The 215,836-nt window shown below is 37.9% G+C and overlaps 1 protein-coding gene across 3 annotated transcripts; it reads right to left on the bottom strand.

Moving 5' to 3' along the window:
- Positions 1-553: 553 nt before the first annotated feature.
- On the bottom strand, positions 554-157,219 carry unc5ca (unc-5 netrin receptor Ca). 3 transcript variants are annotated; one of them, XM_081365376.1, is made up of 17 exons: positions 156,730-157,039; positions 103,525-103,758; positions 89,136-89,279; positions 84,888-84,991; positions 56,005-56,185; positions 37,680-37,847; positions 35,594-35,758; positions 29,362-29,418; positions 16,640-16,831; positions 13,990-14,346; positions 12,881-12,968; positions 12,152-12,320; positions 10,575-10,808; positions 9,572-9,718; positions 8,245-8,409; positions 4,240-4,418; positions 554-1,519 (listed from the first exon to the last, which is right to left on the bottom strand). In XM_081365376.1, the coding sequence occupies exons 1-17, from the start codon at positions 156,812-156,814 to the stop codon at positions 1,357-1,359; spliced, it is 2,832 nt and encodes a 943-aa protein (XP_081221502.1). In that variant the 5' UTR covers positions 156,815-157,039; the 3' UTR covers positions 554-1,356. The 3 variants fall into 3 exon arrangements, with proteins under 3 accessions (XP_081221502.1, XP_081221503.1, XP_081221504.1); XM_081365377.1 differs by having other exon boundaries at positions 13,990-14,343; positions 156,730-156,953; XM_081365378.1 differs by lacking the exon at positions 29,362-29,418 and having other exon boundaries at positions 156,730-157,219.
- Positions 157,220-215,836: the final 58,617 nt, after the last annotated feature.

Raw genomic sequence — 215,836 nt, 5'->3', positions numbered from 1 at the left:
AATGCTTCCTACGGATGCAAAAAATCGAACACGATCCGATTTTTTTTAATATTACGGATGAAAGTTTCGGAGGCAGTGTGTAAACGTGATTGACAAAATGTGGTCATTTTTAGCTTGCGAAAAATGTTGGACTAGGTGTGCAAGGACCTTATGTGCCGCTGCTTTTTAATAGTTTTTCTATGTAAATATTAGTTAAATGGACATAATTGACTGTTGGCACCGCGTTTTTGCAACTTTTTCATCGTGTGGCGATCGAGGCACTGCTTTCCGTTCCATTCAACAGCGCTGCGGCTATAATAAGTGTGTTTTTCTCGTGACTGACATTCAGTGGTATTTTGTTGCTGATGTGTGAACGGTCTCTTAACGGTCTCTTAATGTGTGAACGGTCTCTTAATGTGTGAACGGCATATTCGTGCATTTACCGGTAAACTCACTCTGGTAATTTGACTAATTTACTGGGATTGCTGTGTGAAAAGGGCTATAATAACTGTTGTATCCATCACATACTGGCAGAAACAATAGTCACCACCATGGAAAGTTTTTTTTTTTTTTTATACAAGGGATCAATTGACTCTTTTTAAAATAATGCGTATAGTAGAGTGAAATGCATAAATGGTGAGTTGAAACATTGCACAACAGAAACAGCCCATGCAGAACACGTGACGCAGCAGAAGTCCGGCCAGTGAAGATCATTACAGTGTGACGTAACATTGCATTCCAGAAAATCAAAGAGCAACTTCTGACATTATCCTCAAATCCCTGCAAGTACTTGTCTGCACTTTTGTTCAACAAAGCAACACGTATATTTTACGTCTTCGGACACCTGCGTTACAAAAATAATACAATCCTAATCAGATCTGAATGTTAACCGGATTTTAAAGGCCACTTTAAGGTACTCTGTAGACACACTAAATACTGTATTCATGTCTCAAAATATTATATTACACGAGAGTGAGTAGTTTCTGCAACCACTAGATGGCACCACAAATTCCTGCAAAAACGACCACTGAAGGAGACGGGAGATGATGTGGGAGATTTCTGCACATGAGGACCCTGTGCGTGCAAACTGGAGGGTTTTCCAAAGATTTTGGTTGCCTAAAGTGTCTTGACCCTGTTCCTGGTTCACCTTTGACCCCCAGCCCTGCATTCAACCCTAAATCGGCAGCATCCGCGTAGACGGACAGCAGTACCGCACGTATCCATGGAAACTGAATAAGATGCGAAAGGTCACGGACTCTCCTCCGTACTCCGATGCTTTCACTGTCTCGGGTTTGATCGTTGTTTCAGCTCGTTGAAAGTGGCAGCTCAACTTGAGCTCAATTATCCTCAGCTTAGACATCACCGCCATTGTAAGGGTCATTGTTCCTTCGCCATGGCAGCGATGCTGTTGTCATGACGACCCATCTCCTCCAGAACCGTGGCGAGCTGATTGAGGTTGCCGTGTGGGAAGTGTTGAGCCTCCCAGAGGTCCAGAATCACTCCGGTAGGACTCGTCTTAGTCGCAAAGTAGTTGAGATACCTGTAGGGCGGGTGAGATGAAGCACACACTGAGGTGGGCGGCGTGAGCACAACACATCACCACAAAGATATTTGTGCTAAAAGTTTTGATTTTAATGAACAAGGTTTTTTTTTGTTTTGTTTTTTTATAATCCAGTGAAATCTGGTTTGACTTTCTCTTTTTATTTGGAACTTGGACAAAAAAACCCAGAAAATAACACAATAAAAAGTGATTTATCAATGACTTCTAAAGCCACTTAATTAGACATGATCAGCTAAAGAGAACTTTTTTCCCCCCAAAACAATATGGCTATACAATAATTATAATAATAATTATTAAAAAAAAAAAATAAAAAAAAATAAGTATATATATATGATAACTAATTCAATAAACAAATATAATTTCTTTATTTTCTACTACAACAAAAATAATGATTATTATTAATTAAAATATTTATTGTTTAAATGACAAATTAAATTAATAAAGAAATATATTACTATTGCAAATGCAATACTATTGCACTGCAAAAATAAAATAAAAAATATTATTATTAATCAACATATATTTTTATTTTATTTAAATCAGAAAAAGGTAATAAATAAAGAAATGTAAATACAAGGAATGCAAAAAGTGCTGCGCGGGTCTCGGTGCTCTTTGGGTGTAGGGATGGTTCAGCTCATAAGAAAAAAACAATCCAAGGCACTTGAGTAATTTGTTTTTAGAAAATATAAAAAGTCTTTATTTTTTCATGGCTTATGTATTTAAAAAAACAGATGCACTAATGAGTCTTCATCAGGATACACCCAGGAATCAGAGAATTAAGGCTTTTTATATGTTTTTTTCTTATGAAATAAAGAAATGTATTACTAGTGCAATAATACTACTGCACTGCAAATAAACAAGTATTATTAATAATAAATAATAAATCATAATAAATCAATTTTTTTGTGTCTCAACACCCTGCGGCGTCTGATTTTTCTGAGGGTTCAGATCAACTGAAAATGTATCTAACAAAAACCAATATTTATGTCTGTTTTACTTCTTTGCTTTCAAATATTAAACCATATGGTTTTTGTTTTGGTGGAAAAAAAATAGTCAAACCTTAAAGCAGTGATTATAAACCTTTTTGACTTGAAGACACAATATTCATAGGCCCCCCATACTACAGAAATATTATGTCTATTAATTGCTTTATGTCTATTTATCTGCCACAATAATGTATTGACTTGGAATGATCTTCTTTTCTCAGTAAATATTGATGCATGCCATTAATTTCAATTCATTTGATTAATTCATGGTAAAAATAGCCAATACACACACCTGTGAGTGTCAATAAAACAACTGAACTCGTGGTGCTAAACCCCTTAATAACAGCTTGTTGCATTGTATTTGTTCATCACTTCATGTTTTCCCATCTTTCTCATGTGTGCATAAAGCAAATATACAGTATGTACCGTATGGCACAATCTCATCATCACATGGCATATAACATCAACCAGTCCTAGAGATCCTGTTTTTCTCAAAGCTTAAACACACTACATGCAGTCTGAGTTGAATGTGTTTTGAACAGTTTGTTAAAGGTGCAGAAGCTCTAGAGATCTTGAGTCTGCGAGTGATGAAGAACTTTCACTTTTAACATCTTTCTTTTTTTTTTTTTTTCAGGATCCTCCTCACTTTATCTCTCTACTTCCTGTCCCCTGTGAACTCAGGCTCTCTCGTCTTCTGGCTCTTTCATGCCTGATGGTCCTCAGAGGTGAACAGCAAGCTCTCCACCTAAACTCTCTCTCTCTCTCTCTCTCTCGTTTGAAATGAGATCTCTCGTACTTTAAGCGTCCTGCAGTAACACCCCAGCCAGAACTCAAACCATAGGGGTCCTTCGCCTTTTTTTGCCTTTTCCCTCTAATTACGTGAGTTGTGGAGGTGCATAGAGAGGCTGGTGTTTGGAAAAGTTGATGTCAGAGAGAGTAAATCTGTCTCTTGCTATTCTCCGGGAAGACCCGAAAGAACAACAGGAAAATTCTCTTTTGCTCCCCTACCGTTAATTTTCTTCAAAGTCTCCTGTGAGATATCATTAGAGCAGATTTGTTTCTCTTCTATCGTTTTTTTTAAATAAAAATATACACTGCAGTCTCAGCACATTGATGATAAACAAATATTCATACTAGGTATGAGGTTATATAAAAACCTTGGCTTATTTATATAAATTAGCATAGCGTTTGCCGTGTTGCTGGGGAACTAGATGGTATATTTAATTTTTTTTTTTAGCATTTATTATTTATTTATTTAAAATAAAAGCCCAGGAGCATGTCATCATATCCTGCATTGCATGAAAGCTGGCATAGAAAAATGTTTAAATAAGATAAAAACAATCCCTAATATTATTTGCTTCCAATATCTATTAAACCACTTATAATTAAAATCCAATATTGGTATATACAGAAACTGATAACTGATATAGTACATTACAATTCAGCTGAAAATTCAGCTTTGATCACAGGAATAAATTACAGTACATTCGAAAATATATTACACTAGAAAACAGTAATAAAGTGTAATAATATTTCACAATATTACTGTTTTTACTGCATTTTTGATCAAATAAACACAGCCTGGGTGAGCAGAAGAGACTCCTTTAGATTTTTAATTTTTTTTAATAAACTCTAATGAAAACTGAATTGAAGGGCTGCATCATTGTGAGTGTGAATGGTTGCAGATGCAGCGTTGATGTGTGTGAACGTCACCTGTCCAGGTTGAGTTTGTGTGCCAGTATTCTCCAGTCGTTGCCGCGTGTGTGTGGGGCGTCCAGGCTGCTGCACAGTTTGGTTCTGACGCTGACGGGGATTCTGAACGCGCTCGGACCGGCCAGGACTGTGATACTGCTGCCCGGGTCCATCAGGGATGTGTCGATGCTCTGGACGTCCTGCAGAACACACACACACACACACACACACACACACACACACACACACACACACACACACACACACACACACACACACACTTCTTCAAATAAATGAAGTGTTTTTGTGTTTCTCACAGCCGGAATCACCCTTATCTGTAACTATCTAGGATGTCATTTAGCAGATGGCTTTACTTACACACACTGATTACAGGTTCAGTCCTGGAGTAACCTGGGATTAAAGTGTTCTGATCAAGAGCTGTGCTGATGGTTAATCGCTCACTCTGAGCGGGAAAACAACCTTTCAATGATCAGACTTTATACACGACAAACCTCAAGTTCCCTGATCCAAGCAGAGTTACTGAACTCGTCTCTGAAGCTGTAGAGATCTGAACTACCTTGGTTCTAGTATGAGACTTGGACTCTTAGGATTTGAAGAAGTAAGCAACGACCCGGAACATCATAGATGAAATATAAGCAGGGCGTGACATTAATATCCACCAAATGTGTGTGTATTTCAGCAGTCACTCATACTAGCCACTTTGGCCGGTTGAATCTTATATAATATATCCATTTTTCAATAGCAGTCTTTTAAAAAAGGCATATGAAATAATAAACTAAGTGCAATGTAGTGTTGTCAAACATTAGATTTTTCGATGCATACCGCTACTGAAATATCCAAAACGCTTCCAATACAAATTCTCTGCAGATTAGACAAACCATACCAGCTTCTCTCTTTCTCTTATTTCTCAGACAGCGAGTGACACACAAACCCGCCTCTCCTCACTCACTCGTTTCATTTGCTCCGGATGAATAATGTTGCTGTTACAGGGCTTGAATTTCGCTGTGGGATTGTGCATATTGCGCATCATTTTACTCATTCCCGCAGATTTTATGCTCAAACACCCAAAGTGCAGCACATAAAGCCGCATCTCAGTACTAAATGAAGTTCATTTCCCCTGCTTATTGCGCTTGAACAGTCAAATACACACAAAATATCAAAATGCTGGTGAGTCTTGGTGAGTATTCACATAAAGACAGTTATGTTTTAAGTGAACGTTAACAGTTGGGAAAGAGAACACGTGTAACAGTTTAATGGATCCGTCCGTCAGGAATTAAAGTGACAGCAACCTAATATACCTGCCACATAATATGAGATAATATTAAAGGGGTGGTATAATGCCTTTTTCACAAGATGTAAAATGAGGTTAAAATTGATGTCTCCAGAGTGTGTGTGAAGTTTTAGCTCAAAATACCCCACAGATATTTTTATATAGCATGTTAAAATTGTCACTTTTTGAGGGTGAGCAAAAACGCACCGTTTTGTGTCTGTTCCTTTAAATGCAAATGAGCTGCTGCTCCCGGCACAGGGGGCGGAGCTTCAATAGCATGCATTCACACAGACATGCACTGAAAATTTCAATCCGGATTGAATGTTCAAACCGGAGTCAGACAATGATGGAGAGACTCAAGAAGTGGCAACATGTAGAAGCAACAGGACATGGTTAGGAATGGTTAGTTTATGAATTTATGTAGCTTATGTGTAGATATCTTCTAGTCATTGATTAGCATATTCTGTCTTGATAATTGTGTTCCGGGGGCGGGGTTTATGTAAATTTTAGGGTTAGTGATGTCACTAACCCAGGAGGAAGCTTGTGTAGTCTCTACCAGCCGTTTGTTGTAGTCCTTAAAAAGCAATTTCTTTAAAAGCAAATATCTCCCTTTGCTTTGAACTTTGAGCGCTGTAACTTTGCAGATGTTGTTTATGCTCAAACAGCAACATTACACACTAACTAAAGTTAGAAAAGTGAAATCATAATCAACCACCCCTTTAAAAGTATCAATATGGCAGTTTTTCCCTATAGTATCGATGTCAAAATTGTGGCCAGTGAAAATGCTGAGTGGCGAGTAAGTTTGGAAAACCACCAGTCACAGTGACTGGTGAGCAAAAAAGATCATGTCAAGCCCTGAATATAAGCATTCTTAATCTGAAGTGTAAATTTAAAATGCAGTTATAATCATGTGATGGCGAGTATTTGATCATAACTTTGACAGTAATGAGTTTGAAAATCCTAAGAATAAACAGAGACTATAACATTTCTGATCACTGACACGCGTCTTGCTATAACGTGTGTTTGTTCATTTGAAAGGCTCGCTGCTCACATGTCTCTTCATATGTATGAAACAGCAGATTGAGAGAGGCAGAACTGGCGTCTGTCACCCCGCAGAGTTCGGCTGCTCTTATGGTATTTATAAAAGCTCTCTCCGAATCAAGGCTGTTTCACTGCTGGAGATATACTTTGCTTCTTGGAAATAATATCGACTGACATTTCGAATGCATTAAAATCCGAGCTGAAATCTCAATTGTGTGTGAGTGTGTGTGGAGGAGGCGCTTTAATTAAATGAGACTCATTCGTGATATTTTTCGCAAAAAGCAACAGCATCAAATATGCTTCTGCTTTTGAACATCTATAAGAATAAAACTGGAGGATATTAAAGAAGTTCAGTTCGCCTTGCATTTGAGTGACAGAGAATATCAAATTTCCCATAAATCAATAAATCAATTCAAAATGAAGTCACTATTTGACCATTCTTTTTATTGTTATTGTATATATATTTCAGTAAGATATATATATAAAAAAAATGAATACTTCAGCAAGGACACAATAAATTGATCAAAAGGGACAGTAAAGACATTTATTATGTCACAAAAGATTTATATTTCAAATAAATGTTGTTCTTTTGAACTTTCTAAAGAATCCTGATTTTTTTTTTTTCACGGTTTCCACAAAAATATGAGATTGTTTTCAACATTGATAGTAATCAGAAGTGTTTCTTGAGCAGCAGATCATCATATTATAATGATTTCTGAAGGATCATGTGACACTGAAGACTGGAGTAATGATGCTGAAAATTCTGCTTTGCATCACAGGAATACATTACATTTTACAATATATTACGAGAGAAAAGTTATTTAAAATTAAAATAACATTTCACAATATTACTGTTTTCACTGTATTTAAAAAAACAACAACAATGCAGCCTTGATGAGCGTAAGAAAACTCCTTTAAAAATATATCAAAATATCTCAAACTTTTGAACAGTATTGTATAATTTCGCACAAAAAATACAATTGTAACGAGAAAAGCCACAGCCAGAAATGGGTGGAAAACTGAAGCCAGGTTTTAAAATTTGAATCAGGTAATAAAAACTTTTTATTACTATTGTACTAGTCTAATTTCTCAAGAAAATTAGCAAAAAATTATGTGCAAAGCCAAAAAAATAAAGATAAAAAAATACTAAATCCTGGTAGAATCATCCTAATTCAATTTAATTAAACATCATTGTACAAGTATAACAAAATTTGCATCTTTGATATATATAAAAAAAATCAATCTACTAGTTTAAAATGACAGGTGCATTGAACATCAGTCTGACAGAAGCTTCCGCGGCCCAGAAGGACTCAATTCATCGTAATGCATCCATCTATAATGTTAATGAATCTATGCTGTTCTTAATTAGACACATCGATTAAAGCCGAGGAGAGAAAAACACAGCGGCTTCGTGAAAACCCTTTGTGATGTATAGACAGACAAGTGAGGGTGTTAAGAGCAGCCCGTAAGATGGATTAAACAGATCCAGAGACACACACACACACACACACACACGGGGAGTGATGGAAAGACCAGAGACAGCGTTTGTAGGCATCATAGGCACAATGAACAATCTCAGTCGCAGAATGCACTGCAACGAGCTAAGACAATATCAACAATATATTTTTGTAAGAAAATGAGCATTGCTGTGTTTGCTAGGGCAGTGTGATTGATGACCGCAGTGAAGACTGTACCTCACTCAGGGTGGTGTAGAGCTGGAAGATCTGACCTTCTCCCTCCACCTGTCTGACACACAGCTTACAGCACAGCTCACACACACACACACTCTGACGCTCCAGAGCGAAGGAGCAGTGCAGCCGCCGCACGGATCCGCTCCACACCTGAGAGAAACACAGCTCCTGCACACACACACACACACACACACACACACACACACACACACACACACACACACACACACACACACACACACACACACACATCACATCACAGACAATACTACTACTAATAACAACAAATGATATCAACTAATGTTAAGTCATATTAAAATACTTTATATTAAATGTTATATAACTTAATCACTTAAATTAAATATATTAAAATAATAAAAAATAATGAATCTGTATAATAGTGAAATCTGTATATTTAATTATAATAATAATAATAATTAATATAAAGATTAAGTAATATTAAACGCCTTTATTATCAGGGTAACTCTACCACATATCAGTATATATTTAATAAAAATAAATTATATATAAAAAAAACTAATCAATAAAATACTATTTTAAATGTTATAATAACTTAATCATGTAAATTAAAATATTAAAATAATTAATAAAAATAACATTAAAGTCTGTATATATAATAGTAACAATAATAATATTAATAAATTATATAAAATATTTATATTTTATATAAATTATAGTTATATAAAAATAAAATATATATTTAAATTATATGAAATGATATAAATTACATGAAACATTAAGTAATATTTTATGACTTTATATGACATTTTATATTATATTAAATTAAAATAAATAATTAAATAATCAACAAATATTAATACTGGCAACTGTATATATTTAATAATGCTAATAATAATAATAAAACTATTATTCAAACCTGTCTGTATATATTTTATAATAACGATAACAATAATAATTCTATTAAAATGAAGTAACATTAAATTATTTTATATAAAATGTTATATTAAATTACATGTTATATTATAATAAATACATAATTAACAAATATTAACATGGAAGTCTGTACATATTTTTTGTGATATTAATAACAATTTTTTTTATTATATTATTATATTAATAGTGAAGTCTTAATTTTTTTTTACAATGATAATAATAATACAATTATAACAAGTAATATTGAATTACTTTATATTAAATGTTATATTATATGAAATGACTTCTGCCATTCTTCCAGTAGATCTAGTATCTGACAATATCGTAAGCTAACTGAAAGCTAATGGTCTCTGTGCTCTATAAACAGACTTGACTTCACCTTAAGAACACCTTTATCTTTCATATATATCTTCACCTGGTATTTGGTGAGTAGTTTGCTCTTCCACTGCGAGTGGATGTCATGTATGGACAGTCTCAGGTTGTGGTTGCTGTGACTGAAGTTCAGAGACTTTGGTTCATCGAGTAGTTTCCCGCCGATCTGTTTCTCGATCTGCAGCACCTCCTGTCCACACAAACACACACAGGACATTTACACTGCAATACTGAATCTAAAATGCATGTTTTTAATGTAACTTTCTCCCTTTACACACTTTGGTCATTTGAAGAATAATTTATGCAATTGCATATTGTTTATTTGAAAGAATTAAAAGAGCAGTTTCATATCTACCCTTGTATTGTTCAGCTGGTCGAGGTTGATATGGGATTTAGGTTAGCCAATCATTACCGAGCCAATCATTTGGGTAACACTTTATTTTACAGTGTCCTTGTTACATATGTTACATGTGCTTACCATAGTAATAACAGTAAATGATGCATAATTGCATGCAACTAAACCCTCGACCAAATCCTAATCCTACCTTAAATCTATAGTAAGTTCATGTAGTTAATTAATATTACTCAGTACTTAAATATATAAGTACACTGTAACAATGATAAAATAATGATAATGTAACAAAATAATAATAATAATAATAATAATAATAAATTGTAAAAAAATAAGTCATATTAAATGACCTTATATTAACTGTTGTAAATCATTAAAATATTTAGTAAAGTATTTTAAATTTTAAAGTAGTAATAATAATAATAATAATAATATTATATAAAATGAAGTGACACTAAATTATTCTGTTAAATTTCACATTTATATAAAATTATGAAATCACTTAAATTAAAACATAAAAAGAAACATATCAATATTGAAATCTGTAATCCCGGACAATATCATAACAGAGTTCATTTACATACAATACAGTTCCATAAAGACACCACAGCCGAAACAGTTTAATTCTAAAGGTCAGAGAGGGTGGAAAATGACCAAGAGAAACGAAATGACTGTTTATGGTGGTCTTACGCACCTTGAGTGTGTCCTGCGTGTCGTCGAGGCAGTAAACTCTGATGTGGTAGTCTACACCTGGTGTGACCACAGGCCCAAACACGGCCAGTTTGATTCGCTTAGCCGCTGACGGACAGATGCTCTGGCCAATCAGACAGTAGGATCCCAGAGTCTCGGTCAGGATGTGACAGGCCTCCTCTCCCAGCTGCACGTAACAGGAAGTCGTGAAGTTCTCCTCTCCAACCACAACCACGTCCTGGACACACAACACACACATCACACACTTCATTTAAATCAGTGTCTCAGCAACACTGGATGGAGAAATCTACCATACACTTATAAGATAAACCTGTCTGTCTGTCTGTCTGTCTGTCTGTCTGTCTGTCTGTCTGTCTGTCTGTCTGTCTGTCTGTCTGTCTATCTATCTATCTATCTATCTATCTATCTATCTATCTATCTATCTATCTATTGTTCTATCTATCTATCTATTGTTCTATCTATCTATCTATCTATCTATCTATCTATCTATCTATCTATCTATCTATCTATCTATCTATCTATCTATCTATAATCTGTGGATTAAAATTATTCATCTTAAAGTAATAAAGTTATACAGTACATCTTATTAGTGATTAACCATATTCCGCAATGAAACAGAAATAATAAATACAAAAATGACATAAAATTGACATACATAACATATTGCATAAAATTAATAAATTTTTCCTTATTTTAAAATGTAAAAGTAAAATGATCATCATGTATTTTTTATTTTCATTTTAATCATTAAAGGAAATATAAAATGAATGCAAAATAATCTATTTTATCTTAATTAACTTCTGTCTAGCCGCATAGAACAAAGTTCTTCCCAAGACTAAAATATATTCAACAGTAATTCATTAATTAAACAGATTATATCAATATTCATTCTCATAGAAAAATACAGTAAAAAAGCACATTTAATACAATGTTTTATATTTTAATCATAATAAATTTAAGGCAGTACAAAAAATACTGCAATGATGTAAATACTTATAATTTAATTATACATTATTAATATCATACATGGGTTGTACTTAATTGTCATAAAAATAACATCAAAATGCAAACACTTTTAAAAGTCCTGAAAATAGCTATCACTATCTTTGCACAAAAGAATAATTTCATATTATTATTTCTTCTTCTGTTGTTTCTGACAGGTTTTCTACATCCCCACCACGCGGGTCCTTCGGGACATTTGGTCCCCATAGAAATAAAGCCCGTCCACACATGCATTGCGAGGGAATCCCGGCCCTGATAAAGGAAGCAGATTTCTCCTGATAAATACACCCCGTCCTTTTCCCCGCTTCACTCTCGCAATAATTGAATTTTGTGTTGTCTATTTGTAGAGCCCTGCCATGCACAGCGGGCCAATTTACCCTGCCTGCCTCCACTGATAGTTACATTTATTTTCCAGTCATGTTTCCCTCTCTCTGCAGGATAAGTAGTTTATTGAAATGGAGCAGCTCATCTCCTGAGTTTCCCTGACCTGATTCCTCTCGCTGTGATGCTTTCATTCAGCCACTGGCTGTCCTATTGGCCCGTGTTCAAATTCCTCACCTCCCATTGGTCCTGCTGCGTGAGGCTCTTGAGGATGATTTGCCAGTCGTCCGAGTGGGCGTGCGAGCAGTGGTGTAGAGTGAGGATGACGGGACGGGTCAACAGGGCGCCCGCGGGACCACAGCTGACCACAGCGCTGAGAACCGCCTCCCCGTCGCCGACCGCTGGCCTGAGGGAGACAGAGATATTAAACACATTTGCCTTGATCTCACTGAAATCTCTGTACAAGTAACACACACAACGACAACCAGCACTGTTTGAAAGGTAATAATGAATTTCTATACCAGTCAAAAGTTCAGAAAAAGTCAATTTGGTGCTCAATTATCATCGCAGCTCAATTATTAATAATGATACTCATTATTATCAATGTTGAAAACAGATATTTTTGTGGAAACTTTGATACATGGATTTTTTGATGAATAGAAAGAAATATAGAATAGAATGAATAGAATAGAAAACTTTTGTAACATTATAAATGTCTTTTTGTATTAATTAAGTATTAATTTCTTTCTTTTTTATTTTACTGTATCTCAAACCTTTTAATAGTAGTGTTTTAATTAAGCATTTAACACATTCATGCAATTTTTTTACATGATGATATGTAAAGTGTTGTGTTTTTATAACATTCTACCCGGAAAACAACACCATTTCTCCACTCAGTGGGATGTAGGGTGTGATGTTTGGGATGTGTGTGTGTGTGTGTGTGTGTTGTGTTGTGTTATTTTTTACCTCATGCTCTCTGTCCTCTGTACGGTCACAAACATCTCGTACACACGACCCTGAGGAATCGCACCGGCTGGAACCAACAAACTCACACCTGAAATGACATCAACTCAAGTCTCAAAACTCAGATGAACATACTTTCCTTCCTTCCTTCCATCCATCCATCCATCCATCCATCCATCCATCCACCCTTCCTTCCATCCATCCATCCATCCATCCACCCTTCCTTCCATCCATCCATCCATCCATCCATCCATCCATCCATCCATCCATCCATCCATCCATCCATCCACCCTTCCTTCCATCCATCCATCCATCCATCCATCCATCCATCCATCCATCCATCCATCCACCCTTCCATCCATCCATCCATCCATCCACCCATCCATCCATCCATCCATCCATCCATCCATCCATCATCCATCCATCCATCCATCCATCCATCCATCCATCCATCCATCCATCCACCCTTCCTTCCATCCATCCATCCATCCATCCATCCATCCATCCATCCATCCATCCACCCTTCCATCCATCCATCCATCCATCCATCCACCCATCCATCCATCCATCCATCCATCCATCCATCCATCCACCGTTCCATCCATCCATCCATCCATCCATCCATCCATCCATCCATCCATCCATCCATCCATCCATCCACCCTTCCTTCCATCCATCCATCCATCCATCCATCCATCCATCATCCATATATATATATATATATATATATATATAGACAGATAGATAGATAGATAGATAGATAATGTTAGAAGAGTGTTATGTGTCATTTTTGCAGTTCATAACGTGGATTACTCGCTGCTGCCCATCCTGCCACCCTCTCTATTCATTCATCACTGTCACTGACTGTGTTTATCCTCATCACATGCATGCGAGATTGTGAGTGTGACATTTCCATCACATCTTACTGGAATCCATTCCAGCCATATGCCTTAATTAGACTAATGTAGGACTATCAACACAATCAATTAATCATCATAAATTATATCACACGCGATTCGTAAATATGTTGGACACTCAGTGAGGACAAGAGTGTGATTATGCATCATGAATCACACACAATGAGGTGTGTGTGCATGCGTGTGCCATCTCACCTGAGTTGGGAATGATCAGATGACCTCCCAGCGAGTTGAAGGACCCGAACGCTGTGCACGTGGGATCCCGTGTGCGTGCCAACGTCTGGTTGCGTGGGGTCATGGGGTCGCTGTCTAAAAGAGAGTGGGTGACCTTCGGGGACAGGGTGGCGGAGAGGTCAGAGGTCATGTCCTCCTGAGGGGTCACGGTGCCCGAGGAGTTGTAGACTTTGATCTTGAGGTTTGGAAGTGGCAGTGTCTCCAGCAGAGGCGAGCTGGTCATGGGGATTTTGTCTGAGATGTCGTGGAGGGCATAAACTGGACCGCGATACAGCGCCGCCGCCGTGGACAGGTCAGGGGTCGCGGCCAGCAAATCTGCTGCAAACAGACACATGAAATTATTACTATTAAATATCATGAATAACATTTGAAGATGTTGGGGAGGGAGGGAGGGATGGATGGAGGGAATTTACTCCTGTGATCAAAGCTGAATTTACTCCAGTCTTCAGTGTCACATGATCCTTCAGAAATCATTCTAATATGATGATTTGATGCTCAAGAAACATTTCTAATTATTATCAATGTTCAAAACAATTGTGCTGCTTCATATTTTTGTGAAAACTGTGATTCTATTCATCAAAGAATCCTGAAATAATTGTAAGTTTAAAAGAACAATAAATGTAACATTATAAATGTATTTACTGTACTTTTTCTGAATAAAAGAATACATTTCTTTTACATTTTTTTTGCCAAATCTCTTGATGTCATTCTTCATATTTAAACTGACATTCCGTATATGGTTATTTTCATATGCAATAACCAGTTTCATCAGGGCATTTCATCAACACACTCGCAAATCATTTACAACATTACAACTTTCATTTCCCTAGAAATGACTTTTTGAGATATTCTACATAATTTTTGCATAATTTAAATTCACAACTTGCATGTAAACATAGCTACTATCCACTTTTATTGGCTGGAACGGAGCAGCTTGGTGACTCTGTGAAACTCTTGCAAAAAGCCATACAGGTTTGGAAACAACATAACACTGGCTGAATGACTTTTTTGGGGGGGTGACCTATTCCTTGTATGTTTTTCTGTTGTGTGCTATTTTGAAATGAAATCACAGTGTGTGTGTGTGTGTGTGTGTGTGTGTGTGTGTGTGTGTGCGTGTGCGTGTGCGTGCGTGTGTGTGAGCTTGTAAAGGACTCTTATAGCCAGCGGCTGGTAATCTCCATACTGATTGCTCATTAACATTCAGCTTCCAACAGTGACTAAACAGAGGATTGTCACTTTGCACACCAGCTCTCTTTCTCTCTCTAGTTACTCAGGTGTGAGCATTACTCACACTCCTGACGCTCGAGTTCAAGTTATTCATCATGCGGTGATCGGTGAGACGGAGTAAACCGCACTGCATTGCATCACACCTGCCGATGTAAACGCATCCAAATCTACAGCCTCTGGCGGGAAAGAGCAAAACAGGAGAACTGAGGGATGTGGAACGCCTCGCTTTACCATCGAAACATCCCCTACCGCTGTATTCATCAACTCAGTCACTGCCGCTTTCGCCATTCACACCCACAGCCCGCTTCATGTTCAATTAACACAGAAAACCAGCGAGAGAATGAGGAGAAAAGAGAGACAATATGAGAGCGAGCAGAACGACGATTCTTCATTGATGATAACCTGTGCAGGTTGGAGAGTGACAGGCATTTTAATGTTCCTCAAATGAAATGTTACCTGAGTCTCTTTCTCACTCTCTCTCACACACACACCTCACAATTTAACACCGGGACACTGCCTTCCATTCCGTTAAACACTTGATTGGAATTTTAATCATTCCTGTGTCTTACGGTGACACACACACACACACACGCACACAGTTCCTTGCTGAAACTGTTGCATTGACTGATAAAAGGGATAGTTCACCCAAAAATGAATATTCTGTCATCATTTCGTCACCCTCGTTTCGTTCCAAACCTGTAGGCCTATTACTTTCTTTTCCTGTGCAGAACACAAAAGGAGATCATTTGAAGAACGTCCAAACGATATTTGTTCTGCAGACAAAAGAAAGTCTGCCGAAAATTCCAACATCTAATTTCCAAAATTCTACCAACAGTCACAATAATAAATAAATACTCTATTATATATATATTACTATATAATACATATACATAATATAAAATTAATATACACGCATAATAAATATTTATGGTTTAAATATATTATAATATTATTTTAATAAATTTAATAAATTCATTTTGTGACCCTAAATTCTTTTATGTACATTACCGTTCACTAAAAATGCATTTTTTTTTATGAAAAATACAGTACAAATCATATTTCCTGTGAAATATTCAAATAACTGTTTTCTATTTGAATATATTATAAAATGAATCATTCTAAAATGCTGATTTGTTGTTCAAGAAACATTTCTTATTATTATAAATGTTGAGTTGTGCTGCTTTATATTTTTGTGGCAATCACGTTTTTTTTAGCAAGATTATTTTGATGAATAGAAAGTTCAAAAGAACAGCATTTATTTGAAATAGAAACTTTTGTAGCATTATAAATGTCTTTACTGTCACTTTAATGCATCCTTTTTGAATAAAAGTCATTTGAATTGCTAACCAATCCGAGCTCAACACTGAAAGGTGTATAGTCTCACCTGAGCGAGCCTGTTTGATACTGACAGGCTGAAACCCGCCGTTCAGCACAGATGAGTCGATGATGTCTGAGTGAAAGCGCTGATGCGTCTTGCGATACACGATCAGAGCCACGATGACAGAGACGACCAGACATATGACCACCGCCATGATGATGCTCACGTACAGCGGCACCTCATCTCCACCCGGAGCCGCTGCGGGACAGACAAACACAGGTCATGCTCACAATCAATACACTATACACGGTCTGCTAGATAAAAAAAAAAAGTAAGTGTAACAGTAGTCATTACTCCATGGTGACATGTTTAAAGGGGTGGTATAATGCCCTTTTCACAATATGTAAAATAAGTCTCTGATGTCTCCAGAGTGTGTATGTGAAGTTTTGGCTCAAAATACCCCACAGATATTTTTATATACTGTAGCATGTTAAAGTTGGCACTTTTTGAGGGTGAGCAAAAACGAACCGTTTTGTGTCTGTTCCTTTAAATGCAAATGAGCTGCTGCTCCCGGCACAGGGGGTGGAGCTACAACAGCTTGTGTCATTTTACCTCACACACACATGCCCTGGACATTTCAAAAACTTTTAGCCATTTATGTTCAAACCGGAGTCAGACAATGATGGAGAGACTCAAGAAGAAATGACAACATGTAGAAGCAACAGGACATTTCTGAATGCTTAGTTGATGAATTTATGAAGCTTATAGTGATCTTCTAGTCATTGATTAGCATATTCTGTCTTGATAATCTATAAATCGTGTTCCGGGGGCGGGGTTTATGTAAATTCTAGGGTTGGTGATGTCACTAACCCAGGAGGAATGTTGTGTAGTCTCTACCAGCCGTTTGTTGTAGTCCTTAAAAAGCGATTTCTTTAAAAGCAAATATCTCCCTTTGCTTTGAACTTTGAGCGTTGTAACTTTGCAGATGTTGTTTATGCTCAAACAGCAACATTACACACTAACTAAAATTAGAAAAGTGAAATCATAATCAACCACTCCTTTAAAACACTATAAGATTAGTGGAATAAATAAATAAAAGAAAAAAAATGGAATAAAATAAAACAGAATTTTAATATTAGATGAAAACCTTAAACAAATATTTGAAATGCCCCCCTGGGAAATTAAACAAAATAAAATGAGTTAAAATTAGTAAAATTACTTGAACTAAAATTGTAATAAAAATAAATTAAAGCTAATTAGAATATATATATATATATATATATATATATATATATATATATATATATATATATATATACAGTATATCTATAAAAAAAACTTAAAAGCAAATTCAAAATATTAATAAATACAATAATAGTTTATAAATAATACTAAAATAGCACTGATTCAGGCATATAATGTGTTCAAAAAATGAGCATACTATGCACAGTGTATACATACTATATAGTGCAGAAATACTAAATTTTGTTACTATGCCACACCAGTCACACATTCAGATGAGTAAAATCAAATGTTATTGTCATAATTGCATATTTGCTTTGCACAAAATTGAATTAAACAAAGCCAACAAAGCATTTTTTGCACAGACGATAACTGAATGCCTCTCGCAAGCAATGTTATATGATAACAAAGTAGCACACTATTGTTTAAAATGGTTGAATAACGCCTACTGATTCACCAACTATTTTTAACACTCAGTGCAGTATTTCATTTCAAATGACAGATCATCGTAGCGGCATGTGGGTTAAAGGTCACGCCCGAGAATGGCCTTTAAAACAATGGCATTAATCAGTATATAAACCCTGTGCATCAATCATTAAAAAGGAGTTTTCACAGTAAGAGAGAGAAAATTAGACCGCCGACTGCAGGAAGATGAAAAAAGCACCCTGAAAATAGTCAGACTGCGAGAGAGAATCCAGTCCTTTAATTTAATGAGGCTATAAATTATTACATGCCATATTGCTCATCTTCCTGGAAATCAGCCTCATTCTTCAGCAGGAGAACAATAGTGACATGTTCATCCGACCCCCCTTTTTTTTTTTTTTTCTGAGTGTGTGTGAGAGAGTTCTGAATTTGTGTATGTGAAGATTAAAAGGGGATCAGGGCCAAAATGAAACCGCAGCTCTGAAACATCAAAGAAAGAAGCAGCTAAAATCGTCACAGTCTCTGATGTTTAAAGTGTGTGTGTGTGTGTGTGTGTGCTTAAATCCCCTCTTACGTATCTATTGGATGTGTAAAGCACACGCACGCTGGCGCTCATCACTCATTAGTCGCATTAGAAAGCAACAAAGGTACACAGATTAAAACTCCACTCATGCTTCAAACATCCGACTTATCAGGCTGACATTGACACCAGCATGTCTTAAAGAAAGACTAGACTCAGGGTTATGAATATTCATTAGGGTCCTTCACAGACTTAAGCTCATTGGTTAGGCCCACACTGATCCACCTTACCAGCAGAGGGCGCAAAAATTATGTCAAAATACTAACACATACACATACACAAAATTGTTTCAAAGCAGAGTTGATGATTATGTCTCACTATCTTCATGCCTTACAGTCACATTTAGCAGATTAGAGCTGGGCGAAAATATACTTTTCATTTTGCGATGATACAAGCAATCAAACAGTTGAGATTTACTTTTTTAGTACATATCGCCCAGTGGAATTATATGCAGATATAGTTGGACATATTTGTGACCCTGGACCACAAAACCAATCATATGGGTACATTTTTTTAAATTGAGATTAATACATCACATGAAAGCTGAATAAATAAGCTTTTCATTGATGCATGGTTTGTTAGGATATGATATTTGGCCGATATACAACTATTTGAAAATCTGGAATCTGAGGGTGCAAAAAAATCAAAACATTGATAAAATCTCCTTTAAAGTTGTTCATTTATGTTCACGATTGTGCTGCATTCACTCACAAAAATAAATGTTTTATATATTTACGGTGGGAAATTTACAAAATATCTTCATGGAACATGATCTTTACTTAATATCCTAATGATTTTTGGTATAAAAGAAAAATCGATCATTTTGACCCATATAATGTATTGTTGGCTATTGCCACAAATATACCCGTGCGACTTGTGACTGGTTTTGTGATCCAGAGTCACATTTTTATACAACTTTATATAAAGAGCTGGGCGATAATTTAGTTACATCTTACAATTAAATAAAAATCAGGAAGTTGAGATTTGCTATATACTGTAGTATATCAATTAATGTGAGTGTATTATATGTATGCGGATAACAATTGCATGTAATAGGCCTACATATAAAACGTTATATAGAGAGCTGTGTGATAATACAGTTTACATTTTGTGACGATATAAACAATCATGCAGATTTTCTATATAGTATATATTGCTTTATGTGAGTGTACAGTATGTATGCGGGTGAAGTAGAATGAACTATTGTAACTTTAAATATGTTGCTGGGCAAAAATATATACATATACATGCACTAAGTATTTTTTGTGGGCACTAGATTTATAACAACTAGATATTTACATTAACAGTAAGTATGAGAAATTATAATAGAGATGCTTGACTCCGTAAACAAAATAACTTGACAGTGAAATAACTAACCTTGAGAGCAATAAAAAAAAAAAAAACTGTGTGTGTTTACAGTATACAGTACAAACCAGCCGTTAAAGTGTGTGTCACAGCAGGCGGTCACACTAAACAGCGTTGAGCATGCGACCTTTCATCATCTCTCACGTCGTTTCATAGTTTTTCCTCAGTGACCGCAGTGTCATCTCTCCTCTGCAGTATTGATTTGCCCACACCCATAATTAATTTACAATTAGTGGAAAAATTGATCACAGCTGTGTCCTAATGACGAATATTATTCGATTACTGACTGTGACCAAACATGATTGTCATTAGTTATTTCTCTCATTAACCATTACGGGCTGATCTGTGTGTGTGTGTGTGTGTGTGTGTGTGTGTGTGTGTGTGTGTGTGTGTGTGTGTGTGTGTGTGTGTGTGTGATACCGATATGCAGTGTACAAATTACACATTGACTTTCACGCAGAGTCGACTTTGTTGAAGGAATTTCTATACAGATAATTATTCATATAATTTTGCTAACACTTCACAATAAGGTCCTACTAATGTTAATTCATGCATTGACTAACAAGTATTTAAGTATTTTACAGTATTTATGAATTATTTATGAATCTATTTAACACTGATAAAAACACAGCTGTTAATTGTTAGTTCAGTGTCAGCTCAGGCCCATAAACTAATGTTAACTGATATAACTTTTGATTAAAATGAATGTATAGTAGTGAATGTTGAGGTTAACATTAATTCATATTGATAAATGATTTAGAAGTATTTATCAATTGTTATTTCTTTTTAGTCTCTTTTTAAGCTACAAAGACAGATGTTTTTTTTTTTATTGGAATAACATACACTGAAGATTCATTCACAATAAGACCAGAAACATGTACTATGAAAGCAAAAGTAATGTTGCATTTATGCATTTGAGTGTTCAGACACGTGCACGTCCATGTTTGAATGTGCATACGTGAGCGTTTGCGTGCGGCAGAAAGGTTGTTTCTATGCAGGAGCACGCTTGACTTATAAAGGTTATTGATTGCATGAAGGAAGTGATTAAAGTGTTTGGACAGTGCAGATGCTGAGGGGGTTAATGAGGGGAAGGCAGTTTGATCGTCTGCCGGCGGAAGAACCTTCTGCTTATCAGATTCCCTCGGCATCGATCCGCAGGGGATTTACTCAGCGCACACACTCAAGAAAGTTAAACTATCATCTTCTCAGTGGAGTGCAGTCTCTCACAAACAACAACAACATTATTATTATTATTATGAAACGCAACATTATTACCATGAAAATGATCTACTGTAGATCGATCGGTCGATACAGGTGTTGGACAATGAAAGTGAAACACTGGCCTATATAGTGTTGGAGGTTTGCATGACCTGGTGGACAATCTTCACTGATTTTACATTCCATCAGTAAGAGTAGAGCGAAGGTTGAATTAGCAGAACAATAGCACAACTGAACAACAAAATATTGCAATTCACACAACATAATGGAAGTAATATCAGAGTTCAAAAGAGGACAAACTGTTGGTGCGAGTCTCGCTGACTCATCTGTGACCAGGACAGCGAGTCTTTGTGGTGTATTGAGAGCTCTGGAGTCCAGGGTAATGTCGGCATATCTCCAATCCACATAGGATGAACCACATCCAACAGGAATAACCGTCTGCACAAGAGGAATCTGCCCTGTCTGACTGGGATGTCCAGGTACTAACCCGGATCAGATCCAAAAAACATAAAACCACATCTGCCCAACTCACTGCAGAATTAAATGCGCACCTCGACTCGCCTGTTTCCACCAAAACTGTTTGTCAGGAAACTCAATATTCATGGTCGGCTTCTATAGCCAAACACTCGTGCCAATGCCAAATGTTGGGTTCATTGGTGCCGACAGTCCAAATCCTGGGCTGTGGATAAACTTGTTCTCTGATGAGTCCACCTTCAATATCTTTCCCACATCCGAGGGAGTTACGGGGTGGAGAAACCCTAAAAGAGACTGAACACCCGGACTGTTGCTGCCCAGAGTGAAGCACAGTGATGGTTTGAGCTGTAATATGACATTTATGACAGTGCTTGATGGATGCGTCACTGCCAAGGACTACCGAACCATTCTGGAGGACCATGTGCTCCTGACGCTTCAAACATTGTACCCTGAAGAGGCTGCCGTATATCTGCATGATAATGTACCAATACACACAGCAAGACTTGTGACAGAATGGATTGATGAACATGAAAGTGAAGTTGAACATCTCCCATGGCCTGCAAAGTCACCAGATCTAAATATCTTTGAGCAACTTTGGGGTATTTTGGAAAAGCAAGTTTCATTGTCCTACCCGGAGAGACAGACAGACAGATAAATAGAACGATATATAGACTGAACGATAGATAGATAGATAGATAGATAGATAGATAGATAGATAGATAGATAGATAGATAGATAGATAGATAGATAGATAGATAGATAGATAGATAGATAGATAGATAGATAGATAGATAGATAGATAGATAGATAGATAGATAGATAGATAGATAGATAGATAGATAGATAGATAGATAGATAGATAGATAGATAGATAGATAGATAGATAGATAGACAGACAGACAGACAGACTGATACTTTTATTGAGCAAGGACACATTATATTGATCAAAAGTGACAGTAGAAAAAAAACTGTAAAGTTTAAAAATGGAAATTCAGCTTTGCCATCACAGGAATAAATTAATATAGTGCTAACGTACTACATTACCATAAATACCAGAGTAAAACAATGCTAAAGTAAAAGTGCATAGAGGCTAGTTAGCCAATCAAGTGCTCTAAGAAGAACTGTATGAGATTCTGCATGGTGTACAGTACACCAGAAAACATGGGATTACCTTCACTGTACTATGGTATTGCATATTTTATACAAGTGATGTCTCAGACTCTGTTCCAAAAAAACATTTGTCATATTAATAGTGCTCAGGAGACGTGATGTTAGCATGTTTCTAAGCTAACCCTGGAATACTCATAGCTTAATAATAAATAGCACACACAAATATTGGGCAGAATTGTATCAACACTTACAGACTAAAATAATTATAATTTACATTTCACTTATTTTTTATGTGATTTTACAGGACGTTTGTCACTATGCATTCTGGGATTGCTTGCTCCATGAAAGATACATGCAATATACAGTACCTTAGAATTTGGCCACAAATAGTTATCTTACTTTTAGAAAGAACTATAATGCCTTAAACTGATGTCTATGTAGGGAGCTCACTAGTTTTTGAAACACAATCTTAGGGCCTGATTTTAACGATCTGAAACGCAAGTATCAAATGCGAAATGCAAGCAACTTTGTGGGCGGATCACGCAAATCTAAAATGTGTTGGTCTGAAGTAGCTTCATTACTCATAGGTGTGGTTTGGGCGTAACGTGAAATAAACCGATCAGAGCGTCATCTCACATTCCCTTTAAAAGCAGGCGCGCTTGTTCCATGGCGGATTGCTATTATAACGGCGGATTTGCCAGGCGCACGCCAGGAGCGGTTCACAGCCGAGGAGACAGACGTTCTCGTCAGGGCCGTAAAACACAGAGAAGTGACATTGGGGATGGAAAACCCACCCAAAATTAGCTTCGGTTAAACAGGCGTATAATAATTTGGGTAAATGTGTAAGCTAGATTTATGCCTATTTTTTCACATCTTCATGGACACCACAATGATTTCCCTCATGTGGAATATTTTTTCTTGTAATTATGTATGGTTTGTAAAAATGGCAACAGCTGCATCTGTGTGTAGATGGGAGAAGCAAAGTGTATGTGCGTTGTGCACACGCTACATTGATTATGGCCAAGCTTGCGCCCTTAAAATAGCATCTGAATAACGCTCCACTGACTTTAGACGAGGTTTTTCCTGGTCAGTGGTGGAATTGCTTTCTGGAACTGCAAAATAGCACCAGGGAACGTTTGCGCCGGAACAAGCCTCCTCTTTTCGCTGAACCGCCTCCGGGAGCGCAAGTTCATTCCCTAATTTACCGACGTGCGTCTGTGGAGGGAAAAGTCCGCTGTGCGTCGGGTGCAATATAAGAATGATACATGCGTTGGTGTACAAAGTCATTTGCGCTGGGTGCAAGATAGGGCCCTTAATCTTACATGTGTAAAAATAATATTGTTAGCATCTCCAAAACTGTATGAGCAATATCTTCAGATGACTCACAGAAAAGGCATCAGACTCATTTTAATACCAAAATCAATGTGCTTTGTAGCAGCACAACATTTCCTGTTGGCTTCGATGTGAAGTACGCCCGCTTTTTATCGAAGAGATCTCTTCTGCATTCGGTCCCTCTTTAACTCTCGCATCATACGCCTTGAGTCATTTAACTCATTTCACCCGAGAAACAATCATACAAGCTCTAACACAAGCTTTGATGATAAAAGTGCCAAGCTACTAAATGCAGCCATTAAAATGTATCTGGAAGATTAAACGTTTTCTTTGAACATGAGTGCGAGAGAAAGAGGAAGGGAGAGCGAGATCGCGACTGTAGAGGAGGGGGTGCCGACTGCACACAAAATGATTAATAAATAATACAGCTCCAGGAGAAAAGAGATAACATTGTCCCCTCAAACACACACACACACACACACACACACACACACACACACACACACACACACACACACACACACACACACACACACACACACACACACACACACACACGATGGTTCAACATAAGTACAGACCTAAAATAAAACACTAAGCCTGCAACACAGTCGCTAGTATGTAAACGTGAGAGCTTAGTCAATGCATTGTGTGCATGTTGCCACTGTGCATACTTAAAATGCGTTTTTGTGTTACAGTTGCACAACAAAGCATGAATAATGTGTAACTAAAGGTGTTTGTGTACAGTACTTACTTGCATACAGTATGTTTCAGGTCTCAGTTCAATCAAAATATACAAGTGTTGCTATTGAAAATGTTACTTGCTAAACTATGAACTACTCAATTTAATCTAGTTAAACTATAGTAAAAAAATTGTCAATTACAGAACATTGAAACTATCCAGTGTGACAGATTGTAAATTTGCACTAAGGTCTTGTTTACGCCTGATATTAAGAAGCGCTTTGGACGATCGGATCACAAGAGGAAGACGCTAAATATAGGTGTAAACAGGGTTTAAAAAGTTTTGAGCTAGTCCACTTTTGCCCTCTTCCAGAGGTAGTTGAAAACACATGTGACCGGATTGCTTTCATAGTGTAAACACTCATGTGGTCGAGTGTGTTCAAACAGACCCAAAATACCGTCTACTCTCCGTCTACTGAACTAATGAGTAACATTATGAGAAGAGCTCTAGCCAGACGGGATTTAAACATTCTCGGCTGAAGTCCCAAGTTTGGTTTGAAGATGAAAAATGTATCAATCACAATGTTCTCTCACCATTCCTGATTTCTAACACACACTCACAGCGTTCCGTTTGCTCTTTTGTTTTTATGTGGTGTCACCCCTGATTTAGGATGGCCATTTCCATAACACCCAAAAGGAGGACACTTTGCGGCATTTAGTGTGGCATGAATAATTGCATAGGACTCTGGTGTACTTGCAGCTACAATACAATTTTGTCCATCATATTGATGGCATCATGATACAGTGATTCTGAAATAGCCTACTCTATTCATTGCCAGACAATTTGATCTACGATCTATCTTGATGTAGACCCATGTGTAACAGAAGAGGCAAAAAAGTGTGACCACTGAGATGAAGCTGTCTTGAAAAGTGCACAGCGCCAGAAAACATAACATTTCTGGACTTCTGGAAATTACAGAAATACGTAAATAAACAAATAATGAATGTGAAAAATAAATAAATACACATTTCAGTTCTTAACAGAACAGCTCCTTTAGGGTCATCATGGCCAAATTCGTGCTCTTTTGTCCATTCCGGATTAAATGAGGTCTGACATTTCGGTATGTTACCGTTATGATATGACGTAGCCAGCACGGACATGGACTCCACGACGTGAAGGCTTGTTTGCGTTTTTAACCAATGATATATCAGATATTTATTTGACACCGCTTTCAGCCAGTGTCAGTTTTTTTTTTTTTTTTTTGACCAGAGACCTTCCGGCATTAGCTATGCTGCTGCGTCCCAATAAAGATTCTAGAGCGGGTTTTTTTAGGCCGATTCAGCGCAACTCCAAAAAGGAGGACAAATGAGTGTCCGGCACAGCCTCAAGCCGGACACTCATTTGTCCTCCTTTTTGGACAGGGGGCTTAAAATCCGGACTGTCCGGCCAAAATCCAGACGTATGGCCACCCTACCCTGATTGCACGGACTACATGTATACACCGGCTAATGGGTTATTGTCGTGACCTTCGCTCTCTGCTTGAGGAATGAACCTGAAACCGTTGTGTTACCAGCCTTGATTACTAACCATTGGGCCACCATCCACGACTCGACTTTGTTTACCTTTAAAACTGGAATTGAAAGTGCCTTTCATTTGCTCAAAAGTGAGCCCATGATAAAGAGCAGAAAGACAACATAAAAACAAAACAGATAAAAGGAGGGTAAATATAGTAAAATCACAGACAAGAAGCAGGCTGACTGATGTTATGACTGATGAGTTGTTTTTATGAAGAACAGAGCACTGCGGTGGCCTGTAATGAAAGCCTGAATCATGTTGTTTGATATTCGCCTCGGTTCATCTCTCAGGGTTTCATGTTCACAACAAACATCTCGGTTTTAATCCAGTTTGAAGAATCTCTACAATAACCCTAAGCTCACATCTGAAGTCAAACACTCTTAAAGGGCAAACGCCATGAGGGAGACATAACAGTCTTCATCTGCGTGTTATTATCTGCAGAACAGAAGTTTAAAGCCACTGAGGTAAATAACATGTATATGCGGATTACCTTCTGCCCAGGAGCTGCTGGTTCCCATTAAACACGACATGAAACGATATTCAAAAGGCATTTAACCTCCACAGCGTGACGCAGAATATCGAGTGGGAATGCAGGGCGGGGCTAGCCTAGAAATCTAGACGCACCCTAGCGGCAGCAAAATGTATTTTGCAGCCAGGGCAGTCTAGCAACTCTCCATTGACTTTCAAACTGCAAAAACCTAAATTGGATCAGGCCAATCACGTCGTGTATTGAGTAGGCAGGGCGGGCTTAACATAATGACGACAGAGTTGCGACGGTTACCTGCCACTTGAAAACAAAGAATGTTTGAATCCGCCCCTTGGATTGAGCCGTGTCTATGGTGAGTTGCCAGACCCAACATCTTGATGTAGGTCTGGCTTGCCAGGCTAGGGCGGGGCCTGATTTTATCCATCGGGATTTGATTGGATCGTAAAGAGTAGGCTGTGATGTTATTGGTTAATATTATTGTTTCTTGCCCACAAAGTCATGATGCAACATTAACCAATGTAAAAAGATATCTCAAATGTAAAACTTCTTTCTTTAATTCTGGCCAGTTAATAATACCTAGAATATCAAAATCGACTGCTGGCGTAGATCCTTTTCCTATTTAGCACCAAAACTTTGGAACAGTCTTCCTAACATTGTCCGGGAAGCAGACACTCTGTCTCTCTTTGACCTATCATACACAGAACACATTGTACTTCTATAATCCAATGTTAGGCTGCATAGATTAGGTCAGCCGGAACCGGGAACACTTCCCATAAATCCTGATGTACTCGTTACATCATAAGAAGAATGGCATCTACGCTGATTTTAGTGTCTTTGTTTATCCCGAGGTTTTCTCGCAGCCTCCCAGATCCAGGCCGTATCCAGATCTGATGAAGGACCTTCGTCTGGACCCGATGACAACACAGTGCTGAAGTGCCAACTAGTCTCTCCCTATGGAGGATTCCTTTACCACGCTACAGATAAAGCGTTGTCGGGAAAATTCGTTTCGCGTACCTACCCCGAAGTAACAAAATAAAATAAAATTCTGTATCAAAATTTATAAGGAAAGACCAATACTTTGTTTAGGCTTGGTCTGTAGGGAATTCCAAACCTGCGCACATATATTCAAACGCACATAACTATAGAACCAGTTCTTAATGCGCATGTGAACGCCATCAGCATTGATCACAGGTACGCGTGATCTGTGTCTGTGTAGAGAAAATGGTGTCGTCTTAGCGGCCCCTAATTTAATAACAAATGATCGTTGCGACGGAAGCGAATCAATCAAAACTAACTTTAGCTGGAAAATAACTTTATTAAGAACCGCTATAAAGCCAAAACAATGTCTGTTACCCTAAATTATACGTTTATCTCTGTAAAGCTGCTTTGAAACAATCTACATAGTTAAAAGCGCTATATAAATGAGGATGACTTGACTTGACTTGACTTGACTTAATGATATGAATGAATAACATAAATGAACAGACCTGGAACATTTATCAAACAAAGAGAGTAAATTTTGATTTCATGTGTTCAAGTCTCCATCCATCCATCCATCCATCCATCCATCCATCCATCCATCCATCCATCCATCCATCCATCCATCCATCCATCCATCGTACATATGTACACAAATATGTTTATATATTATTCCAAATCCTGTTTACAGTGGGGATCAAATAGCATCTGGCCTTTTTATCTTGGATTATCATGCACAGATGAATTGTGAAAAAATAAAAGCACAGGAAATTTCTGATGAAAGTAAATGGGATCAATTTTCATTTCTTGTTGCCTTTAAAGAGAATTACTGAGATGCTTCAGGTCATACTGCAAGACCAGAGAGAGTTCTCCTGTTTCAAACAGCACACAGACTTTAGCCAAGCCTGACTTTACTCCAGAGATGTTCAGGTTTCCATTCAACTCTGTGAATGTGCTCAGCGGAAGAGAGAGAGAGAGAGAGAGAGAGAGAGAGAGAGAGAGAGAGAGAGAGAGAGAGAGAGAGAGAGAGAGAGAGAGAGAGAGAGAGAGAGAGAGAGAGAGAGAGAGAGAGAGAGAGAGAGACAAAGCATACAGTATGTGGATGTGAGTTGGGAAACAACCCATAGAACATAAAATGGTGCAAAACACGAAGCAAAACACCAAATCAAAGGACTCTGACAAACAGACTGCATGCTTTCACTCCCGTAGACGGCAAGGAACAGAGCGCAAGCGAGAGAATATAAAGCCAAAGATACTGCGAGACAAGAGATACGGACCCAGAAAACCAAAGCAAGAAAATGAAAGACAGAATAGACACTCACATGTAAACCCCTCCTCTCCCGTCCCTTTAGGCTGAACGGATAGCTGATATACTGAACCTTCAGAGAGAGGAAGGGGGGTATTAGACAAAATAATATGAATGTCAAACAAAAACAGCGAGATGTGATTTGGTGATGTGAGACCGAAATGCCTAAACAGAAGATACAGTGTGAAGAGAGCATGAGAAACTGAACATGCAGATGGAAATTCCCGTGAAATCTCACCGACAGAGGGAAACAACATACTGTACCAACACATGCCAGCTGGAAACATCTAACATTCAGGCTCCCCTGGTGAGATGGTAATCAGGTAAACATGTGGTTATCACAATTTTGTCACACTTATTGTGGAAATCCTAGTTTCAAACTGCAGCCAATCTACAATCTTTTCATGATGTAGAGCAGTTTAATTACAGACAAGCTATAACTGACAAGCTGATATAATTTTTCTTTTTTTTGTGCCATATTCAACTAAGCGCACAAATTTGGGGTCAGTACTTTTTTTTTTCTTTTTAAAGGGCATTAAATTGACAGCAAAGACATTTAAAATGTCACAAAAGATTTCTGTTTCAAATAAATGCTGTTCTATTTATCAAAGAATCCTGAAAATGATGCATCACGATTTCCAAGCAGCACAACTAGTTTTTAACATTGACAAAAAGAAATTATCGAGCAGCAAATCAGCATATTAGAATGATTTCTGAAGGATCATGTGACTCTGAAGACTGCAGTAATGATGCTGAGAGACCGCTGTGGCTATATTACTGATTGAACCAATAATAAATGAGTTCAGCATTCTGTCACAAGTATTTGTGGATTTTCTAGACTATTTTAAACCATAAAGTGAGCAGGATATATTCAAATTTAGCGTATGGCTTCGGCAGGCATGTACAATGATACTAAGCTTGGCAGAGAGTGCCTTAGTCCTACCCAGCTCTACGGCGCCCCACAATTATCCAATGTAAATCTGTGGTGAAAAATGGAACTGCAGCCGCGCTCTGATTGAGAGCCATTGGGGCAAATGTCAAACTGTCCCACTTATTTTCACGTTTCAGTGCGTAAACCTAACTCCAGACCAAGATGATATCAATCCACACTATATTTCATTTCTCAAAAGCATTGTTGATCGTAGAGACCATTGGTGGCAATGGTTCTACGATCTACTCAGGGGCGGAGCCAGATGATGTAAACATTCGGGGCTTAGCCCAAACCTAGGGTGGTCCGGGGGCATTCTCCCCCGGGGGAGATTTTTTTTTACCATTTACGTCAGCTAAATGCACTATTTTTCAGGCTGTTTGAGATAATAAAATGCCTAAAAATCTCTACGCTATCTGGGAAAATAAGCACAGTGGTATCTGGTGGCGTGTAAAACTTATAACAGCCCTTTTAGACTGGGGCCAAAATGCCATCATAACTCGCTGATAATGATTTAAGTCTCATGTGTGCAATAAAAGTTCCAAAGCCCTGTGTCTTATTATTAAATATGTATACTTTTTGTTTTGAAGAATAGTAAGAGGTAGGCTCATGCTGTTAAGTGTACTTGGTACCTCTAGGGGGGTCTGGGGGCATGCTCCCCCGGAAGAAAATTTTGTACATTTTAAAAATTAATTCATTAATCTGGTGCATTTTGAGTCACCCGAATCCACTGTTAAAAATAAATAATCCACTCGCAAACCGCCTATATTCTCTGATTTAGATATCTGATCATCACATTACAATTATTCAGATTCTAAGTGTTAAGCATGATAATATGGTAATAACACTGAAGTAGGCTTTAAAATGAACATTTATTTAAAATAAAAGTTCTTCTTTCGGCAAAATTATATTTCATATAGCCTAAACAGAGGCTTTAGCCTACTCCCTTCAAACTTAAATTGTCAATGTTTCGTTACATCACTGTTTGAAAACACTCAGACTAATTTTTTGTACCTTTATAAAGGGCATTTTTCTCCTAATTTTATTAACTGTATGCTCCATCTTTCATTTTAAATTTTTAAATTTGATCAATATATTCAATTAAAATAATAAGACAGAGAAATAACAAACCGGGAGGGGTCCGGGAGATAGGGCTAAAAAACGGGAGAAACCCGGGAAAAACGGGAGTAACCCTGGAAAAACGGGAGTGTTGACAGGTATGTTCTTATCCCACTAATGTGCCGAGATTAGCCCCTGATGACAACGACGACGAAGAAGAAGATTTATTTTCTTCTTCGTTAGTTTTTATTGGCAGTTGCCAAACAAGCTGAGTGATGCGGGATGCATTACCGTCCACCACCACGCGCTCCGGTCAGAAAGACAGAGGAAATAAAACAAAGTTATTTTAAAAAACCTAAAAGATTCGGGGCTTTTGACAAAACATTCGGGGCTTAAGCCCAATTAGCCACCCCCCCGCTCCGCCCCTGGATCTACTTAAAGGAGTGATGAACTGAGAAATCAAATTTTCCTTGAGCTTTTGACATATAAGAGGTCATCATACTATAAGAATATCCTGTAAGTTTCAGAACTGAAAACTTCCTTGCTAGTCCAATAAAAGCTTTTATTGACACCAGGCACAGCGAAAGACAGGTTTTTCAAAGTGGGGATCTATGACCTCAAAGGGTATCAAACACCGCCTCCGCAGAAGAAGAGCGACGCCTACTTCAACCCTGCCTGTTTAACTCATTATAATATGCACAACTGTTATCCAATCATAGCAGTGGGCGTTTACTTCCAAGTCTTCAATGCGGCACGCCCATAAAAACCGAGCATTTCAGGAGCTAGGCCCAAAACCAGGGTAGAAAATAGCCTATTACTTATTCATTTTGATGTTTTTGAATGTAAAAACCAAGCGAACGTCATAAGTTGACATCAGACAACAATATAAAAAAAAATTAAAAAGCCAGTTCATAACCCTTTTAGGTCTACGATGCTTTTAGGAAAGGCAGCCCAGTTGGCATTAATGAAAGTTAAACATGCCAATGTGAAAGCCTTATGTTGTGTTGTTTTATGTTTGTTCTGAGAATAGTTTTTTTCTTTTCCTCACCTCTAAAACGACACTCAGAGGCAATAAATAGTACATTAAGGCAGTACTAAGATAGCAGTTCATCAGCCTGTCGATCAACTTTAGAGCACCACCCTTAGACGTTAGACCTGCGCAAAAGTGTGTCTGCATGTGTCAGCGATTACAATATAAAGCTTACAAAATGTTTATCACGAACTAGCACTAAGACCCAGAATCTACCCTACCTACATTTACACTCAGGAGACGCTACTGTTGAGAGACTTGAGTGGAGTGGGGTTAAATGGATTGTGCCTGCTCAACTTTTAAGGGGAAGAACTTTTAAAAGTTTAAACTTTAGTGAGGAAGTGCCTGCGGGGAGAGAGAGAGAGAGAGAGAGAGAGAGAGAAAGACATGAGGTCCATTACACAACACAAAACAGAGGAGATTGCCTCGTTCTCTCTCTCTCTCTCTCTCTCTCTCTCTCTCTCTCTCTCTCTCTCTCTCTCTCTCTCTCTCTCTCTCTCTGTCTCTCTCTCTCTCTCTCTCTCAGAGCTCACTGCTCTAAACACCAGCAGACAAATTAAACTGCCACGCTGATGGCTCATGATTACATACATTCATGTCACCTGTCAGTTCTGTAGAGATGATCAAACCACTAGTTTCTCAAAGATTCTCAACACCAATTTGTACCGTGTCCATTGTAATAGTGATTGAAACAAATGAAATGCCATGTTTATGTGCTTTATTACATACAGAAGCAATACACAAATCCACTAATAGCATTAAAGTCAACAAGAAACAACATTAGCAATTTATTTTTTGTAATGTGACGTATTTCTAGCCTGACTACGTCAGACTTCGTACTTCCACTCAATTTCATTTCGCTCCTGTACTCAGTCTGAGACAGCATCATAGCTTTCCGTTTTCCTCCGGCCTGAAAACAGCCGGCCAATCAACGAACAGAGGGCGGGCTGAGAGCCGTGACGACGTAGACACTGATTGTACCGTGGATGCGTAGATTTACTTCACATAATCTGCAAAAGTCGTTCACAGCCGCAATGTTCACTCCGGTATTTTGCTCGATGGTTTTGTTTTCGCATCATACATGTGTTTACAGTGCAAGTTAGATGCGGCTGAGCATGCGCATAACCAAACGTTATGTGCTTGGCTTACGGGTAACCAATGATTTTAAACTTCAGACAAGCGCCCCCCCCCGCGAGAAAGATAACGCTTTTCAATTATGCCATGCCAGACTCTGTCTACAAAGCAAAGCGAAGTAGCAGAGTTTGGTATTACCAGGCTAACGTATTTCAGAGTCGCCATGTTAACTTCCATTAAAGGACTGTGTTTACTACGGTCTGCAACAAACAACAACAACAGCCTAAAACAATGACTAAACAGATGATGACAATAACCAATAATCCACATGACCTTGGGGAAATCAGCTGAAAAGGAAAGCAATTCAGAGGCGGAGAAAGTTTTATGCAAGATTCTGTAGACAACATTGTTTTATTTATTTTAATAATCACCACTTATGAACTAGATCAAATATCGATCAAAAGTGTTCCCAAAAGTCCCTGCCTGTCATTTTACAACTTTCTTTAGCCAAGTAAAATTGTATTAATCACTGATAATATTTGGTACACAATCTTAACTGATTATTACTCTATTTTCAATTTGGCTGTATAACTGTTTTTTTTTTTTTTTTTTTTTTTTTTTTTTAGGTTTATTGGTTACTATTTAGTGTAAATGTACTGTATGTGCTTATTGAGTTGGAGTGAGATGGAGTGAACGGCGGCGCAAGAAACGAGCACGCCGCGTAGCCGTGCACAGAAGACCCACGGCCAAGGCCAAGATTTTCGTTAAATAATAATTAAAGCTACACTGTGTGATATTTTCCCCCATCTAGCGGTGAAATTGTATATGACTACCCAGTGAATATTAGTTTCTGTTTCTTTCAATTTCAAGGGCGTTTTAACTCCTATGGTGGCCGTATTATTCCAAGATTAACATGGCTTCCATGAATTACCTGTCGAGAAGAAAGCAGGCAACTTCGGCGTCCGTTTTAAAATCTTTGCTCCTCATGAGCTCTTTCCATCTGGGAAAAGTTACTCCAATATTGACTGTGGTCTTGCTGATTTGCCTGTCGCGTTGACGTTTTAATTTTCTCTTTCGCTTTCTTGGCGACTCTGCTACATGTCCTCGAAAATAGGCGTGATCCTACATCTTTAGTAATCTTTCAAATCTGCCGGCAGTCGCGAGTAATCTCCCCTCGCATTCGTCTCTGTGTCACTGAGTGTAAAGCGCGAAAGGCGAAGCTTTAATTTACAGGTATGTCCCTCTTTGGCTAATGTAGTTTCAAGATGGAGGGGCAACATGGCGACTGACATTCGAACCCCTCACCCGTATGTACTTTCAATGGCATATTATAAACTTACGAGAATACTTTATTACTTGAAAGAAGTAAATATACATTAATGAGCATATATATTTTTGAAAGAACTAAGTGTTTTTTGCTAAGAATCAACTAAAAAAATTACACAGTGTATCTTTAAATTTCATATCATAAACCCCCAGAACACTTGGAATATACAACACGTGCCAGAAGGGATAATACTGTGATACTTTTGTGTTTTTTTTAAAAAAAGACTGCCATTATATGGACGAGGATGAGCGGGACCTTTTTTTTTTTTTTTTTTTTTACAATTTCTCATTATTTGAAATAAAGCTGAAATAAAATAAAATATAAATATCAGATGAAAAACCTAAACTTAAAAAAAAGCTTCAATGAAAATTTGAAATGTTGATTTGACAACTAACAAAAAAAACAGTTAAAGTACTAAAATAACTAAAATTAAAACAAACTGAAATAAATATAAATTAAAGTTAAATAGAAATATTAAAATTAAATAATAAAAGCACATAACAAAATGACTAATACCTAAAAGGAAAACTGAAAATATATCAAATTAAAGCTAATAAAGGTTATTTATTAGGTTTAGGGGTAGGGGAATATACTGTTTGTACAGTATAAGAATAATTGTGTCTATAGAAAGTCCCCATAAAACATGAAAGCACAATGTGTGTGTGTGTGTGTGTGTGTGTGTGTGTGTGTGGTCCTGGTAATCCCTAAGTTATGTCCTCACAAAGATGGCAACATCCAAAATAATTATCCTTGTGGGAAATTTTTTTGGTCTCCGTGTGTGTGTGTGTGTGAGTGTGTGTGTGTGTGTGTGTGTGTGTGAGTGCACTCACTCTGTAGGCAGAGTCCATCAGTGCAGTTCTGCGACAGTAGCGTGACTCCGTCACAGTCTTCTCCTCCGTTCTGGGGTGCTGGGGCGTTACACTCTCTCTTCCTCCACTGCGTGCACTCTGTGTTACACGCCGACCACTTGCTCCAGTCACCCCACTCGCCATCAACTAAACACACACCAGAAACAACAGAAACAAGTATTAAAAATACTGTGATACACACTGATTATTTTTATTAAGGAGGCTATACTGTATCATTTATTATATTCCTCGTCCATTAAAATGTTATGGTCAAGGTAGTTTTAAATGGTACAATTAACATTTTTTATATGTTATATATATATATTCAAAAAAAAAAAAAATAAAAAAAAATAAAATAAAATAAAATAAAATAAAATAAAATAAAATAAAAAATAAAATAAAATAAAATAAAATAAAATAAAATAAAATAAAATAAAATAAAATAAAATAAAATAAAATAAAATAAAATAAAATAAAATAAAATAAAATAAAATAAAATAAAATAAAATAAAATAAAATAAAATAAAAGTATTTTCCGTTCATGGCTCTGTTGTGGTCTGGTTCTCAGCCTGTCTCTGGATTCTGTCACAGGGAGTAAGTGCACTGCAGTATATGGGTCAGTCATTAGCGTCTGACTTTGGCATCTCTCCTGCTGGGTTCAGATGCTTTAATCTCACCTGCTTCACAGTGAACTGACTCTCACCGGCAGGAGGGAATGGAAATGTGTTCGGCCCTTAGGGGCCCCAAGGGGCCAAAGTATAGGGGAAGAGTCTGGCTTGAAAGCTGAACTGATGGGCCTGGAAAAGATGCATTTGTCTGATGCTATCAAGAGGTGAAGAACTCAAACTGGACTGGAAAAGAATGAAGTTTTTATGAAAGGAATTCCTCACTTGTAATTCAATAGTCTCAGAGTGAATTTTCCATCCTTCTGATTATGGAAGGAATTTTTCATTTGGAAGTCACTTTGGATAAAAGCGAATGAATAAATGCCAATGTGGGAAAAAATCTGAAATAAATTCCCTATCATGTTTCTTTCAGGCTTAAGAAATGACCTCGATGTATGTTAACGTCATGACGGAAATACTGTAATTAGTTTCAGAAGAGTATCGTGATTACAAACTCAGAGCTTTATGAAAAATTCCACATGTCATGCAGTGCTGTTATTTTTAACTACAACTAAAACTAAAACTATTCAAATTGTATTTTGTAATTGAAATAAAGCTGAAATAAAATAAAATATTAGATGGATTTTTTTTAATCTATAACTAAAACTATTAAAATTGTATTTGTTTATTGAAATAAAGCTAATTCATTTTAAGCTAAATATAATAAGCAAGTACAAAATAAAAAAAATACAAAAAAATAATTAAATAAAAGAACAAAATAAAAAGAAACAAAATTACAAAAACTTTAAATAAAACTCAAATGAAAACTGAAAATAGAATAAATAAAAGCTGAATCAAAATATTAATAAATACAATAATATAATATAAATAATAGCACTGTTGTGATTATTATTGTGACATTATATAAAAATGTCTTATATGTATTAAATGTATTATATTGTGATGTCATATAAAAATCTATAGATAATTTTTTATTGAAATTTATCATTTGAAATCATTTCATAATCATTTCTTTTGAAATATTTTTGATACCTCTTGATATGTCACTAAATAACTAAGTACAAAGCATGTTTATCTAAAAAAAAAACTTTTTACTTCAAAGAATATAATCATTCAAAATTTTTGTTAATAACGATGAATTTTTGATGAATCTTTCCATTACAAACCAAGTTAATAGTTTCACCACTTTTGTCAGCCATTTTGAATTTATGTTGTCATAAATGACAAACACAATCTCATTTAGAGGACTTTCGTGCAGGATTATGGGTGATGGTCAGGGTAACAACAACAACACAAACAAAAATAAGGCTGTTAGAGACAGAAGTACAGGTCAATATCTTGTGCTAATGTCACGTGATAAGCATTTTTACAATTTCACGACTCACGACTTGCACTTCTGTCTCATTTCTGCCCATGTGAAATTAAGCGTGGCATCTTGGTACCTGTGCACACTGATGTGCAGGACAGTTTTTGGATGGACAGTCCATCACACGGCGATCCCCCGTTCAGAGGCGCAGGATTGGTGCAGCTACGGGTTCGCTTCTGAAGGCCCCGCCCACAGCGACTGTTACACGTCGACCACTCGGTCCATGTGGACCAGCCTCCGTTCACTGTGGACAAACACACACGGACACAATCATATCTGTGCTGGATTCATACCTCTCATTTCATTCCACACTCACGTAATCATTTCAGCTCAAATCAATATTTCATGTCTATTTGCTTTTTTATTTGGTAAGCAGCCGTGTTATGTGCACGGTAATATTACACTGCAAAATATACTCATTATTTTGCGATAATGAACGACTGCCTGTATTATCCCTTACTCATGTACAGTCAGTCAGCGCAGGTAATATTCCTTTCGCTGCTGATTTCAAAGTTTAATTTAATTTTTCCCCAAAAAACCTGGGGTTTATCTGTCTGGAAACACGACTCTTTCATCTGAAATCCACTTGCTGTTTAAGATAAAGAAACTCTTTCTCTGAATTGTTTTGCACTTATTCTGTGGCACTGGTAATATTGTAGGCTCCGTATGATTTATCGCATATATTTTCATTTTCATTGAATTTTGCATCTTTTCCAAGTCACCTTGAAAAGTGTCCGCTAAATGAATAAAAATAAATGTAATAAAAAACTTTCTGTACTCTTGCTACTAGTCGAGGAAAGATTTTTCATGCATTGCAAACCTGTTCCCTAGAAAAAAGCAGACTTTAAAGATACACTTAGCATGGAAAATACAATATTGATGAGGTAATAAATGACAAAAAAAAATACTACTCTATCTCTCTCTCTCAATATATATATATATATATATATATATGCATATATAATTGATTAAATATTATGTTGCTATTACTGTTTATTATTATTTTAATTACATATATAAATATAATTTAATTTATTAAATACTATTAAATTACTGCAAATGTGGTAAGAAAAATAATGTGTTTCCCCTTTGAATTAAGTTTATTTTACCAGATATTTTTTAAGTATATAAACTCATATAATTTTGATGAAAACAAGGCGTAATACCTTAAGTCAGTGTGCATATCAAGTAAGATAGAATGTTTATATATTTGTCCTGGAAAACAAAAGACAAAAGAAACTGAGTAAGAAGATATATATTTTTTTTGCAGTGTGTGCTGTGAGCAGCTGTGTTTGGTATGTGAGAGTTTAAATTCTAGAAGACGGATCCTTTTACCTTCTTTCTCTCTCTCTCTCTCTCTCTCACACACACACACACACACACACACACACACACACACACACACACACACACACACACACACACACACACACACCGAGTGTTTAACTCTTCTGTTGTTGAGAGGTGATACTCTTCCCATCCGAGTCTTCCGGAGAAAGACACAGAAGCTCTTAAACTCTTAAACTGTGTCACTCCCTCTGCTGCTATTAACTTACCGCACTCCCCTCACACACTTTCCACAGCTGTGTGTGTGTGACTTTGGGTTCATGTGAGGAAGTAGATTAGCTGTAAGTAGATTCCTCCCTTTACTTCCCATCTTTCTCATTTCAGAGTTATGAGGCCATACAGCCAAAAGAGTTCTCACTCCAGCGCCCTCATTTGAGGACCTCTCTCTCTCTCTCTCTCTCTCTCTCTCTCTCTCTCTCTCTCTCTCTCTCTCTCTCTCTCTCTCTCTCTCTCTCTCTCTCTCTCTCTCTCTCTCTCTCTCTCTCTCTCTCTCTCTCTCTCAAAATTTAAAAAGGTTAGGTTAACGTGTGATTCTCACCCATGCAAAAACTCACCACTCACCACACCTGCCTGACCGGCAAAGGATGCCAAAGTTGTTCGGGTTTTGTTCAAATCCTTAAAGGAATAGTCCTTACAAATTCTGTATTTTTTTGGGGGGGGGGGGGGGGGTGAACTAGCCCTTTAAAGCTAAGCAAGAGCAACAATGATGGTTTAGCAAACACCACTTAAAATCTACAGAAACAAATCACACACACACTGACACACTTGTGTTTTTTGAGCTCAAGCTAACTCATAGCCCAGTATTAGCAGGCTGATCTCAAGCGTGACATCGCTCAAAGACCAAACCCCAAAACACTGAGTCACTAAATCCACTTTGATGAGGAGGAGAGGATGACAGGAACAAGCACCAGAGAAAAATCATTTCTTAAACATCAGACACCATCTAAGACATGCCTACCCACCCACCCACACACACACACATACACACAGTCTCGCTTTGAGAGACCTTTAATCAGTGAAGATTACCAATGAAAACAGGGAAGGACACCAAAGCAGCCAAAACCCCACGAGGGATGAAAGTGCACTTACAGCAATCACTGCTCTACCTCAGATTGATGCACCCTAACAAGGGATCTACGAACCATTAGACTGATTTGTAAAGGTAAAAACAAGTCAATTTTGAGAAAACCATTGAGAATGCCTCTTAAATTCCAATTCAGTTCTTGAATTTGAATTGAGGTACTGTAGCAAACAGGATGTGGAATTGCAATTCAAACCAGAATGAAAGTAGAATTAAATTCATTTAAATTCAAATAAATTCATTTAACAGAATTTTTATCAAAAAAAAAAAATCAAAGGTTGTTGAGACAGTCCTGCGATTTTGGCCTGACAAAGCTGTTCAAAAGTTAAAAAGCCTTTTTATTTTTTTACTTAAAGGGATAGTTCACCCAAAAATGGAGATTCTGTCATCATTTACTCACTCTCAAGTTGCTCCAAACCTCTATGAATTCTTTCTTCTGCTGAACACAAAATATATTTTTTGGAGAATGTCAGTAACCAAACAGTTGATGGGCACCATTTTTCTCCATATATGGCGATATTTCTCCATATATTCTCCATATATCTCCATATATGATGGCAGCATTTTCATATTTGGGTGAACTATCCCTTTTAGTTTGAAGAGATATACACTAGCAGATACAAGTAGATATACTAACATTCAAAAGTTTAGGGTCGGTTATGTTTTTGAAAGAAGTCTCTTATGCTCACCAAGGCTGCATTTATTTTATTAAAAATACAGTAATATTATGAAACATGATTGCATTTTAAAATAACTTAAAATAATATGATTTAACAATTTAAAAATGCCATTTATTCCTGTGATGCAAAGCTATATTTTCAGTATCATTCCTCCAGTCTTCAGCGTCACACGTTTGATCGGAAATCCTGATTCGCTGCTCAAGAAAACATTTCTTATTATTATCAATGCTGAAAACAGTTGTGCTGCTTTCTTTCACTAACAGGAAAACAGACCAAAAAATGTATGACTCATCTTGCACTACAAATTCTGTCCAATCAAATGCTCTTTAGACCAGGAATGCCCCTCCCCCAGAAACAATTGTGACCGACTAGCAAAGAGCAAGTAGCAAACCGTTTAAAATTTATATTTCCAGATACTTCTCCAGTTGTTCTCCATTTTATTTCATTGCTATAAACAATCGAGATAAAAAAAAAACATTAATAACAATCACAATATGTTCTACAATAAGTGTCAGAAACAAAACCTCCCCCCTGCCCTCATTCGTAGATGTAATACTGTAAGTCCAACACATTGTACTCCAAGAAACTAAATGAGTATGTGACAGACTGCGTAAATATAGTAAATATATGAATATATAAACATGAGGAAAAATAAAATAAACAAAAATGAATGAATAAAATTACTTTGATAATGCATAGTCATAATATATATACATACGAATACATATCATACATGTATATACACTTATATTTAAAGAAACTATATATACCTACATAATTATACATCTATGTGCATTACATACATTTACACACCCCATATACCCATACAAACACATTTATACTCATACACCTGCATGGTGTTGGATTACATTTTTATTAAAAGTTTAATTTAGTTTTTCCACTGCAATAGTATATAAACTGATAAAGTTTAGTAGACTGATTTCAGATGATTATTGAGTCTCCAGCAAAGAGTCTCCTTTCCTGCCAGACTTGTTTTCTCTATTGTGTTTTAAATAAGTCAGATCACTTGATTCTCACCTTTCGGAGCCCAGACGTTGAGTCGTTAGGTTGATTGACTTTCACCTATTGTCTTTAATGGCTCTGGGATGGCTTTTGGAATTGGAGTTCCTGGCCAGTATCAGCATGTGAATAGTTATGCTGATTCAATTGGACTCAGAGTAGGGTGTGTTCCCACTTCATTTGCATGCTTTATTCAGAGTTCCCGCCTCTATGTAATCCCTCCCCCTTGGAATGTATATAGCTACAATGTATAATGTTTTAGTTAGACTGATTTGGGAAGAACTGCAGCCGCGTCAACGCAAAGTCCTCAATAAAGAATAACTTTGTTTGAACGTGATCCCCAACGTCTCCTGGTCTCTTGCTTCGACAAAGAAAAAGGTTTTCAACAATTTGGTGCCGTGACCCGGATAGAGTTCCAGCTTCTTCACCTGAATCCAGATTGAAACAGCAAGCTCCAGCTGAACAAAGATTTCTTCCTTTACAACCAAGGGTTGGTGAGTGCTACTCTATTCAAAAGAACCGCTGCAAACCAGTACAAGTTTGATATCCTCTGCGCCGTTCAGAGAAGTAGTTAACAAACAGCTGTAGAGTTTGGTTAACTAAAGTTATCCTCTAAAGTTGTCTTTTAGAGATGAAGTTTATCCTCTGTTTTCAGGCAGGGAAGATTAACATTACAGGTTAATATTGTTTATCCTCTGCTTTGCCAGGGAAGTGTTTCATCCTCTACATTGCTAGAGAAGGTTTATCCTCTGTAAAGTTGAAGATTTATCCTCTGCTTTATCAGGGACGGTTAGCATAAGGTGCTAATATTTTGGTTTATCCTCTGTTTCAGGCAGGGAAGATTTTAGCGTAAATTGCTAATATTTTGTTTATCCTCTGTTCTTGTAGGCAGGGAAGTTAAGTGGAGAGTTAACAATAGCTGATGTGTTAACAAGTGTACCCTCTGTGTAGACACTAGAGAGAAGTTTTAGTTTTTTTTTTATTGTGTGGTAACAAAGAAAACTAACAAAAATGTTTAGGAAAAATGCCAGACTGATCCCCACTACTGAAAAAGGTGGTCGTGCGACACCATTGTGGTCAGAAAGTGAATTTAAAACATTGTTGGGAGAGCAAATGGACTCTATAGTGACGAAGTCCGTCAGATTGGATTTGACAAAGAAATATGAGATTCATCCAGACAAAGCATGGTCAATGGAAGATTGTAAAAAGGTACTAGGAGCAAGTGTTCGTAAGAACAAAGTAAAAGCCATCATTTGTTGCCACCGAGAATATGTTTTAGCAATAGCTACAGAACAGTCTAAACGCAACTCAGAGCTAGAGAAACAGAACAATGAGCTCCGTGCCAGAATATCTTCTTTGACTAAGAAATTACACCGCAACAAAGATGCAGAAAAAATTGATGAGGGAGAATTTAGTCAGCCGGATAACATTTATCCTGACTTAAAAGCTTTCTTTGAAACAGATTTAGCCATCCAATCAGTAACTGATAAGCCAGTAGATTCAGTGAAGGTGTGTGGGGCAAGGAGAAGGTCTCAGGGAATTGAGGTAACTGAAAGTGTTCCTCCCAATTCTTCTGTTGTCCAAATACAAGCTGTTGCCAAAGCGCTAGGACCCAAAGATACTGAGAGACTATCCCAGAGTTTACCCTCAGCACGCACAGAATTTTCTGAATTTAGAAGGGCATTGATCAGTAAAATGCGTCTTTACGACATGTCGTTGCCAGAAGTTACACAGCTGATGTCACAAATTCTAACTGAATCTCAATTCAACAATTTTGAGTCTGCTGTTACTTCCGAACTGCAACATGCCAGTAAAGGCGATTTGAGAGAAGGTGTTTTGAAAATCCTAAAGAATCTCTTAGGACCCAAAATAGATTGGTCGAAAGTTACTAGATGTGCACAAAATAAAGGAGAGACTATAAGTGAATACACTGAAAGATTTTGTCAGGCAGCTGCCACATACAGTGGAATAGTGGAGGATTCTGAAAGTGTACTAGATGATAGAGGAGCTCTAATCCGTATTTGGGCAGATGGTCTTATAGCTGAGTACAGATCAGCCTTGCCATTCCTACATGTTACGTGGGCTAACGGAACTCTCAGAAGTAACCTAGACAGGTTAGCTGCATGGGAAAGAGATGCTGATGTTAAAACCCAAGTGAGAATAGCAGCAGCTACGTTTAACCCAACAAAACAAGACAATAGATGGACTAAAAAAGAAAGCACATGCCACTACTGTGGAAAATTAGGGCATTGGGAGAAAGAATGTAGGAAGAAGTTGCAAGATAATAAAAGAAATAGAATGCATAATTCTGCTCCTTCTCAGCCGGCTTACAACCCTGATGCAGTTCCGCAAGTGTCCACTGAAACTTTAGGACAGCTCGTTCAGGTTCTTCTAAGAGCACAACAAGACCAGGAAAAAAACTAATTGTTGGGGCTGTGAGTAGCTACCTTTCCCCGGTAATCCATCACAATGACAAAAGAATTTTTGTGAAAGGTAGCATACAAGAAAGAGAGATTGATTTTTTGCTTGATACAGGTGCAGAAATTACAATAATTCCTACAAAATTGGCTAAAGGTTTAGACATCCCGTACAAGAAAACCAAACTTTCTTTAACTGGCGTAATAGGTGAAGATTCTGTTTTGTATGAAACCCCGCCCATAGAGGTACAATTTGGCCCGAAAACTCTGACTACAAAATTGCTATGTGCTCCATTGAATACAGGTGCAATTTTAGGCATGGATCTTCTGAGACAAGTACATCTAACTTTAGACATGTCCTCAGAATCTGCTAGCATTCAAATTTCCTCAGCACACATTTCTACCAATAATGCAATCCCTCCAGAGTATGCTTTCTTACTGAATCATCCAATTTGGGCTAATGACAAGGATGATTGTGGTTTATTGACAGGTGTAGAGCCAGTCAAATTGACAGGAACTCCACCCCCGGTTACCAAACAGTATCCGATCAGTAAGGAAGCCATACAGGGAATCAAACCTATTGTAGAAAAGTTGCTGACACAAGGAGTGCTAGTTAAAACCAACAGTCCCTGTAACTCACCCATATGGCCAATCAAGAAATCCAATGGGACATGGAGACTCACCATAGACTACAGAGTAGCCAATAAAAACATTGATAAAATCACCCCGCTAGTGGCAGATCCATCTACAATTTGTAATGGCTTACCATTAGATTGTAAGATTTTTTCAGTAATTGATATGTCTAATGGATTCTTTTCTGTACCATTGCACTCTGACAGCCAGCCATGGCTAGCTTTCACAGTTGACCATGAACAATATCAGTGGACCCGATTGGCCCAGGGATTTCAAAACTCCCCGACCGTGTACCATCAGGCTGTCAGACGTGATTTGTGTGACCCAGAATGTCCAGTAAAACAGTCCACTATGATCCAATATGTCGATGATATTTTGATTGCCTCAACAGATCACGAGGTACATCAAACTGAATTGGCAGCTTTGTTGGACTATTTGCATAAAAAAGGACACAAATGCAGCTTTCACAAAGCTCAAATTGCTAAAAAACAAGTCACATTTCTGGGTCAAACAATTGGTGCAGGAAATAGATCCATTACACAGGATCGAGCGGCTTCAGTCAAAGCCATACCTCCGCCTACTACCATTAAAACACTACGCTCATTTTTAGGAACAGCAGGTTACTGTAGACCGTGGATTGAAGAATATGCCTCGATTGCTCAGCCTCTCTATGACTTGTTGAAAGGCCATGGTAAAGATTCAGATATTGTTTGTATGGAAGAACTTCACCTCAAAGCATTCAATGATTTGAAGAGAGCACTATGTCAAGCACCAGCATTAGGAATTGCCCAATCTGATAGACCCTTTGTGCTTTATGTCCATGAACACTTGGGCTTTATGACTGCATGTCTAATGCAAGATCATGGGGGCAGTTTACGTCCAATTCATTACTATTCTGGTAAACTTGACATAGTAGCTCAAGGTATGGGACCATGCCTCAGAGCAGTACAGTCAGTTCATCTAGCGCTTCAGGCTTCATCAGTAATGGTGTTAGGTCAGACGGTAAATGTAAAATGCCCTCACGCAGTGTCCGCACTAATGAATCAAGCAAAAGTCACTTCTGTCACTTCCTCTCGTTGGGGAAATTGGTTAACTACTCTCACAGCCCCGAACATTGTTTTACAGCGTGCACCAGTCACGAACCCCTCAACATGTATGATGTCTGCAATGACTGAAGATGTGTTGGAAGATGAAGGTGAAATGACTCATGATTGTGTTACGCTTACATACGCAGTGACAAGTGAAATAGCAGAAACTCCCATAGAAAATTCAGAATTTGAGTTGTTTGTTGATGGTTCAGCTCAAGTAATTGAAGGGAATAGACGAGCAGGTTATGCAGTAACGTCCACCACTGAGGTGGTAGCCTCAGGTCGTCTTCCAGATAATTTTTCAGCTCAGGCTGCAGAACTGGTAGCGTTAACTAGAGCATGCACGCTAGCTTCAGGATCAGTTGCAAATATCTACACAGATTCCAGGTATGCTTTTGGGGTTATTCATGATTTTGGTGTAATTTGGCAAAGCAGACAGTTTCTAACTTCTGCAGGATCCCCCATTAAGCATGCTGAATTAGTGAAAGATCTTATGTTTGCCATGAAACTTCCAAAGAAATTAGCGGTGATCAAAGTGAAAGCACATCTCACAACTAACACTACAGAAGCTAAAGGTAATGCTCTTGCAGATGTAGCAGCTAAACAGGCTTGTTCCTATGTAACTGTACAAGTGTGTTCAGGTAGTACAGCACAGAAGACAATTCTGCCTCCTGAATCTATCATTGATTTGTACAAAGATGTTCCTCTATATGAAGCATGGACATGGTTAGACAAAGGAGCCACCGTTGATTCATCTGGCTGCTGGACCAAAGGGGGGAAGTATGTTGCTCCCGAATCACTGCTGCCATATTTGGCTCAACAAATACACAATTTGGGTCACAGTGGTCCAGCAACGATGAATCACAGGTTCTCAAATCAATGGTGGAATCCAAAATTCAGAAATGTAGCCACAGAAACAGCCAAGAGGTGTGTTACATGTCAGAAAAATAATGATGTACCAGCAGCCATTACACCAGCAGCACATACCCCAGCTCCACCAGGACCATTTCGTCACTTACAAGTTGATTACATATCGTTGCCTCGTTGTAAGGGAAAAACTGACGTTTTGGTAGTAATAGACAAGTTCTCAAGATGGATAGAAACTTATCCAACAGGGCGTGCTACAGCTGCACATACTGCGAAATGTCTTGTCACTGATTTCATTCCCAGATGGGGATTACCAGATTGCATTGACTCAGATCAAGGTACGCACTTCACAGGACAGGTAGTTAAAGAAGTGTCTAAAATGTTGAAGGTTAAGTGGTATCTGCACTGTCCCTACAGGCCACAAGCATCAGGACAGGTTGAAAGGGCGAACAGAACGATCAAAACCAGGCTAAGCAAAATGCATCAGGAAGGAGTGTCATGGGTTGAAGCACTGCCAGCAGTACTGTGTAGTATGAGAGCGTCACCTAACAGATCAGTAGGACTGAGCCCTCATGAGATTATTACAGGACGCCCAATGCAGATGCCAGGTGTGATTGATCTTAGAAATGCTGATGTTCACATTGCCTCAGATGCCCTGATCTCTTACTGTGAACACCTTACAAAGGCAGTACAGAGTGCCAGAGAGAGAGTTGAGTCATGTTGGCAGACTCCACCAGAGGGTGGACACACAATCGTCCCAGGTCAATGGGTCATGATAAAATCATTCAGACACAAGCCGTTAGAACCTAAGTGGCATGGACCACATCAAGTAATGTTGATTACAGCAGCTGCAGTATTGTGTCAGGGAAGACAAACCTGGACTCATGTGTCACATTGCAAAGTGGTTCCTCCCCCTACAGGGATAGGATAGGACACATGGACCAGTGAGGAGCCCAGGAAGAACTGGAAGCAACAGGCTTTCGGGGGCCAACCCTGCGGTGAAGATTCCCTTATAGGCCCTTCCCAACCATAGTCCCTCCTCACCTCACTGTTCCTTTTAGGTGTCTCATGAACTAAGAAATAGGGAAAGAAGGAACCACAATTAGCAGATACAGATTGAACAGGATACAACCCTAATGTTTGCAGTCTTTACAATGAATACTGGTCTGTTGCAGTTGTTCTTTTTTGTTTTTCTTTCTTAACTCTGTGCAGATACCACTTGACGGTTCACTGACCTACACACCTGCATATGACGACCCAACCTCCAGAAAACAACTAGACCAACTGCAGAGACTACAACCAACACAGAAGAAAAAATACACAACGCAGAGACTCATCTACGGGAACTTCAGTCATCCAGCAACATGAACAAGATTGCCTTAATCCTAACCATCATGAACATAGCACAAAGTGTAGACCCCAGAAACAACATCTTCTTAGAGCTGATGAATATGTCAAGAAATGCCTTGTTTGCTGGAAAGAATGTTTGCATGCCACACGCACCGTCTGTAGGAGCAGGAATCCCATGGGTAGCACACCCTATCTCCAAATGTGACACGTGTACCTTATTCAATCATCATACCAGTGGAGTATTCAGCAAAGATACATGTCACAAAGTAACCATTCCTCCAGCTTCTCAGTGTTGCATACCTGGACTACCATCCTGCAACCTAACTTCAGCTACTCCCATCATGACAGATCTACTCCTGCCAATGATGTTCTATTGGTGCATGGAAAATTATGCTCCAGCATCGACTCCACTGGGTGAAATTCCCCGTGAACGTTGCAGTTTTGTGATTGAAAGAGGAACAGATGAATCCTTTGTGTACATTACTACTACAGAGAAGAAACAGGAAAATGACTTAAACGAGTGTCTCTCCAGGAACCCATCCCTACCGAAACTTTTTGCAATAAATCAGTGGTGTATGATTCCTCCACCAACTGGCACTTTTTGGTTATGTGGAACTTCTGTCTACAGCATCCTACCCAGCCAATTCAACGGCAGGTGCACCCTGGTTTATGTTCTGCCAGCTATCAGAGAAAACACACACTCCACTCCAAGATCTCCACAGTTACATGATTCAGCTCCTTCTATCAACAATGATGGCTGCATTCCAGGACTCACTTGTGTTCAAACGTGGTGGTCAAGAACTCTTGGAGCATTAATCCCATCGTATGGTGTCATGCAGGCTCTCGATCAAGTCAGAAGCCTGTCGGATTCTGTACAGAAATTGGCCAACGATACGGCTTTGGCCCTGGGTAACATCACAGACACTCTAGCTTCACACAAGATAATGATCTTACAGAACCGAGTGGCCTTGGATTACATTCTTGCAACGCAAGGGGGAGCCTGCACCATTATCGGCCCTGAATGCTGCACTGGGTTAATGGATCCAACAGAGAATTTGAACAAAATCCAACAAGACATTCTTGATCTTTCAACAAAATTACACCAGATGACTGAAGACAATTCTTCATGGTTCGGAAACTTGATTGGTAAACCCTGGCTGTGGATTAAAGAAATAGCAATTCTGCTGTTGTTTCTCCTACTGGCGTTCTACGTATGCGTCCACAGTATCAAGTGTTTCATTCAACAAATGACTCACGCCTCGCACGAGAACATGACTGGTCCAACCATAAAAGAATATTACCCGTAAGAACTTCACGGACCCTAATTGCATGTTTGTTTCTGTGTCAACATGCAATTACAGATGAACAACACAGAGCAAGTTATATGTGCCTGTAACTTTTTCAAGTTACAAGAATGAACTTTTAAGTGTACTTTGATAAAAGTTAGACTTAAAACCACTATACGATCAAATGACTTATGGAAGGATGAAGTCTATGCATGAATATTGCTGTTCTGCTGTTTCTTTGTTTTCTTGTGTTACTCGAATGTGTTGATGTCTTCGCAAGCAGAAACCTGGTGTAAAGCATCACCTCAGATTTCCATGAACAAGCCTCATGAGGGACGAGTCATCAGAGCGACTCTACGTGGGAAATGGACGCTACAGGAAACAGACTTCACAGCTATTCAGGCGCCATGGACTTTCAAGAATTCCACTCTTATGCTACATGGTTTTCTGTGTAATCATGTAGTTTATATGACATTTTACACCCTGCGTCGCAGGTGTCAACAGTTATGGTTTTGAGAAGAACTATGACACTCATGTAAATCAAGGACACAACACAGAATAAGTTACACGTGCCTGTAATTTACACAAGTTACAAGAATTAACTTTTAAGTGTATAAATTTGTATTTTTGTGAGAGTTATTAGAACTCTCAAAGGGGGAAGTGTTGGATTACATTTTTATTAAAAGTTTAATTTAGTTTTTCCACTGCAATAGTATATAAACTGATAAAGTTTAGTAGACTGATTTCAGATGATTATTGAGTCTCCAGCAAAGAGTCTCCTTTCCTGCCAGACTTGTTTTCTCTATTGTGTTTTAAATAAGTCAGATCACTTGATTCTCACCTTTCGGAGCCCAGACGTTGAGTCGTTAGGTTGATTGACTTTCACCTATTGTCTTTAATGGCTCTGGGATGGCTTTTGGAATTGGAGTTCCTGGCCAGTATCAGCATGTGAATAGTTATGCTGATTCAATTGGACTCAGAGTAGGGTGTGTTCCCACTTCATTTGCATGCTTTATTCAGAGTTCCCGCCTCTATGTAATCCCTCCCCCTTGGAATGTATATAGCTACAATGTATAATGTTTTAGTTAGACTGATTTGGGAAGAACTGCAGCCGCGTCAACGCAAAGTCCTCAATAAAGAACAACTTTGTTTGAACGTGATCCCCAACGTCTCCTGGTCTCTTGCTTCGACAAAGAAAAAGGTTTTCAACAATGGCCACACGTACTTGCATACTCATACCATATGCATACATACTGTAACAACCCACATACCTCTATGTTCATACCCGTCAATGAAAAATGAGTTAGCTAAGTGGATAAAAAGAATATATGAAATGTGAAAAAAAATTGCAAATGACACTTTACTTCTATCTCTAAGGATAATTCTTGTTCCCAGTAAATTTAACACAAACAAGAACTAAAAAAAAAGCAGTAACCAACTTTATTAACCTGATTGTTGGAAGCACTACAGTTCCTTGTTAAGATAAAACAATCGAGATAGTAAAGAGATCTCATCAGTGATTGCTCATTCTTGTAGGCTAGAACACAGAACATGCTAAAACATTTACAGATTCCAGAGAAATTCATTCAGAAAACATCAGGCCATTTTTGCCAAAACTGGTCCGGCACATCAGACACCTTCAGAGCAACATACTCACATATTCACCATAGCATCTGCACGACAAAATCATCTGTCAGGAGGACGAAACGGAAATATTACAACTTCTGACTGCTTCACTGAAGTTCACAACTGCAAAAAGTTTGAAACACAACAGATTTCATGCTCTAGGAATCTAGGTCAAGAAAGAGGGTGGATCTGTGTTTCAGACGCAAAAACAGAACATTTTCTATCTTTCAAAGGGATGACAAGCCATTAAACGCTCAGCAGTGTGAGAGAGACGTGCTCGACTCTTTGACTGAGTGTTTTACAGATGCAGGAGTAATTGATAGGTGTGCAAGTGCAGTGACACGCGTGACAGATGCTAACAACTCATGCACACACTCACACAGGTCCTGTCAGAGTAATCAGCGGGTGTTCCGAGACTTTTCAACATGGAGAACGTGTTTGCATGTGTGTTTGTTGTGTATGAGGGGGTATATAGGGTGCACATTTTTCCAAGGTCCACCTCATAATATATTAACAGTGAGTAAAACACAATATGCTTGTTTTACTGGTGCATAAAGTCCCATCTGCAAATATGCACTTTTTAATAATACAGCACAATTTTATAATTTACCTTATTTTCCAGAAATAAGTTGCACCTCAGTATGTCGACAGGGTGAAACGCAAGTTGTTGAGAAAAAAAAAAAACAGATAAACTGAAATCATCGCAATAAACAGGCACTAAAACACCTTAATTTCATAATTGCCGCTCTGACCAAAGTGCGCATGTGCTTGGTTCTACACGGATGGTGTGTGTTGTTCACACAACTTCATGAATGAACTCCGTGACATTATTCTGAAGTTTGCTCTTCTTTTTGCAAAGTTCCGTACATGAACTTGGACTATGAATCACCCATAAAACACATTTGAACACACCATACAGCAATTTATCACAGCTGGAGCTGGTATTATGAGGAATGTCAAGTACAATGGAAAGTACGCAGCATAGAAAAGAGGTGAAAGCACTTTCCACAAATGAAGGCTTGACTCTTAAAAAAAAAATCAGTTTTTAAACTAAGGGCAAGTGAAAGGAGGTGCTTAAACATCAGAAAACCTCATTCGTCCACCTCAGGAGGTCAAGATATAATTTTACATGTGCTACTAAAATCAACTCATATCAAATCTGGGAAAATGTAATGAGGTTTTTCACTTCCCATCAAGGTTTAGGGAGGGTTAAGTCAAATAGAATTTTGTTTTATTTTTTTATATAAAGCTTTAGTATAAAGATAGATATAATGGCAAAAAGGAAGGATAGCACACATAAGAAAATGAGATACAAAACAACATTTGAATGGAGTTTGTACAAGCAGTTTTCGTTAAATTAATTGCTGAAAGGTGGTGAAAAGAAGAAGAAGAAAAATGTTGCAAGCACTGTAATGATGCGTTCACACCATGTTGAAATTACAGTAATTATGAGTTTCCAGCTAGTAAAAAAGGTTTATTCATGTCTTCGTCAAACTTATAATTACAAGCTGGAAACTTTTTAATTAATTTTATGAAAGCTCTTCTCCCAATTGACCGTGGTCAAGTCTGACAAAAAAATAAAAAAATAAAATAAAATCCTCAATTGCTCATAAGTCACTGGTTACAAAAATGTTTTTTTCCTTTTAAAGTAAGCATGAAAAATAAAATTCTATCTATTTTTTAAATGCAAATTATAAGTTATTGTGAACATTCAATCTGTGCATAATGTTAAATGTTTCAAAACAACAGACTTCTATCTGGTGACGTATATGCAGATAGTCAAGAGTCCAAAGCTATTTCATCATAGCATTAGAATGCAAATGTCACAAAAGTAACAAAAAAGGTGAAAAAAAATTCTGTATGATTATGTAAATGATCCCAACATTAAAACTGTAAAATAAATGTAAAAATAAATGAATTTACATAAGAATAGAATAGAATAGAATAGAATGAGGCATTTATATAGCGCTTTCATATGTACTACTGTACACCCAAAGCGCTTTACAATCATATCAGGGGTCTCTCCTCAACCACCACCAGTGTGTAGCATCCACTTGGATGATGCGACGGCAGCCACAGTACAAAGGCACCAGTGCGCTCACCACACACCAGCTATAGGTGGAGAGAGGAAAGAGAGTGATGGAGCCAATTCAATGTAAGGGGATTATTAGGAGGCCATGATTGGTAAGGGCCAATGTGTGGAATGTAGCCAGGACACCGGGGTTACACCCCTACTCTTTACGAGAAATGCCATGGGATTTTTAATGACCACAGAGAGTCAGGACCTCGGTTTTACGTCTCATCCGAAGGACGGTGCTCTTTGACAGTATAGTGTCCCCGTCACTACACTGGGGCGTTAGGACCCACACAGACCACAGGGTGAGCACCCCCTGCTGGCCTCACTAACACCTCTTCCAGCAGCAACCTGGTTTTTCTCAGGAGGTCTCCCATCCAGGTACTAACCAGGCTCAGCCCTGCTTAGCTTCAGTGGGCAACCAGTCTTGTGCTACAGGGTGATATGGCTGCTGGCATCCATAAAAATAATATTAAATTGATAAATAGTAAAAAATAAATAAATATTTAATTGAAATAATAAAAATAATAAATTGAATAAAATAAAATAAATTAAATAAATAAATACACACAAATGAAACACAAAAAAATACATATGTGTGGTTGAGAACATAAATTGTGTAAAGTGTATGTCAAAGCTTTAGGTTAATATTTAAAAAAAAAAAAATTAACAACACATTTGCTTGTTCATGTTCTCTGATGTCAGTTACATGCAGGAAAACAAATACAATATTTCTGTTTTGTTTCCATTGATTTTATTTCCAATTTATATATATATTTTATTTTATACTAATTTTAAAATTAAATATGAACGACCACAACGCATGATGTACTCAGCCGTATCCAGGCCGTATCCAGATCAGATGGTGGACCTACACCTAAATGCGACCACAACGCATGATAAACTCAGCCGTATCCGGACCGAATCCACATAAGATGGTGGACCTGCACCTAAACACGACCACAACGCATGATAATCTCAGCCGTATCCGGGCCGTATCCAGATAAGATGGTGGACCTGCACCTAAACACGACCACAACGCATGATAAACTCAGCCATATCCAGGCCGTATCCAGATAAGATGGTGGACCTGCACCTAAACACGACCACAACGCATGATAAACTCAGCCGTATCCGGGCCGAATCCAGATAAGATCGTGGACCTGCACCTAAACACGACCACAACGCATGATAAACTCAGCCGTATCCAGGCCGTATCCAGATCAGATGGTGGACCTGCACCTAAACACGACCACAACGCATGATAAACTCAGCCGTATCCGGGCCGAATCCAGATAAGATGGTGGACCTGCACCTAAACACGACCACAACGCATGATAAACTCAGCCGTATCCGGGCCGAATCCAGATAAGATCGTGGACCTGCACCTAAACACAACAACAACGCATGATAAACTCAGCCGGATCCGGGCCGAATCCACATAAGATGGTGGACCTGCACCTAAACACGACCACAACGCATGATAAACTCAGCCGTATCTGGGCCGTATCCAGATAAGATGGTGGACCTGCACCTTAACACGACCACAACGCATGATAAACTCAGCCGTATCCAGGCCGAATCCAGATAAGATGGTGGACCTGCACCTTAACACGACCACAATGCATGATAAACTCAGCCGTATCTGGGCCGTATCCAGATAAGATGGTGGACCTGCACCTAAACACGACCACAACGCATGATAAACTCAGCCATATCCAGGCCGTATCCAGATAAGATGGTGGACCTGCACCTAAACACGACCACAACGCATGATAAACTCAGCCATATCCAGGCCGTATCCAGATAAGATGGTGGACCTGCACCTAAACACGACCACAACGCATGATGAACTCAGCCGTATCCGGGCCGAATCCACATAAGATGGTGGACCTGCACCTAAACACGACCACAACGCATGATAAACTCAGCCGTATCCGGGCCGAATCCAGATAAGATGGTGGACCTGCACCTAAACACGACCACAACGCATGATAAACTCAGCCATATCTGGGCCGTATCCAGATCAGATGGTGGACCTGCACCTAAACACGACCACAACGCATGATGAACTCAGCCGTATCCGGGCCGTATCCAGATCAGATGGTGGACCTGCACCTAAACACGACCACAACGCATGATGAACTCAGCCGTATCCGGGCCGTATCCAGATCAGATGCTGGACCTGCACCTACTGTAATCACGACCACAACGCAGCCCTGAATGTCAGCAGAGACCGTGTCTACTAGACAATCCACTGTGAAAACCTTGTCAATTCGACAGCCATCGGCACAGATCCTCAGCAGAGATCACAAGAACCAGACAAGTCCTAAGCACAGACCTTTGACCAGCTTAGTCTCCGTCCATACTGGCATGATAAACTGATCTTCAAGCAAAAGGAACTGGATGAATATCTAAATGCTACAAATCCACAATCTGATCAATTTCTGACTTGTGATGCTGCATGAATCATAGTCACACTGTATTGGTTTGTTGGCCAGAGGAGAACTGCATGAGCCTGGTTTCTCCCAAGTTTTTTTCTCAATTCTGTCACCGATGGAGTTTTGGTTCCTTGCCATTATCGCCTCTGGCTTGCTTAGTTGGAAACACTTAATATTCAACAATATTATTGATCTGACTGCACTGACACTGTTGTATGAGAACTGAACTGAGCTGGACGACAACACCACTGTTCTTCTGCAGAACTGCTTTATAGATGAAATGAACTCATTTAATAATTGATGATCGCTGTATAAATAAAGATTACTTGACTTGACTATAGCCCGTTACTTTAAGTCTTCACCTCACAATGGGATTCTCACTCTCGGCCTCGTAGCTCTTCACTAAATGACCTAAAACACTTCATCTCCGTTGAAAACTTCAGTGCATCTCAGCACATTTAAACCAGATTGTGCATGAACGCCATACTCACCATAGACGATCACTGTAGCCGTGGTGCTACGTCTCTTAGCAACGATGTTCTTAGCGACGCATGTGTAGTTAGCGGTGTCGGAAAGCCGTGCCTGTTTGATGATCAGGTTATGATCGATGGTGATGTAGAAATTCCGATCGTCTGCAGGATCGATAATCTCTTCGTTCTTCAGCCATTCCACCTGCACGTAGACAGAAATACGTTAGTGAAATTAGTGAAATCCACACAGCTACACCTGATGGGCTGCTCGGGGACACGAAATATCAGGACGTCCTGCCCTGCACATGCATTCTGAAATGTGCTTCTGAAAATATCAAACGTTTTAATTAGCTTCAAAGCTAACTCCTCAGGGCAACACTGACTAAGAGCTTGAGCAATTTTGTAAAACGATAGCTCACATTTTAGAAAAAGAACATTGTGGAGATATTAAAAGGAAATTGCAAGCGGGCAAAAGTGAAGATATTTTTAGACACAGTGTTTAATCACAAAAAAGGCCAGCTAATATCTCAAGAAACATTGAGGGGGAAACAGGAAGTGGCTGGTGGTTTATCCCGAAGAGTTCTCCCGAGCACTTCACAGAATAAAAGCAGTCTTAGTAACTATTACCATCTGTCATTTTCTCACACATTATTTTTTTTTTTCAAAGGAGGATCTGCGTGTTTTGAACAGAACAAAAAATGCATGTAGAATTTTACAGAAATTATGCAATAGAGTAAATTAATAAAATAAAGTAAATGTTTTTGATCAAATAAATGCAACCTTGTCTTCTTGCAAAAGCATGAAAAAATATTACCAACCCAATATATATATATATATACATATATATATACACACACACACACTCACACACACACAGTATACATATACACACTACTGTTCAAAAGTTTTAGATCAGTAAGATTTTTTAATGTTTTTAAAATAAGTCTCTTCTGTTCACCAAGGCTGCATTTATTTGATCTAAAATACAGCAAAAATCGTAATATTGTGAAATATTTTTTGAATTTAAAATAACTGTTTTCTATTTAAAGACATTTTAAAATGCAATTTATTCCCATGATCAAAGCTGAATTTTCAGCATCATTACTCCAGTCTTCAGTGTCACATGATCCTTCAGAAATCATTCTAATATGATGATCTGCCGCTCAAGAAATATTTCTTATTATCATCTATGTTGAAAACAGTTTCTTACACTATAATTTATCTTTAGGATTCTGGGATAGCTTCTATCTAGTGCAGTGCAGTAGAATCTGTCCAAAATGAGTTTTCTTACAGGGCGGCATCATTAAGATGCCTACAGTTTGGAACACAAGTCAATGATGCCTTAAAATGCTGCCTAGTTAGGCAGCTCACTAGGTTTTTACAACAGAGATGCATATTTCTCTACATACAAAGATGAGAAGTCATCACCACTGCTGCTCAACGAAAACATAGCCTTCACATTTCAAGCTCTTTGCATATGCATCTGATGCATTAACACTGTAGTGTGTCAATCAGGCGGGTGAGACGTGTGTTTGTGGGTGAGATCGTGTGTAAATGTGTCGCAGCAGTGTACCTGTAGGCTGCTGAGAGCTCGTCTGGAGGGAATAGGGGTAAAAATATCACCCTCTCATTGGCTCAGCAGGGGGGAAAATCAACCAATCAGCTTCTCACGCTCTCCAGCTGTGACAAACATGGCGCCCACGATATCACTCACGCATGCATGCACACTTCCCTATGCATTTTATCTAGTTACATCTAGAAAGGGTAACCCAATTCCCAGCTGTCAAACTAAACCCTCAGATTACTGTATTTAGTCCTATTGTCACCTCAAAACACACACACACACACACACACACACACACACACACACACACACACACACACACACACACACACACACACACACACACACACACACACACACACACACACACACACACACACACACACACACACACACACACACACACACACACACACACACACACACACACACACACACACACACACACACACACACACACACACACCTTTCTATAATAGCATCATAAAATGAGTGCATTCACAATCCCCCAGTTTCAGGCTTCTAAACACACACACACACACACACACACACACACACACACACACACACACACACACACACACACACACACACACACACACACACACACACACACACACACACACACACACACACACACACACACACACACACACACACACACACACACACACTCTTGTATGTGTCTTTCTCAATATGCTCATATTGCCATCACGCTGTGCTTGTTAGAGAGCATATTGTTGTATCTAACACCCGTTTCAAATATTCGTTGTCAGTCTGCCTGAGCTCAGAACATACACAATTCTGCAGAGGTAAAACATAAGAGCACACATACATTCAGGTCCAAAAGTAGTGGAAATAACACACAGAAAAAAGGGGAAAAGTTGATGAATGTAAAATGAAGAAAAAATATTTCATATTCTGCACTACTTATACTGTAGATCACTAATGTAAATGTTAAAACACTGAAATCAGCTTTTATGACATATCTTGCGGCTGAACTTTAGCTTGGAAATATGCCCTTGTATGTGCGCACGTATGATGGACCACTTGAGAACTTACGAAGAGCTTCGAAAATGCGTAAAGGAGTCAAACCAGTGGCAGAAATTCCTCTGTTAAGGCTGGCCCACACTAAAAGATTTTTAAAATCGCATCAGATTTTCAAAACATGAGACCACAAACATGACGATAAAAAAAAAAATCATAAATTTAACAGTTTTGTTAATCCTATTGTGTGTGTAGTGCGGTGATGTGACCAACAGCACACCACACACTAACAGATTCACAGACAACCAGAGTCCCGACTGTGAACACGGGAAATCTCTTAGAGTAAACAAAACAAACATGGTGAACAACAGCAGGAAAGAAGAAATGGCTGCATCCGATCCGCATACTTCCCTACTATATAGTAGGCGAAAAACCGTATGCGACAAAATAAGTGTGTCTGAATTCACAGTACTCATAAAATAATAGGCAAAAAGTCCTCGGATGACCTTCTACAGTACTCCCACCGAGATCCTGAAGTGTGCATAGTAGGGCTGCACGATATTGAAGAAAACTGCGATATGCGATAACTCATTAAATAATGCGATATTCGATATGCGATACGATAATGCTTAAAGTGTGTAAAATGAACTTAAATTATCTTTAAAATATATTTCAAATTATATAACTTACATACGTGTTTCACATTCTTTTTGTGACAAGAAAACATCCCTACAACTTCTGAAAGTGAACATCAGTGTTTTACTGTAGCATAAGAAGTGTTATTTTAACATTAGTGTAAACCACGGGGTTTAGCATTTCAGGAAGGCCTATATTGGGTTTATTTAACAACAGAAACTGAATAATCAAAAATGTAAAAATAAAACACGGCTTAGTTTTCACTGTATGAATTATATTTACTGATTCTTATTAAAGCTACAAAAGTTATTCAGCCAAGAGCAGTGAATGATTTTCTCTTTGTCTTTTGTGCATGACCCCAGTTATTGCAAGCCGTTGCGATATGCACATCGCAATATATACATTTGCGATATTTCGATAATTTTTAGCCCTAGTGCATAAGATGGACACTATATTATCTCATGAGGCCACGGGAGAGGATTTGTGAATGGCAGTGAAGTGGCGTAACTGATGCTGGTAAGTCACATGATAATGTACGAATTGCATTCATACTATATAGAACATCTTTTTTTTTTTTGCAGTCGTTAATTAATTTCTTGTTCAAAATAAGTCAATGCAATTTCGTACGTAGCCATAGTGTTGGACTGCTTTTTACAAAACATTTTTGATTTCCAGAAAAAGGTTTGGATGAAGTCATGTTGTGTTTCCGTCTTCCGTCAGCTCACTTTCTGATTGGGTATTGTTTCGTTCCACGCGACAATCTACAGAGTGCGTGCGCATTTGTCCTCAGGGTTCCCCTTACAGAACAGGATTTCTGATTGTAAATATTCAACATTAAATTACTCTTAACACATCTCGCACCACAGGAAAATCTGATAAGATAATCTGTTGAACCATCAAGAGAATCGGGACTTTACCTGGGATTGTCGGAAGGGGAGATTTGGGCCCAAAATCGTCTGGATTATCTCGTAGTGTGTATGCCTTAACTCACAAATGAAGATCTGTTGCATGAAGACAGCTGTTCTAATGCTTGTCCAGCTAACAAAAAGTCGTCTATTAGATGTCGAATAGACGTAAATCTTCAACGTCTAATTACGACGTCTAAAAACAGGTCAATCTTCAATGTCTTGATGGAATATGTAAAACTCTTTAAGTTTATTTGAGATAATAATGAACATGGTTTGGTAGTTTGTTTTTCTCTGTTATTTTAGCATGTTTAACAGACTTATCCTGTCTTAAGCCCGATTCGCACTGGATTAGTATTATCTGGGGACCTCGTGTGATTTAGAAATTACCCACCCACATCTGAATTTCGTGTGGCGCATTCGCACGGGATAAACGAAGCCTGTGATTTTACTCGAAATTACTGACTTATATCCTGGATATGATGTCAATTGGCTATTGCTTGGAAATGTCTTGTCGTTATTATAGGTCTAGCTGTATGATATAACAAACAGAAGAATGTTCCTTACCGCATGCTGCTATACATGTCATCCATCTCCATCTAATCATTATTTTTGTTTTTGCTCTTATGATGGTTTTCAGCTCTCTCTTTCTCCAAATTGTATAGTTGTATCGTATGGTGTATAACGATATGACCCAGCACCCAAAATACTATCAAAACACTCCAACGCATTCTTCGCGAAAGATGGATAAAAAAGCGCACAGGAAACAAAAACCTTGAAAAAATGATAAACGACCCCGCCAAATCACAGAGATGCCGATTCGCACGGGACTAATATTTTCACGGGACCTCAGTGTTCGGCGAAATATGGTAGGTCATTTGCGGGGAATTTTTGCTTTACAAATTACAGACATGGCCGATTCGCACGGGATTAAGATCACAGACAATCACTGCAATTACTACAAATTACTAGAGGTCACCAGGTAATACTTATCCCGTGCGAATAGGGCTTTAGATTATCAGTTGAAAATATGTGATATCTTAGATGATCAGTTAAAAACATGTAGTCAAACAGTCCGGCCAAAACTACTTCATTGAAAACACGTCATAAACCAGTCCAAGGCGGACCGACTTATTTTCAACCATATTTCAACGTTGAAAGACGGTTATTGTTTACTGGGATGTTCTGAACTGTAATAGGCAAAATAGCTCCAATGAAGAGAAGAACCAGGTGAGAATTCTGTCCTTTTTCGATCACCACCTGTCCATGTTGAGATCAGGTTAAATGAGGTTAACTATAGAGCTGATATAGTCCGCATATGAGTAACCCACTTCTAGCCAAAATAACTGTTGATAAAATAAAAAATAAAATGTCGTTTTTGCCAAAATAACTTGCGAAATGAATGATATTCCATCCTGTAAGCAAAGTAAACAGTGATTACAATGTGTTTGGTTTCATTTCTTCTCTCATTTCATTTCTTTGTTATCTAATTGATGACTAGTCTACTCTTGGGCTATGGTTTAGACGTCTATTAAATTTTCACTGACAGCCCAAATTTTGCCTTGTTTTAGCCTAGACGTCTGGGATGTGTTTGGACGGCTATTAGACGTCTTTTAAACGCAAACCTGCTTGCTGGGATCGCACCAGAGTTTTATTTTAATTCAACTAAACCTGCCAAGTGTGAACACACACTCTTAGTTTCAGTCTTAGTTCATTCTAATAACTCTGATGGAAACTACTTCAGTACTGTTGCAAAAGCATCTCATCTTAATCATAAATCCTTTACTACCATTTGCATTCTTTCACATTGGTGTGTTAGCATCACTATATTAATATTGTCAAAATAGGGTATGGACTCAAATAAACCTTCTAACCCTAAAATGTAACTTTATTACATAACTTGTTCCATGTCATCTTGTGCTCCAGACATGAATGATTCCTCTATATTTCAATGCTTTTGCGCTCTCTGGCAAAAGTGTTGCATTCCCCTTGGAAACATTTCATTCACTCGCTAAAATTTGCCGCTCCCTCAAGAAACACTGCGTTGGCTCCCAATGTCTGTTGAGTTCCCCCGAGAAAGTAGTTTGAGCGAACACTTAGTTTCTCAGGGGAATGCAAAACATTTGCAAGGCATTGACATAATTTTGAAGTCCCATCTCATATTTTTCCATCACCATGTCCCTTTAGGGGGTCCGTAGATACACAACAAAAAACTGAAGAAGGAACCTGAATCAAATCAAGAGTCCAGACCTGTGAAACTGTTTTGCACAGGCAAACAACACTCATTGTTTGCTCAAAAGATGAAAGGATGTAGTTTTGATGTCTTTACTGCTGCGCTAAAATGTGAAAAAAGGTGTCCAAAGATTTGATGAGTAGATGACCTGACACCTGTGTAAGCTGTATGTTTCTAGTGCACTCTCTCAGCCCGGGTTTGAGCGTGACTGACATTTGTCCTTATCTCTCCGTGCCGTGTCTCTGTGAAGCTCACTTTGGGCTGTTTCTGGACGGGCTGATTTCTCTCTGCAGGGACTCGTCTGCTGATCAGGATGAAAGAGGCAGAGAGAGACGCTCTTCACGCACCTGCTCATTTTCTCCTGTTGGTGTTTATCGCCAGAACAGAGTTCCTGTGCCGCCGGGCAAACGCAGAATCAACAACCAAACACACACAAACACTCACTCACACACACAGAGGCTGAAAGCAAAACCAATCAGAAAGTTTTGTGAAAAATGTAAATATCTCTCAGATAATTGCTTTTTCTTCGTGCCAGAATAGATGTGTGTATTTATGCTACCAAGTGTGTAAGTGATGAATAAACACTCTCGCCATCAAGAAGTATTATTTAGGGCGGAATATATAGTTCTGAAGGTTGGGAAACTAGCAGATGTGTAAATGTGAGTGTGTGAAGTTCTAAACAGCATTTATGGCATCACTACATTTTACCCAGACTCATACGACACTAGACGTACCAGAAATATCAAGGGGTGCTTTAAATTGTAACGACAGAAAGAGGAATTTACAGAATTGTAACTCAAAGTAATTCAACACAGGTAATGCATTCTGGCAAATGACCTCTTCCACCCTGGTTTATAAAAGTTAATTTATTAAATATGATGAAATATACTTAATACAAATGTACAAATATCTATCTATCGTCTATCTATCTATCTAGAACAATAGATACAATGATAGAAAGAATGATAGAATGAAAGACAGACAGACAGACAGATAGATAGATAGATAGATAGATACAGAACGAATGATAGAATGCTAGAACGATAGAATGAAAGATAGAACGATAGAACAAAGGACAGAGCAATAGAACGAATGACAGAATGAAAGATAGAACAATAGAACGAATGACAGGGCGATAGAACGAATGATAGAATTATAGAACTACAGATAGAACGATAGAAAAAAGAATGATAGAACGATAGATAGAAAGATAGATATAATGATAGAACGATTGAAAGATAGATATAATGATAGAACGATAGATAGAACGATAGACAGAACGATAGATAGATAGATAGATAGATAGATAGATAGATAGATAGATAGATAGATAGATAGATAGATAGATAGATAGATAGATAGATAGATAGATAGATAGATAGATAGATAGATAGATAGATAGATAGATAGATAGATAGATAGATAGATAGATAGATAGATAGATAGACAGATAGATAGAACGATAGATAGAATGATAGATAGAACGATAGATAGAAAGATAAATAGACATAGAACGATAGAACGATAGATAGAACGATAGATAGAACGATAGATAGATAGAACGATAGATAGATAGATAGATAGATAGATAGATAGATAGATAGATAGATAGATAGATAGATAGATAGATAGATAGATAGATAGATAGAACGATAGATAGATAGAACGATAGATAGATAGAACAATAGAACGATAGAACGATAGAACGATAGAACGATAGAACGATAGATAGATAGATAGATAGATAGATAGATAGATAGATAGATAGAACGATAGAACGATAGAACGATAGAACGATAGAACGATAGAACGATAGAACGATAGATAGATAGATAGATAGATAGATAGATAGATAGATAGATAGATAGATAGAACGATAGAACGATAGATAGATAGATAGATAGATAGATAGATAGATAGATAGATAGATAGATAGATAGATAGATAGATAGATAGATAGATAGATAGATAGAACGATAGAACGATAGAACGATAGATAGATAGATAGATAGATAGATAGATAGATAGATAGATAGATAGATAGATAGATAGATAGATAGATAGATAGATAGATAGATAGATCCTCTCCTGTGTGTCATGGCCAATTCAGTTCAAGCTCAAACTCACCGCTCACATTCTTCAGTTCGGAATTTTGCACAACCCTGGACTGAAGGAATCTGGATATTATCAGTGAACTCCGAGGTTGTTTTAAGCTGTATAACACACACTCACACACTGCCAGCAATACTACAGAAGGCTCATTCAAGTATTTGCAGAAGTTCTTCTGATGTGAACTCCAGGTGTGAGGCCCCAGAGCACAATAACACGTCTAATTCTGAAGCCTCCTAAACCTGTTTAAACCCAGGGAGGGAAACATGCGTCCTTTCATGAGCGCTGAAGATTACACACGCTCTCATCGTGAATTCAAGCGAGCGCCATTGAGCCTCGCAATCAAGAAACGCACCATAGGGGGAATGAAGTGGGCGTCTGTAATGTATAGGCTTCAGTGAAGGTACATGAGGTAAGAACTGGAAGAACTCAGAAGTGCTCTACATCTGTGCTAAGTGGGCTATCGTGAATTATGCAGCATATTCAGCGATCGGCGTGTGAACCACTGCTACTGTAATCTCACACACCTGAACCGCTTTATTCAGCAATGCTGTTTTCATGCGGAGCACTAAAGAAGCTGATGGAGAGTTCGGGTGTAATGAGAGAAATAATTCACCTCGGCTAACGCTTCTGCCTAGGGAATATATATATAAAAAATGTATGATACCGTCATGCACCATATACAGTAAGTCATAGTGTATCAGATTAAATATTAAACACAATTCTTGAGGATGGAAAATGCAAGTTAACGTCCTCATTTCAGCTTGCTGTCAATCTGTCTCGCTCTCTGTCCTGTCTATCTCTCTCCAGCTGGATATGAAACACAGGTCAATGCTGTTATTACGAAACCCTGGAATTTACTCTTACCTCGAGTTCAAACAAACGCAGTGGATGAAACACACACAGACACACCCTTTTTGTTTCACAGAAGAAAGAAATTCATGCAAGTTTGGAATGACATGAGGAACGAATAAAGAATTTTCATTTTAGAGACATTTTTACTTTTATTTGTGAACCTCATAGTTTGATCTGCTATCTAATCCGAATTCATCTTGATAAATCATATGTGGTTCATCTGGAAATAATATGTTTCGAACAATCATGCCAGGCCACATTGAGCTGATTTCTTTTGTATCTACGGAAGGATAGAGAGAAAGATAGTAAATGTAGAATCAGTTTTTGTCTCTTTCATCTTCTTGTGATCAGACTCCGTGGCTGACAGCCTCCTCCAGCAGTGTCGTCTGCGGGCTGAGGTGTGTGTGTGACACAGATATTTGAGGGACGCTGTGAAGAGATTTTTCTATTTTCATAAAGAACAGACAGAGAGAATCTTCCTGGAATTCTCTCAGCTGGATGAACTCTTTTCATGAACTTCTTTGAGAAACAAAACATTCATTAAAACTTCACTGGGAAACAAAGTCTGCTATTATAAGAAAGGAAACAAGCTCAACCACTTCTCCACCAGTAAAGGACGTCTACCAGGGTAACTTTAAAGGAACACTCCACCGTTTTTTGAAATAGGGCTTATTCACCGTCTTTCCTACATTTAGATAGGTGGGTAAACGCATTTTTGTCTCAGTGCATGCATTGTTTTAGTTTGGCAGTGCCACCGCTAGCTTAGCTTAGCATAATGAATAGAATCCTTTGTTCCAGCTAGCATGTCATGAGTAAAAGCGATAAAAAAAAATAAAAAAATAATTACTTCTTGTGGCCTGAGTATTCACAACGAGTACAAATAGCGCTGCAGATTAAGACTAGGCGATTTCCTAGGCAGATATTGACTTATTGATATTGATATTGACTCCACACAACAATCTCTGAACTAGTGCTGGGCGGTTTGACCAAAAATCAACATCACGGTTTTTTTCTAAATTATACCGGTTTCACGGTTTTTACCGTTTTTTTTTTTTTTCAAGCATGATGGGTGTTAACCACATTTTCTACTGAGTGAGAGAGGAAATACTGCAGTAGATTTACTTATAATGCCCTATTTTATTGTCATGAGTGAATATTATAGAAAAAATCCACACTAATATTAATAATACAGGTTTGCAAGGCTGTTTACAAAGAGGTGTCAGCAGGACGCGCTTTAGGAGCGGCAGAAACAGTGGTTTCCCCGGTAACGGCTGTACACAAAGCAGCAACGCTCATAAACACTGCTTTATCAGGAAAGATAAAGAAAGATTCAATCGTAATACCAAAGAAACTTTTCTAAAGACCGTCAGTTCACTTCAGATACGTTAATACAGTATAAAAACACGCGCGCCGCGAGAAAAAAGACTCTCACCCACACGTCTCGTGCCCATTCTAGTCAATGCTTGTGTTTCAGATCGAAGCTTCCCAGAAGCGGCTCTCCGCGCCGCTTCGCTAAATATAGGCGCCTAGTCTATTTTGATGCACCGCGTGGAGGACGGAATAAAACCTTGTCGCAGCCGTAATGCGCCGCAGACGTGTGTTGTAAATGAGGGGTGAGACTGTGTCGCGCAGCGCCGCGTTCCGATTAAAGCGACATACACCGGTATTGCGGTTTATTAAAAATTCATATCGTAACAAAAATAAACACCGGTATTCGGTATGAACCGGTAAACCGCCCAGCACTACTCTGAACACACAATAAGCTCTGAATACACAAAAACAATCTCTGAACACACAACAATCTCTGAACACACAACAATCTCTGAACACACAACAATCTCTGAACACACAACAATCTCTGAACACACAAAAACAATCTCTGAACACACAACAATCTCTGAACACACAAAAACAATCTCTAAACACACAACAGTCTCTGAACACACAACAATCTCTGAACACACAACAACAATCTCTAAACACACAACAATCTGTGAACGCACAATAAGCTCTGAATACACAAAAACAATCTCTGAACACACAAAAACAATCTCTGAACACACAAAAACAATCTCTGAACACACAACAATCTCTGAACACACAACAACAATCTCTAAACACACAACAATCTCTGAACACACAACAATCTCTGAACACACAACAACAATCTCTAAACACAAAACAATCTGTGAACGCACAACAATCTCTGAATGCACAACAATCTCTGAACGCACAACAATCTCTGAACACACAAAAACAATCTCTGAACACACAACAATCTCTGAACACACAACAACAATCTCTAAACACACAACAATCTCTGAACACACAACAACAATCTCTAAACACAAAACAATCTGTGAACGCACAACAATCTCTGAATGCACAACAATCTCTGAACACACAACAATCTCTGAACAAACAACAACAATCTCTAAACACACAACAATCTGTGAACGCACAACAATCTCTGAATGCACAACAATCTCTGAACACACAACAATCTCTGAACACACAACAATCTTTGAACGCACAACAATCTCTGAACACACAATAAGCTCTGAATACACAAAAACAATCTCTGAACACACAAAAACAATCTCTGAACACACAACAATCTCTGAACACACAACAATCTCTGAACACACAAAAACAATCTCTAAACACACAACAATCTCTGAACACACAACAATCTCTGAACACACAACAATCTCTGAACACACAACAATGTCTAAACACACAACAATCTGTGAACGCACAACAATCTCTGAATGCACAACAATCTCTGAATGCACAACAATCTCTGAACACACACTGTAAAAACTAAAGGAGCCTCAAATATCCTGTCGGATACTCAAGGAACTTAAAAATGTAATTTAAGTGCCTCAAAGCTCTTTCTCCTATAGTAGGGTTACTGGAGGAGCATTGACAAAATTTGAGGTTCTTGCTGGAACTTATGGGATCCTTTAAGCACTTTGTATTTAGTTCAGAGGTTCTGGAGTCACCTTTTCATTACCACGAGACCTCGAAGTGCTTTGGGGGAAAATAGAGGAACTTGAATGTGATAAAAAGGGTTATTGGAAGATCTTTTAACATTTAAGTGGTTCCTGGAGGATCTCTTATGTTAAAGCCAGCATCTGGAGGAACCCAGTGGTTCAGTGAGGCCAGAATGATATTATTATTATCCTATTATTACTTAAGTTTGATTCAGTATATATACCCAGGTGAAAAATACGTATAGGCTACTATTAAAAATGTACTTGAGTGTGTTTTTAGTAGGCCTTCAATACAAATATAACCTACTTTAATGCATTTTAATACATTTAACAGTAGCCTACGTCTTTTTCACCTGGGTAGCTTACATTTATTTATATAGGCCTATTTTATTGATTAATTTAAACCTTAAACAACAACACTAAATAATAATAATATTAATTAAAAAAATGCATTAATTATTATTGAATAAATAATAGTAATAAAATAATATTTTTTACTTCTTCATAAATTATTATTTGAAGAAGAAGAACCAGGAGGATAAAGGTTTTATTCAGTCACGAAACTGCTGCTATTCCTCAGCTGTCATCGCTTCAGTGATGCTCGTGCTGCTCGCGCGCAACAAAGCTCAGCTGATCTACGTCATCGAATTTGAAAGTAACGGCTCTCCTCATCAACGCCTGCCGCATCTTCCGCCGTTTGTTCGGCTCTCCGTTACAAGGTTTGTAAACTCGCCAAAGAAATATAAATACTCACTATATATTCAAACACACACATATATAAACTAAATGTATTATACATTACTACGTTTTTGCAGTGTTTACCACTCGTTTATTGCTATGGTTTATTGAACAGTATCTGGTATGAAGGTTTTAGCCGCGATGCAAACTACGTTGATCTAATGAACAAATTGAAATTATTGACTTATTGTCTTAGATTGATTTAAAGTTAGTCATTCAATTCAACATATTCTGTACAACTGTGTCTTCAAATTGCTGATATAACTTACAGCCTAACTAATTTAGCTGATTCCTGCTGTCGTCATTGGCGTTTGTTATGAATAACAAAAGCAGGTTAATATAGTTTGGTCTGTTTTTGTTTAGCCTAACTTTACTTACTACAGGTGCCCTCATTCTCTCAGATATCATTTTGAATCCATTTAGTGGTCAATAAATACTATGTTGTGAATAATCAGCTTTGTTATTTTGTTTCCCCAGAACAACCAGTACAATGTTTCAGTGGCAACATTGAATTACAGTAAGTTACCTGCACCACATGCAAGTACTTTATTACTATGAACTTTCTCTGTGTGCAATTGTATTGTTTGACTGTGTACTTGTGTTTTTTAATCAGTTATTCTCTGAAAATCTTCTTCCCTCATGCTCTCAAATCTCATTCATGTTACATTCATGTAATATCACTGGTTTGGAGCCAATAATGCTATGCATTTTTTATAGGCTATACCTTAATCATATGCATTTGAATATAAGACATTTGAACCCTGAATTATAACTTTGGTCTTTTTCGACAAAAAAAGGAAAAAGCTATTAAATGGCTTCATAAGACTTACAACACAACCCATAACACATGAGTTGTGAATTCATTGATTATTTTTAGGATCTTTTCTGGGACATTTTTGGAGCTTAACCATTTTTATATAAATTGTTGCATTGAATTGAACTAGACAAGTGTACATAAGAATGGTTTCATGAATGATTTACACAATATTTTTCTGCTTGTGTTTCATGCAGTGAAAGTGAATGGTGACTGGGGTTGCATTATGCCTGAGATCTGCTTTTGGGTTCCACAGACAGAGAGTCAAACAGGTCTGGAACGTCACAAGGCTGAGGAAATTATTTAAATTTCACAACAATCACTTTAATAACATTACTAACAGTAAATTTTGTATTTTGCAGGGATCTCGGCAAGCTGAAATACAAGTTTGAAGAAGAATAAAAATCCTCCTGTAGACCTGAAAATCACTGAAGTGCCTGGACCATCCTCCAGAGAAGAGGAAAAACACACGGAAAATGAAGCTGATGCACCTTTTCACTTTTCTAACTCGTTAAGTACCTCACATGTCCCTTGTGAAGATTTTATAATTGATTGCATTTTATGTTGCAGTGAGTAAAGGTGCGGTCACATTTGTGAATTTCGTGAAATTACACAGGCAAAAAGGTCCATTGACCATTGTCAGCAGTGTAGCGATGTTATGTATGAAGCACCAAACAAAATTGCTGATCGTGTGGATTCTTATTGAAATGACTGAATTCACCAGTGAACATTCACAGAACAAAAGCTAATTTTACTGCACCTTAACTCTGTTCAAATGGAAAATGTTTTCTGCTTGTTGTGACATAAGGAATACTGTTTCCGGGTCGAAGCCTCTACTTCTACTTGCTTTATCTTGTTTCTAGATATTGAGAATATTGAGATATTGAGAATACTCAACCATTTATGGGAACTGTTGATTCAAGTCACATTTAAGCTTTTCAAAAGCCATAGTGTACATTACAGTCTCCAGTCTCACGGCATCCCAGACTTCAACATTTTATGATTCAAAATAGCTGAATAACTAACCATCTGAGATTTCGGAATAGAGATAAAGGTTAGGATCATAATTTTCAGGAATATTACAGCACAGTGAGTGCATATTAGCACTGTTTGTTGTTTGTTTTTGGCATCTGAGAGAGCTTTTGGACTTGGAAACAGTTGCGTCAGACTTAAGCGAACTGAAACACGTTTTAAAATTAAGTGAAGATGGACATTTTTAATTAGTCAATTTTAATTTTTTACATTGATTTATTACATGGAACATCTGTTTTCTATGCATTTTGTTGAGATGTATTTTCTTGTGTAGCCTATTGTATACACATGGTTGATTATTCATGTTACTTATGTATTATACAATTTTTTTTGTGTATTCATTGATATTAATCTATTACAAGCTTTTTTCCCCAAGTGCATTGAAGTGTATGTATTAAAATGGATCTAAAATATGTAATAAACAATTCTTATTTTGTATTTGGTTCAGTTTGTTTATTATAATAGAAGTTTATGGTAACCGTAGTAACACCATGAAATTAATTTAATACAAAAAAATAAAAAATTAAATTTGGTTCCTGGAGGCACCCACAGTGGTTCCACACAGTGCTTCATATAAGAGTTCCTCAGGAAACCTGTGTGGTTCCTCAGAGAACCACCCCTTTTTAAAGGGTGCCTAGAGGATCTACAGACGGTTCCGCCGGTGTGGCAAAGTGAAGAACCCCAAAAGGTTCCTCCAGGCACCTTTAATTTTTACAGTGCACAACAATCTCTGAACACACAACAATCTCTGAACTAGAGGTGGGCGATATATCGTTTAGACGATAATATCCAAATTGTTGTCTGGACGATATGCAAAATTGGGATATCGAATATTTCATAATTTGTACAATCCGACCCCCCAAACATGAAAAGAGCTGAAAGAAGTTAAAGAGAAAACAAATAACGCACACTATAACATTCTAAACAATTATATGTAGCGATTTTTAATACTGTATAGGGCAGTACTATTCCCGGAAGCAACGAGTGGCCCAGCCCCTGGTCGCGTGTCGTCAAAAACGCACGAAATAGTGCGCGCAGAAGCACATGCGCAAAACCGTTTTATAAAATGATATAAGAATTATTTTTATTTTATCATGTCATTTTACAAAAGGACATTTTACAAACCTACGTTTTGCGCATGTGCTCCTGCACGCACTTTTTCAGTCACAACACAGCAATCAGAGGAGGACGCGCTGAAAACTGTAATGCTGTTCTCTTCCTTCATAACTCGTACTGAGACGGTTTGAGTTGCAGAGGAATTTGTGACTGTTTCACCTGTTCAACCACATCAAAGTTTCGTAATTAGTAAGTCCGTGCTTTTTCTCTTTTTGTTCTTATGTGCTGAAGGGCCGCTGTGCCTTGGTGAAACGGTGTTTGTACGTGAAGAGCTCTTTTCCAAAACGCCATAAACCTAAAAAGCTGCCTCAAAGAACCAGCAAAAGTAATGATTATGAATATGTAAAATATTGCAATAAGACATTTTAATTGTTTATTCATTTCTGTGTCGGCTGCAAAGATGAAGTTTACGATAGGCTATTGACTCGCGATCTTTGCAGTAGGCTAGTGAACGCACCGGAGAAATGCACATTTATTAGGCTACATAGTTTTCTTTTTTCTTTTTATGTATTAAATCCAGAAATTGGTAATGAAAAAAATATTAAAATTAAGATACAATTAATACAAAACGAAATTCGTTTTAAAGAAAGGCTTTGTGCTTTCTGTTTTGAGGTATCTGTGAAAGTTTGAAAGTCTTTTAGTGACGCTTTCAGAGCGCTCGCGTCCATAATGGAGAACTGTCACGTAATATTGTTTTTTCCTCATAAATGCAAACACGAAAAATAAAAGACAAAAGACTTTTTAAAAAGACAAACCATCAGTTTTTGAAAAAAAAAAAAAAAGATGGATTTATAGCGTTTTGGGGAAAAAATTGATGGATAGCGTTTTGAAAAGAACATTTTTTACTTTGAATTTATCATCAACAATATTGTTGTTTGATTTAATAATCACTGTTGCAAGAGGTGCCTGGTTCCGTTTTTTTTTTATTTGTATTTTTTTGTAAGTGGAAAAAGTAGGGGCTGACCCACCTCAGATTCTGTTTAGCTCCTTTATTGTTTTTTTTTCTATAGCCTACAATAATAAGTCAAATGCAGCAAGTCAAAAGACCAACTGGGCCTTCTTTGCCAGTTTGCACACATTTCTTTGAAGTATGGCAAAAATATCATCTGAATATCGATATCGAGATATTGGAAAAAAATATCGAGATATTCATTTTTGTCAATATCTCCCACCCCTACTCTGAACACACAACAATCTCTCTGAACACACAACAATCTTTGAACGCACAACAATCTCTGAACACACAATAAGCTCTGAATACACAAAAACAATCTCTGAACACACAAAAACAATCTCTGAACACACAACAATCTGTGAACGCACAACAACAATCTCTAAACGCACAACAATCTCTGAACACACAACAATCTCTGAACACACAACAATCTCTGAACGCACAACAACAATCTCTGAACACACAACAATCTTTGAACGCACAACAATCTCTGAACACACAAAAAGCTCTGAACACACAATAAGCTCTGAACACACAACAATCTGTGAACGCACAACAATCTCTGAATGCACAACAATCTCTGAACACACAACAATCTCTGAACACACAACAATCTCTGAACGCACAACAACAATCTCTGAACACACAACAATCTTTGAACGCACAACAATCTCTGAACACACAATAAGCTCTGAACACACAAAAACAATCTCTGAACGCACAACAACAATCTCTGAACACACAAAAAGCTCTGAACACACAAAAACAATCTCTGAACACACAACAATCTCTGAACAAACAACAACAATCTCTAAACACACAACAATCTGTGAACGCACAACAATCTCTGAATGCACAACAATCTCTGAACACACAACAATCTCTGAACACACAACAATCTCTGAACACACAACAATCTCTGAACACACAATAAGCTCTGAATACACAAAAACAATCTCTGAACACACAAAAACAATCTCTGAACACACAACAATCTGTGAACGCACAACAACAATCTCTAAACGCACAACAATCTCTGAACACACAACAATCTCTGAACACACAACAATCTCTGAACGCACAACAACAATCTCTGAACACACAACAATCTTTGAACGCACAACAATCTCTGAACACACAAAAAGCTCTGAACACACAATAAGCTCTGAACACACAACAATCTGTGAACGCACAACAATCTCTGAATGCACAACAATCTCTGAACACACAACAATCTCTGAACACACAACAATCTCTGAACGCACAACAACAATCTCTGAACACACAACAATCTTTGAACGCACAACAATCTCTGAACACACAATAAGCTCTGAACACACAAAAACAATCTCTGAACGCACAACAACAATCTCTGAACACACAAAAAGCTCTGAACACACAAAAACAATCTCTGAACGCACAACAACAATCTCTGAACACACAACAATCTCTGAACACACAACAATCTCTGAACACACAACAATCTCTGAACACACAACAATCTCTGAACACACAACAATCTCTGAACACACAACATGTCCAACCTTGAAGCAGACGAGCTACAGCAGCAGAAGACACACACCGGTGCCGCTCCTGTCAGCAGAGAACAGAAAACTGAGGCTACAATTCACACAGGCTCACCAAAACTGGACAATAGAGGATTGGAAAAACGTTGCCTGGTCTGATGAGTCTGGATTTCTGCAGTGACTTTCAGACGGTCGGGACAGAGTTTGGCGTAAACAACATGAAAGCATGGATCATCCTGCCTTATATCAGCGGTTCAGTCTGCTGGAGCTGTAATGGTGTGAGGGATGTTTTCTTGGCACACTTTGGACCTCTTAGTACCAATTGAGCATAATTTAAACACCACAGTCTACTTATTTTTGTATTACACTACTGAGTATTGTTGCTGACCCTGTCCATCCCTTCATGACCACAGTGTTCTCCTCTTCTGATGGACACTTCCAGCAGGATAACACACATGTCACAAAGATCAAATCCTCTCAAACTGGTTTCTTGACCATGACAGTGAGTTCACTAAACTCAAACGACTCCACAGTCTCTAGATCTCAGTTAAATAGAGCAGATTTGGGATGTGGAGGAACAGGGGATTCAGGAATGATTTAACTAGGAATGTTTCCAGCACCTTTGTTAATTCAGTGCCAAGAATAATTAAGACAGTTCTGAAGGCAAAAGGCGGTCCAACCCGCTACTGGCAAGGTGTACCTAATAATGTGTGTGGTGAGTGTGTATTCAGTACTGGACTGAAATATCTAGAAGTATGATAATATATCTTGTTGAAAGTCCTACAATCATACTAATAGATATTTTAGTCCAGTCTATAATTTTATTTACATCTAAGAAAGTAAATATGATCAGCTTTGATTTATTCGTATTCATACTGTATACATTTCTATAATCATCTGTGTCAGTAGATTATTAGTGTAACGACCGCAGTGCTCTCAAACAACTGACACACACACACACACACACACAGTGGCCCATGTTACTGACGGCCTGGTATTAGCAGTCTCATTAACATAATTGGCACAGTTGCTGTTGTTAATTAAGTCAGTGAAACTAGAGGTTGTCAGGCCCACACACACATACACACTGTTGTATCCCACAATGCACTGCACCCGACCTGACCTTCTGTTTCTAGTGTGGTGGATAAACCAGAAAAAAATATAACAAATTATATATAAACACACAAGACCATTCAAAAGTTGTGGGTCGGTAAGATTTGTTTAAAGTTTTTGAAAGAAGTCTCTTCTGCTCATCAAGGCTGCATTTAGTTTATTAAAAATACAGTAAAATCACAATATTGTGAAATATTATTAGAATTTATAATAACTGTTTTCTATTTGAATATATCGTAAAATGTAATTTATTCCTGTGATCAGAGCTGAATTTTCAGCATCATTACTCCAGTCTTCTAGCCTGGGAAAACACAGACAACTTCCGGCAAATTTAGATTTGTTCTGCAAGTAGTCTGGCAAAGAGCTCATTCAAGCCCATTTCTAATCCGTCGAAATCGCGGCACCAATCAGAAACGTTGAGGCGGGCTTTACACGATGACGATCACTCTGATTGGTTTTAGGTCTATCCAATTGTGCCCAGAGGCACTTGAGCGACGTCTGTTGGTGAAGCGCATCAACTTTTAAATGCATTATTATATTCAAATTGCAAACACATGAGGACAGTCTACATGAAAGACCCACTGGCAGATGAACGTGCTACTACATTTCTCTCCGAAACGGTAGGAAATTAAATTAGATTTAATAGAGGATTTTAACTGTGACAAGATGATTGACAGGGCAGTTTACGTGACAGGATGCACGCGACAGATCTGTCCGATAAAGATGATGAAGTAGTATGTCCCAAAGCTTGCCTACTTTTTTGCTACACATTCAAAAGTAAATACTTTTTCTTCACAAAAAGAGTACATACTTTTATGGTGTAGTGTAACTTAGGCGAATTGGGACGCAGCATATGGCTTTACAAGATGACGATCGCTCTGATTGGTTTTAGGTCTACCCAATTGCGCCCAGAGGCATTTGAGCGACGTCCGTTGGTGACGCCCCTTTGGAAATGAGTTATTAATGAAGCTTTGCCAGACCATAACTCAGTTACTACTGAGAATGAGAAAGGCTACCAGTCTTCAGTGTCATGAAAAACAGAGCGTTGCTATGGACGCAGGATTCTAACCGTAGAGATGGAACGGACTATTTTCTTTAGCAGAAGCAATACAATCGTTTTTAAGTCAATAAACTCCTTTTTAAATCAATATTTTGTGTCAAATAAATGATTTATTTGGTAGGTAGCCATGTAATAAGCGGGAAAATGTAGAGCGAGGCGGTTGTTATAGCGAATACAACCCCTTCAGGCTGATTCAAGACCCATCCGCTTCGCGTCAGGGTCCCGATCGCTCTACATTATCCCTTACATATATAATTTCACTTAAATGGCAATGAAAATTACCTATTAATTGTTATTTAAGTGAAATTACTGAACTTAAATATACAAGCTTGATAAAAATGATCATTCTAGAAGAAAATTTCAGATGGCACTTAGAGGCTTTTGCATCTGAACTCTTCATATATATGTGTATATATATATACACACACATACATGGTCGACTCACAAACATTCTTCGACATCTTTCGACAATGTGACATTCTTCGACTCCTCACTCTCTATTATTCCTATCCCAGCCAGGGATACAGGGTTGAGCTCTGGGTCCGGGCCAAACTCTGAGCTCAGAGATCAGCAAGCCAAATTCTCTTTTCCTCTATCCGATTATTTGTTAAGTGTGAACTTCAACAACTAATAACTCTCTAGCTGTGGAGGATATGAAGCACAGGTCAAAGCTGTAGTGATGTCATGTGAAAACTATGTTGCACATGTGGCATTTTGAAATGTGTATTGTTACGTTTTAAATATAAATATTTTTCAGGGTATACAACACATTATACATGTTTTCCATTGAGAACACAGCTCTCAAATTTCCTTTCAGTTCTGGTAAAGCTCATATGTTCTGATCCCTGTATGGTGTCTCTGCTCAGGTCAGAGAGGTGTGTGGAGATCTGAGCGCGTTTCTGAACAGCAAATGACTGCGTTAATATTTCAGCAGATACAGTCTTTCAGTCTGTTTCTTTTGTGTTGGCATCAAAGTTCTGCCGCCGACTTAGATAAAGACGCAAGAGCGGAAAAATTCCTCTGTGCAGTTGGGCGGATGGGAAATTTATCTTTCACACACACACACACACACACACACACACACACACACACACACACACACACACACACACACACACACACACACACACACACACACACACACACACACACACACACACACACACACACACACACACACACACACACACACACACACACACACACACACACACACACACACACACACACACACACACACACACACACACACACACACACACAGAGCGATTCAAGGAGGGTTGGGGGCCATTGAACAGACAGAACTGGGCCATCGGAGCATGTCACTGAGGCCCAAAGCTATATATACCTTTCACACACACACACACACACACACACACACACACACGCACACACACTGTGTGTTGTCTCATGTGACAAGTATCCTTGTATCTCTGTAAAGCCACTTTGGAACAATCTACATTGTTAAAAGCGCTGTATAAATGAAGATGACTTGACAAGTGTATTAAACCATTAAACCAACTATTAATCCCTCGTGTTTGCATAGGCAAGCGTCACTATAATTTTGAGCTCCAGATGTGCATGATTCCTCCAATCATGTGTTGTTGAAAAGAGGAGCGCTGTTACTTTTTTACTAAGTGATTAAACACATGATTTTCACCTGCTGGATGATAAAACACATGAAAAAAATCCCACAGACACAATGAAGGAGAGACCCGAGTTATACTTTGAGACAAGAATATCACAGAGAAGTACGGCTGGACTCTGCTGCCATTCACTTAACCATCCAGAACACATAAGGTGTCTTCCACATCTCTATTATTTCTCACAGAACAGAAGTTAAAATAGTTAAAATAGATTTTTTTTAAAGCAAATGGTGTTATTTCTTCCTTTTTACTTCTCTTAAAGAATTTCACAAGAAATATCTTAGGCAAAGATGATACCTAAATTTTATTTAACTAAAAACTCCATTAGATCTCCACTGAGTTATTATGAAAGAGCCATTTTTGAACAATAAGAGAGAATAGGAAAACTAAGATGAGAGGAGAACAGAGGAGAAATGAGATGAGAGATGTATTGAGCTGTTATTGTGCGGTGTCTTGCTCTCTGAGGGGAGAGACGGTCATTAATCACAACACAGATGCACCGAGAACCACCAGAGATCACAAACTCCACAGAGAGAGACACACACACACACACACACACACACACGCACGCACACACACACGCACGCACACACGCACGCACACACACACACACACGCACACACGCGCACACACACACGCACGCACGCACGCACGCACACACACACACACACACACAGTATTACCTCAGCGTGTAACCTTTCATATCACCACTCTTATTTGTTATATTAATTGTCTACAGGCACATTAAAACAAATGACTGGAAATATCCATGAAGAAATCATTAAGGCCATAGGTACTATTTATTGTATTGGAGAAGGAAACCCTTTAAGGCCTCATATTCTTTCTCCTTGATCTCTTGAAATGAAAGAGTTTGTTGTATGTGATAACACACTTTCAGAACTCAACATTCTAAACAGAACATATTGAAGCTAAAATGCTGTGGATTGTTTCATGAATCTGTCACAATATAATGGCTTGCAAACTCAATTGCAGCCTGTCATTCATTTCACATGCAAAGAGGTCGTCGACATGAAACTCTTAAAGGTACAGTCGCGCATTGATAAGGGTAAGAGAAATCGTTTTTATGAATATTGCTATGTTAAGTGCACCTGGAAAAATTATACGATTGATATATAAAAGATTATGATTACTAAAGTAAAGTACAATTATCATAATAATATATATTGTTTATCTATTATTAAAGTAATTACGGTTCAAATTCAAATAATTAGATGAATAAATCAGAATATCATGTAATTAGTTCATTTCATTTGAAAAATTCATTGACAGCTCTAATTTAGTATACAGTAATATTAATAAAATGCCCACAAATAGCCTGAAAAAGGTACGGTTGGGTTTATGAATGGATAGAGGGACGAAAAACATAAAGGGAGAGTGAAAAAACGAGAGAGCAGGAGAATGAAAGCGTGTTGAGATAAATGACAGCTGCAGACAGCAGGGCCAGATTTGCGGTTACGGGTCAGCATGGAGATCAGGTGTGTTTAGCGTGCGCGATTGGTCCCTTGAGTCCTGCATAATGAACACACACTTCCCCACGGCCGCCACATGTTAAAGAACTTCAGCACTCACACACACACATAAATACTGAAACACTCAGGAAAACACTTCCTCCTGACCTCTGCGCTCGCTTGAGAGCTTAAACACACCTCGCACAAACACACACACACGGACAAAAGCACTCTTGCTCGTGTGGTATTGCTTAACCAGCTACATCCTTTATAAATATTAATAGCAAGAACTCATATGAGGATATTTTATTAATTTATTTATAAATATTAATACTTTTTTTGCCCGTATCTTAAATTTTGGGGGCATTTATTTATTTATTTATTTTTTTTTTTTCAGTCAGCAAAATAGAATTACAGAATAAAAGTAGTAATAGTAACTGTCCATTTGGTTTTTTTTTTTTTTTTTTTTTTTTTACAGAACATACCTTTGAACAATTAGGGAGAGAAAAACAAAATATACAAATAACTACATTTTGGGGGGCATTTTTATTAATTTTGGTGGCATTTTTGCTCCACGCTCTTTTCCGAGCGCAAACGGAGACCAGTTTAACGTAGCAAAGTTAAACTGTTTTATAGTTGCCAAAAATAGGGAGTAACACCATATTGTAATGCAGTACTTTTTACTTTCCTCGACACTGAGCATAAAAAAAATTATGCATTAAATGTCTCCAAAATGGTTCCAAAAAATAAATAAATAAATAAATCAAGCAGCACAACTGTTTTTCTTAACAAAATATACTTGCATTAACGATACATTCCCTGAAAACAAGTCTTAACCTCTTATGCAATGATAGTGATGCAACAGGTTCAAGCCATATTAAAATGCTACTGGTCAACGGACACGTAGATAGATACAGTAAATTTATGACTTTGTCCTGGCGTGTGCACGCATACATGTCAAAATGTACGTGTCAGCATGTGTACTGCATTAACTCGACTCGGACATAATAACTCACTCCATCTCTAGATGCATTTTCAAAATTTACACACATGCTGACACATTACCAACATACAGAACATCGGCACATTTAATTAATGGCTTGCCATAAAAGTCTTTTACCGTAAACAATCTCCATCTTCATTAGCATAAAACACAGTAAAGTGCTTTTGCTCTGAGCTAATGAAGGAGATATTAACTGTGAGGCTGCAGAAGCATCAAACACGCTGCTGGAAGCTGTTTTGCAGCTTTTTGTCGAACGTGTGTGTGTGTGTGTGGAACAGCGCTGAGGAGAAGCTAAAACAAGCCAGGCTGCTAACTTTACTGTCAGTAGTGTGACAGCAGCTTAGCTGTTTTTCAAATACTGCAGCTTTTCTGCTAACAAGCTATTCTTCCCCATCAAGTAGCAGTGTAAAGTATGCGGTTAAATTATATTCTCCCAGAACAGATCCAAAAAAATCAGAGTCATAACCACCATAGACACTGGAAAAGCAATTACTATAATATTTCAACCCCGACACAGCAAGTTAGGAAAGCAGAGACCAGGGCTGTCACCAGTCAACTGTCCAATTACACAAACACGTGCTACTTTTATAACACCAAGATCAAAACAAGCTATAATTAATATTTAATATACATTATAATTAAATCATTATTTTATTTTTGTGTATTTTGCAGTCCAAACTAAGGTTGTCACAGTATCAGTTGTCACATGTGTTTTATATGTTGTAATTTCATGTATTTTATGTTTGCAAGTTATTTTGGCTGAAACAATTGTGCAGCGCTTTTGTATGTTTTATATAGTTTTGTATTTCATTAATGTTTTTCATGCATAAATACTATTAGCCTGTTTAATAGCAGGTTTCCTTTGCACAAAACAAACAAAAAACCTCCATATAGTGTGACAACATGCCCCGATATTACATGCTATAAAGCAAGCATGTGTTCAATGAACTGTATCAGTTTGTCCTGGGCAGTGACAGTGGAAATGACTTTATGAAGAAAAATGAAATTGACTTTCAAATATATACTTACTTTGAGAAATATTCACTTGAGTTAAAAGTGTGACAACAAGCTCTGGTCTCCTCTACTAAGAAAAGGCATAATTAACTTAATCAAAAAGTAAATGTACACAAAATTAATTTTTAAATCTATATAACCTAGTGACATGCAAATTGGTTGATATTAGATAAAAACAAATACTTAAAAAATAAATACACACACACACACACACACACACACACACACACACACACACACACACACACACACACACACAGACATTCTATTTCAAATAAATGCTGTTCTCTTGAAATTTCTATTCATCAAAGAATCCTAAAAAACTGTAATAATAATTCAATACTGTTTTTATTGTATTTTTGATCAAATAAAAGCAGCCTTGGTGAGCGTACAGTAAGAGACTTCTTACCAGTGTTTAATGGAGTGTGTTAAGGAATACCTATAAATCTAATAAGACGAAGTTCAGTATCTGTGATTTTCTGTTAATTACATGGACTGTACTGTAAATTACTTTAACTACTTTAAATTATGAGAAGCGTGGAGCCACAGTTACAGAGCAGCTTCAACAACACGAGTATGAAATACAGTTTGAGTCTCAATAGTGTGTGTGTGTGTGTGTGTGTGTGTGTGTGTGTGTGTGTGTGTGTGTGTGTGTGTGTGTGTTTATGTGCATCTCTAGAGTGTTTTAAGTGTATCTGCATATGTGTTTCCCACCGCGTTCTGATGGTTTCTGCAGATTTTACGGATGTTATGAATAGCACACCATTCATCGCTCCCTCAGTATATAAACTCCAGCCACTGTATTATGCTTTACACGTGTGTGTGTGTGTCAGAGGCCAAGAATATAATTGTGACTGTATAAAGTGGAGGTCTTCGTCTGCAACTATGGCCTGCTGGTTCGTCCAGGTTAACCTGTATGTATATTTTCTATCGCCATGGAAACAGTGTTTTTTTTTTTTTTTAATGAGGGCTCTGTGATTGGCCGGATCTTCGTTTCTGCTCAAGCACAGTGTTATTTTAAAGCGTTCTGGCTCCCGAACGACTGTGGCTCACGCTGTGGGTGTTCAGAAAGTACGCCCGGTCAACAGAGAGGTCAGTCGCTCGCATTGTTCAGAAACAGCAAATGATATTTACTTGAAAATGTGGATCCTGACCGGGGTCGTGGTATTCCCAGCACCCTACGGGAACATCCAGGGACATTGCGATGGTTTTTTTAGTCTAGACAGAGTCAGCGAGCGGAACAGAGAGATATAGCAGCACTCGGTGGAATTCACATGGCTCTTCTTCACAACTCAACTTACTCGGCCCAAATGTGTGTGTGTGTGTGTGTGTGTGTGTTTTCGTTGTATGTGTGCGCGTAAGTGTGTGTGACGTGTCCTCTGGGAGCCGCAGCTGTCGTTTACGGGTCTTCTGGGAAACCTAGACCTCCGGGTCAAAGTAAGGAGCAGAAAGAACTCTGACGGCTCCAAACACACACATGATGACAGACAAGCTCAACATGTGCACATACACAACTACAACATACAGTAATGGTCTAAAGTTTGCAGCTATGTGGGAAAGATATTGAAGGTGGACTCATCAGAGAACAAGTTTATCCACAGCCCAGGATTTGCACTGTTGGCACCAATGAACCCAACATTTGGCATTGGCACGAGTGATCAAAGGTTTGGCTATAGAAGCTAACAATGAATATTGACTCTGGAGTTTCCTGATGAACAGTTTTGAGTCGAGGTGCGCATTTAATTCTGCAGTGAGTTGGGCAGATGTGGTTTTATGTTTTTTGGATCTGATCCGGGTTAGTACCTGGACATCCCAGTCAGACAGGACAGATTCCTCTTGTGCAGACGGTTATTCCTGTTGGATGTGGTTCATCCTATGTGGACTGGAAGTATGCCGACATTACCCTGGACTCCAGAGCTCTCGATACACCACAAAGACTCGCTGTCCTGGTCACAGATGAGTCAGCGAGACTCGCACCAACAATTTGTCTTCTTCTAGCTCTGATTTGCAATATAAAATATTGCAATATTTTATGTACAGCTGTGCTATTGCTCCGGCTTAATCAAACTTCTTGGGCGGGAATGATTTAAATGAGGATTATTGTGACGCGTTTATTCCCAGAAGAAAACTCAGGGAGTTCAGAAACAGTGACACTGATATAGAGAATAACTCCCGCTGGAGGGACTTTGTGCTTTATAACTTTGCAGAGCTTTTTCATGTTCAAACAGCAACATTACACTAAAGAAAGTTGAACATTTAAAAAGGCATAAAAGGTATTATTTAACATGTTTTACATTTACATGTACAGTATGCATACAAAAGAGGAACAATGTCCGATTTCTTAGATAACTAGGAAGACTGGAAATTAATTAGTACATTTTAAGTACTAATTTTGTACTTAAATCATTAATTAAATGTATGAGTAACGCTTTCCACTGATGTATGGTTTGTTAGGATAGGACAATATTTGGTCGATATACAACTATTTGAAAATCTGGAATCTGAGGGTGCAAAAAAATCTAAACATTGAGAAAATCTCCTTTACATTTCTCCATTTATGTTCACGATTGTGCTGCATTCACTCACAAAAATACATGTTTTATATATTTACAGTAGGAAATTTAAAAAATATCTTCATGGAACATGATCTTTACTTAATATCCTAATGATTTTTGGTATAAAAGAGAAATCGATCATTTTGACCCATACAATGTATTGTTGGCTATTGCTACAGATATACCCGTGCGACTTATGACTGGTTTTGTGATCCAGGGTCACAATTGATTAATTATATTTTTATTTTTCTATTATAATTAATTATATTTTTATTAACATTAACCAAGATTTATTTTATATATATATATATATATATATATATATATATATATATATATGTATTATATATTTAATCTTTATAATATATATAAATATAATAATATTATATATAAATATATATAATAATATAATCTATATATTATAAAATGTATTATATATATATTGTTTAATTTGACGTGTAATTATATAAAATTGTTTTGACAGTTGGCGACACAAGATAGAACTTGACATTTATCCCTATAGGCAAAGATGATCTGTACAGTATTAACACATGTGAGGTGTGTGTGTGTGTGTGTACCTCAGCAGGCGGAATGCCCTCGGGTGGGCGGCACTGCAGCAGCACTTCCTGTTCGAGTAACACTTCCTTCCCCAAGGGCTCCTGTTCAAACGTCTTCCTCAAGACTGAGGAGAATGGAGACAGAGAAGCGACTCGTTTACTTACATTTCATTATTCACCTGGAAATAGTGCAGACTATTTCTTACATTTCATTTAGCTTTTTATATTATTTTTTATAAAACTTCAAGCTTATTTCCAGGTTTATACGAGAAAAAAAACAGACAATAATAATAAGTGCAGAATTTCTTAACGCACTGATTTTCATCTCACTGTGATGCTGTCTGTGTAGTTAATAATGTGTGTTTGGTTTCGTCACATTTCGCCACGTGTGAATGACGCCACCATCTTCCATATTCTCAGGTCAAAGCATGACCTGCTCAACTCGTTCACTGTATTCTCATAATGTTCACGTGCGGGTGTGAATATCTATTTCCCCCTGTCGGTTTCTGTGTCTTTCCATGCTCGTATGTGTTGTGTGTGTGTGAGTGGGTGTTTAACACTTGAGGTCTCGCGGAGAGAAGGCCAAACTCATCTAGTCTTCCTCAAATCCATCTAACACCTCATGTGTGAACCTGTGAATTGTAAATGCAGAGACGTGTGAATAATGTCTTTCTTTCTGTTGCTCTGTGAGCTTTGTGAAGGTAAGATTTCATTTCTGTTCTCTAGCGCTAGGTCATATTGAACATTTACAATGTGCTTTATTTAAAATGTATTTAATATTTAATATAATACTATAATAAATAAAAATGTGATATTGCCCATAAAAATGATATAGTAATATATACATTATATATGCATGTATGTATGCATGTATGTATATATATATATATATATATATATATATATATATGTATGTGTATATATATATGTATGTATGTATGTGTATATATATATATATATATACAGTGCTATGCATAAGTTTAGACACCCATGCTAAAGTTGACTAAAAAGAGGAATAAAAAATCATCTTTTGGAAATTGAAATTAATGCCTTAATTAAAAAAAAATGGAAAAATCCAACCTTTAAGGACACCAATTTTCTTTGTGAATGAATAATGTATCGTAAATAATAAGTATGTTCTTCCTTAAAATACAGGGTGGATAAGTCTGGACACCCCTATGTTAAATTCCCATAGAGGCAGGCAGATTTTTATTTTTAAAGGCCAGTTACTTCATGGATCCAGGATACTATGCATCCTGATAAAGTTCCCTTGGCCTTTGGAATTAAAATAGCCCCACATCATCACAGAGCCTTCACCATACCTAGAGATTGGCATGGAGTACTTTCCATAAGATCATCTCTCAATGCAAATCAAACTAGCTATTAGGCTAACTGAAATAAAATCATGCCAATCTCTAGGTATGGTGAAGGCTATGTGATGAAATATAATGATTGAAAATATGACAATTTTTTACCTTGAGCATTTTTAGCTACATTTGACTGTACATTAATTGTTGCATAAAACATTCTGAATCTACTTCGCAGCAATACAGTTGAAATGATGTTCCCCTGAGCTATTTCACTTGTCAAAACACTGTAGAAATATTCAGATCAAGAAATATAATATTTAACTATTTCACCCGGAGCTGCTGCTCACCCTGAACCTTCAATTGTGTCCGCTGCGATTCCTCCATTCAACTGGACATAAAACACACATGTCTGCATGAGACAAATATCTTCAGCCTGTCTAGCCTTTTACTACTCTGCTCATTCACACACACACACAAACTGTGCATGTCTGTTTTCCTTCACATTACTGATCGAGGTAATAGGCAAATAAATCACGTCTCAGAGGGGGTGTGTGTCCGTGCGAGTGTGTGCGCGTACGGTAATGCATTCAACTCATAGTTTTAGTGCTCTACATTGCTACAGCAACAAATCTTAAACAGCATTAATATCCTGAAAAGAGCTGAAGCCACACACACACACACACCTGTAACAGCACTCCTATTTCATTCATAATTATAATGTCTCGACTTCACACAGCTGCCACACAGTCCCTCAACTAATCACATATAATGTCCAGCGGTATTTAAAGTCATCAAATATAACATATATCATTATACTATACATTGTCACTAAACTAATAAATAATGTATCAAGTCACTGAACTAATTATATATAACACTCATTACTAAACATCATCCCTAAACTAATAATATTGGAAATATAAAACATTTAAAGTAAATATAACATCTTGGATGTTATAAGATGTTATAACATCTTATAACATCTTATAACAAGCTGTACATAATTGCCAAGTTATTATCCAAAATTCAAATGACGTGCATGTTTTTCCAACGACTGTGAATGTGACTTGTGGATAACATTCTCTTCATAATGCAAAACTATCCTGAACTTTTGAACACAGACATCGCTCACAACGACCTGAAGATTCAAGCATCCATCACCATCCAAACAAAACTGCAAAAAAGAGGTGTACTCGTGATCCGTATGAACCCATCATCTCCACTGACACACACACACACACACACACTGGACAGTGCTTGTGTGTCAGAAACTCACATGAATTTATCTGGGCAGTAAATTTGTGGTCGGCGGTGAATCATTGAGATAATCTATCATCTTGTTCAATCCTCCTGTCATGTTCGCCTCTCTCTGTGATAGCGGCCGTATGTCTGCGGAGTGTGCTTCTGTGTGAGTGTGTTCGTATCTTTGTGTGTGTTGGCGTGTGAAAAAGAGAAATTTCTGCCCTGCTCAATCACCCGTAAAATAACCCAGCTGAGAGTTCCCACAATGCACCTCTGCTCACACTATGACTGAATGAGTCAACACATACACAAACACCTTCTATGTAAATATATCTATGAGGACTTTCTATCTATCTATCTATCTATCTATCTATCTATCTATCTATCTATCTATCTATCTATCTATCTATCTATCTATCTATCTATCTATCTATCTATCTATCTATCTATCTATCTATCTATCTATCTATCTATCTATCTATCTATCTATCTATCTATCTATTTATCCTTCCATTCATCCCTCCCTCCATCTGTCCTTCCATCCATCCATCCATCCATCCATCCATCCATCCATCCATCCATCCATCCATCCATCCATCCATATACCTATCTATCTATCTATCTATCTATCTATCTATCTATCTATCTATCTATCTATCTATCTATCTATCTATCTATCTATCTATCTATCTGTCTGTCTGTCTGTCTGTCTGTCTGTCCGTCCGACCGTCCGTCCGTCCATCCATCCATCCATCCATCCATCCATCCTTCCATCCATCCATCATCCATCCATCCATCCATCCATCCATCCATCCATCCATCCATCCATCCATCCATCCATCCATCCATCATCCATCCATCCATCCATCCATCCGTCCATCCTTCCATCCATCCATCCTATCATCCATAAATCCATCCATCCATCCATCCGTCCGTCCGTCCGTCCATCCATCCATCATCCATCCATCCATCCATCCATCCATCCATCTGAAAGAATCCCCAAGGAGGAAGCTTCTTGTGTTGTACTGCTAGTCAGCTTCAGTCACCGTGTCTCTCTCTCTCTCTCTCTCTCTCTCTCTCTCTCTCTCTCTCTCTCTCTCTCTCTCTCTCTCTCTCTCTCTCTCTCTCTCTCTCTCTCTCTCTCTCTCTCTCTCTCTCTCTCTCTCTCTCACACACACACACACACACACACACACACACACACACACAGTGAAGTGTCCTTGGGCCGCACAGCTAACCTGCTCCTAACTCACACACACTCAAGATGAACGTCAGGAAATTAACAAGATTAATAAGACCATAAAGAGATGTCCAGACAGTCCCCTGTGTGTGTGTGTGTGTGTGTGTGTGTGTGTGTGTGTGTGTGTGTGTGTGTGTGTGTGTGTGTGTGTGTGTGTGTGTGTGCGTGTGTGTGTGTGTGTGTGTGTGTTTGTGTGCTCCAGACTGTGTCCTGTCTGCAGTCTCTGATCTGCATAAATGCTCCATTACCTTCAGCCAGCTTACAGACTATCTCACAGACTGTGTGTGTGTGTGTGTGTGTGTGTGTGTGTGTGTGTGTGTGTGTGTGTGTGTGTGTGTGTGTGTGTGTGTGTGTGTGTGGTGTGTGTGTGTGTGTGTGTGTGTGTCAATAAACATGAAGCCAAAGAGTCTGTGAATCTCCTGCAGTCAGAGCAGACAGAGCAAAGACTCGTGTGTGTGTGAGTGTGTTTATACTCACATGCGATGCGGACGTGCACCTTGCGGCTCTTGGTTGTTCCTGCAGAGCTCCAGGCGACACACTGGCACCAGTAATCTTCCAAACCAAACAACTCCTCCACCTGCTGTCGAGAAATCTCAATCCGTGCTTCCCTCACCACCAAACCTGCACACACACACACACACACACACATCAGACTCACACTGGCAGAGCGTAACGTCTGATCCACATTGATTGAGAACAAGCACAGATTTTTGCATAAATAATTTATTCAATTTCATTGAATAAAATCTGATTGCACATTTAAAATAAAATGTTTTCATGTATCCTAAACTAGGCAATCCAACGTAAATATCTGCATTAGAAGCATTTGCAAAGAAAGTGTAGCTGCATGAGTTTCGAGTGTGTCAGCGGATCAAAGAAGCCTTGGGATGGCTGTGTTTGCTTTTCTAACATATCTAGAAAAATATGCCAAGAACAATTCTTTTCATGTTTCTAACCAAAGAGGAGACAAGCATTTTGTGTAAACATTCCCGTCAAAAAGCATTCCAGTAGCTCAAACAGCAGAGTGTTGCGTTATCAATCTCAGGGTCATGGGTTCGAACTGATGACCTGCGTAGTTTGAATGCAATTAAAGTCGCTTATAAAAGCGTCTGTCAAATGCATTAATGTAAAATGTGTAAAAATATCAGCTTCATGCCCAATCCTGCTCCAATAACTTGAACTCTCTGGATGAGATGTCTGTTGTATGTATAAATAATGAACCCCTCAATGTCTCCATGAAATTTTCCCTGATAGAAATCAATAGCTCACACTTACCCTCCTCTGTGTGTATTTGTTTAGTGCTTAGGGGATTTGTGTGTTTATGGCACCATTTGGTGCAGAATGCTGGATGTGAACGGGAGAAACCTGTAGCCTTCAACAGAATACATGAAATGAGAATGAAAAGACACACACATGAATGTTTAAACAAACATCACTCATGGTCAAACAGCTATAAAAGAGGATTCACACAGGATGAGGTCAAGAATGATGATCTAAACTGTGTTTTACAGTCAAGAACTCAATGCAGACACACACGCACACTGCAAAAAAACCTGTATGTATGTACATGTATGTGAGAAGCAAAATTGCATAGGTTTTAAGACTTCAGGAAATATATCTTAAATGAAGCTTATATTTTTTTTTTAGTGTCGAGATCAATTAATAAGTTCCACAAATTAAGTTGTCTAAAAATAAAAATTAATTTAATTCAGATCATTTGTACTGGAAAACAAGACAGAAATACTAATTAAGATAATGAAAGAAAGTAAAGAATTTAAAGAGCAAGCTAAATTAAAATAGAAAACAAACAGGGAACCCAATCTGCATTTCCCAAGGAAAGATCAGTGTCTGCAAGGCAGCAGAAGAATCATGTTAAAGTTTTAATCTTAAGTTCTATTATCATGACACTCACATCTCAAAACACTTGTTTTCTGTCGGCCGTGCCTGAGAAACACTACACGGTGTGTTTGCAGAGAAAAGATGGCTTAGAAAGTTTTAAAAATGCAAGAAAGAAAAGATCAATCACAAATCAAGTAAATAGAGCAATTGCAAAAGAGCATGCAAATATTACAGTCACTGTCAGTTACAATTTGCATGCTAAACATTCTAGAAAAGTAACTTAGAGATTCTAAAAATGATGTTAAAGGTACACTATCAATGCATCATCAATCCTTCTTCCAAAACGTGTTTTTGTCGTACCCTGATTCACTACGGTAAGCCTGTTATAAGTGATTATATTTTAGACCTGTCGGGATGGTCTTCGTGGGAAATTGTGTATTCGTCACTTGCCCATGCGTGTCTCGTCATAAAGTTGCTCCGGCTATTTTGACATTTTTGGTAAAGGTTAGTTGTCACAACGAGTGAAAAAGTTTGACAAGGAGCAGCTAAAACTCAAACCTACAGGAATCACTCAACAGAGGAGAGTCTGCAGAGAAAAAGAGAGCGCGACAGAGCTCGTAATAAAACAAGAATCAACATTGGCTTGGCTTTTCGGAGATGTTGAGAACTGAGGGATTTGAAATGTTGTAAAAGCAACAGAGATGATGGCGTTTTTATTACTCAACAGGAGAGTAAGGTGTTTTATTGAACAGATAAATGGCCATATAGCCCTCTAACAGAGTTCATCGTAAAGCATTATCTATTATGAAGATCATTTCATTAAGGTTGTTGTAACGCTGTGCTGGAATTTATTTACAAGAAAGCAGCGTGTCTATTAACGGGTAAAGATACAGTAACGTCTTCAGATAGTCAGCTTGAGATCCTTTCCATCTAAACTGGTTATATCTCTTAAGTCTAGTAGTGAATCTTTTATGAGCAGTCGGATAACCATATTCATCCACACAATCACAGAGCCGAAGCACAACCAAAACAATGTTCTTCCACAAAATCTAAGCAGTTTATATATTTTTTAACTGCAAGAGGGACAAAAGTTACATAGTGTACCTTTAAAATATGAAGTTTGCAAACAATAGCCGGCATACCTCATGCTGAAATTAACTACAAAACAGTCAAGAATCCAAGGCGAAACGTAAGTAACTTTGTGGGCGGATCTCAGTCGCTGCTGCTATTATACCGGCGGGATAAATGACTCTTGCACCCGACGCACATCTAAAATGGGTTGGTCTGAAGTAGCTTCATTACTCATAGGTGTGGTTTGGGCGTAACGTGAAATAAAGCAATCAGAGCGTCATCTCACATTCCCTTTAAGAGCAGGCGCGCTTGTGCCATGGCGGATTCCTATTATAACGGTGGATTTGCCAGGCGCACGCCAGGAGCGGTTCACAGCCGAGGAGACAGACGTTCTCGTCAGGGCCGTAAAACACAGAGAAGTGACATTGTGGATGGAGAAACCACCCAAAATTAGCTTCGGTTAAACAGGCGTATGATAATTTGGGTAAATGTGTAAGCTAGATTTATGCCTATTTTTCACATCTTCATGTACACCACAATGATTTCCCTCATGTGGAATATTTTTCCTTGTAATTATGTATGGTTTGCAAAAATGGGAACTGCTGCCTGCTTCTGTGTAGAAGTAAAGTATATGCGCGTTGTGCACACGCTACATTATGGCCAAGCATGAGCCCTTAAAATAGCATCTGAATAACGCACCACTGACTTTAGACTAGGTTTTTCCTGGTCAGTGGTGGAATTGCTTTCTGGAACTGCAAAATAGCACCAGGGAACGTTTGTGCCGGAACAAGCCTCCTCTTTTCACTGAACTGCCTCCGGGAGCGCAAGTTCATTCCTTAATTTACAGACGTGCGTCTGTGGAGGGAAAAGCGCGCTGTGCGTCGGGTGTCAAATAGGAATGATACATGCGTCGGTGTACAAAGTCAATTGCGCTGGGTGCAAGTTAGGGCCCTTTATGTTAAGTGACTATTAGTGAGCTGAATTAATTGCGGAAAAAATATAAATAGATCTTAACATTTCTGAAGAAAAAGTGTGTAGTGCAAAACTGACAGGTTGCTTATTGGTCAAGTCTCTGTGATTTTCTAGACACGGGTCCCTCCTTCAATGTTAGTCTGTTTGATGTTTTCACCTGTTTTATTGTTTTATAAGTTAGTAAAGTAACAGCAGTCCTCTCCTACAGCACACATGATTTGAGGAATTATTCATACTGTACCTGGAGCTCAAACGCACTGAACCTTAACATTAAGAGGTTTGTTCAAATCACTATGAGCAGTAGCAACAGTAATGGTGCCTTAAAAACATCCCTAACAATAGACTGTTGGATGAATTTCAATACAGCACTGATTTGCAAGCATAAAAAGACACACAAAGCATGTAAAAGCACATGCACACACACACACACACACACACACACATATAAAAACAGGAAGAAAATCAATGACAGCAATAATGGAATGTGGTGCATTCACATTAAGATCTGTAAGCACACACGCTTTTGTTTTGGATTATTGTGAATATGAATTTAAAACTGGCACCGAACTGAATCCCTGCTGAATTTCTCTTTGGGAGATCTGTCAAGAACACAGACACAGCAAATTAATCTGGACCATTCACTCTCTTTACTGTTCTGTGTTATTCGCTGATATTGTGCATGTGAATAATTATCACAAACACTTCTGAAGGATCATGTGACACTGAAGACTGGAGTAATGATGCTGAAAATTCAGCTTTGATCACAGGAATAAATTACATTTTACAATATATTCAAATAGAAAACAGTTCTTGTTTTTACTGTATATTTGTACTGTACTTCCCAACCCCAAAATTTTTAACAGTATTGTATATACTGGAGTATGAGATCATTAAGAACAAGATATTTAATTACTGTCTCTGATTTCAAATATTGTTTCAAAAATCCCCCCCCCCCAAAAAGAGTTAGTAAATTCAATTCAATTCGATTTCAGTGAATCAGTTTAATCTGTCCTTTTCAATGAATTGATTGAAACTCAGATTTTAGGATTTGTTTTTATAGTCGTTTAAAATTATTATATTATTATATAAGTCCCTGTGCAGCATTTTTCATATACTACATTTCTAAAACTTTATCATATATAATTGTTTTTCTTCAAATTATAATTATTATACATGCATTTTTTATATGAGCTCAAATTAATTGATATTTGATATTTAAATATTTAAATAATTCAATTAATTTAATATTTGTCCTAGTACTATCAGCCACCACATAATAAATGATCAGTCTTAATTTCCAGAAATCACTGGAAACTTACTTGACTTTGTGAATGTGTTTCTGAATGGCATTATATTGCGTAAACATGTTAACACGTCTGTTTAAAGTCACCATGAAATCAAAATTGACCATAATTTTTTTTTATGGAACATTGCAATATTTATTATAAATAATGTATCCATGCACATTAATATTTTTATTTATTTTTAATTCATGTTTGCCCTTGTAATCTGTAATCAAAATAACTTCCCCTCCCTCTTGTAGCGACATCACTTCTCTTCTCTGATGACGAGGGCGGAGCAACCTGTCACTCACATGAGATTGACCAATAGCAAACCACAACCATCCAATCAATTCCCCGTGGACAAAATCAAGTCCCGCCCTATATATATTTTTTCTTGTTCGAGAAGCCTCTCACAATAGAGAAGAAAAGACTATTGCAACTTCAGTTTCATGTCAACTCTAAACTAGACCATGCGAGACAAAAACCACAGTAGTAGTTTCTATTTGAACCAGATAATGAGTCTCATTTTGAGTCTTATGCACTACAGTATATATACACAGACACACAAAACACTCAAACACACTATGAGTCGATTACACACCAGCATTTCATGGCATGGAACAGATTTAACCTTGTTTACTCACAATCGCCAAAATGAACAATGAAATTGATTCATAACGATATTACACCACTCCAAATAGAGATACATAGCGATGCCAGAGGGAGCTAGTCGGCGAACAAAGACAGGCCTGAACCAACCATGAGAGTGAAAATCTAATTAAAAGCATAAACTATACCTCTCTTGCTCTTTTTCGCTCTCTCTAAATCTCTTTCTCTCTCACACGCCATCATTTTTTATGATAAACGTTAACTGTCGCACATTAAGGCCCCTCGATAAAGTTCCACGACAGTGTTTAGAGCAGCCGGTCCCATAATAACTACACGCTCTGACCCCGAGTAATATCCGAGGTGTGATTATGACAGTAAAGTTTCCACCACAGAGATATTAGAGCAGAATTACTGCGGTGGGTTGATATCAAAGATCCATTAGAGTCATTAGCTCAATAGGAGCTTGTTAACCTCTGCGTAATGAATTGAGCTCTTCGCTCGCCCACACCGAGAGCGGCTTGTGTCGGTTTCTCCTGCGGTGAGGTGATTGTGCTTCAGCCTCAGCCAATACAGGCTATTTTCACTCTTAATGATCGAACGTTAGTGGAGGGCTGCTAGCTTTCCCAACCTCGAAATGCACAGCAGTGTTTCTTCAACAGCAAACATTGGGCCCATACGTGAACGCAAATGCTTGGATTCCTTTTAATTCTCACATCCATGTTGCATTCTCAGTGCTATAGCAAACATTAACATTATTCTACAGCTAGTTTTCTCATTCAGGTCAAAAACAGGTTCATAAACTACCATTCAAATGTTTGAGGTCAGTAAATTAATTAATACTTTTATTCAGCAAGGACTCGTTGAACTGATCAAAAGTGACATTTAAAAAATGACAGAAAAGACATTTAAAAAAATCTTTCAAAAGATTTCTATTTCAAATAAATTATGTTCTTCTGAACTTTCTATTCATCAAGGAATCCTGACATGTCATGGTTTCCACAAAAATATTAAGCAGCACAACTGTTTTCAACTTTTATAATAATAATACATGTTTCTTGAGCAGCAAATCAGCATTTTAGAAGTCAGCACTCTGTTGTTTATATGATGGTACTGCAAGTTCAAGATTTCTTTAAAGGTCCCATATCGTACACCTTTCTGAAGTTTTATTTTAGGTTGTTATGTCCTTAAGAATATATATTTGCTGTATTAGAACCAAAAACCTTCCCAATATATTTTTATAGCTCCTTTCTCAGCAGCTCTGCTTCAGGTCGATTTTAGCATGTCTAATTAATATTCATGAGCCTCTCTTCTGATTGGCCTGTTGTTTTCTGAGTGACGCACGGCCAGGCCAACCACAGGTAACTAGTGTCACGACTTGGGGAAGTACAAAAGGTGCGAGGACTCAAGTGCGGAAGAGTGGTTATTTATTAATAAAGAAAGAACAAACACAAAACAAAACCCACGAGGGGGAAAAACATAACTAGTAAACACAATACCAAACAAAACCAGAACATGAAACTAACTGCAGGGTCACGGGGAAACAAGAAACATTTGACAACGAACCAACACAGACAGCAAACAAGAGGGGACTTAAAAAGGGAATAAATCAAGAGGGAACAGGTGGAACAAATAATCAATAATTAGATAACAAGATGGGAGGGGCTAGACAATAGACACGAGCACATGGCCCAAAATAACAAAACACCCATGTGCAGCACAAGACAGGACAGGCATGTGACATTACCCCCTCCCTACGGAGCGGCTACCAGACGCTCCATCAGGCCAGGCCAGGGCGGGACGGGAGGGACAGACCAGGGAGGGACGGGAGGGACAGACCAGGGAGGGACGGGAGGGACAGACCAGGGCGGGACAGACCAGGGCGGAGACGACAGTCCAACGGGCGGCCAGGGCGGAGAAGACCCCTCGGGCGGCCAGGGCGGAGAAGACCCCTCGGGCGGCCAGGGCGGAGAAGACCCCTCGGGCGGCCAGGGCGGAGAAGACCCCTCGGGCGGCCAGGGCGGTGAAGATCCCTCGGGCGGCCAGGGCGGTGAAGACCCCTCGGGCGGCCAGGGCGTTGAAGACCCCTCGGGCGGCCAGGGCGGTGAAGACCCCTCGGGCGGCCAGGGCGGTGAAGACCCCTCGGGCGGCCAGGACGGTGAAGACCCCTCGGGCGGCCACGGCGGAGACGACCCCTCGGGCGGCCAAGGAACAGTCACCGGTTCAGGAACTGAAACAGACTCCAGCGGCTCAGAAACTGGAACAGACACTGGCTCTGGCTCAGAAACTGGAACAGACACCGGCTCCGGCTCAGAAACTGGAACAGACACCGGCTCCGGCTCAGAAACTGGAACAGACACTGGCTCCGGCTCAGGAACAGACACTGGCTCCGGCTCAGGAACAGACACTGGCTCCGGCTCAGGAACAGACACTGGCTCCGGCTCAGGAACAGACACTGGCTCCGGCTCAGGAACAGACACTGGCTCAGGAACTGGAACAGACATCACCGGCTCAGGAACAGACACTGGCTCTGGCTCAGGAACAGACACTGGCTCAGGAACTGGAACAGACATCACCGGCTCAGGAACAGACACTGGCTCTGGCTCCGGCTCAGGAACAGACACTGGCTCTGGCTCCGGCTCAGGAACAGACACTGGCTCCGGCTCAGGAACAGACACTGGCTCCGGCTCAGGAACAGACACTGGCTCCGGCTCAGGAACAGACACTGGCTCCGGCTCAGGAACAGACACTGGCTCCGGCTCAGGAACAGACACTGGCTCCGGCTCAGGAACAGGCTCGACGGCGGCCATCTTGTCAGGGGACACAGGCTCGGCAGGCGTGACGTGAGCAGGCTCGGCGGCGGCCATCTTGTCCGAAGACACAGGCTCGGCAGACGTGACGTGAACAGTCTCTGGATTGGCCGACGTGGCGAGCAGCTCGGGCGGGGCCGGCAGGGCGAGCAGCTCGGGCGGGGCCGGCAGGGCGAGCAGCTCGTGCGGGGCCGGCAGGGCGAGCAGCTCGGGCGGGACCGGCAGAACAGTACGCCTGGGCGGCGCGGGCAGGGCAAGACGCCTGGGCAGAGGACGACGTCTGGGAGGTTCATTAAGGACGATAGTCACCTCCGGGATGGTCTCCGTGTTATGATCCACCGGATTCGGGACCACCGGAACTGGGACCACCGGAACTGGGACCACCGGAACTGGGACCACCGGAACTGGAATCACCGGCACTGTTGCGAAGGGATTCTTCCTTCTCCTCCGTTTCGGGACCACTGGACTCGGGATCCCCGGACTCGAGACCACCGGACTCGGGACCACCGGACTCGGGACCACCGGACTCGGGACCACCGGAACAGTCACGGAGGGGTTCTTCCTTCCTCTCCTCCGTCTCGGGACCAGCGGTGAGGGCTTGCCCTTCTGCTGACCGCCATCTGCCATGAGTCTCTCCTCCTCCATAGTCCTCTGAGCACACCTGGCGAAATACTCAAACAAGGAGATTGGAGACCCCTTATCCTCGCCAGAAAAAAACTCACTCCGCTGAATCCACATCTTTGGGTTGGTTCGTTCTGTCACGACTTGGGGAAGTACAAAAGGTGCGAGGACTCAAGTGCGGAAGAGTGGTTATTTATTAATAAAGAAAGAACAAACACAAAACAAAACCCACGAGGGGGAAAAACATAACTAGTAAACACAATACCAAACAAAACCAGAACATGAAACTAACTGCAGGGTCACGGGGAAACAAGAAACATTTGACAACGAACCAACACAGACAGCAAACAAGAGGGGACTTAAAAAGGGAATAAATCAAGAGGGAACAGGTGGAACAAATAATCAATAATTAGATAACAAGATGGGAGGGGCTAGACAATAGACACGAGCACATGGCCCAAAATAACAAAACACCCATGTGCAGCACAAGACAGGACAGGCATGTGACAACTAGGGTCATGTATGCCGTAGCCTGCTGTGGCTTGGTGATGCTCACAAGTAAGGTAAATAAAACACCTGTAATGATGGACATTGCTGACGGAAATGTTATCCGGCCTTATATGTTCGAGCCGGACTCAGATCCCGAATCGGCAGCGACAAGAGACAACCACCTCCTTATTTTCGGCGTTATTGTAAGAGTATTACAATTACCATTACATCAATGCTGCATGCAAATTTAATGTTAAAGCTATACTGTGTATCTTTTTAAGTTGATTCTTAGCATAAAACACTTTGTTCTATCAAAAGTATATGTGCTCATTCATGTGTAATTACTTCCACCAACTAATAAAGTATTCTCGTAAGCGTAAAATCTGCCATTTATAATACATACGCGCAGTGGCGGATTTAGCAAATCGGGGGCCCAAGGCGAAGGTAGGTAGGCAATGGGCCCCTCCCCATCCAATCTTTAAAAGAGAACGAAAAAAATATGTACCGACTGAATGGTGGATATATAGGCAGGTAAAGCTAATCTACGGGGAAGTAAAGGTTAGAGAGGAGAAAAATGTCCCCTTTAAACCCTGCATATACTTCTTTACTCCTAAACAGAAACATGTTACAATGTTTACATGGTACAATTTCTGGTAAGCTATGTTTTTTTTTTTTTTTTTTTTCGGTTTTTTTTTTTTTTTTGCTTGACAAATTTCACCATTTCGATTCAATTCTTGTGATTTGATTCAATATTGACTCATTTGGATAAATATTAGGTAACGTTTCACAATTTAGGCACTTTTTCCTCAAGAAAAAAAAAAGCCTTATCAGCTGGTATAATTTAAGGTTAAAATAAATAATATAGTAGCCTACACATATTTAACCAAATACTCTCTATAGTTCTTTTTTTAGCCATGGCTTTCACGAGGTAAATGTTATGTGATGATTGTTCTCCAGCTGTTTTACCTCTTTCCACGGTTGAAAAACACTTATTGATCGATATTATGAATGAGGAATATACATTTCGGTAAGTTATACTGGATCTTTCAACATAGTTAATTCGTGTTTATTTAGATGATCAGTTCACGTGCCGCTATAGGAATCTGTCACGTCACATTAAAATGGTAAAACGGTCTTAAATTTCGTAATAGAATTAACAGAATCTGAGAGCTGAGATTTTTTTTTAAATATCATGATTCATAAGTAAACTGCTCAGTTTTGTCTGTCGATCTCCGTGTCCTCTGCTTCACGATTTTTCTGTGCGTTGGACGTTGTTGTTCCTGATCTGTATCCCCAACAGTAGCCGTAAAAAAGTTTGTCATCTTTGGCAGCGTTCCCAAATAGCCTACCTATCAGAGTCTTTTCACTTTTTCTTTTATTTGAGCCGCTTGGGTAACTTCGAAACTTTACATTTTCGCGTTTAGACTCGTCGTGCTCTGTTTGTGTATTTCCCAGTCCTCCTGTTACTGCGTGTTGTTTATCTTTCGCGCTGCGCACCTTTACGGACTTTCCTCCCGCTTCTTCCTTTTTTAAGCACCGCTTGGGTAGCTAGCTTCGCTTAATTTTTACTCTGTCTACTACTCTGTACACTCTGTCTGTCAATCACTTCTTTTTCTCCGTCAGTTTTTTGGCACAGTCTTGTCACTTTCGCAGATGCGCAGTTGGTGAGATAATGGAATAGTCCAATGTAGTGAGGCGGGGGCCCCCTCCTGTCCGCGACACTAATGATTTGATGCCATTTTTCGCAAATGGAGTTTTAGAAATATATAATAAAAAAAACTTAAGCATAAGTTAATAGGGCATGTTGGGGGCCCCAAGGTAGCTCGGGGCCCAAGGCAATTGCCGACCTTTGCCTAATGGTAAAGTCCGCCCCTGCATACGCGTGAGTCGCTCGAATGGCGGCAGCCATGTTGCGCCTCCATCTTGAAAATACATTAGCCAAAGAGGGACATTCCTGGAAATTCAAGCTTCGCCTTTCGCGTTTTACACTCAGTGACACAGAGACGAATGCGAGGGGGAGATTACTCGCGACTGCCGGCGGATTTGAAAGATTGCTAAAGATGGAGGATCACGCCTATTTTCGAGGACATGTAGCAGAGTCGCCAAGGAAGCGAAAGAGAGAATTAAAACGTCAACGCGACAGGCAAATCAGCAAGACCAAAGTCAATATTGAAGTAACTTTTCCCAGATGGAAAGAGCTCACGAGGAGCAAAGATTTTAAAACGGACGCCGAAGTTGCCTGCTTTCTTCTCGGCAGGTAAATCAGCCTATTTGTGTAAATTCGAAGTTTTATAGATGCTTGTCTAACCGTAGCATGGTTGTGCATAACGCCAGAACGACCTCTAGTATAACTTGCGTTACTTTTCCTTGCGTCAATGGTGAAAAAGTATTGTTTACCTTGTAACATAAATCTGTGCTGCGACGGATCACAGGTGATGAATAGTTTTAAAGGCGCAATTTTTTAAGCTATATAAAAAAAGGACACTGTAAATTTTAGTTATTTTTAATTGCTTTTACTTTGTACATAATGTAACGTTAGCCCTATCTGAAGGAACACTCATGGACGAAGTCGAACTGGAAACCATGTTAATCTTGGAATAATACGGCCACCGTAGGAGTTAAAACTCCCGGATATTGAAAGGAACAGAAACTAATATTCACTGGGTAGTCATATACAATTTCACCGCTAGATGGGGGAAAATATCACACAGTGTAGCTTTAACGCTAATTTAAACTGTCTGTAAACAAACTCAAAGACTTTTGTCGAATTCGATTTAAATCTCCAAAATATGTACGTTAATAGCTAGTTATACACTGATTTTGAAACACTTAACTGCTTTATAATATGTAACGTTAGCAGGCAGACACTGAATGCAGTAAGCCATGTAACTATTGCTTTCCTGCTGATACAGTAAGTCGACGTGCTACAATTTCTTTCAAAAATGTTACTTTGTACTGTTGTAATGTTAAAAGTAGTACTTGTGGTAAATCTGCAAGGATGCCCACAGAACGCGAGAACATATACTGCAATTGACACCCAAGGTAAACTTGTAAAACTATGAACAGTAGGGACTGCATGCAGCATCTTTGAGAAACCGGCATTGAACTGAGCCTGACTGACGAAGCGGTCACTTGTGAACTGTGCAGAACTAAATTGCTGTGGTATTTCTGAATAAATAAACATTAGCCACTGTTCTCTTATATTAATGTTGTTCGGAAGCCTGTGCAGTGATGTAGTTTCGTGACGGTGGGCGGTGCTCGGGGTGGGACTGAGTAGTTGACATCACATTTATACGGAAGTCCCAACGGCGCGTGAAAAGGCACAGCTACTTTACGCAGGCAGTGTGCATTTGTCTGTGGATCGACTGTTTTGAAGCTTATATGGTAGTTTCACAGCCCCTAGACCTCTGTTAGCATGAAAAAACCCAGGAAATCTCAGTTTTGACAACATGGGACCTTTGCACGTTTTGGAGGTGGGGAAAAAAATGACTTGCACCTGTAATTGCACCTTTCAACTAATTGCAGCATTTTATCTTTCGACTATCACCAAAAGTGGACTTAGATCACACACTGTTCTTGGCTTTTACTTTGTATTCTGTTCTCATAGTGTGCAAAAAGACATTTATGCATTTGGCAAATGCTTTTATCTGAAGTGACATTGCTTTGAAGGTATACACTATGGAAGCTTGTTTCCGCCACGTAATAAAAAAGGTAATTGCGACTTTTTATCTCACAATTCAGATGTTTTTTCTCGCAATTGCGTGTTTACATCTCACAATTCAGACTTTTTTTCTCAGAATTGTGTGATATTAACTCTCTTTTCTCAGTGGCGGAAACAAGCTTCTACAAGTACGTCTTAAGTTATACATATTATCAGTTCATGCATTCCCTGTGGATTGAACCCATGCTGTTTCTAGTGCCATGTGACACTGTTTGAGCCACAGGACTGTGACAAAAAAACAAACAGACACTGTCATTTACTCAGCAGATTTAACAACACAGAAAAAACAAAGGTACCACGAATAACCAAAAAAACATGATTCCTAAGAGTAAGTCTACATGAAAAAAAGCTTTTAAAAAGCATTTTTGTTAGTGTGAAGAATCTTTAAGAAGAATCACTTCAGAAGAATACTGACCGTCATGGGGAAATCAAATGGGGAGTCAAAATAAGATACTATTTTAATTCATTTTACTCTAATTCATTTTATAACTGTTTTAATTTCCCCTGCTTTAATTTTGTGTCTATTTTCTATGCCAAGCTCTATGAATTGCTATAGTGTGATTATTATAATTCCTTTCTATGTAAAACACTTTGAATAACTGTTTGAATTTTCCTTGCTTTTATTTTGTGATTATTTTTATTCCTCTCTATGTAAAGCACTTTGAATTGCCATAGTGTATGACATGTGCTATATAAATAAACTTGCCTTGCCTTTAAATAACCTAAAAACCTTTTGTGCAATGGTTCTTCAAGGTTCTTCATGTAACCATTATGCCAATAAAGAAGCTTTATTTTTACAAATAAATGTGAATTGAATTGAATTGAATTGAACATTGACACTGTTATTGAACTAAACTGAATCCACACAGAACTATACTAAGCTGAATAATGACACTATTTTCTTCTGTAGAGCCACTTTATACAGTAGATAAACTGAGTTTGTTTCATAATTGATGCTGAATGATGACACTTGACTTCTGTAGAGCTGCTTTACAGCTGAAACTGAATTTGTTTCATAATTAATGAATTTTGCAACTGTTATTTTCCTGTTTATCACCATGAAGCTGCTTCAATACGATCTGTATTGTATAAGTCACTATATTATGTGATTTGACATTCAATGACGGTCAGTCATCTAGGTTGTGTCTCTGGCCATAGTTGTTGGTGACTAGCCTTAATCTCAGTGTCCATAGCAGTCATATAAAAAATAAAATCCTTGAGAGCTCTGATAACATTACATAAAAATACACAAACCAGTATGTGTCAGGGAGGGGGTTATCTATCTCTCTAGCAGCACCTTTAGCAATGGAAACCATAAATAAACCAGAGCTATCACGTTTTTATTGCACCTCAGAAAAGGCCATAATGTTTCTGACCCATAAACGAGAGTGATGGTGAATGAAGCGTGTGTGTGTGTGTGTGTGTGTGTGTGTGTGTGTGTGTGTGTGACTGACCCGACGTCTCGTCCACCCGCTCCTCTATGGTGTGCTCTCTCTGATGGACCCACTCGCTGTTGCACTTGAAGTAGATCTGTGCGGCTGGCGTGGCCGTGCAGAAGAGATTGACAGCTTTGTTCTTGACGATGTAAGCGTCCTCCGGCTCCAGGAGGAAGTGTGGGAGAGGTTCCGGCGGGTCGCTCGGGAAGGTCTCTGGCAGCTCTCCCAAACCCAACAGGAAGTCATCATCACCTGGGGCAAAAACACAGACAGCGTGAGCCTTAAAATCAGCATGAAATGGAAGTTGTGATATAGTCTGAGTGAAACGGCATCTCGAACAAAAAAATAATTAGGGCGGGATTTGATATTGTCCGTGGGAAATTGATTGGATGGTTGTGGTTTGCTATTGGTGGATCTCATGTGAGTGACAGGTTGCCCCGCCCTCACGCCAGTGAACACATCATCAGAGAAGAGAAGAGATGACGCTGCGAGAGGAAGGGAGGGATTTTGATTCAAGATTATAAGGGCGCAAGAATAAAAATAAAAAATAAATGTGCACAGATAAATCATTTATAATAAATACTGCAATAAAAAGAACTGCCCATTTAGATTTCTTGGTGACTTTAAGGAAGTGAGTGGGGAAACAGAGTGATGCCTTTCTAAAGTGCCATTAGATGATGGATTTGCAAATCATCAATTCCATCTTCAAGTTATGTTCACTACTGTTCAGAATGTACAAGTAATGTTACTAAAGATTTCTATTTCAAAGAAATTCTGTTATTTTGAACTTTCTACTCATCAAAGAATCCTGGGGGGAAAAAAATGCATCACGGTTTCCACAAAAATATGAAGCAGCACAACTGTTTTCAACACTGATAATAAACAGAAATGTTTCTTGAGCAGCAAATCAGCATACTAGAATGATTTCTGAAGGATCATGTGACACTGAAGACTGGAGGAATGATGCTGAAAATTCACCTTTTAGTCAATACAGCTGAAATTGTAATAATATTTCACAATATTGCCATTTTTGCGCAAATAAATACAGCCTTGGTGAGCCTGAGACTTCTTTTAAAAACATAAAAATATTTTTTTCCAGCTTTTGAATGGTAGAGTATAACTGAAACACTATGAAATGTTTTAGAATAGATAATGCAGAATAAACTTTTGCAACAGAAACTCCCATTACGCCAATTTTATTCACAAATATCAGATTTCTCAGAGCCTCCTCTGTTTCTCGTCTGTGAGCTCGCTCGGGTCCGGACTCCGGAGAGGCTTCACACGCTCAGACTGGTGCTGGCCTGTTTTTGGGTCTCATTATGAAACAGGATCTTACGCTTGTCTCGAACTGATCCCTGGTTAATGGAGTAACTGATGCCTATTTTTAGCTTCCAAGTTCAAATAAACATGACGTTCTGAGATCTCTCTCATACTCTCTCTAGCATTCGTCCTCTTTGCTTTGAGTGAATGGACTATTAAATGAATGAACAGATGAATAAATAAATGGACAAACAAATGAATGACTATGAACTAATGAACAAACATGAATGAATGAATGAATTAATGAGAGATTATGTCAACAAACAAATCAATTAACACATGAATGGACAAACTATTGAATGAACAAACAAGCACATGAACGTGACAAATAAATGAACAAATATATTGTTAATGAACAAACTAATGAATGAATTTATTAACTGAGGCAAGAAAGAATAAATGAACAAATGGGTAAATGAACAAAAAATCAATGAACATGAAAAAATACTTGAATCAATCAACAAACGAATGAATGAATGTACATGAGTGAATAAATGAAGGAACAGACAAAAGAACAAACATGTCATGAATTAACAAAATAATGAATGAATTTATGACCAAATTAATCAACAAGAATGGATGAATGAACTAATCAATGAACAAATGAAAGAATATTTGAATCAATGAAAATTAATGAACATGATTGAACAGATTTATCAGTTAACAAACTACTGAAAGAACACACAAATGAACAGATGAACAAATAACTAATGAACAAATGATCTATTAAACTTATGAATTAATGAAAAAAAATGTATGAAGATGAATGAACAAATGAATCAATCAATAAACTAATGAATGAACAATCAAACAAATGAACACGACTGCATAAATAAATGAACAGGCAAAAGAACAAACTTGTATTACATCAATAAATGAACAAATTAAGATATGATCAAACAAACTAACAATGGGCAAACTAACTAATAAACCAATGAATGAATCAACAAACATCAACAACCATAAGAATGAATGAATCAATCAATCAATCAGTAAACTAATGAATCAAAGAACAAAGAAATAGAAAAGTGAACAGAACAACAAATAAACTAATGAATGAACAAGTATATTATGAATTAAAGAAGAATTAAACAAGAATGGATGAATGAACTAATTAATGAACAAAAATGAATATGTGAATGAACGAAAATCAATAAACATGAATGAACAGAATAATCAGTTAAACTAATGAAGGAATGAACATACAAATGAACAGATGAACGAATAAAAGAACAAACTAATGAAAGAATGAACAAAATAATGAATGGATGAATCAATCTACAATTAATGAATCAAAGAACCCAGACAAGTGAACAGAACGACAAATAAACTAACGAATGCATTAAACAGACGTATGAATTAAAGTAATGAATGAACAAATAAATGAACAAATGGTGGAATAAATGAGTTAAGTAATAAACTAATGAACGACTAAACAAAAATCAATGAATGAATGGATAAATCAACACACTAATGAATCAAAGAACAGAGAAACAGAGATGAAGTGAACAGATTGAGACAGACTGAATTAATGAACAGACAAAGAATGGAAATATAACAAAGTAAGCAATGAATGAACAAAAAAACGTCTGAGTTGATGGACAGATTAGTTGTTTTGTAAAATATAAATTCACTTGTTCATGTCTGTAGCACAATTTCACGTCCAGCACAAATGCAGAGATCTTCAACAGCACACACACACACACACACACACACACACACACACACACACACACACACACACACACACACACACACACACACACACACACACACACACACACACACACACACACACACACACACACACACACACACACACACACACACGTGCACATAATGGATGGGTCGTAACCCAGAACGTATCGATCCCTGGAGTCATCAATACATATACCGGATACTAACATTACACACACACACACACACACACACACACACACACACACACACACACACACACACACACACACACAGTAAAAAGACAATGGCACGAGCGTCGGATTATTATGGAATGCCTTCATTAGATGCCCGCTGACCCGTCCAGTCTAGCTCATAACTCTTATCTGACTGTCTCTCACACACACACACACACACACACACACACACACACACACACACACACACACACACACACACACACACACACACACACACACACACACACACACACACACACACAAAGAGTTTGTTTCACCCCAAATTAACACTCTGTTAGGTACATTAGCTTCTATTAACGGGTCACGGCACAGCATGGGATCTAATGACGGACCGCGGGCCGTGGGTCTGTGTTGTGTTTGCAAATGTTATTATGATACAAGATGATTCATTTATTCAAATCCCTGATTAATCTTATACACACAAACAGGCTCTGTCCTGTTTACTCTATAAAAACCACAGTCTATGATAAAAAAACACAAACAAAACTGATACTCTTCCAACAAAAGGCCTCAAACACACCTAAAGGCGGGAATCTTTAGGCACGACACGGTCCGATTCTGGGAATCATGATTCAATTCTAAAACGATTCTTGATCTACATTTTTTTTCTTATGAATTAATGAGGTTAAAGACTTTTTTGTGTCACTTTTTATGTGATGGATTTAATTAAATTACTTATATAAACTAATCATATTTTTTATATAATTATATATTTTTAAATATTATTTTATAATATATAATTATGAATTCAAAAAAATTGTATGTTAAGAGTTATCTAACTATAGCTTCAAAACATACAAGCAAATACACTGAAAAAATATGTAGGATTTACCATGAAACACTTTTCACTCAGATATTGCTAGATTTCACAAACAAAGGAATTTCACATTACAAAGGAATGGCAAGTAACACAAAATGTAAGTAAAAAGTAAAAAGTATGTAAGTAATCAAACATAATTCAATAATCTTTGTCTCATTCGACAGATCATTTTATGCTGTCATGATCCTGGCCTGTGTTCCCCTGTCTTGTTTAATATGACTCTTATTTTGAAGTTTTGTTCCTATTGTTCCTGCGTTTCTGTGTCCTGTGTTTAGTTCCTTTTCCCTTATATATATATATAGTTACCCTCATTACACTTCCAAACAACAAATAAGGCCTTAGCTGAAACACCTGAAACACCGACAGGTGTAGCCGCACAGTCAAGCAAAACACTCGTTTCTTAGCGCACATTCGATGCTATCAAGTTTTCCGAATCAATTCAGAATCGTGGAAGAGAGACGAGTTGTTTTTAACAAGATAAAATCCCTCGTTCATGTAAGTATCACACTTTCACATTCAGCTCAGATGCAGAGAGCATTTGATAAAGTAAAGGTCAGAGACAGGCTGGAATGTCATGGAAAACAGAATTATGTTATAAGAAACCTTGACTAACATTATAAGGGGAAAATAAAGTGTAGAAAGAGACCTTTGAATGCTCTCTCTCTCTCTATTCTCTCTCTGGCTGTTCTCCAGTCCTCTTATCGTCTCACCTCTCAGGTGCCAAAGAGTCCAGTGTTGGTTCAGATGATTAACTCTCTTAATAATGGGGCTTAAAGACCAAGCTGGGACCTTTGGAACACGAGAGGGGTCACGTTTATCAGCTTAACCTTCCGGAGCTTGTGAGTGTATTATTGATGAACAGTGAACGGTCCAGTACTGCAGGAATATTCCAGGTTAAATACAACTTAACCCCCATACGATGGCATCTGTGACGCGCCGTCAGTCACTGCAGAAAATGCTCCCTCAGTTTGTAAAAATGAACAGAAATCATGTTTACACTATGAATTCATAATGGGAGTCTATGGGGCAATGATCCTGCTGCGTCGGTTTTTAACTCTAGCGCACATGGTTGCCTTCGCTTTTGTCCAATCTCACTCAGACACGCTGCTGCTTCATTAATTGGACCGTAGAAATAAAATGAATGCTCATAATATGAGTGTCAGATTATTAAATAAATAAAAAAATGAATAGAAACAATGAAACATTGATGCAATGGCATGAGAAAATAATCCAATTGATATTTATATTTCAACATATAATATTGTTAATAATTAAATGAATTAATATTATTATTATATTTATAATTATATGATTATTTACAAATATTTAGTCTCTTTAACCTTATAAAAAGTATCATGAATGTCAGATTATTAAATATATGACTAAAATAAACAAGGATCTCAAGCAAAATTGATACTGGTATATAACGGTTAACAATCAAACAAATTAATATACATTATATTCAATAATTCATAATTGTATCTTTGCTCCTACAAAAAAAAGTATCACAAGAATTAGTAAAAAAAAAATACAATCTAATGCAATATCATGAGAAAAAAAACAGCAAAATCAATATATAATATTAGCATTAATAATCAAATGTATTACTTATTAATTAATTCATTCATTCATTTATTAATTTAACAATATATTTTAATAATAATTTACAAATATTGTATCTTTAACAATAATAAACAATGCAATATCATGATTTTTTTTATACAAAATCAATATTTAATACTATTGTTACTAACCACATTAATTCATATTAAGCATATTATTACATTAATAATTTACAAATATTGTCTCTTCACCCTTACAGAAAGTACCACAATCAATCAATCAATCAACTTTAGTACTCAAATAGCAGGCCACAGATGCTGTCGATAAACATTGAGTCTAAAATAGCCCAGAGTATTCCTGTAATAAGAGCAGAGGTAATTAATCCGATCATAGATCAAACAGAAAAGACACACGGCACTCCAGCACTCCACTTTCTGTGTGTGTGTTTATGTGCGTCTGTGAGTGTATTACACACAAAGTCAAGGAGAGGCAACGCAGCCTGGATGAGCTCTTATAATCAACAGTGTTTATCACTCGTCCCCAGACTCATCATTTACACACAGCACCATGATAAATATCACATTTAATTACTGACCCAGCGTGAGGACACACACCGCCAAGAGCAGCCGGCACTTCAAAGCTATCAGGGCTAACCAGATCGAGCTGCATATATGTGTGTGTGTGTTTACAGCGTGTTCAATAACAGCCCAACACATGCTCATTTAAATACAGACAATAGCTGTGTTTGTTCTAATGAACACTCATGTGAACACTCATCCATCATGCACACGACACATGACTACAGCTCAGCTGGACTCTGTCTGGACACACACGTGTTTACTTCCCTTTCACTTCTATTGTTCTTAAAGCTAATTATAAATACTACTGACCCGAACACCATAAAAGACTTATATATATATACTGCTGTTCAGAAGTTTGGGATCGGTACGATTTTTAATGTTTTTAAAAGAAGTTTCTTTATGCTCAAGGCAGCTTTTATCTGATTAAAAATACAAAAATAAACAGATAATATTGTGAAATAGTATTACAATTTAAAATAACAGTTTTCTATTTGAATGTACTTTAAAATGTAATTTATTTCTGTGATCAAAGCTGAATTTTCAGCATCATTACTCCAGTCTTCAGTGTCACATGATCCTTCAGAAATCATTCTAATATGATAATTTGCTGCTCAAGAAAAGTTTATTATTATTATCAATGTTGAAATGTTATGTACATTTTTTTTTCAGGATTTTTTGATGAATACCAAAAATGTATATATATATATGGGTCAGTAATATATATATTAGCTATTTCTCTGTGTATATAAATATCAATTCTATAATTATTGAAATTATTTATATCCATTTTTATATTAATTTTAAGAAATATATGTATTCACTTAACTCATGATACTATGGAATTATCATTGGACACTATCACTGAACTGTGGCACAGCTGAGATACTTCTCTGTAAGGATAACAAAACAAAGTGTTTTTTTTTCTTTTAAAGATGTCCTTGAAAATGAGTTTTTATCAATTTATCAAACCTCTAGAAATGCTGTTGAGACATTTTGCTGCTGAGAAAGTAGGGTTAGGGCCGTCTTCTATTCATTATGCGATTGTCCACAAAAGAATAAATAAAATTAAAAATGAGATCTCTAATATTTCAATAGTATCGCCTAGACTCCTAGAGAGCACTGAGATTAAATGGAGAAATTTGTACAAAAAACACTCTAACATTGAATATAAAGCCCCTATGCTATTTTAAAGGTATATGTTATTTATATATTTAGCTATTTAATAGGTTTACATGCATCCAAGGTCAAAATCACTTAATTTGTTCTCATAATATCCATTGCAGCATCAGCTCTGTTCTCACAGTGTCTGAAATGGTTTGATAAAAGATTCAGTCTCTCTAAATCCCTCCTTTCTGAGAGCCTGCCCTGCTCTGATTGGTCAGACAGCCCAGTCTGTTATGATTGGTCAACAGCTTGCAGCACTTGTCTGAAACAAAATATCCCTTTCCATATCTGACTACCACTTCAGCTCCGGCTCTTTCTCAGCACTTGATACACAGTGATATGAACAGATAACTCTCGCCAAAATGCATCCTAGGGTCTTTTTGTTAATCTACCCGAGGCAAACTTTCGTTTAAAAGCATAATTAGAATGGAAACGCCACTTTTAAGATTGACCGTATTTTCGTTTTTGGTCAAATTGCCTTTTGAATGGGAGTGCTAGCGGCACTTCTATGATAGCATCAAAATCGCTATTTTTAAAACACTAAGAAGGCTCAACACAACATGAAACTTCGCTCGGAGTATCACCAGGGGCTCTACACATGAACTCCAGCATTGAGGACATTGTTTGTGTACACAGAGTTTACTAAAAAGAAAGATTTTGAACAACTCACTGTAGCTGTGTCCGCCGGCATTTTGACAGTCAAAAATAGTCGATTTCCGAATGCAACATAACAGGGAGGAGAGTAAAGATGGAAAGCTCCTAAAGCTTAGATCCATATAAATTCACAGATCATTTGTTGTTATGTCATTAGTGAAAACCAATATTGACCTTGTATTTGAAAAAGGATCCTCATATAAGAAACAATACTAAAATTCAGAGTCAGTTCATTCGCATTCGGAGATCGACTATTTTTGGCTGTCAAAATGCCGGCGGCCGGAAACAACAACAGCTACAGTGAGTTGCTAAAAAAAATTCTTTTTAGTAAACTCTGTGTACACAAACAATGTTCTCAATGCTGGAGTTCATGTGTAGAGCCCCTGGTGATACTTCCAGCACAGTTTCATGTTGTGTCGAGCCTTCTTAGTGTTTTAAAAATAGTGATTTTGATGCTATCATAGTCGTGCCCCAAGCACTCCCATTCAAAAGGCAATTTGACCGAAAACGAAAATACGGTCAAACTTAAAAATGGAGTTTCCATTCTAATTATGCTTTTAAACAAAGGTTTGCCTCGGGTAGATTAACAAAAATACCCTAGGTTGCATTTTGGCGAGAGTTACCCTTTAAGGTCCTTGCACACTGAGTTAAAAAAATAAATACGACCACATGTTGCATCAATCACGTTTACACACTGCCTCCGAAACTTTTGTCCGTCAAAAAATCGGATCGGATTTTCTGTGTTTTTCGCTTCCGTAGCAAGCATTTTGAGAGGTATTTTGACAATTCAGAGCCACCGAACAAGCAAACGCCAAAATCCACAACTGTTCAGGATCAATTGGTTCACGGAAATTGGTAGTCTTGTTTTTAATATGTGGCTCCAGTATCGCTAGCAAAGCATCAAACTGAGCCACTGACATCTTGAAGTAAACTTTGAATCGCTCGGGATAATCCCGCAGCTCCTTGATAAGGAGGTGGAACTCTCCGTCCTCTCTACGCAATCTCAGGATTGGATAGACCCAATACTTCCTAGAAGATAGAGGACATCAAAATCATCCTCACTGCTTGAAGACTCCATTTTGTATTGTTTTGCGAATCTTTTCGCAATGTATTAATTAATTCGCAACAGACTCAGGGCCCTATCTTGCACCCAGTGCAATTGACTTTGTACACCGACGCATGTATCATTCCTATTTTGCACCCGCGCACAGCGGACTTTTCCCTCCACAGACGCACGTCGGTAAATTAGGGAATGAACTTGCGCTCCTGGGGGCAGTTCAGCGAAAAGAGAAGGCGTGTTCCGGCACAAACGTTCCCTGGTGCTATTTTGCAGTTCCAGAAAACAATTCCGCCACTGACCTGGGAAAACCTCGTCTAAAGTCAGTGGTGCGTTATTCAGATGCTATTTTAAGGGTGCATGCTTGGCCATAATGTAGCGTGTGCACAACGCGCATATACTTTACCTCTCTCATTTACACACAGATGCAGCTGTTGCCATTTTTGCAAATCGTACATAATTACAATGAAATGAAGCTACTTCAGACCAACCCATTTTAGATGTGCGTCGGGTCGCAAGAGTCATTTATCCCACCGGTACAATAGCAACAGCGCCCGAGATCCGCCCACAAAGTTACTTACGTTTCGCGTTTGATACTTGCGTTTCAGATCGTTAAAATAGGGCCCTCAGTGTGCAAGGTTTTTGTGCATGACGAATTTTTAGGATGACGAATACGAAAAAAAGCATACAAAATTGCAGTGAGCAAGGACCTTCACGCTGGCGTCGGTTTTACGACGAGTCGTCATCCTTTGGAAGTTCATGCAGAGTGGATTTACTTTGGCAGCACAGAAAACTCCATTTATCTGTACTTTATCTTTGAAACTTTGAAGACCTTTCCCAGTCACAAACAGCTAGATTACACACTACATTAAAGTTAATATCCAAAAAAGCATAATAGGGGTGCTTTAATATGACAACTTACATCCAGAGTGTTTTACACAGAATTGTGCTCTGCTTGTGTTTCATGAATGATATTATAGAGGCTGATAAATGCAAGCAATGACACTGGAGCTATTAAAAACCGCCAATCTCTGTGTTTCTCTGTACATTTAACGTTCATATGTTTTGGAAAAGTCTGCGCAGTGTAATTTAGTAACTGCGGTTTTGAACTGGGACCAGATGCAGAGTATTACAAACACACACACACACACACACACACACACACACACACACGCACACAAGATGCAGTGACAGAGGGCTGTTTTCCGTCCTCATTATCTGTGACAACAAAAACGGCTGTCACCACCAACTCACACACTCTCAAAACATGAACATCATTACAAACAAAGATGAACTCCCTCATTCCATCAGACAGCCAACTCACAGCGCTTCAAAGCTCAATGTTCCTCTGAAAAACCCATTTCAGACTGCGCATTATGAGCGAATGCTCAACAAAAGCAATAACAGATGCAGAGAATGGAAGTGAGCGGAAGAACTTCACAGTAAATGTGGCATGTCACGCTTCATATTTTAACAAAAGCATTCGGTGTTACCTAGATGACGAGAAACAGATGGTATTGTGGGTAAATTGTCAAACGTACACCTTTGCTGCAGAGTTTAAAAATTAAGCATGAAGAAATGATGAATATTTCAACTATGTTGTTCAAAAAAATTTGGACCCCATTGACTTTCATTGACAGGCGAAGAAGAAGCAGAAATAAGTGATAGCATTTGTAAGCAGACGCATATGTCAAATTATGCGATCATCAACATTAAACAGCATATAAATCCAAATTGCCTAATGTTTCCAATGAAATGTTACCCAGGATAAGCTATAGGACTGTGAAGCTTTGGGGGTGTTGATGGACTCGATCTACTCCATCTGTGTTTTGATCATCGATCTGAATCCGATACACACGCGTTTTTTTTTTCTGCTTTTTGCTCAAAATGTTGCTTTTTTATGAAACTTGCCCACATTCAAGTGGTGATATATAAAAAAAGAAAGCATGAAGCTAGAATAAAAAGCAGAGGATCTGTTCTTTCTGTTTATATATTGAATGTTCAGATATTCCTTCAACATAATGTTGTGGGGGCCATGAACATTTTGTGAATATGATCAAAAAAAAAAAAAACCTGGCAGGGAAAGAGTTAAAATCCACCAAAAAAAGAGAAAAAAAGTAATGCACAGGGAAAAGCCATGAAAAAGTAACCATTGAGCTCATTAATTCTACATTCACTTACTGTGTTACTAACTATGGTATTTTGGCTGAAATAATGGTTACCATGGAAAATGTTGGCTCTATTCTGGTATCAGTCTCTCAAAGGTCTTTCCAGAATATGATTTGTGTGTGTCTCCAATACCCATTATACCACAACACTACATGAATACTCATTTTAAAACTAATTTAAACTTTAAAAAGCATTTAGGCTGCTGGTATGGTAACATCTGATCAACAAACCAACCAGGGAGTTGAATTTCTAAAACACAGAGAGAGTTTTGCATCACAAATTTGACTTTCATCTGTGCGTGATATTAAAAGATATGAAATATTCAAGAAACAAAGACAAGATTAGACCAGAACAGCCCGAAATAAACTCTCGCCATCCTACACTCCCAACAACAGCAATATGAAATCAGATGTTCAATAAATAGATATATTTATGATCAATAAAGTTAAAATAAAGTCAAAAACTATGCTAATTGTTCAGTCATCTGTCAGTGTGACTTTGATTTGATTCACACGAGAGTCAAATGATTATTCTTACATTGTTTTAATGCGTACATTACATTCCTAAAACAATTAGCAGCCAAAGTGCATTTTCTGATCGCTGAGGAAGAGGATGATGCATTTGACACCTGTCAATCAAACTCTCTTTAGGGAGGGATAGTTACTGTAGATGAATTTGACAGATGTCTGTGTTCAGCTGCAGTTTTTATTGCCATATTCAATCAAATAAATCCCAATGTTTGACATGACAGCATGCAGAGATGTATATGTATGTGTGTTGCATAATATATTATATACATGCTTCTATTATATAATATTTCATATATAATACATCTTTCCGCAGAGGCACGGTCTCTCACTGTTTCCTGTCTTTTTTCACTCTCTCTCCCTCTTCCTCTTACTGAAAGATTGAGTGTCGTACGCAAACCCCAGCTGAACTCAGACTCAAATGAATAAATCCTACATTTTTCCATCAATATTACAGACTGAGAACATCCACTGATGCTCCCGTCTGCTTCAGCAAACAAAGACAGACTTTATTAAAGGGGTCATTTCTACGTTTTTTTAATCATGTTATTTTTATTCCCACTTATGAGCCCACTTTCAATGTTAGTCAAGGTTTCTTGCACATAATTTAGTTTTTCATGAATATTTTCCATCCTCCCTTTGATCCAAATGGTTAAACAGCCTGCTTTTGTCACTGTACTTTCTATAGAGTTTCTATGAATAAGCAATTTTTAAATGCTAATAAATAAATGCTCTGTTTGGGCGGTCAAGCTTTTATCAAACGGTTTTATTTCCAAAGCGTAGAGAATTTTTTATTTATTACATGACCCCATTAAAAAATGTCAATCTGGTTTACTGCACCATATACAGTAGACTCTCCTGAAATAGTTGTGTGCATATTGTAGCCTGAGTAGGGTGCATTTTAAGGCATCACATGCTCATTCCTGACATGAAGTTTCAATAAGACTATACACCTAGGAATAAACTTAATTATGCTGCTTTCTGAAATATCACTTTGAACCAAATTCTACAATAGCACCAGAAAAAACATACAATAGCACTCACGTGAAAGTGTCGGTGACCCTGTGAAACTGATTTCACTCGCAAATCCCCTTTTGCATTCACTGGCAAAATGTTAACATTACTCAAGAAAATATCTTTGCATTCGGTCACAAAATTTTAGAGTTCAGATTCAGTTCAGTTCAATAACTGTGCAAAGTTCATCAATTATGAAATAAATTCAAAATTCAATAACTAATACTTTTTTTGTATCACCATGACCCTTTAGTGCAGTGGTCTTCACTATTTTTTTAATGAGATCTGCACTGTTAGGACAAAGTCAGTAGGAGAGCCATTTTTACCGCAAAGTTTAAAAAGTTACATCCAGTCATAAATACCATGTCTGCTTATCAATCTGTCACCCCTGAACATACAATAAGCAATGCAATAAATACAAAAGGGTGGGGGGAAAAACACATTCTTTATGATTTACCAGTTAAATTTGTAACTGAGACAAGATGATTTCCCTTAATGACAAAAAAACCCAAAACTAATTCTACATTAGCTCATCATATATAACCATCCAAGAGCACATGCAGCGTTAACAGCTGGAAAGACCACCGTAACTGCCAACTCTGATGAGACTGGATATGTTCACATGCACAAATCTGTTTCAATCGGACTGAATTCATTACGATTGATGAATCTGAATGTATTGTCGTTTACATGAACGCTAAACATCATGTTGTGACACCTGATCGGGTTGATGTGCGCGTTTATAAGTCAAAAGATTCAAATCGGAATAGATTTTTTGACATGTGTACACTGCACAAATATACAAAGTTTCCCGCTGTTGTCGCTTAATAACCATTCTTCTACATTGGTTCTTTATTTGTTTTAAACAGCAGACTTAATATTTATCCAATTCTGGTCATAATTTGGAGACTATGAACATATGAACCGTTGTGCCGTGCTGTTTGTATTTATCACGCGGTAAAAATGTAATGAGTGAAAAGATGATCAGGCTGAATTAGAAACAGACAAACTGTGTGACTCACTGCGAATAGAGTCTGAGGGCAGCGGTGTGTGTGTGTGTGTGTGTGTGTGTGTGTAAATGTGGTCCATGACAGAGTTTTGATGATGATGATGATGATGATGAAATCCTCTCCTGTCAGTGTAACATTTGAGAATGCGGTAACATGTCCTCAATCCAGAGCAGAAAGAGCTTCCCTCGAGTGGATGCTTGCAACCAAACATCACATAGTTCCACACGGATGGACACACTGTGATACGACACAATAACAAGCATGACTGGGATTCACAGAGAGAGAGACACAGATATGAGAACAGAACTCCAAGTTTTCCTGCGCCATCGCTAATCAAAGCCGTGAGATCTGGAAAGAAACCCCCTATTGAGTTACTGTCAATCACATTCTTGAACTTACAAACTTGGAGAAACTTACCACACTAATAAGGCCTGCAGCACCTTGATAAATCCATCCCTGTGTCGACACGACAAACAACACACACACACACACTCTCACAAGAGCTGAAATCAACCTTTAAAGGGATCATACTGTACACTTGTTTTAGAACAAAAGTGAAGTTTTTATCCTTGATACTCAGTTTAATAATTTAGTCACTCTCTCCACCCTCTCTCTGAACCATCCAATTAACCCTTTAATGCATGAATTATTAAATGTTTTCAAAAACAACTATATGACCATTACCAGACCTTTTTTGGTTTAAAATTGTGTATTTGGAATCTACTCTTCAATAAAAGATCATAGTAGATCATAATAGGGTGCCTACTAGCCTTTGCTTTTGTCAGCCAATTTTGAATTTATGTCCTCATGAATACAAAAATACATTGACATGCAGTATAAAGAGGACAGTCAGATAGAGTCATGAGTAAGGGTCAAGGGTCAAAGGTCAACCACCCATGGTTGTTTGGAAATACGTAACATCACATGCTGAATGGTTAAAAACAGCTTTTAATGATCTTTCCATTGAAGTGGGTGCCATGCATCAAAGGGTTAAACTGGCTATTTCAGTCAGGACCACTTCGCCAAGTATATAAATTTATTACAATGATAGCATACAGTTAGTGTTGGCGGTATGGTTCTGTTCTGGACAAAACTCCTACGCCTGTCTGCCTGGACAGAGCGGGGAGAGCAGCAAGTCAAACCCCCTGGGGTACACAACAGAACCAGTATATGCATACATAATTACAATTCTCAATTACATGAGTTGTGAAAATACAAACACGTGATAGAAAAGCTTGCAATGTATTGAACTACAGGAAAGACAAAATAGACTATCAGCTGATGCGAGCTTGGCTGACGTGGCCTGCCTGAACTAACGCGATGCTTGATTTTTGCTACTGTACCTTAAAGACTTACATTAACAACCTTGAAATTAGTTCATGCTTTGATATGTAACTGCGGGCAGTCTAATCTGCTCATGATTGTGGTGTCAAATCAGTGGTATATTGCCCATCACTCTTGGTGCATCACAATAATTGATCAAATAAATGCTATAATGTCACACAGCACTATCGCACCATTAATAATTGAGTGGTGCAGGGATGACGTCAACATGACGTCAAAACCCGGAAGACTCATTCACCACTGGTTCCCTCAAGATTTTCCTATGGGATTTTATAGTGTTTTTTTTCTCTTAAATTACGAGTAAAATAAATACTGTGGTAAACATAATTTGGCAATACTTTAATGTTTTTACTTGTGGGGCTCACAAGTTTGTGTCACCTTTTTCCTGTGTTGTGCTGCTGTTTGCTTTGGTACCTCCGTTCCCACTCTTCATTTGTTGTCATGGTTACTAATTATGTTGCACACCTGTTTCTGGTTGAGTTTGTCATTATCTTGTGTACTTAAACCTTGTAGTTCTGTCCATTGTCCTGTATTGTATTTGAGTACTAGCCAAATCTGTTATGTTTTGTACTCCAGTGAGTCCTATTTTTTACTTTATTTTTGGGAGTGTCTATTAACACTAAGTGCAAATATCCCGCCTAATTGGCAGAGGCTGTTTACACTAACTCCGCCCGCTGACATCTGATTGGGCCAGACAAAATTATAAAAGACCCAGGATTGTCAACAGAACCAATAGTGTAGGGGTAAGGAGCATTGCAGAAAGTTTTAACCCAAATCGACCCTGAGTTTGAATCCGGTATACTTCCATTTCCGGAATCGGAAAGGCATTTATTTTCAGTAAGTGTCTAATGTGTTTAATAATAAAGTGTTTAAAGTTAGGGGTAGGTGTAGGGAGGGCTTTTTTGTCCCAATAAGGCAGCCTCCATTTTATAATTTTAATAAATACAATAATTTAATATTGCATATTGTTTCATTGTACAACAACACTGAGGTGCAAATAGTATCTGTACCATTTATAATTATAAAAAGCATCTAACTATTATTTACACTTATTGCAAAGAAAATACTGCTGTTTAATGTAAATAGAATCTATCGCTATTTTTGGACTATCTTCTTTGTTCTGTTTATTAATAAAGTTTAACAGCTGATATTAAGATCCATCTCTCTCTGCTCCTTAATTTCCATCTGTCTAGCCCTCTGTGAAAGGAAGGCAGTTTGATTTCACACTAAAAATGAAAATGAAAAAATAAATAAAAATAGTGCGATCAGAGTTTAAGTTTTCTTCACCAAACCTCAGCCACCATGCCAAACAGATGTGTTGTGTTTGTATTATTTTGCTGTACACAATATAATCACATTCAATTCAGACATCAAACTCAGATAAACAACTGAGATAAAATATGATTTCTTTTCCCATGACGCTGCACCACTGGGAAACACAGCAATATTACACTGAACTCTTATATTACTCTTAATAAAGCCAAGGAAATCTGGTTTCCATTATATGACCCCTTTAAAACCCAGTCAAGTGTTTAGATTTCACTCATACCATCAGATACACAAGTGCAGAGGTCAGCGGCACCAACGAATGCTACAACAACCCGATAAAAATCTCACAATTTTACGCTAAACTCTCACGCCGTTGGTCCATTCATCATCTCTGCAGGCAACTTCCCAATTCTGTCAGCATAGGACCGGGTTCAAGACTCAGGTTATCATCGTCATCATGGGCTTGCTATATACAGGATATGGGTCAGCCGAGAGTGAAGCACAAAATAAACCCAGCCAGCTTTGATGGAGAGACTGCCGAGGATTTTTAGAGCAATGCCGGCGATTCTGAATTGCAGTGCTCTGCGAAGGCTTAGAGGAGTCGGGCTCCAGTGGCCTTGTAGAATTGGAGCTACTTCTGCCAGAGAGAAATGGAGGTTACACATCAGAGACACCACAGCACCGCCTGAGGGATTTAAGGACAAGCTCGATAACCTCTGATAACTTGTAAAAGTCCCACTTCTGAGATCTGAGTTACCTTGAAGGAGAAAGGTTAAAAGGACACACTACAAAGTGTGTGCAACTTTGTCTCTGGCTTTAATGGTGTAGCTGCAGCTGCACACGGCGGATGAAATCCCAGATCACTTGTGGAGAAAACTCTCCAAACAACTTTCCTGATAAAAGCCTCTTTCCCTTTTCATTTGCCCTCGTACTTCAGGAGGCAAGACTTTCTTGGAGCAAAAAAACACACAAAAAAACTAAAAACGATACAGAAGGTCTCAGAGTCGACGTCCTCCAAGATCCTCTTCTGCTCAAACATTCAAAAGCTCTGATACATGATCAGCATTACAAACAACTATAAATGATTAATTGCTTACCAACACATTTATAAATTATGGATGGCTTATTTAATTTTTCATGAATGATTTATTGGCCCTGTAGATGTCTGCTAAGTCTGACTCGCACCTGTTTAGTCACGCTCTGAATAATTCACAAATGTCTATTTTTATTCACTAATCTTATTTTATTTCATTTTAATGCTAACTCATGTTACACAACAGGCGTTGAGAAACGAATTCACATTTGATACGCAATCAGCCGTTTCACGTCGACGACAAGTAGATTTTAGAGTTTTGAAGTTCATTCAGAAGTTTTAAACAAAAAACAGGATGAACAGAACACAGAGATCTCAAGTTTTAATTTGATATTGCCTCGTAAAATTAAAATGCTTGAGATAAAACGTGAAAAATGTCTAGTTAACGGAAATGTTCACTACTATTCAATAATTTGGGGTCAGTGCGATTTTTAAAAAAAGAAATTAATACTTTTATTCAGAAAGGATGCATTAAATTGAACAAATGTGAGAGTAAAGTCTTTCATAATGCTACAAAAGATTTCTATTTCAAATAAATGCTGATCTTTTGAACTTGCTATTCATCAAAGAATCCTGAAAAAAAATTATCACGGTTTTTAAATGACAATGTAAATAAGAAATATTTCTTGATGATGCTGAAAATTCAGCTTTGCATCACAGGAATAAATTACATTTTAAAATATAATCAGATAGAAATTATGTTAAACTGTAATACAATTGCATAACATTACTTGGATTGAATTTTCAGGGTTCAGTATAATATAGTTGTTGATCCACAGAGAAGCAAAAACAAAACTGAAGTGATGCACTTTCTCTATAATGAGAGTCAATGGGGCAAGACACTGCACTGAAATCCAGTGTTAAATACAAACTATTTCAACAGTATCATCACAAGACTTTCAACTTTAAACATTTTAACATGAGACAGGTGTGATAAAATCGCTTACTAACCTTGTGCGTGTGCAAAGCATATTATATTTAAAGGGGTGGTATAATGCACTTTTCGAAAGATGTAAAATAAGTCTCTGATGTCCCCAGAGTGTGTATGTGAAGTTTTAGCTCAAAATACCCCACAGATATTTTTATATAGCATGTTAAAGTTGTCACTTTTTGAGGGTGAGCAAAAACGCACCGTTTTTGTGTCTGTCCCTTTAAATGCAAATGAGATGCTGCTCCCAGCACAGGAGGCGGAGCTTCAACAGCTTGTGTCATTTTACCTCACACAGACATGCACTGAAAATTTCAAAAACTTTTAGCCTTTTATGTTCAAACTGAAGTCAGAAAGATGGAGAGACTCAAGGAGAAGTGACAACATGCAACATTTCTGAATGGTTAGTTGATGAATTTATGTAGCTTGTGTAGTTATCTTCTAGTCATTAATTAGCATATTCTGTCTTGATAACATACAAATCGTGTTCCAGGGGCGGGGTTTATGTAAATTCTAGGGTTGGTGATGTCACTAACCCGGGAGGAATGTCGTGTAGTCTCTACCAGCCGTTTGTTGTAGTCCTTAAAAAACTATTTCTTTAAAATCAAATATCTCACTTTGCTTTGAACTTTGAGCGTTGTAACTTTGCAGATGTTGTTTATGCTCAAACAGCAACATTACACACTAACTAAAGTTAGAAAAGTCAAATCATAATCAACCACCCCTTTAAACTTGTCATGACAAAGCCAGAAAACCTGGCATTTTTCTCAATACATGCAAGAATACTACAAAAAGATGTGACTTAACTATCTGCAAAATACTGAATATAAAACAGTAAAAAATACCAGATAAACAGTTCACTTTAAAACATCAATATGTCTTGCTCCATTGACTTCCATTTTTTAAGTCCACTACTGTAAACCGTTTTTGTTTGTTTTTTATAAACTGATGAATGAGTCAAAATTGTTGGTCCCATGCACTTCATATTAAGTGGCTTCAACTACTATGTACTAACATTGAAATTAATAATTTGATACAATGGACTTATTGTGTACATACATGTTTTTACATTGTACTTATATTTTAAAAATAGCATGTAATTACAGCTGTAATTAATTGATGTAATTACATGTGTAATTACACTGTTGACCCTTCGCTTATACCTTAACCCACCCTTAAACCTACTCATACCACCACACCTGTCCCTAACCCGTATCACACCGCAATAGCAGCACAAGTGTTTTACAGTACAACATGAACACAAAAAGTACTTATTTTTCGATGTAAGTACATAGTACTTAAAGTGGGACCACATTTTTTTCGGGTAATCGACAGCAGGTCACAGATGCTGTCGTTACAGCTTAGCTTGTATTAAACCCGAAACATCCCTTTAAAGTAACCGTGAAGAAACTCGAATAAACCTTTGAATCAGAGCGGCTGTCAACAAACACTGGATGGAGAAGATTCCTCACATCAACAGCGGATGCAGGGATTCAAAATGATATGTGCATGGGACTAATAGATCCAGGTATAGGCCTAACGCATGTGACATCGCATCAGCACAGACTCACACACTCAGGAATACACACTTTCATGTATGCACATATCAACCTTCACGATAAAATGAGTGATCCAAAGTGTTGTTTTAACTAGTGATGGTCTGATGTTTGCAATGACTGACTTCAATTATAATTGCCAAGCAAGAATTAGTCATGCACTGACACACACTCACAAAAAAAAAAAAAAAAAAAACCTTTTCTTCTCTGCATTTCTTCTCCTTTATAGCTCGCTTCCTAATCTAGTTGTCTAATAAACCTGCCATTGTTTATTCCGAATATAGTTGGCTCTTTGACAAATTGCTTTTGTTCCTCTTTTGTAAGTCACTTCGGATAAAAGCATCAGCTAAATGCATAATTGTAAATGTATCCATAGAATGATTGTACATTTACTCCTATCGGCAATAGCCCTGTTAGATATTGGAAAACAAAAAGAAAAAAAAAAAGCATCATCAATCCCTATTTTACATTGAAGTTTAAATGAATGCTGTTCAAAGCCTATTTTAGGCCTGATGCATGTCTGGGTACAAACAAGAAAACAACAAGAAAAACTGTAGGGTTTGTAGAACCCTCGAGTCTGTATTGATTGTATGCATCAGATACTGATTGGCTGGTGAAAAGACAGACAGCTGGAGGGGAGGAGCTAAAAAAGAATACAGGCAAACATTTTTATGAAGTAGATTAGGAGCTACTTCTCCTTGATCTGAGCCTTAGAAACTTCGCACTTATTAGTGAAAGCAAATGCAGACTGCAGACATATTATATAACCTCTATAAGTTGAATAAAATTAGTTTATAAATGTCTGAAGCTGAGAGCTACAGTCTGTTTGAGTCTGCTCCTCACACACCGCTTTCATAGACTCCTGAAGACTTGGAATGCAGTGCAGCTATATGGACTATTGATTTTGTGATTCTTTATCACTTTTGGAGCTTGACAATCTGCATTACATTTATCTTATTATAATGAAAAGAGAAGCTCATTCTGGTCAACATCATCTTTCACATAAGAATAAAAGTTTGGGCGAGTTATTCCTTTAATTGATAAACCATTTTTTTTACAGTCTAAAAACTTTTTTTTATTATTATTATTTTTTATTAATTGGGATAAAGCTTAACTTAAGGTTAAGTTGAAGTATTAATAAAACTAAAACTGGAAAAAAAATAATTAAAGCTAAATGGAAATATTTTAAAAAAGTAATAATTAAAATAAAATAAAATAAAATAAAATAAAAATAATACACTTTTAACTTAAATTAAAATGAAAACTGAAAATATAAAAATAAAAGCCATTAAAAATTAAAACATACTATAAAGAATGTTAAAATAACACTGCTACTGACTCAGACTTGCCTATAAAAGTATAAAACAACTACTTTTCCCCTTTATAACACTTCTTTGGTCAGATTTAGCTAATTCCGGACATTTTCCAGCACATTTTTATTCCCCAAGCTACAACTAGTTGAGAAATACACACACAAGCACAAACACACACACACACACACACACACACACACACACACACACACACACACACACACACACACACACACACACACACACACACACACACACACACACACACACACACACACTTAAGTGCCTCTTGTTTTGTATTTCTTAATAACAGAAAAAACACGCAATACACACAATACACACACACTGTCTCTGAGGGCCTGCGTGATGGTGATGTGTGTGAAAGCTGAAGTGCTTCTTTATGTGTAACTCAGCAGCTGTGAAGCCGACACTATGAGATCCCACAGCGAGAGAGACAGAGAGAAAACAGACACACCCTGAACTGCACGACAAATCACACAGCAGAAGACCCCCCTCATCTTCCTCCTGAGCGTGATGAATGACTCCAACCCAGAGTCCAGCTGCCAACACACACACACACACACACACACACACACACACACACACACACACACACACACACACACACACACACACACGTATGGTGATGAGGCTGGAGAAATGCAGACAGAAGCCGAGGCTGAATAGCAGGAGATCCGCTCTGTTAATGCGGCCAAACTCACTTCAAATCTGCCAAAATGCACAAATAATATCCTTAAACTAAAGCTATGGTTTAGTTTAAGGATAGCATTTACTCAACCTTGTGTCACTTCAAATGCATTTATTTCATCAAATTTCTCAAGAATTGTTACATAGTTCTTGCAATGTAATGGCAGTTAATGGTGACCAGAGGCAGTCAAGCTCCAAACAAATACAAAAGTACAAAAAACAATAAAACATTTTAAAAGTCCACACAACTATATTCTTTAAAGAGGTTATATGATAGCTTTGTGTGATGTGATTATGACATAGATGCTCTACTGTAAAATCTGGACATATATAATATAATATAATATAATATAATATAATATAATATAATATAATATAATATAATATAATATAATATAATATGGTAGGCAACACTTTATTTCAAAAGTTCACTTTAGACATTCTACTACTGTAGCTACAATGCCTTTGCAACTACATGTAAACTAGCAGACATTAGATTATTAATAGAGTATTAGTAGACTGTCTGCTTAACATCTGCTAACACTTTATTGGGATGCTCCACATCTGTCCATTACAAGTACAGCTAAACGAACAATTTTAGCAATAATAGGTGTCTGTTGGCATTTCCGAGTGTGTTTTGATGATGCTGTATCATGCTTTTATTCCTCTATGCCCTCTCCGTGTTAAATAAAACGTGATGTTATCACCAACAGCGCATCGGCTTTAAGTCTGGTGCACATTACAGCTCCGGTCATGAACCGCTCGCTAGGACAACAAGGTGCTGCGCTCCCCGACTGACATTTCAGTCAGCGCTTGTCGTTTCTATGTGCAGAATGCATCAGGCGGTCAGTAAACAGACTGTGGGCGGTCCGAGGTCATGCCGTCTGAGCCTGACGCTAATAATATCCATGCTGTTATGCTGAAAATGTAGCCGTCGTGTCGTTTACAGCAATTATCATCTCCATAACACAAATGCATCTGCTTACTGAAACTGCCAGTGTCTCTTTTTAGACATTCCCAAATAAACGAGGGATTACAATTTCCGTGTGCGTAAACAGGAATCGAGAAGCAAGACAAATTGTAATGTTTATTTGAGAATTTCTTGAATCTTGTAGATTTAAAATTGGCATTGAAATATGACTAATTTAACTAAAAATAAACAACTCATTTGAGGAGACACGTCAACATCTCCTTCCAAGTGCCGTTTCATTCCAATGTCAATTCTAGTGATTGAAAATCAGGCCTAAAAACGTCACAGAAGCTGTAGTTTATCAGTGCACCACTAAAATGTGGCCATGGTAACATTTTATCCTCGTTTCTGAGGATTTCATGATTCTTGGGATGTTGTTGTGTTTATTATGGTCACACAGAATAAGGAACATACACTGCAACCAGGAATATACCGTTAACTAAAACCTGCAGTTCAGAATCGGTTGTTTCTTTTGGGAGATAATAACTCAATAACTCTGATTTATCTGCACTTTGATTTTTGAAACTTTGCAGATCTTTTACAGTCATAAACAGCTATATTACACACTACAGGAAAGGTAACATCTGAAAAACGGCGAAATAGGTGAACTTAAAATAAAGAGCTGATAAACACCTCAGTAACAAACATACAATTACTTTAGACTTGTGGATTGTCTTTATGCTCACATGCCCTAAACTTACCGAACACCTGACAAGAAACAATTCACGATCAGTTATTCTGACAGAGAGAAACACCAATCTACAGAAAAGAGAGAGAGCAGCCTTAGGTTCTCCACCTGTCAATTCACATTTATCTGTGCTTTTATGAAATGTGCTCTACACAAACACAGAAGGGAACAGATTGAAGAGATTTCTTCACATTAAAACACATTCATCGTGCATATTTGACCGCGTGTGTATCATATGCTGTGCTGAAAGCCTTTAAAAGCACAATCAAAGAGAACACACTCGGCTAGGGATAAAAGTGTCAGAAATAGGTTTCAAAACAATTATAATTTGTAAACGAATTACGATATGCTGATTAATTAAAATAGTACATTGTATCGTAAATCAATATGTACTGCTAAAATAAAAGTATATTTTGAGTTAATTATTAATTAACTTCAGAAAACTGTAGCAAAGAGAAGGATAAAAAGACTTGGAAAAAATCGTAAATGCGCAATGATTTCTAACATCCTCTGAGCTCTGGACACAGTCACGCTGGACGACCTTGAGGCGATGCCACATGTGCAGCAAGCATGCTCAGCGACACACACAGAGACAGAGCAAGAACTGTGTGCCCCTCACACATACACACACTCGATCTAACAGAGACTCTCACACATTCTCTCAAGGACTAAAGTTGCCATCAGACCCCGAGAGACACTAGTGTGAGAGAACAGATTTATACCACTGAGACACAGAGAAGAAGAAAGAAAGAAAGAAAGAAAGAAAGAAAGAAAGAAAGAAAGAAAGAAAGAAAGAAAGAAAGAAAGAAAGAAAGAAAGAAAGAAAGAAAGAAAGAAAGAAAGAAAGAAAGAAAGAAAGAAAGAAAGAAAGAAAGAAAGAAAGAAAGAAAGAAAGAAAGAAAGAAAGAAAGAAAGAAAGAAAGAAAGAAAGAAAGAAAGAAAGAAAGAAAGAAAGAAAGAAAAGGAAAAAAAAAGAAAATCTTTGAGAACCACTGACACTTTTACAGCTAAAAGGAGTATTTCTGCCAGTGACTGTAAAATAAAGACACAAACACACAGCCGTATGTTCAGTTTTTGAGGGATGATGTCATGACTGGAGTTTCGAAAGGAACATAAGTGTCTGTTCCAGAAACCAGCATTTATGCAGAAAACACTCTCTCTATGAAACACTTGTGAAATAATTATCACCATACTGAACTTTCAATAATAGCGGTAAATTAGTCAAATTAGCTCTGCGTTTTAACTTATACAAACAAACAAACACAGATTTAGCCTGTATTGAAATTGAAATGTAGTTAATCTGAAATGCTTTATGCAGAATTAGTTATTGTCACTGCAATTTCTGTACAACCCTGATATGTTGTGACATTTATCCAGATCCAATATAATAGTTTGATCTTTCTGTCTTAGCATTTAGGTCTTTATCAGTATGTCTTTATGGTTACACTGAGGGTACGTTTACACGACAACAATGTACTAAAAAGGGGAACAAAATGTGTCCACATTCACGCAGATCTGTGAAAACGACTGAAACGCTGTATTCTGCTGTCAGGCCAGTAGATGGCGATGTCACTTTGTAAAAAACACTATAGAGCTGGTAAGTCCCGCCCCCTTCCGCTAACCCCACTGGACCTCTAGGTTGAAAAATCGTCAATGCAAGTGAATGGGAGAAAATAATTATTTTCTGGTCCCGTTTGAATTTTGCCATGAATGTGAACATATGTTGTCTGTGAATTTTTAATATAATTTTTCGTGTAAAGAATGCTACAATTTAGCGGGTAGTAGTTTGATACGGTTAGACTTTGTGTGAGAGCACTTTGTGGACTACAACTCTTCGCTGCTTTCGACGCTTTTGAAACTTCACCACCACTCGCACACGGACACTAGCTCACGGATCCCGCTAAACATCATGTGTCCCACCGCCTTCTTTCAGGGAGAGGACAAAATCGTTGAAGTTGGCGAAAACCACGGGTAAGTCAACTTTATGGGGTGACGTCACATAGGCGACATGTAGTCTTTCTCGTTATGTCTTTTCAACAACTGCTAGCCGAAGAATCATACCATATACTGTCAAACTCGTAACATGAAAAATTATATAAAAAATTCACAGACAACATATGTTCACATTCATGGCACAATTCAAACGGGACCAGAAAATAATTATTTTCTCCCATTCACTTCCATTGACGATTTTTCAACCTAGAGGTCCACTTGGGGTTTTATGGATGGGCGGGACTTACCAGCTCTTATAGACCGAACACGTAAAACGCAAGCGCATGACGTCAACGTTTTCACAAATGAATGTTTTTGTAGTTTACACAGAGGCGATAACGGTAGTTTTCAAAAACTTTGAAACCCGTTTTTAAAAGTTTGCGCATTCAGGCCTACAAAACATTGTTGTCGTGTAAATGAACGGCCAAAACAAATAAAAAGATTAATGTTTTTATTGTTAATGTTTTAATAGCCCCACATCATCACATAGCCTTCACCATACCTAGAGATTGGCATGATTTTATTTCAGTTAGCCTAATAGCTAGTTTGATTTGCATTGAGAGATGATCTTATGGAAAGTACTCCATGCCAATCTCTAGGTATGGTGAAGGCTCTGTGATGATGTGGGGCTATTTTAATTCCAAAGGCCAAGGGAACTTTATCAGGATGCATAGTATCCTGGATCCATGAAGTAACTGGCCTTTAAAAATAAAAATCTGCCTGCCTCTATGGGAATTTAACATAGGGGTGTCCAAACTTATGCACCCTGTATTTTAAGGAAGAACATTTATTTATTTATGATACATTATTCATTCACAAAGAAAATTGGTGTCCTTAAAGGTTGGATTTTTCCTAATTTTTTTAATTAAGGCATTAAATTCAATTTCCAAAAGATGATTTTTTATTCCTCTTTTTAGTCAACTTTAGCATGGGTGTCTAAACGTATGCATAGCACTGTATATATATATAATATAACCATTATATAATAATATTATTATTATATAATAATTATATAATATAACCGTTGGCCTAAGTAAAATGTTATTTTTTTTATCAATACTTTTATTATGCAAGGATGCATTAAATTGATCAACAGAAAATGCATTTATTATGTTACAAAAGGTTTCAAATTAAAATAAATTCTGTTCTTTTGAACTTTGATTTCTGAAGGATCATGTGACACTGAAGACTGAACATCTAAATAAGAAGATATACAGTAGAGACAGATCAATAAATCAGTGGATGGATGGAAACGGTGATGCTCAGGAACGTGTGTGTGTGTTTGTCTTGTCTGGATCTGGTTCTGTACGGTTGTAGGATTGGTCTGGATTGATTGGTTGATGTGCTGCATCAGTCTTTGGCTTCCCCTGAGCGTCCGTGCGTGTGCGCGCGCTATTTGTCAGCTTTCATTATTGCATTACAGCACAAACTCATTTGTTGAGATGCCAATCGTTTAGCAAAGGTTAGCGTGCTGACTGACAGCCGCTCTAAACAATGTAATTTAACTAATGCTGCTGTGTGTGTGTTGTGAGTGAATTAGGCTTTTGGTGAATGTAATGCCGATCTATAGGTCTGATCTACAGCCCAGTCTGATCTATGACACTCTCTCTCTCTCTCTCTCTCTCTCTCTCTCTCTCTCTCTCTCTCTCTCTCTCTCTCTCTCTCTCTCTCTCTCTCTCTCTCTCTCTCTCTCTCTCTCTCTCTCTCTCTCTCTCTCTCTCTCTCTCTCTCTCTCTCCCTCTCTCCCTCTCCCTCTCCCTCTCCCTCTCAATCCAGCAACTCAGATACTGATGCAATTAAGACATAACGCTGTTTTAACACTCACTGCAACAAGCCTAAACATATACAGCAAGAGATTTCACTCATAAAACACTTCAACGAATCTTCACGGCATAGAGTCCGGTCCATATTGCCACTTATTCTGGTTAATAATCACCCAAATACACTATACACTTTTTATAAATCATTTAGGAATGGTAATTGTTAAATAGGGCTGGGCAAAATTTGTTATATTTATAAAAAGTTTGTATAATTTTGTTTGTTGATTAACCAGTAACATAAATATTGCAAATTCAATGACTAAATTGTTTTTTAATTCAATATTTGTAGGCCCTATCTGTATGCCAACAATGGGGACTTGGATTGTAAATAAAATAAAATAAAATAAAATAAAATAAAATAAAATAAAATAAAATAAAATAAAATAAAATAAAATAAAATAAAATAAAATATTTGTAGATATATCATCTAGCCCTTCTAAGCAAGCAAAGTGTAATGTCAAATACTAACAAAATTCTGATTATCTTACAAATGTCCTGCCAAGAACTGCCTGGGAACTGTGTCAAACTCTGTAGTCATTGCACATTTCGACATTTGTATTGACTTCTGCTGTACATGCCTATTACAACAAACTGATCAATAATTATTTTGTTTCATTCTCTCTGAGCTTCTTAATGTTTATCGAGTCTTGCAGCCCATTTAAAGGTGAAGTGTGTCATTTATGCACCACTAGAACTGTAGCTGGAACAGTAAAAGCATAGCGATAGCAACGCCAATGTCATGGGTTCGGTTTCCAGGGAATGCATGAACTGATCAAATGCAGACGTGGGTAGAGTATCCAAAAACTGTACTCAAGCAAAAGTACAAGTTCTTATAGAAATATTTACTCAAAGTGAAAGTAAAAGTAATAATTTTAAGAGTTACTTGAGTAAAAGTAAAAAGTATCCAATGAAAAAAATACTCAAGTAGCTAGTTAATAGTTATATATATGTATATATATATATAAACGGGTAATGTCATACTTTGTAGTAGTGCTATCGTGGCGTAATAATCTGTTTGGTTGTAAAATATATACATATATATATATATATATATATATATATATATATATATATATATAAACGGGTAATGTCATACTTTGTAGTAGTGCTATCGTGGCGTAATAATCTGTTTGGTTGTAAAATGTATAACCTGAATGAAATGAAATTGAATGTATCGTCCTGTGGAATCATTCATTCACAGACAGCTTATGAAGATGTGCAACTAATAAAGATCTTCATCGCTGGCAAAAATAGGATGCATTTGCAGATTTGCTTTCACTTGACTGTACTGTAAGTCCACGGCCACTTCATCTAACGCTCTTGATGTTCTTAAATCTTCCTGTTACGACTCCGAGTCGAGTGTGAATTGAAAGCGCTTCAGACGATTCAGTGCGTGTGGGAAACTGAACAGATCATTCAAACTGATTCGCGAACCGATTTAGACAGATCTGCCGACTTGTTTGATGAAGTCTTTGAACAGAATCGATTCATTTGTGAATTGAGCATCGCTCATGCCCAGAAAGAAAAAAGATACAGCACGCTTGGTATAAACTACGCATTTAACAACATGTATTGCATTAAGTAACGAGAGGAACGTCGCCCAGCGTAATGAAGTAAAAGTACAGTTTTTTTCATTAGAAATGTACTCGAGTTAAAGTAAAAGTACCCACATTTAAATCTACTCTTAAAAGTACAATTTTACTGAAAAAATACTCAAGTAAATGTAACAAAGTAAATGTACTTTGTTACTACCCACCTCTGATCAAATGTATACCTTGAATGCAATGTAAATCACTTTAGATTAAAGCGGGGCTCAGTAACTTCAGGATTTCTTCGCTGTATTCTCGCTTTTTGCTCGCAGGTTTCTCTCTAGAGCTCCCCCCACAGCTTCGGAATAGATATTTGACAACCCTGTGGGGGGTGCGAAACGACCACCATTCAACCCGAAATAAGTAATGTAACCATTCCAATGACTCCGAAGCTGTTCAGTTAAGGTAAAAAAGTTACTTAGTTCACCTTTAAAGCAACTGCCAAAATGCATAAAAACAATAGGCTTTATACCATCATACAATTTTCAAACTGCAGTGTGATACATTGTTGCCACATGACCTCATATGTTCCATATGAGTGGCGTTCAGTTATCTTCTTGGAATTAAACACGATTAATTAGCCTTTTTGAATTCAATTTTGCATAAAAATGGCTTTTATCAAGTTATCAAGTATATAATAATAAAAAAATAATAATAATGTAAAAATACCAGCCGATACTTTGCTTCCAGTTCATGTATTACACAAGAAATGAAAGATCAAGTCGTGCTGATTATTCGAGTAGTACTGTAGGTCATACTGGTACAAATAAAACAGCAAACTGTGAACAGTACACATACTAGATACTGTCAGAATGGTTGTATGCTATTCTGAACACAGCCAATAACTGATTCCAAACATGATTTCCCAAGCACTCGCATCATCTACCATTCTTTGAACAAATAAGTAGTCCCGGCCTCCAAATACACAGCATTAGTTGAGACAGAAGTTGACATGCACACCACTTGAACAGAGCTGAAAGCAGCACAGTGTTTACAGTACTCAAATAGTCAAGGTCTCACGTCTTAAAATGTCACATTTTCTCAGACACGTAGAGCCGCACACATGCCGCGCGCGCTGGAGTTCATCTGTGTTTTTGACAACACGGCTGTATTTTAAATATTGCAGAATATGATAAAAGGGTGTTGACCGATCCTTATGAATAAATCATAGAGAAGTTCCTCGTTCGCCGCTGCGTGTGTGTCGGCCTCTAAATCAGTCGACCGTCAGACCGCCCATGTCTCACTGTCTGTGATGAAGAAAACGTCTCTTTCACAGCCACATCTGTCCACAAAACACTCAATACAGTCCTTTCATAGTGTAAAAACAACTCTCGACCCACATTCTACACTTCTGCCATCTAAAGTCCTCTTATAAATGCAAGTAGGACTAGGCAATACATTTAATATTTGGAATATTATTATTTGTTTTCTTTATCTTATTTTGCCCAGTGGTGGGAGGGAACTAAATAAAATAACATACATTTTACATGAAAAACTTAACCTTAAAAATGTTGCCTTTGCTACTAACTGATATAAATTAAGCTCAAGTACAAATATTACTAAAAATTTAATAAAAATGAATTAAAGCAATATAGAAATACTTAAAAAAAAACTGTACAAAAAAAGACAAAAGCACATAAACAGTTACTAAACTAAAATTAAAGCGACAAAAAACATAAAAAAAAACATCTATATTGCATTGATTTTCATGCAAAAACAATCTCACTGGATTATTAAAATATTTGCAATGTTTGGAAACCTAAATGGATATTTCTGATTAGTACACTAAACCAAAAGCTGCAAATAAATAAAGCTATTAATAAACATGTTTTTGTGAAGCATCTAACATGCTTAAGCCTTTTGCACAGAGCAGGATTTTGGGTAAATGTGATCTCACGTTGGGCGGTCCGCAAAATAAGTGTTGAATAGGTGCTGATATCCAAATGAGCTCAACTGAGACTATTTCTGATTGGCTTAACCTCAGTGTCTATAAATGGTCTGTGTGACCTGGCGAGGAGATCTGAGAAGTGAACGTTAGCATAAGTCTAAATATACTACATGATATGGCCACTTTAAAGTAACAAAACGCTCTGCATAATGTAAAAATGTTTCTATATGATGTGTTTTGTAATATAGAGATGTTATTTTTCAGAAGAGAGTCTTTAATGGCAGCGATTTGCAATCCTCCACGGGTGTTTGACCATTTCTAAGTGGTGATCTAACTACTGTTTGCAGTGTAATTCTATCTCACACACACACACACACACTTAACCTCGTCTACACTAACAGCAGTGTGTAGAGTTCAGTAATTGTTTTCAGCTGTTATCAGTAGCCTGTTCTGATGTAAAGTGTGTAAAAGTCGGATGAAGGCCAGTAATGCGTTCCAGATGTCGTTTTTGAGTGCGTGTGTGTGTGTCTCTCTGCATGTCTTCATTATTCTTGGTGTGCTGACAGCAAGAGGGAAACTTCACTCTAAACACGCCAGACGCTAAAGCCCCTCTCTCAGGCCATCCGATCTGTCCATCCTCTCCCTCGTCGCTCCATCAAACCAGCACACCCAGCACATGCTCAGAGTCTCACTGGTTCTCACTGAGTCCAGCTCCTAAAACACCAGACTACAAGCACCAGAAACTCGCGACCTCCCGACCTCCACCGCCATAAAACACCGCCGCTAGAACAAAATTACCCCAAATACCCCAGAGCTTTCAAAAGAGCGCTTTTATCTACAGTTTTCTATTTCATTCTATTTGCTCTATTCAAAGGAAACCATTTTCACTCAGCGCTGCAAGTAGATTCCACAAATAATTACAAAGAAATGGCAAGTAACATTAAATTCAATGTGAAATTTCCAAGTAAAAAGTTTCTCGTAAACATGCTTTAATAATCATTATTTTATTTACAACTTTGAACATGTTTTACAGTGTTTTGAACTATTCTACTTCCCAATCAACTGTACTCTATTTGATCCTATTTGTTCTTGTCTTGTATTGTCTCTTGTGTTCATTTTATTTTACTTTGCTATATTTTATTCTTTTTTATTGTATTTTATTATATTTTTATTTTATTCTACTTGTTCTGTTCTATTTTATCATGTTTTACCTTCTGCTGTATTCTATACCATACTTTATTTTATTCAAATCTACTTCCTGTTCTCTTATATTTTCTGATATACACAACATTTTGTTCTACTCTGCTTTTCACATCTATTATATTATACTTTCTCATTATATTTTCTATTTTGTTTTATTTGATTCTATTCTCCTTAATAAATACACTGCCAGTCGAAAGTTTGAGGTATGTACGTTTTTTTTACGTTTATGTTTATGATTTTGCTCACCAAGGCTGCATTTATTTTTGATCAAAAACAGTATTTTTTTTTTATTGTGGAAACTGTTACAATTTTAATCAGCATTTATTTGAAATAGAAATCTTTGTAACATTATTTATGTTACTTACTGTCATTTTTGATCACTTTAATGCATGCTTGCTGATTATAAGTAGACTATCAATTAAAAATGTACTGACCCCAAATGTTTGTGTATTACTGTACAAATTTTGACCCTACCCTACTCTACCCTACTCTACTCTACTCTACTCTACTCTACTCTACTCTACTCTACTCTACTCTACTCTACTCTACTCTACTCAGGCTGTTTTAATTTAGCTCTTTGATTGTATTATACTTTTGATGTTTTATTGTATTATATACTCATATTCTATTCGTTTCTAACAGAAATTCCAATCAGATCTGAATCAAGGTTGATCTCATCTGTCTGTCAGTGCGTGTGTGTGTGTATGTGGTGTATCTGTGTGTCAGAGTAATAGGTTCTTTCTCTAAAGATAGACTGGGCTGCATACCTCTCTCTGTGTGTGTGTGTGTGTGTGTGTGTGTGTGTGTGTGTGTGTGTGTGTGTGTGTGTGTGTGTGTGTGTGTGTGTGTGTGTGTGTGCCTCTTGCTTTTGTATTTCTTAACAACAGAAAAAACATACAGCTCTGAAACAGAACGGCCACTTAGCTGATTATTTTAATTGCTATGAAAGCTGTTTGTAATTCAAGTGTTTTCTGTGAAAGAAATTATCATAGTTTAAATTTCACAGTATAATCCACTTACCCGAGTCAGTGAGAGAGAGAGAGATCGTCTTACGCGGTCATGTCCACTCTTTCCACACGCTCGGTTCTGTCGCTCAAACGCACCACAACAAAAGCTCAGATGAGGCTTTGAGCCGAATAATTTAAAACTCGCTGGTGCCAACATGAAAGAAAAACACCATACTGCTGGTTGCAACAAGTTCATATACAATACAGACTTACAGAAAAATAGCTGACGTCTAATTTATACATATTAATGCTTTACATCTAATTTATATGTGGTGCGGTGACGTGAAGCTTGTTTTTTTTTGTGTGTCATGATCTATTACTTTTACAAAAACACAAAAAAATGCATATCATGAAAACAAATATTAACACTCACCAAGAGCCAGATAAGAGAGAAAACTCACTTTGGGGGGTAAAAATTTTTTTGAAAAAAGAAAAAATAATCCATATCACTAAGGGGTAACATAAAACAATAATGCAAAATACAATCTAATGGTCAATTGGCTGTGGTGTGGCAACAAGATCATTGCAGAATAGCTGACTTCTGTCTAATTCATACTTGGTACAGTGACGTTACACTTGTTTTTTGTGTCAGGACCTATTCATATGCTAAAACAATAAAATAGCATGTTACAAAAAAACTAAATCAACACCCCAAGAGCCAAATGAGCGGAAAAACAGATGTTGATGAGTAAATATATCTGTGTTACTTTGGAGTTGGCTAGATTACATCAAATTACATCAAAATCCATATTTTAACAACTTTACCATTCGAGGTTTATCCAGAATAAAGTTTTCCCCCTCCAGAACTACATGTGGTGACGCATTCTGTATATGTAGAATATCCCTCACATAAAGCCACCAAGATCAAAACATTAGGAAGAACATCACACAGTGTCTTTGTCACATTTCTGTGACAGGTTTTACAAAGAGACGGACTGACTCATCCCATGCCATAGAAATCATGATGCTGTGAGAAACTCAATGACCTCAATGACTGTCACAGATATGCAAGAAAAAACAGCTAAATAATCTCACTGCCACAGATGCTATTTATTATCATGCTATGAACATAACATAAATCAACATGAATGCAGATATTACAATTTTAAGAACTTGGCACTTTAGTTTTACCGTAACATACACTACCGTTCAAAAGGTTGCGGTCCAATTTTTTACGATTAAAAGAAATTATTATTATTTTTTGTAAGGATGCATTACATTTATCAAAAGTGGCAGTTAAGACATTTATAATTACAAACGATTTCTACTTAAAATAAATGCTGTTCTTTTGCACTTTTAGAATCCTTTATCCAGACCAAAAATAATTACAATTTACGGTTTCGACAAAAATATGAAGCAGCACAACAGTTTTCAACATTGATAATAAACAGAAATGTAGCAAATCATCATATTAGAGTGATTTCTGAAGGATCATGTGACACTGAAGACTGGAGTAATGATGCTGAAAATCCAGCTTTGATCACAGGAATAAATTACATTTAAGCATATATTCAAATAGAACATAGATATTTAAAAATGTAAAGATATTTCACAATATTACTGCATTTTTAATCAAATAAATGCAGCCTTGGTGATCTTACTTACCCCAAACTTTTGAACAGTACTGTAGATCATCACAAATCTCAAAAAACACAATCTTGATCCATCTTTATAATAACATTTCACATTTCTCCCCCTCTCACCTCACGTCAGCCGCAGGAAAACAGATTCACTTGTCTTCAGCTGAGCTGTGGCTATTCACCCGTGAATCAATTAATGAAACTACAGGGAACTAATTACCACATATTAAGACGTATAGTGTGTTACACTGAGTTCTGCTTCCCGCTGATACCAGCAATACAGTTTAAAGTTCAAAGTGCTATTTTTGTTTCCCCAGAGATCCGTTTCATGCAGCCCGCACAAATGAGATCTTTTTAAAAAGAGTTTCAAACTGTGCAAAGACAAAGTAAGAGATCTCAATGTGAACTCAAACATTCATCAAATGCTCCCAAGACCATGAGCGGCTCCACACTCATTTTACAGCTCTACACTCTTGCCGTATGACAACTATCGATTCACATTTTATATGAAATACTATGATAACACATAACTCCATTAAGTCTCTGACATCTAGTAACATTTGAGCAATAAAACGTTCCTCTTGGACTCTGCACAGTAAGTGATACTAAACAATATCTGCAGATAAAATGATTCATTACGCTCGAGCCCGATCTCTGACAGAGACGTTCACTGCAGAGAGCGTGTGCGTTAACCCAAGTTATGTGCCAAATTCTCCATTAGCCCTTTTCAAAAGTAGTCGATGACAATCTCTCATCTCTTAATTAGCATACATCTCGCTTCCCTAATTTCCCGCTGATGTCATTGGCTGCATAATTAAAGCAGTACTGCGCATTTGTGGTTGAAGAAACAGACAATGTTTCATCATTTGACGGGGTCAGAAACTTTGTTAATTAGGCATGCAGTGAAATTTGGACAGATACTGATAGCTGATCATTATCATGGCTGTAACTGAACGGATATGAAGTAGTTCCAGATCTTATGTCTTATGTCACTTGGCCAAAACACTTGGTCCATCATTAGTCACTCCGTGTTTTTTTTTTTTTTTAAACAAACAAATAGACATACTGTAAACTGTTTACTGTTCGAAATCCAGAAAATAAACACTGATCATGTCTGCTTGTGGTTCCCACAATGAATTTCCCACGTTTCTGTGCCTGTAACTCAAGAACTATTAAAGTTATCTTAAAGCGGTCGTTTGGAGTAATTTCAACCTAGGGTCCTTTGCACCATGACCTCGAGCCAAACACCCCCCAGAAGCCTTTTTCCCCTTGGTCGAACATTATTAAAGTTAGAGATTATTTACAGATATCAGCCGAATGGCTTAGTGCAGGCGCTAATGGATCCAAGGTTGTATCTCGTAAATTACCCCACTAATAATGCCCAGAATGGTACTAAACTTCTACAGTAGTACAAATAGGTTCTGTACTCATAAAACGAGGCATTGGAAAGTTTGTAAGTACATCAGGAGTTTATTTAAATAACACTTGCCTGATGGCTCCTGGCAAAAAGGCTTCTGGGGGGTGTTTGGCTCGAGGTCATGGTGCAAAGGACCCTATTACTCCGAACCATCCCTTTAATATGATTTTAGATTCTGGTTCCTAAGAAATTTTTCTTTGGGGATTTCCATTTTTAAGGCCCTATATGGTTCAATCCCAGAGATATTGGGGCCTCAATGCAGCTCTGTGTCCAAATTGTCGAATTTGACCTATTTTCAATGGTTGCAACCGGATGTGATTTTGTGTTTATCCGGTCATGACTGTTAATGCCACATATAACCAAAAAGGAACTGTAGCCCAGGGTTTAGGAATGTATAGTGAGATTCTGAATAGCCAGGATTAATTGTTAACTCCGGGTGAAGTATGAGCTGTGTGAAACATAAAATAAGATAACCCAGGATCCCATTTAACTGGGGATTAGAATTACCCAGGGTTACCTTTTCAATTGTGAGGACCACTTAAAAGTTTCAAAGTTTAAGGTATTATCGGCGATTCCACCAAATATGTCCCTTAGCAGTGGATACAACTCAATCTGACAATGCTTCACACACGTTATAACAATAACAGTAATACCTAAACAATCTAGTTCAGACGAATCTTGATTTATTGGTGTGAACACAATGTGTGGGGAAAGCAAGCACACTTTCCTAGGAGGCATGAAACTAGTTTCAAACATATAGTTACAATACTAGCTTCAGAAGCTGTTCTTACAAATATCTCTGAAACTGATTCAAAAATAGCATATTATGAACAGTTTATGTTCCACAACTTGACAATTTCAGTGTATTTTTGGCACTCAGAGATGTATCAGCTGTGTGCAAAGTGACCCACATTTGGTTTTTGACCATTGAAAATGTGTATAATTTAGCAATTTATTCTTGGAGCTATATTTGAGGTCTTAATATCTCTGGAATTAAAACCATATATGGCCTTCAAAATGAAGAAACGTTTCTTAAGAACCAAAACCAAAATTTTAAATTTTTTTTTTTTTTTACATATCTTTAATACCTCTGGAGTTACAGGCTTGCAAACTTGGGGGGGGGGGGGGACTTGAAACAATTTTTTTCCCATTTTTGAACTGTCACTGTTGGCATATAATGCAACAAAGATAGCTAAAGTCAACAGATTGAATCTCTTTTTAAAAAATAAAATAATGATGCTGCCATATTTCTAGTCATTTATACTTGAAACCTGGAGCCTTTTATACCTGGCTCCAAATCTCAGGTGAAAAATGTCAATTTGACCCCCCACTACAAAATAGCACATTATTTAATAAATATTCATCCACGACATTTAATATTTTGGCTTTCATCAATATTTATTTGTTTGTCTTTCTTCAGAAAAAAAAATTAACAAAATAAAAAATTTGAGCTTGGGAGATTTCTGAAATTTGGTTGATTTGACATGCAATTACCCTATTATCCACAGCCAACAGACATTAATAATTCTGAATTCTGAATGAATGAATGAATTCTGAATTCTGAATTCTGAATGAATGAATGAATGAATGAATGAATGAATGAATGAATGAATGAATGAATGAATGAATTCTGGATGAATGAATGAATGAATGAATGAATGAATGAATGAATGAATGAATGAATGAATGAATGAATGTTTTCCAGATTTCCAATGGATTTCAGTTTATGCTGAGATCTCCATGTGTACATAAACATCTCTTATTAGTCTCTACACCATTCAAGAACAATCACCACAAGTGAGATAACACAACAAAACTGTGAGTGCATTTAAATGATCTGTTCATAAAAAAAAACAAAATGCTTCAACGCACTCAGACACAGGGGCTTAATTCAGTCTATGCTAATTTAATTAGGAGATTGCATAAACATCTCATTTAATCCATGAAAACATGCATTTACAAATATACTGTATAAACATCTATCTATCTATCTATCTATCTATCTATCTATCTATCTATCTATCTATCTATCTATCTATCTATCTATCTATCTATCTATCTATCTATCTATCTATCTATCTATCTATCTATCTATCCATCTGTTGTTCTACCTATCTTTCTTTCTATTAATGGAAATCCTGTCACATCACAGAACTCTGGAACAGGGTCATAGATTGATTTTTGTTCAAAAAAAAGGAAAGGGAAAGAGAAAAAAAACAACAGGGATCTACAGATTTCTTTGGTTGTTTTCTGTCTCTTTTAAAAAGCTCCTTGTGCGTAGATGACATTTTAAAAAGACAAAGACATCAGTAAGAGTCAGGATGCTTTTGAGAAGTTCAAAGTCCAAACAACTCCTTTTTTCCTCACTTTCACCATCTTCAACGCCGACAACAAGCGCACCCCAAGAGAGACAGACAGAGAGAAAGACAATGTGTGCAGATCACATAAAGACAATCTCTGTTTCCCGCTGAGAATTTCTGAAACCTCAAACCAGTTCCTACACGAAGCACCTGCTGCTGTTAATGAGACGACTACCACACTGCATCTCTCCCTTACCGTGATCATTATTCCCATCATATCGGTCAGAACCAATCACACAAACAGATTTCATTCACGACCTCACCAAATATCAGGTTCAATCCAGTTCTGACACACAACATCAAATCATGCGAGGGTTTTCTCTGTGTGGCATCTGTGGACTTTGATAGTTCAGCAGGGATGAATTTTCATGCAGTCAAAGTGATAAGAGCATCTAAACCTGAATGTGAAGCAGAACTAGGAACGCACAGGAAAAGGAGATCAGATGAGCTTGACCAAAAAGCTCCAAGCAGGCCAATAATGGACTGTGTTGCCGTACATTTACATCAGCTTCATTCCCCCAAAATCACAGAGCTGTGCAAGCACAGACCTGGAGGATTGGATCACAATCCGAATGCTTTTACAGGCCCAGTGAAATCAAAATGGAAGTTTTGTGGCTTTTAGTACATGTCTATCAATATGCTAGCGTACTCTTAAAAGTTGACACCTTTTAGCAGATATATGCATTAAAAATTTACAGTCTTTCTCTTCTGGGAAACGGGTTACAATATGATCAGAATGGAATACTAACATAGTACTTAAAGAACACTGCTCAGCGCACACTATACACTGGATATGGCTGTCATGTAGGGCTGCATGATTTAGAGAAGAAAATATCTAACTGGGCTTTTTAAATAAAAATTGGATATAAAAAAAATACAATTTTGCTGTGCTTGTTTGCAGGGCTGCACAATTTGGCCAAAATGCTGTGATTATATATTAATATGGCTATAAAATACATGTAAAATGTAACAATAATAGTAATAATAAATAATAGATTTACTCTGAAACATGCAGTGCATATATTTATTTATTTAAATCGCAACCTTTTGATTTGATAATCACACTAAGCCATATCACGATCGCGCAGCCCTGGTCACATGACATCTGCAAGTTGCAACTAATTGGCATTCAGTTATCATACATGAAATTAAAACCCTAATTGTCGATTCAATATTTGGGCAAGTACATCAGGTCATTTAGTGTTCTGTGGTATAATACTCTTCTGTTTCTGACAATATGGTGAGAAAAAGTATGGCAGAAATAGTAAGAGTAGTATGCTAGTACATATGCATTTATATATACAGAAAATGTCATTTTCTTTAAATAAGTCACTTCTACTCACCTAGGCTGCATTTATTTGATCAAATATACAGTAAAAACTGTAATATTGTGAAATATTGTTCAAATAATTTATTCCTGTGGTGCAAAGCTGATTTTTCAGCATCAGTTTTAGTGTCACATGATACTTATTTTAACTTTTAAATTAGTACTTAACTTAAGTTTTTAGTTTTTATTTTAAGTTTATCTACTTTATTTCAATTAACGAAAACAATTTTTCTTTTATAAATTAAAATGTAATGTAGACAAATGCATTTTCTGTGAAGCTGCTTTGAAACGATATCTATTGTGAAAAGCTCTATACAAATAAATGTGAATTGAATTGAATTAAAATAATTGATCAAATAATTGAAAATAATTGTTTTAATTAAACTCAATCAAAATGAATTTTGCTGTTATGTCATTTAGGTCACTAGATACCGTCAAGGTGATGTACATCTTCAGCCACTTGCTTAAATATACAGTGTACCAAATTTCATATATAAGACACTTCCCGTAATTAGGCCACAGCGACACACTCTTGAAACACATGGTACAGGGACACTGTTCCCGCCTCTATGTAGCTGAGGCTGCTGTGATTGGCTGATGAAGCTGTCAAGTGCTCATGTAAAGTACAGCACCGGTCACAGATGTTAGTCCTTTAGCTGAAGAGCGTAATTTTTTATAGACCATCATTATTTGTGCACAGAAAACGTGGCACGAACAGAGTGCAGCTTCTCCCGAAGAGCGTTTTTACATTTATCATCCATGCTAAGAATAGCATCCCCAACACAGCAGAATCACAACGCTACTGCTGACTACTGCGAACGTCCATGATCAAAGGCCTGGGAAACATGCGCATCATGTAAATATGCATCTCCGTTGGCCCCATTTTTCCCTCCAGAACTCACTCTCGTCCGTACAGAAGTTGCGTTTCGCAAGGCCGACTCTCAGTGTTACTGTGACGCACACAATGCTCTTATTGTGCAAGTGAACCCGCTGCGGGAGCAAACGGGCCGTGTGTTGCTGTGTGTGACGGACCGTCTGTGCTGAGATATTTGTGTGTGTGTGTGTGTGTGTGTGTGTGTGTGAGAGAGAGAGCTCAGAGGTGATATATAACCATCATAATCGCAGTCATTACAGTCTCTGATGAGCACACTGCCTGAAGAGAGATAGAGAGACAGTTTAAATGCATTGAACATGAAATCCGCAGGCTAGGGCTGCACGATAATGGTTACACTGATATTCACTAATATTTTGCTCAAAAATTATAAATCACGATTATTAATTATGAAAATGTTCACTTTATAGTTCATCAGAATTATTGCACTTTCACTTTTCCTACGCCAATATGCATGTTTTATTTTACCTCATCTAGTTTCCTTATGTATTATATTAACATATAAATTAACACACTCTCTATGAAAATTGGTACAAAAAAGAAGCTTCTCTTGAAGGCTAAACCAGTGAAATCCCTAATATTGAAGTTATAATATTGAATCCCTAATATTTGTTTGTTTGTTTGGAGGTCCCTAACAATAGTTTTACATTCATCCAAGGTCAAAAAACACTTTTCTCATAATATCGATTGCACTAGGGCTGTACTGCCCTAGTCGATTAGTCGATTAGTTGGTCGATACGTTCTGGTTCGACCAAAATTCTGATTGGTCGATTTTCTGCCGCGTTTATTTCATCAGTTTTGCCGCGCTGAGGCGCGCTCATTTCATCAGGTGGAAAGCACTAACTGCTAATGGGGGTGTTTTCAGAGTACCCTTGTTTCACTGTAACAGTCTGTCTTCAAAACACCCCCCTTGTTTTCACCTTTTTTGGATTAGTCCAACCCAAGAGAGAGCGTCGAGCATAGAAGGTTTGATGCTGAATATTATTTATTTAATTGTGAGAGCGTTTAAAGGGGTCATATAATGGTACATGCACTTTTACAAGTTGATTGCACTGAAATGTCTGTTGGCAGTGCCTGTACACAACCATCCTATCATGATAAAAATCCATCCAGTGGTTTTGTTTTAATCTCCTTATATGTTTGACCATCTCTGAAATCAAGCCGTTCGATATTGTGACGTCATAAGATCGTACGCCCCTCCCGCTATTGTGATTGACAGCCGTGTTTCAACACAAGACCCGCCCTGAGCAAGCTGTGACAGCCGTCGTCATAGTAGTCCGCCATTGTTGATATGCTGGAGTAGAATGGCGTCTAAGCGATTGTGGTGTTCTGTTCTTAGATGTAATAAGGAACACAGCAGTCATTTGGATGTTCCTAAATCCGAGCCGTTGAAGAAGCAGTGGCTGAGTTTTGTTTTTGAAGCGATATGCCCAAAGGATTGACGCGGGGATTCCCTCACGGGGATTCCCCACGATCGTCTGTGCTTTCATGTTTGCGCGAATCATTTCACACCAGACAGCTTCACAAACGAGAAAAAACGGATCGGTACCAACGTGTTCCTGCTGAACCTCCAGAAGATGTGAGTGTAATGTTTTATTAACCTTTATATTAGTATTTATATGAATCTTTGCGAAATTTGCAAACCTTGCTGCAGGCTTCACGATGAATGCGTCTAAGGTTTACACTCAGGGTACATTACGGCATGTTTTCTATGTACGACGTTCTCAATATAATTCATAATCCCACGTTTATAACGAATAACACGTGGTTATTGTGTTAGATACAGTCAGAGAATGTCTAATACGGTGTACCCACAAAACAGAGGGGCGGGGTGAGCAAAGCTCATTATCATTTAAAGACACATGCACTGAAACGGCGTGCTGAAAACAGAGCTGTTTTTGACCAGGTAAAATTAGTGTTTTCTTACAATACTAATGAGAATTTTTAATTAAAGTATATTACAAACTTTTAATTTTGACCCTAAAGAATCATATTAGCTTGTACAAAAATGGCATTATATGACCCCTTTAATAGTCAGTCCTCTTCTAACATGTCAACAACAAAGAAATCGACAGTGTGGCAGCATTTTGTTAAAATTGATAACATGAAAAAGGTCGAATGCAAAGTTTGCAAGCAACAGTTTTCCACAGCTTGACGACAAACATGACATATCATCTAAAAGTGGTAACGTTAAGCTCACTTGTCTGCGTTAGCTTGCCCTGTCTGTTTTGAGTAGGCTATATGAACATATTAGAATTAGCATATTTCAATGTTTTAGTGTCATAACCTAACTTTTTTATTTTTTATTTGGAGCCTAATGCGCAATTGTGCTGTGCTGTTGGTGTGTTAGTTTTGAGCCTAGGATGCTTTATTTTTCAGTTATGCACTTTATTTCGTTTCTGCTCTTGATCTGGTTTGTTTAATAAATATTATTTTTTTATTAAAGTGGACGTGCCTTTTGTGTTTATTAAGAGTAAAAGCTTTAATTTAATATTAATAGTCTATTCGTGTCTCAGCTGCGACGCTGAGCTCATGTTCAGCCTCGCTCGGTGCGAGGACATGCACGGTGAAATGATAGCGTCTGACAGTTATAACTTATTATAACATATGACAAAAATAATTGTCTAAATTATGTTGCATATTCCTCAACAGTTCTTGTGATGATATCACTAGTTGACAACATAGTACTATTTTCGGAAATCATAAGCTATGATATTGCGCAGGTGCACGTGATGCAGCGCCGTCAGAGCTGACAAACTCGAGTGTCAGACTCATTTCAGTGCAAAATAATTAGGTCAAAAACGATTTAATATACTGCAAATAGCCTACTAGTTGTTTATGTTTATTTATAATTCATTTAGGCGGACAACAAGGCTACCAAGTCCTGCGCAAAGTGCGCATCTAATTAATTTAACGGGGTTTTTTTCTAACGTCATTTTTAGTCGATTTTAGTCGATTTCTAGTCGAAAATTTCAGGACTTCGGTCGACCAAGATTTTCTTTGGTTGAGTACAGCCCTAGATTGCACCATAACCTCTTTTCTCACAGTGTCTGAAACAGTTCAATAAATGATTCGGAATCGGAAACCCCTCCTTACCGAGAGCTTGCTCTGCTCTGATTGGTCAGACAGCCCAGTCTGTTGTGATTGGTCAACCGCTTGCAGCACGTGTCAGAAACCAAACGCCTATTTCCATATCCGAATTTCAGCTCTTTATACACAGTGATATGAACAGTAACACTGGCATTGGTTTTACAGTATGTCATGTCATGTCATGTACATGTCGACAAACTCTTCCAGGCCTCAGCTACAACTACAGTGTTTGAGGGCGGGAGAAGGACCGTATGCTGACATTGAATGTTTGAAGACTATAGACTGACATTATGCAAATTTGTTACAAACCTATGTTCGTGCTGGAATTTCTGACGACTCATTTCATACTGTTCAGAATCAGTTCTTTCTTTCAGGAGACATTAACTCCGTTTATCTTTTGATCTTTGAAACTTTGCAGACCTTTTACAGTCACACACAGCTATATTGCACACTACATTAAACTTAAAGGGTAACTCTCGCCAAATTACAACCTTGGCTATTTTTGTTAATCTACCCGAGTCAAACATTCGTGTAAAAGCAAAATTAGAATGGAAACGCCACTTTTAAGATTGACCGTATTTTCATTTTCGGTCAAAATGTCTTTTGAATGGGAGTGCTTGGGGCACGACTATGATAGCATCAAAATCGCTATTTTTAAAACACAACATGTTCGACACAACATGAAACTGTGCTTGAAGTATCACCAGGGGCTCTACACATAAACTTGAGCATTGACAACATAGGAAAGATGGAAAGATCTTTACTCTCCTCATGTTACGTTGCATTCGGACTCGGAGATCGACTACTTTTGACTGACAAAATTCCAGCCACCGGAAACACTTACTGATAAAGTGAGTCGTACAAAACCTTTCTTTTTAGTAAACTCTGTGTACACAAACAATGTTCTCAATGCTGGAGTTCATGTGTAGAGCCCCTGGTGATACTTCCAGCACAGTTTCATGTTGTGTCGAGCCTTCTTAGTGTTTTAAAAATAGCGATTTTGATGCTATCATAAAAGTGCCCCATTCACTCCCATTCACAAGGCAATTTGACCTAAAACGAGATTACGGTCAATCTTAAAAGTGGCTTTTCCATTCTAATTATGCTTTTAAACAAAAGTTTGCCTCGGGTAGATTAACAAAAATAGCCTAGGTTGCAATTTGGCGAGAGTTACCCTTTCATATCTAAAAAAGCATAATAGGGGCGCTTTAACTTCAACAATTACATATCATGTTAATGTTTTTCTAATAAAACAGCAACAAAAAAGAATTTGTATTTTGGCACAGAAGTTGTGTGCATTTATTCAGCAACAACAGTCGCAAAAAATATAGTCGAGATTCCCGTTCAGATATATTACAGTTCATCACTGATGTTTGCTTGCAGATTTTGTCACAGCAAACGACCGCGTGAAAGGAAACACTGGCAGTGGAGATCGCTAAACTTCGTCTAACAAGTTTGCGGGGTTTGCAGGACGGGGCTGAGAGCCATGGGAACAGACAATGGCGGGTGGCGCTAGTGCTAATGAGCATCACCTGTGTGTGTCACACCATTCCCACAGTTCTCGGCTCTGCCCTGCGTGCCACACCGGTGTTTTCAGATCATCAGCACTTTTTTCAGAGCAGAGGAAGCATGAGTGCATGGTTGCCTGTTCGGGAAGATTAAGTAATACACTGGGCAGAAAATGTATCCATTTAAAGGGTTAGTTCACCCAAAAATAAAAAATCTGTCGTTAATTACTCACCCTCATGTCGTTCCAAACCCGTAAGACTTTCGTTCATCTTCAGAACACAAATGAAGGTCCTTTTGATGAAATCTGAGAGATTTCTGTGCCTCCATTGACAGCTACGCAACTACAACTTTGATGCTTCAAAAAGAGATCGTAAAACTAATCCATATGAATTGAGCGCTTTAGTCCACATTTTCTGAAGTACAACGATCGCTTTACAGTATATGATGAAAATATTTAATTTAGGCTTTTATTCACATATAAACATTCATCAACTAACACATCGGTTGTGGTAAACAGAGGCTCAAGCATGTTCGCTTGACGTGCGAGAACCAATGAGGTTCATTCTTGTGTTACGCATCATGTTTGAGCTTCAGCAAGAACCAATGAGGTTCATTCTCGCGCGTAAAGCAGGTTCGGTTGAGCTTCTGTTTATGTTTGCTGATCATTGTTTATATGTGAAGAAAAGCCTAAATCAATGTCAGTGGAGAGAACAGAATTGGCTCCGATTTTATAAAAAATATCTTCATTTGTGTTCTGAAGATGAATGAAAATCTTACAGGTTTGGAATGACATAAAGTGGAGTAAATGATGACAGAATTTTCATTTTTGTGTGAACTATCCCTTTAAAGGAGAACTCCGGTCAATTTTAACATTGAGCTCATTTTTTTGTACATTTGGAGTGCTGTCAATACAGAGAATAACGACAAAAATCGGTGTTGCCTACACCGAGTTATTCTATTTTTAAAATTTGCACCCTGTTGACTTCAATGGGGCAAGTACTAAACCTGTTTTTAGCCTCTTAACATCCTTGATGTGTCATTACAAGTGCACAGAAAATGTGAGTGATTCCTTCAGAGTGAACACGATGAATCTGACTGCAGTAGATGTGAAAGATATGTATAAAAATGATGTTATTTAAGCCAGCGCAAATACCTGTGTTTACATCCTGTTTTCGGTCGAAGTCCATAGTAATCGATTGTCGAGTTCACACGCGTAGGTTTAGTTACCTATGATCACGCGCGTGAACTCGGCAATCGATTACTTTGGTCTTCAACCGAAAACAGGATGTAAACACAGGTATTTGCGCTGGCTTAAATAAAAGCAGGTTTAGTACTTGCCCCATTGAAGTCAACAGGGTGCAAATTTTAAAAATAGAATAACTCGGTGTAGGCAACACCGATTTTTGTCGTTGTTCTCTGTATTGACAGCACTCCAAATGTACAAAAAAATTAGCTCAATGTTAAAATTGACCAGAGTTCTCCTTTAAGGGAAAAGCTCTGATTGGGGTATAAAACTCTTGACATCTGGCAACCGCAAGCATGAAAGCATGTGACCAATGCAAGATAACTTAAACATAAAATTAAACTTTTAAGGATAAATAACCAGCTTAAATTTAAAAACCTATTTCATTTCTGTTAGCCAATTTTTTTTTTTAAGTTGAATTGACATACTTAAACTTAAAGCAAAACAGAAATATTACAAAAATAAATAAAAATGACAAAAGTGCATAACTAAACCTTGAGCACAAATTGAAATGAAAAGTGAAAAAATAAAAGCTATTAAAATATTAATGAAGAATGTAATAGTAAAAAGAATACTTACAAAGATAAATAAAATAATACTCTACAGCTGTTTGGTCAAAGAATTACACTATTTTAAGCGGTTGCTGAGGAAATGCACAAATATTAAGATTATAATCAATATTGTCAAAATATTGTCATATTTTCTCGTGAAAATAACTGATATCATGAAATAACTGTTTTAATAACATTTCCCAGCAACCCTGTGAAATCGCTCTCCTTTGACATGATATGTAACTCTTTTCATGTGGAGGTCAAAGCGGCACATGACGCTTATGTCGAGAGTCACGTTAAAACCCTGACGCGAGTCATGTGAAAGGGCCTTTAGATGTTCACAAACACACACACATTATCTCTGACTGTCTTTGTGTGCATGACAGTTGCGTTACATTCATCCAATTAAAAGAAACAAAGAAGGCAAAGAAGAGCATAAAACAAAAGACCTTGCGTGCCGCTCACTCACTCTTCTGTATTCAGCACGACTCTACAAACAGATCACACTCGCATTAAAAACATGCATTTCTTCAACAGTGAGTGCACTCATGCCCAGAGGTCAGCAGGTTAATGTCAGCAACGCTCGTCTCCTATTGGCTGAAAGCCCTCACTGCAAAGGATCATGGTACTTTTTCCCTGAAGCAATGGCACTCTCTTTATATTTCTCTTCTTAATCTCCTATAAATTACGAATGAGGATTCCCAGCTGACATTAGTGGAAACTCTAAGTATGAATATCACCAGTCGAATTTTACCACAAACTTCGGCTAGATTTAACTACAAAATGAGTGGCGATCGCCCATGCAAAACTTGCCATCACGATGGAAGAGCGTTATGGGTTGTTGCCAGTACAAATTACATGCCAAAGTTTAATACTTTAAGTCAGCAAACACCACCAATGAATGTCCACTTCAATCACAGTACACAGCCCGTCTACAGTCTCTGTAGATGTGTGTGGGCAGCTGTGCTCGGAGAAAACATTAAACCGATTCTACAGAACAGAAGAAGTCACTATTCACCACAGACAGCGAGGTTAAGAACTGCGCGTGAACTCTCGGCTCATCTCGAAGATCCTCTCTTACACGTTATTGTCACTCCTAACACAAAAACACACACATTCACGGGTCGATATGTGAAAAGTGTGAGCGCTGCGTGAAAAATGAGGCTGGCCTGCTGAACTGTACAAGACAAATCCAAGCAGCACCATTCCCGGGATCACAGCGAAATTGGGTTTTCACTGTACGTTCTGGAGACAACGTGAATGTTTTTCACTAAAGTCAGCACAGTTTGCAACCCATTTTAAATGCATATACTAAATTAAAAAGTGTGGGTCATTCAACTTTTTTAAAAAGAAATGAATACTTGCATTCGGCAAGGATTCATTAAATAGATCACAGGTGACTGTAAAGACAGTGCTAATGTTACAAAAGATTTCTATCTCAAATAAATGCTGTTCTTTTGATTCTACAAAATATTTCCACAAAATTATGAAGCAGCACAACTGTTTTTAACATTGATAATAATTCAGAAATGTTTCTTGAGCATCAAATCATCATATTAGACTGATTTCAGAATGATCATGTGACACTGAAGACTGGAGTAACAATGCTGAAAATCCAGCTTTGATCACAGGAATAAATTACATTTTACAACATAATCAAATAAAAAAAAATTTTTTTTACAAGATTTTTACTGTATTTTTTATCAAACAAATGCAGCCTTGGTGAGCATAAGAGACTTCTTTAAAATAAAAAAATTGTACCTACCCCAAAATTTTGAACAATATAAGTATAAAATTGAGGTCGGGACTTAATTTGATATATTATAAACTGACTGGATCATGAAAACAGGAACTGAACAGGAAGAGTTGAAAATGGGTTTGATGATATTAGCAAAAATGGGATGTTGTTTCACAGGCAACTTATTTATTTAATGTAATTTAAGCAATAAATCGCTGTTAAGAAAATAAATAATAGTCCATTTTGATTTTACGCTGACTTTAAGAGTGCACCTCCAGATTTTCTTTCTGAAATCACACTGCCCCGTCTCTCTCTGTCTCTCTCTCGCTCTCTCTCTCTGCCTTGCTGTTTGTTTGACACAAAACACAAACTCGACGGCAAGAGAGACGGCCTTAGCTAATGGCTTTTTAATGGGCTGCTGGTTTCTTGTGTCTCCGAGCTGATGGCCACCACTTACCCTAAGCACACAAACACACTCACACGCGGCATACAAACGGAGTCATTCCCACTTTGTCTTGTCTCCTTAAAGTGACTTAGAAACCTCTAACGACGTCCTGCTCTTCAGCAGACTGGAGTCACATATGAACTCTGATTCCATTACGGACTCATAAAACACTCTGCAAAGACCGAGACACAAGACAGATGCTCTCTAATTTCATAACTCGACATTACAGCACGCATTCACACAGATGGAAATGGGAAAATGCTTTGCATTGTTATAATATAGAGTGATGAATACCAAATTTAGGACAGAACTTCCCGTAAATCCTGGAGCAAGAGCAAAATTGCATTATCTCATACCTAAAACTATAAAACGAAAGATCACATGCAGAGGAAAAATTGATTTTAGAGGAATAATTTACTTAGAAATGATAATCATTTACTCACCCTCATGTCATTAGAAATGTATACAACTTTCTTTCTTCCATGCAAAACAAAGTATACTTGCTGTTTTCCATACATTGGAAGTGTATAGTGATTTATGCTGTCAAACTCTAAAAAGCTCCATAAAAGTCAATATAATATGATAGATTTGTGTGGGGAACAGACCAAAATTGAAGTTGTTGTTCAGTGAAATCTCATCCTCCACCACAGCTCTCACATTACATCTGTGCTTGTGCCTGTTCAAACTTGGCATATGTTAAAGATGGCACTTGACAGAGACATTGTGTGAAAGTTATAAGGGTTTGGAATGGCATGAGGGTGAATAAATGATGACAGAATATACATTTTTGACTGGCAATAAATAAAAAAAATGCTAGTCAATTATCAAAGCGGTCAAATCAGCACACCATAATACATTCAACAAACATATTTCAACAAAAACCTAGAATATATTGTAAATGATTACAATATTTAAAAGTTATTATCCGGCTGAGTGTTTCAGTGGAATCTCCCGCTGGAATCCGTAATAACAAAATTCCATGCATGCTTCATAAATAACCTATCCAGCAGGAGAAACAACAAACTAATAACTACAAAAATCACATTGCGAGTTAAAGTTGGCTACATAAATGCGTGCGAAATCGCTGTCACGTGAATAGGCCACGACAGCAACATAACGCGGCTCTAGCGCTTTCCATCAGATCAGTATCGGATAATACAATGTGAAAACTTAAGGGTTGGTTCAAACAAAAACTAAAAATATCCCATAATTTTCTCACCCTCAATCCATCCTATGTATATGACTTTCTTCATCCAGCCAAACACAACTGTAGTTGTATTAAAAATAGTGCTGGGCAAAGATTAATCACGATTAATCACATCCAAAATAAAAGTTTGTGTTTAAATAATATATGTGTGTGTAGTGTCTATAATTATTTTGTATATAATATATAAATACACACACGTACATGCATGTATATATTTAAGAAATATTTGCATGCATATACTTTAAATCATTTATATTATAGCATATATAAATATAAATATTTTATATATAAATAACACTTTTTCTTAAAGGGATAGTTCACTTAGAAAATAAATTTTGGTATGTTTTAGCTTACCTCAAGGGCATCCAAGATGTAGGTGTCTTTTTTTCCGCAGTAGTTTCAATTTGGATATTTTTAGGTCAAACCGTTCTTGTCTGTCAGTCATATAATGCAGGTCGATGGTCACTGTATCAAAACACAAGCACAGAGTCCAAATTAAAACAATTCCCCATCGTCCAAATGAAACAATTCCCCATCGTAAGTACACATTGATGGCCTAAGACACGAAACGAGCGGTTTGTGTGAGAAAATGAACAGTATTTATATCGTTTTTACCTCTTGTAACACAGCACACGTCCAAATGATCTGACGGCGCGGGCGGGTATAGATATATACATAGATGTCGCCTTGGCTACGGTTTCGTTCCAATGAACTGCAGTAGCAAAGGCGACATCTAGTGTATACATCTATACCCGCTCGCGGGCGGGTATAGATATATACACTAGATGTCGCTTGGCTACGGTTTCGTTCCAATGAACTGCAGTAGCCAAGGCGACATCTATGTATATATCTATACCCGCCCGCGCCGTCAGATCATTTGGACGTGTGCTGTGTTACAAGAGGTAAAAACGATATAAATACTGTTCATTTTCTCACACAAACCGCTCGTTTCGTGTCTTAGGCCATCAATGTGTACTTATGATGGGGAATTGTTTCATTTGGACGATGGGGAATTGTTTTAATTTGGACTCTGTGCTTGTGTTTTGATACAGTGACCATCGACCTGCATTATATGACTGACAGACAAGAACGGTTTGACCTAAAAATATCCAAATTGAAACTACTGCGGAAACAAAGACACCTACATCTTGGATGCCCTTGAAGTAAGCTAAAACATATCAAAAATAAATTTCAAAGTGAACTATCCCTTTAAAGCTATACATGCATGTGTGTGTATTTATATATACAAAATAATTATACACAGTACACACACATTATTTAAACACAAACTTTTATTTTGGATGTGATTAATCGTGATTAATCGCAAATTAATTACTAAAATATCCTGGCTCTTATAAGCTTTGTAATGGGAGTGAATAGTAACTGAGATTTTGAAGCCAAAAAAAAAAAAAAAACGCATCCATCCATCATAAAAGTAATTAATATGGCCTTCTGAATCATCGGCTTCCGGTAATAGCCATTCGCGAGTTTAGTTCCAGCGGAAGAGTGACCTCTATCCCGACACATGACGTATTGACGTACAAGAAAGGATAGAGCAAAATAAAACACCGTTCACGAATTAGAAGTTTAAAACGAGAATTTTTAAAGAGAAATGTGCTTGAGTTTGTTGCCCAGCCCTGTTTGTTTGAACCGCGAGAGGCGTCAAAGCTTACGTTATCCTACGTCATACGTCGCCGGAACTAGACGCACGTACGGCTGTACCTGAAGCCAGTGATTATAGTTTACAAAGTTATGAATTTATTAACCCCCTGGAGCCATATGCGCTTTTTTGGGCTTCAGAATCTCAGTTATTCACTCCCATTATAAAGCTTGTATAAGAGCCAGAATATTTTTTAATATAACTCTGATTGTGTCATATACACCTAGGATGGGTTGAGGGTGAGTAAATTATAGGATCATTTTCATTTTGGGGTGAACTAACCCTTTAAGTAGCCTGCTGTCAATAACTGTATATAGATTTTTTTTTTTTCAATAACAACATTTTCACCAATCCTTTTTTGTAAACGTATTTCAAATTAAGTCTGTCTTTGCTAGAGACTGCGCCCGACAACTGACAGAAAATGTCAATGAATAAAAGGCCATGAGAAATTCCCTCACGGCATTAAACTAAATGATTTAATAATAATATATCCCCCCACTATAAGGGTTTTTTCGCAGATATAGAACCATTCTGAGAACCTTTCAGTGATCCTGATCCACATCCAGTGAAAGTCATCCTTTTCTTATACTGATTTTTTTCTTATACTGTGAAGAACATTTTAATAATCTTAAGAACCCTTATCCACTCAAAAGCACCTTCAGTGAAATGCAAATGTTTATGGATGTTAAAGGTTCTTCTTGGAACCATAAATGCCAATAAAAACTTTATTTTTAAGAGTCTAGGGGCTATACTCCTGAGGAATAGCTGTGGCTTTGCGGTCTCAAATTCCAGATCAGATCTCAATTTCAAACAAAAAATGACTGTTTGCATAAAACATGCACAAAAATCAGCGACAAGAAAAGTGAGAAATAAAATAAAAGACAAATAACGTTCCGATGGTGTGAGTAAAATAAACATTGCAATAGCCTATATAATGTAAAATGAATTATGTATATATACAAAATAAATAAACTAAAAGCAACACATGAAAATCTCTCTATAATGAATTGGTTATCTTACCTTGCGCGTCAACTATTTTCAGCAGAATCCACAGAAAGAGAAGCACTAATCCCAATCCAAATCTCTGACGTCCGTTTTTCCCCATGACTTTGGAGTTTGGAAAACTCCTCGGCGCGGAATATTCGTTCCCTCTTCGGTTTGGTTCAGCCGTGACACCGGAGCTACGGTGGTGGTGCGCGGAGGACCGACGCCGTTACGCGACCCAAGTTCTGCGTGTGTTCCTCACGGGAGAGATCAGGAGAAGGTCCCGGGACTGGAGGAATGGAGCGATGCGCCGCCGCCCTCTAGCTCTCATCTACGCGCTCTCCACAGACGCGCTCACACTCCTCTGCATGAGTTGCTCATTAGTTCAGAGCGCGCACGCATTCACTGTATAATAGCGCGTTTGAGATGCTTCTCTCGCTCTGGATGTGTTCAGAGGAGCTGGAGATCGGGTTTTCGGGTTTCAGCATCCAGATGCATGCATGTGCGCTCGGCGCTCGCCGAATATGAGCAGCGTGAGTCCCGTTTCTCTGTTTAACCCGCATCCAGCTGCCCGCCTCTGCCCTCCACCGGCTACTGCGAACACTAGGACCGGATTCATCGACGGATCTTCTGCTGAAATGAATGATTTTGCGAACCTGGATGTAACCAAACTGCATTGTACATTTTTTTTTTAAATACACCTGACACTAAACAGGATTTTTATTGCTGTAGATTAATGCTGTCAGGTCGAGTCAGTCATATTAAATAATATTTTACTCAGTAATAAAACATGTTACCACATTTTAAACTTTAGATTTTAGTGTTTTCACACTTTAGAAATAAAGGTTCTTTTTTGGCTTTTATGGTTCCATGAAGAACCTTTAACATCCATGGAAAATGTATTTATTTAGTGGAAAACGGTTCTTTCGATTATTAAAATGAAAAAAAAAATGGTTATGTTAAGAAAAGTTCACTAAAAGGTTCTGGAAATGGTTCTTCTATGGCATTGCTGCTAATGACATTGTTTGGAACAGTTATAAAGAATTTTAAGTTTACATAAGCCTATTTCAGCAGTGCTCAAACCATAATCAAAAGTTATTTTACAAGTTAAGGGAAAATGCGGCAACCAGACATCGTTCATTTTCATCGAGAGCTTTCCTGTGATTGGACAGTGCATACCTGGACAGTACCTGTGATATATACAGTGGTACATTTAGTCATTTTGCAGATGTATTTATCTAGAGCAACTTACAAATGAAGAACACTGTGAGCAATCTATCATACAAGAGCCATAAATACTTGCAGTAGTGCAAAGGCCAGTTTCAAGGCCCAGTTTCACAGACAGGGCTTAGATTAAGCCAGGATTAGGCCTTAGTTCAATTAGGACACTCAAGTAGCTTTAATAAACGTGCCATAGAATCATTTTTTACTGGTGTGCATCTTGAGACAAAACAATGGCAGTAACATATTTTAAGATATGTCAGTTTAAGTTGCTTTTAGTTAAAACAGCTGAATAATGCATTTTAGTGGGATTAGATTTAAGCCTGGTCTGTGTAACCGGGGGCAAGATTAAGCTATAGTAGTACAGAATCTAGAACAGATCTTATAGAAAGTGTGCTGTGATTTAAGTGCTCAGTCCATGTCTTCTTCAGCTGTCTCTTGAAGGATGTGACGGTCTCAGCAGATCGGGTGGAGATTGGAGGCTCGTTCTACCAACGGGAAACAGGGAGAGTGAAGGTTTTGGAAACTGACGTTGTACGTCACTATGATGGATCCACTATGTGCCACTCGCTCACTGATCGCAGAAGACGGGAAGGATCATAGGAGTTCCAGTGGCAGTCCTGAAGGCCATTATCAAAGCCTTGAATTTGACGCAGACGGCTACAGGTAAACGGCTGAATGAGACCACGAAGGGTGTGATTTGGTTTCTTCCTGATTGATTGAAGATCAGATGCATGATACACTCTATAGTATAGTAGAAGAAAGAAAATTGAAAATAGTTATCTACAATCTATACCCATATGACAAAATCAACCCAACAGTGTAAATAAAACTGGCAAATGGTCAAATATTAAATGATTCATGCCCTAGTGCATGCTGGGAAGGAACCCTTATCTATTTTTTCTTCGGTAAAAACGGCATAAATTCAACTTACCCGCTGTGATTGTTGTTGGTTTGACTTCATTTAAACAGAGTATATTTCAGCAGAAAGAACTGCATTAAGATGCATTACTTGTGTTCATGAAAGTTGGAAAAAAAGTCAATCTTGAGCTTTAGAAAGATGCTATACAAAATCAGTCAGTTGATCAATAAACAAACAAATATTTGTTGTTGTAATAGTTATTCTCTTATTCGGTATATTGAGCTTTTGAAAGATGCTATGAAATAAGTAAATACATCATTTATTGTATGCATTAATCTTACATTCAGTAAGTGTGTGTATTATCATTGCAGTAATTATTATAGGCTATTATTTATTATGATATGTTGTTATTATTATAGAGTACACAACACGATGTACTCTTGCTCATGTTAAATTTGCACATTGTCAATAAACAGAAAGATGCTCATTGGATTCCAGAGAAGGAATCAATTCACCAAAAACACATCATCACTTGTGGCATCACACCTAAAAAATCCAATAGCGATGAATGATATGCAGGCAAACACACACAACGCACATAGACATGGACAAACACAATCTTCAGATAGCCCACTGTCCCAGCGTTATCTGTTGTTCATTCCATTCAACATGGCCATAATAGAGTCAGCGCCGCTATTGTGGAGATAATTCAGTTATGACAGTGATATGATCGCTCCACGTTTCTCCGGGGTAAGAAGTCTATCCCAACATCCATTCCCCCCAAAACAATCTCTATACGCCCTCACGGGTTACAAAAGCAAGTATGCATCACAGTATTTGTATAGCAGTGAGATTGTGCCGCTTCTACAGTTTGTCGGATTCACTCTGCGGCAAAACTCCTCGCTTGACAGGCACTCAGCGTTTGGTGATTGGCATCCTGTCGGCTGTATCTGTGTGTTGCAGCGCTGCACTGTGTGTGTGTGTGTGTGTTGAGATTTCTTTTCCAGTGACATCAGTACATTTAGCTTCAATATATAAAGGCCGAATTGAGTCACCTTGAAGAAAATTACCTCCATAAAATGAGTTTGTGATTGGATTCAGCCCATCACACACTTACACATACACACATCAATACTCTCTGAGTAACACACACGGCAACGAGAGATCAAGAAATAGAGCGAGCTGGCTCTGAACCGGGCTTTCGCTCACCTGAGGGTCACGTCAGCCTTTATTCGCCGGTGGACTTCATCAGCATGACAGAACTGTCATTTTAATGAAGCCGTGAGTCGAGTCGGGACCGGGGTCTCCGGCACACGCTCGGATGATAATCAGATGTGGACGAGTTCACATGCTCACATCTTCACAGTTAAAGTGCCAATATGTTTGTCCGTGACCCGCCACTGACAGTACAGCGGCTTTGGCTTGAGTCTTAAATGATGTGCTATACAGTGTGTACCTGTGTTTTCTACGGTCTTTAAAAAAAGTTTCTTTATTGGCATCAATAGTTTAACTAAGAACCTTTAATGGAATCTTTCCATTGCGTAAAGGATTCTTTATAGTGGGGGAAAAAACTATAGCACTTCTTTAGTTTATTAAAATGTTCTTCACACTAAGAAAAAAGTCTTTACATAATCTCTTATTGATGGTAAACTTTTGAACAGTAGTGCAAGGCTAATTTTAGATGGCTGTCATTAGAGAAAGATGCTGAGCAGTCAAACTACACAACATTAAAGGGTTAGTTCACCCAAAAATGAAAGTTCTGTCAGTAATTACTCACCCTCATGTTGTTCCAACCCCGTAAGACTTTCGTTCATCTTCAGAACACAAATTAAGATATTTTTGATGAAATCTGAGAGCTGTCTCACTGCTTCATGCTTCTAGGTAATGGATATCTGCCGGCCCAGAAAAGTTAGTAAAGACATCGTTAAAATAGCCCAAGTGACTACAGTGGCTCAACTTTAAGTTCATCAAGCGACGAGAATACTTTTTGTGTGAGAAACCCCCCAAAATAACGACTTTATTCAACTCTTCATTTTCTTCTGTGTGGGCCTCTGAGTGAGTTCACGTAGTGTAACAGCGCAGCGCTTCTGGGTTGTACGTCAAAACGTAGGCTCACTATTGGCCGGCGCTGGTCATGTGTGTCATGCTGGCCAATACTGAGCCTCCGTTCTGATGTACAACCCATAAGCGCTGCGCTGTTACACTACGTGAACTCACGTCAGAGGCAAAGTACGCACAAAAAGTACTCTCGTCGCTTGATAAACTTAAGGTTGAGCCACTGTAGTCACTTGGACTATTTTAAAGATGTCTTTACTAACTTTTCTGGGCCGGCAGATATCCATTACCTAGCAGCCTGAAGGAGTGAGACAGCTCTCAGATTTCATCAAAAATATCTTAATTTGTGTTCTGAAGATGAACGAAAGTCTTACAGGGTTGGAACAACATGAGGGTGAGTAATTACTGACAGAATTTTCATTTTTGGGTGAACTAACCCTTTAACCAATCACAACAGAGGTCATTCTTAAAGTTACGGTGGCAAAAACAGCTTGATAACTCCATGGGTCAGAGGGAGGCTGACAGTATTTGAGTGTATTTATAAGTGGACTTGCAGGGAAAACAGTGTTGCAAACGTGTATACGTCCTCTTTAAAGCAGAAATGAGTACAATAACTGTGCCAGCAGTGGCATCAGATGCGCTCAAGAATTGGCTGTTTGTGTCAGAGTTGCTGGATTTAATGAGACGTCGGTCTCTGAGAGAACTGCACGAACACATGCACTCAAACGCCAACGCGCACACACACATTTGCCTGAAACATCAGCGAGTGATCAAAAGAAAACCTTGTTCCTTATGCTCATTTATTTTCTCATTTGCTTGTATTGCTCTATCTCTTCACCGTTCTTTCCATGAGCACGTGTAAGTGTTTCTGTGCTCACTCCACATGTTGTTCTATCAATAATGAGCTGGTTTTCATATCGACAATAACCGGGGCTTTAAATGTCAAAACGGCTGCTACATAATAGTTTAATGCTTTTGTAATATTGTGAACAAACACCATTACATGGATCAATTGCAGATTGATTTAAACTGAATTGGGATTTAGAGAAGGCAAATAAAAAGAAAAGAAAAAAAATGACAATTTTATTTAGCATGGATGTATTAAATTAATCAAAAATGACAGTAAAGACATTTATAAATATTACAAAAATATATACAGTATATTTCAAATAAATGCTGTTCTTTTAAACGTTCTATTTATCAAAGAATCCTGAAATAAAATGTATCAGGAGTTTCCACAAAAAATATGAAGCAGCAACACTGATAATAATAATAAGAAATGTCAAATGTAATGAGTAAGGATGCTGAAAACTTCTGAAAATTCATTACATTTTAAAAAATATTACTATATATAACAGTTAATTTAAATAGTAATACAATTTTACAATATTAGTTTTTGATCAAATAAATGCAGCCTTGGTGATCAAACAGACTCAAAACTTTGAACAGTATAATAAATGTTCACATAAATACATAAAGATCTGATAAACGAGAAATAAAACGGACAAATGTAAGAATAAAAATAAGAGAATGAATATCAATTAAAAAAATTATTAACTTAAAAAAATAGAACATCAGTACTAAATTGCAATCTTCAGTAAGTTTAGGTACAACCAGCAAGTTGAAGTTAAGTTTTCTAGCATGAAGATATTAAATAAAATGAATAAGTAGTTTCAAGATTGTTTACGCCATTGTAGTCAACAATATCTTGGTCTTTACAAATTGTTACAGTACAAAGTTTCTTATTAACTTAAAAATGAATAAATGCACTTTGAGGTGTGCAGTAAAGGAGGTTTGATGAATGTTCACGCAGTGAATATGTTCAAGAGTTTTATTTACTTTTACACTGAACCATTTAGCAGATGCTGTTGCTGCAAATGAGGAAATACACAAACTATTTATCATTACTTAAAAAAAAAAAAAAGCCAACAGGGTAACACTTTATTTCAATGGTCCACTTTAGACATTCTACTAACTACTAAGTAAGCTTGCAACTACGTGTCAGCTAACTCTCATTAGAGTATTAGTAGGCTGTTAGGTTAGGGTTAGATGTTAGGGTTCGGGTTATAAGTTCACATGTAGTTTCAAAATAACTTATGGACAGTAGAATGTCTAAAGTGGACCATCGATATAAAGTGTTACTGCCAACAATATTAGTACTAAGTCTTCTCTCGCCTCAGACCTTAGCATGTGTGCTAGAGTCGACTTTATATTTTGTTGGTTGATGTACAATTTATTGTTGACTTGGCTAATTTTTGCCTTGACACTCTTAAAAGAGCTTTAAGTTGAAACTGGTTCTAATTTATTTTGTTTTGGTTTATTTAGGAAGTGGACGCCATTTTTGTTTCTGTCCACGTTTTTCTCCTTTGTTTGGCTAGAGAGGGAGTAAGGTAAGCAAACTCTGTTGTTCATTTTTTTTTTTGTTTTTTTTTTGTTGAAAGGTTAGAAAGCGTTCCTCTCAAAGTAAGAATTTTATGTTTTTTCTTTCGGCCTTATCTCCCCCGAAGCCTTTTGATGCTTCCCTTTTTGTACTTGACCTACCAAATAAAATGTGATTTTGAGTGTTTCAGAAATCGGTGTGATTTGTGTGGAGTGCTGGGGCAGAAGAGAGGAGAGCTCTTGCTTGTCTGTTAACTTTAATTGTCACAAACTTCCTTGTTACTGCTTCCCTGACCCCTAAACTCGGGAGGCATGTAACACCACGGTACTGAGAGTAAACCAAAGCTAGACTGGAAGTGTACCTGCAGAAGAAGAGGAGTTTAAAATGCTAATTGAAAGTGGGATAATTTATGGTTATGGATTAGTTTTAAGGGCCGGAAGAGGAGGAGGAGGAGGAGGAGGAGGAGGACTCTTCAGCAGTTTTTGAAGGTTGTGATGGTCTCAGCAGATCGTGTGGATTCCTGGGACATTATTCAATGAAACTCTTCCGCTCTGTGTCACTGCATTAGATAATAAAATTAGCCATCTGCGTGTCTGAAATGCTGCAGGATCTTTTCCCTTTTCTTAAACTTTTTTTTTTTTGGCTCAATGTGTTTTAATCAGCAGGTGTTTTGGTGATCTTCAGTGGTGTATGAAGTCAGTGTTCCTCAAGTTCACACAGGTGTAGTTCTATTGTTTTAGTATTTCTGTGAAATGTTTTGCTTGTGCGATCTTTGTTAACAATAAATTGGTTAGATGTTTTGTATTCAGACATTAATACCTTTAAAAATGTTAAACCTTCACCACGTTCCAATTATCTATAAAACTGCAAAATGTTCCCCAAGGCCAGATTATTAAAAAACTAAAACGATGCAGTATTAGTGTGTCTGTTTGGTCCTGAATTATAAATATATTTGCCCCAGGGGTCACGGTCAGGGTCACGAGTCACGGACAGAATGGACAACGAAATCACCATGGAAACTAGATTCTCTAACCTTGCATTAACTTCAAAACCGATCAGAATGAAGGTGTCCTTTTCCAAACGTAGGTTATTTACATTTACATCGGAAGCAGCCAAAGGTTACATTTTAAACACCCACTTGAAATTTGAAAGTTAAGGATTAAAAAAACTTTCAAATGATTCCACCAGCGATGAACCCAAACCACATGACAGATTATTACTTTACTTACATAAACTGTGTGCCGCTCCGAATGTGACGTCACTGGCCTTTGAGGTCGAAATCATTATGAGGATATAAAAACAGCATAAAACATATTATATCTTCAGCTCCAACTCCAGGATTCAAACATAAAGGCCTGACATTCTACCAGAAAGGTACATATTTTTCTTAAATCTGAACGTCGAGTCATATGGAGGACATGTTAAACTATGAGAAACACATATCATGCCATCTCAGCATGTTTTTATGATTGAATAAAATACATTTTTATATGCATTTCACCCCTAAAATGTCAGGCCCGGTCACAGACAAATTTGTTAGAATGGTTATCCTAATGAATTTCTTTGATACAAATAGCATTTTCTTATTGATCATGTCCCTGATTGTATCTAACATTATAATTCCTTTAAGAAATATAAGTAACTTTTCGGTCAACTGTAGTACACAAAATCACAGAATACCCACCCAGGCACTCATAGTTGTAAAATAATTACCTTTACATAAGAGATTTTTACAAAAACATAGTTGTGGATATATACCCCCACCTTCATCTACACACTTAAAGAGATTAATTCATTAATATTTCCACAAATAGTACACTTTTGTCATAATTTCCTGTGTGACAGGACTGACCATGGCGTGACAGGACTGACTTTATGGATTTTGATGATGCAGAAAAAGTTGTTTTGTGTTCTTTATTTAAGTTTTGATTGGCATTTCTTTTTTAAATCATTATTATAATTTGAATGTTAATGTAATATTAGACTACGGTAAAATTCAGCCAAGGACATACACAATATTGCCAAAAGTATTGGGACAGCCCTCCAAATAATTGAATTCAGGTGTTCCAATCACTTCCATGGCCACAGTTGTATAAAAATCAAGCACCTGGGCCTTCATTTTACTATTGCATGCGTTAAATACATAATATATGCAATAAATGTAATAAAAAAGAACAATGACATTAATTTGTAAGGCCTTGTCACACAGGAATGTGACAGGGCCTGACGGTCGACCATTTTAAACTGCCATTACTCAGCCTGCTAGCATGCTAGCATAAAAACTGTTAACATGCAAGCAAGGAATTTCAGTAACCTTTTTAGACATGTATTGGATTTAAAACATTTTCATTATTTTCTGGAATGTTTTACCGTGACAGGGCCTGACCCTTTAGCTCGTCTTCCTAAAAAAACCCATACAAAAACAGGCTTAAAATCATACAATTCAATGACAGAATTCAGCCTTGATCAATGTCAGCTTCACCTGGGTCAAATGATGTCACTTCCTCTGAGTGACACCCTTAAAGGTGTATTTCACACATTTTATGTAGAGTTTTATGTAAACGTGACAGGACCAAAACATGGGGACAGTTGTAAAATATAATTTATTTGTAGAATTTATATATAATTTCATGTTTTTGATCAGTTGATGTGAATGATAACAGCTTCAAGGTTTTTTTTTTTCTAAATAACAGTTTTTAGCATAACAAAACTATGAAAGCTGTAGCTACAATTTGGTTGAGGACAAGGACATGGACAGGATTTGTAATTTTCAAAAGTGTTTTTAATAAAGAAAAAAATATCTGAAAACCTAATGAATGACATATTCCTTTACAGAACAACTCAAAGAAAGCAACTATGAGCCAGTTTTTGAAATTTTTGGATGAAATACTTTTTTATTCACTGTAACAATTCAAGGACAGATAATGTACGTTTCTGGTAGAATGTCCCAGGCCCTGTTTACACCTGGGGTTAAGAAGCGGTTTGGACGATCGGATCACAAGTGGACGGCACTAAATACAGGAGTAAACTATGGAAGCCGATTAGTCTAAATTATAATTCACGCAAAAAACATGATTCACACATGCGTAGACAATTTCACATGCATGAAACATAATTCACATACGCAAAAAAATATATATTCACAAAAAGCAATTCACATGCGCAAAATAAAATTATATATTCACAGATGTACAACTGTGCACAAAAACCTTTGAAAGTTTAAAATGTACGAGTTTATCCTCGCATGTTTTTTGCGTGAATTATAATTGAGACAAATCGGCTTCCATAGTAAACAGGGTCTAAAGCGCTTTGAGCTTGTCCACTTTTGACCTCTTCCAGAGGAAGTTGAAAACACAATGGACCGGATTGCTTTCGTAGTGTAAACACTCATGTGGTCGAGTGTGTTCAAACAGACCCAAAAGACCGTCTACTCTCCGTCTACTGATCTAATGAGTAACATTATGAGAAGAGCTCTAGCCAGACGGGATTTAAACTGTCGGCTGAAGACACAAGTTTGAAGATGAAAAACATATCAAGCTCAATGTTCTCTCACCATTCCTGATTTCTAACACACACTCACAGCGTTCGGCTGGTCTTGTGTCTGTCAGAGCAGAAACGAAAGTTGCTTCTCTGTATGTTTTCATACACTGGTCTTGTTCATATCAAAATTGCATGAGCTTATTTTGTTCATTAGAAATCAGGACAGAAGTGTTTGAAAGTGGACAAAAGAGACGGATTAAAACACCAGGTAAACGGGAATGTGTCTCCCTCGTCCACTCATAATCCGCTTGACTAAAACGCATCTTAATACCAGGTGTAAACAGGGAGAGACAGAGATACAGAACATAAATATTCCAGAAGATAACAGGAGAACTGGAATGATGGTTTCCCGGACCATCAGCCTCAGGGGCAGTCGACGCACGAACACACACACAGTTTTGTTGAGTGGAAGCACATCTGATTGTGACCTTTGTGATTTACCTTACATCAGGAGAGAGAAAACTCACAGTGACCCGCAGCCATATCTGTCACATTCAATTACTCCACACACACAGAAAAATAACACATGAGATCTCTCTTCAATATCTCAACTGTTTCTCCTAGATTGCAATGAGATTAAATGGTGACCTTTGCTCAAGTCTCCTGCATCTCAGATGTTTCTAGTGTGGAAAAGACCCCAGTAATCTGTCATTTGTGTCCTCTAGCATTTCAAAAGCAATCTCAACAATGTCTCAAACTGGGCTCAGATCTGCCTTCAGTCTAAAGTGAGAGATCTCAAACATCAACTCTTTCCAAGATCAAATTATCGGAGCGGCTGCACATTTATAACTGTGTGACAACTATTGACTTTTGATAGATTTAGCCATGAACAAATCAATATAAATGAGTTTAGGAAGGGAAAATCAGTTGATGCATAAATTAAACAAACAGCAAACTCAATTAAGTCTCATGAGCTATGAAAGAGCCAGGGTTGTTATTGTTAACAAACTATTCAAAATTGTTTTCGTTAATTGAAATAAAGCTAAATTAAAGTAAAGATTAAAAAATAAAAATAATAACCATAACCCTAATAAGAATTATTAAATATGATGATTAAAATAAATTATTAGATGACAAACCAAAGCTTGAAAAATGTAAAAGTAAATTAGAAATGTTGCCCTGGCAATCAAGTAAAAATAAAACTGGTTTAATTTGAGGAACTAAAATTACAAAAACTAAAATAAATAGAAATATTAAAAGAAACTAATAAAATGACAAAAGAACATAATAAAATTATATAAAAAAAAAGGCTAACCATGTTAAACAAAAACTAATACAATGACAAAATAACTTAATAAAATTAATAAAATTTAAACTAGTATTAAAAATGTTAATATGCAATATTCAAGGCACATAATTTTTTCCTATAGGTTTGCTTAAGCATATTTAGGAAAATGCACAAACCGAACATAAATTAATATTCGAGGATTGTCATTAAACTAATCGTGAACATTAGAGAGGTGTAGTGTTCACTGAGATCTTTTGTGCTCTGTAATATTATGTTGTACTTGCATATTATTTTTAGTTTCATCTTGTTTCCAAGTTGTCTGGTCTCCATGGTGATAGAATATTAAATGTTTTTTTCTTTTTTTTCTTTCCAGAAAATCAGAACATGTGAAACTTTGAACTTTCCTTTCAGGCTTTATTTAGACATCAGGCAGCCAAAGAATAACTGAAACATGTGTATGAAAAGCACAGAGCAAACGTCACAACAAACATCATATTAGATTACAGTAAACATCACGTCTGTCCTGTGCGATCTTGACGTGAATACAAGCAGCAAAACACAAAAAAAGGCTGCAAAATGTCAGCTTTACAAGCGGAGAAAGCTCTCAAAGTAAACACTCTCACACACACACACACACACACACACGTTCAGAGGAGATGCACTCATGGTAATAATTCAAAGTGCTGGACAAATTGGATTACAGCTTCTCACATCTTTCCTGTCCTCTAATCTGTCTGTTGTGAAAGGTAAAAAGAAAAGTACTTGTGTAAATAAATAAATAAATGTATGAATGAAAGAATGCATTAATCTTGTAGCTTTGACTGTGCAGAGTTCAGGCTAACATCATCAGACCAGTGGCGAGTGGCAGTGATTGCCGGCTGGTTCAACCATGCAATCAAAATAGACACAGAATCATTTATTTGTGAGAAAAAGAAAAAAGAAAAAAGAAAAAAAGAAAATAAATCACACGACAATTATAGTCACTCAAATACATGAATTTAGCGGATGTCACTTCTGGAATTTTGCAGCATGTATGTGGCCGAAGCATGAAAAACAAAAGATTTATTCCAAATATGAACTATATATGGCCTATAAAGCGCACAGAGAGCGGTCCCTTATAAACACTTAAAAGCTGTCACTCATCCTAGTTCATTGCGATCTCACGAAGTCCCGTTATAATCAATAATGAAGCTGTTTACACTGCACAATGAATCTCTTATTTGCATAATGTCTACACTTTGTTATAATGAGAGGATTTGCGAGCGTGCAGCACTGGACAAAAACTCTGGCTTTTCATTCTGACTTAAAGTTGTCATGAAATCAAAATGGACTCTATTTACATTGTTAGCGCACATTACTAGTCTTGTGGTGAACAATTCATCCGTGCAAGTTAATACACAGAAAACTATTTGTTTGTCGTGATAATCTTAAATCAAAATCTGAAAATTTGCTTCCGCTCTGGAATGGCGTTCCTTCTCTGATGACGTGAGTTTGACGGCTAAAAGGGATAGTCCACCCAAAAATGAAAATTAGCCCATGATTTACTCACCCTGGAGTCATCGTGTATATGGCATTCTTCTTTCAGACGAATACAATCAGAGTTATATTAAAAATGTCCTGGCTCTTCTATGCTTGATAATGAGAGTGAATGGGTGTTTGGAAGTCCATCAAAGCGCATCTATTCATGATCGACACAGCTCTCCGGGGGTTAATAAAGGCCTTGAAGTGAAGCGATGCATTCGTGTAAGAAAAATATCCATATTTAAAACTCAACTAAAACCGTGTTTGTCATTATGTTGTGCGCCAAGTTCAAGGGTTAGTCTTTCGCCGTAAATCAATGCATATGGCCGTCTGCCGGAAGCTAGTTATTTTAGTCGATAAAGTTTTAAATATGCTTTAAATAAAGCTTTATTAACCCCTTGGAGCCGTGTGGAGAACTTTTATCAGGGATGGGTGCACTTTGATGGACTTCCAAAGACATACAACCATTATAAAGCTTGGAAGAGCAAGGACATTTTTTAATATAACTCCAATTGTATTCGTCTGAAAGAAGAATGTCATATGACCTAGGATGACTTTAGGGTGAGTAAATCATGGGCTAATTTTCATTTTTGGGTGAACTATCCCTTTAAGTTGAATATCCTTAACTGTCAGTCTGCTATGAGCGAGGGATGGAGAGGAAATGAGCTCAAATAAAACCCTGTCCGCTATTCAATATTCTGTTTCACTTGGAAATACGCCATGGCACTGAAATAAAGTCGGTTGCAACTTACGGGTCACGAGGACTTTAACATCCATAAACATTTGCATTGCACTAAAAGTGCTTTTGAGTGGATAAGGGTTCTTAAGATTATTAAAATGTTCTTCACAGTAAGAAAAAAAATCACTGAAAGGATGACTTTCACTGGATGTGGATCAGGATCACTGAAAGGTTCTCAGAATGTTTCTATATATGCGAAAACCCCCTTTTAAAACCTTTATTTAGCCTATACTGATCACCTAATAGGCTACAAAATCTAATATTTTCTGGTTTTAATCAGGTTTATGCTGTCAGTTTTTTTGAGGGTATATATTATTATTAAATAATTTAGTTTAATGCAGTGAGTGAATTTCTCATAGCCTTTTATTCATTGACACCTCTGATTTACGCACATTGCTTACAACGCTGCAAAAACAGGTTGTAAATAGAAACCTTTGACGCTCTCCAGAGAGCAAACACGGACACACACTGACTGGATCATTTGCCAAATCGCCAGTATGCTAGTATTATGGAGAGAATTGATTCTGGACCTGAAGTTATGAGCAGCTTTTCCTTGTAAAAGCAATCAGAATCAGCAGAAGGAGGCGGTGGTTTGAGTGTGGCTCTGTTTACACCTGCTGTTGAGAAGCGTTTAGGTCGATCGGATCACAAGTGGATGATGCTAAATACAAGGTCTAAAACACTTTGAGCTTGTCCACTTTTGACCTCTTCCAGAGGAAGTCAAAAACACATTCGAACAGCCACAACCCTGCTATCCGTCTACTGAACTAATGAGTAAACATTAGGAAGATCTCTAGCCAGACGGGATTTAAACTGTCGGCTGAAGACCCAAGTTTGGTTTGAAGAGGAAAAACATACCAAGCTCAATGTTCTCTCACCATTCCTGATTTCTAACACACACTCAAAGCGTTCGGCTGGTCTTGTGTCTGTCAGAGCAGAAACTAAACCTGATGTTCTCTGTATGTTTTTCCGTCGTCTCTGGGTGCTTTCATATGTAAATTGCATGAGCTTATTTTCTCCATTAGATCAAAAGATCTGAAAAAAAACCTACATTTACCTGCCCATAGACCCTCCCCCCTCGAAGAAATCAGGACAGAAGTGTTTGAAAGTGGACAAAAGAGACGGATTAAAACACCAAGTGTGTCTCCTTCGTCCACTTGTGATCCGATCGACTAAAACGCATTTTAACACCAGGTGTAAACAGGGCCTGAGAAACTACCATGCTAATCTCAAGTCTGTGGCCAGGGGAAGCGATACACACGCTCCATCTATGATTATTCTTATTCTGTTCATTGGTTACTTTATTTATAAACGGATTTTGTTGTTTTCATGAAACTGTTGGCTGACAATAAACCGCATTTAGTTCATCTTAATTGCTAAATTAATTTTTTATCCCATGGATTGTAAAATAATGTGATGTGAAACCAAATCAAATCACTGTACAAAAACACACAAGAGCTTGATTATGAAATTCCCCAAACTCTCCTCCTCTAAAAATAATGCAACGGTTCATGCAGAGGTTTGTGAGAAACTCACTGTGTTCCTTGTGGAATACTGTGCAGAAACTGCAACGCGTGCTTTTACAACACCATTCAAAAGTTCGGGGTCAATAAGATAATGTTTTGAAAGAAATTAATAGAGTAAGGATGATCAAAAGTGACATTTATAATGTTCTAAAAGATTTCTACACTATTTCAAATAAATGCTGTTATTTTGATTATCTTTCTATTCTTGAAAGAATGCCTTCTTTCAAAAGCATTAAAAAACATCTTACAATTACTTTTGAATGATAGTGTATGTGAAACAGAATGCATTAATGTATGCTATACAGCGAGGTCACATGACCTCATCACATTGCATGTTTATTTGAGTGAGTGTTGTGTACAAAGTCTGAACTCTTGGCATCACTTAACCGTCCTCACCACGTACTGCCTTTAAAGCATGTTTTAAATATAGTATGTGCAACAGAATGCATTATGCAATGATAAATATTTCAAACAGTAATGTGCTACTTTGTTGTCACATGACCTCATTACAATACATGTTTAATTTGAAACATTTATGCACAATATGCATAAAAAAAGATTGCTTACAATACCAACATGACCAACTGAAGTATATTTGATAGAATTATAGCATTATACTGTGCACACTGTTAAGTACTGTATCTTCCAATACAAAGCGCTCAACTTGGCCTTTAATTTCCAGTATGATGAATGAAAGAATGAAGAAAGGGTAATAATGGCTGTCATTTTGAATCAGTCTCTATTTTATTATTTGATTTGACTCCAAACAGTTTTTACACAAAGTTGAATACAAATTGAAAAATCACTGTTTCTAGTTTCAAGATAAAAAAGGGATGCAACCACAGGTAATACTATCATTAAAAATAGTAAGCAGTATACAGTATTCAAGCTAGAATTCCATTCAGAGTATAGACAAGACGTTAAAAATTCATGGACGATATACTTCCAATTCATTCATCATACTTGAATTTAAAGTTCAGGTCAAGTGCATTGCATTGCATTGTGGGATACCGTATGTCAAAGTGCTGTTGCACACTGAACATTTTCACATACAGTATGCAGCAGGTCATCTATGGATTATATGCAAACATTACGTTCACATACTGCACACAGTACACATACTGCAGAAATGATACGATAGCATCTTCACATCTTTCCTTCTTTCTCTACTTCAGTCCACTGCACAGATCTGCGCACACACACACGCTTTCGTAAAACCACTTTACCACTCACACACACACACACACACACACCAACCTTCACCTTATCTCCTCTCCTTCTGGTACTTTATTGCTTGTTTGATGGATAGAGTGACCTGGTTTCCAAAAAAGAAAGATGCTCAGGTGAACACTCACTGCGACCTCACAGCGCTCTCAAGTTTTCCATTTTCACTTGTAATCTAGTTCAGACTGAAGGTTTAGTTAGTTTGTTTTCTGTGGATCTCAGACCCCTGTCTTGCGGTCAGTGTTTGATTGCTCTCGGTGGAGATAAGAAGCTATTCTTCAACTAAGCGGTTTTACTAGTGTCTTTTCCATCTTTGAAAGTAATAAACATGTCCAGAAATTTGTGTGCTACTATATATTCCTGTAAATGAGAATTCAAATGTTTCTTCCCCCACCAGAAGTATAATTATAATGGTAACACTTTATTTTACAGTCCTGTTCCCTTACAGTAATGGGTAATAGGTATTAACCCTGAACCTACCCCTAAACCTAACCTTAACCCATGTAGTTACCTTATATTATCTGTACTTTTCTAGGTAAGCGCACTCAAAATAAAGTGCAACCATTATAATGTCATTCAAGGTCTCTTGCACCAGTGCAGCTTAGCTTTTCAGGAAGACATCTTCCTGTAAATGAACTCTGTTCTCAGTTCAGTTGCTGAACACTGATGTAATGCACGACCCTTGAATCTAATAATAAAGTCCAGAAGCCCAAATAACAAGTGATATATCTGCCAAAACAGTCAGCTTTTGTAAATAATGCCAGACAAAGCACAGCAGGAAGTACACAAGGTAAGAGCTAACTCAATCAACAAAGACAAGAAAGCATAAATATCACAATAAAAGAGTTAACATGAATTAGTGACAACTTCCATTAAAAGGTTAGATTGTGTTCAGCAAGGCTGCATTTATTTGATTAAAATGTGATTTTTTGAATTTTCTATTTTAATATATTTTTTTTTCATGTAATTTATTCCTGTGATCAAAGCTGAATTTTCAGCACCATTACTCCAGTCTTCAGTGTCACGTGATCCTTCAGAAATCATCTAATATGATGATTTGCTACTTGTCAATGTTGAAAACAGTTTTGGCTGCTTAATATTTTTGTGGAAAAATGTGATACATTTTGTTCAGGATTCTTTAATGAATAGTCAAAAGAACAGCGTTTAAAAAATATTTAACATTAAAAGATAACGTTATAAAGCTACTGAAATAAAGTGGGCCTACTGATCCCATACTTTTGAATGGTAGTGCACATATTTAAGCAATTTTTAAACAGTTTAGATTTTACACTATCAAGCTATTACTTCCAACAAGCACCAGTATAACATGACAGAAATGCAATGAATGGATGCAATAATCAAAACAAGAATATTTCTCTATCTTTTAAACAGCTTTGGGAAATAAAATCAACTGCATGGTTTGTTTTAGCAAATCAATTTCCTCATAAAGCTCAGTTGAATAGTTCAGCACCATAAACCAAAGTCCCTGCACATCACTGTGCTTGTGCATTTGGTGAACTAAATATTGAGTTAAATAAACAATGTTTTTTGTTTTATTTAACATATCGATGCTGTCTCCATAATTGATTTTGTGCCTCTTCTATTTTTTTCTAATCTGGTAATTTTATAATCTGGTTAAAGATATTGTCTCCTGTCAGTTTCAATGTAGTTAGCAACTAATTTATCAACAGTTCAACTACAGCAAGCGTGAGAAATCTTCCCTAACAACACGTCTAAATCTCATCGCACGCCATTTAACTTCATGACATGAATTATAGAAAAGAGCGCGGGGGTCTGGCAGTAAATGTGCCATTCAATAATAAGGCTCAGCTGCATTGTGTGAGTTTACAAATGTTGAACACGAGCAGACTGAATCAGAAAAGCCCTCAGCAAATGACTCGGCACATTAGGAACACTTCTCAAACTGTTTGTGTTGATGAAGAGACAATCGCGTTTGGAAATCCTGCGGAAGACACTAATGAAGACGCGAAGAGGAGGTAAATGACAGTCTCGGGTTCCTTCTCCATCTGGAGAAGTTTTTAATGGAGGAACAAACACCATAAGCTAGCCTTCCCCATCAGTCTCGCGCTCTCGAACGGTTTGCAGGTAAACTCAAACTCCCAGCGAGAAACTGAGGCACTTGTGAACGCGCCGAGGGCTGAAGCTCCCGTCGATCTTTAAACAGATGGAGAAACATCGGGAGTTCAGGCATGGTTCCCTGTGGACGGCCATATTTATGCTGAAGAACATGAAACGGGGACTTCGTGAGACATTCATCAGATCTCATGCATTATAGAAGGAGCGGGAAAAGAGATAGATGTGCATGCTAGCTCACTTTAACGGATCAAACGTTAACACGACAGTCTCTCTGCAGCGAAGATTACATTAAATATACATTCTGCTATATGTTGTGGATATATAAGCAAGAAGGACATCTAAGTCCTTGTCAATTATATACATGGATGTTGTAAAAGTAAAAGAGGTCATATTATGCCCTTTTGCAAAGTCTTGATTTTGTTTTTGGGCTCCACTATAACAGGTTTTCATGCTTGAATTCTCAAAAACCATCCTCTCTTCCCAGTCTGTCAGTAACACTCAGGTAGCCTATATTAAGTTGTGATAATATTTCAAAAATTTTTACTGTATTTTTGCTCAAATAAATGCAATCTTGATGAGCAGAACTAAGAAACTTCTTTCAAAAACATTTTTTACAAATCTTACTGACCCCAAACAGAAGTGTATGTTGACCAACAATAACACAAAGTACATTTACATTTTTATTTTACGTCATTGTGACTCTATAGCGGATGTTTTGAACAAGTGTTAAAGGAACACTTCGACTTTTTGGGACTTTAGCTTATTCACAGTATCCCCCAGAGTTAGATAAGTCCATACATACCCTTTTCATTTCTGTGCGTTCTGTAAGTGTTATTTGACGCACCCACCGCTAGCCTAGCTTAGCACAAAGACTGGATGTAAATGGATAATGGTAGCATACTAATCCCAATAAGTGACAAAATAATGCAAACATTTTCCTATTTACATGTTGTGATCTGTATAGTCACAGCGTGTACAAATAACAAGGCTATATGAGACAGAGACCATTTTTAATCGTATAAATACTGGGAACTATATTCTAACTAGGCGTAGGAGCACAGCTACTTGGGCGGAGTGGCTACTTGGGCGGAGTGATTTGCGCAGCACACGAGACGCCCTGTTGTTGATTTAGCTGTGCTCCTACGCCTAGTGAGAATATAGTTCCCAGTATTTATACGATTAAAAATGGTCTCTGTCTCATATAGCCTTGTTATTTGTACACGCTGTGACTATACAGATCACAACATGTAGCCTAAATAGGAAAATGTTTGCATTATTTTGTCACTTATTGGGAGCAGTATGCTACCATTATCCATTTACATCCAGTCTTTGTGCTAAGCTAGGCTAGCGGTGGGTGCGTCAAATAACACTTACAGAACGCACAGAAATTAAAAAGGTATGTATGGACTTATCTAACTCTGGGGGATACTGTGAATAAGCTAAAGTCCCAAAAAGTCGGAGTTTTCCTTTAAGCTGCATCCGAAATCGCATTCTTCACTAGCCTACTATATATTAGGTGAAAAACACACTTTTCATGTCTGAATTCAAAGTACTCATAAAAGTGTTTAGGCAAAAAGTACCCGGATGACCTACTACTTCTGGCGAGATTCTGAAATGTAGAAATTCATTGTTATTTCATGTTAATTGAACTAATGCTAAAAAAAAAAAAAAAATTGTAAACTGGTGAAAATAGTACTAAAAATATACAGGATATGTGTGTAGCTTATAATTGCCAAAATAGTAAAAAATGGTCTCACTTTCAGATCAAGTCATTGAAAGTTCATTTATTTTTGTCCTGTCAATTATGGACTCTCAGACTTCCATCTGCAGGCTCGAATTAAACCTGAGAAACTTCTGACCCAAACCAAGAGTGTTTGATGACACTGAACTCTTATAATGAGCGATCGCCTGAGGTCTGCTCCACGCCAACACCAATCACAGTAGAAACCACAGTCGGGAAATTTGATTAACTCCCATTATGCCCGGCAAAAGACCATCTCATAATTCACAACTTCTTTATTACACTGCAGACTTGGCATGCTGCAATTTTTGTAAGAATTTTGGGTGTAGGAGAAGCCAATTTGACACTCATAATGCTCTGCTTATAGTTCATTTAAATGTGTCTCATATTCCAAACGCATTTGCAAAACACTTTTTTAAATTGAGTTGCTTATATTTTATATTTTATTGCACTCTTATGAAAAAAGGTTTAATAAGGTTCTTTAATCTCTTTGATTAAGAATTCTAAGAATTATATATGTAATTCTTTAAGAATTCTTTATGCCAAAATGGTTTTATATAAGGAGAAATATCTTAAATGACTGCATAATACTTTCATGTTTAATAGATTATTACTTTTTTTTAATGAATCATGTATGATTTAACAAGCAGTTTAATTCATAAAATGAAATTCAAATGAAAAAATAATTAAAATGAAATGTATTAATTCAAACTAAATCCATAAAAAGATCCCATGATGGGAATGGTTATATATTAAGCACCTGACAACCATTCTATATAGAAACATTTCTTTGGCCCTGTTTACACCTGGAATTAAGATAAGAGTTTTGGTCAATCGGATCTCACGTGGACAAGGCTAAATACAGGAGTAAACGAGTAAACTAAAATATTTTCAGCTTTTCTACTTTTGCCCTCTTCCAGAGGTAGTCGAAAACACATTCGACCGGATTGCTTTCGTAGTGTAAACGCTCATGTGGTCGAGTGTGTTCAAACAGACACAAAAGACCGTCTCTCCTCCTACTGACCTAATGAAGAAGAGCTCTAGCCAGACGAGATTTAAACTTTGACGACTGAAGACCCAAGTTTGGTTTGAAGATGAAAAACATACCAAGCTCAATGTTCTCTCACCATTCCTGATTTCTAACACACACCAGTGTTCTCCATATGTTTTTCCATCATCTCCGGGTGCATTCAATGTACATGTACATTGGCATGGAGAACTTTCCATAAGATCATCTCTCAATGCAAATCAAACCAGCTATTAGGCTAACTGAAATAAAACCATGCCAATCTCTAGGTATGGTGAAGGCTGTGATGATGTGGGGCTTTTTTAATTCCAAAGGCCAAGGGAACTTTATCAGGATGCATAGTATCCTGGATCCATGAAGTAACTGGCCTTTAAAAATAAAAATCTGCCTGCCTCTATGGGAATTTAACATAGGGGTGTCCAGACTTATGCACCCTTTTAAGGAAGAACATTTATTTATTTACGATACATTATTCATTCACAAAGAAAATTGGTGTCCTTCAAGGTTGGATTTTTCCTCATTTTTTAAATTAAGGCATTAAGTTCAATTTCCAAAAGAGGATTTTTTATTCCTCTTTTTAGTCAACTTTAGCATGGGTGTCTAAACTTATGCATAGCACTGTATATAGTCCATTGGTTTGAAAGATCTGAAAAAGCCCCTATGTTTACCCACCCATAGACCCTCTACTCGAAGAAATAAGGACAGAAGTGTTTGAAAGTGGACAAAAGAGACGGATTAAAACACCAGGTGTGAACGGGACTGTTTCTCCCTCATCTACTCATGATCCGATCGACCAAAACGCATCTTAATACCAGGTGTAAAGATGGCCTAAGAGTGTATAATTCAGTCCTCATTTACAGTACTCACCTTCATGATGTTCCAATGTCCTCAACAATGTTCATGCTGCTCTTCGCTCTACAATGACTAGACAGTAGCATCATAAAAGTAGCCCATACTCTATACGGATTGAAACCGAAGACAATATTCTCTAAAAATCATGCCATCTGCTGTCGTCTTTCCTCTCGCCAAATACTGTAGATAGGAAAACTTCAACACCCATAATGCACTGGGAATGCTACCGTCTGCTATGGATACGCTTAACCAGAGTCAAATACCGCCTTGCTTGAGTAGGACATACTTCTTAGCAAACTTTTAGTCATAATGTTATCGACTTGTATTTTTCCCGGGTGCACGAATTCAAAGAGAAAAACATTTATCGGGAGTGAGTTACTTTTGGTTTCCAGTGAAGGATCCATTGGATTGTATGCAGTGACTTAAAGCTGCAAAGAATCATAAACACGGAGAGAATGCCACAACAGGAAATCTAAAAGTGTTTGTAGTCAACATTTCAAACTGGATGACAACGAACACACTGTTTTAGGCCAAACGGAAGGAGAAAACTGAAAGAAAAGTCTAGATAGGGTACGATACAATTTTCAGTGATAATACAATAGCTGTTCTATTAATAACCCTCTGTCGATCCGATACAGAAATGCAGAAATATAATCTGTTGTTTTCACAAAAGCCCTGGAGCCATCAAAAGACTTTTGCTGACAAATAAACAGGAATTTCTTAGTCCAGGTAACACAGAACGAGTAGACATTGCTTATTTACATCTACATTTTAACAATAAAGTGGCTTGAAAATCGACAAAGGTACACTTCAAGCTATAATTAAAAATTTGTGCATGTCTTTGCATTGCATTATGTGCATCAAAACAAGAGCCTGGTTTGTCATGTGATTTCCTTCACCCAATCATGTGATCCTGTCATGTGCTTGCTCTGCTCATGTGTCTTGTTTTCATTAGTTCTTTGTTCCTTGTGTGACTTTCTGATTGGTTCATTGTTTCTTTAGGTTCAGGTTTTTCTTTGTGCTCATTAGTCTGTGTGTATACAGTAAATAGCCCTCGTGTTTCATTGTTTCTTTGCCTGCTTTGTTCCTTGTAACAGTAATTGGTGAGTTTCTATAGTTCAAGTCCATGGTTCAAGTCAAGTGTTTGTTTATTTGAATGAACTGCACTTGGGTTCTTCAACTCTACTCGCCTTCAGTGAACATTATTAGAGATATATTGTTCAAAACTAATCCAAAAATGTGGAATGTTCATAGTTAATAGGTTGGACTACAGCTATGAACAAATTACCTTGAGACCAATTGATTTAAAAATAATTGAAAAAGTTGTTAAAAAAGCTCATCTTTTGTTTGCAGATGCCTTTTTGTATTTTATTTTTAACAAAAACTTTTTAGGGCCACTGTATAAGAAGTCAGTTGGAGCAATGGTCCATAATATAGTTTAAGATTATTATATTTGATCACAGAATGTATTGAGAACCGAGTGATAAATATAAATTTTCTCCTTTTATTTTATTTACAGAAAAAACTCCACACCAAGCCTGCAAGCTTCCTTTAACTAGATATTGGCTGGTGCTTTGGACAGATATGGATCTGAAATGTCATTACAGTTCACAAACACACCCACACACATTTCCTTTGACATGTGCGTGTCCTCTGGGTTTCACGCGTCTGATCGCGGTGTGTTGATCCCCAAGACGTTAGCTTTTGCTCTGAAGGTGTGAACACAATCACTGTGATGAGCATTATCACCCTCAGCCAGCCACGCCACTGGATGGATGTGATCGTAAACACAGGACAGAATTAATAAATTCCACAGACCGCTCTTTAATTACTATGTCAGTGTTTTAATGATGCATTAAAGACAATTGGAAATGCAATCTGCAGTGCATTCAACTTCTGTACTGTGACATACTTTTACAACAAACAATGGGAAATAATGTAATGCAAGGCTTGATTTGATCCATTATGATTTGATCGCTTTGCCATTTTACACAACAACAACATTGGTTAGCAGGTTAAATTAAAAAATGGCACAAAATGGCATCTTTCTCATGTGAAACAAAGCAAAAGTTCAAGTTCAGCAAAATATCCTGGGTGATTTTTTTCTATACTGAAAAGGAATGGACACAGTCAAGCTCCAGAAAGGACACTGTTCCTTGATGACTAATTTGATGACAAATGAACTTCTTTATTGATCTGTCTCTACTGTATATCTGTTTATTTCGATGTTCCTTGATGGCTTATATATGATGCTACATTCAAGGCCTTCTGTAGAAATGCAGCTTTGTGTGAGAGACAGATGAACATTTTTGCTTGCTGAAAATCTAATTTGCGCTTACATTCATATCAAACTTGCTGTCACAACATGTCTGAAGTCAATGACATCAAACTGGGATGATATTTTATGAAATAGCCATTTCAATTTCAGTCTGGTTTTACTGTATGGCTCCAGAAAACATAATAGCCTATACATCGTAGTTCAAAAGTTTGGGGTCAGTACGATTTTTTTATTTTTTTTTCAGCAAGGATGCATTAAGTTGCTCAAAAGTAGCAATAAAGACATTTATAATTTTACAAAAGATTACTATTTCAAATAAAACCAAAATATGAAGCTGCACAGCTGTTTTTTTAACATTGATAATAATAATAAATGTTTCTTGAGCAGCAAATCATCATATCAGAATGATTTCTGAAGGATCATGTGACACTGAAGACTGGAGTAATGATGCTGAAAATCCAGCTTTGATCATGGGACTAAATGACATTTTACAATATATTAAATTAGAAAACAGTTCTTTTGAATAATAATAATAATATTTCACAATATTACAGTTTTTACTGTATTTTTGATCAAATAAATGCACCCTTGGTGATGATAAGACACTTCTTTTAAAAGTATTAAGAAATCGTAGTGCATCTCATTTACTCACCTTCATGTTGTTATTAAAACCTATATGACTTGAAAGAAGTTTAGAAGAGCGTCCCAGGTGCTCGAAAAGTGTTTAAGAGGTGGAGAAAGTTCTTTCATTTTAATGACAGATTATGAAAACATTGTGATGACGTTCCCCGATGAATCATGCACAATAACATCAGGAACATTTATTAGGAAAGTAAAGGTCTCGTACGTTTGCCTGAGGTGGGCTTTCGTTCCATCTGCTTCTTTTACTCTGTGCTGAAGTTTCAGGTGAGTGTTCAGGGAAGCGTTTCGAGTGCTTGAGCTCATTTGTCATTCAGCAGGAAGCTTTCTGCGAGTTCGTAGCAGGGACAGGGCGGTAATAGGGTTCTGATCTTCAGGGCATGGACAATAGAAACATTTAACAGCTCCTCTGTTTCTCCCTCTCTCTCTCTGTTGGTGAGTAATTGGAAATGAGAATTACTGTCCAATCGGCTCTTGTGTGAAGAGAGCGAGTGCGTCTCCTGCTTTCTAATGAGAACGTGGCAGATCTCACCGACAGACAGCGAAGCCTCTATTAGTTCGTTTAGTCCCTTTTTCTCACGGCTACTTTCCTTTCTCAACAGATGAAGAAATAATTTACACGTGCACAAACAAACACTAAATAATGGATGTACACTGTAATAAAAAGATCATCATTTGAATGGAAAGACTATAAAGTGCTACAGTACATCAAAAACCTGTTAATTGTTTAATGGTAAGTTCCTCTACGATAATAAATCTAAAGGCGCATGTCATTTTACAGTTAAATACTGTTAAATTGACAGTTTTTGGAGGTGAATTTTATCATTTACAGTAAAAAATGTAAATTGGCATTCCCAGAATTCCCTGAGTGAAACTTCACATGGTTTTTCATTGAAATAACAGTCTTTTTTCTTATCAATTACATACATTAGGGTTTTATGTTACATCTTGTGTTGTTAAATGGATGTTTATTGCATTATTTTAGTGTCATGTGTACAGAGGTGTAAAGAGTACCCGAAAAACATATTAAAGTAAAGGTACAGATACCGTACAGCAAAAAATTACTCCATTACAAGTTACAATTCACCAATTCCAATACGTGAGTAAATGTCCTGGTATTTGATTTTAACAGTACTTAAAGGGATAGTTCTCCCAAAAATGAAAAGTCAATGGGGCCTGCCAACTGTTTGATTACCAACATACTTCAAAATATCTTCTTTTGTGTTCAGCAGAAGAAAGAAATGGTCCTATATGGTTATCCGGACCACATGTGATGACCTACCCCAACCCCGCCCCTAAACCTACCCGTCACTGGGGTTACGACCAACCAAGAGCAGTTGTGGTCACGTGTGGTCAGGTGTGGTCTGGATAACCGTATAGTACCAAAGAAATTCATACAGATTTGGAACAACCTGCACTTGCATTCGCGTAAAGTAGCCTTGTTGACTAGTTTAGGCGAGTAAGAGCAAAACGCACAAGATATTCCTCAATGCCCTGTAGATGCGATAGCACTAGTTTTTTAGCTGAAAGTAAATGCATTACTCGTCGCAAATGTATTGGGGTAAAGAGTAGGCTACATATACTTATTCAAAAATGTAGTCAAGTAGAGAGTAAAAGTTTATATTTTTGATACTCAGTCAAAGTTACTTATAAGTACAGTAACTAATTACATTTACATGTTTATTAAAAAAACAACAACGTATGTTTATAATAAGTAACTAAATTAGAATGCTCACACCCGTGTGTGCAGTTTGCGTTGTATAACAAAATATATCAAGTTATGTTTAACACAGGTCTAATCTCCCTCATAAATTGCACAAAAAAAAACAGAAAAAATCTCAAGGAAACCAGAGGCGAAATCTCTGCACCACTTTTGTAAAACCTAAAATGTTTCCACCATTTTTTTTATTTTATTTTTATGGTAAAGTTCTGGCAACCACAGCTGATGTTTTTGTTTTACTGTAAAATCCAATGTTGTGATTGAACAGATACGCTGTTCATGTCTTTTGGAATCAAAGATGGAGTCGTAAACTTCCGTTATACATTTATTCTGTGGTCATATACTGATATATTCCCTCAGCCAATGCATTGAGAATGTTTTTAGCTCATAAGGAAGAGCGATCACAGAAGTGTCATTGCACCCAACTTCTGGAGTTAAGTGCCTTGCCGAAGGGCACAATAGCGGGGAGGCACAGAAAGCGTGAGAATTCGGGAACAAACCGCTAAATCAAGCCCTTCCGGGTTCCCAACTGGGATTTGAAGAAGCAATCCTCCATCTACCAGAGATCTCTGCTGCCCCGGCCACTAGCGACAAAACGCTTCACACAGATTACACATTTTATGTCCTGTTTTTTATTCTCCACTTGCTTTGACCTCCAAAGTAAGCCGGCTGTTTTTATGGAAGTGGAGGGGGTGAAAGAGTTGCTGTTGTTTTTGTTTATTACTGTTGCTTCTGTGCAGTAAAAAGCTTTTGCTATAAAACTTTTTATCTCCAACAACCTTCCAACTAACCTTCTGGCTTCCAAATATGATTGGCTCACACAATATGGCCTCAACTCTAATTGGCCGCTTGTCCTATGGAATCTGAGCTCTGATTGGCCAAACCTCTAATTAGTCCATAATCATTTGGGAACTGACCTGAATTCACATTCTGAGGTCATGCGGTCCGTTGTCGATCAACAACGTTGTTTTATCCACGTGATGTCTAATCCAGTCCAGAGAATCAGCAAGAATCCTGGAAAAAATCCTGGAAAACAGAGATGGAAGCATTTCAGTCTATTTCAGTTGCATTTCATGTTTGTCCTAATCCAGGCTTTTGGATAAACTAATGAAACTAATCTATCTGAAATCCATTAATATCAATATCTATTCAAATAGAAAGTTACTGCACAAAAGAATAAAAAACCCAAAGATTTTTTCAAATTCTTATCAGTTATGAATTTTTTTTTATTGAATAATACATTTTAAAATATATTAATAATTAATCATTTAATCATTTACTTGCACATAAAAAATATGCTGTACACAATGATAAATATGATGTTTTTGCGATAATCCTATCAGGTATAAATAATATTTAAAAACATTCACGTTTTTTTTAAATTATTAATATTAAAATATAGTTATATATTTCAAAACTAAGTATTAAATTATTTATATTAAAGTATTAAACTATTATATATACTTATATCTTTACCAACCAGGCAACTCATCAGTTTCTAGTTTTTACAGTATATTTATAATTGATGTTGTATATTAAAGGTGGTATCAGTGATTTCAGGCCCAAAAATATTTCCTAACGATCCGCTAGCTGCCAGCCCCATAAGCATGCCGTCAAAAAAACACGTCTCTGTAGGCAGCCTAGGCTCTGAGATCTGCACACAAAAACAAATGGTTTAGCCAAACACTCAAAACCAAAACAAATAGTGTTCCAACCAATCACAGACAGGGGGAGGGTGTTGTGAGGTTTTGTGCTCGTGCACGGCTGCATGCGAAGTCAGAGCTGAAGAAAAAGCTGGCTCAAAACCTCACAACACCCTCCCCCTGTCAGTGATTGGTTGGAACACTATTTGTTTTGGTTTTGAGTGTTTGGCTAAACCATTTGTTTTTGTGTGCAGATCTCAGAGCCTAGGCTGCCTACAGAGACACGTTTTTTTTGACGGCATGCTTATGGGGCGGACAGCTAGCGGATCGTTAGGAAAGATTAGATGAATGTGATAAAAATATTTTTGGGCCTGAAATCACTGATACCACCTTTAAGTGTAATATCCATCCATCCATCCATCTTCTACCGCTTATCCGGGGCCGGGTCGCGGGGGCAGCAGTCTAAGCAGGGATGCCCAGACTTCCCTCTCCCTCGACACTTCCTCCAGCTCTTCCGGGGGGACACCGAGGCGTTCCCAGGCCAGCCGGGAGACGTAGTCTCTCCAGCGTGTCCTAGGTCTTCCCCGGGGTCTCCTCCCGGTGGGACATGCCCGGAACACCTTCCCAGGAAGGCGTCCAGGAGGCATCCGGAAAAGATGCCCGAGCCACCTCAACTGACCCCTCTCAATGTGGAGGAGCAGCGGCTCTACTCTGAGCTCCTCCCGAGTGACCGAGCTTCTCACCCTATCTCTAAGGGAGCGCCCAGCCACCCTGCGGAGAAAGCTCATTTCGGCCGCTTGTATCCGGGATCTTGTCCTTTCGGTCATGACCCAAAGCTCATGACCATAGGTGAGAGTAGGAACGTAGATTGACCGGTAAATCGAGAGCTTCGCCTTGCGGCTCAGCTCCTTCTTCACCACGACAGACCGGTACAGCGACCGCATTACTGCAGAAGCTGCACCGATCCGTCTGTCAATCTCCCGTTCCATCCTTCCCTCACTCGTGAACAAGACCCCGAGATACTTGAACTCCTCCACTTGAGGCAGGAACTCTCCACCAACCTGAAGCGGGCAAGCCACCCTTTTCCGACTGAGGACCATGGCCTCGGATTTGGAGGTGCTGATTCTCATCCCAGCCGCTTCACACTCGGCTGCAAACCGTCCCAGTGCATGCTGGAGGTCCTGGTTTGATGAGGCCAACACGACCACATCATCCGCAAAGAGCAGAGATGAAATCGTGTGGTCCCCAAACCTGACCCCCTCCGGCCCCTGGCTGCGCCTAGAAATTCTGTCCATAAAAATTATGAACAGAACCGGCGACAAAGGGCAGCCCTGCCGGAGTCCAACACGCACCGGGAACAAGTCTGACTTACTGCTGGCAATACGAACCAAGCTCCTACTCCGGTCGTACAGGGACTGGATAGCCCTTAGCAAAGGGCCCCGGACCCCATACTCCCAGAGCACCCTCCACAAGATGCCACGAGGGACACAGTCGAATGCCTTCTCCAAATCCACAAAACACATGTGGATTGGTTGGGCAAACTCCCATGAGCCCTCCAGCACCCTGTAGAGGGTATAGAGCTGGTCCAGTGTTCCACGACCGGGACGAAAACCACACTGTTCCTCCTGAGTCCGAGGTTCTACTATCGGCCGGATTCTCCTCTCCAGTACCCTGGCATAGACTTTCCCAGGGAGGCTGAGAAGTGTGATCCCCCTATAGTTGGAGCACACCCTCCGGTCCCCCTTCTTGAAAAGAGGGACCACCACCCCGGTCTGCCAATCCAAGGGCACTGTCCCCGACCGCCACGCGATGCTGCAGAGGCGTGTCAGCCAAGACAGCCCCACAACATCCAGAGACTTGAGGTACTCAGGGCGGATCTCATCCACCCCTGGTGCCTTGCCACCGAGGAGTTTCTTGACTACCTCGGTGACTTCAGCTTGGGTGATGGACGGGTCCGCCTCCAAGCCCTCAGCCTCTGCTTCCTCAATGGAAGACGTGACGGCGGGATTGAGGAGATCCTCGAAGTATTCCTTCCACCGTCCGGTGATATCCCCAGTCGAGGTCAACAGCTGCCCTCCTCCACTGTAAACAGCGTTGGTAGGGCACTGCTTCCCTTTCCTGAGGCGCCGGACGGTTTGCCAGAATCTCTTCGAGGCCAGCCGATAGTCCTTCTCCATGGCCTCACCGAACTCCTCCCAGGCCCGAGTTTTTGCCTCCACAACCACCCGGGCTGCAGTCCGCTTGGCCCGTCGGTACCCATCAGCTGCCTCAGGAGTCCCACAAGCCAGCCAGGCCCGATAGGACTCCTTCTTCAGCTTGACGGCATCCCTTACTTCCGGTGTCCACCACCGGGTTCGGGGATTGCCGCCTCGACAGGCACCGGAGACCTTACGGCCACAGCTCCGAGTGGCCGAGTTGACAATGTAGGTGGAGAACATGGTCCACTCGGACTCAATATCTCCAGACTCCCTCGGGATCTGGTCGAAGCTCTGCCGGAGGTGGGAGTTGAAGATCTCTCTGACAGGAGATTCGGCCAAACGTTCCCAACAGACCCTCACAGTACGTTTGGGTCTGCCGAGTCTGTCCAGCTTCCTCCCCCGCCATCGGATCCAACTCACCACCAGGTGGTGATCAGTTGACAGCTCCGCCCCTCTCTTCACCCGAGTGTCCAAGACATACGGCCGGAGGTCAGATGAGACGACCACAAAGTCGATCATCGACCTCCGGCCTAGGGTGTCCTGGTGCCATGTGCACTGATGGACACCCTTATGCTTGAACATGGTGTTCGTTATGGACAAACTGTAACTAGCACAGAAGTCCAATAACAGAACACCACTCGGGTTCAGATCAGGGGGGCCGTTCCTCCCAATCACGCCCCTCCAGGTGTCACTGTCGCTGCCCACGTGGGCGTTGAAGTCCCCCAGTAGAACGACGGAGTCCCCAGTCGGAGCACTTTCCAGCACCCCTCCCAGAGACTCCAAGAAGGCCGGGTACTCTGCACTGCCGTTCGGCCCGTAGGCACAAACGACAGTGAGAGACCTATCCCCGACCCGAAGGCGCAGGGAAGCGACCCTCTCGTTCACCGGGGTGAACTCCAACACATGGCGGCTGAGCTGGGGGGCTATAAGCAAACCCACCCCAGCCCGCCGCCTCACACCATGGGCAACTCCAGAGTGGTGAAGAGTCCATCCTCTCTCGAGGAGTGTGGTTCCAGAGCCCAAGCCGTGCGTAGAGGTGATCCCAACTATCTCTAGTTGGAATCTCTCAACCTCACGCACAATCTCAGGCTCCTTCCCCGCCAGAGAGGTGACGTTCCATGTCCCTAGAGCTAGATTCCGCATCCAGGGATCGGGTTGTCTAGGCCCCCGCCTTCGACTGCCGCCCGATCCACTTTGCACCGGCCCCTTACGGTCCCTCCTGCAGGTGGTGGGTCCACGGGAGGGTGGCCCCACGTCGCTCCTTCGGGCTGAGCCCGGCCGGACCCCATGGGGGGAGGCCCGACCACCAGGCGCTCGCATACGAGCCCCAACCCCGGGCCTGGCTCCAGGGTGGGGCCCCGGCTGCGCCATACCGGGTGACGTCACGGTCCTCTGTTTTTTCTTCATCATAAGGGGGTTTTGAACCGCTCTTAGTCTGACCCGTCGCCTAGGACCTGTTTGCCTTGGGAGACCCTACCAGGGGCATATAGCCCCAGACAACATAGCTCCTAGGGTCATTCGGGTACTCAAACCCCTCCACCACGGTAAGGTGGCAGTTCAAGGAGGGGCTTTAAGTGTAATACTTTAATATAAATAAATGAATAAAAAAAAAAAAAAAAAAAAAAAAAAAATGTGTAATATATTTATTTTTTTTTTTTATTTTAATTAGATTTTAATTATAAATGGTTGAGTTGCATATATATCTTTAATATATATATATACGAGTGTGTGTGTGTGTGTGCGCAGGAAGTTGCTTTAGTCATCATCACTTAATCAGAAACTACTTCAGACGTTGAAAGCAAGACAAGGAAAAAAGAAAGGACAAATAAAATCAATTGTGCTGCTGCCCTCCCGTCTCTCCGTCTCTCAACACTGCAGCATTTATTAGCACAAATCACTGCTCAGACATATATGTATGTGTGTGTTTGCAATACTGACAAGAAGTTCAATACCCCAGGCAGATGTGGTAGGAATTATGGCTGTGAATATGCATTATTTAGTTTATTTGGTCATTTGTCTGTTGCATCAATGTGTGTGTTTTTGAAAGCTATACAATCAGACAGCGGGAGTGCAACATGTTTGCATTTTCCAGATGTTTCATTAACTCTCTTATTACTGCAAAATCACCACAGCTGTTTCAATTACTCTCAGATAAACAGTGGACGGTAAGAGATATTATCTGCTGTCCTCCGTCTTACTCTACATATGCTTTTAGATTCAATTAGATCCCAAAACTTTTCACGCAGGAAACTTTGCGCTGGAATCACCTTTTGCCAAACATCATACATCACACATGGCACTTAAATGGGAAAATTAATTATTTACTCTACAGATTGGAACACCTTGAGGAATAATCATGCAAACAGCAAAAAGCTGGCGGCATGTTCCATTAATGGAGAAAGTTTCTTGATATTTCTTCATGGTTGTTGGTTTCATGGTGATTTTTTTAGAAACTGCTGATCTACTGGGATTTTCACACACAACCATCTCAAGGGTTAAGAGAGAATGCCAATGTGAAACTGTTGGTGATGTGATGTGGGCATATGGCAAGCCGTTTTAGCTTAAATTGTACCCAGCGTTACTCGTCGTAATTGCATTTTTACTAGTAAGAATTGAATTAGAGAGCTCTAAAATTCAATTCTTACTAGTAGCAATTACAATTAGAGAGCTCTCTAATTCAATTATTACTAGTAAAAATTACAATTACAGAGCTCTCTAATTCAATTCTTACTAGTAACAATTCCAATTAGAGAGCTCTACAAATGAATTTTTACTAGTCATATGTCTCCATTGCCTTCCATTCATTTTTAATTACAGAGCTCTCTAATTGAATTTTTACTAGTAAAAAAAACTAATTAAGTCAAGTCAAGTCAAGTCAAGTTTATTTATATAGCGCTTTTCACAACACAGGTTGTATCAAAGCAGCTTCACAGTAATAAATTAGAACAATACATCAATGTTTGTTTCTAGTGGAACGTCTACGTTTGGTAATGCTGATCAATAGTATCGTTGATTGATTAATTAAACTAAATATCCCCAAATATCCCCAACTGAGCAAGCCAAAGGCAACAGTGGCAAGGAACCGAAAAACTCCATCAGGTGACCTAATGGAGAAAAAAAAACCTTGGGAGAACCCGGGCTCAGTCGGGGGCCAGTTCTCCTCTGGCGTTTATGAACTAGAGGTCGGATTTAACTGTAGGATTAAAAGTATTATATGAATGCCTGGCTGAAGAGATGCGTCTTTAATCTAGTTTTAAACTGGGAGAGCGAGTCTGAGCAACGAACAGTATCCGGAAGACTATTCCAGAGTTTTGGTGCTAAATGTGAAAATGCTCTCCCTCCTTTGGTGGACCTAGATATCCTAGGTATGACCAAAAGCCTCGAATTTAGTGACCTTAAAGAGCGCGATGGATTATAGGGCGATAGAAGATCCGTTAAATAGACTGGAGCTAAGCCGTTTAGGGCTTTATAAGTCAGTAGCAATACCTTGTAATTAATACGGGACTTTATAGGTAACCAATGTAGGGATGATAAAATCGGTGTTATATGATCATATTTTCTTGATCTAGTTAGAACTCTAGTGGCGGCATTTTGGACTAACTGTAGCTTGTTTATTGAGGATGCAGGACAACCGGCTAATAACGCATTACAGTAATCTAGTCTCGAGGTCATGAATGCATGAACTAACTTTTCTGCATCAGAAACAGATAGCATATTACGTAGCTTAGCAATGTTTCTAAGGTGGAAAAAGGCTGTTCTTGTAACATATGAAATATGATTTTCAAAAGACAGGTTGCAGTCTAATATAACACCCAGGTCTTTTACTGTAGAGGATGAAGTAACAGGACATCCTACTATGTTAAAGTTGTATTGTGAGAGGTTTTGTGGGTGGTTTTTTGAACCGATAAGTAGTACCTCTGTCTTGTCTGGATTTAATAAAAGAAAATTATGCGTCATCCAATCTTTTATATCTTTAACACTCTGTCAATTTGGATAATTTAGCGTTTTCATCTGGCCGTGATGAAATATAAATTTGAGTGTCAGCATAACAATGGAAACTAATTCCATGTTTCCTTATAATATTTCCAAGTAGCAGCATATATATTGAGAATAATAGAGGGCCTAACACAGATCCCTGCGGCACTCCATAGTTTACTGGAGTTATGATAGATTTTTCTCCATTTAAATAAACAAAATGGTAGCGTTCAGATAAATACGATCTAAACCAGCTTAATGCTTGTCCTTGAACACCAGTATAATTTTGTAGTCGATCTAAGAGTATTGTATGATCTATAGTATCGAACGCAGCACTAAGATCAAGTAAAACTAATATTGAGATACAGCCTTGGTCAGAAGCTAAAAGTAAATCATTTGTGATTTTAACGAGCGCAGTTTCAGTGCTATGATGCGGCCTGAACCCAGACTGAAACTTTTCATAGATGTCATTTTCTTGTAAGAAAGAGCCCAGTTGAGCGGACACAACTTTTTCTAGTATTTTAGACATAAAAGGTAGATTTGAAATGGGTCTATAATTTACTAGATTATTCGGATCTAATTGTGGTTTCTTAATGAGAGGTTTTATAACTGCCAGTTTAAATGTTTTTGGAACATAACCTAAAGATAAAGACGAGTTAATAATATTGAGGAGAGGCTCTTCCACTACAGGTAACACTTCTTTCAATAGCTTAGTTGGTATAGGATCTAGTAAACATGTTCTTGTTTTAGATGAAGTAAAAAGTTTATTTAACTCTTTTTGTTCTATAGTTGTAAAGCACTGTAATTGTTCTTGCGGGGTGATAATTGAGGCTGAATTATAAGGCGCGATTGAGGATTGAACGTTTACAATTGTGGTTCTGATGTTTTCTATTTTCTCAGTGAAGAACTTCATGAAATCATGACTACTAAACTGTAATGGAATATTTTGTTCAGGAGACATCTGTTTATTTGTTAGTCTCGCCACGGTGTTAAATAAGAACTTAGGATTGTTATGGTTGTTTTCTATTAGTTTGCGGAGATGCTCAGCCCTGGCCGCTTTAAGGGCCTTTTTATAACGTGACATACTGTCTTTCCATGCGATTCTAAAGACCTCTAAGTTGGTTTGTTTCCATTTACGCTCTAAATTACGGGTTTCTCTCTTTAGAACACGCGTAGTATTGTTGTACCATGGTGCTTTACTTTTCTCTCTGACCTTTTTTAATCTAATGGGCGCAACAATATCCAATGATCCAGAGAGAATGGTGCTCATAGTGCTAGTTAATTCCTCAAGTTCATCTGTTTGTTTGGGTTCACTGAGCAGCTGAGACAGATCCGATAAGCTGTTTGAAAAATTATCTATGGTGGATGGAAGGATTGTTCTGCCTAATCGATAACGCGGCGCAGCATGATATATTACAGGAGTACGTAATATGCAAGTTACCATGTAATGGTCAGTGACATCGTCACTTTGTGGAATGATATCTATATCGGTTGGATCGGTTCCATGTGATATAATTAAATCGAGTGTATGATTAAATCGATGAGTCGGTCCGGTAATGTTTTGCTTGACCCCAAAGGAGTTTAATAAATCTGTAAACGCAGCCCCTAACGCATCATTTTGATTATCTACATGGATATTAAAGTCTCCAACAATTAATGCTTTATCGAAGTTAACTAATAGGTCTGAGAGAAAATCTGCAAACTCTTTTAGGAAATCAGCGTAAGGCCCAGGCGGTCTATACGGTAGCCAAGGCTAGAGATAATAGGGATGTTTTTCGAACATCTAAGAGCGTAACATTTAGTACAAGTACTTCAAATGAAATAAACTTATAACCCGTTTTCTGAGTAACATTGAGAAAATCTCTATAGATTGTTGCAACACCGCCGCCATGACCATTCACACGGGGCTCGTGCTTATAGGAGTATCCTGCTGGAGTAGACTCATTTAAACCAAAATAATCATTTGGTTTAAGCCAGGTTTCAGTAAGGCAAAGTACATCGAAGCTATTATCTGTGACTATTTCATTTACAATAACTGCCTTAGGTGTGAGTGATCTAATGTTTAGAAGACCTAGCTTTAAAAATTGTTTTTGATTACCAATAGCAACATTTTCTGGTTTAATAACAATTAGATTTTTTCTAGATCCTGCAGTAGATTTATGATTTGATCTCACTAAACGAGGAATAGACACAGTTTCTATGCAATGTTCTACACTATTTATATCAGTTAAATTGGTGCAGCAGAGACTATGATTTGGACTTTTGTTTACTAGTCAAAAGGTATTTAACATTTTGGAGATGTTATCTGACAGAAGATCCGATCCGAATCTGCTTGGGTGTAAGCCATCAGCACGGTAAAGCCTAGGACGCTCCCAAAACAGATTCCAATTATTTACAAAGAGAAGTTTCTGCTCATTGCACCATGACATTAACCATTCATTAAGCGCAAATAATCTACTAAACTTTTCATGACCTAGTCGGTACGTGGGAAGCGGTCCTGACACAATAATCGTTATATCAGGCGATGTGCTGCGTACCGTATCGATCAGATTCCTGAAGTCTTTCTTCAGAACCTCCGTTTGGCGCAGTCTGATGTCGGCCCCTCCCGCGTGCAGGACAACGGTTCCGACGCGCTCGTTCAGAATCTCGGGAACGTGAGCAGCGATTTCAGGAACACGAGCACCAGGAAAGCAGTGACTATGCACCTTACTTTTATTTAACGTAACGTGTACGTGTCGAACGATGGAATCGCCGATGATCACAGCATCGCGTTCTGTTTCGCGAAGAGGGGAGAAGCGGTTTTGTGTGGATATCTCGAAAACCGGGAGGGTCGGAGAGAGTTTTCTTGGTCTAGACCTGACTCGCGACTTCCGCTGCGGAAAAATCCAGGCTTCGTGATGGCATGTTGGAGCCGGAGTGAACGAGACCATGGCTGATCGCGACCTCGACGTTCGGGACCGATGTTGAGGAACGCACGGAGTAGACGAGGTCGGAGTCAGCGGGTTAGTAACGTTAATCTCTGATTTGTGTGCCTCGGCACGTGATGTTTCAAGAGCTAACCGCCGGTCTATCAGCTCGGCTTTTCTTACTAAAAGGTCGTGGATCTGTTTCTCAACAGCTTCCAGCTCAGACTGCACCGCGTGCAGCTCAAATGTGTCCTCACCTGCACCAAAAGGTAGACTACTTACATTTGATATATTCGCCATTTTAACAGATGGACAGTAAGTTAAGTTAGCAACGACGCTACCAGTGGTGCTATCAATATTAATACTAATTTATGGCTTAAGTCTTGGATATAATCCGTCTTTTCAGTGGTACGGGTGTAGAGTAGACGCACGATAGGCGAAAAAATGTTTGTTTGTAAATGAGTGCGGAGAAGACGCGTTCAGCCGTGATCCACGGACGTAACCTATAAGAGTATCCAGCGTTGGATCACTAGGCTTGAGACGCGTCTGCTCAACAATCCGCGTTATAACTATGAGGTGAGGAAAAGTAGAACATGTTCGTTGTAAGTGAGTTTAAAGAGAAATCAAGAATTATAAATCAATCGATGGAGCTCCAAAGACAACAACGCGCTCAGACGCGTTATTAAAGATATGTATAATTGCAGAGCTCTGCAATTGCATTCTTACTAGTAACAACTGAATTAGAGAGCTCTCCAATTGGAATTGGTACTAGTAATAATTGGATTAGAGAGCTCTCTATTTAAATTGTTACAGAATTGAATTAAAGAGCTCTGCAATTGCATTCTTACTAGTAACAATTCAATTGTAGAGCGCCGTAATAAAACATGAATGGAAGTCAATGGAGACATATGACTAGTAAAAATGCATTTGTAGAGCTCTCTAACTGGAATTGTTACTAGTAAGAATTGAATTAGAGAGCTCTGTAAATGTAATTCTTACTAGTAATAATTGAATTAGAGAGCTCTCTAATTGTAATTGCTACTAGTAAGAATTCAGTTGTAGAGCTCTCAAATGTAATTCTTACTAGTAAAAATGCAATTACGACGAGTAACGCTGGGTACAATTTAAGCTAAAACGGCTTGCCATAGTGGGTATGTCCACCAATGCGACACAGGTGAGAAAAGTCTTACCTTATGCAAATGAGCGGTGATGCAATGCAGCAACTGCCAATTGGAGTGAAGACACCGAAGATCATGTGATCCGTCTCCTGTGAGATGCTAGTGAAGTTAGGAGACGAGAATTGAAGGGAAGATTTGACTATTTTAAGTGACTAAATTCATTATACTTACATATTATCATATTACCAGAAAGCAGGTCTGGTGCATCTCAAGGTCATATCTTCATTCAGCTCACCTTCACTTTCTTCCAAGAGATGTGCTGGTGTGTAAAATGAACATCTTCCACCTGTGTGATGCAAGACGACTCCAACCGAGAAACAGCAGCAGCGTCGGATTAATGAACAGAACAGCAGCTGCTTCTCAAGGATATAATTGGTAAATAAAAAGCTCAGTTTCTCAGAGAAAGTGACAGACTGACTTTGAACCCGTCATCCTCTTTGTATTTTACTTTCAAATCGTTCTTGCTTTGTCTGTTATTGTGGGAGTACTTGATTCTTGTTCACGTGTTGTGGTTGTTCTGTAATCCACCGTGAGCGTGTCCATCTGTGTCTCGTTTGTTAATTAGTTAGTGTGAATGTTTACCTACGGTTCTTACCTTGTCTGGTGTTCATTTTCAGCTTGATCTTGTCGGCATGTAAACAGAACTGTTAAGTGGAATCAGAACTGTTATATTTATTAAATGTTTCCATTACAGTCAGACAAAATCATGATAGAAATGTACACCGCCAGGAAGATAACAGTAGAACGGTGCATTCATGCAAACTAAGAGATGTGATTTCAGAATCAAACATTCAGAAGTGAAGAATTGGCTGCCTTTTGATTCATGAGTGTGAATTTGAACTGAATTGACAAACAGGAAGTACAATTGAATTGAAATGAAATGACAGGGAGAAAATTAAGTAAATTGCAGTAAAAAAAACTAAAACTAAAACAACAGGTAATGCATTTTGGGAAATCCCCAAAAATAAATGAAAAAAGGGAAATTAAAAATGTAATTAATTTAAAACAATAATAATATCTGCATATATTTATGAAATAAATATAACAAAAATATAATATTAATTAATATTTATATAAATTATATATAAACATTTAATCATTTATTTACATAATTAAAAAATGAAATAATACAAAATGAAAAAAATTAAATTATTAATAAATATATTAATTAGTACTCATATATGTTATATATAAACATAATAATTTATATAAATGTATATTATATCTCAACATAATTATATATATATATATATATATATATATATATATATATATACATATATATCGTTATATCTGTCTATAGAATGAATGATACATGGATGGCTGGATGGATGGATAGATAGATTGGAGTTGGATTGGAATTTAAAAGGCATTTTAAAACAAATGGCGAAAAACAGTTTGTCATCAGTTGTTAAAAAACTGACAACAACCACAGAACCCTAAACAACTCCGGACATTAAAATCCTCAGACAGCCGTGAGCTCTTCTCTTTCCCCACTGCGGTGCAGACTTTCCAAGATGAACTAAATAAAGAAAGACAAAACCGCTGCATTAGGAAAGCCAAGGCTCATAAGTGCCATTAAACAAAGACGAGAGCATAATCTATTATTCATCCATAACGCTGAGGGGGAATTACATATTCTTGAAGCTAGAGGTCTTAATGTACAGTAGATTAATCTGAAGTACGTTAGTCATGTTTTCTATTAGTCGGTATCGAAGCCTCATTAATAAAGGAGAGATCATCTCTCTCTTCCTCTTCTGCTCCTTCAATAATTAAAAGAATATCCTTCACTCTTCATTCACATCTGTGTGGTGACAGATATTAATTAAGAAAAACTGGGCATTAGTGCATAATCTCTCTCTCTCTCTCTCTCTCTCTCTCTCTCTCTCTCTCTCTCTCTCTCTCTCTCACACACACACACACACATACACAATTGTATGCTCGTAACTCTTTACAATAAAGCTTCTCTAAGGGTTCTCTCAGCACTTTAGGTTCAGTAAAGAAACCTCATGTGATCCAGAAGCATTTAGCATGTGCAAGGTTAAGAGTGTGTGTGTGTGTGTGTGTGTGTGTGTGTGTGTGTGTGTGTGTGTGTGTGTGTGTGTGTGTGTGTGTGTGTGTGTGTGTGTGTGTGTGTGTGTGTGTGTGTGTGTGTGTGTGTGTCTCATTCTGTTCGTCTCTGAACTCAGCTTTGATCGCAGTATTCAAATCCACTCACATACAGTATGTCCAGAGGGTAACTAGTGTCTCATAAATACTTACACACAGTTATGAAATATTATAGTCGGGCTGTTTAGAGTGAGTCTTGATTAGAAACACAGATGCAGGGCTTTACAGTACAAGAGCTTTTTTGTGAATACAGCCAAAACTGCTGGTTATGATGTGTAGCAATGCACATTCAAATTCACAATAAAAAACAAGCATATGACTTCAGACGACTTGTGAGTAGTGCAAGATCATATATCAGACTAATACTATGGTGCTTTTTGCAATTTTTGTAGCGGATACCATTTACTTTCATTGTATGGAAAAGAGCAGCAAAGGTGAGGGTAAAGTGAGGACATTTTGGCCGGTCCTCACTCTCTGAGAGCCTTTAAAGGCCTGTTTGAGGGTCAAGACTTGGTTTTAGGGATAAGGTTATAATGAGGTTAAAGGGACACTCCACCCATTTGCATTAAGCTTTGCATTGTTAGAAACCCAGTCATACTATTGAATGGTCGTGCAACACTCTCTCATTTTCCCCTGAGACGGGAGAAATACGTTATTTACCTCTTACACTTCCTCCCACAATGACGCAAAAATCGTCATTTTGCGTCATTGTAGGAGGAAGTGTAAGAGGGGGGGATTTCTGTTGAGACTACAGACACTCGTTCCTCATCTTTCCCAGGGGGCGGGACCCGCTCACGCTACAGACCTATTACAGATCAGTGGGTGGGACTTTACTCTCTGAAACTGAAAGCAATATCCTCCATCTTGTTTGAAGCTAAGCTAACAGGCGCTGTGGAGACAGATGTAAAGTTATGACAATAGCGGAGGAGAGTGCTCAATATGATATAGAAGAAGAGGATTTCGGAAGTCTGATGCTTGAATCAGGTGTTTGTGGCTACCTTTACAAGCCGCATTATAGCGAAGAGCAGCCGAGGCAGAAGACCTGCCTGCCGCGGACGAGGAGCCCGGACTGGCTCGAGTTAGGGCGGACTGGTGGCGCCGGTGATCTCACTATGCAACTACGAACCGCTACGAACGCAGAGATAGAGTCCGTCTGCGGCAAAGAATTTCAACGATGACAATTTCTCCTGGACGAAATCGCTGAATCAGACGAGGACACGGACGTTTGTGTTGAGAACTATTCTAGTTTCGCACCGAACATTCAGTTTCTGACTGAACATCAGGTACCATGCAATAATTCACCTTTTCGAAAGAAATACAAATGAGGAGTAATGCACTAATGAGTTCGCCAACTAACTAGACATTTTGTGTGAATGTGAAATGAATTTCAAGCTCTGGTGGTAGCTAGCCTTGTAGACGGAAGAGTGATTTCCCAGATATGCGCTTTCTGGATTAGTGGGAGTGGCTTGCGGAGCTGTGCAATGTGGTGCATTGTGGGAGTTGTTGTCTTTCATACAAATGCGTCTTGAAGTTATTTTTTGTCTTTCCTCGGTCACGAAGGCACCAAATTCAAAATTTATTTTACATTTCGACTACATATATGACCCACTTTAAATAAAAAACAATGTTCAAATGGGTGGAATGCCCCTTTAAGGGTCGGTTTAGGGTCAGGGTTCGGGTTTGGCACTTGTGTTAGGGAAGGTTAGGGTAAGCGGCTAGAGATTGCATTGTGTCAATGAAAGTCCTCATAAAGATAAATGTACAAGAATGTGTGTGTGTGTGTGTGTGAGCAAACACACTTCTCTCATACCATTCAAAAGTTTGAGGCAAGATTTTTCTTTTCTTTAAATAAATTAATACTTTTATGTATTTAATTGATCAAAAGGGACAGTAAAGACATTTATACTGTTACAAGAAATTTCTATTTCAAATAAATTCACAACTGTTTTCTACATTGATAATAATCATAAATGTTTCTTGAGCAGCAAATCATCATATTAGAATGATTTCTGAAGGATCATGTGACACTGAAGACTGGAGGAATGATGCTGAAAATTCAGTTTTACCATCACATGATTAAATAACATTTGAAAATTTTCAAACAGTGATTGTTTTACTGTATTTTTGATCAAATAAATGCAGCCTTGTTGAGCATAAGGGACTTCTTTCGAAAATCTTACTGACACCAAACATCTGACCAGAAGTGTATGTCACATAAAACATATTTTAGGAAATCATATTTACTTCACTTATTCCACATATATTTATTCATCACTGGTGATTAATTGATTAATTGTGCGTTTCATGTCTCTCATCAAGTGCCAGACTTGGAGATGCGGTTTCATACGGCTGGATCTGAGTGACGCTCAGACATCAGCACATGTTCCTCAGCAGCAATGATGCTGACAGCAGTGTGTCACGGCACACTAAAGCCGGCATCTATTACTAATACACTATTACACAACACCGTCGTGAGCAAAAGTAATGCAAACTCTCTCTGGTTAAATTCAAGGCAGTTTCTAAATGAAATGAGTCATGGGGTAGTTAAAGGTGTAGTATAAAGGTGCATGTATTGCACCAAACTGCAATAAGTTACTGTTAATTTCTCTCAGATTAATGTTTTGAAATCATCACAGATCCACAGTGTTAGACTCTTCAGGAAATCAATCTACGGATGGCTGACTTATACTGACTTTAAACATTAAATTAAAATAGGAGAAATTATACTTCATCCAAAAAATATATATATATAAATCTTATGGCTTTCAAAACCTGTATGACTTTGCTCTAATGGTTATTTTTGGAGCTCGACAGCCCGAGGTTGTTACTGTCGTTGCTTGGAAAGTTGCTCCTGTTAAGAGGAAAGAAAATCATGCAGGATTAAAACAACTGTGTGGATATCATATAAAACACGATGTTTCTTGCTTTTTTGAAATAAGTGATTTTGACATACCATGAAAACATACTCTCATTTTACCCTGGTTCCCTGAGAAAGGGAAGGAGACGCTGCGTCTTGGTATTGACGCTATGGGGAATGCCATCAGCGTGACCGGCGTCTGAGACACATGTAATTATTATCATTGGCAGACGACAGTCCATGACGTCACACGAGGAACGCCTCTTTTGTCTGAAGGAGATGCGCAGGCGTGGCTCGTTCCCCTTCTCGGACAATCAGGGTTACAGTCGTAACCTGATAAGTTCCCTTTCGAAATTAAATTTCGACGCTGCATCTTGGCATTGACACTATGGGGAACCAAAACCCTCTACTTGATGCTGAGGGAATGCCTGCCTCACTAGGCTGTGAATATGCACAAACATAGTGGGGGCATAGCATAAATTGATTTTACGGATTAACAGAATCAGAAGCATGTCAACCCCAATGGCGCGTCCCATGTGACTCATATAGGGGCTTTACTCACTAAGCCAATACTAGGAAAGATCACCAAGCTTCTATACAGCAAGGGAAGTCCCGGCTTTTATACATTACAGCCTCAAGAGCAGAGATCAAAATGAAAAATATCCTCAGCTATGCCCAGCATATCTTACCAGAATTTTGACAAGCCTTCCGAGGGGAGCATTTCCAACCACAACCTTTAGAGAGACCTTTAGATGTACCTCACCAAAGGGGAGCATACATCCACTCTTCAAGACCCAACAACAATTGGGGAGGGAGGCAAACGAATCAGAGGGACTCTGGGGAACTGACCATCATAGTTGCATTCACCCTGCTCTAATCTATAAGGGGTACTTGAGCAGCCAACCAAAGGGAGCATACAAGGTACCAAAAAACTCAGAAATTAGCACCTCAGTAATAGACCAAGAGTGAGTAACCACTTATTCTCCTGCTCAGGCTATAACCTTCGGTATTGCCACTCTCATCCAAGGGGGGGGGGGGATACATCCTTACCCTTATTATTATTTTAGGAATGTGAGGCAAACAAAAGCAGGACGAGAGCAGTTTGTTTAATAACTCACATCACACAAGCTCTAAACCCCTAAGGAAGCCACAGGGAAGATTAGACCCTACTTAAAGACGCCAATATAACTGGGGAAGAGCAGCTCTTACCCTGCCTTGAGGAAAGGCACTTTACCCAAGACCCGCTATCGCTAGCTCTTCGTCTTTTTCTTCTAGCGCTAGACCATAGAATGCCACAGATGAAAAGGAGGGATGCAGGTAAACTTCTTCTTATTATTAGCATCTTCAAACCAGGGCCACAATAGAGCACTTATCCAAAGGGAAGCTTTCATAAAAATAAAAGATAATTCAAAATAGTATTGAATACTATAATAGTATAGAAATACTAAAATAACACTGGTTAAAACAGCCTGTCAAGAAAAACTAAACTGTAGACCTTGATAAACCTTTATAAGTGGACCTTTTAAAAGGGGAAAAAAAACCTTAAATGCTACAAAAGTGTAAAATACGGTGTTTTTAATTAATCCAGAGCAACTGGAATGGCATACGGGTTTGTGGTTATGCTTAATGTGGCAAGACGGATCATAGATCATTTGACATCTGGTTTATTAGATTAACAACTGTTCCAGCTGTCACACATTACAGCCCGTTTCAGTGCGCAATCACAATCATTACAGACACAACAGGAGCATGGTGCATGTAATGCAGTGAAGAACACAAACCATATAACACAACACAACAGAGAATCTCCAAAAAGCCAGCAGCAAAGCATCTCAGCAGCCCAGAGAGCCTGAAGCCAGAGCCCAGGAGGAAACCTGAGGCTCTTCAGCATCACAGCACCTGCAGACATTCAAGATCAACCGAGTATGAGTCAGAGTTTTCATGCACTTTATTTAGTTCTATTAATTAGAGTCGAACTTCTCTTGTTCGTACCTGGAGTGAGCGGCCTGTTAGTAGGTGCGTTTCCATTGCAAGACTTGTTTTCTAAATGTCGACAAAAAACTATTGCGAAATGACGGCGTTTCCATCAACCAGGGTAAAATGAGAGTATGTTTTCATGGTATGTCAAAATCACTTATTTCAAAAAAGCAAGAAACATCGTGTTTTATATGATATCCACACAGTTGTTTTAATCCTGCATGATGTTGGGTGTTTCTCCCTCATTTCTGCTCCGAGGTCTTGATTGTGGCATTTATTTGAGGTTTAGAATCCATTATTCCTGTAATTCTTCTGTCTTGTATGAATTCATTAAGGAACTCTGTCTCGTATTCTGTCCAAACACACCGCGTCATCTACGTCAGGTAACTGTAAATGCGCAAAAACTGTTTCCATTGCAGTTTTGCGAAATATTTATTTTTCGAATTACCTGAAAAACCACTTCATGCGAGTGTAAAAACTTTTTTTGCGATAAATGGAAGTTTTTGCGAAAAGTTTCCATTGGGCGTATTTTCAATTCCCAATTTCAATTTGCGCAATTTGAAGGGTAATGGAAACGCGGCTAGTGTTCTTATTCATCTCTATGGTAGATGGTTTGTTGAAATCATCATATTGCACAGACCACTGTTTAAAAGTTTGGGGTCTGTTAGATTTTTTATGTTTTTGTTAGAAGTCTCTTAAGCTCAATGAGGCTGCATTTTTTTGATCAAAAACGTTAATATTGTGAAATTTTTATTAACCTACAGTTTAAAATAAATGGTTTTCAATTGTAATATATTTTAAAGTTTAATTTATTCCTGTGATGCAAAGCTAAATTTTCAGCAGTTGATACGCAGTCTTCAGTGTCACATGATCCTTCTGAAATCATCCTAATATGCTGATTTGATGCTCACGAAACATTTTTTTATGATTAAAACAGTTGTGCTGTTTACTATTTTTAGAAGATAGTAAAGAACTTTTAAAAGAACAGTATTTTTTTTTGTTACAATTACTGTCACTTTTGGTCAATTTAATGCATAATTGCTAAATAAAAGTATTATTTTCTTTCTAAAAAAATCTTGTTTGAATGTCAGTATATAGCCATACTACTGTATACGTACTGTACATACAGTAGGCAAATGCAGTATACTAGCCACCATTCTTAGAACTGCTATGGGTTTAATCCAAATTTGCATACTTCTACACCAATAATGGCATGCAATAATATATCTTGCATTCGTTAATTTATTGAAATTTGCATTTAAGTTATTATAAGCTATTCATTAACTTTTAGCCTCACATTTCTCAATTGCAGTGAGATGATTCTTTAAGTAATTCATTAATTACTTCAAAACTAAAAATACTACACTAAGCTGGCGTATTGTGATTTGGGACGCACTAATCCTAATCTCAAATAAACATTATGGGATGGAGAGTGTATCAATTGGGGGCATGTTGTTTAATTAGTTTATGTTTTTAATTTAATAAATAGCTTAGCAATTCCTGCAAACTCGTGCCAGTGTAACATCTGCAGTTATAAAATTAATAGCATCAGATACATAAACAAAGAGATAAAAAGTTAATAATATGCACCATTTCCAGTTTAGAAAACCTTCTCCCTTCATTAGGTTTTAGTGTTTAGAGTTTGTGTCATCAGTCAGCAATTAACATGACATCCCCTAGAAAATATAGTGTTCACTCCTCACCCAGTTACTTAAAATAAAGAGACATTTTAACATAAAACCAATAAAACAACCATTAAATGGATTTTGCTCAGCCAAAAATGAACATTACATCATAATTTAAGGCCCATTCACACTAAGGATGATAACCATAAAGACATAGTTCTAAATATAAAAGAATAGCAGAGTTCACACCACAGCTATAATGATAATGGCACAGAGGAACTTTTCTAGATTTTTCTAGCTGATGAATGAGAAAACATTGAGAGCCAATCAGAATCCATCCTGCTTTAAAGAGCTTGAGCATTTAAAGTGGCAGAGACAACTGCAGCGCACAGAACAACATCATGCATTGGTGTGGACACTAGTTGTCGTTGGTGTGAACGGACCTTTACTCACCCTCATGTTGTTCCAAACCTGCATGACTTTCTTTCTTCAGTGGAACACAACAGGAGAAGTTTACAAGAATGACTGAGATGCTCGTACTGATACAATAAATATGGATGGATGGAGATTTTTACCGTCGAGCTCTAAAGAGTCCAAGTTGCAATTCACTGAGAACGTTCCTTGCTGTCATTGCATGTTTGACGTCTATGACATTAGGTCACAACACATGGGAATCGATGACATTGGGTGTCATTTGAGCTCAGTTTATGTGACAGACTCAACATTTGCTCTGACACCTATGTTTGAGTCTGGTTTCTCCCAAGGTTTTTGAGCCTGGTTTCTCCCAAGGTTTTTTTTCTCCATTTCTGTCACCGATGGAGTTGGGTTCCTCGCAACTGTCGCCCTTTTGGTTTGCTTAGTTTTACTGCACTGACACTATTAGATGAGAACTGAACTGAGCTGGACGATAACATCACACATTTTCATTGAACTGAACTGAATCAACACTAAACTGATTTTGACTCCATGACTGTTTGCTATTGTCCATTTAGAATTCTATTTTTTCTTTTCAACCCTGTCAAGTTGCTTTGAAACAATCTGTATTGTTTAAATGTAATAAAATCTAATTTAAAATATTAACAAAAATAGTATAGCCTATCAATGCAACAAAATAACTCTGCACTGGGTTCCTGGTCCTCTGAACAACATCTAAAAACAACAGCAGAACACTCTGGCTATTGACTTCAGCTCCTGTAGTTCACATAATCATAAACCTGCAGTGAGGGATTCAGAGAAACATGAGCACACACAGTCAGGAAGTACGACAGAAACATTGTGCACAGATATCAGTAGGAGTCAGAGAGTCAAGGTTGCTTCTGGAGCGAACAAGTCAAGTGTATCTGTTTGTCAACTAAATTGCATTACTTAGTGATCATTTTTTAAAGGGGACATATTATGCAAAACTGCTCTTTGAAAAAATGAAAAACCAGACATAAACATTCACAAGTGCTTGCCCAATTCAACCAGACCATTTAATGAAACTAAACTGCACAAAAAGGTCAATAAGACATCAAATCACTGTTATGGTGTCATAACCATGAGGACATGAACATTTTTTGAGCATGTGGATCACATAACAAAGAAAATCAATTACATAAGGTCAGAGAGAGTAGCAATGAAAAACTAAATTATGATTATTTTTTATTTTTTTTTATGCAGGAAACACTAATATTATAAATGGACTTCAAAGGGGAAAAGCTACAAAAGCAAAGAATAACCCTTCAAAGTTACAATTTTTTATCGCTTAAACACCACAAGCAAACATCAGTTGGTGCATTACCCCACACAATATTATTCAAATAAGATAAATGCTAAACATCTACCCATGATATCTTATATGGATTTATGTATGGCAATAAGCCAGAACACACATAAATAACTGGAGACATTAAGACAAACTGCAGCATCATGCATAAACATTCAGACAAACACGAGCAATAAATCGCATGGCTATAATAACCTGCTCAATGAAGTGCAGTTATGTTGGATCACAGATTGTGAACTTATATTAAACATCATTCATACTGGCCTCTAAATCCCCCATAACGTGTTGTCGTACGGACATCAGAGGCTCTGTGCGTGTTTGCTCTGTTTGTCCATGTAATTTTCCAGTGTCTAATTGTGAATAATCTCTGATTGTTCCGCAAGCTCTCTGTTTGAATTGAGAGAATCAAGTACCTGTATTTCATATCCACAATCCCAGAGTGTCATTTACAAGTAATTTAGCCGGTATTATTTATGCAGTGGTCATTTCAGAAAGCAATCATCTGAGCGCAGAAACGATTAGAGACAGAAACAGAGGGCGGTGGGGGAAGGAGGGCTTGTGTTTGCTGTTATTATCGCTTATATTAAAACTCACTTATGTTCATTATTCAGTTCAGCAGATTTAAATATTGCCAAATGAATCTAATGTGCAATTACATCACAAATGGGTTCAGAGAGGGCAACACACACACACACACACACACACTCCCTTTGTCACACTAAGGCTCTGTCCCAAAACCTTGTGAGTTGCATTGGCTTATACAAATGATTTGATTCAAAATGGCTGTTACCATGCTGCAAAACAGGGCTATTATAGTAAACTAAAACTAATACAACCATAATAGTACATAAATAAAACTAAAATAACACAAAAGGAAAGGGAAAGCAGGTATCTTCGAATGCCGCTGCCTACCTTTAGGAACATCAGGAGCATGTGGGCAGCTCATAGGTTTTGGAAGAGAGCCTATAAGTGAGAAACAGGCATTAGGTTTGGGGCGCCTACACAAACAAAAGGAGAACACAAAACCTCCTGTTGTGCTCCACGCATGAAAGGAAACCGTAGAGGTTTGGGATGATACGAGGGTGAGAACGGCATTGTTTAAGGCAGGGTAGATCTGAGGCGAGCCGAGTCACGGTTTATCCTCATGTCGGGTTTCCATTGAAAGCCCATTCAAACACCCACATCACATTATGGGATATTCGCACCGTATAATGGACTCCTGTAATTTAGATGCGCGTCGTCAACAGTTCTTGCAGCCCATGAGCACAGAGAGAGAGAGAGAGATCTGAGTGTAATTAACTCAAGACATCCCACAATGCACCGGGCTGAAAAGCAGCTCACTTTCACACTCTATTTTCTCTGGGTTCATCTAACATCTCCACCTACCCACCCGACGAACACTCACACTCACACAGATGCATCCTCAACGTGAATTATTACAGTGTTTGCAAGGCAGCATCTCACACTACAATGAAAAACTTTTTATGATTTTAGATGACGTCATTGTAATATTTGCATATGATTTTACTGACTTGCGACTGGTCTTCATGTCTTGCATATATTTGCATGCTTTAAACGCATTATGTCATGCATATATTTCATGGCTAATAAAAAACAAGGTCCATGCATAATAAACAGGGTGACATTTAAAAAAAACAACTGCATTTTTAGCAATGTTTCATATACACTGATGAGCCAAACATTTGACAGTGTTGTAAAACCTAAAAAAGTCAAATTGTAAAATAATCAAGGCACATTTTTAATTAAATAAACAAAAGGATGCATTTTCATTTATATGGTCAAAAAATATTTAGGCCTAATTTTTTACATTTAAGTAGCCTATTTAATGCTCATAATAAACTAATTAACTTAATGTGATGCATATTTTTCCATCATACTTAAAAAAATGCAACGTGTGTAATACTAATAAACTGAATAAGTTTTAAACACACAATAACCAGGTTTATACATTTATTATCAATAAATTCAATTTGTTTAATTCTCATATAGACATTCATACTTTCTAACTGATTCAGTTGAATTGTTTTCACTGTTAACACATTTATTTATTATTCTAAGCAATTTGAATAAATGCATTTTGAAAGTACGATTTAAAAAAAAAATCTAACAGATGCAAATACTTTTAAAAATAATTTTTAAGTGAATGCACCACTACAATAATACATATTTATTTTTAGATCAAATATTTTTGTAAATATGTTTGATTTAGTAATAATTGGCAATATTTATAAAAACATTTTAATTTCTGAAGTTATGAAAAATTCAGGGGCTTCTGAGAACATCTGCATAATGACAAAACAAATCATTCAATCAGACTTTGAAATCAGTTCATTGAAACTGACAGTTTGAACTGGAAATTAAAAATAATCCTCTAAAAAACAGTAAACTACACTGGCAGCTGTGGTTGCCAGCATCATACCGTAAAAATACGGTGTTACTGTTTTTGAAATTAATAGCTAAATACCGTTTTGTCAGCTACAGTATAAAACTGTAATTTAACTGTTAGACGGCTCATCTAAACCCAGCATAGGCTACTACTTTAGTTTTGTCTTTTGTTAACCTGTATTTAAGTAAAATATATTTCACATATATTTATTCCTTTTATAAATATAGAAATATATATTTTTTCATTTCACAGGTGAGTGATGTGACGATGTGTGAATTCTCGTGTTCTGTTGTTTATGCTGCTATTTGTGCATGTAAAAGTTAACAAAACTAAGTTTGGTATTTTTAATGAGTCAGACACTTATCCATTCTTACAACCAGGGTTAGGTGCTTCTACATCTGCATCTGGTTGCCAGCATCATACCGTAAAAATACAGTGTGTTACTGTTTTTGAAATTAATAGCTAAATACCGTTTTGTCAGCTACAGTATAAAACTGTAATTTAACTGTTAGACGGCTCATCTAAACCCAACATAGGCTACTACTTGTCACAGTTTTGTCTTTTGTTTTGTTAACCTGTATTTAAGTAAAATATCTTTCACATATATCTATTCCTTATATATATATATAATATTTTTTTTCATTTCACAGGTGAGTGATGTGACGATGTGTGAATTCTCGTGTTCTGTTGTTTATGCTGCTATTTGTGCATGTAAAAGTAAAAAAAAACTAAGTTTGGTATTTTTAATGAGTCAGACACTTATCCATTCTTACAACCAGGGTTAGGTGCTTCTACATCTGCATCTGGTTGCCAGCATCATACCGTAAAAAATACGGTGTGTTACTGTTTTTGAAACTAATAGCTAAATATCGTTTTGTCAGCTACAGTATAAAACTGTAATTTAACAGCATATAGTTGTAGCTGACAAAACGGTATTTAGCTGTTAATTTCAAAAACCATAAAAACACACCATATTCTTGCGGTATGATGCTGGCAACCACTGCTGCCAGCAGTTTAGTTTTTTTACAGGATTATTTTTTACAGTGTACCAGCTCTAAATGCTGTTTTTGTTTTAAGCTTAGATCAGAGATGCTATAAAACAACTTTGTCTCAATGGCTAAATAAAACATAAGAAATCATCATGGTGTTGCTTCATTTTACCTCAACAGGAAAAGGACCACTAAAACCCCAAATGTACCTCAAACTCAAACCCGATTAATTTGCTGCCTTGCAAACTCCCATCAAACTTGTTTCCTTCAGCAAATGCACATCTAGTTTCTGTTTAGTTTTACACTTGTGATCTGAGGTGAGTCATACGGCAGGCAGGTGACGATTCACACTGCGCACCGCTGTGTCTGACAGATTGTGTCACTTCCTCTCTCAGCAGGAAGTGGAAGTGGGTGAGTGAACAGTAATAAGGAGGTACCAGGGAGCAGATCATGAGGTTTAATCAGGCAAACAGGAACAGGTTTCAGACGGCTCGTCCATCTGGCCTCTCAACAAACTTTTCACCGTCACTGAGCTTGTGTTTATCTGGGTGATGTAGGACATGTTCTTGGATCAACATCATCTAAACGCACTCGACTCTCAACTGCACTAAATCACGGACTCGACAACATTACAAAATAAGATCATTTGAGGACAGTCACTAGATTATCAAGTTAGTGGCACCAAACTTTGAATGAAATCTAGTGTTTAGTTTGAGCTATTACAGCAGAAAGTTAACAAGGTATCCATGGACAGAACTGTAAATACTGCAACATAACTGTCGCTTCTGATTAATATCTCATCATTACGCATATTTCCTCCAATTTCTTCTGTGTTTACAAAGCATGTTGATCTAGGAACATGTCCTCCTCCTGTAATCCATGTCAGCTGTTTTAAAATCATGTCACACACATTTAAAATCCACACAATTTAACACCAACATCACATTCTAAGAGAGACAGATATGAAAGTAGGAACAAGCAGACTTTCAAAACACTCACGTAATTGGAAGCAAATATACGCGAGTCTTAACTGAGAGTGATTTGTGTGAACGGCCACTCGGCCAGTGTGTGTTAGTCACGTCTCATGCGGTGTCGTCGCTGTTCTCCAGGGTTGTCGGACCACAGGCCAGAAGAGACGAGCCAGCTGGCCGACACACGGGCCTTGGCCTTGAGCTGTGTTGGAGGGGTAAATCTGGCAATGTGTCCCATGTCAGGGTCATTATCACTGCTTAAAGGTGCAGTGTGTTATTTCTCAAAGTCGTTGCTTGTTGATATTTCAAATCAACCGAACAAACACGCCCCTCTCTTCATTGCTCCGCCTCCAAAGCTCACCCTCCAATCCTAAGCGCCTTGTCTTTTCCTTTCCTTTCCTTTCCTTTCCGTGAAGTTGTGGAGCGCGTCACAAAAATTCATCTAAATGTAACTCTGGATCACAAAACCAGTCACGAGTCGCACAGGTATATTTGTGGCAATAGCCAACAATACATTGTATGGGTCAAAATGATCGATTTTTCTTTTATACCAAAAATCATTAGGATATTAAGTAAAGATCATGTTCCATGAAGATATTTTGTACATTTCCTACCGTAAATATATAAAACATTTATTTTTGTGAGTGAATGCAGCACAATCGTGAACATGAACAACTTTAAAGGCGATTTTCTCAATGTTTCGATTTTTTTGCACCCTCAGATTCCAGATTTTCAATAGTTGTATCTCGACCAAATATTGTCCTATCCTAACAAACCATTAATCAATGGAAAGCTTATTTATTCAACTTTCAGATGATGTATAAATCTCAATTTGGGGTTTTGGTTTTGTGGTCCAGGGTCACATATAGGCTACTACTTGTCACAGTTTTGTCTTTTGTTTTGTTAATCTGTATTTAAGTAAAATATATTTCACATATATTTATTCTTTATATATATATATATATATATATATATATATATATATATATATATATATATATATATTTTTTTTTTTTTTTCCCACAGGTGATTGATATGACGATGTGTGAATTCTGGTTTTCTGTTAATTATGCTGCTATTTGCTCATGTAAAAGTGAACAAAACTAATTTTGGTATTTTTAATGAGTCGGACACTTATCCATTCTTACAACCAGGGTTAGGTGCTTCTACATCAGTGCTATTCACCTATCATTTTCCTCTGATTTTAAGGATAATTTATGGGTAGGGTTAGGTTTAGGACTAAATTTGATCAACAAAATATGTTGACCCAGGAACATGTCTTACTTGGCAAAATTACGGTGACCATGAGCACAGAGACAGTCGCGTATACGCTGTGAGCTTAGCTTAATGTAATATGACTAAATCACGCTCATAAACGGCTGTTGAGATGCTATTCTCAAGTGAAATGAGTTGAGGCTTGGAAAAAGTATTCGTTACGTCACGATTTAACAAGCAGATTGGCTTTCTGTCGAGGGATCCCAGGTTGTCCCATATAAATGCCGCACTTTATTTTTACACAAAGTTTAAGCTTAAAAATAGCCTAAATAAATTCCAAATGAACATGCAACGCAGTGCTGTTTTCTTGCCGCACACTGTTCCTCATAGCAGTTTTTCAACACAGTAGGCCAGAACGTAGCATGCTAGCGTTCCCTTCCACACACAGCCAGTGTCTTATTGCATGTTTTTTGTTCTTTCACTCAAAGACGCAAACATTAAGCGCATTATTTAGAAACTGCAAGATGAGAAAGCATAGGGAAAAAGAGCCAGAACAGAAATGAGTGTGACATTCAGAGTACTTTGAGCTTTCTTCTCCGTGTGAACTCTCGTTCTGCAGCCTATTTCCATATAAAGCAGCCTCCTGCCTGGAGAAAGAGAGAGAGAGAGAGAGGGAAAAAACACACCTCCCTCTGAGACACAGACCGAGAGAGAGAGAGAGAGAGAGAGAGAGAGAGAGAGAGAGAGAGAGAGAGAGAGAGAGAGAGAGAGAGAGAGAGAGAGAGAGAGAGAGAGAGAGAGCGCAATACTGCAGGCCGACTCCGATAACAACATTCAACTCAATTAAACTTGAGATTGGGGCCGTTCTCTCCCAGAAACGATGAGCGCGCAGATAAAAGTGTAATCACAGGACCGCTGACCCTACAGGTCTTCTACCTGCTCTCTGTGATGATAGCAGAGGGTGTATTTAAGCATGCTTGCTGGAGTCTCGTGATTATACGTGCATGAGGATCATTATACCCCCTGCTGGAGTAGGAGGGAGTGTGAGGGACTGATAACACGAGCCCCGTCCCCTTGAACACCCGCCGGCCCTCCCTTCTCTTCTGTTCCCACAGAGCGTGGATTTAATGCTGTTTGCTAGTGATACTTCTCACGGAGTTAGTGATTTGTATGGAAGCTTGTTTACACCACAGAATAAAATTTTTAAAAAAAGTAATTGCGACTTTTTAATCTCACAATTAAGACTGAATTCTGAATTGTGAGATATGAACTCAGAATGATCTGAGCTGCTATTCACATTCATTTTATAAATCTTCTGTTCAAAGGTTTGGGGTCAGTGTGGGTTTTTGAAAGAAGTCTTATGCTCATGAGGCGGCATTTATTTGATCAAAATACAGTATAAACAGTAATATTGTGAAATATTATTAGAATATAAAAGAACTGTTTTCTATGTGAATATATTGTAAAATAAAATGTATTCCTGTGATCAAAGCTGAATTTTCAGCATCATTATTCCAGTCTTCAGTGTCACATGATCCTTCAGAAATCATTCTAATATGATGATTTGATTCTCAAGAAACATTTCTTATTATTAATGTCGAAAACAGTTTACTGTAACTCAAAAGTTTGGCGAATGTAAGATTTTTTAAAACTTTTAAATTGAAATGTAATCATTTAAATCATTACTTTTATTAAGTAAGGATGCATTAAATTGATCAAAAGTGACAGTAAAGACATTTATAATGTTACAAAAGATTTCTGTTCCATATATATATATATATATATATATATATATATATATATATACACACACACATTTGTATTTATATACATATACATAAAAAAAACTTATACTTGTACTTATACATAAAAAATATATATGAGTAAGAACCATTATTAATAATTGAGCAGAATGAGCACCAATAATAATTGATCACCAAATTGTAATGATTTCTGAAGGATCATGTGAATGAAGACTGGAGTAATGATCCAGCTTTGATCACAGGAATACATTACATTTTAAAATATATTCAGATATAAAACATTTATTTTAAATTGTAATAATATTTCACAGTACTCCTGTTTTTACTGTTATTTTTGATTAAGCATTGGAAACTTCTTTTAAAAACATTAAGAAATCGTTGCTGCATCTCATCTGGTCTGTCATTTTTGAAATATTTAAAACGGCATCACTTTACAGCAATTAAAAGAAATGTGTGTGTAATGCTAAATGCTAAAAGAACAACATCTGAGCCATCAAATGTTCCTCAGGGTGTGTTTGAGAGAGACAGAAGTTCTTCAACATTAAGACTATAATGGAGAAGCAGAAGTTGTGGGAGAGTCGTGGGCACGAGGCCAACCAGACCTCAGCAGGAGGAACAGCTTGGCTTAATGACTAATTAAGACATCTTAACGACAATTAACTCCCCAATTAACACATCTCACAATATGGTGTTTACCTTTAAAAGTCTTCAAAGCAGTTTTCTATAAGTCCACCGAGAACAAACTATCACATATTCTCCCACTCATAATCATTAACATATGCTTTTAGAGAGCCGGAATTGAGTTCACTGCAGTAAAAGTCCTGTCGCACATTGGACCAGACTTACTATTTTTAGGTTGCCATGGTTTGGGGTTATTGTAAAACATTTAGGCTGCATACTTTCTATATAGTAGGCAAAAAACAGTATGTGACAAAAGTAGTATGTCAGAGTTCACAGTACTCATAAAAGAGTAGGCAAGAGTACTCAGATGACCTTCTACTTCGGGTGAGATTCTGAAGTGTGTATATGATGGACACTTTACTATCCCATGAGGCCACGGGAGAGGATTTGTGAATGGCAGTGAAGTGACATGATAATGACAGCATGGTGAATGTAGCACGTCCGGATTACATTCATGCTACACACACTCATGCGATATAAAACATCCTTTTTCAGCAGTCGTGAATTACTCCTGCAAATACCTACTCAATAGAGAATGTGATTAAGCTGGGTTTTCATATCAGAATGTGAGGCTGCAGTTAATTGTGGCAGATCTATCTTAATTATATGCTATTATTAGATTACTGTCGAACTGCATTAAAATGACTGTGTTGTTAATAATTAGCAAAGGGCTGCATCGCCTACAACAACACTAAAAAACAGTGGCTAAATAGCTTTTTAGCTATACAGTGAAACAGTGCCCACTTTTTTTTCTGTGGTGAAAAAAGTATTTTTTCCATTAATTTTTCCCATAAGGATTTAAAAAAAGTCTTTGTTAAAGAGTTATAAGCCATGAACCAATCCAACCAGGTGCGAGGTGAACCACAAAATTAAAAATTTTGATTCAAAGCAAAAAATATTTGAAAATCAGACGAAGAAAAGTGCAAGAATGGGAAATGAATTTCATCTAGTGGAAACTTTTGGTACTGCGCCCAAACAAAATCTTACTGAAAGCTCATTTTTTGAGATCTCAATCTCAAATCTGGAACACAGCTTGTTTAGATTGATGGCTTTGATTTTGGTTTGGAAAATATATATTAGTATATTAAATTGTATTTTTGTAATTTTTCATGACAATAAATGTAAAATATGTAAGGGATAATGTAGAGCGAGGCGGTTGTTATAGCGAATACAACCCCGACAGGCTGCGAAGCGGATGGGTCTTGAATCAGCCTAAAGGGGTTGTATTCGCTATAACAACCGCCTCGCTCTACATTATCCCGCTTATTACATGGCTACCTACCAAATAAATCAATAATCTGACACAAAATTTGTTGATTTAAAAACGACTGTATTGCTTCCGCAAAAGAAAATAGTCCGTTCCGTCTCTACGGTTAGAATCCAGCGTCCATAGCAACACTCTGTTTTTCATGGCAACGGTGTGTTATACTCCGCACAGCAGTCTGTTATCAAGAAATAACACCGCATTCTACATTAGAATTCAATCAAGCCATGTAATAAATATATATATTTTTTACTTTTTTAAGTTCACTTAAAAAAAAAAAAAATCACTTCAGCAATAATTTGCCATGTATCGTGTTTAAAAAAGAGAGACCAAACTTAAGTCTGTGCTCCACAGCATTCAATATTTATGACAGTTTAAGTTCTATGCTCAAAATGTGAATAAATATATTATAACTACTGCATAAATATAATTTAGTACCATAAAATCCCCTAAAAAGGTGATTTAAGTGACTCTGAACGTGTCATGGTTGTTTGTGCCAGACGGGCTGGTCTGAGTATTTCAGAAACGGCTGATCTACTGGGATTTTCACACACAACCATCTCAAGGGTTTACAGAGAATGATCTGAAAAAGAGAAATATGCTCCAGTGAGCATCAGTTCTGTGGGAGAAAATGCCTTGTTGATGTCAGAGGTCAGAGAACTGATTCAGCTGATTGAAAGACATTAAAGGATTCAAAGTTTTAATTAAAATCAATTCCTCTATGGAGAAAATGAATGAGATTTACCCAACCGCTGGTTAACACTATCCAAAAGCCCACAGCCTAGGTGATGTTAACCTAAAACAAATTCACGATTACATAAAAAATACAAAAAGCCTTTTGGTCTCTGGAGTAACGTGCACAGATGAATCGTAAGACCAGGAATGTGCATTAAGAAAGTAAATGGGTTAAATTTTCATTTCACATTGACTTTAAAACGCACTAACATCCGTAAACTCCACGAGACAAACA

Source organism: Scardinius erythrophthalmus, assembly GCF_964197995.2.
Source record: "Scardinius erythrophthalmus genome assembly, chromosome: 5".
NCBI lineage: Eukaryota > Metazoa > Chordata > Actinopteri > Cypriniformes > Leuciscidae > Scardinius > Scardinius erythrophthalmus.
Note: the sequence above shows the minus strand (reverse complement) of the source record. Positions and strands in the feature narration are given on the sequence as shown.

What these genes read in the sequence shown, in the direction of transcription:
- unc5ca (XM_081365376.1), bottom strand. Translation starts at nt 156,814, where the DNA reads ATGGGGAAAAACGGACGTCAGAGATTTGGATTGGGATTAGTGCTTCTC. An exon ending in CGCAGCAGGACCAATGGGAG is followed by an intron (nt 10,809 to 12,151) that starts GTGAGGAATTTG and finishes TTGTGTGTCCAG; the next exon opens with GACGTGGTTGTGGTTGGAGA. An exon ending in CACAAACTCAACCTGGACAG is followed by an intron (nt 1,520 to 4,239) that starts GTGACGTTCACA and finishes CCCGCCCTACAG; the next exon opens with GTATCTCAACTACTTTGCGA.